This window comes from Fusarium vanettenii, assembly GCF_000151355.1.
Source record: "Fusarium vanettenii 77-13-4 chromosome 11 genomic scaffold NECHAsca_39_chr11_5_0, whole genome shotgun sequence".
Taxonomy (NCBI): domain Eukaryota; kingdom Fungi; phylum Ascomycota; class Sordariomycetes; order Hypocreales; family Nectriaceae; genus Fusarium; species Fusarium vanettenii.
In genome coordinates, this window is record NW_003315848.1 from 1 (window position 1) to 264891 (window position 264891).

The 264891-nt window shown below is 50.2% G+C and overlaps 92 protein-coding genes across 92 annotated transcripts; 46 read left to right on the forward strand and 46 right to left on the reverse strand.

Annotated features, from left to right (window-relative positions):
- Positions 1-2423: 2423 nt before the first annotated feature.
- NECHADRAFT_52510 (uncharacterized protein) lies at positions 2424-2951 on the forward strand (the record flags this gene model as incomplete). Its single annotated transcript, XM_003041944.1, has 1 exon — positions 2424-2951. A coding segment is annotated over one exon (528 nt), but the record flags the coding sequence as incomplete, so codon positions are not given.
- Positions 2952-3806: 855 nt separating this feature from the next.
- Positions 3807-6482, reverse strand: NECHADRAFT_52477 (uncharacterized protein; the record flags this gene model as incomplete). Its single annotated transcript, XM_003042009.1, has 4 exons — positions 3807-5170; positions 5217-6249; positions 6302-6373; positions 6429-6482. The coding sequence occupies 4 exons, from the start codon at positions 6480-6482 to the stop codon at positions 3807-3809; spliced, it is 2523 nt and encodes an 840-aa protein (XP_003042055.1).
- Positions 6483-7447: 965 nt separating this feature from the next.
- NECHADRAFT_52677 (uncharacterized protein) lies at positions 7448-8275 on the reverse strand (the record flags this gene model as incomplete). The annotated part of the gene is made up of 1 exon (XM_003042010.1): positions 7448-8275. One exon carries the CDS (start codon positions 8273-8275, stop codon positions 7448-7450), a length of 828 nt encoding a protein of 275 aa, XP_003042056.1.
- A 1136-nt stretch (positions 8276-9411) lies between these two features.
- Positions 9412-11442, forward strand: NECHADRAFT_52498 (uncharacterized protein; the record flags this gene model as incomplete). The annotated part of the gene is made up of 4 exons (XM_003041945.1): positions 9412-9753; positions 9809-10642; positions 10699-10935; positions 11296-11442. The coding sequence occupies 4 exons, from the start codon at positions 9412-9414 to the stop codon at positions 11440-11442; spliced, it is 1560 nt and encodes a 519-aa protein (XP_003041991.1).
- A 230-nt stretch (positions 11443-11672) lies between these two features.
- NECHADRAFT_86874 (uncharacterized protein) lies at positions 11673-15591 on the reverse strand (the record flags this gene model as incomplete). Its single annotated transcript, XM_003042011.1, has 11 exons — positions 11673-11693; positions 11874-11990; positions 12056-12502; positions 12570-13897; positions 13945-14072; positions 14353-14396; positions 14574-14586; positions 15184-15200; positions 15326-15337; positions 15401-15484; positions 15535-15591. The coding sequence occupies 11 exons, from the start codon at positions 15589-15591 to the stop codon at positions 11673-11675; spliced, it is 2268 nt and encodes a 755-aa protein (XP_003042057.1).
- A 630-nt stretch (positions 15592-16221) lies between these two features.
- NECHADRAFT_86875 (uncharacterized protein) lies at positions 16222-18021 on the reverse strand (the record flags this gene model as incomplete). Its single annotated transcript, XM_003042012.1, has 1 exon — positions 16222-18021. One exon carries the CDS (start codon positions 18019-18021, stop codon positions 16222-16224), a length of 1800 nt encoding a protein of 599 aa, XP_003042058.1.
- Positions 18022-18298: 277 nt separating this feature from the next.
- NECHADRAFT_86876 (uncharacterized protein) lies at positions 18299-19998 on the reverse strand (the record flags this gene model as incomplete). Its single annotated transcript, XM_003042013.1, has 9 exons — positions 18299-18395; positions 18515-18566; positions 18725-18961; positions 19009-19070; positions 19118-19197; positions 19291-19542; positions 19613-19622; positions 19718-19760; positions 19875-19998. 9 exons carry the CDS (start codon positions 19996-19998, stop codon positions 18299-18301), a joined length of 957 nt encoding a protein of 318 aa, XP_003042059.1.
- A 2627-nt stretch (positions 19999-22625) lies between these two features.
- NECHADRAFT_106486 (uncharacterized protein) lies at positions 22626-24685 on the reverse strand (the record flags this gene model as incomplete). Its single annotated transcript, XM_003042014.1, has 6 exons — positions 22626-22720; positions 22762-23207; positions 23268-23803; position 23860; positions 23976-24113; positions 24171-24685. The coding sequence occupies 6 exons, from the start codon at positions 24683-24685 to the stop codon at positions 22626-22628; spliced, it is 1731 nt and encodes a 576-aa protein (XP_003042060.1).
- Positions 24686-25925: 1240 nt separating this feature from the next.
- NECHADRAFT_86878 (uncharacterized protein) lies at positions 25926-27075 on the reverse strand (the record flags this gene model as incomplete). The annotated part of the gene is made up of 2 exons (XM_003042015.1): positions 25926-26979; positions 27026-27075. 2 exons carry the CDS (start codon positions 27073-27075, stop codon positions 25926-25928), a joined length of 1104 nt encoding a protein of 367 aa, XP_003042061.1.
- A 1145-nt stretch (positions 27076-28220) lies between these two features.
- NECHADRAFT_97387 (uncharacterized protein) lies at positions 28221-29461 on the forward strand (the record flags this gene model as incomplete). Its single annotated transcript, XM_003041946.1, has 7 exons — positions 28221-28262; positions 28302-28349; positions 28402-28406; positions 28448-28843; positions 28912-28961; positions 29012-29121; positions 29234-29461. 7 exons carry the CDS (start codon positions 28221-28223, stop codon positions 29459-29461), a joined length of 879 nt encoding a protein of 292 aa, XP_003041992.1.
- Positions 29462-30656: 1195 nt separating this feature from the next.
- NECHADRAFT_97388 (uncharacterized protein) lies at positions 30657-31987 on the forward strand (the record flags this gene model as incomplete). The annotated part of the gene is made up of 5 exons (XM_003041947.1): positions 30657-30779; positions 30883-30979; positions 31037-31569; positions 31607-31714; positions 31757-31987. The coding sequence occupies 5 exons, from the start codon at positions 30657-30659 to the stop codon at positions 31985-31987; spliced, it is 1092 nt and encodes a 363-aa protein (XP_003041993.1).
- Positions 31988-32752: 765 nt separating this feature from the next.
- On the forward strand, positions 32753-34608 carry NECHADRAFT_52516 (uncharacterized protein; the record flags this gene model as incomplete). The annotated part of the gene is made up of 4 exons (XM_003041948.1): positions 32753-33224; positions 33274-33563; positions 33631-34080; positions 34135-34608. 4 exons carry the CDS (start codon positions 32753-32755, stop codon positions 34606-34608), a joined length of 1686 nt encoding a protein of 561 aa, XP_003041994.1.
- A 210-nt stretch (positions 34609-34818) lies between these two features.
- Positions 34819-37227, reverse strand: NECHADRAFT_97389 (uncharacterized protein; the record flags this gene model as incomplete). The annotated part of the gene is made up of 2 exons (XM_003042016.1): positions 34819-34837; positions 34889-37227. The coding sequence occupies 2 exons, from the start codon at positions 37225-37227 to the stop codon at positions 34819-34821; spliced, it is 2358 nt and encodes a 785-aa protein (XP_003042062.1).
- Positions 37228-39207: 1980 nt separating this feature from the next.
- On the forward strand, positions 39208-41169 carry NECHADRAFT_52629 (uncharacterized protein; the record flags this gene model as incomplete). The annotated part of the gene is made up of 4 exons (XM_003041949.1): positions 39208-39802; positions 39850-39956; positions 40005-40997; positions 41044-41169. 4 exons carry the CDS (start codon positions 39208-39210, stop codon positions 41167-41169), a joined length of 1821 nt encoding a protein of 606 aa, XP_003041995.1.
- A 500-nt stretch (positions 41170-41669) lies between these two features.
- NECHADRAFT_9978 (uncharacterized protein) lies at positions 41670-41822 on the forward strand (the record flags this gene model as incomplete). The annotated part of the gene is made up of 1 exon (XM_003041950.1): positions 41670-41822. A coding segment is annotated over one exon (153 nt), but the record flags the coding sequence as incomplete, so codon positions are not given.
- A 7748-nt stretch (positions 41823-49570) lies between these two features.
- Positions 49571-50131, reverse strand: NECHADRAFT_106487 (uncharacterized protein; the record flags this gene model as incomplete). The annotated part of the gene is made up of 1 exon (XM_003042017.1): positions 49571-50131. The coding sequence occupies one exon, from the start codon at positions 50129-50131 to the stop codon at positions 49571-49573; it is 561 nt and encodes a 186-aa protein (XP_003042063.1).
- Positions 50132-50838: 707 nt separating this feature from the next.
- Positions 50839-53755, forward strand: NECHADRAFT_86885 (uncharacterized protein; the record flags this gene model as incomplete). The annotated part of the gene is made up of 4 exons (XM_003041951.1): positions 50839-51190; positions 51281-53355; positions 53470-53520; positions 53660-53755. 4 exons carry the CDS (start codon positions 50839-50841, stop codon positions 53753-53755), a joined length of 2574 nt encoding a protein of 857 aa, XP_003041997.1.
- A 383-nt stretch (positions 53756-54138) lies between these two features.
- NECHADRAFT_52485 (uncharacterized protein) lies at positions 54139-55083 on the forward strand (the record flags this gene model as incomplete). Its single annotated transcript, XM_003041952.1, has 1 exon — positions 54139-55083. A coding segment is annotated over one exon (945 nt), but the record flags the coding sequence as incomplete, so codon positions are not given.
- Positions 55084-55404: 321 nt separating this feature from the next.
- NECHADRAFT_52500 (uncharacterized protein) lies at positions 55405-56585 on the forward strand (the record flags this gene model as incomplete). The annotated part of the gene is made up of 3 exons (XM_003041953.1): positions 55405-55947; positions 55994-56132; positions 56185-56585. The coding sequence occupies 3 exons, from the start codon at positions 55405-55407 to the stop codon at positions 56583-56585; spliced, it is 1083 nt and encodes a 360-aa protein (XP_003041999.1).
- Positions 56586-56922: 337 nt separating this feature from the next.
- Positions 56923-59234, reverse strand: NECHADRAFT_86887 (uncharacterized protein; the record flags this gene model as incomplete). The annotated part of the gene is made up of 2 exons (XM_003042018.1): positions 56923-57795; positions 57849-59234. 2 exons carry the CDS (start codon positions 59232-59234, stop codon positions 56923-56925), a joined length of 2259 nt encoding a protein of 752 aa, XP_003042064.1.
- A 1392-nt stretch (positions 59235-60626) lies between these two features.
- NECHADRAFT_86888 (uncharacterized protein) lies at positions 60627-62791 on the reverse strand (the record flags this gene model as incomplete). The annotated part of the gene is made up of 2 exons (XM_003042019.1): positions 60627-60647; positions 60767-62791. 2 exons carry the CDS (start codon positions 62789-62791, stop codon positions 60627-60629), a joined length of 2046 nt encoding a protein of 681 aa, XP_003042065.1.
- A 3787-nt stretch (positions 62792-66578) lies between these two features.
- NECHADRAFT_52696 (uncharacterized protein) lies at positions 66579-67705 on the reverse strand (the record flags this gene model as incomplete). The annotated part of the gene is made up of 2 exons (XM_003042020.1): positions 66579-67207; positions 67261-67705. Coding segments are annotated over 2 exons (1074 nt in total), but the record flags the coding sequence as incomplete, so codon positions are not given.
- A 1104-nt stretch (positions 67706-68809) lies between these two features.
- On the reverse strand, positions 68810-70559 carry NECHADRAFT_52650 (uncharacterized protein; the record flags this gene model as incomplete). Its single annotated transcript, XM_003042021.1, has 5 exons — positions 68810-69176; positions 69233-69759; positions 69809-69910; positions 70049-70212; positions 70259-70559. 5 exons carry the CDS (start codon positions 70557-70559, stop codon positions 68810-68812), a joined length of 1461 nt encoding a protein of 486 aa, XP_003042067.1.
- Positions 70560-72051: 1492 nt separating this feature from the next.
- NECHADRAFT_16676 (uncharacterized protein) lies at positions 72052-73161 on the forward strand (the record flags this gene model as incomplete). Its single annotated transcript, XM_003041954.1, has 1 exon — positions 72052-73161. A coding segment is annotated over one exon (1110 nt), but the record flags the coding sequence as incomplete, so codon positions are not given.
- Positions 73162-73784: 623 nt separating this feature from the next.
- On the forward strand, positions 73785-74825 carry NECHADRAFT_52490 (uncharacterized protein; the record flags this gene model as incomplete). The annotated part of the gene is made up of 1 exon (XM_003041955.1): positions 73785-74825. One exon carries the CDS (start codon positions 73785-73787, stop codon positions 74823-74825), a length of 1041 nt encoding a protein of 346 aa, XP_003042001.1.
- Positions 74826-75325: 500 nt separating this feature from the next.
- On the forward strand, positions 75326-77186 carry NECHADRAFT_102046 (uncharacterized protein; the record flags this gene model as incomplete). The annotated part of the gene is made up of 3 exons (XM_003041956.1): positions 75326-76427; positions 76489-76709; positions 76758-77186. The coding sequence occupies 3 exons, from the start codon at positions 75326-75328 to the stop codon at positions 76914-76916; spliced, it is 1482 nt and encodes a 493-aa protein (XP_003042002.1). The 3' UTR covers positions 76917-77186.
- A 1212-nt stretch (positions 77187-78398) lies between these two features.
- On the forward strand, positions 78399-79387 carry NECHADRAFT_52615 (uncharacterized protein; the record flags this gene model as incomplete). Its single annotated transcript, XM_003041957.1, has 4 exons — positions 78399-78582; positions 78645-78791; positions 78839-79099; positions 79152-79387. The coding sequence occupies 4 exons, from the start codon at positions 78399-78401 to the stop codon at positions 79385-79387; spliced, it is 828 nt and encodes a 275-aa protein (XP_003042003.1).
- A 1613-nt stretch (positions 79388-81000) lies between these two features.
- On the forward strand, positions 81001-82791 carry NECHADRAFT_21011 (uncharacterized protein; the record flags this gene model as incomplete). Its single annotated transcript, XM_003041958.1, has 1 exon — positions 81001-82791. A coding segment is annotated over one exon (1791 nt), but the record flags the coding sequence as incomplete, so codon positions are not given.
- Positions 82792-84341: 1550 nt separating this feature from the next.
- On the reverse strand, positions 84342-85205 carry NECHADRAFT_86896 (uncharacterized protein; the record flags this gene model as incomplete). The annotated part of the gene is made up of 1 exon (XM_003042022.1): positions 84342-85205. One exon carries the CDS (start codon positions 85203-85205, stop codon positions 84342-84344), a length of 864 nt encoding a protein of 287 aa, XP_003042068.1.
- A 927-nt stretch (positions 85206-86132) lies between these two features.
- Positions 86133-90437, forward strand: NECHADRAFT_86897 (uncharacterized protein; the record flags this gene model as incomplete). Its single annotated transcript, XM_003041959.1, has 13 exons — positions 86133-86596; positions 86657-87275; positions 87333-87412; positions 87463-87662; positions 87717-87798; positions 87854-88367; positions 88403-88457; positions 88507-88575; positions 88626-88751; positions 88912-88929; positions 88965-89026; positions 89076-89331; positions 89377-90437. The coding sequence occupies 13 exons, from the start codon at positions 86133-86135 to the stop codon at positions 90435-90437; spliced, it is 3606 nt and encodes a 1201-aa protein (XP_003042005.1).
- Positions 90438-91043: 606 nt separating this feature from the next.
- On the reverse strand, positions 91044-92102 carry NECHADRAFT_15348 (uncharacterized protein; the record flags this gene model as incomplete). The annotated part of the gene is made up of 1 exon (XM_003042023.1): positions 91044-92102. A coding segment is annotated over one exon (1059 nt), but the record flags the coding sequence as incomplete, so codon positions are not given.
- Positions 92103-92583: 481 nt separating this feature from the next.
- Positions 92584-93825, reverse strand: NECHADRAFT_86899 (uncharacterized protein; the record flags this gene model as incomplete). Its single annotated transcript, XM_003042024.1, has 3 exons — positions 92584-92843; positions 92893-93656; positions 93698-93825. 3 exons carry the CDS (start codon positions 93823-93825, stop codon positions 92584-92586), a joined length of 1152 nt encoding a protein of 383 aa, XP_003042070.1.
- Positions 93826-95444: 1619 nt separating this feature from the next.
- NECHADRAFT_24347 (uncharacterized protein) lies at positions 95445-96855 on the reverse strand (the record flags this gene model as incomplete). Its single annotated transcript, XM_003042025.1, has 4 exons — positions 95445-95592; positions 95648-96078; positions 96125-96494; positions 96545-96855. Coding segments are annotated over 4 exons (1260 nt in total), but the record flags the coding sequence as incomplete, so codon positions are not given.
- A 1504-nt stretch (positions 96856-98359) lies between these two features.
- NECHADRAFT_52610 (uncharacterized protein) lies at positions 98360-99223 on the forward strand (the record flags this gene model as incomplete). Its single annotated transcript, XM_003041960.1, has 1 exon — positions 98360-99223. The coding sequence occupies one exon, from the start codon at positions 98360-98362 to the stop codon at positions 99221-99223; it is 864 nt and encodes a 287-aa protein (XP_003042006.1).
- Positions 99224-99397: 174 nt separating this feature from the next.
- On the reverse strand, positions 99398-100250 carry NECHADRAFT_72790 (uncharacterized protein; the record flags this gene model as incomplete). Its single annotated transcript, XM_003042026.1, has 1 exon — positions 99398-100250. One exon carries the CDS (start codon positions 100248-100250, stop codon positions 99588-99590), a length of 663 nt encoding a protein of 220 aa, XP_003042072.1. The 3' UTR covers positions 99398-99587.
- A 248-nt stretch (positions 100251-100498) lies between these two features.
- On the reverse strand, positions 100499-101304 carry NECHADRAFT_72792 (uncharacterized protein). The gene is made up of 3 exons (XM_003042027.1): positions 101198-101304; positions 100971-101148; positions 100499-100927 (listed from the first exon to the last, which is right to left on the reverse strand). Exons 1-3 carry the CDS (start codon positions 101284-101286, stop codon positions 100700-100702), a joined length of 495 nt encoding a protein of 164 aa, XP_003042073.1. The 5' UTR covers positions 101287-101304; the 3' UTR covers positions 100499-100699.
- Positions 101305-103454: 2150 nt separating this feature from the next.
- NECHADRAFT_52578 (uncharacterized protein) lies at positions 103455-105748 on the forward strand (the record flags this gene model as incomplete). Its single annotated transcript, XM_003041961.1, has 3 exons — positions 103455-103814; positions 103861-104315; positions 104377-105748. Coding segments are annotated over 3 exons (2187 nt in total), but the record flags the coding sequence as incomplete, so codon positions are not given.
- Positions 105749-106257: 509 nt separating this feature from the next.
- NECHADRAFT_52559 (uncharacterized protein) lies at positions 106258-107915 on the forward strand (the record flags this gene model as incomplete). The annotated part of the gene is made up of 2 exons (XM_003041962.1): positions 106258-107642; positions 107696-107915. The coding sequence occupies 2 exons, from the start codon at positions 106258-106260 to the stop codon at positions 107913-107915; spliced, it is 1605 nt and encodes a 534-aa protein (XP_003042008.1).
- A 2342-nt stretch (positions 107916-110257) lies between these two features.
- Positions 110258-111415, forward strand: NECHADRAFT_72796 (uncharacterized protein; the record flags this gene model as incomplete). Its single annotated transcript, XM_003041963.1, has 1 exon — positions 110258-111415. The coding sequence occupies exon 1, from the start codon at positions 110441-110443 to the stop codon at positions 111413-111415; it is 975 nt and encodes a 324-aa protein (XP_003042009.1). The 5' UTR covers positions 110258-110440.
- A 109-nt stretch (positions 111416-111524) lies between these two features.
- Positions 111525-113742, forward strand: NECHADRAFT_52483 (uncharacterized protein; the record flags this gene model as incomplete). Its single annotated transcript, XM_003041964.1, has 3 exons — positions 111525-112282; positions 112332-112898; positions 113247-113742. Coding segments are annotated over 3 exons (1821 nt in total), but the record flags the coding sequence as incomplete, so codon positions are not given.
- Positions 113743-118932: 5190 nt separating this feature from the next.
- Positions 118933-120406, forward strand: NECHADRAFT_106489 (uncharacterized protein; the record flags this gene model as incomplete). The annotated part of the gene is made up of 4 exons (XM_003041965.1): positions 118933-119521; positions 119570-119814; positions 119863-120241; positions 120306-120406. The coding sequence occupies 4 exons, from the start codon at positions 118933-118935 to the stop codon at positions 120404-120406; spliced, it is 1314 nt and encodes a 437-aa protein (XP_003042011.1).
- Positions 120407-120571: 165 nt separating this feature from the next.
- NECHADRAFT_86908 (uncharacterized protein) lies at positions 120572-122651 on the reverse strand (the record flags this gene model as incomplete). Its single annotated transcript, XM_003042028.1, has 2 exons — positions 120572-122101; positions 122169-122651. The coding sequence occupies 2 exons, from the start codon at positions 122649-122651 to the stop codon at positions 120572-120574; spliced, it is 2013 nt and encodes a 670-aa protein (XP_003042074.1).
- Positions 122652-123307: 656 nt separating this feature from the next.
- On the forward strand, positions 123308-124958 carry NECHADRAFT_72799 (uncharacterized protein; the record flags this gene model as incomplete). Its single annotated transcript, XM_003041966.1, has 2 exons — positions 123308-123711; positions 123759-124958. The coding sequence occupies 2 exons, from the start codon at positions 123308-123310 to the stop codon at positions 124927-124929; spliced, it is 1575 nt and encodes a 524-aa protein (XP_003042012.1). The 3' UTR covers positions 124930-124958.
- A 34-nt stretch (positions 124959-124992) lies between these two features.
- Positions 124993-127342, reverse strand: NECHADRAFT_52568 (uncharacterized protein; the record flags this gene model as incomplete). Its single annotated transcript, XM_003042029.1, has 7 exons — positions 124993-125392; positions 125446-125776; positions 125830-126019; positions 126180-126561; positions 126610-126872; positions 126908-127091; positions 127152-127342. The coding sequence occupies 7 exons, from the start codon at positions 127340-127342 to the stop codon at positions 124993-124995; spliced, it is 1941 nt and encodes a 646-aa protein (XP_003042075.1).
- A 301-nt stretch (positions 127343-127643) lies between these two features.
- Positions 127644-129408, forward strand: NECHADRAFT_52652 (uncharacterized protein; the record flags this gene model as incomplete). The annotated part of the gene is made up of 3 exons (XM_003041967.1): positions 127644-128268; positions 128356-129036; positions 129083-129408. The coding sequence occupies 3 exons, from the start codon at positions 127644-127646 to the stop codon at positions 129406-129408; spliced, it is 1632 nt and encodes a 543-aa protein (XP_003042013.1).
- Positions 129409-130170: 762 nt separating this feature from the next.
- NECHADRAFT_102052 (uncharacterized protein) lies at positions 130171-131261 on the reverse strand (the record flags this gene model as incomplete). Its single annotated transcript, XM_003042030.1, has 4 exons — positions 130981-131261; positions 130554-130933; positions 130439-130506; positions 130171-130195 (listed from the first exon to the last, which is right to left on the reverse strand). Exons 1-4 carry the CDS (start codon positions 131240-131242, stop codon positions 130171-130173), a joined length of 735 nt encoding a protein of 244 aa, XP_003042076.1. The 5' UTR covers positions 131243-131261.
- Positions 131262-132253: 992 nt separating this feature from the next.
- Positions 132254-132466, forward strand: NECHADRAFT_9823 (uncharacterized protein; the record flags this gene model as incomplete). The annotated part of the gene is made up of 1 exon (XM_003041968.1): positions 132254-132466. A coding segment is annotated over one exon (213 nt), but the record flags the coding sequence as incomplete, so codon positions are not given.
- A 4779-nt stretch (positions 132467-137245) lies between these two features.
- Positions 137246-138278, forward strand: NECHADRAFT_86914 (uncharacterized protein; the record flags this gene model as incomplete). Its single annotated transcript, XM_003041969.1, has 3 exons — positions 137246-137459; positions 137880-138013; positions 138132-138278. 3 exons carry the CDS (start codon positions 137246-137248, stop codon positions 138276-138278), a joined length of 495 nt encoding a protein of 164 aa, XP_003042015.1.
- A 2361-nt stretch (positions 138279-140639) lies between these two features.
- Positions 140640-143392, forward strand: NECHADRAFT_52569 (uncharacterized protein; the record flags this gene model as incomplete). The annotated part of the gene is made up of 5 exons (XM_003041970.1): positions 140640-140927; positions 141032-141259; positions 141318-141449; positions 141633-141657; positions 141840-143392. The coding sequence occupies 5 exons, from the start codon at positions 140640-140642 to the stop codon at positions 143390-143392; spliced, it is 2226 nt and encodes a 741-aa protein (XP_003042016.1).
- A 2054-nt stretch (positions 143393-145446) lies between these two features.
- On the reverse strand, positions 145447-146025 carry NECHADRAFT_86916 (uncharacterized protein; the record flags this gene model as incomplete). The annotated part of the gene is made up of 2 exons (XM_003042031.1): positions 145447-145762; positions 145868-146025. 2 exons carry the CDS (start codon positions 146023-146025, stop codon positions 145447-145449), a joined length of 474 nt encoding a protein of 157 aa, XP_003042077.1.
- Positions 146026-154628: 8603 nt separating this feature from the next.
- On the reverse strand, positions 154629-156704 carry NECHADRAFT_52602 (uncharacterized protein; the record flags this gene model as incomplete). The annotated part of the gene is made up of 1 exon (XM_003042032.1): positions 154629-156704. One exon carries the CDS (start codon positions 156702-156704, stop codon positions 154629-154631), a length of 2076 nt encoding a protein of 691 aa, XP_003042078.1.
- Positions 156705-159589: 2885 nt separating this feature from the next.
- NECHADRAFT_29496 (uncharacterized protein) lies at positions 159590-159805 on the reverse strand (the record flags this gene model as incomplete). The annotated part of the gene is made up of 1 exon (XM_003042033.1): positions 159590-159805. A coding segment is annotated over one exon (216 nt), but the record flags the coding sequence as incomplete, so codon positions are not given.
- Positions 159806-160186: 381 nt separating this feature from the next.
- Positions 160187-163077, reverse strand: NECHADRAFT_52518 (uncharacterized protein; the record flags this gene model as incomplete). Its single annotated transcript, XM_003042034.1, has 8 exons — positions 160187-160478; positions 160536-161079; positions 161245-161439; positions 161707-161855; positions 161910-162127; positions 162182-162266; positions 162325-162795; positions 162863-163077. Coding segments are annotated over 8 exons (2169 nt in total), but the record flags the coding sequence as incomplete, so codon positions are not given.
- A 6169-nt stretch (positions 163078-169246) lies between these two features.
- NECHADRAFT_52708 (polysaccharide lyase family 1) lies at positions 169247-170568 on the reverse strand (the record flags this gene model as incomplete). The annotated part of the gene is made up of 5 exons (XM_003042035.1): positions 169247-169389; positions 169441-169579; positions 169625-169686; positions 169719-169944; positions 170104-170568. The coding sequence occupies 5 exons, from the start codon at positions 170566-170568 to the stop codon at positions 169247-169249; spliced, it is 1035 nt and encodes a 344-aa protein (XP_003042081.1).
- Positions 170569-172107: 1539 nt separating this feature from the next.
- On the forward strand, positions 172108-173148 carry NECHADRAFT_25690 (uncharacterized protein; the record flags this gene model as incomplete). Its single annotated transcript, XM_003041971.1, has 2 exons — positions 172108-172641; positions 172852-173148. Coding segments are annotated over 2 exons (831 nt in total), but the record flags the coding sequence as incomplete, so codon positions are not given.
- Positions 173149-173697: 549 nt separating this feature from the next.
- On the reverse strand, positions 173698-175537 carry NECHADRAFT_86922 (uncharacterized protein; the record flags this gene model as incomplete). Its single annotated transcript, XM_003042036.1, has 3 exons — positions 173698-173764; positions 173808-174428; positions 174471-175537. The coding sequence occupies 3 exons, from the start codon at positions 175535-175537 to the stop codon at positions 173698-173700; spliced, it is 1755 nt and encodes a 584-aa protein (XP_003042082.1).
- Positions 175538-176152: 615 nt separating this feature from the next.
- NECHADRAFT_72804 (uncharacterized protein) lies at positions 176153-176895 on the forward strand. Its single transcript, XM_003041972.1, has 3 exons — positions 176153-176366; positions 176413-176606; positions 176652-176895. The coding sequence occupies exons 1-3, from the start codon at positions 176160-176162 to the stop codon at positions 176842-176844; spliced, it is 594 nt and encodes a 197-aa protein (XP_003042018.1). The 5' UTR covers positions 176153-176159; the 3' UTR covers positions 176845-176895.
- A 620-nt stretch (positions 176896-177515) lies between these two features.
- On the reverse strand, positions 177516-178847 carry NECHADRAFT_3048 (uncharacterized protein; the record flags this gene model as incomplete). The annotated part of the gene is made up of 2 exons (XM_003042037.1): positions 177516-178067; positions 178110-178847. Coding segments are annotated over 2 exons (1290 nt in total), but the record flags the coding sequence as incomplete, so codon positions are not given.
- A 722-nt stretch (positions 178848-179569) lies between these two features.
- Positions 179570-181265, reverse strand: NECHADRAFT_97406 (uncharacterized protein; the record flags this gene model as incomplete). The annotated part of the gene is made up of 7 exons (XM_003042038.1): positions 179570-179617; positions 179672-180214; positions 180263-180471; positions 180519-180664; positions 180723-180979; positions 181027-181068; positions 181143-181265. 7 exons carry the CDS (start codon positions 181263-181265, stop codon positions 179570-179572), a joined length of 1368 nt encoding a protein of 455 aa, XP_003042084.1.
- An 876-nt stretch (positions 181266-182141) lies between these two features.
- On the forward strand, positions 182142-183083 carry NECHADRAFT_52587 (uncharacterized protein; the record flags this gene model as incomplete). The annotated part of the gene is made up of 1 exon (XM_003041973.1): positions 182142-183083. One exon carries the CDS (start codon positions 182142-182144, stop codon positions 183081-183083), a length of 942 nt encoding a protein of 313 aa, XP_003042019.1.
- Positions 183084-183145: 62 nt separating this feature from the next.
- Positions 183146-184434, reverse strand: NECHADRAFT_102054 (uncharacterized protein). The gene has a single exon (XM_003042039.1). The coding sequence runs from the start codon at positions 184403-184405 to the stop codon at positions 183344-183346; it is 1062 nt and encodes a 353-aa protein (XP_003042085.1). The 5' UTR covers positions 184406-184434; the 3' UTR covers positions 183146-183343.
- A 740-nt stretch (positions 184435-185174) lies between these two features.
- Positions 185175-186272, reverse strand: NECHADRAFT_86928 (uncharacterized protein; the record flags this gene model as incomplete). The annotated part of the gene is made up of 3 exons (XM_003042040.1): positions 185175-185901; positions 185966-186016; positions 186073-186272. The coding sequence occupies 3 exons, from the start codon at positions 186270-186272 to the stop codon at positions 185175-185177; spliced, it is 978 nt and encodes a 325-aa protein (XP_003042086.1).
- A 1352-nt stretch (positions 186273-187624) lies between these two features.
- Positions 187625-187885, reverse strand: NECHADRAFT_29559 (uncharacterized protein; the record flags this gene model as incomplete). Its single annotated transcript, XM_003042041.1, has 1 exon — positions 187625-187885. A coding segment is annotated over one exon (261 nt), but the record flags the coding sequence as incomplete, so codon positions are not given.
- An 814-nt stretch (positions 187886-188699) lies between these two features.
- Positions 188700-190041, reverse strand: NECHADRAFT_52551 (uncharacterized protein; the record flags this gene model as incomplete). Its single annotated transcript, XM_003042042.1, has 2 exons — positions 188700-189884; positions 189931-190041. Coding segments are annotated over 2 exons (1296 nt in total), but the record flags the coding sequence as incomplete, so codon positions are not given.
- A 783-nt stretch (positions 190042-190824) lies between these two features.
- Positions 190825-191526, forward strand: NECHADRAFT_28402 (uncharacterized protein; the record flags this gene model as incomplete). Its single annotated transcript, XM_003041974.1, has 3 exons — positions 190825-190909; positions 190972-191260; positions 191304-191526. Coding segments are annotated over 3 exons (597 nt in total), but the record flags the coding sequence as incomplete, so codon positions are not given.
- Positions 191527-192547: 1021 nt separating this feature from the next.
- On the reverse strand, positions 192548-193583 carry NECHADRAFT_86932 (uncharacterized protein; the record flags this gene model as incomplete). The annotated part of the gene is made up of 2 exons (XM_003042043.1): positions 192548-193308; positions 193355-193583. The coding sequence occupies 2 exons, from the start codon at positions 193581-193583 to the stop codon at positions 192548-192550; spliced, it is 990 nt and encodes a 329-aa protein (XP_003042089.1).
- Positions 193584-194319: 736 nt separating this feature from the next.
- NECHADRAFT_86933 (uncharacterized protein) lies at positions 194320-198718 on the reverse strand (the record flags this gene model as incomplete). The annotated part of the gene is made up of 3 exons (XM_003042044.1): positions 194320-197378; positions 197447-197576; positions 197636-198718. 3 exons carry the CDS (start codon positions 198716-198718, stop codon positions 194320-194322), a joined length of 4272 nt encoding a protein of 1423 aa, XP_003042090.1.
- A 582-nt stretch (positions 198719-199300) lies between these two features.
- Positions 199301-201926, forward strand: NECHADRAFT_86934 (uncharacterized protein; the record flags this gene model as incomplete). The annotated part of the gene is made up of 6 exons (XM_003041975.1): positions 199301-199656; positions 199698-200106; positions 200165-200594; positions 200648-200694; positions 200742-200869; positions 200918-201926. 6 exons carry the CDS (start codon positions 199301-199303, stop codon positions 201924-201926), a joined length of 2379 nt encoding a protein of 792 aa, XP_003042021.1.
- A 1607-nt stretch (positions 201927-203533) lies between these two features.
- On the forward strand, positions 203534-205579 carry NECHADRAFT_102056 (uncharacterized protein). The gene is made up of 5 exons (XM_003041976.1): positions 203534-203832; positions 203880-204660; positions 204708-204880; positions 204927-205160; positions 205208-205579. Exons 1-5 carry the CDS (start codon positions 203678-203680, stop codon positions 205446-205448), a joined length of 1584 nt encoding a protein of 527 aa, XP_003042022.1. The 5' UTR covers positions 203534-203677; the 3' UTR covers positions 205449-205579.
- Positions 205580-206866: 1287 nt separating this feature from the next.
- On the forward strand, positions 206867-207734 carry NECHADRAFT_97410 (polysaccharide lyase family 3; the record flags this gene model as incomplete). Its single annotated transcript, XM_003041977.1, has 4 exons — positions 206867-207023; positions 207071-207215; positions 207262-207404; positions 207451-207734. 4 exons carry the CDS (start codon positions 206867-206869, stop codon positions 207732-207734), a joined length of 729 nt encoding a protein of 242 aa, XP_003042023.1.
- A 220-nt stretch (positions 207735-207954) lies between these two features.
- Positions 207955-210200, reverse strand: NECHADRAFT_86937 (uncharacterized protein; the record flags this gene model as incomplete). Its single annotated transcript, XM_003042045.1, has 4 exons — positions 207955-208001; positions 208131-208661; positions 208711-209964; positions 210011-210200. The coding sequence occupies 4 exons, from the start codon at positions 210198-210200 to the stop codon at positions 207955-207957; spliced, it is 2022 nt and encodes a 673-aa protein (XP_003042091.1).
- Positions 210201-212657: 2457 nt separating this feature from the next.
- On the forward strand, positions 212658-213956 carry NECHADRAFT_86938 (uncharacterized protein; the record flags this gene model as incomplete). The annotated part of the gene is made up of 4 exons (XM_003041978.1): positions 212658-212930; positions 212977-213162; positions 213209-213381; positions 213428-213956. 4 exons carry the CDS (start codon positions 212658-212660, stop codon positions 213954-213956), a joined length of 1161 nt encoding a protein of 386 aa, XP_003042024.1.
- Positions 213957-214158: 202 nt separating this feature from the next.
- NECHADRAFT_97412 (uncharacterized protein) lies at positions 214159-214667 on the reverse strand (the record flags this gene model as incomplete). Its single annotated transcript, XM_003042046.1, has 2 exons — positions 214159-214526; positions 214574-214667. 2 exons carry the CDS (start codon positions 214665-214667, stop codon positions 214159-214161), a joined length of 462 nt encoding a protein of 153 aa, XP_003042092.1.
- Positions 214668-214799: 132 nt separating this feature from the next.
- Positions 214800-215358, reverse strand: NECHADRAFT_73935 (uncharacterized protein). Its single transcript, XM_003042047.1, has 2 exons — positions 215329-215358; positions 214800-215265 (listed from the first exon to the last, which is right to left on the reverse strand). The coding sequence occupies exon 2, from the start codon at positions 215261-215263 to the stop codon at positions 214868-214870; it is 396 nt and encodes a 131-aa protein (XP_003042093.1). The 5' UTR covers positions 215264-215265; positions 215329-215358; the 3' UTR covers positions 214800-214867.
- Positions 215359-216686: 1328 nt separating this feature from the next.
- On the forward strand, positions 216687-217854 carry NECHADRAFT_52633 (uncharacterized protein; the record flags this gene model as incomplete). The annotated part of the gene is made up of 2 exons (XM_003041979.1): positions 216687-217171; positions 217218-217854. The coding sequence occupies 2 exons, from the start codon at positions 216687-216689 to the stop codon at positions 217852-217854; spliced, it is 1122 nt and encodes a 373-aa protein (XP_003042025.1).
- A 1139-nt stretch (positions 217855-218993) lies between these two features.
- Positions 218994-220906, forward strand: NECHADRAFT_86942 (uncharacterized protein; the record flags this gene model as incomplete). The annotated part of the gene is made up of 3 exons (XM_003041980.1): positions 218994-219236; positions 219312-219486; positions 219588-220906. 3 exons carry the CDS (start codon positions 218994-218996, stop codon positions 220904-220906), a joined length of 1737 nt encoding a protein of 578 aa, XP_003042026.1.
- Positions 220907-221841: 935 nt separating this feature from the next.
- Positions 221842-223982, reverse strand: NECHADRAFT_86943 (uncharacterized protein; the record flags this gene model as incomplete). Its single annotated transcript, XM_003042048.1, has 5 exons — positions 221842-222217; positions 222412-222815; positions 222869-223419; positions 223480-223842; positions 223907-223982. 5 exons carry the CDS (start codon positions 223980-223982, stop codon positions 221842-221844), a joined length of 1770 nt encoding a protein of 589 aa, XP_003042094.1.
- A 511-nt stretch (positions 223983-224493) lies between these two features.
- On the reverse strand, positions 224494-229464 carry NECHADRAFT_97414 (uncharacterized protein; the record flags this gene model as incomplete). Its single annotated transcript, XM_003042049.1, has 5 exons — positions 224494-224810; positions 224988-228067; positions 228121-228412; positions 228463-229232; positions 229316-229464. 5 exons carry the CDS (start codon positions 229462-229464, stop codon positions 224494-224496), a joined length of 4608 nt encoding a protein of 1535 aa, XP_003042095.1.
- A 3066-nt stretch (positions 229465-232530) lies between these two features.
- NECHADRAFT_7484 (uncharacterized protein) lies at positions 232531-233250 on the forward strand (the record flags this gene model as incomplete). The annotated part of the gene is made up of 2 exons (XM_003041981.1): positions 232531-232788; positions 232846-233250. Coding segments are annotated over 2 exons (663 nt in total), but the record flags the coding sequence as incomplete, so codon positions are not given.
- A 3455-nt stretch (positions 233251-236705) lies between these two features.
- On the forward strand, positions 236706-238148 carry NECHADRAFT_52496 (uncharacterized protein; the record flags this gene model as incomplete). Its single annotated transcript, XM_003041982.1, has 4 exons — positions 236706-236844; positions 236892-237809; positions 237862-237909; positions 237958-238148. The coding sequence occupies 4 exons, from the start codon at positions 236706-236708 to the stop codon at positions 238146-238148; spliced, it is 1296 nt and encodes a 431-aa protein (XP_003042028.1).
- A 345-nt stretch (positions 238149-238493) lies between these two features.
- On the reverse strand, positions 238494-239779 carry NECHADRAFT_86947 (uncharacterized protein; the record flags this gene model as incomplete). Its single annotated transcript, XM_003042050.1, has 4 exons — positions 238494-238913; positions 238987-239385; positions 239440-239679; positions 239735-239779. The coding sequence occupies 4 exons, from the start codon at positions 239777-239779 to the stop codon at positions 238494-238496; spliced, it is 1104 nt and encodes a 367-aa protein (XP_003042096.1).
- Positions 239780-240267: 488 nt separating this feature from the next.
- NECHADRAFT_52508 (uncharacterized protein) lies at positions 240268-242165 on the forward strand (the record flags this gene model as incomplete). The annotated part of the gene is made up of 7 exons (XM_003041983.1): positions 240268-240635; positions 240683-240913; positions 240972-241200; positions 241252-241394; positions 241446-241613; positions 241670-241919; positions 241983-242165. 7 exons carry the CDS (start codon positions 240268-240270, stop codon positions 242163-242165), a joined length of 1572 nt encoding a protein of 523 aa, XP_003042029.1.
- A 372-nt stretch (positions 242166-242537) lies between these two features.
- Positions 242538-244750, reverse strand: NECHADRAFT_86949 (uncharacterized protein; the record flags this gene model as incomplete). Its single annotated transcript, XM_003042051.1, has 7 exons — positions 242538-242710; positions 242758-242978; positions 243251-243374; positions 243432-243666; positions 243724-244187; positions 244307-244530; positions 244599-244750. 7 exons carry the CDS (start codon positions 244748-244750, stop codon positions 242538-242540), a joined length of 1593 nt encoding a protein of 530 aa, XP_003042097.1.
- Positions 244751-245157: 407 nt separating this feature from the next.
- Positions 245158-246159, forward strand: NECHADRAFT_52669 (uncharacterized protein; the record flags this gene model as incomplete). The annotated part of the gene is made up of 4 exons (XM_003041984.1): positions 245158-245388; positions 245448-245543; positions 245604-245659; positions 245712-246159. 4 exons carry the CDS (start codon positions 245158-245160, stop codon positions 246157-246159), a joined length of 831 nt encoding a protein of 276 aa, XP_003042030.1.
- Positions 246160-248099: 1940 nt separating this feature from the next.
- NECHADRAFT_86951 (uncharacterized protein) lies at positions 248100-250319 on the forward strand (the record flags this gene model as incomplete). The annotated part of the gene is made up of 5 exons (XM_003041985.1): positions 248100-248484; positions 248538-248740; positions 248791-249182; positions 249240-249809; positions 249860-250319. The coding sequence occupies 5 exons, from the start codon at positions 248100-248102 to the stop codon at positions 250317-250319; spliced, it is 2010 nt and encodes a 669-aa protein (XP_003042031.1).
- Positions 250320-250915: 596 nt separating this feature from the next.
- NECHADRAFT_86952 (uncharacterized protein) lies at positions 250916-252712 on the forward strand (the record flags this gene model as incomplete). The annotated part of the gene is made up of 4 exons (XM_003041986.1): positions 250916-252054; positions 252109-252392; positions 252446-252485; positions 252667-252712. 4 exons carry the CDS (start codon positions 250916-250918, stop codon positions 252710-252712), a joined length of 1509 nt encoding a protein of 502 aa, XP_003042032.1.
- Positions 252713-253248: 536 nt separating this feature from the next.
- On the forward strand, positions 253249-254939 carry NECHADRAFT_52492 (uncharacterized protein; the record flags this gene model as incomplete). Its single annotated transcript, XM_003041987.1, has 4 exons — positions 253249-253435; positions 253489-253548; positions 253602-254671; positions 254748-254939. The coding sequence occupies 4 exons, from the start codon at positions 253249-253251 to the stop codon at positions 254937-254939; spliced, it is 1509 nt and encodes a 502-aa protein (XP_003042033.1).
- Positions 254940-255473: 534 nt separating this feature from the next.
- Positions 255474-256789, reverse strand: NECHADRAFT_52495 (uncharacterized protein; the record flags this gene model as incomplete). Its single annotated transcript, XM_003042052.1, has 3 exons — positions 255474-255709; positions 255772-256491; positions 256540-256789. 3 exons carry the CDS (start codon positions 256787-256789, stop codon positions 255474-255476), a joined length of 1206 nt encoding a protein of 401 aa, XP_003042098.1.
- A 619-nt stretch (positions 256790-257408) lies between these two features.
- On the reverse strand, positions 257409-258280 carry NECHADRAFT_52624 (uncharacterized protein; the record flags this gene model as incomplete). Its single annotated transcript, XM_003042053.1, has 2 exons — positions 257409-257989; positions 258052-258280. The coding sequence occupies 2 exons, from the start codon at positions 258278-258280 to the stop codon at positions 257409-257411; spliced, it is 810 nt and encodes a 269-aa protein (XP_003042099.1).
- Positions 258281-258746: 466 nt separating this feature from the next.
- On the forward strand, positions 258747-260341 carry NECHADRAFT_86955 (uncharacterized protein; the record flags this gene model as incomplete). Its single annotated transcript, XM_003041988.1, has 4 exons — positions 258747-259118; positions 259204-259419; positions 259468-259591; positions 259647-260341. The coding sequence occupies 4 exons, from the start codon at positions 258747-258749 to the stop codon at positions 260339-260341; spliced, it is 1407 nt and encodes a 468-aa protein (XP_003042034.1).
- A 718-nt stretch (positions 260342-261059) lies between these two features.
- On the reverse strand, positions 261060-262538 carry NECHADRAFT_86956 (uncharacterized protein; the record flags this gene model as incomplete). Its single annotated transcript, XM_003042054.1, has 1 exon — positions 261060-262538. The coding sequence occupies one exon, from the start codon at positions 262536-262538 to the stop codon at positions 261060-261062; it is 1479 nt and encodes a 492-aa protein (XP_003042100.1).
- Positions 262539-263649: 1111 nt separating this feature from the next.
- On the forward strand, positions 263650-264810 carry NECHADRAFT_97419 (uncharacterized protein; the record flags this gene model as incomplete). Its single annotated transcript, XM_003041989.1, has 2 exons — positions 263650-264024; positions 264094-264810. The coding sequence occupies 2 exons, from the start codon at positions 263650-263652 to the stop codon at positions 264808-264810; spliced, it is 1092 nt and encodes a 363-aa protein (XP_003042035.1).
- Positions 264811-264891: the final 81 nt, after the last annotated feature.

A 264891-nucleotide genomic window follows, 5' to 3' on the forward strand; every position in this document is an offset into this window, starting at 1 on the left:
ATAAGCCTCTTTATTAAGAAACTTAGCTTTATTTAGCTTACTTAAATCTTTATAATATTAATAAATTATCTTAATAGTCTTTTTATAGAGATATTTCTCTTAATAATAAAATTATAATAAATAAAATAAAATATCTAAGAGATTTACCTTAGCTTTTTCCTTTTATTTCTTAAGATAATTTTTTTCTTAGGAAATATAAATAATTAAGAATATATTAATATATATATATTATTAAAAGATAATTAATTTATAAGCCTATATAAAAATATTATTAAAATTATAATTTATATATTTTTTCTTAATATAAAAATTATAATATTATTTCCCCTTAGCTATTATATAGGAATAATAATTAATATAGAAATATATAGAATACTAAGGTATCTTAAAGCTATATTTATTAATTAAGCGGGAAAGATTATTATAATATATAATAATAAGTTTAAGATAAGAGGATAACTTCTTAATATAATCTAATATTATATTAATAAGATAAGAAATATTTATAGGTCTAAGTTACTTATATTAATAATTAGTCTCTAAGGCTAGCCTTAGGGATAAAATAAATAGAGGGGGAGTCTTATATTATAACTATAATATAGACTAAGGCGGTTATAATAGGTAGAAAACTAGACTTACTTAACTAATTAATAAGGGGAGAAAAGGGATATAAATTAAATATAATTAATTTAATTTAACTTAGGAAATAATATATAATATATATTTAGTATATTTTCTTATATATTAATTAACTTAGTTATTAATATAGCTTAGTTATACTTAATACCTTTAAGTATATTACTAGATATAACTTATATTACCTTTTAAGACTATATAATATACTTCTCTACTAATATAAACCTAATATAATTAATTTATCTCTTAGGAATCCTATAATTATTATATTTAGCTACTAAGTTATAAGATATTAGGCTAATTAAGTATATTTACCCTTGCCCTAAGGGGCTAATAATATTAGCTTAGAGGGAGGCCTACTAAGGCAGGTAGAATAGGAATAAGTATTAATATATAGCAATGCTTTTAATAGATCTTAGTTATTTAGCTAGTTAAGGAAATACTTATATAAAATCAACAATAAGGGGTTATTAATAAAATACTCTTAACTTAATAAGCCTTAAGACCTAAAAGAAATATTCTTAGTAATTAAGGGTAATAATATATATTATTATAAGAGCTTTAAGTATAATTAACTAAGAAGCCTAAAATATTATAATCTTTTTATTAATTATATAAGACTTTTGCTTAACCTAAGACTAAAAATAAATACCTTATATTTATATAATATAATAAGGCTTTTATGCCTAGTAAGTAATACTAATATATTATAAAAAAGATCTTTTATTTAGAAACTTCTTATTTTTATCCTTAGCTATTAAGATCTTATTATAACCTTACTTATAAAGATATAAAATCTATTATCTTAATTAATTATTAATATTATTATTTTATATCTCTTTTTATAATTATCTTAAAACTCTTAATATTAAGCTTATTCCTTAAGGACTAATTAAATCAATATTTTACTTTTTAATTAATCTTAATCGCTTAAAATAACTATAATATAGCTATAATTATTATAATATTCTTATCTAAGGAATAATATTATATAATTCTATTATTAATATAATTACCTCTAAGATTAAGCTATTAATAAATAATTAAGTAATAATATCTTTTCCTTAATTTAATAAATTAACCCTAAAACCTAAGGCCCTTTTTATTTATATTCCTAGGCTTTATTATAAGCCCTAAGATCTCTTTTTATTTTTATATAAGAATTAAATAAAAAAAAATATAAAAAAAGATATATAAAATATAAAGTAATATTAATTATTTTATTAAAAGATAAAATAACCTATAAATTATAAAATTTTTCTTATAATCTTATAACTTAATACTATAAGTAATATAATTACCTTTATAATAATATCTTAAGATATATAAAGAGTATTTATTATATAATAATAAATATTAAATAAGATATTTAGAGGCTAAATAAAATTTATAATCTTATTTATATAATTTTACCTTAATTAATTAATTATATTAATAAAAAGGTTATTAGATACCTTAGAGACTAAGATTAAACTTAATAATAATTAAGATTATATTACCTAAGTCTTATAAGTTTAGGTTTAAGGGGCCTAGATTCTTAATATAAATAAATCTAATTAAGGCTAAAAATAATATATTATCTTAAATCTAAGGACTTATAGGGGTATATAATCCTAAAAGTAGGCTTATATAGGCACCTTAGCCTAAGCTTAGCTTAAACTTAGCCTACCTTAAACTTAATTTAGGCCTCTTTAGCCCAAGCTTAGTATTAACTTAGCTTAGAGAAATAGAAATAGATTTTAATATGCTTAAGTTTCGTCTCCGAGTATTCTAGTATTGCTATTATCGGCGCCATAGGTATCCTCCGCTTTGGACGAAGGACGATTCTTCTGGCAGGCTTCGCTGGCATGGCGTCTGCTTACCTGATCTGGACTGTTCTTTCATCCATCAACCAGCAACGCAACTTTGAGGATGGTAGCCTGGGCATCGGAGTTGTCGCAATGATCTTCGTCTTCCAGCTCTTCTACAATCTCAGTATCGGCCCGGTCCTGCCCACATACATCCTCGAGACCATGCCTTATACACTTCGTGCCAAGGGCTACACCATTGAGCAAATCTTCACCTATGGCACTGGTCTCTTCAACGGCTTCGCTAACCCTGTCGCTATGGAAGCCCTCGAGTGGAAGTACTACATTGTTTGGATCGTCATGCTCTGCGTCTGGCTGGTTCTCGTTTATTTCTTGTTCCCCGAAACTGCTGGTCGAACCCTTGAGGAAGTCAGCCAGATTTTCGATGGAGACCACGTCAACGTCACTGCCACTGCTCACATGAACGCTAAAGCAGGCCCGAGTGAGGATGTCATTGAGACTGTCTAACAATCTTGATGAACTGAACTTGTGGACTATGATTCAGTTGATGTGAGAGCCGCGAAGTGTTCAATATCTTCGAGGCTTAGAACTTGCGATGAACAGACTGGGATGCAGTTTAAATCTATATTAGTTGCGGTACTTTCTTTTTCATATGCATGTGATAGAAGACAGATGAGACATAACTGTATCTCTACAACTTGAGTCCCTATGAGGCTACATGTCATTGTGATTTGTTGGGTAATGATAATACTGTCTTCGCTGCCAACACTTGTGAGACTTGAAGAATTTGAAGAGACTCACTTGATGACAATAGATGACTTTCATCGTTGGACCCTTGCTCCTCCAGATATAAGATCGGCCTTGGCTGCCATGCCAGAGTTGCCGTGCCTGAAGATCTCTGCATCGGCAAGGAAAGAATGATCTCTTCACCAATGATTATTAAGGCCGTGTCAGTTCATTCGGAACGCCAAGTACATGGCTATTCCAAAATGTGAGGCTCATCATGAAACTGGTGGAGCTTCAAGGAACTGGTCTCGGCATGAATTGCACCGAGTTCAGTGGGTCCATGATCCATCATGTCGTGAATACGATTAATCGTATCGAAATGCGAGAGTGGACTGTGACTGGAACAACTCCTCACGACCGCTGGTGCTTGGCAAAGTCAGCAGGCATGGTTCCCATCTTCCCATTACCGAACGCTTTGTAAGCTTCCTTGCTGACAGAGATTTTGAAATTTTCTAAGATTCGAGCGAAGGGGCCTCGTGCCAGCCCAAGGAATGCTGTCTTGTGACCATCATGACCTCGAGCAGCCTTCTCCAGTATCAGTATGCAAAAATGAATAATATTGTCTTATTAAAAGACTCAAGGTGCAAACGTCTTGCGCTCAAGCTGGACCATTGACGTTGCCACGAGCTCTGTTGACGACCTGCCAACACTGAATTGGTATTCCCCAGCCTTAACGACCCATCCATGAGTCTCTTCATCCCAGAAAGCAAAGTCTCGCACCTGAACAATAATTTTGACCGTAGTAGACGATTCTGGCTCCAGAGTCACCTTCTTCAGCCCGGCGAGGACTTTAATAGGGTCGCTGGGAGACGGATTCTTGCTGCCAACGTAAATCTGCACCGCCGTAGCACCCTTGACAGCCCCAGTGTTTCGGACCCTGAGTTGAACTGCAAAGACATCTTCCGATTGCTTGCGCACGGTAAACCCTTCAAAGTCAAAGGTAGTGTACGATAAGCCGAAGCCAAACGGAAAGTTGACTGCATCAGCTGGCAGCCGATCAAAGTGTCGGTATCCCACGAATACGCCCTCCTCGTACTTGACTTCTAGTCCGTGGGTGCTGTGCTTTTCTCCGGGAAAGTTGCCGTAGGCAGGGCAGTCGGGGAGTCTCTTCGGGAACGTACACGTCAGGTGGCCCTCGGGGTTTTGCACACCTGTTAACACGTCGACGATGGAATTTCCGGCTTCTTGACCTGGGAACCACGTCTGGAGGAGACCTTGGACTTGATGCAGCCAGGGAAAGGCCACTGCGACACCGGTGCTGTTCACCACGACTGTGTTGGGACATACAGCTGCGATAGTAGAGACGAGGTGGTCTTGGCTGCCTTCCTTGGGTAGATGGAAGCTTGCTTGGTCTTGGCCCTCTGTCTCCCATGCCGGGTCGTTTCCGGTGAAGATGATGGAGTAGTCACTCGATTTGGCGAGGTCAACAGCTTCGGACAAGATATCCGCATCATGCTCAGTGGAGGACATGTAGCCTAAGCGCACTCCGACCTGACCTTCCAAAAACCCAAGGTCCTTATCCCCATCGGGGACGGGTGGTGAAGCATGAACTCGGATAGTGTACTTCTTGCCAGCTTCCATGGGGACACAGACTTTGGGGACAGGGACTCCTCCAAACAGGAAGCCCATTGCGTCTGGACAATTGGCCTTCTGCTCCAGTATAAGCTCGTCGTTGATGAACAGTTGAGATGGACCCAGGCTGGCTAGAGTGAGGTAATAGTTGGTTGACTCGGGAGGGTGGAATGTGCCGATGAGATCTATCTCGACGTTGTGTAGAATGTGCCCGTCCAAGAGTGACGTTTCAGACTTGTCATAACCGTGAATCGTCTTGGTGGGTGTCGAGGTCCCCGGCTCATATATGTGATAAGTGAAGCCCGGGTTTCTCTCAAGATCGAGAACGTGGTCGATGAGAAGAGGGAGTTGACGGAACGTATGTGCACCTAGACATGTCAAAACAAGCACCAAGAGCTGAAGGTGGCTTCCTACCTTTGGAGTAGACAAACTCCACATCTTGACCCTTGAAGGCCTCGTGGAAGGCGTCCCACGGAGTAACCCTATAATGGGGCTTAACCGACGCGCTCCCGCCGCCGTGAGCGAGACACTCTTTAGCATATCCGAGAAGAGCAATCTTCTTTCCTTGCATTCTTTCTCTCGCCAAAGGCAAGCAGTTGTTGTCGTTCTTGAGAAGCACGATACCTTTGGCTCCTGCTTCACGGATGAGAGCCGAGTGTTGAGGGTTGACGATGGCGTGTTCCTCTGGATCGCTCCAGATCGGGTTTTCGAAAGCATTCAGTCGCTTAAGGAAGGAAAGCACGTTGCGAACTCTTTCGGTGATTGTTTCTCCTGTTAGTTTGCCTTGCTTGATAGCTTCAAGCACCACTTCTGGTTTTCTCCAACGCGCAGGTCCTGGCATCTCAAGATCCACGCCAGCGTTGATCGACTCGGCGGTGGAGTTAACGCCACCCCAATCACTCATAACCAAGCCGTCAGTCCAGCCCCAGTCACCACGAAGAACTTTCTTGAGCAAGTACTCGTTGGAATCAGCGTGGTGTCCGTTGATCTTGTTGTATGCTGTCATGATGGCCCACGGTTTGGCGTTCTTGATGATAAGCTCGAATGGCTTGAGGTAGATCTCATGGAGGGGTCGTTCAGCGATGACGGCGTTGACATTGAGGCGCTGCGTTTCTTGCTCGTTCACGGCAAAGTGCTTGACAGTTGCTGACACGTCAGTGGATTGAAGTCCAATGACATTAGCAATGCCCATCTGACCAGTCAAGAAAGGATCCTCGGAGAAGCTTTCGAAGTTGCGACCTCCAAGCGGATGTCTGTGGATGCATACAGTTGGGGCTAGGAGGCAACGAGCCCCCTTTGTCAATGTTTCCTCACCCAGGGCAACACCGATACGGCGGGCAATGTCGACGTCAAATGTCGAGGCCACACTGCAAGCCGCTGGAAAGCATGCTGCGCTTTTTCCATCCTTGATCTTGCTGCCTCGGGCACCGTTTGGACCGTCGGTTGTCTGTGGAGGATCAGAGAGAAGGACTTAAGCATTCGAACGAGGTTTCAAGTACCTTGGCACATGGGATTCCTTTGTCAGGGATTGGTACGGTCAACCATACATCGCCACCGGCTAGTAATGAAATCTGATCCACGTGTTAGTCCTGAGCTAAACGGTACTATAACTAGCATGTGGTCAACCTTTTCTTCAAGAGATAGGTTAGCCAAGGTGGTATCGATATCAGCAGATGCCATGTTGATGGCTAATAGTTGCAAACGAGATTGAAAGAGAGCTAGAATCGACGGGAGATATGAATTAAAGGTATTTTTGTGAAAGAATGCCGACTCATAGATATATACACACGTGTATCATGTCTTTTGTGTCTCGCTCTCCATTCCCCCGAGGCCCCGAGCTACCTAGCCAGCCACGACATTTAGCCGCTATTCAGCTTCCCACCCAGACGAGCTGCAACCAGCCAATAAACGGGAACTAGACTAGGCCTCTTAGGGCCCGGCCCATAAGTCCAATCAGATGTTCTGCGCCAACATACTCGAGGGTTATCTTAAATGAGAATTGCCTTATAGATTTTGTTTTAAATAAAATATTTTAGACCTCCATAAGACCTTCATGAACTATATTAAACGGATCGAGTTTGTTTACTGAGTTTGCAAAATCTTCACTGCAATTTTAACCCACGCCGAGCGCCGATCCTTGGTCGTGCATGCACTTCTTTTTGCGAATCCGTATTTGTCGTATCGAATCTAAGCGATCTTGAACGTAGCTTTCGTAATCGCCATGTCTCCCCCGCTCGATTTGTCTCTTGACTCATGGTTTCTCCCCAATCGCCCATAATCATGGATATTCACTGCACTGTGTCTTCCTCACTGCCCTGTCCTTCTATTGAGACGTCCGCATTTCAAATATGACTTTAGAATGCACAAGACTACCTAAATCGCCACTGTTTTTACTTAGATGAGCACACATGCGGTTGATCTTTTATCTTGACACACCATTTTGGATGATGGGGATGTATAAAGTCTAAAAGCTCAATGAATGATCGGAGAGCGGATGGAAAGTAATGAGACGATTTAAGAGGGGATCTTATCCGATAAGGCCCATGTTTCATTATTACAGGCACCAAACTTGGCGCGGCGATCAGTTGCAAAATCCCTGTCCTGCTCTACGTCCCAGCCCGTTAAAGCGATCTCTTCCAGCAACCCTATAGCAAACTCTCAAAACCCTTGGGCAATGGCCTTTCTTCAATCCAGGCTTTGATCCCATCAGCAAAAAGTTCTGGAAACTGCAAGTCCCATGCATGAGTAGCTCCCTTGACAACATAGGCCTGACTCTTCTTGCCATCGTCACGTCCTTGTCGTTGAAGTTCGAGAGCCAATTCTTTCGTGCCCTTGAGGTTATCACCTTGATCACCCCCAGCCACCAGGATCCGCTTATCTTGCGCGGCAACTCTTTTAACAGCATCCTGCTGCCAATCGGCGAGCTCACCATAACCGTCCTTTACCAAGTTCCAGTCGTTGTTGGCGACAATCTCCTTGGACAGCTCTCCATGCTTCTTGAGGCCGGCTTTCCACACCATAAACGTGTAGAGTCCCGTTGAGTGCACAAACGAGAGGCCATAGTGTAGCAAATTCGGTCGCTTTGCCGCCCAGACTTGCCAAGGCAGAAAAGGTGCCGATCCGGTAACAAAGGCAGAGTCGACAAGGGTTGGATGGCGGTGTATGAGTTCCATTGTAACAAAGCCGCCTAGCGATAGGCCGACAACGTGGGCTTTTCCATCGTGCGCATGATTCTTGATGAGATTTGCGGCACTGTCCGCAGCCAAGCCAAGTGAAAATGGACCGATATTTCGTGACTGGGAATGCTTGGGGAGGTCGGGGACTATGATATGATAGTCTTTCAGATGAGGCACGACGTGTTCCCACTCGAGGCTGCAAGAAAAGAGGCCGTGGAGGAGAACAATGGAAATCGGAGAAGATTCATGATATGAACGGAAAAAGAGTTCTTGATTGGGCACTTGTTCTTCCGACATGTTTGCTGAGTTTATCTTTTAATGTCTTCAACTCAAATGCCGCGTCAGCTGGGAAATGAAAGGCTGGTGGTCAATGTGAGACGCCATCTTCGGTGTTTGAATTAATCCGGAACAGGCAGCAACGTGATCCTGTGAAAGTCAGGTGATGATGGAATGTGTAACGATCTAGATTCAGACTTGAAAACAGTAAACTTTCAGTGACTGTCTCAAGTTTTATCAAGCACACTATTAAGACTTGATTGTGTATTGATAAATGAGAAATGGTCATCTCGCCAGGACCAATAGACCGGCCTCCACAAACACCAACATGTTCCTTGGCAATCATCATGTCGACCAACCACTGCATCGTTCATGTAAAGAATATTGATCTAATCTTGGGCGACATCCACCATTTAAACAAAAATTCATCCCTTCTTCAGACCACGAGACGACGCAGGTACACCCCCCGGCCTGTCAGAGCGGTCCCTGTTTCAGGAGAACCCCTGCAAGTTGACAGCCCACCATCTCAACAGGCATAGAAATGCCTCCAATCAGAGCCCTTCCTTGCGACAGCACTCACAACGGACCACGCTCAATATCATCACAAACAGGCGATATTGGGCTCACTATCCACCCATTCCACGCTCTGATAGTTCTCGAAATCTCGTCGAGTGCGCCACGGAGTAATTAATCAGGGTCCCAAGATCGCAGAACCTCTGGAACTATGAAGGGCTGGCCCCCCTCACCGGAATCGTGAGGTTCTCAGCAGATTGCACTGTCCACGCCACTTCTGAGCCCATTTGTGAGTCCCTGAGCGAGGCTCCGGTTGCTGGAATACTTCCGTGGTAAGATACAGGTATGAGGTTCATGGGATCCAGGCTGATGATCCCAACATTTCGGGCCGCCAACCGAGGATTGCGGGAATATGAGAGAGATACGATGGGGAATCTGAAACCCGCTCGAGTGGTTCACCGATTAGAGTGAGGGTATATAAGTTCTATGCTTCGCCTTCAGATGGCTCTATTCCTCATCATCACATCACGGATCTCACCTTCATTTGGACCACAAGCCTGGCGCTTTCGTTCCTTACCTTCTTTCTTTTTACCAACCATTTACATTCATTTCAAACACTTCCAACCCTTTTACACTCCTTCAAAATGTACCGCGCTATCTCGCTCGCTACGGCGTTGATCGCCAGTGTTCGCGCGCAGCAGGCCTGCACCTCGACTCAAGAGACTCATCCGCCCCTGACTTGGTCTAAGTGCACATCCAGCGGCTGCACCGAGGTTTCCGGCTCGGTCGTCGTTGACGCCAACTGGCGATGGACTCACACCGTCGAGGGTAGCACCAACTGCTACACTGGTAACAAGTGGGATACATCCATCTGCCCCGACGGCAAGACTTGCGCTGAGAAGTGCTGCGTTGACGGCGCCGACTATGCTGCCACCTATGGTGTGACTACCAGCGGTGACCAGCTTAGCCTGAGCTTCGTCACCAAGGTGAGAATGCTATCCTTTTATAGCTAGTGGACATGATGCTGACGGGATTTCATAGGGAGCTTACGCTACCAATGTGGGCAGCCGCCTGTATCTCATGGAGGACGACGAGACTTACCAGATGTTCTCTCTGCTCGGCAACGAGTTTACCTTTGACGTCGATGTCTCTCAGATCAGCTGTGGTGTCAACGGTGCCCTGTACTTTGTCTCCATGGACGAGGACGGTGGCAAGGCCAAGGCCGACGGCAACAAGGCTGGCGCAAAGTACGGCACCGGCTACTGTGATGCTCAGTGTGCCCGCGATGTCAAGTTCATCAACGGCGAGGCCAACGTCGAGAACTGGACCCCCTCCGAGTCCGACCCCAACTCTGGAACTGGTAACCTCGGCGCTTGCTGCCCTGAGATGGATATCTGGGAGGCCAACGACATCTCTACTGCCTATACTCCTCACCCTTGCAAGACCCTCACCTACCACACATGCGAGGGCGACGACTGTGGCGGAACTTACTCCACCACCCGCTACGCCGGCACCTGCGACCCCGATGGCTGTGACTTCAACCCCTTCCGCCAGGGCAACGAGACATTCTACGGACCCGGCTCTGAGTTTACTGTCGACACCACCAAGAAGGTCACTGTTGTTACTCAGTTCATCAAGGGAACCAGCGGTGGTCTCTCTGAGATTAAGCGCTTCTACGTCCAGAACGGCAAGGTCATTGGCAACCCCGAATCCAAGGTCGCCAGCAACCCCGGTAACTCTGTCACTGAGGAGTTCTGCTCTGCCCAGAAGAAGGCCTTTGGCGATGATGATGACTTTGTTGCCAAGGGTGGATTCTCTCAGATGAGCGATGCTCTTGCTGCCCCCATGGTCCTGACCATGAGTCTGTGGGACGACGTGAGTTTTCATACAGATACATTGTCTGATGCAAAGTGATGCTAACTATTCAACAGCACAAGGCCAACCTTCTCTGGCTCGACTCGACCTACCCCGTTGACTCTACTGGCGCTGGATCCAAGCGCGGAACTTGCTCTACTGACTCTGGTGTCCCCAAGGAGGTCGAAGCCGAGGCTCCCAACTCCAAGGTCAGCTTCTCCAACATCAAGTTCGGTCCCATCGGCACCACCTTCGAGGGTGGCGACTCTGCAAGCTCCGGTTCCGGTTCCAGTTCCACCTCCCCCAGCAAGGCCGTCAGCAGCGCTGCTCTCGTCGCCTCCAAGTCCGCTTCCGCCGGTGCCCAGACCAGCGTTGCCGCCAGCAAGCCCCAGACCACCGTTGTCCAGTCGATCAAGCCCTCTTCCGTCGCCGTTCAGTCGCCTTCCTCCGTCGCTGTTGAGGTCCCAAAGGCTTCCTCTTCCCAGGCCGCTGCTGTTCCCTCCAACAAGCCCGCCACTACTGAGGTGAACACCCCCGTTGCAACTGAAGATGAGGAGGAGGAGTGCGAGGCTGACCCTGAGGACGCGCAGCCCACTAGTGCCAAGCCCGCCACCACCGCCGGCTCCGGATCCCAGCCTTCGGCCAAGCCTTCCGCCGCTCAACCCTCTGCTCAGCCTTCCAGCGGTTCCGACTCTTCCTCTGCTGCTGGTGCCTACCAGCGATGTGGTGGCCAGGGTTGGACTGGCGCAACCACCTGCGTTTCTGGTTACACCTGCAAGGAGCAGAACACCTGGTACTCCCAGTGCGTCGCCTCTGCCTAAGGCACAACGACCTTTTTCACTCTTCTAGCCTCTTTCTTCCAGGAGCATAAGTCTCCTCGTGGATTCGAGTAGATATCCGTCTTCTTTTGTCATGGAATACGCCGTGATGATCCCTGTACAATAGTTATGTCTAGCCTAATCCACAATTTGGTGAATCGTTTGATGTTACTTGACGCCCATTGGGCTCCTCTTTCTTACCATTGCAGATGTGAATGCTGAAAACGATTCCCTTATAGGATGGAGCAATTTGGCTATAAAGTAGGTTCCATAAGTCAAGCGATATTTGCCCTGGGAAGTTGCACTACTCACTGCTCTTATGTCGAGGTATCTTTTTGTAACAGATCCATTCATTGACATTAAGCCTACATTCCTTAAGCCTCGCTCCTGAACATTGTTAGTCGCCGCTCAGATCCATGTTGCAAGGTACTCACAACAACAGAATAAAATCCAACAATCACATCGCCCTCGGGTTCAATGACAGTCCATGCAGAACCGCCCCTCAGATAATTCTGAGGGAACGTAACCTTTCTTCCAAAGTTGGTTTTGAGCTGTTTACCACATGGTCAGTCATGAAACGGCAGGGGGGGGGGGGGGGGGGGGGGGGGACACTCACAGTCATACCCTCGACTCGGTCCTTGCCGCCTTGTACCTCGATCGATATGATGCGCTCTCCAGCTGGTCCGTCGATAGGGAAGAGCTGTTCATTATCTCGAACATTAGTGGGTCTTCTCTCTCTCCCCGACTCCGCAAAAGGATCTCTTCCTCCAAAGTATTTGTTCTTGAAGGGATCCGTGTAGATGAACTGTAGAGCAGAAATCACGTCGATATAAAATGTCCACCTGATTTGCACGAGTTGGGCTAGGTCTTCTCCGTGAGCACCACCAAAGAGCACGGTAGAGTATGGTAAAGGAATGTGTCGGTAGTCAGTCTTTGGAAAATCATCGTCACTTCCATTGAGATAAAGGTGATCTGGTGGGATTTCGTCCCACAAGTGTGTCTCCTGGGGTGGAATATTGTAGGGAGAGATGATAGGGATACTGAGTGCCACAAGCTTGAAGGCCTAGACGTGTAAGTAATCAGTTAGCGTTTCTGTAGGGAAAATGTGATCTTGGATAGGGTATACAGACATCAAACTCTGCTTTCAGGGTGGTCAGTCTAGATATTGTACTCAACCGCATTTTGGGAAGCCCCTGTTCTGCGCCTCTCCAAGGAGAACAAGTCTCATCTTCCATCAGCGCGGAGACAGCTTGAACACCCATTTCGCTAAAGGCCAAAAACAAGCCGCGAATTCCGAGGCCAGGTGGAATAGTAAGAGGGAATTCTCGACTGGGCTCCGAGTAACCAATTCGTACATCTTCCCCATTCTGACGCTGAAACCGAATACCAGAAACGAACTCGCCAAGGCTGAGCTGGATGAAGCTGATGAAGACTTCCTGAATATCTTGGGGGATGTCGATAACGCGCATCCGAAGAGACCTAGTACCTTGTCTGAACTCGTCCTCAGGTCTCGCAAGACCTCGACTTGCAACTTGCCAGTCCAGAGGATCATGCTTTCCTACTGGCTCAAAGTAGCTGTGCAAGGAGTCTCCATGGCAAGTCGGCATCAACTGGTCCAATAGATCTCGCAATTTCAGAGATAGATCCCAGACGCGCTTTCGGCTGAGTAGTTTGCGATGATTTCTGATACCCCTCAAAGCTTGATGCATACTTGCCCAAGACTTGGGCTTGGACTTCCATACCTCAAATACATGGTGAAAATCTTGCCCCTCCAAGAATCGCGACGCCCAAAACGATTCTGTCAACGGGCACGCTGCAAATTGACGCGAGGCAAGCTTCACGCATAGCACATAGCGAGACGGAACGAACTCGAGAATCGCCGCAATGAGCTCAGGTGGCAATGAGCTGAAGGGATCAATACCGGAGTCCTGGCCAGAGACCTCAATTGCGCTGGTCTTATCAATTGGATGCTCGGGTATTGCAGATCTCGCCAGCTCCAATATCGCAGAAAGATTGAAAGGGTCTTGACGCATAGGATCCATTGTATTGGCGCCCCTAAAGTATCGTGGGAGCAGCATAGGCAAGCCATCGTCCTCTTTTATGACTATCGCCCCGCCGTAGGTGTGTCCCCAGTCAAGGATGCCACGGTCTCTAAGCGGGAATGAGAGGCACGCGAACAGGATGTCGTCAAGGCTAGGCTGGAACAGGTGGGTAAGGATACCCCAGCAACTCGCATGAAACCCAAAGCCCCAGAATCCCGGCTCTTGGGTAGATGGGTTGGGGCCTATGAACTTGGTGAAAGACCTGGTGGCTAAATCTATCGTGATCAACTCTGTCGGCTGAATGTCGTCATCGTCAAAGCGACGCTTGGAGTCCCTGGGGGCTTTTGCTCCATCATTATTGATACTACCAACGCCAGAAAGCCTAGCTTGATTCCAGTTTTCCTTATCAGTATAGACTAGCGGACGTCAGTAGAGCTCGTGAATCGGGTAGTTGAACACCAACCCGCTCGGAACTTGCTGGTCCAGAGGGATGAATTGTTGGAAGGGATGTTCAAGCCACACAGGGCGCAGTGTGCAACAGACATGAGATATTGGCGTTTGTAGAAGTGGCTATGGACGATTTGTGAGTGACTACAGGAGTTGTAAGGATGACAGGTCAATCATGGACTGATGCCTGGAGGTTGTTCGTCGGTCACGTGTTACCCCGCCTGAGGCTGTAAACGCCATTGGAGGCCTCACGAAATTGCACGATAAGGGAAACGGAGGTGGATAGATATATTGAACGGAGAGTCAGGGCCTTGGGAGTTGAGCATTTAGAAACAAAGATGAGCTTGACGGGGTCATCAGATTACACAGTCTAAAATGGGCACACTTTAATATCTAAGATGGGTGTTAGAGGGTTCTTTCGTACCAAAATGTATTGGATGCGGCCTTTTCGATGGAGGACTGCTTAAGCTACGTGAATGGGATTTATTACAAAAATGTAAGATAAAATGTTTTAAGACTATAAAAAATCACAAGGATATCTAATATTATTAGTTTCTTTTATGTTCATATTTTAAAAATAAAATAAATCCCGACTTAATATTCTATTTCCCTCTAGACATACACCTTGATACTGTTAAGACTTACCCTAAAGGCTTGACTTCAACATCCAGGTATTTATCTCACATTTTATTCTGCTGGCACTGGCACGGACACCTTGGACCTTGGTCTTGATCACATCCTAACCACGTCCGAGCTGGCTCTCTGTATTACATAGCCCCCACGCTAGTCGCTTCTCAATAAAGCAAGCCTAGATACGGACCTGTTCCTTTCGCATTCACTCTTCCACAAGTTCCACTACCTAGTCCATCTCCGGAAACATGTCAGGCCCGCAAGTGCCGAAACAAATAACGATCGACATGAGATGGGTCTCGATACCAACCCCGGTCATACTGTCACTAGGACGGTTATTACCGATGATAAACTCTAACTCACTAGCCTTGATTTATACTTTCTGGCATTGCCAGCGAAGGATTCTTTTCCTGGAGTCCTTGGTTTTGGAAACGAACAGACCAAGACACTGGTGCACAAGAGGCGGTGAACCTAATATCTGAAGGAAAAACATCGAGACGTGTTGGCAGTGAGGCTATGAGAACGGTGGAAATATGACATTGATATGACTCTTCAGTTGCGCTCAAGACTATTCCTTGACAATAACAGTATCCTCCGAACTAGGGTGTTCCCAGTACTGTCGTACCCTTCCTCGATGTAAGGCTATTTACGGACTTGCCTATCCGTCAATAATGACCTCGCTTTAAAAATGAGATTAAAGCCGAACTGTTTCAAGAACAGTGGGCAGTACCACCCCCAACGTCAATGCATCCGTTGCCCTGTCTTACGCAGGGATGGTCCTAATCAGGTTCGTGACATCAGTATGTGTCCAATGTCTGTGAAGAGGAGGGAACGGGACTTACGTTGGTACAAGGAAGGGCACTTCCGGCCTTTCCATCTTCTAAGCAGGCCCCATAGTCACCAGTACCAGCGGGCAAGTTGCAGTTCTACATGTCATTAGCAATAGTCAGCTTGGAAGGGCGAGTTTGACACGTACCCACCAGCCCAGTACTGCGGGGAGGAAGAAAAGAAGGGCAGAGGTCTGAAACTTCATTGTGTACTGTCGAATTTTGCGGTAGTAAAAGGGTTTACTGGTGAGGGGGATGAGAAGTTACACTGCCAAGTCCGGAAAGTGTGAGAATTATATAGTAGGAGACCTCGACTGAGCTCAAGCTTGTCCACGTAAGCCAAGATGTGTTTCGCCTCTTTTCATTCCTTGGCAAGGAAAATTGGTGACCTCGGATAAGTCGACCCAAACGTCGGTCTTTCTTGAATAACCAAGTAACCTAGATACCAGGATTACTTCCGGAAGTTCTAGCCGAGCCACACCGCCTAGTTCGGCAGTTAAAGGTCATTAATGCGCCAAGAGGCTGGTGGCTTGGCTAATAGAACGATGGATCCCTGTACAAGGTAACTTCATTGCAATTACGACAAGGTTTGCCATGTCCCACAACAAAGGGGTCTGTGGTGTAGCCAAAAACTTCGCATGACCAGGTATCTGACCGATTGGTCACTAAGAAAAATGCTCTTGGTTTCTCGTGGTGGTCTCCTTTGCAATCACGGAATTTGAACTGAGCCTTCTCGCTGATGATACAGTGGGAATGGCTTGGTTTTATGGTCCTAAGAACCATGACAATGGCAATATTATCTGTTCGACACCTATTCCGATACTCCCGGCTCACTTCTACCAAATAGTAATCTCCGTGAATTGAGCACGAGAATGGCGCCTAGCCATGGCTTCCCAAACAAAGCAAGGCCCGACCATGACGTAGCGATCATGTTCTCTGCGAAGAACAAACGGACATCTTGCTCCTCTCAGGATAAATATTTTGTCACCCAGCTGTGTTTGTGCTGGGAACAACCCAATAAACGACTTTTGAGTCTTGCATAGCCGGCGCCCTGTACAGCAGGAATAGAGTCTCTTCCGCTTCGCGAACGGGAAGCTCTCGCAAGATAGCTCTTGTTTTAGCTTGTCCCATGCGTCCACCATCTGCTCCAAGTTCTTCTCCAAGTAGAGCTTTTTGTCCCTAAGCTTCTGAGAGCTAGATTCTCTTATTTCATATTCATAATTGATTGCCACATAAGAGTTACCCGGTGGTTCCTCAAGACGCCTCCCAGCCCATGGAGTTGTAGTCTTGGCATCCATGTACAGAGTCCGAAAGAATGACTGCCTGAAAATCAAGGATTGAAGGTTCGAGGTTTCATTACCAGTGAAATCTTTCCAACCCTGGCCAATGACATGGCCCAAGTTGCTTCGGTCCGACAAAACGATGTCTCCTAAAGATTCAACCTTACCAAAGTGGCAGCCAAAAGTTTGAAGAACCGTTTTTTGCCCTGTCTGGTGAGAGTTGAAGAATTTGAAGGCTTGGTCATGCCGCCTTCCTCCGGCAGAGCCAGCTTCGTCCACCAAATCTATCATTGGTGTTGAACCGACTGGTCTCCTCCAGTCGGGAACCCATGAAGGTAGACTGCTGCTTCCCTCTCTTCCTCCCACCCCACACAACGCATCTAGACCGATAGAATTGATTAGATAGATGGCCGTGTTTGTAAAAACTGTCTCAGTAGACTCTTGGTAGTCGATATTCAGGCTTTTGTGCAGGTCCTCTGGTCCCATCGAGAAGAGGGCAAATATTCGGTCTCGAGGGTCCTTGCATCCACAATCGCGGGTATTGCAGAGCAGTCTGAAGAAGTCCTGAATAGAAGGATCTTGTATGGTGCGATAGCTGCTGACAGACATAACAAGAGGTATTTTTTGGAGCGAGTTTTGAGGATTCCATTTCGCAAGTCGCCGGAAACAGGCCCAAGGAACGCTCTTGTGACCGCAGATCACATCTGCAGATGCAGACATGAATATTTCCTGAAGAACCCATAGTCGGGAGAACCAAGGACGCGAAAGAAGCTTCCATAAGGCCAGTTGGGAGTGTGAAGGTGATAATGATGTTGCATCGTCGTTGATGAATTCGTGGCTTTTGAGGTATTCCATAGCGATACCACTATCTTCTGTCGACTCACCCAGGTATACAATCACTTTTTTCGCCTGCCGGTAGATCGATGGCATGATTGCAACCTGGTGGCCGCGCTCAGCAATGCTAGGCTGATCGATGCAAACCGCGTCTATCCATGTGACTCTTTGACGGTCTTTGTATCGCAGACGTTTGATGGCGTGAAAACAGTTTTGAGTGACCGAAATGTGCCCCTCTTGTCCACAAGATATCCGGCCTGGCTTCTCTTCTGTCCCCCATGTGTATGACAAGGCTTCATATGATGGCGTATGAGAAAGACGAGTGTGAACAAGGTTGCATTTCACAGCTTCTGAAGGTCTTCCAGGTTCGATTATGAGCAAACGGATCTCATCCGGGCATTTCAGAGCAGTGTAGGAGTAGGTTGTATTATTTGCAGAAGCATCTTGTAAATTTTGAGGTCGTGTCTTTTCGGCCTTTAGTGGTACTGAGCAAATCGGATTCAAAATGAAACTTAAATCCATCTTGTGTCGAATGGCTCGCACGACTTGATCAGGATGATTGAAGGGGATTGGGGTCTCAGCTTCGAGTTGTACCTTTAAAAACAGTTTAACTATAACGACTGGAAAACCGTTGTCAAGGCGTCAAGGTCTCACTGGGTGCGGTTTAGCGTTTCGTCCGGTTGGGAAAAGAAGAACGGGCCCCAGAACTAGTAGGAGAGTCTTGGTTCGCTGAGGTTAATAATCTGTTTACTTATGCAAATTAATTATGGGATAAATATTACGTTGGGCATCAATACGTTTAGGCTGCAACGCCACAGATGAGTGAGGCTGTGGCATGTACACGTCGCAGTAGTGTGGACCTTGTGTCTCTGGAGATCTGACTGGGCTTCGAAAAACTGCCGCTGTTGTAAGATGAATTAAGTGACAAGATTTTTCGAATTGAAAACGCCGCTGTCTATTTTAGGGATAAGATCAGGAATGTGGCCTTCCGTTGGCCTATGGTGCCGCCACGTACCAGATATAGTTGGTGCTTCGAGCGTACCAGAATAGATTGTAGATGTAACAGGCTGTTAAAAATCGAACTCCTTGTTTTGTCTGGTCTAATCCAAAATTTTGTTGTGCAAATCCAAGGGTCGAAGCTTCTTGTACCCAGACCCTAATTCCAATGATCTCCTGAACTACTCATCAGAATCCCCCTCGCCCCGTCTGACCTCTGATGACTCACATGTTGCCCTTCGTGAATGTTTATGACTCCCGCTCTGGCTCGTCAATAGCACCGGCCGCCGATTCTGACTCACGCGTCGGGTATACCGCATGTTCGAGTCCTCGCCTGATGAGAGTCCGAGAGCCTTGTTGACTCTTGGGAAACAGCGAAGGAACGGCCGGAACGAGGGAATGCAGGCGCAGAGGACCAGTGCGCTGACCTCAACCTCGGACCAAAGAAGGGAGGACACAATGGCATCTTATAGCTTGTCAGAGACAGATTTTAGCGTGATTAAGGCGGCTTACGTGTGACATCGGTATTCAACACCGAAATGTAGGTAACTCTGACGATCGATATGACACAGACACTAAGCTGATCAGTGTCGTCTCACGTGTGGGTGCTTGGTGCACTTACAACAGGCCGAGGGAAAGCATCAACACTACGCCTATCTTTTTCGCTCTAGATAGCTGCATTCTCCAAACCATCGGAATAGGCTGGGCAAATAGGACAATGTCTGTAACGAGTTTTATACCGAACTGCTACTGTTAGCATCTGTGCTGTGAAGTTCTCCCTGGTCTTGATCTTACAGAGGTATAGTAAAAACTTCTCAAGTCTAGGCAATGACCCCTTTTGGCGGGCGTCCATGCTTTATCAACTGGGTTGCACCGGAAGATGACGACCAGGGACTCCTCAAGGCCTTGCGCAAGTAGTAAAACTAGCAATACCTGGTTGAGCCGTCGATAGACGGTGCCAGGGAGTAACCTCAGGTAAAGAACCGCAAAGGACATTTTGACGGTGACGAAGCCCCAGATATAGGCAAGCGAGATGACGACCCGAAGCTAGCAAGATATTAGCCAGCGTTCGTAGAAACATATCGTTCCATTGAGTCCCTTGCCTTGAGGAACTTACGGAGGTGATCCTCCGACACTGTGTCGACATAGGACCCCAAGCCTACTTTGGTCACTGGGATAAACATCAGCTCTGGTACGCGTCAAGTTGGACTGATGAACTTACTGGCTATTACTGTGCTCAACAGGACCACCATCAGGCACTAGGACTATCAGCGATTATTCAAAGCACCGGTAAGAAGTGTCGTACCCAGCTGAGAAGGACGAGTGCTTTCTCCACGTTAGACTCCATGATAGACGAAAACGGAAACTAGGGTCCTTACCATCGTCCCAGTCGAGACTCCGTAATAGGAAACTGCGCACAAAGAATCGAATCGTGACGAATATCGTGACCAGCGCCAGAAGCATCGAGCTCACGCCTATCAACGTCGTAACCTCACTAGACATGTTGTCGTCGGTCGAACGGCTCCAGCTGAATTGATGCGCAACTGCGCGCAAGGGGTCCACGGACGCGACGAGGACCAAGATCAACAGAGGTTGGAGGAGTACCTAGCATCAACACTCCCTCAGCTGATCCAATTCTTGAGTCCATACAGCAGAAAGGTCATGCCGGCAACGATGAAAGGGAAAATTGGTCTCCAGAAACGCGTGGAACACGCGGGGAACTGCCGATTATCCCGGGGGGAGCGCAGACAGGGTCTGCCCTAAAGTCTGACATTGCAACCCTTTGGCCTCGTTGATCTTTGCCTTTGGTGAAGTTAGTGGCAACCATCTCCAAGTCAGATGAGCTGGGGATTGTGTAGAGCATGTGATGCTTGCAGTAGAGAGCCACGTGGAAACCATGTGTGGCGCAAAGGTTGGTCTGGAGCTTTTCGTCAGTGGCGTTTGTAATGACTCGTTCGAGTCGTTCCATCTTGCCGGGAGACGGGCGAAAGGGGCAGTTGGAGAGGATGATTCCAAATTTGATAGGTGCGCTTCTACATAGTATTCCAGATATTTCTACTTCGTACTTGATGGTGTGTAGGGTCGGGATGCTTCTGCTCAAACCTCCTCAAGCCTTGACATGAAGGGGTTCGAAAGGGAGACTACCAAGTCATGGGCACTTGGATAAATGACAAGTATCAAATAGTTATACGCGGTTAAAATACGGACGTCATCGATATCAAATTCTCCGCTCTACGGAACAGAACATATACTACAAAGTAGAGAGTGAAGGACCCATGACAGTCTCTCAACCAATTGATGGAAAACGCATGATTTTGGCATGAAAAAAAAAATTGATTAATACAGAAGAAAGCCAAAAGCTAGAGAGTGCTGCCTATGGTGATGAAGATTAATGATTGTTGGCCGTTTCCACGTATACAAGAGAATCAGTCAAGGCCCAGATTAACCAAGTTGGTGCTACCTATCCCCGAACACAACATACGCTCTGTTTCAAAACAGACATTTTGTACTAATCCTGCGTTTGAGACTAGTAACTGCAGCAGGGATAGTAATCACAAGGAGCTTCGCTGGGATCCCTCCACCACTTGGCAATGTTCTGCCAGGCCGTCTCGATATCGCAGACAGGGATCGGGATGGCGCCGGGATGGTTGAGGCCAACTGAGAATGGAACTTGCGATGATGCCGACTTGTCACCGTTCTTGGCGTAGGGATCAAGCTTTGTCGGATGGTAGTTCTGGTTGCCCTGTCTCCGCCAGTTGAAGAAAGGTGACAGAATCATGTTCTCGAGGGTAACGCCATAGTCATTCTTCTCTCTGATCTCGTCAAGACCCTTGGGAGCCTTGAATCGACGATCACAGCGGTTCTGTGTGCAAACATCCACTTGGGCGATCCACAGCGTCCACTTCTCGCCCGTTTCACTCGTGTAAAAGTGCTGCGTAGCCTCACCGTCGTCGTTGGTCATGAGAGCAGCGTTGCCGCGTCGAGGCTGTGGGTATGTCACATGTCCCTCCTTGACGAGAATCACAATGGCGTTTCGGTTGGCGCCGGTGGTCCAGGCCTTGTTAATGAGCATGGCGTTCATGATGGGTTCGATGTTCTTGTGGAAGTCAAAGATGGAGGTTTTGGGGGCGTCGAGCCAAGTTCCGTCGGCAATCATGGCGTACAGACGTTTTGTTGATAGGTAACTGCCGTCAAAGATCTGCTTCATGAATTTGTCAAGCGTCTGGCGCATCTGCTTGGAAAGCTCGTCGCCTGCCTTGCTGACATCTTTGATAATCTCGAGCGCATTCATAGCCCTGTCAATCTGTCAGTATGAGATCTTGTCAGAAGAGGGGTTTTGGTGTCACACTCTTCTGTCTGCGCCTCGGTAATGGTGCTGTAGAGAGAAGTGAAGGTCTCGACGGTGCCCGAGAGCTGTTCGACCCTCGAAACAACTTCTCCAAATGCCTTGAATGCGTCTGGATCCGTGATCATCTTCTCAACGTTAGTATGTCTCTCTAACAGTTGGTTCTCTTACTTACCTTGCTCCAGAATGAACCACCAGCAAATTGCATACTTAGGCCAAAGTACTCAGAAAACTCCTGAAGGAACTTGAGACCCTCGTCCAGCTTGGGGTCACCAAATGTGTCGGCAATCTTGCTGAGTGGTCAGTAACAGAGTCAAGTAGCGATGCACTTGACTTACCGAGGCTGAGTTCGCTGCTGCGCTAGCAGAGACACCATCAATCGAAAGATACATGTTGGTGATGAAGTTGTGCAAGTTGGAGAACGAGGCAAAGACCAGATCCATGCCAGGGTATTGCGTCGTGCCGCACTTGAAGGGGTTCGTGCTTGAAGTTTATCATGATTAGCAGGTGTAACAAGACAGTGCTCCACAAGTACGTACCAGGCGTTAGTTCCAATAATGTCGCAGTCATAGTTGTCATTTGCCCGGTTTGTGGTGGCGATTCCGTCCTTGAAGGTATCGATTGCGTATAGGAGAAGCTTTCTCCAGCCGTCATGAGGCATACCCTTGACATAGTTATAAGGAGCTTCACCAATGTCAAAGGCGACGTAGGCTTTATCGTTCAAAGGACCAATATAGTGAGATTCTCCGTAGTCGTTCCACGAGATGATCTATAGATACTCTGGTTAGCCGGGCCACTGGTCTTGTGAGACAAGGGTAAAGGCCAGGTTCCAGCGGTCATGCCAGAGTGAATCTCCACGCCAGAGGTCCGAAGCGACTCCTTGAAGAGAGCACCGTAGGGGTTGGCCTTGGAACAAGCACCTGGAGGGCAGTAGTCGCGGGCACAGGCGAAGCTACACAGGCCAGTGTAGTCCCCTAGAAGACCATTTGCAGGGTATCCTCCGGCAGAGGTCGCAGGCGGAGGTGTGATGGTCGGTCCACGTCCTGTGCACTTGCACTGAGGCTGGGGACAGTAACCACGTCCGCAAGAGAAGCTGCAGAGTCCTTCAAAGTTGCCTGTTCCAGTTCCCGCGGTGCAAGCATCGTTCGAGTCTTCGGGGTCGGGCTCCTCAGGCGGGATGACACACTTGTCCTTGGCCGAAGCGGCCGTCGTGCAGAACTTGGGTGGGCAGTAACCGTAGTTACAAGCATACGAACAAAGGCCCTTGTATGTACAATCGGAACCGGCGAGGGGATATCCATCGACATTCTTAGGGTCCGGTGTATCCAGAGCCTTGCCCAGCTTGGTGCAAGTACACGGACCGGGACTGTTGGGCACATCAGGTCAGCGATCATCATCCGGTTGGGTGGTCTGTACTCTCACTTACGGACAATATCCAAAGGAACATGTCAACTCGCAAAGCTCCTTGAAACCGTCTCGTCCAGTGCCCTTCATACACTGCTGCTTTGACAAAGAAAGCGCCGGTGCTGCAGAAACCGATCTCGATGTCGTTGTACTTCCCACCCATGGGTTCCAATTGGTGATGCCCTTCTCACAGGTGGTTGTAAGATCAGCTCCATTCAGCGTAGCAACAACAGCACCGTCGCTGTCAACCAGCTCGATGAGAACCTTTCCAACGCGGCCGTTGTATGCAAAGCTACCGTGATACATGCCGACAAATCCGTAAGGAGCATCATCCCAGTTGACAACACGTCTCTGGCCGTCGATCGTGACTCGTGGGGTGAGCAGAGAGGTCAGTAGGGCTGAGAAGAAGATCTTGTCCTGGGACAACTCTCCGGGGGCCATCTCAGGCTGCAGCTGAGCCGCCGTATTTCCCGTTGTTCCTCCAGTTCCGCAGGCCGATGCAGGAGTGAGTCGGTACCAAGCCACAAGAACCTCTTGGTTGATGGTAGCGATTCCGTCCTTGAAGGTGTCGATTGCGTATGGGAGAAGCTTTCTCTAGCCGTCATGAGGCATACCCTTGATGTAGTTATAAGGAGCTTCACTAATATCAAAGGCGACGTAGGCTTTATCGTTCAAAGGACTAATATAGTGAGATTCTCCGTAGTCGTTCCACGAGATGATCTATAGATACTCTGGTTGGCCGGGCCACTGGTCTTGTGAGACAAGGGTAAAGGCTAGGTTCCAGCGGTCATGCCAGAGTGAATCTCCACGCCAGAGCCAGTTCTTGTTGTAGCCGGGAAGGTTGGTGTAGAACCAGGGAGAAATTGGCCTTCATGAGAAAGTTAGCGAGGTTCATGTGTATGTGACTCTCATCCGAATGACTTACATCATGTATGATGACCCGTTCAAGAAAATCAGGTAGGATGCATCAACCTCCATGTCAATCGTGTTCGGACCCTCGGGCCAGGCCGCCCAACTAAAGAGACCATCAGTCTCGCCAGTTCTGACAGCTCGCTTCGCTCCAACAGAAGACCAACTGGGCATAAAATAGCAGTTGGTCTTGCTCTTGATAGTACTCCAGTCACTAGCCCTCTTGAAACCCTCAAAAGTAGACACCAATGGCTGAGAACCGCGCTTGAAGTGAGCAGAGTGCGAGCTGTACTTGTTGATGAGGCTGATGACGTCGTCCATTGGCCAGTCTCCATTGCCAGCGTAGTCGAAAGAGAAGAGTAGTTTGAAACCCAGGCTGCCGGCTGCATCGAAAGCCATGGGGATAGAGCGATCGTTGGTGGAGTCATCGTAAGCAATGTTCAACACAAAGCCATCGATGTGAGCTTCTTGGGCCTTCTGGATATCATTGACGAAATCAGCGTTGGTGTACTGTTCCGTGTTGCCAATCATGAAGTGTGCAAAGACTGCCCTGGCTTGGGCGTGGGCGGCGAGAGATATCGCCAAGAGTAAAGAAAGGAGCCTCATGTTGATGGCTGGTCCTGAAAAGAGTGAAAAGGAGTAGGATGACCTTCCAATAGCTCTCCCAAACACCGAGTTCCGTATGCTTATATTTAACCTATTGCAACTACTTCTTCTATATGATCCGATGCCAAGAACCGTTATCCCCTCTCCTCGGTATTCTGCTTATTCTCACTCGTTTTGGTCACTCCGATACACCGACTAAGGAAGGTTACATTTGCCTTAAATTAAGGCTGAGTTAACGGTCCGGACCTTTTGTTCATTGACGATGCCGCCATACCAGAACTGGCCGTCTATCCGTCCTCGCTTGCTGCATAGGTGAAAACGCCGGGAACAGCAGGGGAACAGTTGGAAGGCGAGATAAGCCTGCCTACTATGGGTCTATGGGTCCGGATAATAGCAACAACCTTGGTCGTGGTATCGTCGGGAGTCTTGCGGGCGTTTTTGGCTCGCTATCTCGAGGCTTTCGATTGGTTACCCAATATTAATTTGTAGTTATAGGTTACAATTAACCGTGCCTCTTGGACACCTGACAATCAGAGTGGCGACAAAGACACAGCCGAATAGTTGTGCCGGCCCTGATCCCAGTCAATCCCAAGGTCAATGTCGGCAACCTCCGTTCCTTGCAGAATGCGGCAGTCCACTGGTAGATCTTGCCAATAAAGGCAGTTGACCAGCTCGGAAATAGACCAATCATGTCCTTGACAGTTGAACACGAACGGTTACAGTACCCAAACATTTCCGGTTTCATTGCCGTGAAATTTGACGCTTCCCGTTGAGGCAATTTCTATCCTCTATAACCGACTCTTGAAGATTCGGTAGGGCCCATCGACTGGGCAAATTAGCAAAACTTAGTGGGTCTTACTACCTTGGTCATACCCTAATCGTAAGTTATTAATTGGCTCAGGCCCCATGAGTTCAAGTTTAGAGCCAGCCTCTGCCGCTTCAGCCTTTCTGCGGGATAGCGAATCAGAGGCCTGGAAATAGAGGCTAATAAGTGTATCTAGACCCAGCAAGTTTTGCTAATTTGTCCAGTCGATGCAGTAGGTTCTTAAAGCAGCACACCAGAGTCATTGCAAGATTAATATTACCAAAGGCTTAAACCTAAGCGTCAAGGGCATAAAATCATGTCCATAAAGTCAATAGCTATCACAAGTGACAACAACAGAAATTAAACATAATCCTCCCTCGTCCCCTTCTCGTTGCTCCTATAGATGGCCTCCAACATCCGATGTCTTGTCTGAGCGACCTGGAAATCAGGCGTCTCTCCCGCTCCCTCCCCTGCAAAAGCATCCCAAGCTTTGCCAGTGTTGTACTCAAAGCCGGTCGCACGTGGCACCTCGATCGGCTGTGGCTTCGCTTCGGGCTTGGCGTCGATGAACTTGATGGTTGGTGGAAATCCCTGGACGTTGCCCATGGGTCCTTTGAGGAGTAGCGTGCCCTTTGTTCCCATGATCTCCCAGAAAAAATTCTTGTCGATGGTACTCGTGCCTCCCTGGCAGATAGCTGTGGCAACTCCACCACCTGGCAGAGTGCCAGTGGCAGAGCAATTATCATGTGAGGTCTTCTTGACTGTGCCCTTGGGGTTTCCGGCTGCATTAGTGACAGTGACCTCTGGTCGGTTGTTGGCGAGATTGGCCTGGATTCCGTGAAGCTCTCCAAGTACGTAACACAACGTGTCAAGCGAATGACCGACAGAGATTGTCATCAGATTGGCTCCATTGTCAATGTCGACCCCATACACATTGGACTCTGGCATAGTACCGCCAAACCAAGGGCTCGTGAAGAGCATGGTGGTCTGGAGGATATCTCCTAGAGTACCCGCGGCGACCAACTCTTTGGCCTTCAGGACGACAGGATCCTGACGACCCTGGAGACCGATCAGAGTCTTGGCACCCTTCTCTTGGGCAAGAGACGCAAGGCGCTCAGCCTCGTCGGCGTTTCGTGCCAGAGGGCACTCGCAAAAGACGGACTTGCCGGCGTTCAAAGCTGCCTCGACAACAGCAGCATGGAGTGGGACCTTGACTGCAATGGCGACCAGATCGACGTTTGGATCGGAGGCAATCGACTGAACATCGCCATGAGCGTGGACATCATCTCCCAGCTTGTGGACCTCGATGGCCTTCTTGGCTGTTTCGGCCGAGCTGTTTTGCAGCGTTGCAATCTTGTAGTTGGTTGACTGCGCAAAGTAGGGTAAATGAGCTGCCACGGCCCAGGACCACTCGCTGGTTTCGTTAGTCTACATGCGACATGTGTGTTTTTGGAACTCACGGCTTGGACGACAGCCCAACGAAGCCAACAGGAATAGATGTCTTTGCCATGTTGATAGCTGATAAAATGGATCGTGTAAATCGGGAGTTGGGGTTGATACTGTAAGAGCTAACTAGGCCTGAGAAGGAAGAGCTGAGGCTGTACTGGTGAATGTAGAAGACAAGATGATGTCCGATCAGCGTAATATACAGCTCACCCTTTTTACTAAGGATATTCGGCTTGCTCTAGACTACCCCAGAGCCACCTTGGTAATGACATTCCAACTGACAAAATTTGGACTATTCTATCACAACGTTATAACGTGGCCTGTGCGGGTTACAAAGCGACGGATCGTTTGGGTGGAATAACGGATTACCACAGCACATGTAGGGTAGCCTCAGATAGTCGACTTAGAATGTTTTATTAACGTTGATAGCAGATTAGGTCTGTTGAAGGTGGATGGTGATGATTATTGTCACTGCATTAAATTCTATTAATGGTGCTTTGGCTTACTACGGTAAGGGCGAGCATAGTAGGTAGAGAAATCACACGCAAGAAAGGCCTTGATGTATCTAGCAAGGTCGTGAATAGTCTGGTTTGTGTGAGCTTCACATGTACGTTCACACGGTAGGTTCGATCAAGCTGGGGGCTAACGCCGCGGACGACAGAAGGATCAATGGGGTCCTCAAAAAACGAGATGAGGCCTTGATAGTTTTAGGTAGAGAATTGACAAAGTTTCAGGACAATAATGAGAATAATGTTCTTAAATAGAAGTCATACTTAGTTGATTTTACTAATCTACCCCTCTAGGTCTAATATTTCCAATCTCTCTAAGATCAGTGTCTAGTGATCCTCTTGGGAAGCCAAGTCATCGCGGTGGATATCTCGATAAGGGGGGTGAATTGTCTACGCAGGGTTTGTAACAACGGAATACCACTTTGCTGGACTGTGAGGTCAGCTGTGAGCATCCTCATACGGTTCAACTTCCCTGGAATAGAAGCTAACCACTTGTGTAGAGCCACAAAAAGTCTCAGCCGGCGTAGTGTGAACGGTCCCATTGCATGTGCCCGTAGCACTAGGCCTCGGCACCACCCAAAGAGGCAATCAAAAAGAGAGCAAATCGAGGCGTCTGTTCACCCGTGCTGCAATTTATCAGCACTCTTTACACTCAGCACAAGACCAATTATTTCTACCGCATCTTGCTTCATTTCCAATCATGTCGGGGACCACCCTTTCCGTCGTGCTCGCCGAGAGGCCGGTTGAGAAGATTATTCCCGGTTAAACCTTTAAGAAAAAGGTCTTGCCATCTCAGAATGAATATGACTTCAAGTCTGGCGAGATTCTCGTCAGGACTCTCTAATTGAGCCTTGAGCCGGCGATGCGGGCGTGGATCAAAGGTATGGTATTCCAAGACGCAGGAAGAATTGCAGCTGCTTACAAAAGTGCTTTAAAAGGTGACACTTACGTCCCCGTCGTCAAAATTGGCAAACAAATGCGCGGCGTCGTTCTCGCTCAAGTCATTGCTTCCAAGAACGTGCAGATCGGGACTGGCAATGTTGTCGTTTCTAATCACGTTGGGTGGAGAGAGGAGGCCACCCTCCCAGAGGGCCAGTTCGAGAAAGCATCAGAGCTAGTACCTGGTTCCGAAATCACTGGCATTCTAGGTGCTTATCATTGGACAGGCCTCACGGTCTATTTTGAGCTCGACAAAATCGGTAAGCCAAAGGCAGGGGAGACTGTTGTTATTTCAGGGGCGGCCGGCGCCATGGGGAGCATCGCAGGCCAATTAGACAAGATTGCCGGGCCTAGAGTCATAGGCATAGCTGGAGGCGATGAAAAGTGCTGCTGGCTCAAGGAGCTGGGATTTGATGTGGCTTTGACTTACAAGCGCCAACTTCAAGAGTTAGTTTGAGGAGGCTACTCCGGACCTTATTGATGTGTACTTCGACAACGCCAAGTATACTTCGACGAATGCAGTGGAATAATTGTTCTAACCCTTGATGCAAGTCGGCGGTGAGAGTCTGGAAATGGCACTCTCGGGGGCTCAGCTCTTTTCTCGCTTTGTCATGTCGGGGTCAATCACACAGCACAACTCGGCGACACCCACCGGCCCCAAGGTATGCACCATTACATGGCAGCCCAATGACTTGCTTCATCTAACTGCCACGTTAGAACTTAGGATGGGTGACACCCAAACGTATCAGGTAAGGCCGAGACTTGATGCTCAAGGCAATACCTAAGCTTTCCAGAATGCAAGGGTTCATTGTCCTAGACTACGCTGACGAGTTCGACGACGCCAGACGCCAGCTTGCCCAGTGGACCTCGGATGGGAAGATCCACACCAGAGCGACCATTGTTGATGGTGGCCTGAAGGTCGCTGAACAGGCTCTGCAAGGGATCTTTAGCGGAGCCAACACTGGTGAATTGCCCATACTGGTGCTGATCCCTGCGGTTTAACAACTTGAAAACTAGGAAAATTGCTTGTTAAGTTTTAAGTCGCCAGCACATGATATTATGATCGCCCGCTTCGGGGTGTATGGATGGAGCTAGGCTTGGCTAGGTTCGCCATGCCCCCTAGTTGCATTTGAGGGCCAAATCTGGATGCAAGCATGTCATATTAAGTATAGAGAAAGTCCATAGAATTCGAGGAGCATATTTTCCTATGAGCATGCCGATGCTGTTAGGTTTGCCACCCCTTTCCTCCGCCGTGGAGCGTACCTTGAACTAGAGATGCTTTACACCCAGCGCCGATCATTCAAGATGCCAATTAGCAAGCAGTAAGGTATCAAGTTAAAATATAAAATTCTTCAAGAAGTAGTAATGTTCAAGTACAAGAGGAGATCATGCTTAATATTTGCGAAAGAAGATGCGTGGGCGTGACCGCCAGCTCGAGGGTGAATCCAGACAGGCGCTAAGGAGCGCCCGGAAAGTGCGGCCAATCCGGACGTTCGGACACTCCGGATGATACCGGAGAGTCCGAATGTCCGGCAGACCTGACACACTCCAGTTGGTCGGTTGCTAATCTGTCTTATCAGGGCCACTCAGCCGGCTGCAGAAGACCACCGGTATCGAAAGCCTTAACCATGATTCTCGTAGAGTACTTCTTTGCAGGGTCCAAAATTCGAGTTTACTTTGTCTAAAGGAAGTGAAGAGAACAGAATTGATGGAAACCACAACCTGAGTGTGCGCGTTTCCCTAGTCTCCGTTGTATCAATCGCGGTTCACGTCATCGATCTCGAGTAATTCCAAAGTAATCATTTGAGCCTCTATTTGACAGAGGTCAGGATGGAGATCTCATCAGTGGCGTCTGCCGTGTACGCATTCCACTTCTGGGCTACCTAACCGATGTCTTTCAGAGCGCCGGTCGCCACATGTAAACGCGGCAACCCATTTGACTGGTCAACCCCGCAATGGAATCAACGTGCAGTAGCTTTATCGGTGGGTCCCCGGGTTGCGAAGAAGATACGCTCGGTATCAGGACAGGTTATAACCGCAAGAGGGGGTTCAACGTTGGTGTCCGAGTGTCTTGTCAGGCTGCAAACCTCATAAATAAGGCGCGGCCCCAACCCATGAAGAGCAGTTGTTTGTTACTTCCATAATTACTCGCCATTTATTCTCGTTACTTCTTGTTGGCCACTTAATCTCTATCAAGATGAGTTTTCGGCTCCTCAACACGGAAAGCCAACTCATGCCATTGACGGCCATAATTCCGGCCTGCGCCGTGCTGGGGCTATTGTGTGCTTGCTGGATCAAAAGAGGCGTAAGTTTCTACTGGGTTTTGTTCCAGAATCAACGCCTTCTTAAATTCACTTTTCATCGCTGATTACGACTTCACTGGGTAGATTTTCCTAGGCAGATGGAGAACTAGGCCTGGGCAGGGCATAGTTCCCATTGATCCTCTTCATGATTTCGATTGGCGGGCAGAGAAGCGGAAACGACTGCGCCCCTTCAAGCCGACTTATAACATCACTATGGGTACGTTTGAGAGGAATGAGCCGAGGGAGAGCATCGTTGACCATCCTTCACAAACAGGCATACAAGCCGACGACTTGTCCGAACTCATCACCATTGACCAAGACTACCTGGACCGAGTGACCGCTCGCCGTTCTATTGTCGCCAATTACAACAACACAGTTCATGGCTGTCTCCCAGGCGGTGAGGCCGCCGTGAAGGAACTTTACTCGTACCTTCTCGGATACCACCTGCCAACTCGCTTTCCATCCATGTTTAAAACCACCGGAAAGGGCAATTTTCACAACAAAGTCACCGGCGCAACGTTTCCACCGAGCCCCCCTGACGACCCTGAGATCTGTTTGCGGACGCTTGCGGAAACGGTCGATGAAGACATCTTTCTGTTGAAAGAAACGGACACGACACACGTTTGCCTGGCATTTCTGTGTTGCTTCCCTACCGGCTTCGATCCATCGACCAAGTTAGGCCAAGATTTGAAGCGGATTCATGATCCGGTTCCATCATATGAAAAGATTGGTCCAAGTATGGAGCGATTTTTCCGAAAGCTGCAAGTAGGCAAGAGTGTTAAGCGCATGAATGCAAGTATAATCATGGTAGCCGAGGTCAGGGTTATTACTGACTCTGCTGTAGTGGGTGGTCCAAACACACGGAGACCTCATCAACATTTCAGGAAATCACATCAAGGATGGTGACGAATTCGTTGCCGATGAGGCAGTAGACTGCTCCAAGGCATGTAACGTGGCTCTTGACAAAACCATCACTAACATTATCATCATTTAGGCCCATTTGCGAATCGAGCTTCAGACACTCACGAGACTTCCTCAAACACGATTCGTCCTGTTTTCCTTCAAGACATATCTCTACCCACTCAAGGATGTCAAAGAGGAGGGTTCGGGACCGGCCCTTGCAGATGCCATCGAAGGGTTGAGGTCGGGAAATGCTCCTGGCATGTTCAAGTACAAGAGTGCGGTTCGTTGGGGGAAGAGCGTTGCAGAATATCTTCGATCATAGTATCTCTTAGTATTAATTCTATTCATACCTTCAGCCGCGAGTGAAGACGCTGTTGCTTGATTGATAATGGATGGAGTAAGTGACCCTCTTATCAGTGGTTGCGGATACTTGAATATCGTAGACAACCGTATTGTTCGAGCCCCGGTAGACATTACTACCCAGTAGCTGCAACCTTAAAGATCATGGCGACACCAGTCCAACCCCATCTTTTCTCATTCCCTGCCGTCGCGCATTGCAACAAACAGTTGCGCTTCACGCCAGAGGTATCGTGCAAATTTATAGAAGCCATCAATATGGACCGAGTCAATGATACAAACCTGAGCGGCATCGCTGTAAGTTACTGTCGAGGGGCAGCTGACTTGAACCTGCATGATCAATGTCTCGCACTCTCGTGCAGGATGCATGTGGCCGCATATCGTTTCATTCTGCATCAACCTTGTCGTCGTCAAAACGTATCGTTCAGTAACTAATTCACTTCTTTAATTGATCTAGTGCACCAATTGTCGACAAAAGAAGGTAGCCAACCCCTGCATAATTTTATACATCCATGCCTTCTCTACTGCCTACGGGCAAGGGTTACATACCATCCGTGGCTGATCTCATCTCTGTGTTCGCTGACTCTAGATCCGTTGCACTCGTCACTTACCTTGTTGTGAAAATTGCGCGATCAATGCCATTCAATGTGACTATCCTCGCAGAAAAATGAGGATGAGGCGACCGAGAAGACCTCAACCCAAAAAGTCGGGCAGCACCGTCTGACCATATATGTGTAAAGCTGACAACCTCTTCAGAGCCGAGGATGCCACCTTGTCACGAATTATTGAGCGCCTTGATCGAATCGAGAAACATCCCTCAGCCGCACGGGGTGTATTCAGTTCCTCATCCGAGGAGGGAGCCAGTGATCAGCCTCCAGACGAAGCAACAGGCCATCCATCAGCTCAGAGCCCAGGATCCAGGCCACATACCGACGCCGCATATTCTCTGAATAACGAGGTCTTTGTTTCCGAAGACACCGAAGTGTCCAATGTTGCGCCACCGACTCCTTGGTTCGGCAGTTCGCTTAACGACCCAGACCTAAGTGAAGAAGACGCCTGGAAGGGCATGGGAAACACCTCTATACTTGAGATGGCTATCAAACAGGTTCAAGCTCGCAGAAAGGCTGGAGCAAGAAGTGCGCATCGCATCGCCACAGAAGGCGTCTCGATTCCACCAGAACTGGCGAGGACCTGGATGCAAAGTCAGTGCTGGAACCAGCCATGGGACACCGATGCTAATTGCTTGCTTAGATTACTTTGCGCACATGTCAGCCGAGCTCTTCTTGACCTTGGTCGATAGGAGGCTTCTTGAAATGATGCCTGACTTGATCACTATGCGTCATGTCCACTTGGATGCCTGCATGCTCCTTATTTACTACGCCATACTCTGGCAGGGCTGCTTTTTGCCTGGCAAACGCTTGTTCATAGGCCCCGACCGAAAGTACGCAAGGCAACTTTATCTCTGTTGTTTGCGCATCATACCGAGTTGGCAGAGAGAGTCCGCTGGGAGTGTGACAGACCTCGTAGCTGCCCTGTATATGGTAGGTTGGTCGACGCCCGGCACACTTTCTTCCCTGCAGCAGTAGTCACTGAAAGGCAGAATTTTAGATGCGAACTGCTGCAGAAAGCTTCGATTTTGAGACGGCCTTGGAAATGCACAATTTGGCATGTGAATACGCCGAAGGCCTAGAGATGCATAACCTTGACCGAGACAGCAACTCGTCACCCGATAAGCCCCCTTCAACTGACGATGACCGCAAAGGCATGTGGGAGCTGATCCAAATGGATCTCTTTTACAGGTTGATCTATAATAAACCGGCAGCCTTCTCATCGAGCATTCAAGAGTGGAGGGTCAATCTACCATGGCTTTCTGTCGACTCGCCCCCAGACGACAACGCGCCCGTACCTACTATGACATTCATACTACGAAGCCGACTGGCTTTGATTCTTGCGTCATTTTTCCAGTTATTGGATGACGAAGAAGACAGAATAGACACCGTGGATGCGGTTGAGCCTCTGTGCCAGCAAATTGAAGACGTATTTCAAGACTGGAAATTGGTTCGTGGCCTAGGTCAGACCCAAAAGACTTCGGACTAACGTTATTTAACGCAGCATGAATGGATTCAAGCCTTGAGGAATGACCATGTATATACGTGGATCCTGGTTGACCTCGCGCTGGCCGGATACACATCCATCCTCTTTATGCAACGGAAAGCGATGGACATTGATCTTAGCTCACCTGGCAATGCTTCATCCGCTCAACTCATTCCCCTGACGGAAACAGCATTACGAGCCTCTCGCCGAATCTTGGAGCTCATATATCACATGCTTCACGAGGTGAAGCAGCCTGGACTTGAGACTCTTTCTCTTGTTCTGGGAACTTTCCGAGCTCATCTTGCATATTCATTCGTCGCAAATTATATTATCTCCTCTCCGAATCCTAGAGCGATGATGTCGGATTTTGAGCTGCTGGAACGTGTTGCTGGCTGTGTTGAAACGGTGGTAAAGGAAGAGAAGGATTTTACACCCTTGGCGCGGGCCCTTGTTTATGTCCATACCAATGTGAAGAAGCTGAGGCTAAGCTAAAATCAGCGCCTATGCCAATGAGCTCTGAACTAGCTCTTTGCAAGAATGATCACGGGAATGTCGTAGATACCTGCAGACAAGTTCCTGGGCGAATTTAGGCAAGCCCGCGGGTATTTATTTACGGAGGACTACCATGTAACTATGAACAGAAGATGTATCTACAAAAGCTTGTAAAGATTGTCGGATGACAACTTGTCAACCAGAGTTCGCTTAGTACCACGATCTCCTCCTCAGGTACACGGGTTGTCGAGGCGCGCGTCGAGTCATTCCACGCTTGCACTTGGTCGCGACAGGGGTCGGCGTGGGAGCAGCCGGGGTAGTCGAGTTGCCAGAGCCAGAGGCAAAAATCTTCTCGGCGGCGTGCTCAGCAGTGATCATGATGATGGACTGCGTGTTGCCAGTGGGCAGGTCAGGGTGGATAGAAGCGTCAACGACAAACAGGTTGTCGGTGCCGTACACCTTGGTGTTGAGATCCACGACGCTGGTGCCGTTGCCACTTCGGCCATCGTCGACTCCCATCTTGGCGCTGCCGACCCAGTGGTCTCCACTGATCATCTTGGAAGCGATGATCTCCTCAGGAGTAGCACCGGGGGTGACGTAGGAGAGGGTCGAGTTGCTGCCGCTGGTGAGGTCCAGCCACCACTGGACAAAGTCGGACATGGCCTTGCGGTCCTCCTGGTCGATGAGCCAGGGCTTGGTGTTGAGGACAGTGTTGCCGGCAGCAGTGATACCGAGCTCACCGACGGTGGTGGTTCCGTGGGTCAAAAAGGTACGGACAGTGATGACGCCAGAGGCCATAGCACTGGCTGTGCCTTGGAGGTAACGAACACGGCCGTCAGCACCCTTGGCCGAAGTCCACAGATGCATGCGCTGAGCAGCTTGAGTGATGGGACCAGATCCCTGGTAGTACAGGTCGAGGTCAGACTCAATGGGGTTGGTAGCAATGCCGTTGAAGTTGTAAGCAGAGAAGTTGGTCTTGGCGTTGAACTGGAGCATGACCTGGGCGTGGTCCTGAAGGTGGTGACCAACAGGGAGGTCAATCCAGCTGGACTCAGCGGGGAGGGTGACACCAGTTCGGGAAGCTCCCTGCTTGACAATGGCCAGGGCATCAGACTTGCCGATACCAGCGTTCCAGAGGAGACGAGGGGTAGACATGGCACCAGCAGCGAGGATAACCTTGCCACCCTTGTTGACCTTGATGATCTGTCGGCTACCGTCTGCCGCCTGGGTCAGGACACCAGTAATCTGGCTACCAGTTCGGAGGGGCTGAACGACCTTGGTCTCAAGCTTGAGAGTGAAGTTGGGGAGGTCCTGAGCAAAAGGCATGTAGGTACGAGCAGGGCCGGCACGCTTATTGTTCTTGATGGACCAAGAGGGACGGGAGTAGATGTTGTGCTTTTTGTTGGGCTCCTCAATCGAGTCAATTTCTGACCACCCCTTGGAGTCAAGGAAGCTTTGCAAGACCTTGTAGGCGTGGTCATTGTAGTACTTGCCATCCGCAGAAGGCTTGGTGGTGCCGGGGTTTCGCTCATACAGACGCGAAGCAGCCTCAGAGACATCACCCCACTTCCAGCCAGCAGGCCAACGCTGCCAGTCATGCTCAGGGGGGTGGATGAAGTTGAGTCCATTGATCGAAGAGGAACCTCCCAAGAGACAGCCGGCAGTGGAAGCAGTGTCACTGCAGAACTTGGTACCAGACAGACTGGTCATGCTGCTGCCAAGGGCGGGAACATCGTAGGGGGTCAGGGTATCGTTCCAGGGCAGGGCTTGAGCGGCGTTTCCGAGAGCAACAGTGTTGGCGGGACCACGCTCAATCAGGAGAACGCTGATACCCTTCTCGGCAAGTCGCTCAGCAGCGATGATACCAGCCGGACCACCACCAACAACGATGGCATCATAGGTCTGGTTGGAGGTGGTGGGAAGAGGGAAGGTACCGTTTCCAGGGATGGTACCGTTACCGCCGCCATTGCCGGGGTCAGGGGTAGGAACAGTCGCGGCAGCCCAAGAAGCCCACTGAGCGTACTTGGCAGACTTGGCGGCATCAACGTCAACGCCGAACTGACCGAAGCCAGCAGCATGGTAGGAGAGAGCACTCGCAGGGTCGGAGGGATCGGTAGGGTTGGTCTCGGAGATGGCCCATCCGAGAACAGGCGATTCAGTGTTGATACTTGTCTTGCCCTCAACGAGACAGCCCTCGCAAAGGAAGGTGTATGAGATGTGGGTGCTGTTGATGAAGGTACCATTGGCAATTGGCAGAGCCTTGACCTCGGTTTCAGTGTAAACATCGGGGTTGGCGTAGGAGGAGGCGAGACGGAATGATGTGATGATATCCTCACCATCAGCCCAAGCGACAAAGAGAAGACCTCTCAACATGCCGCCCCGGAGAGAGACAGCACCCCATCCTTCCTTGTTGGTACCGGTAGTGGGAATGACCATCTGACCAATAAAGTCAGAGCCGACAGTCTCGGGAAGGGCGATACCAAAGCTGTAGCTAGCGCTAAGGTATTGCTGAAAGTCGATGCCAGTGTTGGGGTCGGTGACGGGCGTGGTTCGCAGTTGAGCTGTCGTCGTTCCGGCGAGCCCAAGGAGGGCCGCCATGCTGGAGAGATTGAATCGCATGGTTGCTAGACTCGAACGATTGTGTCGATGAAAGAGAGGCTAGTATTTACACCGAAGAAAAAGGTAGTGAATGTAGGACCGCCAGGGTCAAAAAAGAACGAAGATACCGAGCTAGCGGTAGAAAAAGAGTGAGGGCACCGAACTTGCGGCGGAAGAAAAAGCGAACACAGAGGACACGGCTGAGGTTGAAGAGAAGAAGGACAAGAATTGGCGGCTCTGTACAAGTATTATATCTCTACTCTCGGGTCCACAAAAGCATAGTTCCTTCATATCGGTCAAACACACACATACGTACGTGCTCTGCGGCACACCAGGGCCAAGCCGACGGATCAAGACTCGGTAGATCCTCCGTGTTGCAGATCATCCTAATTCGAGATCCTCCGTCAACTACATTCACTCAATCTGGGATCCACCTGGTCATCAAGGATCGAACCCCCTGGTACAACCTTGTTCCTGAAGCGCACCAACGGCGCTTGCTGCCGCATCGTTTCAAATCGCATTTTTGCTATTGGCGGAGTTTCGATTAAACTCCCCGTGCGTTAGCCTCCTTCCTATCGCGTTCCTCCGGTTTGTAACTTGCTCGTTTCGTTTCATCTCTTGTTCAGGGTTTAATTAAGGGATGTTGGATATCCGTCGGAAAAGTGGGCTTGGCGAAGGGCTTGGAATCGACGATGGAGGTTGGCAGCGTCTAGGTGGGAGGGGAGATGACTTTGGAGGATATCTACATGGGCAGTTAATAATTGCTACAAACCAATTGGATATCGTGGATCAAAGGCATGGCACATCTTGAAGTATACCTAGGCAAAGAAGTAATATGCCGAGTGTACAGACTGATCCGGTACAGGGTCGACCCTCGCCTTCGGCCCCGCCGTCCGTTTACCCCAGTAGCCTATTATTATTGTGATGTAATTTCTTGATATAATTCGCTATGTAAGTAATACCTTTTATCCAGTAACTTCACTCTAAAAACCTATTATCCAGGCTAAGATAGGCACCTTGCGCCTATTCTCATTATTCCTATTGCCATCTGCATCCTTCCCAGTCGTTTAATCTGGGTTCAGTTTGATACCTTCCTTCCAGGCCCCTTAAGAATAGTAGCAAGGATTTGCCCTGGCTGCTCGAGTCCGGTTCCTGCCCCGCTTGTCGTAGCCGCCATGGCATGGATCCTGGGCCCAATGCGTCGCAAACTTGATGATACACGCTGAAAACTCTAGGGGGCCCAATTCACCTCACAGACTCGCAGAAATATACCCTATACATCCTCTCAGTACCGGAGTAAGTGTGATGACATACTCTAAGAGCTTTGATGAAATGTGAATTGTTGACGGTTGAATATATTTCCTTTTTTTGCAGGCCGCACCAGCTGCCCTTTACACTTTTTTGGTGGAGGCCTTGCGCCAACCCCTGGTCGCCTACAACATGCAACTCTAACCTTTTTTTAGCCGATTCATTAGCATTTCCTCTCCTTCGTCCTCCTGGCTTCTGATCATGATCACAATTCCATCTCAACTCAACAGCAACTCAACTGCGATTCGCTTCATGCAATTTCTGCATCCTCTCTATACTAGCTGACAAATCAGTCTTTTGGGGCACCCAATAGCTCGCCGTGACCAACTCTTGGCGCCCTCGGTTCGCATTCTCCCGATCCTTCGCCGTCTCGTGACGATCCCATGCATGAGCTCTCCACTACCATCAAGCCTGAGGCCATCCAGACGCGGGCCGTGTCTCCTCCTCGGCCAAGACACGGCCCGAAGTGCGACCCCCCAATGATTGCTGTGATACGCTCAACTACGCGCAGTCAGAATCCCTCGCGGCGTTGGCCAGCGACTGATAGCTTCTGCAGCTTGGCCGATCACGCACCCGTTTCCCCTCTCGGGCTTGCAGATAGCGCCTCCATGGCAATGGTTGCTCAAGATTAAAGAGGTGCGCACTCCTCTTTTCAACCTCTCAAACAACTGTCTTGCATTCAAATCGCCCGTCATGTCTGCCTACGAGCACATTGTCCCCCTCCCTCAATTCCCAGAACACGAGGACAAGTCTCCAGAGACTGCTCGCCTCATCGTTAGTCAATGGCTTGGCGGTTTCCAACAAGCCGTAAGAAACGGCAGTGTTGATGACCTTGCCGAGTTGTTCAACGAGGATGCTTGGATCCGAGACTTTTTGACATTTTCATGGGACTTTCGCACAATCCAAGGGTCCAACAAGGTATCGGCCTACATCAAGCAGAGCCAGAATGCGGCGAGTCTCGTCGCAATCAGCGCCCGTGACCATGGGAAATTCCAACCCAGTTTCAAGACGCCCGCTCCAGGAACTAACTGGATCGAGTCCATGTTTGAGTTCGAAACCTCGATCGGCCGTGGTAAGGGCATGGTGCGTCTGGTCTCCGGTGACAGGCCCAGTTGGAAGGCCTACCTTATCAACTTCACTCTCCAAGAGCTCAAATGTGCCGAGGAGCAATCCGGGCTACGTCGCCCACACGGATATGTTGACCCGCGAGGAGGAACTTGGGGAGAGAGACGAGAGAGGCAGAAAGAGTTTCTAGACGAGGATCCGACTGTCTTTGTGATTGGAGCTGGTAAGTCTGTCTTTTTTGCCTAGTCGCCTTTGTCTGACACTTTCTAGGTCAAGCCGGCCTCGAAATCGCTGTCCGCCTGCGACATGTTGGACTGCCAACTTTGATCATTGACAAAAATGAGCAAGTTGGTGATAACTGGCGGCAGCGATACAGAGTGCGTTGCCATCTATCCGTGCCATATCCGCTACTAACACATTTGTAGACTCTTATGACACACGACCCCATTCACTACTGCCACCTGCCATTCATCCCTTTCCCCTCTGACTGGCCCATGTTTGTCCCAAAAGACAAATTGGCCGACTGGCTCGAGTCGTACGCAAAGATCATGGAGTTGAACGTCTGGAACAGGACATTTGTGAAGACAGCCGAGTACGATGAACAGAACAAGATCTGGACCGTCACTGTTGATCGTCAAGGCAAGGAGAGGACTCTCAAGCCTCGGCATATCGTCCTTGCAACAGGGCAGTCTGGCGACCCCATCACCCCAGTGTTTCCTGGTACGGAATATTACAAGGGGATGTTGTATCACGGTATCAGCCACAAAGATGCTACCACTTTTGGTGACTTGAGCCAGAAGAAGGTCGTCGTCGTCGGTTCTGGCAACAGCAGTCATGACATCTGCCAGAACTTTTACGAGAACGGGGCTACTCAAGTTACCATGCTCCAGCGAGGAGGCACATATGTCATCTCAGTGGACAAAGGAGTAACACTCCAGCATGCGGGAATGTACGACGAGGATGGGCCGCCAACTGAAGATGCAGACATTTACGCTCAGAGTCTCCCCATCCCTATTCAGTTTGCCCTGAAAGTCTTTGAGGCCCAAAAGATCAGTGAGGTGGACAAGGAGTCACTGGAAGGGCTGGCCAAGGCAGGCTTCCTCGTTGACTCTGGTCCAGACAAGAGTGGCATCTTTCGCAAGTACATCACGAAAGGTGGCGGCTACTACATCGACGTCGGTTGCAGCAAGTTGATCATCGATGGAAAGATTAAAGTCCGGCAGTGTTCAGAAGGAATCAAGAACTTTGACGCCGACGGCATAGTTCTTGCCGATGGATCAAGGCTGGATGCTGACATTGTTGTGCTCGCAACTGGCTACGATGGTATGCGAAGCACAGCGCTGAGGGCGTTGGGGAAGAAGGTTGCTGATAGACTTGATGATATCTGGGACTTGGATGAACAAGGTGAAATCAGATCGGTGAGTTTCCTAGTGCAAGTGCAAGAACAAGGCTAACTTCTCACAGATGTGGCGATCTAGTGGTCACCCTCACTTTTGGTGCATGGGAGGTAACCTGGCTTTGTGCCGTAGTTACTCGCGGCTTCTTGCCCTTCAGATCAAGGCGGTGGAGGAGGGGTTGTTCAAGCAGTGATCCTAGCAAATCGAAGAGTAGTAGAACGAATTGGATAATATGCAAGTAGCTATAATTGGTGTGATTAATGAAAGCTGATAAACATTGGTGGTTAATTTCGGAGTCAACTCATGTTCACCTGCAGTCCTACCTCTATAGACCTTGTCTACTCGGGATGCTACCCAAAAGTCATCTTCCGGAAGAAGACGCCGGCATGTTGTTCAAGCTGCAGCTTGTTTATCTTCCAATTATATCCACGTTCATGCACATGCCCCCAGGTGTCCCCGCATATGTGCCAGGTAAAACCCCGCAAGGACCTTGCCAACCATTTCTTCATCTCTTCTTCCCAATGCATCTCTCCTCTCATATCCACATCCCAGCGCAGAACGACTAGCCTCCACAATTTGGAAATAACCGGCCACTTGCAACCAACATGCCCAACTCGCCGCAGGAGGCTGGTAGTGGTTCCGCGGTGTGAGTCATCTGCCTCGTCTTGATATGCCTACTAACCGTGTCACGGTTGCAACGCATGCCGCTCGCGAAAGATCAAATGCGATCGTCGGCGTCCAAGCTGTACTTTTTGCATCAAAAACGCCTTTCGTTGCGAATACATCAAACGCGACAGAACTCCTGGACTCCGGGCCGGCTACGTCAGCCAGCTGGAACAGCGCATCAGTGAGTCTTGGAATGATTGTTTGCTGCCTGACTATTACTAAGAGCTGGACATTAGTTGATCTCGAGCAAGAATTCCAGGTATTCAAGTCGCATGTTAATCAGCACCTCGCCACTGCCACCACTTCCCAACAGCCGCAAAGCCCAGAGTCACACACAACAGTAGACCTAACAGAGCCTCCCTTTGAGGCCTCTATCCTCGCAAAGCCATTCAGTAGACCGTCGCGGCAAAGCTACAAAAACTACTGCATGATTTGGTTTGACCGATACCACTCTTGGTTCCCCATTCTTCACCAGCCGACCATCCTAGGATTGTGCGAAGATGACTCAAGCCAGCCAGGGAGTCCGGCTTCCCTGATCCTTGATGCCATTGCTGTGGTGATCATCTCAACTCAACAGGCTCCAGTTGATACGGGTCTGGACCGGGATCAGTTCTGTCGCTACCTTACCGACGAGATCATTCTCGCCGCAATCCACGACATGTCCTTTCGCAAACTGCAAGCTCTCTTGATCTTGACCATGGCAGAATATGGCAGCGGTCGGATGATTGACTTTTGGAACCTGATCTCGCTATGCAAGAGGCACGTAATATGCGAGTCCACTCACCACTAAAGATGTGCTGACATGAGCACCACCATAGAATCAGCACACAGCTAGGCCTTCGAGACTTGGTCGCCTACAGTGCCATGAATTTTGGCTTTCCTTCCGTCCTGCCGCCTCGGATGCTACAGATTCCTACCACCGCCGTTGAACGCGAAGAAAAGATTCGAGCCTTCTGGGCCATCGATGCTCTCGACTCTACCTCGACACTAGGAGTAGCGTGGCACCTCACTGTATCCAGGCCAGAGCCAGCTGCTAACCTGCCCTGCGACGAGGAAATTTGGCGATTCCCAGAGTCGGTCATTGACATGTACCAATTTGGTAGCTCTGAAGGGCCCTCGTCTTTCTCGTTATACGTACGACTTGTTACCAACGAGCTTTGGCATGTCCACAATTTTCTGCAACAGTCTTGCGAACCATTTTCAATCATCTCTCTATCTCAAAGGCAGGAGGAATGCGATTCCGTCTATCAGAGGCTCAAATCGTGGCAGAACGATTTCGAGCAACTCCTAACGGTGCACACGCCGCTTTACACTGATTTGCTCACACATTCCGGAACTCCTACACAACAGCCCAACTCGATCCTCATTCATTGCACAATACACAGTGCCATCATATCACTTCACCAAAGACTCATATTTCCTGTCTCTCTGGCAGATGAGGACGCCACTCACTGGGAGGCAGCAGCGGAGAGATGCCTATCCAGCTGTGATCAAATGGCTGAAGTAATTAGAGGTGCCAACGACGACACTCTCGGGATCATCAACCCCCACGTCATCTACTGCGTCTTTATCGCGGCAAGATTCTATCTCATCTATTCCAAGGCTATGGATCTGCCTCTACCCAATAAGCTCTACCTCTTCATCTACGCCCTCCGTGTATGCGGGCAGATTTGGCATCTTGCAAAATTGCTTCACACGGTCCTTGAGGCTGCTTCCGCTGAGCATGCTGGCAGCCCGGTTTCACATCCACTGCCTGTGGAGTTTTTCGACTTGCAGTATTTCTCACTGGATATTCACGCGGCTTTGAGAATTTGGGCTGGTGAGAAACAAGGCTCGTTGTTGCGGGAAGATCACGCTGTTCCATCTTGTCTAAGGGAGGATGATTCAGCCCGAAGGGCGTTTTACTTAGTCAGAAAGAAGACTATAAAACCTCTTCTGATTGGCTAATTGGCCTGGCCTGTGCTTAACTCGTGCACGAATTGGTCGGCCACCAAAATGAAGGCCCATAAACCCCTGAGCGTTGACTAGGTAACTAGCTTGGCAAGCTCTCTAAGAGCTTTCAGGTTCTTCTTTTCTTCAATGCAATTAATATGTTGGGTTTCTAAGCATGATTCTGACTGAATAAGCCCCGTGCCCCTTGCTCCTTACACTAACCTACGTGGCGGCTGCTTCCCTTTCCGTCGAATCTATTAAATTAAACCCATTAGGTTGCTAATGGTATCTAGGTTCATATATTACCTCCGCAGCCGGCCTACCTCTTAAGATTCCTCGGTTACCCTGCCTCCGGGAAGCAGTGCAGTTTCCTCCCTGATTATTCAGACCTGATCTAACTACCTCAAAGATAACCTCTCTATCGAGATCTATTATGGTATTGGACGTAAGCCGTCGTAAAGCCTCTCTGCCCGAGTGATATCTAGTAGTCTAGGTGGGTATGAGGTGGATATATATACGGTTAGATGGAGGATGATATACCCTAGGCGGTTCGGAACTGCCGTACCTGCAAGTAAGACTTGCCCGAAGTCGAATTTCGAAGCGTCAAGGACCCTGCGAAGCTTATAGGAGAGTGTGCTAGCTGTAGGGCACGCCGAAGGGAACGGGAAACCGGATCCCGAGCTGCCGTTGCCGCCATGCGAAATATCGCCTTAAGGCTATCGCCACGCCGAGCCACGAAAAGGACCGATTCTCTAGCTAACCTGACGCCTCCAAGGCGGGCTGCGCCAACGCCTGCGTCTGTGCACGGCTTATAACCTCCTGCCGCACCTGCTTTATTCCGTGGCCTGGCGCCCGCTCTCTAGGGACCGCCTAGACCTCTGCTGGGGCTATCTACCCTAAGCGCGGTAGAGGGACCTTCCCCTATCCCTCCTACCCTTTGCCTGCCAATAGTAGTTCTGGGCACGCCGATTCCTCAAACGCTAATTCCTCAAGGCACTCTTCCAACGCCTCCTGTTGTGCTAGGAACGCCTATACCATAGGAATCGTTCCCTACCACTCCTTCATTATTGCCATAGGGTCATCGTCGCGGCCGCTATATACGTCAAAGCGCACATGCTGAAGAGCGACAGTTTGATTAGATAGTTGATCCACCTTTTATAGGGGACCTTGACTTGCCTGCCCTTAGTGAGGAGGATTGGGCGCTTGTGCGGGAGTTCTATATTGCCCTGAATGACGATAAGATGCATAGTTGTATTCGCTGCCGGGAGCATTGGTTCGATATGAAGAGAAATAGCTTGAAAATCTGCAGCCGCTGCATTAGTCGAGATAAGGAAAGAGCCTCTAACGAGCCTTACTTCTTTAGCGCTGCGAATAACCTTGACTTCGGGGAAGTCCCCGGCAATCTACCTGATCTAACGATAGCTAAGGAGATGCTGATTGCTAGGGTTCACGTATACATGAAGGTCCTATAGGTACGTGGCTCTTAGTATAAATACCGCGGCTATGTTGTCCACTTCCTTCGTAATGTTAGTAGGCTATTTAAAGAGCTCCCAGTCCTACCTGAAGATCTAGATATCGTACTCCTGCGGCCTCCTAATATGGAGGGCGACCCTTACTTCTAGCAGTAGTTTGCTCGCGATTTCTAGGTACGCCGCTCATGCCTATTGACCTAGCTGCATTACCTATAGCGCTACCACCCGGGCTATCGCGATATCGTCGTGAGGCAGGATCGCTTGCAACGGCTTCCTCTTGACGGCAGCATAGTTGCTTCCATTGCTAGCCAAGTGGCCGACGTACCCGACGGCGAGGTCCCCTAAGGCCCTATTGAGGAGGCTATAGAAGAGGATCCTAGCGATGTAGACGCATCGGCGATCCCGAATTTATAGGTTACCGATATCGAATTTAATGCCCTATAGTCCCAATTCCTTTATGGTACCCCTGACCCTGAGCGTATAGCCGATCTTGAGCATATGCCGCCCGGCGCGTAGGCTTAACACTAGATGCCACTACCTTCTATTCGTAGGACTCCTATCAACGAATTCAACCATTCCTAGCCACTGTTAACGCTCGCGTTCCCTACTCTCTACCCTGACGGCAAGGCGGACTTCGTGGAGCCTCGCCTACGGAGCGTCACGTACTAAGACTACCTTGCCTATGCGATAAGATGGCAAGACGGACGTTTTGCCCGCTATAAGACGTGGCCTTTCGTCGCCCTTAATACGCTGTTACGTGCGCAGGTCAGAAAGCGAAGCAACTACTTAGTTAAGCAATACGAAGGCCGCCGTTAACCCCTTACGCGCGCTGATATAGAGGAAGCGATGGCTAAGCCTGACGAGCCAGAGGCTTAGGCCCTGATCCAGTCGATCACGCGCCAAGCGGCCGTAATCTGGGGCACCCGTCCATATTGGTATAAGTAAAGGAAGGAATTGGAGGCATATGCCTATAATCTAGGCAGGCCTGGCCTTTTCGTTATAGTAAGTGCGGCTAATTACCACTGGGAGTCCCTATATCGTTATATGCCTCGATTCTAAGAGTGGAAAGTAGCTCCTGAGGCGGCGCGGATGGTCCTGTCCCGGCAGTTACTGCGAGATAACGCCTATATTGCCGCTTATTACTTCCATAAGCGTTATACGCTATTTAGGACTATTGTCCTAAAGTAGAAGTTTAACCTAACGGACTTTTAGGGTCGCTATGAGTGGCAGGGCAGGGGTTCTAGTCACCACCACGGCCTATATTGGTTAAATGGCTACCCTAACTTAGATCCTAATAATAGTTAGTCCCGAGAGTAATTCGCCCGAATCTGGGGATATTACGTATCTGCTGTTAACCCGGAGCCTCGGCGGATATAGGCGCCTGGGGAAGGGAATCCCCTGATTAGTAATCTATTGGATTATCCCCTTACCGTTTAGTTCCTATTAATAGTAATCAACCGCGTGTAACGCCACCGCTATAATAACTACTATATATAGCTCAATAAGCATACTAAGCAGGTAGAGTGCCGCTTTAGATTTCCTTATGGGCAGCGCCTCCTAGCCTCCCTTGAAAAGATTCCTTATTCTAAGCACTGGAGCTTTAGGGGCGAGCGCAACGATGCCCAGATTAATCACTATAACCGCTTGCTTATCGTTGCGTGGCTAGCTAATACGGATGTCTCGCCCTGCACGAGCCTATAGCAGGTGATCGATTACGTAGCCAAATATTGCTCTAAGTTAGAAAAGAAGAGCAAGTCTTTTGCCTAGATTGGGAAGGCTCTGATGCCCCGGGTCAAGGACCACAACCCCCTGATTTCCTTCACGTCAAAGCTCCTAAATTAGCTAGTTGCTGAGCGAGACTACTCTAAGCAGGAGGTTAGCTACTTGCTCCTCGGCCTGCCGTTGCAAGAGGGCTCACGAACCTGCCTATACGTTGATTGCCGTAATCCTAATAGGCATTCCCGCTCCCTACGGATCAACGGCGATGAGGTTAACGAGGCCCCCAACGTCTACGAAAAGTACTGTCGACGCCCAGAAGCCCTAGAGGACCTGACCTACGTTTCCTTTCTTAAATACTAGAATTTCCTCTCTAGAAACCCTTCCATGTGGAAGCAATGGTAGCCAGGTAACGTTAATGGCAGGCCTCGTGTATTGGTTTACTTTCCTCGCTATTAGGCTGATCCAGAAGGTCAATAGTAGCCAGATTACTGCCGCGTAAAGCTAACATTGAACCACCCATATCGTCGGTATAATGAGCTCCTCACATTTGACGGCCAGCGTTTTAATTCTCACGCTTAGGCCTTCTCCTATTGTTAGTAGCACCATAGTCATAGTGATGACCATTACGGCCGGCCAAAAGAGGCTCGATTATAACCTTAAGAGGATTAGTACGAGGCTTTGCCGGTGGAGGAGGAATTTAATGACGAAGACTAGATCCGTCTCGCCGCCCTTTTACCTAATAACCCCCTTACCTAGGAAGGCCTTGACCTACTTGGCCGCCGCGATATCGACGTTAATTACGACTAGACACGACATATGGGCACTTATCTGAAATTTCGAGATAGCTACTGGAAAGACCTCATCGCTAGTAACCCTATAGCCAACGATGTGGAGGTTCTTGGCCCTCACTAGCGTGACCATCTCAACCCGCAATAACGGTTAGTATATGATACCTTCATGGGTCACTTCCAGGTGCAAAATCCTACTTAAATCCTTCTCCACGTTAACGGTGGTGGTGGCACGGGTAAGTCCTTCCTTATTAAGGTGCTTTCCTCCCACCTTCAGGTAGCTGCCCTGCCGAATCCTAGCCCTATTTGCCGCATAGCGCCAATAGGCGTTGCGAGTAACTAGATACAGGGCAGCACCATATATTCGCTGCTCCGTCTCCTAGTAGGCGGTGCCTTTATTGACCTTCGCCTAGCTGACGTAGCCGCCCTTTAGTCCCGCCTACGGCACGTTAAATACCTCGTTATTGATGAGAAGAGCATGCTAGGACTTAAATAGCTCGGGCGAATTGATTCTCGCCTGCGACAGGCCTTTCCACAGCGTAGCCTCGAGTTCTTTGGTGGTGTGAGCGTCTTGCTTATGGGCGATTTCTTCTAGCTACTACCTGTCCGATAAAAGCCCCTATATTTAACCACTAGCACTAGCTTGTCTTCGTTGGAAAGGAGAGGATAGGTGGCCTACCGGTTATTTAACTGCACCGTCTCCCTGACCACGGTACAGCGCCAGACTGGTGACGATTAGGCCCGGTTCCGTCAGGCCTTGCAAGAACTGCGTGAAGTCAAGTTATCTATACCCTCCTGGAACCTCCTTAGTAGTCATATATAGGCCAAGCTAACGCACAGCGAGGTTAATAGATTCAAGGCCGCTATGCAGGTATATTCTATAAAGGCCCGCGTTAACGAGTATAATTACGAGCATATGATGCACCTCAACGCCCCGGCAATATAGGTAGAGGCAAAGAACTAGGGCAACGGCGCGGGGCAGGCGCTAAGCGACTATGCTGGCAATCTATCTAATAAGTTTCCTATTGCTAAGGGCGCTAGGGTAATGCTCACGACTAATTTATGGCAGCTAGCTGGCCTAGTGAATGGCGCCTAGGGTACTATATACGATATCGCCTAGAATAAAGGCACTAAACCATAGGAAGACCCTCTGGCCGTTATTATGGTGGATTTCGATAGCTACGATGGACCGCCGTATCTAATAACTAACGAGGGCAGGAAAATCGTACCTATCCTTCTAGTTACGCGTGATTTCCTAGTGGGCAATGAGACTTGCGCTCGCAAGTAGTTTCCCCTGATCGTGGCATTTGCTATCACTGTTCATAAATGCCAGAGTCTAACAAAGGATCAGATAGTTACTGACCTCGCTATACGTGACTTCTAGGCCGGTATTAGTTATGTTGCTGTCTCATGAGTTACCTCGCTGAAAGGCCTACTGCTTGAGGCGCCTTTCGATCGTCATAGCCTCTATAACCATACGCCCACGGAAGGTTTATACGCCTGCGTTTCCTATGTACTGCGATTATGGCTAACTATAAAGTAGGGATGAAGATGCGCCTTGCTGACTAATAACGCCGTTAGGCTCAATAGCTGATCGATCCGCCGTATCCACCACGGTATATTGACTAAATGACGTTTTCCTATAAGCTACAGGGAAAGGGGAACTCGATATACGGTATATAGTTGATTGGGCCTGGCAGGAAGTGGTAGAGGGACCCCTATGTCTATTAGTTAACTCCCTACCATAGGTTTGAAGTGGTTTAAATAGCTGGTTATCGCCGTAGATGAAAAGGGGATCTAGGGGGTTCCCCCAGAAGAGTTTAATAGCGGGTATACGGTATTTACCCTTCGGGCTGGATATTCAGCCGTTAAGTCCCTTGCCTTGGCAACTTAACGGGTGTTCGAAGTATTTTAGGGCATAGACTCTGTGATTGGGTAGTAAAGGCGTGGTGGCAAGGATATTAAACCACAAGCAACTCTAACAGATCCGTGCCACAATAAGCCGCGACTTGTGCCATTATTGCCTGAAACACTGAATGTTGTCTATCGAAAGGGCATTGTCACCGGAGCCCTCTCCGGTAGGCGGCTGTGGACTCGCAGCATCGATCCAGATACGATCCCATCCCCCCTCCGACGTAGTGAAGGTAAAGCTGCCAGACAACCAGTGGCCCACCTGCGACTCTCCCGTCGGATAGCGGTTGCCAACCAAATCGTTGTTGTGATAGAATCGGAGGTAGGGAACATAAGTTCTCCCGTTCTTGTATGTGGTCTCGTAGTAGTTGTCAAAGTACCAGTTGTAGGTGCAAGTGTAGGTGACGCCTCCTGAAGTGTAGACGTCTTGGTACATTTCGAGCAGGTTGTTGTCGATCATGTTGTAAGATTGAAACTTGTGTTCCGAGTCGTATCCGGGAGAGACGATATGGCCTCCGACTTCATCGTCGCCAGAGGTTGTAAAAGGGTTTCTACCACCCTCAAAGTCGCCGTCCTTAATCGGCGTGTCATCGTTGATAGGGGGACGGGGACGGCAATCGCGGGAAAAAGTGCCCGCAACGAGGGCGAGGAGCAAGAAGCGAGCCATTGTTGGTGATGAACGAGTGGATATCTGAGATGCCAGATTGAAGTTGATCAAGGATGGGATTTTAGAGACGGTGGGACCCGTTCATATTTACCCCAAGATCGTAAATTACTTGTCAGCCGCTGATGTTATTCCGAGCAGACTGCAATTTCAGAATCGGAACTATTAATGTTAGGCTACATGTTAGCGCAGCCTCGGCGTTGAAGCCGCCTTGAAACGAGGATCTGACTGGTCGGATCGCATCCGCCAGCCGATATCCACCGGGGGCAATACGGGCTCGCTAGCCCACAACGGTCAAGCCCATGTCTCATCCCCCAGTGGTTCTGATGACAACTCGGGAGCATCGCCTCCGAATCACGGGACTGCGACCACGTCCATCAAGGAAATACATATCGACTATGTGATAGTTGATTGATCAACACATCCTTTTACTGAAGGCGACGTGGACTTGCAGCCTGCAGGCGCAGTCAGCCAAAGGTGGCGGAGCATGCAGAGGGCGTTCTGTGTGGCACACTTCGAGGCACATTATAGGAGTATCATAAAAGATAAGTGATGTCCCCGAGCCCGTTTAGCCTCCTTCTGAGTTTAACCTCAAGTTACTTTGGAATTGAAACTCACCTTTCCAACGTGAGCGTCAAGGGTCATATTGTGGTTTGCCAAGAAGCCACACGACTCCCCCCTCTGTCCCTACCCTAGATCACCAAGCCAACATGCACCTCATAAGCTGGGAAACCCTAGCTGGGGACACGGATCAGATCAAGATACGACTCCAACGGGACACGTTTGTTTCTGACTACGCCATCCTTTCTCACAGATGGGGCAACCCTGAAGACGAAGTGTCTTACGAAGACATCTTGGCCGGTGGATATGAACACAAAAAGGGTTACGCGAAACTGGTGGGCTGCTGTAAGCAGGCTCGTAGAGATGGATTGCGCCATGTTTGGATTGACACCTGCTGCATCAACAAGTCCAGCAGTGCTGAGCTTTCCGAAGCAATCGCTTCCATGTTTGCGTACTACGAGCGAGCTAAAGTGTGCTATGCTTTTCTCGACGACGTGCGAGGTGAGAGTAACGCTGGAGGCAAAGTTACTCCATCATCATTCTCCCGGAGTGTGTGGTTCACTCGAGGGTGAACTCTTCAAGAGCTCATAGCGCCGACGCACGTCATATTCTTCGACGCATCATGGTCTTTCCTAGGACACAAAACCGATAAGAGGCTTACGGCGACTATCGAGAGAGTCACCGGTGTTGACTCGATCGTGCTGAACATGCCAGCGACGATCAAGGTGATGAGCATTGCCAAGAAGATGTCGTGGGCAGCTCGGAGGGAGACGACTCGACCGGAGGATATGGCCTATTCCTTGATGGGAATCTTTGGCGTGTATATGCCACCTCTGTATGGAGAGGGAACACATGCCTTTATCCGCCTCCAGGAAGCCATCATGAAAACCTCCAATGATCAGACAATCTTTGCCTGGACTTCTCCGCCCGCTGCTTCTCTCGGCCATGGGCTGGAACACACCTCAACAATGTTGGCACTGTCCCCAAGTCAGTTCGAAGATTCATCTGATTTCAAACCGCTATCTCTTGGGGAGTATAACAAGTCCCTAGCAGCAGGCGGATGCAAACTGGACTTCGCAACAACGAATGCTGGACTGTCAATCCGTCTGCCCATTTTCAAGATTCAGGCAGCTGAAGGACTGTATGCTGCCTTTCTTGCATGCACCGACAACAGAATCAGAGTCCCGTCAGCAATATTCCTGAGGGCTAGTGCCGACACACCGCCTGGCCACTTCTGGAGGACAAATTCCAACAACGGGCCCATTGAACGTGGTGATCAGTGGTGGTTTAGTCTCTCTGGCCGACACGAGCTTGCCGCACAGGATATCTATGTCCTGCCAAGATTCACTTCTGTTTCTGAGCAAAACATTGAGCCCACATGGGGCAAGGTCGACATGGGGCAGATAAAGGGAACAATTCTTCAAAGATTCAACCTTCCTTCGCAACTTGCCCCGACACGAGTCCTGGACCACCTACACCATGTGCCCGATCCTGGAATTGATCAACTCAAAACCCTACGCCAGGTTCGCCAAAGTGTTGATACCCAACAGGTCAATAGACTGATCGACCTAGCCGATTTTCGGCTGCGTTTCTCAATAGCGACATTGCCGTCACGCATGGCATCTTTCCATGGACGCGAGGACGTCTTGCACGGGCTTATGGACATATTTTTCCCAACTAAAAGGAATGCTACCAGGTGCCCCGTCATTTGTACTCTATCTGGGTTGGAAGGCATTGGAAAGACGCAAACTGCTGTCGAGTTCAGTCATCATTGCGTTGAAAATCATGTCTTTGGCACCGTGCTATGGGTTCAAGCTGACTCGTATGAATCATTGATGCGGGGATTTTTGAACATAGCTCTCAAATTCGACCTGGCCCAGGTGCAGTCTTCGGACGATGGAATCATCAAGGCCGTGAAACTTTGGCTGTCCGATCTGGACCAACATAGAGGACTCTTGGGCGGCATGGCCCATTCAGCTAAGTGGTTGCTTGTTTTCGACAACGCCGACGATTACTCGTTGGTTATGCCTTTCCTGCCTCTCAATGGACCCGGTTGCGTGCTGCTCACTACCAGACATTCTCGTCTCTGGTTCACAACTGGGGCTGAGGATATTGCCCTGAAGCCCTTTACGATCCAAGAGTCATCTGACATGCTCAAAAAACGCACAAAAATGGACGGAGACTTCAGGGTTATTAGCAATCACCTTGGTGGGCTCCCACTTGCCCTAGAGCGCGCTGCTGACCGCATTGTGCGACGTGAGCTTTCTGTTAAGGAACTCACCCAGTCCTTCGACCAAACCAACGATCGGCCGCCACATCCTGGCCACCAGTACACCTTATCCGTGGTCTGGGAAAGGATGTCGAGTGGCATCTCTTCTTCGAGCCTCACAGCCTTGCAAATTATCTCATCCCTGGCCTCCGGTTTCACCCGCGACTCAGTCTTGGTTCTGTCTCAGTCTTTCCCGCTGCAAGGCTTCCCCAGAAGGGAGTCAGACCTAATCCAGTGCCTACAAGAACGGCACAGAAAAGCTGCGATCACGAGGTCTGCTATTAGACATAAACTACAGGCTCACATGCATTTTCAGCAAGTTGTCAAAGGCAGAAGGAAGCCTGATGAAAGACGAGAAGCCCCGGCGGCAGCGTTGATATCCTCTTTTTGGGCGAAGGTCTGTCCTTAGGAGACGGGCAACGGGTACATTCCAAAGACTTGTGAAGAAGTTGAGGCTCATGTGCTCTAAGCCTCTATCTCAAAGCATATGAACATGGAATGACGGATTTAGAAGACAGGTTTCCAGGACGGGATTTTTGAGGCTAGTAAAGGAGATCGGAGTGTAAGTTGGAGAGCACCCGCCGCAGATTCCACGTGCCTAAATGCATGAACGTGCCAATTCGCAAGGAGGCGACTGTGGAGATGTTATGTCGTAAGCGTTGGCCCTGGAATAGTGTATTGTGTATTGATAAACATAAAAGCTGATCAACGCGAGCCGGTATCTGAAACATCAGGCGACTACGCCGCAGAGAAAACGTCCAGAACTGACACTAACAGACACTCTATATTTAAGCTAAACAACAAGCGCAACAGTCAAAGTAAATTTTCCGTCGTGGACATCGGACGTCGTTTCAGGTCCCGATGCAACCTCGCAAGGGTCGATACGTCAGCAAACCTGGTCAATTGGTGGGAAATCGCGTTTTGAAACTTGTTCGTTTCAGCGAGACAGCGTTCCGCCAAGGGGTTTTTACTGGGGCACCTTGTCGCATCTTAACTGGTGATTTATAGCTCGGTTACAGTTTGTATAAATGCTTTGGGGGCTTCGCGTTGTTTTTGGAGGGCTTGTCTTTCGTCATACGCGTCTTTCATTCTTTTCCTTGTTTGTTTGCTATCACTCGTTTCATTTCACACTCATTCGTTTCTTCGTTTGTTCCGTCCGGATACGGAACAGTTTTTAGCCATGTTCACCTCTTCTCTCCTTCTCGTGTCATCGTTGGTGGCCGGCGCTTTTGCCGCTGCTCGAACTGAAGCCCCTAGCGGTGCCATTGTTGTTGGTGAAGGTGGCGATTTCACCTCGATTCAGGAAGCCGTCAATTCCGTTTCTGGCTCTGATTCTGTCATTTTCGTCAAGCCTGGAACCTACGAGGAGCAGGTTCTCATTCCCGACTCTGCTGGAGCTCTTACCATTTACGGATACACCGAGGATGACCAGGATTACTCCAAGAACCAGGTCACTCTCACTCACAGCCTCGGAGCTGACGAGGCTGGAAACAACGACTCGTCTGGCACTCTCCGGGCCAAGAACAACGGCCTCAAGGTGTACAACATCAATGTCGCCAACTCGCGAGGCCAGGGTGTCCAGGCCATTGCTCTGAGCGCCTACGGTGATGAGCAGGGTTACTACGGATGCCAGTTCACTGGTTACCAAGACACCATTTTGACAAACAAGGGCAAGCACTACTTCCACGCTAGCTACATTGAGGGTGCCACCGACTTTATCTTTGGCCAAGAGTCCGTTGCTTGGTTCGAGCAGTGCGACATCGGTGTTGTTGCAAAGGGGTACATCACTGCCAACGGTCGTGACAGTGCCGAGAACCCTTCGTACTACGTCATCAACAAGTCAGTTGTCAAGGCTGCCGGTGCCGGAGACGGCGAGGTCTACCTTGGTCGCCCGTGGCGAGAGTTTGCCCGCGTTGTCTTCCAGAACACCGAACTCGGCAGCGTTATCAACTCTGCTGGCTGGCTTGCCTGGGGTGACAACCCCACCAACAACGTCGAGTACGGCGAGTTTGGAAACACTGGCGCCGGTGCTAGCGGTGACCGCGCCAGCTTCTCCAAGCAGCTGAGCGCTGCTGTTTCCATTGACGAAATCCTTGGTTCTACCTCTTGGATTGACTCGAGCTATGTCAGCGGCACTGGCTCCTCTGAGCAGCCCAGCACTGGCGACTCTTCCCCCGAGACCGAGGAGCCTGCTACCGCTGCGCCCACTACCGCTCCCACTACCGCTGTCGAGGCCGTTGAGCCCGTTGTTGACGAGCAGACCAGCGTTGCTGCGGCTGTCCCTACTGGTGCCGATGAGGCTGTCGACCCTGCTCCTGTTGAGGCCACATCTGCTCAAGAGGTTGCTGAGCCCGTTGTGACCCAGCCAGCTGAAACCAACAACAATGGAAACGACTGGTGGAACGGTGCTCAGCCCACATGGAACTGGGGTGGTTTCTTCCCTCAGATGGACAAGCAGAACCCTACCACTCTCCAGACTCTTGTTCGCCAGACCGAGGCTGCTGAGGTCAACACTGCTGCGCCTGAGGAGGTTAGCACTCCCGTTGCTGAAGTCCCCGTTGAAGCTCCCACTGAGGCCGTAGAGGTCGCTGAGCCTGCCGCCTCTGCTTCTGCTGTTCCCGCCTCTTCCGACGATGACTGCAGCGGTACCCCTGATGGCTTCGCTTCCCTGAACGGAGGAACCACTGGTGGAAAGGGCGGTGAAGTCGTCGTTGTTTCCACCCAGGAGGATCTTGAGAAGTACGCCGGCTCAGAGGGCAAGTACGTCATCAAGGTCAAGGGAACCATCACCATCACCCCCAAGGGCAAGGAGGTCGAGGTCAAGTCTGACAAGACCATTGTCGGTATCGGTGCCGATGCCGAGATCAACCAAGGTGGCTTCATTATTAAGAGCCAACGCAACATCATCTTCCGAAACCTCAAGATCGGCAACACTTACGTTGAGGGTGACGAGGAGGGCAAGACCCAGGACTTTGACGGTATTCAGATGGTACGTTACTTGAAGTATCGGGCTGAAACGGCGCTGACCTTTGTAGGACACTTGCGAGAATATCTGGATTGATCACGTTCACCTCGAGAAGGGCGGTGATGGCCTCATCGACAGCCGAAAGGACACCACCTTCCTGACTGTCTCCTGGACCATTCTCCGCAACCACAACAAGGCCTTTGGCATTGGTAAGTAATCGAGCACGCCAAATACTATGTACGTGACTGACCGACCATTCAGGCTGGACTGACAACGTCGTCACCGAAATGACCATCCACCACAACTACTTCGACTCAACCACGCAGCGCAATCCCTCAGTCGACAACGTCAAGCACGCCCATCTGTACAACAACTACCTCGTCGGCCAGACCTCATACGGCCACTACGCCCGCGGCAGCACCGAGATGCGCCTCGAGAACTGCTACTTCGAGAACGTCAAGAACCCCATCACCGCCGACAGCACCGCGAAGCTCAACCAGTCAGGCAGCGTCTTCAAGAGCACCAAGGGCACTACTGCCAAGAACACTGGCGATGTGTTTGACCCTAAGGAGTTTTACGACTATACTGCTGACGCTGCTGAGGATGTTCCCAGCATTGTTGGTGAGGGCGCTGGCCGACAGGCGAGCATTTGCCCTGCTTAAGGAGATGATGGGGACTTTAGGAGAGGAGCCATTGGATGCACGATGATGGAAGATATGGACGATGTTATCAACTTATGCACTTGTAAATATTGCGAGTCATGGCACATAATCTGACGACTCTTGTTTCTTTCACCTTGCTATTGCCGGGCACAATGTGATCAAGGTCACTTAGCACAGTTTAGTAAGACATACACTTCTATTACAAGTCGCGCCCCCAAAAGCTATTTTGATCCCTTATCCCCAGCCATCATTTTTGCGTTCATCATCATTGTAAGCAAGCCTTTTCCTGCTTGATCCGTCCCCATCCCCCGTGCACGGCAAGTATTCTCCATGTCCTTCAGTACTGGGTGAGCAAACCTTGCATGGACTGGAAATAGGCCAAGAACTCAGGCCCAGAGTACTTCTTCAATGCCTTCTTCGCCTCGCAAATCTCTTCAAGACTCGCAACCTCGTTCTCGATGCTCGTAATTTCCTCATTCCGCTGGCCAAGGATCTGCTGGGTGTGGCCAATGTCGGCAAAAATCTGGGCTTGGTTCTCTCGGATAGCCGCGAGAGTGTGGTCGACTCCTTCACGTTCAGAGGCCTTCAGAAAGTCTCCCATGATGTTTCGTCGTTGCTGAAAGATTTCACCCGGGTCCATCCCCTCGGGCATCCCGTTCCTCTCGACTGCCATCGTGGCGTCGCTGTATTCATCCATATTGATACCGCAAGACCGGACGTGGGAGAGGATGCGGGGGTACATGTCGTGGATCAGTCTCTGGCTGAGCTCTAGCTCTCGGAGCGTGTCCTGGGCGTTATCGCGGGAGTTGATCGCTTCGTCGAGTCGATTCTCTGCATCCTTGAGGCGTCCTTGCAATGTCTCCAGGCGAAGGCCATCAAGCACATGCCCAAGACCCATCTGAGGTTGAATGACTTGGACCTCAGATTCTTGTCGAGTCGTGATGGGCATGGTGTTACCACCACGGCAAGGTGTCGAGACGATAGACGCGTCTGCGCCCAGACTCTCTCGGCTTCGAAGCTCTCGGAGGAGGGGGAAAGTGGTCGAATGGATCGGAGAAATCTCTCTGACAGTTCGTAGGCCCTCCAGCATTGCTCGCTTTTCTAAAAAAGGTTCGATCGGGTCGCAGCAACTCTCATTGCGTAGGTCACGGCGAAGGCAAACAGCAGCGTGAACGCCGCAGCTGGTGCCGTCCTTCTGCTGGGTGCAATCCTGATCAAGTTAATGGACTGACAAAGCATGGGGATATCGGAGTATGCACGAACCTTGGTCTGGAATGCGAGCGGCTGCTTGAGTTTCACTGTTTTCATCCATTCCTTAAATCGTCGTCGAACGGCATTAGCGCGTTCAGAAGACTGCATGGAATCGTGAAAGGTCAGCACCACTTGGTCGGCAGTCACGCGCGCAACACCCATTGTCCAATGCTTGGGGAACTTGTGGTGAATGGGAAAACAGATGGTCTGCTCCTGGTCCAGGTTCCTAATTGTTTGGGGCAAAGCACTGAGCTCGTCTGCTTCGAACCACAGAGGGCTGAGAACTCGTACGTTGTCGCCTCCGTGTTCGACAACGATTGCTTGGCAGACGAGCTCGACAACGTCGTCGGTGAGCTGAACATCGCAGGTGAGCTGACGGAGGATCTTTTCAACTGTCAGTGGCCCCGTGAGTCGCTCACTTCTGACCGAGCGTGCCAGCGGCGAGGACGCGCTGGTCAGGTCCCTCTTGCGTTTCTTGGTTGGCGTCGTCGGAGAAGTGGGAGTCGGAGCTTTCTCGAGTTGCTCATCGGCTGGGGGCGATGAAACATATGGAAGGAGATTGTGCTCAGGTGACTGCACGGGCGAGGAGGGGAGTTGGAGCAATCCATGGGGACTGACAAACGTTTCGGAACGCGTCGACAGGTCTGGGGAGCCCATGTATGCTTCAGGTGCTGGCCGAGACCGGAGGTTCTTCTCGATCGGTTCTTCCTGGGTCGCGATACCAGTGATTGCAGTCGCTTCCCTGGTCGGCTGATGACCTAGCGTGCCGGTAGAGACATATGAAGTTGTTCGAAAGAGACGTTTCAGAGGACTGGACTGATCCTCATGACGAATATGAAGAGGCATCGCCGAGAGCCCATCTTGCTGTTCGATGGGACGCTTGAGCCGAAACTCATGCTCGGTCTTGACCAACTGCTCGAACCGCGCGGTCGTCGTCGCTTGGGCCTCAGTCTCAGTAGTGTGAGGCAAGTCGATAGAACCTCCGTCATCAGACTTGTCGCTTGAGTGTTCGGAAGGTGTGTTGTTTGGTGCAGTTTTCTCAGAGGCCATGATGATTTCGTAAGCCTTGGTGACAATTTCGGGGGTCAAAATATCAGGCTGAGAGCCCTCGGAATTCTTCACGGTTGTAGACTTCTTCATGACAGCTCGAATCAGGTGCCCATGGGGCGACTCGGCATCCCAGAGAGAATCGAGTGGGATCCCTCGATCGATGGCGGCGTGGGTGACCTTGACCATGTAGAATGCAAGGGAAGAATCTGTTCCCAGCCAGCCGATTCTAGCGTCTGCTGGGAACCATGGGCCCTTCCAAGCCTGGTCGAGCCAAAAGACTCGCTCGTCATGCGTGGTCATAAAGTGAATGTCGCCAGAGGCAGACCTTTCGGTCGGTGGACTGTTCATTGTCGCTCAAGGTTGGGCTTCTGGCTGAAGGTCAGCATGGATGGGGCATGAGACGGCAGATGGAGTGAAGCATGGGGCCAAGGGCTCTGGGCGGATCACAAGCAACGGGATCATGCATTGGACGTACCAGAATCTGGTCACTGAAAGTGATAGGCAATGGCAATTCTTTCTCAGATTGAAGATCAGTGTAGGCGTGGTTGCAATGAAGAGTACGTGTTCGTAGCGTGCGTGAAGTTGGGCGGACGTGAATCACTGAGCAAAGAAAAGCAAGAGGGGAAAGGGGGAGATGGGAATGAACAAAGAAACGAGGGGGGAGAAAACAGATTGGCTTTCATATCTGTTTCGGGTATTTTCTGAAAATCCAGGTTGTGCCGTTCCGTTTGCTCTGTGGCTTCATAGCCGACAGTGCTAGAGATGCATGTTGCCGTTGTGATGATCTGCGGGAGCAGTGTTTGCCAGTGCCAGAACGTAACCAATGAAAACGCATGGCCATTTTTTACGAGGACGTACTTGAAGAGTCCTAATTGGATTGATCATCTATTTACCCTCAGCGATCAATAAATGAACAGTTCTTATTATGTCTTGAAGCTTAAGTTGAACCTTTGAAGACTTGAGTGATGCTCCAATGTGTGGTTTCCGTTTGCAACCCCGCCATGTGATGTGTGCCAGGTCCTAGCAAACGCAATTGCAGGCCCTTCCCCCCTGCTTTCTGCAGCGGTGAGTGGTGTCATCTGCAAGATGCCGTTGGTCTACAGAATCTTGCCTCGCTTGCCAAGGAAACAGATCTTGTCGACCAATAAAAGCCAATTTACCTGCTCATGGGCAATTTAAAGAATTCCTGATACGTCAAGAAAATATTGTCGCGGCAAACTGAATGCACAGCCCGGTTGTCGGCTTGCCGTTGTCCGACCTCTGTTTGTGTCAACTTGCGTCTTGAGCAAATCACCCCGCACCAAGATGACTTGGCTTCAAAGGCCCATTTCCCTGCCTTCTTTTCGAAGCAAAGCTATTTGCATTAATTACATATTCTTCGGTCTGTCGATGCTCGGTATTTGGGTACCCAGGTTGCACCTTCCTCGTCATTGAACATTGTCGCCGAATTAAGCTTGTGAGCTTAATTCAAGCTCCAGGTACCGAGCTACCTTGACACGTGGCGGTGCGTGTGGCTGGTGTAAGACGGCATCAGGTTTCTCAGAGGGCCAGCCGTTTGCTTGCTTGCATTAAATTAATAGCGGCTTGTGAAAGAGCGAGAACTTTCCAGCTTGGATCTGCCGGTACTTGGGGCGCGTTTCAACTGCGCAGGTGCCGACATCGGATGAAGATTCGACAACATCCGCCTGCTTGCTTGAAGCGAGCTGCATAACCCCGCCACAGGGAGACTAACGAATGCTCTCAGACAATCACCGCGTGTTTCTACAAACGAGTCGCATTATAGAGCGTTAGTTGATATGATAATTCATTAACTAATTCAAGCTAGCAATTCGTATTCGCGTAAAAATGATGCGCGGTATGCATTATCGCACACGGCGTACAATAGACCCCGGAACATTCCACAAGCCATCAATCTCATCAGGCTTGTTATTCATCAAAGCGCCAACCAGTGGCTTGACATCATCCGCCAAGTCCGTAGAAAGTCGGAAGTACGCATACCCATCCATCGTCTCATTTTGTCGCCGTCTGAACCCGTAAAAGATTCCCAACAGAAGGCACCCAAGGGCCCAGTAACCGAACATCACCATTAGAATAGGTACCAGGATCGGAAATTCACCCAGTGTGAGTACCTTTGACTCTTCCGTCGCGGTAAGGTTCGGGTGTTCCCAGCCGCCTTCGAAGCCGTACTTGCCGTCGTACATGAGCTGTAACAAATCCATGGCATACGCCCGCATGACGGTCCTCTTTAGATCCATGGGCTTAATATACCCATCATAGGCATGAGAATTTGACTGTATGATTGCCGCAGGGTGGTTGAGAGAAGAAAATATCTTGCTGTATCGTCCTCTGTGCAGTGTAGTAGCGGCCATGGCGCCGAGTGTCGGCGCGCGGCTCACGGTAATGTTAAAGTTGAAGAGAGGGTCACTCATCGGCTCAAACGAGCTAAAGGTAGAATCCCAGGGGTCCAACATGGCGTATCCGAGAGTCGACATCGTTCTGCACTGGACGCCAATAGGTGCAGCGAAATGGGTAATGTTATACCCTGCGATGCTCGTATTGAACGGTCCGTGGTCCCCAAAAAGGTTCGTGGTATCGGACATGTTGTTTTGGGTTTTGGAAAGCGTGCCGAAGAATGTTGTGTTTGGAACCCATGAACCATTGGATGCCTTGACGATAGGGTTACCATCGAAGCCTTCGATGGTGGGATCAAGGTCATCGGAAAAGTCTTCGATTTCCTTGTACGAGGGTGGGATACGATATTGCCAGAGAGCATACTCCAGGAGGTCACCGTTGTCCAAGTCATCGGGTTTGTAGTAGTCCACCTCGCTTCCGTTGTAGGCTGTCCATTTCTGGCCAAACGCAACTTGGCCATAAGCCAGGATGTTGCCAGCCGCTTCGAAATAGTCAAAGATACCGCGGCCACGTTGAGTGACTTCAGAGTAACCTGCTTCCGAGTCTCGATGTGACCCCCAGTCCTTCCAGGCGTCGGGCGTGACTTTCGGGTTGAGAAGAACGAAATCGTCGACATTGTCAATAATCTCGCACCGATAGCTTGCTATCAGACCCCATGCCTTGTCTGCCACGGGATTTTCAGCTTGAGGCGCGAGAAATACTTCGGGCATGCTTTCGTTGAGGGGGAGAGTGTTGGGAACTTTCGCGAGCCCATCGTACTCTTCCCGATCGAGGCCTTTTTGAGTGTAAAGAACACCGAATCCAGGGACCTGAGGAGGTGCACCAGCCTCCCAAGCAATTTTCGCATTTGGATAGTAGTGATTTTTGTCTCTGGCATGAAAATTTTCCCATTTGCGGCCAACCACTGTAGGTCTTCCGGATGTGTAGGTGTAACCATCGGCTTGCTCGATTGCAAGACCAGAGATGGGCAAGGCGACGAAAAAGACGATGCTCAGAGAAGCAAGTATGATCCATAGGCGATGTGTGTCTCGCCTCTTGCGAAGGAACAGCCTCGCAAAAAAGCGACCCCATCCTGAAGGAGAGCTCCAAGTATTGTTGCTGTGCTGAAGTAGGGCGACAAGGTTGGGCACCTCCCAGCGTGTCCGCTCAAGCATTGCTGCTTCAGCTCCGAGGAGACCATATCGCGAGAGGTCAAGTCCGATGACGCCAATGAAGAACCAAGAGTAGAAAACCCATCTTCCTCCATGTCTGCCGAAATTGACAGCGCTGTCACCACCTTCACGGTTGAGCCAGTAACAAATGACAACAAAGTATCCCACAATGATCAAAGGACACAAAATCAGCACCAGTGATCGGAACCAATATCGACGGCCTGGGCCCTGTATGGCGAGAAGTGGGCGAGTGGTGGCATGAGACTGCTTCTGTGGGAATGCATAGTCGTCGGCAGGGAGCAAACGTTGCTCATCGTCAGAGAAATTCCTCAACTCATGCATAGTGTATGGTTGTAGAAGAGGCCGGGAACCGAGTGAAGAGATCTGAGATTTGAACCCATGACGGGAAAGGGCTTGAAGAGCCTTAATAATGGATCTTGAAAGATTGCATCTCGCTTAAACAGAGTCACTTTGGGTTTAGAAGCAGAGGAAAGACCTCAGCCGGCTTGGCAAAATGGGGGCTAAAACGGGGCCGCTGTTTGGGCCCAACAGCCTAGGAAATTCTGACTTAAGTTTTCGTGACCTTATACGTGCACGCGTTATACGTGCAGGAAGGAGATATTCAGTACGTAATTAACGTGTCGAAGGCCTTCAAATTGAGCCCACACAAGGCTGATCTGCCATCGAGAACCAGGAAGCAATTCCCGTCTTGGGCTCAGTGTTGGTCCACAAACAACCAACACAAGCATGCACCTCGCAACGCTAAAATCTGACAGCCCAGCCACGAAGCTGGCAACTGAGACAAGTCGACAGGGAAGAGGCTCCTTTGGGTGGCAACCCGATCGGTTCTTAAAACTTGGTCTAGGAAAGACAAGGCTGGGGAAAAGGCGAGAGAACTGACCCGAAACCTCGGCTTCCCCGCTTCCATGAACAGCGATTCTCCACGCATGCCAGCTAATTTTTGCATCGTACGCAGTAATAATATCACGTTCAGCCCTTTGAGCTGAGGAAAGCCAACCGTGCCGAGAACACTCATGGCATGACAAAAGGGAAGTCAGAACTCTATTAGTGATCTAGTCCTGGTCTTTTTGAATCCTTTCAAAGGTGTTCTCATTTCAAAAATCGCCTTGTCGCCTTCGTTCTACGATCTCTCTTGCTTCATCAAAGCCCTCTGGATAAGCATGGCCCTCCTCACTGCAGAAAAGTGAGCGCATGTAATGTGATGTGCAAGAGGCATACGGTCCGTCAACTTTGTCCCAATCTTGGCCATTGACACGAATCTCGAAGTCGCCCATATTCTGGTACCACATCTTCGCATAGCCCGCAAGGGGATCCGGCGTCTTCATCATATCAAGGGTTCCGAATATTTCACTCGCGAGGTAATGTGCAAGCTCAGGCTTTCCTTCCGGCCTTAGTAGATGCAATGGCCATAGGTCGTCCCTGTCAAACATATCGTCACCAAATTTGCAGTGGTTGACATTTCTGGGATCCACTCTCGCTTTCTCGTAACAAGTCTCGGGCCCTGGGCCTGTGATGTCGATGAGGATATTCTTGATCGTATACGGGGCGATGGTTCTGTATTCAAAGTATTCAAACTCGTAATCTCGGTCTTCGGGGCTTGTTAGCACTTCGACACCGGTGCCATCTTGCACAGGATCCTCCAGCAGATTCAGTATGTAGCAGCTGAGAAGCACCATAATATTCAAGTAGCCCGAGGTTCTCTCATCACCCTCCCACTTCATTTCCTTATCGAACCAAGGAAAAGCCTCATCAACATCCCCTATATTGTCAAAGATCCGGAAGTTGACACGAAGCGTATCAATGTGCTTCCGCCACAGTGGGAATGAGAGCCAAGTTGGCATCAGGCCAACATTCTTGACGAACACGACGTCGAGAGTATATGACGCCCTGTTCATTCTATGGGCGACCGCTTGAGTCTCAGCACGGAGTTGGCGATTGGTCCCCAGTAGTGCATTGTTTAACCACTTGCTTTGATCCCGCTGGACAAATATGTTGGTTACCCAGGTGTGGAATGGATGGAAATCATTTCTTAAAAGAAGTCTTGGCTCTTTTAGAGCTGCAAGACTTGGGGCTGTGCGCGAGGATAAGATGAATTCTTCGATGATTTGATGGCAACTTCTCGCGGAAGCTTCAAGAGGGATGTCATCATCGCTGAGTAAGGGTTTAGGTTAAATAAAATGAGCGTCTTGGTTCCTGGGGCACTGTGATTTTATGATCCTACGAATATGACTCACATACATAGCCGCGAGGTTGAGTCCCCTGCCACACATGTGTCAACAGGGTACCAAAGACAAACTCCGCGCTACAGGATATATGATCAACGAGAACAAATTCGAATACTAGAAGCGAAAGCTGAAATTTGCTGGCATCACTTCACAGCGCAAGGTGTCGGGCCTAATGAGGAGAGGTCCGGAGGGTGGTCTCAACCACGGTGGCAGTAATGCAGTGGGGTCTCGGGCTGGTCTCGTACCTCCTGAGTTAGTAAGAGGGCGAATGTCGTGCCCTGTATTCCTGGCGACGTAAAATACAGTGGTCTTGGAAGAAGCTTTATCAAGTCTGTCATAAGTAACAAAACGACCACACTATCAACACATCATAGCATCATATCCCAATGCCAACCAACACAGTGGTCTCTTTTTTAGTCTTTCTACTGTCTACAGTAGAAGACTTATACCTAGCTGCATTGTAGGAAGTATTCAACCTCTCAGAGAGTATAAAACTATGGCTTACTCAATGCATCTTGCATCTCATCGTCGCCAGTCCCACCCGCTCCTTTCCCATCATCACCAAGCAACTCCAACATACGGCTCCTGTTCGGGTAATCACTCGCTCGGATCCAATCCCGAAACGTGTGTCGGCTTACAGCCCGACTCTGACCCAGCATATCTGAGAACCACGGTGAGATGCGGGGAGCGCCCAAGTATTCTCGCGGTCTCAGGATCACCTCGGTGGTCTCGAACCTAAAGGTAATGTTGGGCCCTCCGTCTGACTCATTGTGTTCCGCCTCAATACAAAAGTGGTGAGAAGCCCCGTGCTCTAGGAATCTTTGGATTATTCGGCCAGACTTTTCCGAGCCTCCGTCTTCCCTGAAACCAGCCAAGGCCCCATCCAGGAACTCAAATGACAGGAATCGTTGCCATACCGTCAGATTTCCAGCCTTGACTAGGCCATGAACTGGCGATGCCGCAATAAACCCGGTAGCTGTCAAGTCAGTGAATACTCCGGCGTCAAAGAAAAAGTCCTTCGTCCAGAAATTGGTTGTGGACTTGTGTAGGACCATGTGAGCAAGCATAGCCGTCTCGAGAGAACTGTTCATCGCCTTCGGAGCCTGCTCAATCCTCCATTTCACGTAATTGAAACACCCAAAGTGCCCAGCCAAGCAGAGCATGCTATGATAAAAGAGCCTCTCGCGAGGCTCAGAGACCAACTCGTTTGAAGTTAGATAGCCAAAAGAAACAAAGGAATTAAAGCCGGTTATTAAACACAGCTCGTATCCAGGCTTCAGCTGTTGATTCCCACTCTCTGACCAAGACGCGATGCGCTCCAGAAGAGGATATGGTGCATCCTCGATCTCGTTTATGAGGAGCATTTTAACCAGGTCAAAGCAGGAGCGCCAGGTCATTTTGCGGTCTCCAATAAACTGAATTTCCGCGAAGTTGAGGTGTAAGATGGCTTTCGTGGCATTGAATCCCTCGAGAAAAACATCCATTTCATGTTTCAGAGCTCCCTCGTCAAACATGTCTGGAACAGATCGGTGTGTGTATTCGAGGATCTCCCACCTATTTTCTTCTCCAAACAGCCAAACTTCGGCCTCAACCAATCCTCCACATGCACCACGAAGCCACCGCAGGGCAATTTCTCTCTTCTTGTCTGTCGGGATGTGGCCTTTTATAGAGAACTCGGCGTCTTCTTCGTAGTCGTCCAGGAATGAGAAAGCAAGCAATGAGAAATCTAAAGAGTGGGCTTTTGCCACGCGGAGAATAGCTATAGTCTGATATAACCTTCTCCGGTTGTCTGCATCAAGATCTTCTAGAATGCGCTGGAGGATTTCGCTCAGCCCTTGCGGGAGACTGTCCAGGAGCTTGACCAGATATCCCTCAGACTTTTTGTCCTCGATCTTGCGACGGATGGTCCTCACGACAAGGATAGTCCACAGGAAGATGCCATCAGCCTTCTCTGGTATGGACGTGATCAAATCGTTTCTCAGATGCTCACTGAGGGTGTCGCTCGGCATGTCTTTGAGGTGGCCTGCAACATATTCCTGCATATCGAACAGGGTCAACTCGTGGAGTCTAAGACGCTGATCTTTGGAGAGGGCGTTCATAAAGACATTGTGTTCCCTGCTCGATACACACAACTTGAGACATCCGTGAGAGTCCTTGACCCAGCTCTTTAACAGTGCCACTAGGTGTGTAGGGTCCTGTCCGTCGGTTCCTTCATACTCATCGAGGCCATCGATGAAGAAGCAGAAGCGGTGGCCTCGGTAGAGACGAACATCCGAAAAGACGTTTTGGAGTGCAGAGTTGACAGTGCAAGATGGAATGTTGAATCTAGTTTGAATCTGCCACGGTGCTTGTTCTGCAAGGCGCCAATACTCTGGCAGTGTGTCTCGGATCAGATCTGGACAAGCCGTCAAGACGTCGTACAGAAGTGAACGGAAAAGGCCTTGCAGGGACTTTTGCAGTTCCGAACCAGGCTTCCAGAAGAAGAAGCTGGCCAGAACAAGAGTTCTATCACCTTTTGACGCAAAAGTTAGCGGTAGTCTTAACACGTAGAGCAACTCAACTTACCAGCCCATTTCCCGATTTCAATCCGGGTAAGGCTATGTGTGGAAAGGTACCTCATCAGTGTGCTTTTGCCCGACCCCAGCTTTCCACTGATATGGAAGATGCCAGACCCTGAAGAGAGCCATGTCAAGAACATGTCTCTTGAATGGCGTTTCCTATCTTCTTGAAAGTCGTGGGACATGATACCCTCGTCATCCTCCAGAATCCACTTGAAAGTGTTCTCGTATGGATCCTGGACTCCGTTGTCTCTGAGATGAATTTTCTCAAACTGCAGGCTACGCAGGATCCGGTCTTGGTAAATGGCACTTAGGGCTTTGTCGTGAATGCCAAGCACGAGACGCAGTTGCTTGAGGGCCTCTTCCCCGATAACCTGGGCCTCCACGCCCTTCTGCAGTTGCTTCATGTGAGTCTGAAGCTGTTCGAGCTTGGATGAGTCTTGTTGGACCATGGCCAATATTCTGCTTGAGTTCTCTGCCGAGTTTTTGCTTGGATGGCATGTTAGAGCTTTCCCTCGTACAAACTGACAATAGGCGTCTACCTACGTGGCTAGATGGTTGAGACTCAACGCAAGCTGGCTACGACAATCGCCCAGACTTTTCTCCAGCAGCTTGATGTCATCCTCTTTGCGCCAGGCATTGAATGCTGCACGATACACATGAAGCGACTTCTTGTTCTTGGGCTTGATATTGTTCAGGAGCTCCAGAATGCGTTGTGAGAGATCGTTGCATTTAACGGCGAGATCACACAGCTTTTGCTGCTCTGGCGATATTTGTGCTGGCTCCGGCGTCTTCAACTTGGCTGCGACTTCTTTCATCGCTTCGGCGATGACTTCCCTCGACTCATTCTTTTCGAGGCTGTCATTGGCAGAGTCGCGAATTTCTTTGGCGCCTTTCAAGAGCTTCGACCCGAAGTCAATGAAGGCGATAATGGAGGATGCAAGCCCTATCGCAGAGATGGGATCCATCGTCGGGGATGAGCGCTCGGTACAGTGGTTCGGGGATGGCTGATGATGGTTGAAATTGGTTGAAATTGGGCAAAAAGGGCCTCATTTTGGAGGCCTGATTGATATCCCCTCACTTGGCCACCTCATTATTGGGCAGGAACTGCCTGACGTGGCTGAGCAGGAAAAGGGCTTAGTCAGAGCTGAATATGCAAGTTGTACTTGGAGTGCTTCCAACATGCCAATGAGGAGCCGGTAATTATGAGTATCAGCACCTTGAACATGGCAGTGTCAGGCGGCAGCAGGTGGCGCACCTCTTAACTAAGGCTGTGCTAGCACCACAGAACAACACTCATAAGGTGAAAAGTAACAATGGGTAAAAATGTTCAAGTGTAATTTTTAATGCTATGTACGTGTATATACTTCCTTCAGTCCTATTTACTATCCAGCGGCCTCGAGTCGCCTCTTGTGTCTAGTTATTGTAATCTAGTCCAGTCTAATAAAAATTCTAACCAGCGACTCAAAAGCCAGCGTCTATCCCGGTAAATATCGAAAAGAAAACCCTCTAGGTATTAAAAAGAAATAGTTGGCAGAGTGGAGTTGCAGTAGAGATCAGCCCTTGGTCTCCTGCGATCCCGTCGCCGTAGCAGCCTTGGCAGAGTACTTGCATCTTGATCGAATGGCAGGACCGTACTTCCAGAGGATAAAGGGCATCGGGAGACAGGCGAGGGCGAGGAAAGCAGGGACTGAGCTTGCCCATTGGGTGCCCAGCTTATCGTACATCTGCTTGGTGAACAGCGGGAATGCGGCACCGAAGAGTGATCGAAGCACCGTGTTGGCTGCCAAGACAGAGGCGGCGTAGATGGCGTAGGCGTCGATAAGGTAGTTGAAGATGGAATGGAAAATGAGCGTCATGCCGAGACCGAATGGTATACCAGCTGCCACTGGGGACATCCAATGGATGTCAGTGTACGATGTCCTATTTCCGTTGTTAGTCGAGATTAAAGGATAATCTCGTGATCGAGTCAAACTTACCATGCAAACCAGAACATCCCTACTGGCACACAGATGCCACCAATCATGCTGCCAGGGAGACGGTATTCAGGGGGAACCACGCCGCCCTTTGCTGCTTTCGTGATTTTCATGTACCACAGGTTTATCAGAGAAACGGTTGGTACGGCGGAAAACATTCCCACTGCAACACCCAGGAAGGCCAGTCCTCCCTTTCCAGCTGACCAGCCCCGTTCGAGCTGGAAAACAACTGGGTAGGCGCCAAAGAGCATGTACAGAGTACCGTACACAATAGCTGTGTAGATTGACAGGATGAGGACGATGGGCTCAACGAATAGCAGCAACCAGGGTCGGATAAGAGCCTTCTTGAGAACGACGGCTGGAGGATCGGCCTTGCCAGCGTGATCGTACTCGGAGATGTAGCACTTTCCGGTCTTTTCGGAGAGCACTTGAGCTCGGTTCTTTAGGATGAGGGGACCGTATGTTTCCGGGACGAGGAAAATTCCAAGGAGCCAGAAAGCTCCGGCGATGATGCCCATCAATCCCATGACCTGCAAATTGTTAGTAAGTGTTTTTAAGAAGTTGGCTCTTTGAACTAACCCATCGCCATCCCTCATCTTCGCCAAGATAGCCGCCAATAAATGGTCCCAAAGTAGGTCCCATCGCAGGCGCCAAAGAAAACAATCCCATGGCGATACTTCGCTCATCCGCGCGGAAAACATCAGAAATAACACCACCCGCGTTTGTAAGAGGTGAAGAGCCGAATGTTCCTGCAAAGAAACGGAGAACCAGAAGAGTAGCGACGCCATCATCAGCTGTGCAAGATGCGCTAAAAACAACGTACAGGCCGTAGCTGATGAAGAAGACGATTTGTCGGCCGTAAATTTCTGATAGTGGTGCCCAGAGAAGAGGTCCGAGGGCGAAGCCCAACACGTACAAGCTCACGCCGCCGGTGATGAGGGTGTTGCTTGCACGGAAGTGAAACATGAGCTCCTTCATAGTTCCTGGTCTTGGTCAGTATAGACCTTGCATCGAACGAGACTCACTCACCTGTGTAGGCACTGGAGCTAAATGCAACGGCGAAACAGGTCGCGGCTGAAACCATGGTGATTCGCCATCGTGCGAGTTTGGACCAGTTGAATGGATTTCCTGCATCATCTGGGATAAAAGAGACGATGTAAGGTTCCTCAACTGTTCCTTTGCCGGGGTACTCGTGGTACTCTACAGCATCGTCGATTCGGGTCCGATCAAGAAGGAGGTTGAGTAGAGATCGGGGCCGAGGAGTAGGCTCGGGGGCCTGTCGGAGAGTGTCGTCGTCACTGGTGGATGGACAGGCTGTGTGATCGTTCATATTGGAGTGTGCTCTGTACTAGAGTAAGTTGTATTATCATCCCATGCCGAGGGGTTTGGATCTTGGTCTGCCACCTAGATATGTATGCAAAGGTGAAGCATTCAGGAGGCAACCCTTTATACGATCTGGGACGAATCTGCCAAGGTTTGGATCAAATCTCTCCGGCAGCTTCGGCTGCACCATGACATGTAACATGACGAAGAATAATGTGATTTCTCTCCTTCGGCGTCTTTCAGACCCCCGACCGTATTCAAATGGCAGCAGAGCCCCCTTGGTCACGGCGCAGTCCGCGATTGGGCTGCCGTCGTAAGACCCAGATTTTGGGCGGCCAAAACCACGCGATCCTCCGGCTCATAGGCAACGATGTGGGCCTGACCCCTGGAAGATCTGAGTTGTTACAGGGCTTCACTCTAGCATGTGATAGCCAAAGGGGCTGTTTTTACCGAGCTTCAAAAGGGCTGAGACCGACGGGTCGGTATTCTTGGCTGCATCGTCCCCTAGACACATGATGTATAATCCCCGACGGTCTTTATGCTGGTAGCGATCCGACGGCAAGGTGGAGACGGCACGGAGCGACGCATACTAGCGAATGCCGACTCTGGGTTTTATCTCTTTACCCTATGCCTGACAAGTCACTCAAGGCGATAGCTGAGGCTGGATTGATTGGTCTTGGCGATAGTTGTCGGTGTTGGTTCGGTGGTTACGTGGAAGCCCAAGGGTTCATAATTGGGCACAACCGCTTATCCGGCACAATTGTGCCTTGAGTTAGCACCTTCTATATATGGGCAGAGTCATTGAGTTCTTTACTCAGATAATCAGAGCAGGGTAGACGAATAAATAACGTTCTTATTAAGGAAATAAGCATACAGAAAGTCAAATTAATCGACTTGGGTGCGAACGTGCACAAGAATTAGCGTGGTTTGGGAACGAAAATACCCCAGTAAGCGCTGTCGGATCCTCGCTGCATGGAACGCCGATTGTGCAGCTTGAAGTTGATTGCGATCCATAGATGTTTCCGAATGCCTCTGGGACATTCGATAATAAAAAAATGAGAAAAAATGACGTCGAAGCCTCCAAAAGTGGGCGTCGCGGGATAAATCGGGTCAGAATTTCCGTTGTTTGTCATGTTCTCGTAACTCAAGGTATCGTGACTTGTTTCCGACCTACCCTGGATCACGTGGAGCCACATCTTGGACTCTCGTGACGATTAGATCTTGACCTTGGAATTGGCTTACGGGAGCACAATCGCCACCTCCGGCATTTCATCATATCTCGAAATGATACCCAATGATTGTGACTCCCCATTGCATGGATGATTGCATCTCTGGTGGGCGAGAGGAGATGCCCTTAGCTTAGGTCATCAAGGTCCTCACAAGAGTCACCACGTCAATTCTCGCGACTCCATCAACGCGTCAACACTCACCATCAACACTTTACGTGAACACCGCAACTCCCTACAAAATCTCCGCGACACGGAGATTGATTCATCACCATGGGTCGAACTGAACCTTCTATCGGCCGACCTCCAGCGGCCTTTCGCAAGGATGCACGCGCCAAGAAGGCCAAAGCCACGCTCAATCAAACGATTCCCCAGCTCCTGTCGGCACATCCCCGAGCCCGACGAGGCATCGAGGCGGCGGAGTTGATCGTCGACCCGTCTCCCGGGGACCGCAAAGCCGAGATCAAAAAGTCAAACGGCCAAGACGGATCTGATCCACCGGGGCCCCGGCTTTGTCTCCAAGTGGCCGACACACTCACGGCTGCCCGTTCTCTCCTGGCGCGTGATACACCTTCAGGAGTTACCCTTGATCTTGGCAATAAGAATGCCAGAGTTGCTATTTTGAACATGGCCTCACCTTTATCCCCTGGTGGCGGATTCTTGAATGGTGCTGGTAGTCAGGAGGAATATCTCTGCATGCGGACTACGTTGCTGCCTTCATTAAAGGACGAATACTACCGACTCCCAGAAGTTGGTGCAATTTTCACACCTGATGTGCTGGTTTTCCGCGACGAAGAAGCAGAGGATGTGCTTGAGAAAAACGATCGTTTCTTTGTCAACTGCATCACATCCGCCATGCTTCGAGGCCCAGAAATAGACGTCAACGAGCTGGGGAGAGGGAGCTACACGAACGAGAAAGACCGCGAGTTGGTTCTTCAGAAGATGAAAATGGTGATGCGAATTTGCCAGGCCAAAGGCGTCAAAAGACTGGTGGCGGGTGCTTGGGGATGTGGTGCTTACGGTAATCCTGTTGGTGAGATAGCTCGGGCGTGGAAAAAGGTTCTCTTGCCACCACGAAAGAACGGCAAGGGCAAGCAGAAGGGAACCAAGGAGACATGGGATGGGGTGGAAGAAGTCCTGTTTGCTATCAAGGATGCAGGCATGGCTGAAGCTTTTGCAGAAGCATTTGGTGAAGGACTCCTGCGAGATGAGAGCCCTGATGCTGACGAGGACGAGGAGGATGAAGAGGTTGACCCCGAAGAGGTCAAACGCAAAGAGTTGCAGGCCAAGATCACGGAACTGGAGCAACGCATTGAAGCAGCAGCGAATCCTCGAGTCAAGGAAGGATTGATGTCCATTCTCGAGGGGTTGAGGAAGCAGTTGCCCGAGGACACTGGATCAGATGGAGGCGAGCCGGATCCATCGAGTGAGGAGGATGCGAATACAGATACGGAGAGGTAGAATGCCACTCAGGTATAAATAAAAACCCTTTGATTTCAGCTCTTGATTTTGAACTATTAGTCAGGACTCGCGAAAGGCAAATCAACTCGCCCCAAGATGCCGGGGTTGTCTCTATCCCCACTTGCTTCAACAGGACGATGTGCAAAACAACGAGTTAGGTCACCATCCGCGGACGATGAATCTAGTCTGATACCCCAAGACTAGGTTTCACATACTTTTTAGCATTTACAAAATAAAACATTATTTTGCCAAGACGGACTTTGGTCGATAAATCCGGTCAGACTGGTGAGAGCCCGGAGTTAAGCTGCATCCTATAGCTGACGTCCACAGGATTAGAAATACGTCTGCCAATCGCTATGGTTCCTTTGGGTTTCCGATATTCCTTGACCCAGTTACTCCGTGATTCCGGGATTATGATGCGTCGATGTTCCTATATAAAGCTTCCGTCGGGGTGGACATTAGGTGAATGATTGATATCGATACTCTTACCGACACAGTTATCCCAGGCTTCAACTACCTTAAAGAACACAAGATTGCTCATCACCATGACCAACGAATTGATTCTTTTGACCGGCGCAACTGGTTTCCTTGGCCATCATATCCTGGTCCTCGCCCTACAAGCTGGATACCGTGTTCGCTGCGCCGTCCGTTCAGCAAAGGGCATTGACAAGATTCTCGCCACCGAAAGCGTCAAGAAGCTTGCAGCCCTCACCCGGAAGATCTCTTGGATTATCGTCCCTGATATTACGGCACCTGGAGCTTACGATGAAGCTGTTATTGATGTCCAGTATATCATCCACGTCGCTTCACCTGTAGGCGATATTCGAACTTGGGGCGATTCAGCCTTGTCAGACGAAGAGATCTTTGTCAAACCCGCCGTATCTGGTGTCATCGGCATGTTGGAAAGCGCAGCAGCACATAGCCCAACCTTGAAGCGCGTCGTCATCACCAGCTCTGTTGTCGCGATCTTCCCGACTAAACACTTCATGGGCGAGACACCTCCTCAAGATCACGTGTTTGACGCCAACTCGCGACTGGAGGATGCAACTCCCCCATATCCTCCAGGATTCGCCTATCAAGCCAGCAAAATTGCTGCTTTGAATGCATCGGAAGCCTGGATGAAGAAGCACAGTGCCAAGTTCGATGCCGTGAGCATCTTACCAGCCTGGATCTTTGGAACGAACGAGTTTGCCACCAAGGCCGATGATTTAATGGGCGGATCAAACGCGACCTTGCTCAACATCCTGAAGGGCACAGAATCCAAGGTTCCAGTCAACTCGGCTGTTGTTTCTGTTCATGACTGTGCTCAGGCGCATCTTTTGGCCCTTAACCCGTCTGTGGCAGGTGGTCAAGCCTTCATCGCTGGCCAACTCGAGCGCCTCGAAGATGCAAACGGCATTGCACGCAAACACTTTCCAGAAGCTTTCACGAAGGGCATCTTCTCCGACACATGCCGACAAGCAACCACACGGATTCCTCAAAATGATGACACGGCAAGGACTGTGCTGGGCTTGAAACTGCAAAGCTTTGAAGACGTGGTGAAAGAGGTCGCTGGTCAATATTGGGAATTGTCCCAAAAGATTTAGGTTAGTTGTCACGGAGATGGCTGGAATGAAATGACACGAGACGGGGATGGTTCAGGTGCAATTAGTGGACAAACAAAAGCAAGTACAAGTCAACCAATCACGTCTTTCATGCAAGATCACAAATGCTTCATTACCGTCATAAACCAGATCATCCGAGCACAACTCGATACTTGTGCACATTGTGCAACACTTTGTGCAGTCGCACAATCACCCCTGTCTCAGAAGAAGCGCCGACGCAAACGAGCTTCTTCAGTTTAGAGTTTAGACTATTGCGTAGAGCCCATGTCCAGTATCTCACTGGCCCCCTGTGATTGGACAATGCTGCGCCACCATTAGGGACGGACTAAAACCTGTTTGTTATTGCGGTGACGAGGCATCACGCTTGCTCGTTCGTCTTGATCTTTCTTTCAACCTCTCTCGAAGACCTTCTCTCTGATTGTATATCCTCTGTTGAGGCTGTTTTGTTGTTTGTTACGCGACTTCTGTGAAGCATCACCACCATGACGAGCAACATCAGCTCCGCTCTCCCCGGCCACTCTGCCAATGGCTCGGGACACGGGGACTCTGAATCGACCCCGCTTCTTCCTACCGTGACGAGTCGTCTTCCGACAATCGCGCATGAAGGCGAGAGTGGCAGAAGAGGCTTCCATCCTCGTCACTTCCTGACTGTGCTATGGAGGAGCTCATGCACGGCTTCAATGCTCGTCAACGTGCTCTGGCCGTTTGTCCCAATCGCCATCATCCTCCAATTCTTCCCCGGTCTTCATCTCTGGAAATTTGCAACCGCGTACATCGCCGTCATTCCTAGCGCTAATCTTCTCGGCTTTGCGGGTCAAGAGTTTGCGCGAAAGATGCCCAAGGTGGCTGGTATTCTCATCGAGACGACCTTTGGATCCATCATTGAGATTATCCTGTTTATTGTCTTGATCGCGAAGCACGACTCGGATTCTTCGGAAGGGAATGGGGATGAAAACAACCTTATTCCCATCATTCAAGCTGCAATTCTTGGCAGTATCCTTACAAACTTGCTCCTCTGCCTTGGACTGTGCTTCTTCTTCGGTGGACTTAAACAGTCCACTCAAAAGTTCCACGCCATCGTGTCGGAAGTGGGCAGTGGGTTGCTACTGGTCGCTGCCTTTGGTCTCCTCATCCCCAGCGCGTTCTACTCGGCCCTCAAGTCCGAGGTGGTGCCTGATATCCCAGGTCTGCATGTGCTTCACGAAAAGTTCACAGAGGGTAAACTGCAAGAGGATGTTCTACGTATCAGCCAGGCCACCTCTATTGCCCTGATTGTGGCCTTCTTCCTCTACATCTGGTATCAGGCTAGCAGCCAGCACAGCATCTTTGACGAGGTTATTGAGATGGATGAGCACCGTGACGCAGACCGCGAGGCGGATATGGAGAAGCCCAAGTTCACCATGACTGAAGCGTTGCTTGCCATTGGCATCGCGCTTGTCTTTGTGACCGTACTTCTCGTGTTCCTGGTTGAAAAGATTGAGCATGTTGTTGAGAGTGGTGTTCCCGACCAGTTCCTGGGCTTGATTCTACTGCCTCTTGTGGAGAAGGCGGCTGAACACTTGACTGCCATTGATGAGGCATGGGGTGAGTTCCAAAGACAGACGCATCTCTTGGAGTAGCACTTTTACTAACACACACCTTCCAGATGGCGTCATTAACGTAGCTCTCTTCCATTGCATTGGACCTAGCATCCAGACAGCCCTTTTCAACGGTCCTCTGATCGTCCTCATCGCCTGGGCCATGGGCAAGCCCCTGGACCTGAACTTTGAGATCTTCATGATTGTTCTGCTCGTCCTGTCCATTCTCGTGGTTGGAAACTTCCTTCGAGATGGTGAATCTAACTGGCTGGAGGGCGCCCTGCTTGTTGTATGTATCACTCACCTTTGTGTCTGTTACCGATGCTGACTTTGTTAGGTTATTTATGCCATTGTGGCGATTGCCAGCTATTACTATCCTAACCCCGACGTGGCCACTTCTAACGGCCTGGAGGGAGCGGAGATGGTCAATGTCACCATGAGCGTTGATACGCTGCGCCAGCTGCAGCAGCTGATCAGCATGAAGCTCGCGGAGTAAGCTCCGCACCAGGGGATACCTTACCCAATAAGGCGAGAAGCAGATCAAGCAGCAAGATTGACGGACCTGACAGCTTGTGAACTTCTCGGCGCTTCTGAAAATGTGTCACAACTCTCAATTTGCACGGCCGAGTGAGTGGTAGGAGGGATATGCGGATTCGTGGGGAGCGATGAGGTCGAAGTGTAAGATCGGATTGTGCGCGAGCGAATGTGTTGGGCAGATTGAAATTAGGTAGCTGTACTGCAGCTCCAAGCATTAGAATTTTGAGAGACAAGCATGACCTTGAAAGTTGCCTGCAGCATCCTTGAGTGACAACTCACATGACGTGGGGAAGTCGTATTTGTTGAAGCGTAATGGGGATCTCGACAGATCCGCTATGCCAGATGCATCATCTTGGCGTTGATGCCGAATACCCCAGATTATAGCGAATGACTCGGGCGGACTTGAAAGAGGAAGAAATGGGACGCGTTAGCATCGTATTCCCCCCCTCATATTTCCCCAGTGCCCTTCCACAGCATCCGAGTGGTCATTTCAACCAAGCCATACTCGTCCATCCATGATTCAACACCCAAAACAAACCCGTCAAAATTGAGGCTGCGATTGCGGGTGCGGAGCCGATTCCACGCGGAGCCGATCGACCGAGTCGGCACTGTCTTTTTGATCGGCACCGACTCCGCGTCGACCATGTTAAGCCGCCTTGGCTTGTCCTGAATTGGAATGGTAAGCTTCGCTAGGGAGGTGAGCCGTGTGCCACGTGCTTGGTGTGATTATCTGGGGTATTCAACTTGGGGTAATGTTGGGAAGATGCGTAGAGGGGGGATGAGATTTGATAGACAAAAGGACGGTGAGGAGAAAAAGAGAGTTTGATCTAGATGATGCATTTGCATCTTCCCTTTTGTCCGAAGGAATACGAGATGGTGTACCTGTTTAGATACGGCAGATGAGCGGCATTGTTAGGTTGGAGTAACGGTCCTACTGCCCAGAAGGAATCATTGCCTTGTCCCAAACGCCACTCAGATTGCATCCATACCGGAAAGGAACCCCTGCCAACATCCGGTCTCAGGCCTGTCAAGTCCCCATCTCCGCCTGAACTAACCCCGGAGCCTGTCTCCAGCCGATCTTGCACCCGCTTCGGCATTTGCAAAGAATCCAGGAGTCGGGTTCCGGACATGTTGTTCCAGAGCTTGCAATTTGACAATTTGTGGGGTGCATCTTTTCCTTGCTCGCTCTTGATCCTCTCCGCGTTTACTCCCCGAATCCCCGCCGTTGCCCTCCACAACTAATCCGGGGTAATGGAATGGCTGGGTCGATCGTATTTGCCTGTGATTGACTGTTTGCAGGAACTATATTAACTTGTTCATCCCCCTGATGTGGGGAAGCTCCTGAACACGTAGCCCACTTGCCTTTGTTCTCCAGCGTCCCACTGTCTTCAGCTCACTCCTCTCTCTCAGCACATTACCGTCTCCTCGACTTACCTTTGCAATGTCCAGCCCAAGCCCAAGCTCCAACGGAAAGCCTCACAATGAGCACCGAGATGACCTCAACAAGATCCAGACCGCGGCCAGCATACCCATCTCGCCCGAGCTGTTTGAGCAGTTGTATCTGTCGCCGAAGAATAAAGTCAAGGGAGAGCTAAGGCAAAAGTTTGGCAACCCGACACCAGTGGGTAAGGATGACTGCAATTGTTCCACGTCTTGGATCTTGCTAACCGGTTGAAAGCTCTTGGAGGCTTCCTACTATGCACCACACCCGTCTCCATGTCGCTGCTAGGGTGGCAGGGAGCTGGTGGGTTCTCTGCGGCGGCCAACGTTGGTGCTTACTTCGGCCTTGGTGGTCTGTTCCTCACTCTGGGAGGAATTGGTGAATGGATCCTTGGTAAGTTGCTTGCCTAGTATTGACAGCACGCAAGCTGACCTCTTCAGGCAACACGTTCCCCGCGACAGTCTTTTGTCTCTTTGGAGGCTTCTGGCTTACCTTCGGTGCAACTGTCGTCCCAGGATCCGGCGCCTACGGTTCATACTCGACTACTGGGAACGTGGCCGATGGCATGACCGAGCCCCAGTTCTACTCGACTTTCTCTTTCTTCCTCATTGCCATGGCGATTCTTTGCGCAATCTTCTTGGTAGCAAGCATCCGAACCAACATCATCTTCTTCCTCATCTTCCTGCTGCTCGTTCCTTGCTGTAAGACTCTATCCCCTGCAATGTCGACAATAGCTAACCCATTTCTCAACAGTCAGCTGCCTCTCCGCCTCGTTCTTTGCCGTAGCCCATGGTGCCTCTGATAACGCTCTGACCTTTCAACACGCCGGTGCTGGGCTGCTCCTCGCCGTGTCGCTTCTTGGCTGGTATATCTTTCTTGCTCTTGTCCTTCTGTCGGTCGACTTTCCCTTCTGTCTTCCCCTCGGAGACCTCTCGACTGTCATTAGAGGACGTGGTGATCAGCCCAAGCAGGATGTGGATGAGGTTTAAGGACCATGGTTTAATCGTGGAGTAAAATGTTGTTGTCGTGATGGAATGTTGGATGGAATGGGTGGGGTTCTAGTTATGACTCGCATCTGCGATGGCGCTGCTTCTGAACTGTTAAAAGTGATGCCCAAGACCGCCTGATTAGGTAGTTACTCTTAGGTCCATGCTCGAGATGGGGAAGTTGAGATAGCTTGAAAATCTACTGGTTTCCGCACATCGATCTATTGCCTATCCTGGAAATGCCCGCTGAATCTTACGTATCACGTAGCAGGGGTATCCAACGAACAAACAACTGGACGAACTATCGAGAAGGTGTCAATAGAATGCATTTCCGTTAAGCCGAGGACCAAGACTATGTGACAAGACTCTCCTATAGCATCTGCCGATCACACACCCACCCACCACAAGTTGAAGCCTTCGCAAGCCCTACTAGTCATGTCCACTGGCGATGCCGACGTTTGCGGGGAGAGGCAATTCATGAACACGTCCCCATTCTCCCCCGCACTTGGGACACGCACTACGCTCCCCCGGGTTAGCCAGAGCCACGCTTCTCCAATGAGAGCCTCAGCAATGGCAAGGCCTCACTTTTCAGCGCAGTCCCAACGCTTTAGTGCAATGCGGGGAAGGGATTTTCGGTGGACCGGATTCGAGTATTAATAGGGGAGAGTCCACCCAGGCCCTCGTCGCGACTCCTCTATCATGCATCGTTGAAGCCCTAGTTGCTGGCACATTTCTTATATCTGTCACGGCACCGCTTGTAACTTGGTAATACCTCAGGCTGACTCCTTCAATGTCGACTACCAGGGTTAGACGTCAAAACCACAGTTGTGATTTTTGCAAAAGGTCGAAAAAGCTTTGCGATGGCTATGCGCTCAATAGTGCAAAGGCCCAGGCAGAGGCTTCTGGTGATGCAGCCGGTAAGTCCCAAACTGAACTGCCTTGATATTCACGATTTTTTCTGACAAAGAGCAGACCCCAAGATCTTGCCTTGCTCCTACTGCGTCAGAACAAAGAAGCAATGCCCTCTGAATCCTCATTGGGTTCGAGCAAGGTCCGCTGGATCCGCCCCAAAGAGCGAGTCGTCTGCATCGCCAGCAGCCGAAAATAGCGCACGAAAAAACTCTCGCAGCAAGCGACAGAGAACGGAACATCGAGATGCATCGACTTCTGCATCCAGAGACTTTGATCTCAGCTCGAGCGACATGTTGAACCTACTTCCGACCCCGTCTCCTAGCAACTTTCAATACTGGGAGGCACCCATTCCTAGCTTGGAAGGCCCTGAGGCTTTCCCGGCGGATGATACTTTTGCTTTTCTTGGATTGGAGACGGAATCTCCGGATGATCCTTCCGAGATTGGACTTGGGGATGCCAATTCCGAAGCGCCCGGGGGTTCCACCGATGGATCCAACGAGTCTTTGCAGGATGCCTTGTCCAACCTCACGGCTACCTTTGGGTCACAACCATCCGAGTTTGACTTTCAAGCTTCATGGGACTTTACTCAACAGCTGTCAGCAAGTTATGGATCCGGGCTTTCCACTCGGTCAGCACCTCTGAGGGGAAACGTTCGAAGAGATCATCGTCATCGTCGGCCTCGGCCCCCAACTTGGCTTGACAACAGTGCATCGCCTTCACTTTTTCATCCCGAGTTTGGATTGATGGAGCGACAGAATAGCAAACTCATGACGGAAAGCCTGTTGCAAGTTTATCATGATGTCTTGGAGAACAATCTTGCGTGCTGGCTTGCAGACGACACTTGCCCATACAAGATGCAGAGCAGGAGCAACAGGCGTGGACGGATGAACTCAGTAGCATCAACCTTCATGCCGGGAGATGCCCCGATACTTCCTGAATGGGGAACGGTGTGGTCCAACCGAATCTACCGTCGGGTTGTGCATCTTGATCAGGTGGCACGTGCAGCCAAGCTGGTTCGGCTCACACGCGCTGAGAGTCAGTCTGCATCGAGGGCTCTTGACTTGGTGATAATGGCCTTTGCGACCCAGTTCTCTCAAGGGAGCAAGCATCGGCGGCGATATCGTCCAGGATCCATCGACCCTTTGGAGCCAGAACCGTCAAGAGACATTGCCGATGAACTCGCCGACGAGTTTGAGCAGAACCTTCAGTTATCAGTTTGGGAACAAGCAAAGAAGGCTCTGCAAGATGTTTCTGAAGTTGAATCTTACAGAGTTGTTTACGCGGAGCTGATATTTGGTCTCACGCAACGACCTCGAACCAACGATGACTCTTTGGACGATTTCAGACCCCGCAAGAGCAAGGTTGGGAATGCCAAGATCTCAGCATTACCTCGAGTCTTGGAGCTCATGTCTGAGGATGGACCTCCCACATTCATGGAGAGGGCTGCTCGTAAGATGCAGGCTCTGAAGTACAACTTTGAGGCGAATGAAACAGGTTTCTTGGAGACGAGTCAACTGTATCAGCAACACAACGAAATTCGTGTCGACATGGAGGAGAGAGGCACGATAGGGTTGCTGTTCTGGCTCGCCGTCATGTTTGACACCGTCTCTTCATCCATGAATGAGAGGCCAATTGCCTTGGCTGATGAGGACTGTGAACATGATGCGGCTCAAGAGCAGCTGGCGAGCAAGGCTGCATCAGAGGCTCAACAAGCCAACATGCGTTGGGATCTCAATCTGTTCGCTCAAGATGGCCCGAACACACTTCATTGGCCTTGTCCTCAGGATGTTGCAGCCGAGGTTGTGACGAGGGCAGCGCCGATCAAAGTGCTGCTATTCCGCCACGTTTCATACTTGCAAAATGCCCTGCGGAAGAAGTTCTACCAGCAAGTGGAAGAGATCATCCAGAGCACCATCTCTACGTACCGATACTGGAACACGACATATGGCGCCTTCTTTCGAGATTTAGTTCGCGATTACGATTCAGTGCCTCCCAGGATGAAGTCATGGTTCGTTTGCATCGCAATACCATGGCATCTGGCTTCTCTTATGCTCTCCGACCTGATCGACTTTGTGGACAGGAACAACTTGGGACGCAAGGAAGCCACAATGTCTCGGATCAACTCTAAAATGACGGCCAGGATACGAAAGTCGAGCGCGATTGAACTGGCCGACCTCGCACGAGTTACATCACCACCACCAGACATGACCGGCAGTCCAGCAGACCAACTCCCAAACTTCCACTTTGCCGTGAACCAAGGCCCATTGCTTACAGAACCGTGGACCATTCTTTTGATTCGAGGGTTCGCCAAGGCTGCAATATTCCACTTGGGCGTAGCAGAGGACTTGAGGCAGCATGAGTTGTCGCTGGGACATGATAATGAGGATTTGCAGCAGAGTCTTAAACGGACGGAGTATTGTATTGGGGCGCTTTGGTCTTTGGGTCGCAAGTCGCAGATGGCAAAGGATATTGCAGAGGTTCTTAATGAGGAATTGAGGAGTTAGGGCTTGTTTTGGGAGGACCAGGATAATGAAAATGAGCGACGTTTCTTTCAAGGTGCTTTGTCCCAATTGACTTGCTTAACTCTGTCAACTTACTCTTGCATGTAATGAAATGAGTCGAGAACACGGTAATCGCTTTGCAGGTCAATGTCTGTAAAAAGGCTGATAGAACGGTGTAACAAATCACCGTCATATTGTCAAGTCGGCACAAGGGCTCTCCATCTTGGACGGAAACTGGTGTCGTTCGTCGTCACAGATGCAACAAACACGTGGCCTACCCTTGCTGCATTCTTCCACATGGCTTCGGGAAGTTTGCTTCAGCTGCAGGCGAAAACCCAAGGGAAACCCTACCCCAATGTTTTTGGATGATGATCTTATCAGCATGAGTCTCAAAGGCGCCAAAGGTCCAGAAGGTCAATACCGCAACTAACTTTGCTAACTGAAATGGCTTCTTCAGTCATGCATTCCATTATATGACGACAGTAAGTGATGAAGCCTAGTTGGAGCGTCGCTAATACCCTAAGCCAGACCTCTTATCTGCCGTGATACCTGACACCACCTTGGAGAGAACCACCTCTAAGGCTACGACTGTGGTGATGAGTACATTTATAAAAGAAATTCCTAAAGTTTCCAAGGGACTTTGTAGGAATGCATAATGGTTATTAAAACCTTGCTATTCCTTCCTAGCTTCTTTCATGTTGACAAGAATCCTTAGGGTAACCAATGTTGCCATTCTTACAATGTCCCTTATTCCCACCCTTACCTGATAACTCAGGAGACGGCCTGCTGGGCGACATGCCGAAGCCAGCCGGAAACAACTCACATCAATTAAAGACAATTGAGACCTTCTAAAGGAGGTTTAGTGAAGGACGGGCAATCAATGAAGCCACAGGGGCATGTGGTTGTGCTTGGCCCTGCTCATGACGGTTAGTGTTCAGCTCGGGACGGTGGTGAGTTACAGCCACAGCGGATGTGGCTGCATAATCGTAATTGCGACCCTATCAGTAAAATTATGATGGATCGTAACAATCCTAGCATTCAGAAGTTCTGGAATTCACCAACAGACTCTTCTTCCTGCTGCAATCGCACGTGCTTGCCTCGGGCATTTAGGGTAGGATATCCAGAAACGGCAAGTTCACCAAGGCGAACACGCCCCACATGGGACGGGAGGGGCCGCGGCCGCTCCGCCACCCGAGCAGGGGATGTACTTTTGACATGAAACGAACAAGCCCCAAAGATAATCAATCATCTGGAGATCGAACGGCGGAAAGAGGAGAGATTGCATCCTGCAAGGACTAGGAGAGAGCCAAGTGGATCGTTTACTTTTGGCAAGGCACAATCGCTGGGTTTCGCCAGATTCGGATCTGATGCCGGCTTGGCCGGCTTCTGCTGAACACTCTGACAAAGGAATTGCAACTACTGCACCTACTCGAACTCTATCTACTCCTTCAACGTTAGACAAGGGAATTATCCAAGTCAAACGTAATAAATGTCCCTCAAAGATAAAAAAAAAGGAGGTGATCGACGCACCCGCAGCAACGCCTCTAGCAAGACCCAGTCTTGGCAATTGACTCTCCATCCTCGGCCCCTTCAATGGCCCACTTGTGGCCTTCAGCACTCTTACCCTTGGTCTTCTCAACACCGTTTCTGTCAAACTGCCCGCTGCCAGTCTGGTCCTGAAAGAGATGGTTCTTTTCAAAGTCGGCAATCTCCTGCCTCAGGGTCGCTTCACTGACACCATTGTCGTGGGCCATCTGGGGAATGTCGATGTATGCATTCTGACTCCCTTTGACGGTGCCAAGGTTGTAGTAGAAGGGTTCAATCTTGTACTTTTCAAAGGCTGGGTACTTTTTCATCTCTGGAATTCGGTAAAAGTCGTATGCCACCGTACGGCATTGGACCACCTTGTGGACTGCGTCTTCGGCCTTGATGACAAAGTTGCTGTCGGCGCCGTTCTTGGGGAGATAGCCCTTGGCATCCCATAGGACGACGCCAGCTCTGCGCACGAGAGAGTCGTAGGTATTGGCACTTTGAACAATGTCCTTTGTAGAAGACCAAGTCGGCCGCACGCCACCATTATCCAGCAGATTCTGTGCAGCGCGGTCGACGTTTCCGTCAGGGGAAGTAAAGGACTTGAGAGCAGGCAGAGTTGTTTGACCATTACTGGTAAACTTGTTGGTGAATTGGATGAACTCGTTGTAGTTGAGGGTGCCGTAGCGTCCGTTGCCCTTTTTGCCCTTGCAAATGTCCAATTTGTTGACGTCGACTTTCTTTTCGTCCGCATACCACGCATCTATGGTTGCTTGGTAGGCGAACCAGATGAAGATGCGCTCGTAGGCTCCGCCTATGCCACCGGCAATGACATAGACGGAAAGAAAGAAGAGGAGGAAGCCCAAAGAGAGCTTCATTCTGAAAGAGTGGGGGTGATAAAGAACGACTCAATATTTTGTAAAATAGTGACTTAGTGAATGACTGTCAAGAAAGAGTGAAAGAGAATGAGTATTGTCGTGGTTGTAAAGACACCAGGGCTTTACAGACAAAAGACGTGAACGAGTGACTTACCCTGCAAACTTCACATGGGCTGGACGAGGAGACGTATTAATGAGCAGAGGCTCATCTCAGATGAAGAATGAAACTTCAAGTCTCGAATAATGTGGTGCCGAGGTCAGCTCATCCACGGCTCAGCCATGTTCAACCAGCTCAGATTGATTGACCTTTTCCGACCCTTGATTAATTCGCGCTGCCCTGCATGAAGAAAAACTCCTGTCTCAGCGCTAGGACCAAGGAATCCGACACCTTTCTCTTCCTGGAGAAACGCAGCGATGCAAAAGTGATCAGTGCCCCCATTGACCATCTCCACCGATTATCTCCCAGCCCCAGTCTGCCCTGTGAGGCTGTGACGGTCTCGGTCTGGTGATCACGTCCGTGTTGAAACAAACAATCTTAAAACTAGGAGCGGGAAAAAATCCTTCACGATGGTGCTGGTAAGCTGACGGACAATATCTCCCAAACAGAAGGATCCTTTGCGAGTGGAGTTTTGTTCGGTTCAGCTGGTCTACAGGGGTTAATGATGCAACGGCGAGATCATAGTCGGACGGTTACTAAGATGATTGTTTGAGGGCTTGGAGGGTGGCATATAATGTTGGAATCGTCCACCCTGAATCTGTCAGACAAGCCTCGCTGCGTACCTTTCATTGCATTCATTCTTTTCAGATCAATCTTTACTCTTTTTCTCCCATTTATTCTTTTCTAATACTTTACCTTCGTTAAGACATTCTCATCTTTACTCTCATTGAGAACAACCCTCATTCTTTTTTCTTCACTGCCGACTGGAGATGAAGCTCGGCTCCAACCTTCAGTCGTTGTTGCTAGCGGCCACCCTCGGCTTCGCCAAAGAAGAGGAGGTCGTGGCCGGCACAGACTTTTCGCCATGTCCCTCAGCGTGTGACGGCACCGGCCCCAGTGACTGGGCCGTCTATGGGTCTCTTGAAAGCCTTTCACGCTGCGAGAAGCCCATGCTGTTTGACTTTGCGGTTCTCAACCCTCTGGATGACCCGGAGACAACTGCCAAGTTTAGAGCCTGTACTTCTGATGAGAAGACTGCCTCTCGACTAGCCCGTTGTGCTGAAGCTGAGATTCCGCATGATGGAGACTCCTTGAAGGGTGCCCGCGGTGCCTGGTGGTCTTCCGAGATTCGAGCTGCTGGCAAGGAGCAGCACATTGTCGCTGGTATCGAACATATCGAGGAACAGCTTCATCGCGATGAAAAGGCCAAGAAGGATACCATTTTCTTCAGCTAGTACGTCAAAATTTTCACGTCTGATCCATCTTTGGCATTGTCTCTAACCTGATTGAATAGCGTTAAGGGCACTGTTGTCGGCTTCTACCTCGGTGGTCTTGTCGACAAGACCAACGCCGTGTCTTCCCTTCTGGAGGAGATCAGCCAGCGCTCGCAAGCAACTGACGCATCCCGAGGTATTATTCAGGTGTGTGGTGGCAACCTCACTGCCGATTACACTGTGGGAGTTGCCATCTCCACTGAAAACGATCTCATCTTCATTCAGAAGACGATCAAGTCGTGGGTCGAGGCTAAGTGTGTCACCACTGGCGATGCCTCTGACGAGGAGAATCTTGACCATCTCAAGATCAAGTTGATCCCCACTAAGAATGCCAGGAGCCTCCTCTCTCGCCACGCTCACTCCCATGGCCACTCCCACTCACACCTCCACTCTCACCACAACGCTCTGATGTCACGAGCTACTTGCACCACCCGGAAGGTCATCTCTGGAGATTCCTGCGGTTCCCTTGCCACAAAGTGCGGAATCAGTGGTGCTGACTTTACCAAGTACAACAACTACGACAAAAACTTGTGCTCGAAGCTTGTAGAGGGCCAGGTCGTCTGCTGTTCATCGGGGTCGCTGCCAGATCTTAGGCCCAAGCCCAAGGCAGACGGTGAATGCTTTTCTTACACGACCAAGGTATGAGCTTCTCATCATTCAGAAGGGCATTGATTTAAGCTGATGCGTGATTTGCAGAAAGACGACAGCTGCTCAAAGATTGCCGCTGCCAACGGTCTCAAGGCGACGGACCTCGATGGGTTCAACAAGGAGACTTGGTAAGTACGCCATATCTGCAACTTGATTCCATGCTAACAATCCACTCTAGGGGCTGGAACGGATGCAAGAACCTCTTGATCGGACAGACCATCTGCCTGAGCAAGGGAACACCCCCACTTCCTGCACCTGTTTCCAACGCTCAATGTGGGCCAACCAAGAAGGGAACCAAGAAGCCCTCGGGAGACAAGAAGCTGGCTGATCTCAACCCTTGCCCGCTGAATGTCTGTTGCAACGTCTGGGGTCAATGTGGTATGTTGATATCGATATCACTTGTTGTGCCGAAATACCGCTAACACCTCCCAGGAACTACCAAGGACTACTGCACCAAGTCCAAGTCCGAAACGGGCAACCCAGGCACTGCCAAGCCAGGCGAGAACGGATGCGTGTCTAACTGCGGCATGGACATTGTCAACAATGGCAAAGCACCTTCTGAGTACAAGAAGATCGCCTACTTTGAGTCCTGGAACCAAGATCGCCCGTGCCTTCACATCCGCCTTCACGTCTGGTTGGACCCATGTTCACTTTGCCTTTGCCAACATCACCAAGGACTACAAGGTCAACGTCGAGGACACATACGGCCAGTTCAAGAACTTCAAGGGTCTCAAGGGTGTCAAACGCATTGTTGCCTTTGGTGGATGGTCCTTCTCTGTTGGTATCCCTACCTACGCGATTCTACGCGAGGCTGTCAAGCCAGCCAAGCGAGAGGCATTTGCCACCGAGATTGTCAACTTTGTCAACAACAACAAGCTTGACGGTGTCGACTTTGACTGGGAGTATCCAGGTGCCCCAGATCTACCGGACATTCCTGCTGGAGGCGAGAAAGAACCGGATGACTATCTCGAGTTTTTGAAGCTGGTCAGAAAGAAGCTGGGTAAGGAAAAGTCTCTTTCTATTGCAGCCCCTGCTTCTTTCTGGTACCTCAAGCAGTTTCCCATTGGTGAAATCTCAAAGATCGTGGACTATGTAAGTTGACCTTTGACCTGGTCGAGAACAGCAGGCTAACAGGCCTCACAAAGATTGTCTACATGACGTATGATCTTCACGGTAAGACACTGAATCTTCTTCTGGTTGACTGATAGCTAACTAGTCGCAGGCCAATGGGATTTCGAGTCGTCATGGGGCGCTGAGGGTTGTCCCAAGGGTAGCTGTCTTAGATCACATGGTAAGTGGCGCTCTTTCTCCCATACCAGATTATGACTAACACAGATATAGTCAACATGACCGAGACCATGAACTCACTGGCCATGATCACCAAGGCTGGTGTCGAGGCACGACAAGTCGTGGTTGGTGTCTCCAGCTACGGACGATCGTTCCAGATGAGCAACGCCAACTGCAAGGGTCCCATGTGCACGTTTACTGGCAATGGAGCGAAGAAGGGGAAGTGCACCGATACGTCTGGCTACATATCTAATGCCGAGATCGAGACGATCAAGGCTGAAAAGAATGTCAACTCTTGGTGGGATCAGACCACGGATACTGACTACATGATTTACGACAGTAAGTGACGAGGTGGACAGTGAGTTAAGGTGGCAATGGTTGACACGGTTCTAGACACGGAATGGGTCGCGTACATGACAGAGACAACGAAGAAGCGCAGGATCTCCAAGTACAAGGTGAGTTTGTTACGTCTACCTATAGAGCATAGAACTGACGAGTTTCCAGGGCCTCAACTTTGGCGGCACCTCTGATTGGGCCATCGATCTTCAACAGTTCTGGGCTGATACCGAGAACATCGATGATACTCGAAGCAACTTTACCGAAGGAACCGACGGAACCTACGAGTGGTGCGACAAGGAGTACGACTCAGTTGAAGACATTCCCGACTCGAGCCCCGGAAAGTGCATTCCCTCGTATATTTTAGGAGGCCTTAAGAAAGAACTCGCCACCGCCATAACGGATTACAAGGAGGTGTCCAAAGGTTAAGATGACAAGGTAAGAATGCGCTTTTAATCCTCACTTCGAGACCCCTTCGCTGACACACGACAGTTCAAGTGGTATGTCGACTGGGTCAAGGACGGCATCGATCCCGCTCTGGACAAGTTCATGCAAATTATTGCCGGCGAAGGCAACAAGTACATGGACTGCGAGTGGTCATCCCAGTTCAACGAAGGGTCCGGCTCTTGTACCAAGGTCTACCTCAAGGTCCCGCCAGGCATGGGGGGTGGGTTGAGAGTCATCAAGTACAAGGTGGTTGACGAAGACGGCTTCTACAAGGCCCTCCTGGAGCACACAGGCATTGAGAAAGACTGGATCGAATGGCGCGACTATTCTCAGCCCGATCCTTGCCCCTGTGCAACAGGACCCCTCAAGGCTCGAGACGCCAAGGAGGAACTGAAGGCGGAAGCTAAGGCGGCCGCATTCTGTCCCTGCCTCAACGATGCCACAATGTTCAAGAACTATCCTCGTCGAAGAAAGGACACGGGCAAGATCAATGTGCCCAATCCCAAGGAGATGATCGACGAGGCCATTCCCAAGACGGATGAACTTGCCGACCTTCTAGACTACACGTACAGCAAGAGCAAGGATAGGAGTCTTGACGCGTCTGGTGAGGATGCTGCCACTGCTTTCAGCATGCCTGTCTTCATGCTTGAGGATGCTATCGAGTCTATCAAGACGGTCAAGGAGATTGGTGAGAAGCAGAAGGAGACTAAGACGAAGGAGTTGGTCATGAACATTCTGACCATCGTCTTTGCCGTCATCCCCTTTGTCGGTCAAGCAGCTTCAGCTCTCGGTGGCGCCGCAGTCATCGCCCGTGCCGCTCTCATTGTTGGAGAAGCCGGTAACGCGGCACTGAGCATCGTTGAGATCGTCGACGACCCCCTCTCTGCGCCGTTTGCCATTCTGGGCATGCTCATCGGTGCGGGTGGTATCAAGACCAAGGGCCCTCGCAAGGCCTTCAACGATGCTGCTGAAGCTCGTCGTGTCCTTGATACTGGCAAGCTCAAGCTGTTTTCTCCTGCTTTTAGACGCAAGGATGAAGCAGTTCAGAACCTCTTGAAGAAGCAGACTTGCAAGATTGGATGAGTGGTCTAAGTCACCCAGAGGCCAAGTTGTCTCAGACTCCCGAGCGGTTCGACCGCCCCTGAGTGTTCGTATCTATCGTCTAGATGGAGTGCATCATTGTTTGCAAGTTGGAGGATGGATGGAGTCTCGCAAAAGAAAAACTGGTCGGTAGCAATGTAAAACCAATAAGAATGTGATTCAATGCAGGTTGATCTATCTGATTGACTACCGTCCACGACCTCTACGACCCCCTCGACCTCCTCGCCCACCTCGGCCCGATTCTCTTTGCTTCTTCGGGAAAGCAGAGGCATAATTCATGATATCCGCCACATTCTGCTCGTAGGAACGAGGCATCGTTCGGTTGCTGACGCTAACATTGTCCAGAGTGACCTCCTCCAAGGGCGTCGGTGTCGACGGCTTCATCTCCTTCCACAGCAAAGCCTCATCCATGGCCACCTCGTCGACATCCGGAATTTCAGAAAGGGAATCCCACTGCGCGATGGATTCCGCAGAGGCGTGCTCTTTGATGTATCCCATGAAGTTGTCGTAGCAACCTTGGTTTTGGACTTCTTCGTACAAGAGGTTGTTGATCTTGGGTTGAAGCTCGACGAAGCGATCAAAGTCTTTGGCCACGATCATTGCGTGAGCAGCTGCTTGCTTCAAAACGGGCACTCTTTGGGCGAGCTCCATGTAGGTCTCGGGGCTTGCCAGCCTTGGGTACCAGATCGTATACGGCAGGTCCTTTTGAGGCAGAGAAGTGTCGATATCGTCGACCCAGGTAAGGTCATCGTTCATGATGAAGCGGGCGTGGACAAACTTTCGGAATCGCTCAAGATCGGGTTGTTGGGAGCACCATTTGGCGAAGAAAGTGTTGTGATAAATCCCACGGACGATGCACTGAGCTTCACCGTTGATGAGTTGTGGCCGCCGCAGACGAGCGTATCGATCGATGTTGCCCGAATACGCCGCCATGAGGATCAAGAGATCCTTGTCCACGGTTGGAAGATCGAGAGGCAATGGATTCCACAACAGGGAGACCACATCGTCCGGGATCGGCCGCGTCCCTGGATGAGGACCCTCAGCTCCCAACCTCCAGTCTTCGGCAATGTCAAAATAAGGCGGGTAGAGGTCTCGGCTAATTGGCTGCCTCTTGTCTAGAGCTGATCGCACGCGAGTATCGCCGTTGAGAAGAGCCCCAGGCTTCGGATGAAGGGAAACCGTGCAGTTATAGTCGTCCATAACCCTGTACCTTGCCGGCGCACTCATAATTCTGTCATAGATTTCTTGGCCGCTGGCCTTATTGTCTCGGGCTTCCTCGGCAACGGCAACATCAGGCAACACATCGAGTTCATCGTACAGCTCCGTATACCCGCCAGCCGCACACGCACGAGCGACCAAGTAGGGCATTATCGGGTTCGGATAAGCTTTCAACAAACTTCGTAGGGTCTGCTCGCTTGGTATGTCGGGATACCAGAAGCAATAGGGGAGCTCTTGGGTCGGTGGGTTTGGCTCTGGGAGACGGTTGCTCATGATAGCCCGAGCGTTGAGTGCCCGTAAGATTGACGGATGCTGTGTTTTGCCTCGTAGCTCCTCGGCAAATCCATCATGTTGGCGAATACCGCTCACCAAGCAGCGAATCGTCACATAGTGGGATAAATCTTGTGGGACAGCCTCTCCTCGAATAGCTGCTTTGAGGACATTGAAGTCAAGCCGTCCCACCTCCTCCCGTAGCTCGAGTGGTTCTTCTCGAGACATTTTTAGAGAAAGATAAACCGGCTGATGAAAAGATTAAGAAGAGCGTGCATGTTAGCAGAGAAGGTGGCACACGGTCCTACTCATAACTGTCAGGCTGTCAGCCAATGAGGCGGTGATGCACGGCAGAATTGATGGACGATGGAGAACGAGGATGTCCCTGAAGCTGATCTGCGCTTGTGGATACAAAGAGGGCCAAGAGGGTCAAGGAAGAATTCAGGGGTAGAGGGAGTGTATTGTGGCGAAGCAAAAATCCTTGTCAACGAGCTGGAACGTGCGAAGAGCCCATGTGAACACCCCACCGTGCCCACTTCATTACATTCAAGAGAAAGCTATGGAAATGGACAAGGAATATAATAGCTTCTAGGTGATATGGCTGTCGTAGACTGACACATGTGTCCCTGCCGCTATGTAGTTACGCCTCGGCATCCTCGACCTCTTCGCGAACTCCACCAACCTTGACGTCAAGCTGCATTTCCTGCGCATGTTGATGCAGCATAACAGTGCGTCCACCCTTAGAAGACAAGACGCCTCCAGTGACGCCACCCTTGACAAACAATAGCAGAATATCTTCTAGCTCAATACCCTTTGTCTCGGGGTAGAAACAGTACACCATAAGAAGGAAGCAGGCGCTGAGGACAGCAAAGATGATGAAAGTTTTCCACCCAATATTTTCTGTAGAGTCAGCAAGATACGGCATCCAAGTGTCGCAGGGCACAGTTACTGAATGCAATGGGAGTTATCTTAACAACGGCAAAGACCGCCATCCAGTTCCAGCCAGAGGTAATGGCTTGCATTCTGGCTCTAACTCGGGTAGTGTTGATCTCGGTGGGATAGAACCAGGGCACAGGTAACCATCCGACTCCAATAATGAGCTGGAAGAGAACGATAAAGGCAGTAGCTCCATACGCAGAGCCTGTAGATTCAAGAGAGAGAAGAATCGAAACCATGACGAAACAGAAGCTAAGCCCGGCTGAACACGCCATGAGAAGTGTCCGCCGGCCGTAACGATCCATCAAGAAGACTGGGATGCAGCTGCCGATGAGGTAGGTGATTTGAGAACAGCCTCCCACAATGAGAGAAGTATTTCGATCGAGACCCATGCTGCCTTGGAAAATGACGGGCGCATAGTAGTTGATCATGTTGCTGCCTGAGAACTGCTGTGCAAGCTGGATGGAGATGGTGATGAGTAGCCTTCGAAGGTTCTGCACTTCGCCCCAGGAGAAAAGTTCCTTGATGCTGAAGGGGCGATCCTTTTGCTCTTCTTCCAAACCGCTTCGGATATCGAGTAGGGTTCTATTGACATCCGGGTCGTCATCAGTCTTATCAGCAATTGCCGCAATGGTTTGGCGAGCTTCTTCGTATTTTTCATGCTGGACGAGCCATCGGGGGGATTCGGGAAGACCAATGACTTGCAAGATGAGGCAGATGGCAAACACCGCTTGGAATGCTAGGGGGAATCTCCACTGGAGCGAAGACTCGGTGAAGCTGGTTCCATAGTCCATCCTGGGAAATGCTCAGTCAGTTACCATATCGAAGTAATCGATCCGACCACACAGCAAATGTCGTACAAGGCGGTGATATTGCCTTGCATATCAGCATCAGGGTGATTAAAGTCTCTTCCAAACCGATTTTCAGCACCAATCAGCCCAGCCATGACCCCCTGGTCGAAACCGAGTAGAAGAAAGGCCTGGCATGATGCCAACGTGATTGCCAGAACAAGTTTCTGACCTCGAAAGGTATGTTTCCATAGTGCCACATTGGTGATCGGGTATGGATGAGGATGGGTATGAGACGGAAAAAGCCGCAGACGCCCGATCTCTTTTAAAACTATAGTTGTCTGTCGATCAATTCGTCCCGGATTACACCGATGCCCGATTACCAAGGTGAGGAGACAGCCTTAGCCAAAGACCTTGCCGCTCGGTTCAAGCTTCGACGAGGGCCGAGAAGTATCTGTGGGTACGGAGAAATGAAGTTCGAGATAGCAGGTTATTCATTGGTGTCAGAGCCAACGAGTCAGAAGGATTATGCTTGTTGGGCATGGATCACATGGTGCCTACTGTCGGCGACCCAGGGGCTACGACAGACACCTGTGCCTACCTATGGTTATGGCGAGTTGGCAACCATGAATATGACTCAATCACCTAACAATCGTACCGCAAACAGAAGGTAACCTTCTTTAAGTACTCAACGGGTGATTGCTATAACTGCCTACGTCCTGTTAAAAAGAATCCTCTCTTTAGGATATGTACTGCGAGAACATTCCTTCTGTACTCCCGATTGCCTTAAGATTCCTCAGCCATACTCCATACTCCATGCTACAGGCTGGAGATAATGACGTGGAGAGCTGGGGAAGGAGTGTGGAGATGCGGGGGATGCTGTGGTGTCTTGGGCTTATCCTAGCACATCACACGATGACCTTTTGATCCGCCTCACTCTTGTGTCCGTGCAGCTTCGTTGTTCGGTCAATGTCGGTGTGACGATCCCCTGCTAACCCAGATTGTTGCTTCCATTCCACCTGTTGGTGCAGGTTTGGGCTGGGAGGGTGGCGGAGATATTTCCGAGGGTTATTCCGGAACACGGGAGCGAATGCTGATGCCACGACGTAACTCGTGTGGATGAACGAAGGATACTTGATTAGGTACATCACGCCCCGGCTAGGGGTCCAAAGGGCCAGAATCCAGGATGAGTGGGGATAGGGCAGCGTCTCCAAGGAGAGCAACGACCAAAAAGAGCATATCCTCATTAATGATATAAGAAGACGCATTCGGCAACTCAACATACCCCAAGAAATCGCCGATACTGTCGACGATATGGGCTGAACACTAGGAGCTGTTCTTGGAATCCTACTTACCTTACTCACAGCCTTGAGAGAACAGCACCCTCAAGCACCAATTCACATCTCAAGAAGCTGTCACCGCTGCAATTCTCTGCGACGCCCTTGACACAGCCTTTGAGTCCCTCAAGATATATACTACAGCACGAGAAGGACACCATACGGTTATGGATGGTCTGATCCCATTTACGGATAAGTTTGGACAGACGATGAGCTTTGAGACCGCATTGCGAAAGGCGAAGGAGAAGGCAGAAGGTACAGGTTCTCTGAAGTAATTGATAGATCACAGTTCTTCTAAACTACAGCTCATCATGGTGACCAACTCTATCCCGGTCAAATGCACTGACTCCATGACTTCCACTTGTAAAGATCAACTTATCCAGTTGTTCTTCTGTCAACATCTGAGTAAAGTTGCCTTGGAAGGGTACGATCTCATTCGTGCCAGCGCGATACAACCTAATGGACGGATACGAGTCAATCTCAATCGGCACATCATTAGCATCGACGTTGATCACAGCTATAGAAACCTGCTTAGAAAGGCCCAACTTTGAGTATCTGGATCCAAGCTCTTTCATATGCCTATGAAGCCTATCCATGTCTATCAGTAATTATTTAGAGCGACTTTGGAGATTGGGGAACTTACTCTGTGCAGTATTCACACCACGGGACGTAGAACTCAACGAGGACATCTCGGGCCTTGTCATAGACGAACTCGTCAAAGTTGCTGCCAACCAACGTGGTCAAGAAGGGCTGGGAAGCAGGCACTGGCTCGGATTTGATCGTCGGCGTTAATGTCCCTTCCAAGAATGCAGATATGTGCTTGGCAATCCTGTTGGCATTGCAAGCCGATGTCGACATCGGATACGCCCTTCCTTGGGGATCTGCAATAGCGAACCCAAGCTTGACATCATTGCTTAGATGCATCTGCTTACATCTTGCAGGGTAATCCGGGGCAAAGACTTTCAGAAATGTCATTTGATCCTGGTACTTTTTGGCAAGAGGAATCAAAGACTTGACAAGCTCAACCCTTTCTTCACGCTTACTGAAGAAGATTTGAGCCAGTGGTTTCCCATCCTAAATCGGTTAGCAGGATGAATGTGTTCAAGTAAGGATGACTTACTGCAATGGCATGTTCATAGATCACTGGATCATGTTCGCGGATCAGAGGTGTAGTTGCATTTTGCAAGAAAGCGTTGATATCGTCCACGTTGAAGGGCCCGCGGTAGTAGACAGGATCGTCTTCCTCCTGTGTATAAACAGCGATGGAAGGTTGCGTACTGTGTCCGTCTAAAGCATCAACAGAACCGAAGCTGTAATGCGCCCGCCACCGCTCAGCAACGTTGTTGAAATTCTTGCGGTCTTGTTGGCGGTCTGATGAGCCAAGAAATGCAACGACCGCCACTCGGGCTGGAGTCGCGAAATCAATGTGACCTTTACCAGTCAAGTCCGTGACTGGAGAACCAGATTGTCTTTCGATATACTTGACAACTCTGCCGTCATGGTCAGTGTTGCACAGGTAAATATTGAGGTAGAAACCTACGAAGACGCATCCAAAGCTTCCTTGTACGTAATCAAATTGCCGTCGCCTGTTGTATACTTCAACGTAGGGACGGTGAAGACCTGTGCATCATCACAGGCAGACGGCTCCTCGTTGCAATTGACTGAGGCAATGGCTGTTTTGGTGAGTACCGAGGATACATTGTCCAGCAACCCTTGTACTCGATCGCATTCCTTACAGCCGTCTGCTGTGAACAGGATGAGCGATTTTCTTGAGGATATCAAAACGTTGAACTCTGCTTTGCGGAGTTTGATGCATGTCGTTGGAGTGGAAAGAGAAGCAAGGAAGAGCAGGGCAAAGATACGCATGGTGATGCGATCAACGGATTGAGAAACTTGGGTGAGAACTTGAAGCTTATCAGAAGGTAGGTTGAAAGCTTGAACCATATATTCAAATCATTACCCATTCATGAAGCTTCTATATCAGGGTACAAACTGCCTATTTTGGTATCCGAGTTACCACGACTGGTCTGTCAAGCCATGCCATTTCAGATAAGAGACCACGCGTTGACCATTGCTGCCTCAGGTGATCGTGTGACTAAAGTTTAGCACAAACTATAAACTGCCCTCTCCATCTCAAAGCTAGCTCATAAACGGCAGGTATTGTAAACCGTTTTACAACTGTCAAACGACTAGTGCCCCATTGTTGGACCAGTGTCGGGTCACGGCACGAATGCCAAATTTTAGCATGTTCTGGAATACGAATAGAACCGTTCATGGCTCCATCTGAAACCTAAAAACCTACAAGGGGTATGATTGCAGGGGCAGACCGGTACCATGTCAGTTATCGCGGGCATCAAGGCAGCCTAGCCTATCTACTACCGTTGGACCCTTGGTTAGTTATCGCAAGACCCTAGGAAATTGATCACGCTTAGCTTTAAGGTTTCAACTTCATCTGCCGAGCGCTACTTAGAGAGGATTAGACTTGCCAAGATGAAGTGGCAGAGCTTCGGTCTCTCCGTATTCCCTCCTATATGATTGGTGTAAAAAATAGCCATAGCCATCGGCAAGGGCCTTGCTGCGAGGTAGAGTAGACGTGATGAGTTTCATCGAAGTTTGGAAGACGGATAGATTATTAATCCAATAGCTGGCTCGGCAATGTTATTTAAAGTTTCCCTCTTCTTTGAACCCCTGTGACTTATGGAGTCTAATGACATACCCTCGTCGATGATAGCATGACCATTAGACAAGGTATCCTGCCGGTATCCGAACAGGCTCCCAGGTATTCTAACACTGACAATCCAATCAAACACAATACCAAGACGAGTAATTTCACAATATGGGCAGATCCATTTTGAAGGAGGTATCTTATCAGCGCTGCGGTACAAACCGCACCCTCATTTTCAGCCAAAGGCCATAGCGTTTGTCAGTCACTCAAAGTCAGATATCGATTGTGGAGTAACAGCTGGTGTGGTCCGTGATGGTAGCCCTTGTTGCCCCCAAAAACAACTCATTGAGATATCGACTAAGCCTTCTTCATATTCAGTCACCGCTAAGAGGATGGGCTTCATAGGGAAGGTGGTTTTGCACAAGCTCTCGGTAACCAGACTTCTTACCACGCTAAGCTTGGCTCAACAGCGGAAGCCAGGCCTAGAGAGATTCGTATTGCTTCCGCGTACATGAGGAAGCTGTGATAATTACAGTTAGAAGAGATTTGCCGGTGCTATGGTTCCCAGCAGCATAAAAAGTGCACTCATTTCCCACCGATAACTTGGAATCCGTACCCAAATATTCATTCCTCAATTACCTATCTGGCCTCCAACGATCGATCATCATGAAGTTCTCTACTTCCCTTGCAATGCTTGCAAGCATTCCTCTGGCTCTCGCTCTGCCAGCTGAAGTTCAACCCTCTGTCGAACAAGCAAAGCTTCCTGACGAGCTGGCCAAGGTCCATCAAGTTGACCCTGACAACTGGCTCCAGGCGGTCAAGGAAGAAGCTGCCAGGCAGGAAGCCATAGCCGCCAACGAAACCGACACCCTCGATTCCAGAGCCAGTTGGATCTTCCAAATCTATGGCATGTACACTGACCGTCTGGTCAACGTGGGCGATGTCGATACCTTCTACATGCTCTGGCAGCGCATGTACGACGTATCCAACGACCGCGGAGGTCTCTCCGATGTCAGCCGTGGTGCTTGGAGCAAGTTTTGCAACGGTCCTTCTGCAGGCGCCGGCGTCAGCACCAACTTTATCCTTGATGGTCAATGGGGCGCTGTGGGCCGTGTGACTGGTTGGGCGATGCGAGATGCCTTGATTCGCTCCATGTGGAAGATGGCCGATGGACTTGGCCAGAAGAACGGTTACACTGTCTATAACAATTGTTACGGCTTTACCTGGCAGGAGGGTAAGCCGAACAAGGCCAACTCTGCCTGTGGCGGCTTGTCAAAGACCAAATGTCCCAAGAACAAGGACTGTCCGTTGGAGGGTATGGAGTGCACTGGCATGAAATGGGGCACCTGGCTTCCTAGCATCATGCGCATGAACGTCTACAACCGCGACGGATCGCTCCGTGCCGATGCCTACCAAGCTCGAGTCGCCTCCCAGGCCCTTGGTTCGGGTGGTTGTGGAAAGGCAGGGGCTATTGCTGCCTTTGTTGCTGACTTTATCCCGATTGCCGGTCCATACTTTGCTACTGGTCTTCGTATCAACTGTCTGTTTCAGTAGACTCCAAGTACAAGGGTCAGATTAGAACAGATGGAAGGGTGATGGTGATGCTAGCTGGGGTGGAACTAGGCCTTGGTCTTGGAGAAATTTCGAGATAGAAAGGATACTGCACAGTCTCGATAAATCAAATTCATGGCACATACCGTCAGACAAGTTGAAAGCGTAAATTATATCCGCCATTTCCATAAATCACATCCAGCCCGCTCATACAATACTTGATTAAATGCAATGGAGTAGTAGGAATGTGTAAGTAACCAGACTTCTTGTACAAGCATCCCGCGCTTGCTCTATCCACCTAATCTTCGTCCTCATGGCCTGCCTCCAAAGCTATCCTTCAACTGAAAATGCTAAATCCTCAAAGGAATTAGAGGAAATCTAACAACCCCACCATGATCAAGAGTTGTCCAAGATAGTAAAGTGCCCAAACAGTGTGCTCCATCCAAGCTCGATTGCGTGAAATGGGAGGAAGTAAGAATCTCTCAATGGCCAGCAGAGTATCCGAAAAAGTAAACATGATTGCACCAAAGATCAAACGACTACCATCCATCGTGAGTGCCGCAAGAACCATGGCGCAAATTGCCATGGAGTAGATGAGAATTGGAATCTGGAGCCCATCTCTTTTCACTTTACGGGCAGGCAGCAATTTGGTGAGCATGCCAACAGCTAGCGCCATCATGAGCGAGGCAGAAAATACCCTCCAGTTTTCAGACAAGAGGGCTTCTATGCCACCACCACTTTGAGCGAATAGGGCGATGTAGAAGAGGTGTGCAATCAAGAAGCTCCCCAGGCCGCAAAGGAATGCTTCAGCTCCTTCCCAGGCGAGAAAGCTGTCTCCAATGGCGCCAAAGGACTGGGCTGCGACAAGTAGAAGAGGAGCATGAAGTGTAATGCTCAGAATGGATAATATTCCGATTGCAGATGTCTTTTTGATCATGCGTGAGACGCTTGGCGGTGTGCGGTTGTTGAGGCCGTAACTGACAGCAGCCGTGAGGGACAGAATGAGTAAGGCATGGTGTAATAATGTCATGGTGTTTTATAGAGTTGTCGTAAAGATTGGCGCGAAAGAATTGAAAATTGAAGAGAAATGAAAGCCGTCAAGGCGAATGTTGTTGAAATTGATGTCAGATCTCCAACAGACGCGACGAGGCTTGATATTTTTTCACACGTGATCTCCTGTTGCCTCGGTTCCGAGATAGGTAGGTAGATATAAGGCCAGGGGGGTTGTCAATTGGCCGCTGGTAAGCGCCCAGGTCAAGTAATAACATGAGGTGGAAATTGCAAAGGCAGCTCAATATTTAATTCGATCGAGGTATCAAATAGACAGAATAAAGAAATTGTCATGCGATGTGAGCCTTGGCGGTTCAGCCACCAACAGCGACAATAACAGAAGGGCTCACTATCCGAAACATTTCCATTGCCGCCAAGAAAACAGCTTGCAACTCGCTAGGAACAATAAACCGACAAAATCATGAATCATTAGGCGTCAACCTTCTCAATCTTGCCAGTCTTGACATCATAGATGTAGCCAGTGATGGGGACGTCCAACACCAGCGGGCTCTTCTTGAAGAAAGCAATGTCGTCTCGAACACTTTGCTTGAGATCGCCAAATGGCAGGAACGCAATGTGATCGACATCCTCGTTCAGGTCTTTTCGGACCTTGGCCTTGATGTCGAGATCGGAAAAGGTGAGCATGCCACAGTCGGTCTACTTTGTTAGTGACGCCCAACATCACAGGACGGGCACTTACATGATGGACAATGATAATCTCTCGAGTTCCAAGAAGCTGTTGAGAGATGATGACTGATCGCAGAGCGTCGGTTGCACGACCGCCTGCATTGCGGATCACATGAGCAGATCCTAACTCGATGCCGAGGACCTGGGCAGGATCAAGTCGTGCATCCATGCATGCGACAACTGCAACGTGCCTATGGCCAGTCAGACTTGATGCAGGATGAGTGTAACCTAGGGCCGTACCGAGAGGGCGGGAGAGCCAGGTCTCCCTTGTCAAAAGCAGCAGCATACTGCGCATTGGCAGCCTCAAATTCAGGAACGATAGAAGACATGGTAAAAGCCAAAATAGGATCTCAAGCCAGGGATAATTGCCCATCAAGGTGTTTATCGCGACCGAGAAGGGTTTATATGTCCTCGATTCAGCCCGTTTCTGGGCATTTCGCAATCGCCATGCGCGGGGTTTCTGTCGCAATCGTCCATTTCTCGCTTGTTTGGCTTGAATGGGAACATGGTGTCTTGACTTGGCCAATGAACGAAACCGTGAACCCCTCACCTTGGCGACGTGCCTCGGGCAGATTGGGCTAGCTGGCGTTGATCTTGTCGGTTTTGATAGTGATAATTCCAATTAATTGAGGATCAAGTGACGGGTTTGTGTCTTGATAAGGTGTGCTTTAATCACGCGCAGTTCAGTAGGTGTTGCGCATTATCCGAGACTTCCTCATTACTTCTAGTATTCTGAGTACCTCTTCTATACGTATCCGTGATACTAACACGAACCTCGACGAAAGCCATCAGTCTCTTTGTGTAGAGAGCAATCAGTTAAGCTGACAGGGCCAATATGACATGGAAAAGCTCAGCTTGGCTTGTTTTGTTGAACGAGTAGCTTGGAGGCAAGCTCGCAGTCGCTGCAAGGACTTTAAAGACGGAATAAATTGGCCAACCGGGTTTAAAAACACATATCCAGTCGCTCAACCAATATGTGATTATAGAGACATACATCATGCCTGGATACCTACAGTTGTGCATAACTGTGAGTATAAATTATCCAGACACTTGGCCAAGGAATTTCTCGAGAGGCCATCGAAAGGAAATGCGAGAATGACAATAGAACAAACAGTATTCTGAAGCAGGCCACTTGACGTACCATATGAAGACCTTGGAAAAATTATAAAAACTCAAAGTTAATGTTCTGTTCTCGTCGTCCAAGCGCAGCTACGATAGACCAGAAGAAGATTTCCTCCACATAATCGCCAGAACACCCCAAGGCATCATTATGCGCACAAAGAGTTTTCTCATACCTTTCTATCCCAAAACGGAATGAAAGATATGACAGGACTTGAGTGGTGACAGTGTTGGTTGACAGACAACGACGTTCCAAGCAAGCCAATTCTGCCCATCATACATGTCCCTAAACCGGCGGTTTACCCTAAACCAGCATTAATAAGAGGCCTCAGCCGCAGGTGTCTCAGGAGCAAGCGAATCAAAGCCAGTCAGGAATTGATAGTCCAAACTCTGAGCTCACCTGACACGGTCTAGACTTGTAGCTAGTGGCGTAAACCAGGGGTTCACAAATCGATATTGGGGCGGGAGCTGGTTCTAGACCCGTGAGAGCCTTGGCACACGATCAATTCTCTGCACCTGAATGCTGGTCTGAAACACTGTAACTCCGTATTTTGAGCAATCAAACGCCCTTCTTTATCGAGGATTTGCCACAGGTTGGTATCTGCAATCATCAAGGGAGAGTTTTTCCCAGTCATGTTTGTCCCATCTTCATCGGAGACGGGAAATGCAGGCTTTTATTCACCAATCTTCAGCACCCTCTACAAATAGGTGCCTGCCAATAAATCCATTTCCCTAGCCCCTACGGAGCAGAGTGTACTGCTTTGCCGCCAAGGCTGACTTTGCAGGCTCTCGTCACAGTTGATAGTGTGCGGCCAGCCAATAGATCGAAGCATACCACACACCGGCTAACTTCTTTAGTTGGAGGCTTGCGACAGGTTGGGTGGCTTGGGGCTGAAGCACTTTCAGCCCCCGAACGACTCTCGCGGCATTTAGGGGTGTTTAAAACCGGGATGCATCTGGTTCTTGGCTCTTGCGATCTTGGCTTCTTCAACTTGGCGTGCATCATGGCTTGGAATTCTTACGGCTCGTATACCCAGGCCGCTCAAGGGCCGGACGACTCCTATGGCGATCTGAGCTACGACGCTTATCGAGAACCGGAGACGGATAGCTCAGGTATGCTGGTCACTCCCGCACTATATCTCAACAAGGTGGACAAGGGGACTAATTGAGTATCAGTTAATCTGGATAATCGCCCGGTCAGATTCTCCCGAGAGGGCATGGACCCATGGGACTCCCTCCACCCCGTCCCTTCCTTGATTGCATCAAATCAGACTTGGGCCAGCCAATATAACGATCATGACGAACAAGAGGAGATTAACAACCTCAGATGTACGTCTACCCTCAACTCTGCTTTATTAGATGCTGACAGTATGTAGATACCGCGGTTGTTGACGATGCCAATGACTTTACACTGAAGAACGGCTACGATCTGCACGCAAGACGCCAGAACAGGCACACTGAATTAATGGTAGGCATCACGTACTACAACGAAGAGAAATCCCTCCTATCTCGAAGTCTGCATAGTGTCGTGACAGCATGCCGCAGAATCCATGTCCTCAAACGCCATGACTTCTGGAACAAGGGTGGACCCGCTTGGCAGAAGCTCGTTGTCTGCATCACTATTGACGGGCTCAGGGCTGCTGACCGAGGAGCCTTGGACGTGCTTGCTGCTATTGGAGTTTATCGACATGGTTTACTGAGAGAAACCGTGAATAACAAGCCTGTTCGCGCACACGTGGTAAGTGACAGTCTCTGAAGTCTGGCGCAAGAAGCTAACAAGCCAGTTCGAATACACCACCGAGCTCTCGGTGACGGAAGACCTCAAGATTGGAGGGCTCAAGAGTTCACAGTTTGCAAACTTGACAAATCCTTCTCCCGGTCCTACCCAGTTCATCTTAATCATCAAAAACGAGAACTACGGAAAACTCAACTCTTATCGATGGCTCTACAACTCGGTGTCAAGAATACTCAACCCTGAGGTCGTTGTGCACCTCGACACGGGAACTAAGATTGAACCAACCGGCTTGCTATCAGTGTGGAACAAGTTCTACTACGACAGGGATCTCGGTGGGGTGTGTGGTGAACTGAAGGCTTCTACTGGCAAGACTTGGACGAACATCCTGAACCCCTTGGTCGCGGCCCAACACTTCGAGTATAAGATCGGGTTCCAGCTGGATAGGACATTCGAGTCAGCTACAGGATACTTGGCTCTACTTCCGGGGGCCTTTTCTGCCTGGAGGTAAGGAACCAGTCTGACAAGCAAACCCCTCCTCTTAACACATCATACTAACACCTTATAGATTCCGGGGACAGATGGGAAAGCCTCTCGAAGACACTCTTCTCGGAGACCCAACTGTAATACAGACGAAGAGTTCTCAGAGACCGTGGAATCTCAACAGATACTTGGCCGACGATCGTGTTATTTGCTTCCAAGTCGTCAGCAAAGCAGGTCAAAAATGGCATCTCGAGTACGATAGCTCGATCGTTGCCAGAACGGACATTCCAACCTCTACGGTGGATTTCATTAACCAGCGAAGGAGATGGTTGAACGGCGCGTTCTTCTCTACCATCTACGTCGTCACACACTGGGGCCGCATGTATCGTTCTGGACACAACATTCTGAGACTGGCGGCCTTTCATCTACAGTTGTTCCACAATATCCTCGCTCTCATCCTAGCCTGGTTCTCTCTCGCGGCCTTCTTACTCACTACTTTTACGATCAACGATATCGCAGGCGATCCTCCGGAAGGCAAGCAAATCAGCGGTTTCCCGTTTGGCAAGGCCACTCCGACCGTCAATGCCGTCCTCCAGATCGTCTACCTGGCCATGATTCTGTTTCAGTTCATCTTGGCCTTGGGAAGCCGACCGAAGAACCATGTCGTTGGGTATACAGTGTCGTTTCTCATGTTTGGCTTCATCCAAGTCTACATGATGATGAACCTGATCTATCTTACAAAACGGCTCGTCGATTTTCGTCTGGAGAATGATAATGGCAGTAACTATGCCTATATTAATGAATACTTTACAGACCTGGGACCTGCGACAATCATCACAGCAGGAATATCGATATTTGGCGTGTACATCGCCGTCGGTTTCTTGGCTCTGGATCCATGGCATCTCTTCACTTCATACGCCCAGTTCTTGTTCGTATCATCTTCCTACGTCAACATCCTCAACATCTTTGCCTTTAGCAACGTCCATGACGTCTCCTGGGGCCACAAAAGCAAGCGGCAAGAGCTTCCATCACAAGAACCTTCCCGGAATTACCTACTACTAGCCGAAACGCGAAATCGTGTCTCTGGAGCCAGCAACGCAAGCCTTCACGAAGATATCCACCTCATTGACGCCGAGTATGAAAAGGTCGTTATTCAAGCCTTGACGCCAGACCCGGTGGTGAAAACGGAGAAGCAGCCGAATCAGAGCGACTCGCTACTGGAGTTTCGAACAGTTCTCCTTGCTAGCTACATCTTTTCCAACTTTTTCCTCTGTCTCATCATTCTCAACGACAGCTTGAAGCCTCTGGCGTTTCTTGGGTCAAGCTACTGGCACAAGATTAGGTTCTTTCAGTTCTGGCTGTGGGCCAATTCGGTTAGCTTCCTGCTCCGTTTCGCAGGGAGCTTTTATTATTACTTCATGAGGTATCGCAACAAGTTGTTTCGGCGGCGCTATTAGAAGCTAGGAAATCATGATAGCTGTTCAATCAGCGGCGTTCGGGTCGGTTTCAATGGGACTGGGTTTATATCTCAAGGAACGAGGAAATTAGAAGTTCCGGGCTAGGGAAAGCCAAGCAGCGTTGAGAGGTAGCAATGAAACATGAATTTTGGTCTTCCTTTGTGTTTAGGGACGCATATAGCCATCTTGACAGCATATTGGCACTCACTCAATTCGAAGCTGAAGTGAGTAGAAGGCTACACAAACCCAACCCATCCACCACCTGCTACGACGAGCCTACATTGAAAAACGCCAATGCCAGTTGTTTCATTATCTTCATAATCTCATTTCCTATGAGGTCTTTATCTATTAGCATCTGTACGTCATTCAAGGGCTGATAGGATGTGGCGCCTGTTGGTCCCGGAGTCCCAAAGATCGGAGCTTGATTTAGCCTCCGATGAGGGGATAAAGACGTGATCAGAGCCGCGACAAGATTGTCCGCAACCAACCACGACTCAAATTAATACAATATGGGAAACACAATTTCATACGATACCAAAGAAAAAATCCTCGATCTTGGTCCCCAGGGTAAGATCAAGGGACTGCAGTACGATGATAAGGCGATACGATATGCTGGAGTCCCATATGCTTTACCACCAACGGGAGAGCATCGATGGCGAAAACCACGACCACTTCCTCCCTCATATTCGTATTCTGGACCAGGGCGCTCTTACGATGCCACATCCTTTCGGCCTCCGTGTGCACAAGGAGCCCAGATCCATGGCGCTGCTCCAAAGCCTGGATCTGAGGACTGCCTCGTTGTGAATATCTGGACACCGGTGAAGAAACCAGAAGACCCAAACAAGAAATGGCCTGTGATGATTTGGATCCACGGAGGTTGGTTCCAGATAGGCAATCCATCCCAGGATCTCGACATGGATCCTACTGAGCTGGTCGGAACCAGTGGATTGGATGCCATCTTTGTTGCGGTTGGATATCGCCTCAACATTTTTGGCTTCCTTGCGACTCAAGCCCTTGGCGATGAGAATGGAGGCGAGGCAGCTGGTAACTTTGGCCTTTGGGACCAGAGGCTTGCTATCGAGTGGGTGTACGAAAACATTGCCAGCTTTGGGGGAGATGTCAACAACATCACACTCTCTGGACGAAGTGCAGGCGCCTACTCTGTCGAGGCCCAAACCCTCTACGAATTCCGAAAGAAGAACAATGACGGTCCGGCTGAGCCTTTCCATCGCATCTTTATGACATCAAACGCCATTCCAGCACAGCCCAAGACCATTGCTGAAGTAGAAGAGCAATTTGATGAAGTTTGCCAATACCTGGGGATTGACTTGAGCTTGTCGGGAGCCGAGAGGCTTGCGAAGCTACGACAAGTAAGCCAGGAAACACTTCTGGCCGCTATCCCGAAGCTTAACAACCATACCTTCCGTCCCGTTACTGATGACATATTCTTCCATTCCGGCATGGTAGAATACCTCAGAGACGGAGGATTCGCCTCCGAGTTCAAAAAACGTGGCATGAAACTCCTCATTGGCGAGGTGCTGAACGAAGACAAACTCTATGCCCAGTTCAACGCACCTGAACAAGGAAACATCGACGCTTTGCGCTTGCAAACATCCAACTACTACGCTCCAGCAACAACCGACCGCGTCATCAAGCAATACAAGCTACCTGAGGGCACAGATCTCAATGAATGGAAGGCCGTTTTTGGAAACATCATTGCTGATGGACAGGTCCGCGCCCCGGGGCGTTTCTTTGTGGACAATCTGCACAAGCATGGCGTTCCTGTCTCGGATATTTGGAGGTATCAAATCGGTTACCGGCTTTCTTTTATTCCTGAGAAGGTGGCTCCTCTTTCGTATGGTGTAACACACGCCATGGATAAATCTTACTGGAAGTGAGTATCGGGTTAGACTCTGAATGAGGGGTGTCATACTGACTTTTCGACAGCTACTCTATTCACCACGGGCCGACTACCGAGGAGAAAGCCATGATGAGTGAATGGATTCAAAATCTCATTGCATTTGTCCAGAATGACAAGGATTTTGACTTTGGAACCCGGCAAATTGAGCAACACAAGATTGTGTCGCCGGATATGAAGATCGAGGTTGTGACTGATGGTCGTTTCAAGGAGTTGAGTGCCTTGGGGGGCGTCTTTGCTCAAGGTTGAGCGACTAGTTGAGTACCACTAGGTCTAGCCAGGATGGTTAAATTAGCTTGCTGTCATTATGCCAAACATAACACATCGCGAACGAATTAAATTTTGATAATATATACCGTTGCCTATATGACATGTAATGTTTCAAAATATCTTTGTTGTGATACCACTGGTTGGGGTTCCCACCAAACGTCTCATCAAACACACAAGAACAAAGAAGCCGATTTTCACCCAAACCCTCCAGGGATCAAGCTCTGATCTACTGTTGTGTCATTATCTCTGAGTAAAGGTTACTTGTGGTATGCAAGGTCTGTCTCTCGGTGACGTTGAACTGGCATACCATACGTGTTCTCGTGAATGAGAAATCTACTTGTCGGAAACCACCATTCCTGCAACACGAGGTATTGATCAATAGCGAACATTTTTCTATTTTCTTCATACAAGAAGCTGCTGGGTTTGACGTCGTTGATACGGCACTGTCATTGACTGTTTGCCTCGTTTGTTCGGGAAAGTGCGTCTGCAGTGATGAGGCAAGCAGAAACCAACCAAACACGCATGCACGCATTCACACAAAGCCATCAAGCAAATAGAAAATCATCTGCCTGATCTATCATTAACTTCCTATCAAGTGGTCTTGATGGCATTTCTCTACTCCGCCATCCCACTCCTCCTCTCCCTCTTCTTCCCACCCTCCTCAACGATGACTTCGCTCAAGCTTCCCATCAGATCGTCGCAAGATACGCAGCCTGGGGCAGCGATATCCATCATGCCGGAAGTTGACAGTCGCCTTCTAGCGGCTCCCATGGAGATACATCAGCACATTCTATCCTTTCTCCCTGATGCGCCCTCTTTGGCTGCGGCCGTACTGTCCTGCCGACAACTCTATGTCGCCTTCAAGGACCAGGAGCCCGCTCTCGTGCGCACCGTCTTGACTAACTGCATCGGAGCTGCCAACCTACCCGAAGCCCTCATGACCCACCGGTGCTCGCCACCCTACCTGAGTACCGATGTCGAACAGCAGCCTCGTCCACTCCACTCTAGAATGGAAAGACAAGTTGCTTACGTCTCGCGCTTTATCAAGCGGCTCAAGCGATCTGATTTTGAGGATGCAACTATCTCCATGACTGAGGCCCTGGTCCTCAGCGACTTCCACGTCCAGACCGTCTCGATTCTCGCGCAGCGATTCATCGTCATCTGTACCGAGCGCCACGATTGGCAAGAGCCACTCAAGGAGAGCATTGAGAAGCGTCCCGTCTCCCGACTTGAGTGGGAGAGGATTGAACGAGTCTTGTATCGCTTCGAGCTGTTTCGAAAGCTCTTTGGACGCTTCGTTCAGAGTGAGGAAGAACTTTTGCCTCTGACTAAATCCTTCCTCAAAAAGTTTGCACCTTGGGAAAATGCCCAGCTAGGCTGCATTCATGAGTTCCTGGCCCGTGAAGTAGGTCAAGGTACGTCACACTGACATGGTTCCAAGACACAATACTCACTTCTTCCATCTAGTCTACAACTACGTTTCTGCACATGACATTGTCTGGGGAGCGTACCGTATTACCCTCAACGGATACGGCGGCGGGGCGCATCAGCACCTCATGACTCTTGGACTCACGAGTATTCTCGAGATTGCTCGCAGCGAAACCTTTGAAGAGAAATCCAGGCTGGTTGGGGGCGGAATCCCCATTAAGAGAATGAACAACGCCTTCCTGAAGTGCGCTCTCGAACACATCTGGGACATACACGAAAGAAGCAAGAAGCTTGTCAAGGCCATGCGTAAGATTCCTCCTTTCTTCTGCGATGGCGATGATGGCGCCGAGGATACCTGGCGTTATACGTTGGAGGAGAGGGTCTATGACTTTTACACTGACCCTCTCTTTGAATGGGGCTGTGTGATGTGGGACTCAGCCCGATTTGACTTCCTGGAGATTTACGAGGAGCGAGAGAGAAACGCTTCGACCGTGTTTAATGAGCGCAACGCAACGTTGGGTGTGATTCTTGGGGCACCCGGTTTGATCTTTACGAGCTTGGGCATCGTGGGTACTGGGCCGCGGACAACCGACCCTCTTCCCAAGCTGAGACTTAGACACACTATCGTTCTTGTATCTTAGCTAGGTTGGTAGTGGTATAGATCCATCGTCGGGTGTCTGGCTGGCTGTCCGCCCAGGCAGAACGAGGCAGCGTGGCTGTACGAACCAACTACCAATACAAAGCGAGCAATCCACAGCCTGATTCCCGACAACCACTCCTGCGCCACGCTGGCAATGCATTGATGCCTGAGGTTGTTAAAGTCCCCTCCGTGAGATTTGTCTGATCATTTCCCCGAATTCTTTCACTCTTTCTCCTTCGTCCTTGGTTAGGTCGCGGATAGCCGACACTGGTGTCTTGTTATCCCACACCCGACTTCAACACATGCAGGCCCTTTTCTACAGTATCAGTCACCTCTCTCCCCTGTTATTTCTCTCCTTTGTCAGCTCCATTACTCTCAAGTTGCCGTGAGTGGTCGACTGCGACCTACTTCCTGCACGCGTTTCAATCCCTCCACAATGTCAGAACCAGCCGCCGAGGATTACACGATTGGCTGGATCTGTGCCTTGCAAGAAGAATTTGAGGCCGCCTGTCGCATGCTGGACGATGAGTTTGATGGCCTAGAAGCTGCCGATCCCAACGACGACAATACCTATGTCTTCGGCCGCATCCATAAACACAATGTTGTCATTGGATGTCTTCCATCTGGTATCTACGGCACCACCTCTGCTGCTTGCGTTGCCAGAGACATGGTCCGGTCCTTTCCCAACCTGAGGTTTGCCCTCATGGTTGGAATTGGCGGAGGTGCTCCGACACCTGAGAGGGACATCCGGCTCGGCGATGTCGTCGTCAGCGAGCCCAAAGGCGAGCTTGGAGGGGTCTTGCAGTATGACTTGGGGAAGCAACTGTTAAATGGCGAGTTCAAACGAGCAGGCCAGCTCAACGCTCCCCCACGAGTGCTTCTCGGTGCCCTACCCGAAGTCCGTCGACGACACAATGACCCAAGGAAGAGGCATTCTATGGCCGAAAACTTGATTCGCATGGACGACATGCCCGAATATTCGCGCCCTACTTCCGACAACCTTTATCGCGTCGACTCTCGGCACCACAGTGGCAGGCTTTGCGACCAGTGCGATCCTTCGGGACTGGTAGATCGCCCCTCACGTGCTTCAGACCGAACAGTTGCTATCCACTATGGCACCATCGCATCTGGAAATACGGTTATGAAGAATCCCACCGAAAGAGATCGATATGCTAGTGACCCAGAGTTGAACGTGCTCTGCTTCGAGATGGAGGCAGCGGGCTTGATGAACAACTTCCCCTGCATTGTGATTCGAGGAATCTGCGACTACTCTGATGATCATAAGAATGACGAATGGCACAACTACGCAGCTCTCACAGCCGCCGCGTACGCGAGGGATCTTTTAAGTATCGTGAGACCTCAGAAGGTAGCCTCACAGCCAGCATGGGCAGGCAAAATCGAATCCCGTTAGTGTCATTACCTGGATATATATGTATCTATGTTCGATATTCTGACGAGCAGCAGTTCTTGCCGAATTCTGTGAGGATGTGAAAGAGGTTGTTCATCATCAGCGGAGAGTGGAAGAGGAGAAGCTGTGGCAATGGGTCTCGCCAATAGACCACTTCAAAACTCAAATGGACAAATCTCGAAGTCGAAATCCCGAAACCAGAGCCGGCCAGTGGCTGTTGGATTCGCCAGAGTTCGAGGACTTCCTCAGCGGACGCAGCAACAGTCTCTTCTGCCCAGGCATACCCGGAGCCGGCAAGACAGTCCTCACATCAGTCGTGGTGGACTATCTACTCAAGCTGCAAAAAGACTCTGACGGCAATGACACTGGAAAAATCGGAGTAGCCTTCATTTATCTCGATTTCAAACAGGAATTTGAGCTAGGAAGTCTTCTCGGGAGTATTCTCAGGCAACTGGCCGCCGATGATCCTTCTACTCTCGACAAACTACACAAAGAACACAGCAGCAGATCCCAGTCGCTCCCACTCTCCAAGGCACGGGACATTCTTCAGTCCGTCTTCCCTAGCTTTTCGAGGATATTCATTGTTGTGGACGCACTTGATGAAGCCGACCAGCACCTTTATGACAAGCTTCTCTTAGAGATCTTCCATTTGCAACGAACATATGGAGCCAACATCTTTGCAACCTCGAGACACATTCCGGATATCGAAAGGAGATTTGAAGGAGCCAAGAAGCTTGAGATCCGTGCAAGTGATGAAGATGTGCGCAATTACGTAGATAGCTACATTACCAGGTTCCCTCGCTTCGTCGCACGGAGTCCAGAGTTACAAGAGGAGACCAGGAAAGGCATCGTCAACGCTATCGATGGAATGTCGGTAAAATATCCTAACCTTTTCCGAGATTATACTGATATCACTTAGGTTTCTACTGGCAACCCTTCATCTGGACTCATTGATCGGAGCCCGATCTGTGAGAGCGTTCCGTGATACTATAGGAAGCCTCCCAACTGGCATCAACGCGTACGACCACGCCTATGGTCTTGCCCTAGATCGAATTGAAGGTCAAGTTCAGAACAGACGCGATCTCGCCATTGAAGTTCTATCGTGGGTTGCCTATGCAAGGGCCCATCTCACAACTGCTCAGCTTCAACACGCTCTTGCTGTCATTGTCGGCTCGACGCATTTTGACGAGTCCAATATCCCTGACATGAACGACGCGATCTCTGTATGCGCCGGTTTGGTTATCGTAGATCCAGGACGCGACATTGTTCGGCTTGTTCACTACACGGCTCAAGAATACTTTGATCGAGAAAAGAAGAAGCGGCTACCACATGCGCAGAGCCATCTAACCACCGTCTGCCTCGCGTACATTTCACTCGATTGCGTTCAAAACATCTCCTGGATATATAGGAGCGGCCTTAGGCGGCATCAGAAATACCCCTTATATCGGTATGCCACAGTGAGCTGGGGATATCATGCTCGCGAAACGTTGGTTTTTCTCCCAGCCGTACTTGAATTTTTGAAATGTGAAAAGAAGCTGGAAACGCAACGACAAATACTGGCTTCCGTTCACATTGGCCATACTGCCTACAACAGTGAAACTAAAAAGGGAATAACCGGGCTTCATGTGGCAGCTTATTTCGGAATATTGGAAGCAGTACGGCTCCTGGGAGACGAAAGCTGCCTTGATCTAAAAGACAACTTCGGCTGGACACCGCTCTTATGGGCCTCACTCAACGGACAGGCTGGAGTCGTGGCTTATCTTCTCGACACGGGCAAGGTACGCACAAATTCTGCAGGTTCAGTCTCAACAACGCCGTTGCATCTCGCGGCAAGAAGAGGCCACCGGGTCGTGATGGGGCTGCTACTCACAAGAGGTCATGTCGACGTGAACGCTCGTAATGAAAGCCGCGATACCGCATTACACATTGCTGTGTCTTACGGGGATGTAGCTGCGGTTGAATTACTTCTTGATCATGGTGCAGATTTGAACAAACGCGGCCGCAGCCACAAAACCCCGGCTGAGCTTGCGATCGCCAAGGATGATGCCGCCATCATCAGGCTGCTACTTGGGAAACGCGAAACCGAGCTGAACAAGGTTCGGCTACTGAGAAAAGCTGCCTCTAAGGGCTCTCTGGCTGTTATTAGGTTCTTGATTGACAAATGCAATGTGGATGTCAATTCAAAAGACGACCATGGTCAAACAGTACTGTCGCTTTCTTTGCGTTGGAAACACACGGAAGTGACTAAATTCCTTCTGGCGAATGATCAAGTTGACTTTATGTCAAAGGGCCCTGATGGTAAGTCAACCGCTCTATTTGGCTGTGGTTAGACTACACGCAACATGGCGGTGCTCAAGTTTCTCCTGGCCAAAGACGAGGTTGATCCAAACTCACGCGACAATGCAGGACGCTCAGCCTTATGCTACGCAATTGCCAGCGGGGAACTAGACATAGTCAAGATTTGGGTCAAGGTGAAAAACATTGACCTCAATTCCACGGATGAACGGGGTCAAACACCACTCTTGCAGCTGGCACGCGAGCTGTGTTGGTCTACCGCCGTCGTGCACCACGCCAGGGCAGCAATCTCTAAACGCGACAGGGATTGTTCTAGCTGTGCTGACTGGATCGTGAGCCTCTACCACCCAGATTCTTTATTAACTAGCGCTAACCCCACAGGCGGATAAAGCTCAACAGACTGAAGTCGACGTCACGATGCCCTTGATCGAGGAATACAAGCGCATCTTTAACCTGCTGGTAGACAGAGGTGCGGACCGTGGAGCTGAAGACGACGACGGGTATACGATAGAGTCTTATCAGCAGATGGAACGGAGTCTATGGGAATCGTTCCAGGCTGATGCTCGCAAGACTTGGAAGGAGACTTGCCAGAGAAACTCCACGGGCGGGAATGCATGCTCCTTCATCACTCTACATTCCGAGCGGCCCGGGCCGTCCTTCTCCTCCTTACTTTGGTAGTGCTGAGGTGCCTGTTGGGGCAAGTCATGTCTAATAGATCTCGTCTTTCTACAGAAATATTGATGGCGTTCACCATGGCAGCCAGAAAAACCGCACCTGGACCTGAGGTGATTCCCTCGGATACCGAAGGCATAGTATGCGGCCTCATACACTTTGTGGCCAATCAAAGCGACTGGTGCCTTGCATGGGCACTTGAGCTGCCTGGGGGTGGCTTGGAGGATTACCCCCGTATCAGCTGAAAACCCCTCCCCCTCCACTTCGTGGATCCTTCAAATAAACTGAGATCCTTCAATATCTTGTCAATGTGCTCTTTGATCCTAGGACACATGATGGCAGACACTGTAATCACCTTTCAGTACATCCCGTTGTCAGGCCCTAAGAATATCCGTGTTCTCATCCTGCATCCCGCTCGGCGGTCAAACCAGCCAATTGAATGCTCATTTAGGGAAATCACCCACCAAGGCAATGTCGCCTCTGCCGAATACGAAGCTCTCTCGTATACATGGGGTGCTCCAAGAGGCACTCGGACGATTCAGTGCGAGGGCCGAACAATCCTTGTCACTCCCAATTGCGAGCAAGCTCTCCTCCATCTTGGCCAGAGATTCAAGCCACGAACCCTTTGGATCGACGCCATTTGCATCAACCGGCAGTCCACCGAAGAGAAGAACCAGCAAGTTTCCATGATGGGGGAGATTTATACTTCTACCACTCGCACGATCCTCTGGCTTGGGCCCAACACGGATGACAGCTTGGATTCGGTAATGCGGCATGCTGCGCGATATGGAAACATGTATCAGGGCGTCAAGAAGGCTTACAGGAAGGTAAGGCCGGATGATAGTCTGCCCTACGGTGAAAGTCTCTTTGAAGCACCGATCCTTTGTTAGTACAGCATGTTGATACCGAAACTTGGCCTCACTAACAAGACCAAGCTGCTGCTGAGACTGAACGTATAACAAAGGTCGTTTCAAACCCCTGGTTCCTCAGGATATGGACCATCCAAGAGTTCCTCCTGTCAAAGTCAGCCGTGTTTGTGATGGGAAACCTAAAATGTCCTCCTTTGGCTCTCTACACATACTTCTGCTTTGGAAAGGGCCTCACAACCCGAGCAGACATGGCCCACTTCAGAATGCGGAACTCATTGCTGAAGATGATGCCTCCATCAACGAACGATCATTATTTCGTCAACTTCATGATCCTTGTCATTCAACTGGCAGCGCTCAACAACGCGACTGATCCTCACGACAAGGTCTACGGCATGCTGGCATTTCTCAAGAGCAGATGGCCGGACCTGCATCTCCCTGTTGTTGAACTCTCTCTCTGTTAAGACTGTATATGAGCAGTTTACGAAATTCTTAATCATCACCACCAAGGGACTATGGCCCCTATAGATCACTCTTGGGTCCTCCGGTCCAAAATCTTATCTCTCAGCCTCCTAGGTTCTGGACCTCAGCAATCCTGATAGTGTATTTCCCGGAGATAGACAAGGATTCCCCCCCTTGAAAGGAAGCGAGTATACCACAAAGTCTCTCTTAGCCGCAGAAGATACAGGCCAGCTCCGCGTGCGAGCCAAAAAGATTGAAGCCATCACTCGAATAAGCACCAGAATGCCTTGGGACCCTATTTCGGGCAACATATCCCCCAAGGAGCTCGACCAAGAGCGCTCTCAATGTCTAGACCACTGGGCTGCTTTCGTGACGGACACCGACATGAATCATAACTAAAGTAAATCACCATATCTATTTTACTATATGGTGCATCCCCAGGGTTTCGGCAGTTTCACACAGTCGGAGGAAGCAGAGCCTGTTCCGAACCCGAATTATCGAGCGTTGCGAGTCATCACGTATCACCTAAAATATCTCCGCGTGAGACGACAAGCAGAAGATGAAGTCAGCATAATAATCTCAACTAATACATGGGATTCTGATGACAAGATCGAAAAAGGGAGAAGAGAAAGGAGAAAAAGAGGGAAGCAGAGCAAACTCCCTCTCGATCTGACGACGATGCACGAAGGCTAGACAGATGTGTTTTGTTTCTCACAAGCAGGGGAAACCTGGCAACTGGTCCTGGGGACGTGCGCGTTGGGGACAGGATGTGCGCCATCGAGGGATTGAATTCCGAGTTTATCGTAAGGCGAAAAGGCAAGGGGTATCAGCCAGCGGGCAGAGCGACCGTATGTCGGTACGAGTCTCAGAAGGCGAAGCAGGAGAAATAGAATCCCACCGATTGGACAGAGAACGAGCCAGGGGTTTTCGAGATGCTGCTAGTTTAAGTCGTTACGAGTTTTCGGGTTTGGATGTCACCTCACGGACGCTACCATAAAGAGTAATCGCCGATATCTCGACCAAGACATTGATCAAAAACCAAGACAAGATTAACTGGAAACCATCTTCTTCCAAGGCCCATGTTATGCAGGAAACGCTCGATAAATATGCAGTCACTGCTCGTATTCAGCAACGAAGCCATCGTCACGTTTCAGCTGCATCTCTGCGGTGGCAGTGTTAGGCGCTGCTTACTCTGAAGGATCACGCCAAGAAGGATCGTCATCTCGCTTAAATTGGTAATTATGCCCCCGTCAACCTTAAAGAGCCACTGTTTCCTCTTTAAACCTTCCCATCGGTTCCACGGCGTCAATCCCTACGGTCGTTACATTGTCATTCATTTAACGTATATGATAAGCGAGCGTCGCATCCAAGCGAGCGTCGCACTTTTCCCTCTTACACCTAACCTTTCATTTGATCAATTGATTCTCAACCAAAAATCATGTCAGACTCAAATACTGAGGCTAGGACCCTCCTTGCCCTTCAGGCCCTTCAAAATAACCCAAGACTTAGCATCCGACGCGTTGCAAAGACTTATAGGGTCTCTGATCATAGGCTTCGTCGCCGCCAGCAGGGCATTCAATCCCGACGCGATACTATCCCGAATTCACGCCGACTATCTGATCTAGAGGAAGAGATCATAGTTCAGTTTATTCTTGACCTAGATTCACGAGGATTTCCCCCGCGACTGCGTATTGTTGAAGAAATGGCCAATCGATTACTCGCCGACCGCGACGCGTTACCCGTCGGCAAGCGCTGGGCTCATAACTTCGTCAGGCGACAGGAAAAGCTGAAGACGCGTTTTTTTCGTAAATACGACTACCAGAGGGCCAAGTGCGAAGATCCAGCCGTTATTCGCGATTGGTTTCGGCTCGTGGCGAACGTGATCGCGAAATACGGCATCCGATCAGATGATATCTATAACTTTGACGAGACTGGCTTCCTTATGGGTATGATTGCAAGCGGAATGGTCGTCACAGGTTCAGAAAGACGTGGACGACCAAAATCAGTGCAGCCTGGAAACCGGGAATGGATTACGGTGATTCAGGCGATCAATGCGGAAGGCTGGGCGGTCCAGCCGTTCATCATAGGTGCGGGCCAATATCACCTCGCCAACTGGTACCGAGATAGCAACCTCCCGGGCGATTGGGCAATTGCAACCTCCCAAAATGGCTGGACCGATAACGAGATAGGCTTTGAGTGGCTAAAGCACTTTGATCGGTGTACAGCCAAGCGATCAGTTGGTCGCTATCGTCTCTTGATCCTCGATGGGCATGAAAGTCACCACTCCGTCGACTTTGAGAGATATTGCGAGGAGAACCAGATCATTACGCTTTGTATGCCGCCTCATTCGTCTCATTTACTTCAGCCTCTCGACGTCGGGTACTTTAGCCTGCTAAAGAAGGCTTATGGTCGAGAAATAGAGCATCTGATCAGATGCTCTATAACCCACGTTTCAAAGACCGAGTTCTTCCCGGCCTTTTATGCCGCTTACCAAGCTACCATGACAGAACAAAACATCAGGTCATCTTTCAGAGGGGCCGGGCTTGTCCCTCTTGACCCAGAAAGTGTGGTCTTAAAGCTTGATGTGCAGCTACGGACCCCAACGCCGGTTGAGGAGGAGGCCGGGCCCTTGACCGCTTGGGCTTCAAAGACCCCAAAGACAGTGCTTGAGGCCGGGTCTCAGTCTGAATACCTTGAGAGACGAATCAGAAGGCATCAAAGTAGCTCCCCAGAGTCAATTTTAGGAGCTCTTAAGTCTCTAACTAAGGGAACATTGGGTATGTTGCATGAGAATGCCCTTTTGAAGGCTGAGGTGCAGGATCTTCGACAGGCGAATGAGATACTAAGCCGGCGCCGTAGAGCAAAAAGAACACGGCTACAGAAGAGAGGGGTACTAACAGTGGAGGAAGCACGGCAAGCAATTGATCAGATGGATGTGGATGCGCAGGTAGTTGCGGAATCGTCGAGAAGTGGTGGTCGAGGAAGGTCGGTCGGACCGGGCGTTCGGCGCTGTGGAATATGCAGTAAACCCGGGCATAATGCAAGAACGTGTCAGGTAGTGATTGAGACGTCTGGGGAAGAGTATAGCGAGTAGTTTCAATTGATCAATTGATTTGTTGCGTTTTTATAATGGCTTTTATTTTATAGGTGCTGAAAAGTGCGACGCTCGCTTGGATGCGACGCTCGCTTATCATATACGTTATTCTATTTCTTGGCCTCGCTAACATGCTTGCACTCCACACCCAAGCCGCAGGCCTCCTGCTTCTGGCACATCTCCTGCCTGTTCACTCTTTAGAAATCGGTAGCCGAGACGACATCCTCAAGACTTCCAAGTCACTCGCTGCTGATCTCATCAAGTTTTACCACGGAAACGAAACTGGCCAAGTACCTGGCCTTCTGCCGGAGACGACAATTAAAACGAAGGACGACGATGTCACCTACTACTTTTATCAGTCTGGGGCTTTCATGAGCACATATATCGACTACTGGCAATTGACGGGCGACGAGACATACAATGACTTGGTGGTGCAGGGCATCTTGCACCAGGTCGGCCAGAACGAGGACTTTATCCCAGCGAATCAGAGCCTCAACGCCGCCAACGATGATCAGTCCATCTGGGCCATGGCTGCTTTGACTGCTGCCGAGTATGGATTCCCTGATCCTCCCGAGGATGAGCCTCAGTGGCTCGACCTTGCAGAATCTGTGTTCGAGTCGCAACGCCTGAGATGGGATAGAGAGGTCGAGAATAAGACCTGCGATGGAGGCCTGCGATGGCAGATTGCGTTTATCAACAACGGATACGATTGGAAGTCGGGTAGGTTTTGATCGGGTTTCTCTTGGATTCAAGGACTAATCCAAGCAGCCGAGGCCAATACTTTTTTCTTCGCCCTCAGCTCCCGTCTTGCCAGGCAGACCGGTAACAAGACCTACGTCGAGTATGCCGAGAAATTATGGGACTGGCTTTACGACATCGAACTCATCGACCACGATACCTTTGCCGTCTATGATGGAAGCAGCGTCAAGTCAAACTGTACGCAGATCAGCAAGGTCCAGCGATCTGGAGCCGCTTCTTCGCTGGCGCTCGGTGCGGCTTATATGTACAATCAGGTATGTTCCATCAGATCAACCAGCTTTTGGAGTCTAACGCTTTTCTAGACCGACGGTTCGTCAACCTGGAAGTCCCGAGTTGAGAAGCTCACATCATCCTTCATCGACACCTTCTTCCAGAAGGGCGGAAGCTTCGCCGAAGCATCTTGTCCCACTGAAAAGAAGTGCCCCAGGGACCTCTTGACCTTCAAAGCTCTCTCCCAGCGATGGCTCGCCGTGACGAGTCAAATTGCGCCTTTCACGGCCGAGATCATTCTCAAGGCACTCCGCAAGTCAGCTGAAGAGTCTGACGCCGACAAAGACGGAGACGATGCGTTGGAGCAGACTATGGGCGAGCTGGCTGTTGTTTCGAACCTGCTGATCTCGGATGCTCACGCTGCTGTTTCGTGGGGTGACGAAAAGACCAATAGCAGTGGCTCTGGTTCTGGTTCTGGCAACGACTCTGACTCGGAGGGTTCCGGTTCATCGTCTGATGACAAAGACGATGACAGCTCTGCTACGCGTCTTGCGGGGGTTAACGTGGTTCTGGCCTTGTTTGCTTGGGCTCTGTACTTTATGTAAACCGCTACCGCCGGTGCTTAAGTCATTATAATTTAGAGGGAAAAAGCTGTTTTGAGCAGATGCAGATGTCTTTGAGAACAAAGTGCTGGCAACAAGTTGACTTTCCTCTGGATCGTCCCAGTCGGTCTTGGCGACAGTGAATATCTACAAGATGCCATATATCAGACAAATAACGAGCCATATAATACAACTCGCCCTAGAGCAATACAAATTCTTCCAACGACGAGCCTTGAAGAACATCCACAATGCTCCCTCTTGCCTTGACAACAGCAGGCCCCTGGATCCTAAACTCTCCCCCGCAAGGCCTGATCACACTTGGAACATCGGCACCAACAAACATGGCCACCCTATCGCCTTTGAAGACTCGTCCATGGGCATACCCGAGGAGCTCCGTGTCTGTTGTGAAGATCGACCTCTTAATCCAAAGGCCCCTAACCAGACGGTAAAGGCTAGCAGCAGATATCAAAGAGTTGAACAACGATCTATCGCAGTCGCCTTCTATCCATGACTCGTGACTATCAACATCAGATTCGCCAAAGATGACGTCGAGTGCAGCATCGACATCAGACTCAACGTAGGATAGGACTTGCGGATCCCTACTCATCCGATTTGTAGCTCTCATCTCATTTGTAGCTCTCGTCTGATTTGTGGCTCTCATCAGTTTGTTTCTTGCTCGAGTAAAGATATACCGTCGGTTCTTCTCGGATGCTTCTGTCTCAAACACGCATTTCAGAGCTCGGAGTCCTGACATGAAGGATGTCTCAGGTTGTGTTGGGTTGTTTGTGAGCAACAACTGACAGAGTTGAGCTTCAGACTGGTCTCCCTCAGACCCACGCGAGCATAGCCTTCGGAAGAGCTTGATTGTCTCTGCTCCGTGCTTTCGCATCACCAGTTCATACTCGACAGTCTCATTAGATGCAGCGATGGCTTCGGTTTGAGCTTGCACTCTGTTGGAATCGTCAAACACATGATCAACAACTCCTATTTCCCTGCCGCTGAGGGTGAGTTTGTTGTAGTCGGGAGATATCTTGATCGCCGCGGTTGGCTCTGTTGGTCCATCCCAGTGAGAAGGGATGTCGCGATCTGCATAATCCAAAGGAATATGCCCAAAGTCCTGATTGAGATCATCGGACCAGCGGGAGTCCTCACTCCAGTCCGGGACCCATGAAGGAAGATCACCTCGCCGGTTCTCGCTCCACAAGTTCTCCAGTGGCCAGAGAGAGTTGTCTTGCTGCATGATAGCAACAGTGGCCTTGGTGTATATCTCTGCAATGGATTGAGTGTAGTCAGGCTGCGGCATGGGCTTCTTCAGCTTCTGTGAGAGGCCGTAGAGTGCAAAGATCTTGTCCTTGGGGTTTGTGGCGTGTCTGATTCTCGAATGATGAACCATCCTCGAAAGCACTTTAGCTCCATCGTCAGCCTCGCTGTTTTCAATGTTCTCCAACATCTCTTTGAAGTCGGAGCACGCGTAGAAGCAGTTCACAAAGTTCCGAGTTCCCTTACTCGACAAGGGAAACGAGGCCTCGATGAGCTCCAAAGCCTGGCAGAGCGCATCCCATGACATGGACTGAGTGCCACACATGACTGTAGCGTGGTTTGCGAGCAGAAGCTCTTGGAGGGTCCACATTCTCTCAAACCAAGTTCTGCTGAGGAGATCTTCGATGATTTCTTGGACAGCCCACATCTGTGACGTTTTCCACTTGTCCTCTGCGAATGTAAGCGCAAGCTATATATCACTTTAGGAGGTACTAACCACATTTATTCATGAACTTAGAACAGAGGTTGTGTCTCACGTCTTCCCAAAAGTCATCCTGAATTAGATACAGCCGCTTAAAGTGTCGCAAGAGTGCCGTAGTCTTCTCGTCGCTTGGACCAAGCCAAACCAGGACATCAGAAGCTGCTTCATAGATGTCACCCATCATAGCAACTTGGATGTTCCTTTCTTGGATGCCACCGTCCGTCTGGTCTATGCAAACGCTGTCGATCCAGAGATGGCGCTCTTTAGAGGGCCATCTCAGCTCTCTCAGTGCAGCATCGCAGTTGGCTGTGATAGGCAGAGACGCAGTACCGAGCGTGAGGGTGTGCATCGCGCTTGGAGGACCCCAGACATAGGAGAGGGCCTCAAATGGAGAAGATGGGATGATGAATCCCAGCGACTTTTGTAGGTCACATACTCTCAAAGATCCAACCAGAACCTCCGACTTTTCTTGAGCAGGCTGGAGAACCAACACCCTCGTTTGCGAGTTACTCTTCAATGGGATATGCTGGTAGAGCATTTTAGACGAAATTGTTAAGAAAGTGATATATGACGGTCGCAATACTTTTCGCGGTTCTAGGCACGATAAGAGATTGGGGGCCATATGCACCTACAGCCAATACAAGCCAGCCACGTCGCTGAGCTAGACGACGGCAGTCACATGCATTATTCTTGCGTCGCCAATTTTTTACCAAGTTAATCGGATACCCGGTGGAGATTTCATCTTGATGAGAGTTTGAGTAGATATATCAAGATATCTAGGTCAACTATCGCGTGGTTGATAAGCACCACGCGTAGACACAACCACAAAAAACGGCTAGTCATAAGAACTTTTCTAGAGCAAACTACATCTAGCGAGACCTACCACACTAGCCAAGGTCTTGGTTACATACACAGGTCACGAGTAACATGCATGTCTTCAACATCAACTCGGCCAATCGAGGCCACCCTTTCACAGCCTGATTTATTAATAACTTCGAGCTGGCGGTTAGAGTCGACCCCGCACTTCCTTCATCATCATCAGTTGATCCAAGGCGAACTTCTTTCGTCCTTTGATCAATCTTGACTCCATCTGCCTAGGCGGGGAGAGCCAGAGTTCGTCAAGCTCAGCGTGCATCCTCAGTACGCGAGTAATCAGCAACACTCCTCCACTTGCTCCGATTGATCCACGTCATCATGTCTCCGTCCCAGACCACGGCCGACAAGCAGAATGACTCGAACAAGCTGCTAGATCTCTCATCGTTCCTTGCACCTACCAAGATCCCTTTCAACCTCCTTATCCGAGGCTCAACAGGCCGGGAGCGATGGAATTCCAAAGGCCATATCGAGAGGGTAGACGCAAGCGCTGTTGGTCTTCCTTCAGATCTGTCCAGGATTCTATCGTACGAGCCAAGGCTTGTATCTATCATCAATCGTCTACCGGACGCCTATCTCAAGACCTCAGATCAGTTCTATGAGGTTGATGGGGAAATTGCCGATCTTACTCGCAAGAGACACGTCCCCGATGATCAGACACGCTGGAAGAACTGGGCCTTGATCGTCACGTACAGATCTATTCCTTGGAAATACCTGGAGCATCTGTAGGTTCAACCCAACATACACTCATCTCCTCACTAATCACTCTCAGCTCTGATGACCCAACCCTGGCCTTCCCACACCTGAAGCACACGCTTGAGGCCTGTCCAGATGGCTTCCCCGGCCTCTCCAACGCTGCCAAGATCGATCTCGGACTCACTCTCATTGAGTCATCCCGATTCTCCGACATGGCTTGGAAGCGGTATGCCGTGAACCAAGCCAAGCGCGTGTCAGTTGGTATCGAGAGCCAATATCTCGCCTCTCGCATTGCACTAGCGGAATGCGTTCTAAACCGCATCGAGGGTTCCATGCTTCGATCTGCAGCCAACCTGGCCACCAGAAGCAGCGAAGAAACTGCTCCTGATGTGAGAATGCATTGCATCGCTGGCCAGTACGCAATCCAGCGAGCTCTCAACTTTATGCAAGTCGAAGAGCTGAAATCAGCCGAAGAGGTACTCGAAGCTTGGAGTCCCCTGAGTGAGACCCCATCTCCAATGGAGCAAGCAGTCAACTACAGAAAAACCATCATCCGGGGCAGATCTCTTCGTCAACGGGGAGAATTACGAGATTCCATCATGCAACTCAACGCAGGGCGTCTTTTGAAGGACGAGCCCGATATTGTCCTTGATGAAGATCTCCGCGACCTCACCTGCGAGCTTGCTGACGGGCTTCGAGACTTTAAATTTACCGCAGCAGCTGAAAACGTTGTGCGTTGGGAGATGGAACGCCGTAAAGGAAGCTACATCCCCGCCATGGGTAAAAGCCTCTTAGAGGTGTCCCTGGCTGAGGTGGCCTTTGCCAGAGGGCAATACTACAATTCCGAAATGCTTTGCCTCAGTGTCTTGAAGGAGTTCCCTCGTCTCAAGTATGAGAAGATGCGAGCCTACATCATTCTGGCCAAGGTTTACCATACCAAACGCAACTTTGACCAGGCACACTCATACTGGACGATGGCTTTGGAGACTATCGCTAGATTTACCACTGGGAGCTCGCGAGTAACTCGTATGATCCTGAGATCTCTCTGTCATTCGGCCGGGAACGATGAGCTGCGCGAGCAATACCAGAAGCAGCTGGAACGCCTTGGTCCTGAGGATGAAGCCGACGCTGTGAAGTTTTGGATCTCGGGTATGCCCGAATGGAACAAGTATCTACAGGCCAGGGAGTCTGAGGCCGTGGAGTCTGAGGCCGTGGAGTCTGAGGCCGTTGAGTCTGAGGCCAAGTAGATGCTATTTCTAAATTGGATCTTTTCTTCATCGATGCCTACTCTCGTGACCAAATAGACTACATTAGTAGATGCCTGTAAAGTCCAACTCCTCCATCTCCCACCGATCCAAGAAATCGAATCCTAAAAAGTCCCCATAAGGAGAAAGATGCTCCCCAAGCCCGGTGTGCGAATCTATGTCAGTATGTGCGTGTAGTAACACAGATGACTGGTTCGGACCCTGGTTCGAGGGTGACTGCATGGACTCGGAATGACTTGATGGGGTTGAGTAAAGGTTCTTCTTGGAGAGCACCATCTCAAACGCCGGAAGAGCTCGCGATATTGCAGGAACATCCTTGACTTGATCAATAACCAGCATTGTCTGGTTAATTGATAGCTTGGCCATTGAGCGGACAAGGTCTGTCTCTGACGGATCAAGCGCTGTCTCGATGTGAAGCGCCAGGAGAGCGGGCATTGTACTGACACTATACATGATTGTTAAAAAAGGCCGTAGTATAGAATAATTGCTGGTACTTACAATGTCATTGGGAACTTTTGGATAGTTCCGTTCGCCAGGACTCTCTTGGCGATGGTGTCAAGCTCAAAGATGGCTGACCGAAGTCTCTGCTTAGCCCACTCACTTCCACTAACATTTCGTGAACGCCAGCAGCGACGAAGTAGGCGACACATGATGGCTTCGAATCTGTAGCTTATTGCGAGAGTCTCTGGGTAGTATATGTCTCCATCGTGAAAAGGATCTGTAATACCCATCTTCTCGGCGAGGGACGCACGCCAAGCATCGAGTGGCCGCATCATTTGGCGTACATCTTGACGGGATCCATTCTTGACTGTCGACAAACAGTCTCCAACTACAATTTTGTTATCATAGGCTTCATTTCTATAGATCAACTCAACAACTTACATATTTGAACTAGCTCGCAGTGGGCAATGAGTGAAGTCTTTTGCTGATACGATACTGGTGACAGCAGGTCAGATTCTTCAGGCATGTCCTCGATTTCCCAGTCATCTTTGTTGAGAATTCTCAACAAGGGAACATTCTCAAGGAGCCGTAAGTTTTGTGTGTTGACGAATGAATGAAAGACATCACGACGCTGCGAGAGTTAGCATCGAGTAAAGTGAGAAGGAACTGCGGCATAAGTACATATAGAACCCACCAGATCCGCCTATAAAGCTTCAGTTGTTTGAAGGATGCGTCTTCTCGGGCACAGCTATGAAATCATCAGTCAGAAACCTCTAAGGAGGGTTAAGAACCCACGTATTATGTATATCGAGCTTGACTGCAAGTCGAATCGCGTTATGGAACCAATACTGAAAGTCCCTGTCTGTTGGATGATCGAGAATGATGACTCCCAAGATTATTGTGCCTTGGAGCATACGAAGAGTATCACTTTCGTAGTGAAAGTCATGAAGCAAGTTTGCCTTTAAAAAGAATGCTTCTTGAGCAGTCCAACGGTTGGCGAATCCACAGCCAGATATGGCTTCTCCTGGAGCAAAGAGAGCCGCGGTTGCAAAGATGGCGTAAAGGAGAAACAAGGAGCAGTCCCCTGACTGATAGCTTCTAAGAAATTCCGCCCTCTCGATCACTGGACTGCAAGAATAGGCCTGATCAAAGTATGTCTTGACGAGCATGTCCCTGGTTGTGTCAGTGGAAGACGCATGCTGTGAGCCAGGCCTAACTCACATGTAGCAACGAGCGGGCAAGTCAAAAACTCCTTTTTTAGTAAGAAACTCGTTGTCCACCTCGTCGAGAGCCGGTGGCTTATTCCAGAGCCGGATCCGAGGGATGAGGTCATCTTCAGTTCGGCTGCCGGGAGTACCGTCGCTGGCGTGCTGTGGACTTGTTGGCGAAGCGGTGACAGCGTCGTGCAAGATATTAAGGTAATGCAAGTCAGGCCGAGATGGGGGACCCCGCGGAGTAGAGCTACTGTGATCCAGAGGACAAGTCTGGGTTGGAGTCACCTGGTCCAATGCCTCCGTACGTGTAGTTCGGGAGCTGTTTGCTGTGTGGTCTGGAGTCTATCGGGGGGTGTTAGCCCCTTCGTTGCGTATTTGGAAGCAGCACAGGAGTGTGGCCGAGGAACATGGGATAAAATTACTTCACATACAAGTTCGTCACGCCTTGGTGATCCAGGCTCCTTATCGGCAGCAACGGTACGTATAGTCCTAGTGTGATATTGAATCAGTCTCAGAAACACTTGTATTAAATGCAGTGTCTTCACTGACCGTCTTCGTGGTTTGCGCGCCGACAAGACGCAGTTTGGGACACACTGTCGGCTGACACAGCTGCTGCAGGGCAGTCCAGTCACCGCAGCGTCGCACTTGATCTTGCGTGCGCGGCAGGGAACGCACGCCTTACTAGGTTTTCCACGTTTCCCCGCTCCATTCTGCTGAGGGGAGGGTGTTTTGTAATCCATATCGATTCACGGAGTTTAAACAAGTCGTCGTTCAGGGGTTTCTTGTCTCGGCCTTTCGGAGTTTCATCTAGCCTAGTCTACGGCTCGGGAATTTCTATATTGCCGTTGCATGTGCTAGCTGCTATTCCCGAAGAAAACTCCGCGGCAATATCGACTGAAATGCCGAGGGACAAGCTTGACTTATACCGACCTCCGCATCTGAGATCTTGGATCTAGACTTTAACAAGACATCAATCTCGAGTGGCCATGTAACGGTTGATCTTCATTTTTTTTCTATCCGATCGCAGACCCCGGCGAAGCAATGGCACCTCCTCCGAGTCCCTCGTCCTCCTCGACGACGATCGCCGATGTCATCGAAATCGAAGAAACCACAACCTTTAGGCCTTTTCAATGGGCAAAGGCCAGAGTCCGAGGTCCGATCGACGAGGAGAAGTTCTCCGAGCACAACTACGTAGGCGAAGGGACAGAATCGAATCCATTCCTCGTCAAATTTCTGCCGAATGATCCTCAAGATGCGATGACTTTTGCGCCATGGAGGAAATGGATGATTACCATTCTTCAGGCGATCGCAACATTGGCTGTCACCTTTGTGAGCTCTGCATACACTGGAGGCATACGGGAAATCATCCGCGCCTTTGACGTGTCCCAGGTAGTAGCCACTCTGGGTGTGTCGCTCTTTGTACTGGGCTTTGCTGTTGGACCACTACTCTGGGCTCCTCTGTCTGAGTTGTATGGGAGGCAAAAGGTCTTTATCGTCACGTACTTTGCTTTAACAGCATTCAACATTGGAGCTGCTTGTGCGCCGACAATGCCGGCGTTACTCGTTCTTCGATTCTTCGCAGGCGCATTTGGTTCTTCTCCATTGACCAATGCAGGCGGCGTCATTGCGGACATGTTCAACCATACTGAGCGCGGCCTAGCCTCCAGTCTATTTGGTCTTGCTCCATTCTTAGGGCCAGCCATTGGTATGAGAGATGGTACCTATCATGAATGACCTGCTAACTCGTTTATAGGCCCTATTGTCGGTGGCTTCCTCGGAGAGACGGAAGGTTGGCGTTGGCTTCTAGGCTTGATGGCAATCTTCACTGGCGTTTTCTGGATTCTAATCACACTTCTTGTCCCGGAAACATACGCCCCATATCTCCTTCGTCAACGTGCCCAAATGCTCTCTGAAAGAACAGGCAGAGTTTACATCTCACTGCTCGACGCCGGTCAACCTCCAAAGTCCATTTCCAGCCAACTAAAAGTCGCTCTCACACGGCCCTGGATATTGCTATTCAAAGAGCCCATCGTCCTGCTCCTCTCGATATACATCTCCATCATCTACGGCACCTTATACATGTGCTTTGCCGCCTTTCCCATTGTCTTTCAAGTAGGAAGAGGCTGGAGTCCGGGAATTGGAGGCCTGGCTTTCATTGGGACTGCACTTGGTGTATCACTCGCCACTCTTACGGGCATTTTCGAAAACAGGCGTTATACACGCTTATCAGCCGCCAAGGGTGGTATGCTTGACCCAGAGGCCAGACTTCCTCTGGCAATGGTTGGGTCTATCTTCATCCCTATCGGACTGTTTTGGTTTGCTTGGACGACATATCCTTCAATCCACTGGGCTGTGCCAATTGTTGGTACTGTGTTCTTTGGTCTAGGACTGGTTCTGGTGTTCCTTTCTTTACTAAACTATCTGATTGATTCTTGTAAGTTGCCATTCTCATACACGCTCATAACTCTAATGAAGAACAGATGTGGTCTTTGCTGCTTCAGTCTTGGCCGCCAACTCTGTCCTTCGATCTCTTTTCGGGGCAGCCTTTCCTCTATTCACGCCGCACATGTACGAGAATCTCGGTGTTCAATGGGCAGCTTCCGTCCCAGCATTCTTGGCCCTTGCCTGTGTCCCATTCCCGTTTCTATTCTACAAATACGGCCATCGCATCCGACTCAAGTGCGAATATGCCTCTGAGGCTGTTCAAATTCTTGACAAGATTCGTGCTCAGCATGCTGCAGCCATGCAAGAGCCATCAGTGCTGCAAGATGAGGAGACCGGGAGAACCAGATCAAACAGCAATTAGTCTCAGATTTTCAGTATACATTCAGTTGGCTTCATGGCATTCGGGTTCAGGAAGGTTTCACAGTTAGTCGTTTCACATATTTCTTCGAAGGTTAGATACATAGAGTTCAGACAAAGTTGTACTATGACAGGTTTACAATCATAATACCTCATGCATGATGCAGCCAGCCATATCGTTTGGTATATCCCCGTTAACCGCTCCCTTTCTCCACCAACCACGCTCTGAGCTTGACCATGCAGTTTACCACTTGGAGGCTTTATGAGGGGAATGCTTTCTTACACTCAAACCAACATCTTTTCTCAGAGTTCGCCGCGCCGTTGTAAAGTCAAACCAACTTGCCTTAGGGTTGACATGTTATGAATTATCTCCGGTCTGAACCAGCTTGCATTGGACTACTAGAAGTAGCACTGATCAAGGGCTCTTCTCTTCTCGTAGCGACAGCATGTCGGACGAAGGAAGAAAGGCCATGGACTTTCCAGTAACACCAAGGTTATTGCCGCACAACAAACACCGCAGTGTCAGAGGAATTACTGGCAGCAGTGGTGTATGCACGATACAAGGGAAGGTGCCTTTGCAGCTGCAAGGAACCCCAACCAGGACAGAAGGATCAATAGAGTTAATTCGCTTCACTCGCCTAACACGGGTTGCATGGGCGAAGAATATCACGTCAGCCCCATGCTCAGCAAGGACATGCAGCCCTGCAAGCACTCTGGAAGATCTTAGTCTTGGCTTGTGGCACAGAGATGGCAACTTTATGATACATCAAGACTTGCACGCATTAACAGGTCTATCAGGTCAAGTAACATACATCACACAGGCCAACCATTTCACATTGCATCCGTCATCAAGTTCAGTAATAGGTAATAATATTATTGTCAGGCTCATGCCTTAAGCTAGAACTACCCGACATGTACCCAGTCAAGCCCAACCGGACCCGAACCGGAAAGAAGATGTATACACGTTGAATATTAAATGTTCCGGGCCATAACCCAGGTCATTAGGGGTTGGTCATCCAAGAAGCTATGCTTACAGAAGCTGGAAGGCAGCGACGGCAAGACCGGCAGCAGCCAGGATGCCAGAGGCAGCGTTGGAAGCACCCTGTGTCTGTTAGTGTATGTCTGTGAGTCGAGGTGCTGTAAACTTACCATGTTAACAACGGTGGGAGGGTTGGTGGGGCTGACGACAGTGGTGTTATCGGCTTGCGAAGGCTTGACGACAACGGTAGTGGGCTTGGGAGCGGCAGCCTCAGTCTCGGCAGTGGTCTCGGCAGGGGCGGCAGCGGTGGTAGCCTTGGTCTCTCCGGCGGGCTGGGTCTCCTCAGCCTGAGTCTCCTCGGCCTGGGTGGACTCGGGCTGCTCCTCAGCCTCGGTGGTAGGCTGGGGTTGGGCCTGAGTGGACTCGGGTTCCTCCTCAGCCTGGGTCGACTCGGGCTCCTCCTCGGCCTGCGTGGTAGGCTGGGGCTCGGCCTTGGTGGTGGTGGGCTGCTCCTCGGGCTTGGTAGGGGGAGTGATGGTGATGCCGTAGTCTGAAATGATTAGACAAGTTCAGCTTCGATAACTTGATGTAACTTACCAGCGCACAGGTCGACACCAAAGGAGATAGCGGCATCAGCCTGGTTATCACACTCGTCCCAGATGCACTCGGCGAACCAGTTCTGGAGGTTGGAGCGCTTGCAGAAGCACAGGTACATGTTCTCCTCAGTGCAGTCCAGAGGGGGGTGCTCGGTGATGACGCTCTGGAAGCAGTTGATGGCGCAGACGGACTGAGCCTGAGCCATGGAGGCCAGGCCAATGACGCCGGCAGCGGCAAAGCGGATCGAGGTGGAAGTCTTCATCTTGCTTGAGGTGTTTGTTGAAATCGAACGAGTGATGTTCTAGCGAATGTGGTCGTTGTCGACGGAAGCAAGTAGTGAGCGAGTGTTGAAGACTGATTGAGATGCTGAAAAGAGAAACGGGTTGAGAGGCGAGAGATGCCGGGTATTAATATCTCTGAGGAAAGTCTCTACCGGCATGGATCTCATCAAGTCTAGAGGTGCCTGAGAAGGCATGCAAGGGCCTCATCTCCGATCATTGGCCGCTTCGAAGCACTCCTGGTCCTGGGCCTGTAGTTGTGGCTGCGGCGTTAATTTCGCTTTGGATCTAGTTGACCTTGGCGGTGGCGATTGAAGCCTGTACGGATACGATTAGAGTTATCAGATCATCTGATAGTCTAGTTTTTGCTTCTTACCCTGTCAAACACCCTGTCAACACCAACAGGGACTCCGCTATCAGTCCCAGAAAACTCATTGGTACAAGCTCATCTGCAGCTGGCCCGTTCGAGAGGCCAAGAGGACGCCGAGGTCTTTTCCGGACGAGCCGAATTAACACAGGCCTGTCGCAGTGGGCCTCACTGTCCACCCCACGAACTCCCTGTCGATTCATTTGGCACTAATGAAATGATTATCTTATCAGATCCCACCCTCTCACGCCACTAACGATACGTTGACCCTGGACAGCATAACCGAGCCAAAATCACACGAGCCGACGGCTGGACGGGGCTAGCCAAGCTAGGGAGCTCGCCGTTGCGCCATGTGCAGCCGAGGAAGAGGAGCTGAAAAGTAACATGGAGTGGGGGGAGTGACTCTGAGAGATTGCTCGGCCACAAAGAATGGCCATACCGCTCTACTAGGACGGCATCTCGTACTCACCAAGAGGCCATTCTCGCTCAGTTTGGCAAGGTCGCCAAGGGCCATGCTCTACAGCCGCACTTGACATGCAACCTTTGTGATGGCTCACCTACTATTAAGACGGGTAAATCGCCCGCTTCCAGCGGTTGGTCTAGTAAACTTTACATCTGTCTCGAAAAAATGAAGGCCGCTTTTGTTGTTCTCGCCATTGCTGGCCTCGCCAGCGCAGAGACCATGTTTGATGCGCTCCCCGAGTGCTCACATGACTGTCTCACCAAGGCCATCAAGGGTTCATCCAGCTGCAAGCCCGAGGACAATGACTGTCTCTGCGAGGTGGACAACTACCGCAACATCTACACTGGAGCCCAGGCCTGCGTTCTTCAAGCATGCGGTGCTGCCAAATCAGTTGGTAAGTCGGCCTGCCTCAGCCTCATCAAGCAACCCCCACTAACATCTCACAGAGGACGTCCTCCCAGCTGCTGCTCAGTTCTGTTACGACGTGACTGGTGGTGCCACTGCTCCACCAGTCGACGAGTCGGCCACCGTCAAGCAGACTGGATCAGCTACCACCAAGGCAGCCGAGTCGACTAGCACCCCTGAGGCTGCTGCCTCTGCCACCAGCTCAACCGCCTCACCCGACGGAGCGGCTGTCATGGGCTCCATCGGCGGATTCGGTATGATGGTGTTGGGTCTCCTCGCCGCCTTTTAGGCGAGCTGTAGTCTGGGGAAGGTTTGGGGAAGCCGGGATATGGCAGGGGTTAATCTGGGTCTCTGATCCGTCTTGTAACGATCTTCTTTACGCACAACGCGTCAGTTTAAACTGTTGGCATGTAGAATAGAATGAATACCGGTAATCACTCAACCCGATATTTTCAGCGCATCGAGCTCCAAGCAATTGTTGATCCTGATCCAGAAGGTGAATCTGATGATCCAGACTCAGACCCTGGTGGTGACAGGGTTCCTCGGATCACGCAGTCCGTCCGATGGTCCGTTCCCCACATGGACGGAATTCATGCGCCAGACAAGGGTCGCTAGGCTGACAAGGGTTTAAATGGCGCAGCATCGCAACGTTGATGATGGTGTTGATGGTGTTGGTGATGAGCAGGGTTGGACTCATCGATCGTGCATGTAAGCTCTCGCATTCATCTTGGTTGATATCATCATGCAGCTTCTAAATCAAGCTTTCAGCTGCCCAGGAGTTCCCCTGAGAATGGGTCCCGGACATTCGTGGGTTCCTGCATGTCCGGGAGTTTATGTAGCGTCGGATGATGAGTTCGTATTCCAAGATCAAGACCAACAACAGCCTCTTTGGGTCAGGTAACAGGATGAGGCGGAGGATGGTAGTGGGGGCATGAAGTTGGCCTGAAGTTGGGCATGTGATGATGGTGTTGATCTAGCAAGTTGATCTGAGAAGCTGAACCAAGACATGAAGTTCAGGGTAGTTTCATGACGAGCGTAGAATAATTGCGAGCTGGTTGTCAGGAAGTTTTCAGTCAATTGTACATGGCACACAGTATTTGCCTAAGCTCCGCGTAGTGGGATACCAAATGCTCAACTCAAAGGAGCTGGGTCGCTCATCTGACTAAGTTCACCCATCAAGGGCCAAGTTCAGCTATAACAAAGAACACACTAGAGGAACTGGATCATTGAAGCTTGGTTGGGAGCTCTAGCAGTGAGCATCTGCATTCAAGGGGTTCGATGCCGGTGTTTCTGGATTTGCAGTATTATACTTAGAGAGACTCTTATTGAAGAACGTGTCAGCTCAAGAGGGTTAGAAGAAACTCACTAACTTCAAGATTACTCCAGTTCTGAAGAGAATGTATGTAGGATACCATCTCCCGAGATCAGTTCACCGATTGGTTTGTTTGTATTCATGACAGAAGTTACATGCACCAGTCTCCTGCACTGTGGAATACTATTGTGATTTCACGATGGCGGACAGCCACTGAAAATGCAAACGGCAAGACCTTCGTATAACGTTTCTAACTCTAGAGACCTATTACTCGATGCCATTTACTGCCATACGCATCTCTCACAATGAACAGAACAATGAGAGCCCATTAAGCGGCCTTGGGGGAATGTATCGCCATGATATGATCTGTAGACTAAGCTATAATTCGATATGGGGAGACACAAGCTTTGATCTACCCGGCACTTGCGAGCTCAGCGCGGGTAAAGGCGAGCATAACTAGTGCATCTCGATCTAGATATCACCGTCAATGCACTAAGTTAGTGCCCATGGTATTCATAACCGTTGATTTTTGGTGTATGCCTCTGCTCAACTGTCCCTTCAAGTCACCAATGTCGAGATCCCCTCGTAGCTTGTCCCGTTCCAAGCCGGAGTTTACGAACCTCGGGGAAACCAAAACCTTGATGCAAAGTCCTACCTGTTGGTTCGACACCATGGCGTTCCCTGAGCATCACTATCCAGGCTTCCATCATGAGGCCGAGTCCAACACAACCGAGATCCTCACGGTTGACTCGGCCAACAAGAAATTCCAAGCGCCTGACTCGGTGTTCAGCCCCAAATAGAACCTCCAACGTCTAGACCGAGCGCATCCCGCGGACATGGTCTGTTAGTGCAACTCGGGAATGGTACGAGTAGCTGCTTTGGGAATGACGGACCGGGGGACTTTTGGCGCTGTCAGTTAAGGCACGGAGTGGGGGTTTTAACTGTTTGCCCGCCTCCGCACCCCAGCAGGCATTCTTCGTAGCGCATTCTTGGTACAGGAAATTGCACACGTAGAGCGCCCAATGAAGGACTTTCAGGTAATTCTTCCGTTTGCAATTCATAGCCAGTCACGCCCTGGTTCTGGGAAATTCTCGCCGATGTCCGCAGTCTCCTGAATCCTTGGCCAAAACAGCTGAACGAAGCGACCGATCCGGCCGGTGCTCCCCGTGGTCCTTGCTGGGCTGCTGGGGTCTTGTCAAGAAATGCCTCTGCTAGCTCTTTCAGGACAGGCCATTTTCCTCAAAAGGCGACTCGTACCAAGAGCATGAACCAACAGTCGCTGAGAAAGTCAAACCTTTTGCGAGCCCATCAGGAACAATTAACATTCACGCATCTTTGAGGTCAATGAGCCTCGGCATGGTCCGATTTCCAGTGGGGCGAACCAGGAACCAAATCTGCATTGGAAAGGGGGAAAAGAAAAAAAATAAACGGTGCTTGTGCACGCGACTCCCCGGTTTCTCGTGGTCGGAGATTGAACTGATTGATAAAGATTGAGTTGGGCCGGTCTCCACGTGGCGAACTGTTGTTTATTTCCAGGGGCTTGAGCTTTGTCTGAGCCACTGTCGCTTTGCTGATCTTTGTCTCAGCCACCAGCGTTCACATGATCGGCACGGTCGGAAGGTCTTCCGCTGGTGCAGTTGGGGATTCCGAAGGCCGAGGTGCTAAGAACGCGGCATCGAGGAGCTGAATGCGATGGCGAAGTGTTTGTCATTCATCATTGATCATTCGTTGCATTGTTTGTTTGTTTGTTTACTGCGTTGGGTGTGAAAGTAAGACCCCCTTACACCTGAGTCACAGCACCCTACAGAGGAAACTCCAGGGCTCTGGTCGCTAACACGCTGTGCCTCACAACACCGTCTCTCATGTCTTGCAGCCACCACTGTGACTTGTCTCGACATCGAATGCATGCCCCTGAAAACATTAAATTGATGCTGGCGATTCTCATGCATGATTCGCCCCGATGAATTCTCCGTTTCACAGCATTATGGCATGCACCTTTGCACATGTACAAATGTGGAAAACGATCCAGTCATGTTAGGCCCTCGCTGCATCCGCAACTCGACCATGCAATCGCACAATATGTTGTGTCTCGTACAGCTGTCTATGCTAATCACCACATTAGATTGAGCCAAATCTTCCAGCTTCTGACGTTAATTGAAGGTGCTGGCACCTCCCTAAATTATGCATGAATTTGATGAAGTATGTTGGCATCAGTGACGCCTCCAGGAGAAGTTATCGGCCACAAGGCCACTCTACCAGGTCAAGACATTCCGCAACTAGGCATAGGGCGGCATTTAAGGGCCATATTACTGCCAGCAGATGCCAGTTGCCTCAAGTCTTTGGCCGATGCCTGATCGTAAAGTTCTCGAAGAATCCTCCAGAAGCTCTTTCTGAAGAGGAGAGTGCTCACCGCTTCGCTCACAGGTGAGGGCTCTTCCAAGTGAATCGGCATTTTTATAAGACCTTATCCAAAAATACACTGGATAAGACTTGTAGGATAGCCTCTGTCAATATGTTGAACTCCCAACGCCTCAACGTCATGCTCATCGGCAAAAGTGTGGGCTCGACATCGTTGGCGACGTCTACGTTGGTGGCGGGGTGGCGAAGGGCAAGAAGCCTGTCCTGAACAAGTTATCTGTGGAGGATTCGGGCGCTCTACAAAGAACTGTATACTTCTGGTCGGTTGGCACGTTAGGGATGAAGGAGGGCAAGGTCCCCTGATCTCGAGGGTTCGATACAAGTACGTTGAGGTTGGGATGATGCCTTTTTTAAGCCCATAATATGCAGATACGCAACGTTAACGTGATTAATCAGTCCTACATATTTTACGTGGAGTTTTCATTCAAGATGCAGTCTGACTCACCAGTCAAAAACGCGTAATGAGGCCCTGGGCCGATGAAGGATCTCGCTCGAGCTATTATATTGGTGAGCCAGGCTTTCATGGCCAATCTTGACTGAAATCCACGAGAGCGGAGATGAGCTTAATGTTCTTCTCTGCAGCTGTCTTACTTTTGGTCAAAGACCAACTAGAAATATCGACACTTGGACGGGAGAGAAATAGGAACAGACTCGGAGTCGACTGTGATTCTGCGACTGACAACTACAAACAGTCTAATCCTATTCCATTCCTGAGACATAACAAAGAGTAACAACAAGGACTCGACCACGGGCCCTCCTCCTTCATCTAAGTTACCGATTCCCTTGTTCTCAACAACCCATATTTTGTCTACTCCATCCACTCTATCTAAGCTCCAGGAAGTGGAAGCCCAAGAGATAACAACTGTTAACACATGAGCCACCAACATCATACCAATGTATGATCGACTGTATCAATCTCGGTATTGCTCTGGGCTACTGTTTGCTTCTACCTGCACCATCGCTACTTAGTACCAACGATAAGAGCATGGCAGCCTACCACCGATCCGGATCAGACTTCCACGATGCCATCCACGGATGCTGTGACGGCAGACACAGACTCTGCTAGCCTCCCAGCTATGGGAATGCCGGACACGCAGTTACCTCAAGCGCCCAGCGAGAATGCAGAAGCTCTCACTAAGTCCCTACTAAGTCAGCTAGTGACCAATGCTGCCGCGAAATCTCCTGCCCCGACCATCGCTGATCCTGTACCCGTTACAACCTTCACACCAGAAGGCCGTAAAAATGAAAAAGACCCGAGCGTTAAATAATGTGGTGGGTATGAATCTGGCAATCGGGTCGAAAATCAGATCCACGGCGTGACTGAGAACCCTTTCGCCTTTGGGAATTCCGTCAACACAGGCATGGTGCACTTTGCCAGAACGGGCTCTCCTCCACCCGCATCTTGATAACTCTCTATCCCTACTCAAGATGGAGGAAACTCGGTCTCTGCCGGCACTCCATCCTCATCATTAACTCAGCTGCCTCCTCGAACGTCCCCCTCCCGCAAATGCCCCCCAGTTACCACAGACTCCCGAAGAACCAGCCAACGAGCGTACACAGCCTATTCGCCAGGAAGGCAACTATCTTCCTACAATTACGCCCTTACTAGCGGCGCAAACATCATGCGCCCCCCCCCTCCTTAGGATCATGATCTAGCCCGTTTCCAAACCCTTTTCGAAGATCGACAAGCCAAGCTAGATCAATCAGCTCCCCCCTATACCCGATCGACATACACGAACGACATACAGAAGGTCGAGATGAAGGACGAAGGCGCATTTCCCAAGACCTGGGTGTGTTGTCATCTCGTCCAGCATGGGAACACCGTTGAGAACCAACATATCCCGGTGCTCCGGACTCAGGAATGAATGTCTGAAGCAGCACATATGGCCTAAAATGCCTCTGCAATAGCAAAAGGTGGATAATTGGGTACGGGAATTTTCAAGGCCACAGGTGACCAACAACCGCAAACAGACTCATCAACGCATGCGACTTGCTACCAATCTCCTATGTTGTTGTGTCATTTTTGGAACGGAACATTTCATCCGGGGCTGTTGAGAAAAGGGGATCACGTGATGGAACACGTGAATGGATCTTATTACAAGATCTTATCTTATCGATGATGATTTCGGCCAATTATGATCGCTCATGTGGGGTTGTCCGCTTGACCCAGAAAACCTCAACAAAACGTTTGAGTTTCGTCCCGTCCAACAGGTTTCCCTGTGGGTAGAGTGAGAGAAAGGATCGCCAGGAAGGCCAACGCAGAATCAGAAAATGGCGGCTCATTTCTGTCAGTCTACGCTCACTTGTTACAAAAAGATTGCGCCAAAGAACGGTCATCAGGTACCGTTTTCTACTGCGGAAGGTCTTTCCGAGTCAGCTACCCTAAATCTCCGGTTCCGTTCCGCGCCGGGCCCGACTCCCCGGAGCTCCGTTCCGTTGCCGGCGCTTCACCTGGCAAAATGGATGGCTCACCACGAATTCGATGCTCCGATTTCAATGTTGGCCTGACAAATACTTGGAAGATATTTCTACGCATTTCTGCATCAATCATCAATCATAGAGTTGACGCCGTCAGTTTTGTGCCGAATTACTGCCGTTTTCGGAAATACTCTCTGGCAGCGACGGACAGCCCGCTTCGGAGCTTACCGCCTGTTGTTTGAGACTAGCAAAATTCCGATCCTTCTTCTTGCTTCTTTAGGTCATCAATGTTCTGTTGATTGGACTGACTATGCGCGTGGCTGAGAACCCTCAAGCCTGCATGATTTGAGCGGCGGTCTGGGGTCGATTTGGAATAATGATTTGGAATAACGATTTGGAATAACGATTTGGAATAACGATTTGGAATAAATGGTGGCGACCAGCCTGCAGGTCGCGCCAATCAGGTCAAGAAATAATTAATGAGACACCAGAGCAGAGCCTCTTGACTCTCAAAGACGACTTTCATCGGAAAGAAACTGCTCTAAAGTATAACTCAAATAATAAATTCGGGTTATTAAAAGAAGTAATATTTTGCAGATCTCTACGTATTGTTTTATAATTTGTCATTATGTTTAGCTGTCTTGCTCAGTGTCGTCTCGTTTCTTCACCCGCGGACAGCACGTACAGGTCGCCGACCCTGGCGACAGCTGCTCCCTGTCTTCTCCATGTCTCCATCGGCATTAGTAACAGCTCGCCCAGGGATCCCTCGGTATAGCACGTGTTTCAAGCCAAGTCGACACGGTGAGTTTCGCAGGATTGTCTGAGGACCTAGGTAGAGCGCGCACACATTGGGGACAAGCCGAGTCTTTTATCATTGATAGTTGACACCCGAACTATTCAATCAGGCAAGTCTGGCTTGTGATGAATTCCCTCTCATCTGGTTCACCTCATCAGGCAAGCCTCAATTGATGATAATTGCGTCGTGTATTATGAAATACCTCTCATTCTTTTCACCGAATCGGGCATTACGGCAGTTGACCCCGCTCTGTGAGCTGCCGCATTGAGTCCAGACGCGAAGGCCTTCTCGCCGCAACTCTGTCCGCATCCTTCGCCGCAGCGTGAGGGGACCAATCCGTATGGTCCACCGACCCAGCATGAATAAGCAAAAACGTCGGTTGGTTCTAGCACCAAAAGGGTTGCTACGCGCAAGAGTAACCTGGTTGCTACAGCGTCATGGTGGGGTTCGCCCGAGGTAGCGCTAACCCGACATGCGGTCATCGTTTTCCAGGTGCCGGTTTTTTCTTGACTCGGCTAGGGGGTAGCAAAGTAAACCGGAATCCACCCCACCAATTTGCTGCAGTTTCGGCTGAGAGCTATTCCGGATTTTTTTGCGACCCCGAGGCTCGGCTCTGTTGCACACCCAAGCCGATCACGAGATGCTTGGTGAGGGGGATGATGTGAGTGTGTGTGTGCATTGGCCATCCATTGAGTGTGGCATCGAGGTGATGACGATACCACCCGCTGTCAATTGTCGTGATGAACTTTTCTTGTGAAAGGCAAAGAGCTTATCTTTTCTAGACGCTTCTCTTGTGCTTTTTACAGCACGGGAATCTCACAGCGACTCCGTCCCCACTTCATCCACCGGGCCCTCTGCCGATGGCTTACCGGGTCCGTACCTAGGCACGAGCTGGGCCAACTCCTCAGTTAGGACAGCTTCCCCGCAGTTGCGACGCCGCGGTGCAACAGTGCGTGATGTAAGAGAACTCAAATCATTGCACGGATTAGGTAGAAGTACCCGAGGAGCGCGTAGCAGATGCCGAAGCCCGGATGCCGGGGTTTGGTGTGTGTCTGCGTCTTTGCCAATCGTCAAGAGTGTGTTATAAATCCAGCTCCACCCCCGCAATCCGTGCTCGGTGAGCTTGCTCTTCTTTTTTATTTCCTTGATCTGCTGCTGCGGATTGCGAAGAAGATACATCTCCATCAAACACAATCGTCACCATGTCCGAGTCCAAGTGCCCCGTTGCTCATAGAGTCATCAACGCTGCTGGCCACGGCCAGCAGAACCGCAACTGGTGGCCCGATTCTCTCAAGACCAACATCTTGAGACAACACACAAACGTCACCAACCCCCGAGGCGAGAATTTCGACTATGCTGCTGCTTTCAAGACCCTCGACTATGAGAGTCTCAAGAAGGACCTGCGAGAGCTCATGACCGACTCGCAGGAGTACTGGCCTGCTGATTTCGGCCACTACGGCGGTCTCTTCATCCGAATGTCGTGGCACAGCGTCGGTACCTACCGAGTATTTGATGGCCGAGGAGGTGGCCGACAGGTATGCGCCAACAACCAGGCCAATAAACCTTGCTCCAGCTAACATCAATTGCTCTTCAGGGACAACAACGATTCGCTCCCCTCAACAGCTGGCCCGATAACGTCTCTCTCGACAAGGCCCGTCGCCTGCTCTGGCCGATCAAGCAGAAGTACGGAAACAAGATCTCATGGGCCGACCTGATTGTCCTCGCTGGCAATGTCGCCCTTGAAGATATGGGCTTCAAGACCATCGGCTTCGCCGGTGGCCGCGAGGACACCTGGGAGGCGGCAGAGGATGTTTATTGGCGAGTCTCTTTCTACAATATCTTGCTCTCGCAATTGCTAACTAGCAGACAGGGGAGGCGAGACCACCTGGCTGGGCAACGACGTCCGTTATTCTGATGGTCATCCTGGCACATCGAAGGCCGGTGCCATCGATTCTGATGAGGCTCCTCACAAGGACATCCACAGCCGCAAGCTTGAGGAGCCCCTCGGCGCAGTTCGTAAGTTCATTTCACTCATCCACTGTTAACCATATGCTAACCGTGTAACTAGATGTAAGTTCAATCCAGCTGTGGTCGAAGCAGGTGTGGTGTTTTCCCTCACCAGCTGACCTCCACCATCCACCATCGCAACCTTATAAGAACATTACTAATCGTATTCTGCTTACGTAATCGAAAAGTTAGGCTTGATTTATGTGAATCCCGGTTTGTACGCCTTTTCCTTGCGTTTCTGAGTGTTTTATTCATTGTAGTATCATGTGGTGGCATCGTGGGGTTGATTGGGAGCTTGGTTGACCATCTTGGTTGACCGAGTTGGCGATGACCTCACTTTGCCAGCACGTGAGATTACCCGTATTTGTGGGGCTAATTGCTGACTAAATCTACAGAGGGTCCTGATGGCAACCCCGATCCCGTGGCTGCTGCTCGAGACATCCGCGATACCTTTGGCCGCATGGCCATGAACGATGAGGAGACCGTTGCCCTCATTGCCGGAGGCCACTCTTTCGGAAAGACCCACGGAGCTGGTTCATCCGACCATGTCGGTCCCGAGCCCGAGGCTGCAGGCCTTGAGGCGCAGGGCCTCGGCTGGTCCAACACTTACAAGTCCGGAAAGGGTCCCGACACCACCACCAGTGGACTCGAGGTTACCTGGACGAAGACTCCCACCAAGTGGAGCAACAACTTCTTCGAGTACCTCTTCAAGTTTGAGTGGGAGCTCACCAAGAGTCCCGCCGGTGCTCACCAGTGGGTGGCCAAGGATGCTCCCGAGATCATCCCCGATGCCTACGACCCCAACAAGAAGCAGCGCCCTACCATGCTGACCACCGATCTTTCTCTCCGCTTCGACCCCGAGTATGAGAAGATCTCCCGACGCTTCCTCAACAACTTTGACGAGTTCTCCGAGGTCTTTGCCAAGGCTTGGTTCAAGCTTACCCACCGTGACATGGGTCCCGTGTCGCGCTACCTCGGTCCCGAGGTTCCCAAGGAGAGCTTCTTGTGGCAAGACCCCGTTCCCGAGGTCGACTTTAAGCTGGTCGATGAGGGCGATGTCGCTGCCATCAAGAACGAGATCCTCAAGTCTGGCTTGAGTGCCACTCAATTGGCCTCTACTGCCTGGGCCTCCGCCTCTACCTTCCGAGGCAGTGACCTTCGCGGTGGTGCCAACGGTGCCCGTATCCGCCTTGAGCCCCAGAAGGACTGGGAGGTCAACAACCCTGCCCAGCTCAGCAAGGTTCTCAGCGTCCTTGAGGGCATCCAGCAGAAGTTCAACAACGCTCAGCCCAACGGCAAGCGCATCTCTCTTGCTGATGTCATTGTCCTCGCTGGTTCTGCCGGTGTTGAGAAGGCTGCCAAGGACGCTGGCTTCTTTGTCTCGGTCCCCTTCACTCCCGGTCGCACCGATGCCACCCAGGAGCAGACCGACGTCCAGTCCGCCAACTACCTCAAGCCCTCTGTTGATGGCTTCCGAAACTACGGACAGTCGACACCACGTGTCAAGCTTGAGCACCTGCTCATTGACCGAGCTCAGCTTCTGACTCTGTCCCTGCCCGAGCTGACCGCCCTCATCGGTGGTCTCCGTGCCCTCAACGCCAACTGGGATGGCTCCTCCCACGGTATCTTCACTGACCGCCCCGGCGCTCTCACCAACGACTTCTTCGTCAACCTTCTCGACATGGGCACCGTCTGGAAGCCCGTTGGCGATGGCGACATCTTCGAGGGATCCGACCGCAAGACCGGAGCCAAGAAGTGGACCGGTACCCGCGTCGACCTTGTCTTTGGCTCTCACGCCGAGCTCCGCGCTCTGTCGGAGGTGTACGCCGAGGCTGGTGGTGATGAGAAGCTGGTCAAGGACTTCGTGGCTGCTTGGGTCAAGGTGATGAACCTGGACCGATTCGACATTGGCAAGGCGCCTACGCTGAACGTTTCTCCTCGTCTGTAATTTATGAGCCTGAATGTAGCAAAATACCACTTTGAGAATGACAGTAATGCACAAGTTATGATTCAATTGACGATCCTCTTGCGCGCGTGTGATGTCGATGTTGCTACTCTACACAGTTAAGATGGAGGAACCATTCAATTGACGCTGCAGTGATTAACGGTGGCGCATGCAGTTGACCATTCTATGCATGAAGCAAGCGGCAATTTGTGAGACTCGGTTTGTTAGCGACCGGAGTTTTGAGACCATCTTTGTCAGGTACAGCTGTATTTGAGTGCAGGTGTCTCAGCCATTGCCGACCAGTCACGATCCATTCGGGGAAGTCATGCATTTGGTGTCACGATGCGCAGCCATGTGCGCATGGTTGGTCCATGTTCATTTGTGGGTAGACAATGCTGCAAGACATTGCGATTGAAGCTTTCAGACCGTCTTGGTAGTGTGCGACTGGATTTCCGTGCGGTGTTGCAAGTCTACAACTATTACAATGACAACCCAAATATTTAAACCAGCGACGGAAAGTGACCGAAGGATCAAGAAGATTTCCCTGAAAGTAGGCAGAGAAAATCGCAAGGCACTCGTCATTAACGGCTGAGACCTTGAAGCCGTTTCTGTAGCATGTGACTTGTTTTGGATAAGGTGTCAAGAGTCTGGGACCCTCCCAGAGACAGAGCCACCGGTGAAAGCAAATAAGGGAGCATGGTAACCGCTATATGAGTATCATTCACTTCGATTGAATTTTATCAAGGAAAAACCTTTGCATTAGATGTCGAGACATGTCGCAGCTATGTACATTGCAATCAAAAAAGGGCAACCCATTCGCGACATGAGAGACGATGCCAGAGGGACGGCGAGATCACGTGTTGGCATCACCCAAGCGTTGATAAGATGTGCTGATAAGATAAGTGGGGAAATCCCAAAAAGCAAAAAAGTGGAAGGTGCGGGGATCGACCAATAGATCCGGGACGCCAAAAAAAGTACCAGCCTAACTCCGGATAACTCAAACGCTGCCGAGGTATTAGACACCAACTGAGTTAAGGGGAGTTACCCACCACGCCATTGCTAGCCTTTGTTAGGCCGGTACTAGTGGGCGAGAACTTCAACGCTAAGTAGGTTGCCTGCCCCACATCGCAGTCCAAAGTGGCATTTGGCGGGTGTCAAGCACCTTCGAGAATTAATAATGATGAAGAGAAGATGGTGCAAACCAGATTGCGTGTGTAAGCGCATCGCAGTACTGAGAGATTAAAGGGAAGAAATGGCGGAAATAAAAAAGTAAAAAAAGAAGTGGAAAATGCCTCAGGGAGAAGAGCACAGTGGTATGGTGCTCTTCGGGACCACTGTTCCTGATTAAGTAGGCGGTGGTGCGACAGTAATAGCTCATGCTGAATTCCCTGATAAAAGAACGCCCCAGGCAAAATGTAGATGTTAGAAATCTTCCTCATTTGACCGAGCTAGACGTCTCTCGTATTATTTACCCATAAAATGAAGATATTCGCATTGTTCCAGGCTTGGTTCTAGGTTCCGACTCCCTCGGTCTGTTAACACACACGCATTGGCAGAAATCGCTGTGTCCTTTTCGGACAAAATGGGGTGAGATCTTCGATAGAACCCTGTGCGAAGGCATTGGTACATGAGTACATCCAGCGCCATATCGCCCAGGCGCCTGTCAAATGTACCATCGTCTTCCCTGCGTTATGGCAACGGTATTGAGAGGATCTCGGGATAAGTCAAGACAATCCATATCATAAAAATATGGAGATACGAGTTCATATTGAGATAGTAGCTATCATAAGAGTATGAAGAACCTAGTGCTAGCTTATGAAGAATTTATCTTTAATTTATGCACATGGAAGGATGATGCTCATCATAACAGACGCGTTTCCTTTGGACAGCCCTTATGTGCTACATCTCTCTGTTCTGTACCCGAGCTTTATCGTGATGCTGTAGTCGGGTCCCTTGCACAGCGAGGCCTTGAACGCGTGCCTCCTCTAGCCTCCAGGACACAGGATTGAGGTTCAATCGATCGAGAATGCGGAAGCCGATCTCTTCCCACTGACACCTCATGATCGTTGCGTCTTGAGGGCCTGGTCCTTGTTGCAGAAGTAGTGGATCATCCAAAACATCGGTGCAGACATGAGCTTCCTCGGCGTGGCGGTTGCATGTAAAGTACGGTCATAGCCCACCAATTCCAGCGAGCCGTATGCCTCAGCTTGACTTCTTGGGAGCACGTGGTAGGGGTAGAAGAACCTCTCCTGTCGGCACACCTTGATGGTGAGGTAGTACTCGAACTCAGCTGGCGTCAAGTCGTCTGCACGACCTACGGTGTCGGACTCGTTGTCGACAAGAAGGTCCTTGATATCGACGCCTTCATCCTGGCTCTTGAGTGTGTCGAATTCTTCGAGCCCGTCGAGCCCAGCAAAATCTGTGGAATCGAGCCAGTCGTCATCTTCGTAGTGGTTGTCGCTGCCGTCGTCCTTTTACTCGCTTTCGTCCTCGACGCGCTGTTTCTTCTCGAGTCTGTGGGATACAAACAAGCGGACGGGCGAGAGAGACGCAAATCGAGGTCTTTTAGTCTTGTCTAAGGATGCGCCTGGGACTAGAAGCAGCAAGTGAGAGGCTGAACACACGATAAAAGCCATTATGCCTTCGGAGACAAGGACAACTGTTGTCGATCTGTCTGAAACATTGGGCCGAGAAAAGTTGGGATTGAATAAACTGTAGGATGGACCGGCAGAGACTTAGGATGGCATGGAGGAGGGAGGACGTGGAAGCGGGAGAGGCGGAGGTAGGTCTGGTTGCAACCATAGAACGGAGGAATCCCAAGACCGCGCCGGATTTCTGAGGAGTTGAACAAAGAGTTGAGGAGGTCGAGTGTGGGTTAAGAGACGCGTCGCTGCCGTCCCGGTGAAGCTCTCAGACGTGGGGAGATCGCAGCAAGACTAGGTAAGAACCAGAACGCACAGGATAAGTGCAGCTTCCACTTAGATGGTAGCGTCCAGAAGTGGCCAGGAGCCGCTTTGTTACCATCCTAGAGCTTGCAAAGAAGGTTGCGGAAGGCGATGGCCTCATCGACGGGCTCATCGGTGGGCTCATAGCTACAGAGGACGAACAGGTGCTGGCGACGGGGGGTTAGATCACTTAGCTGCCTGCCCTGGTTGTATCGCTCAGTGACAGCGCGTCTTCTTGTTGAGATAATTTACAAGAGAGGAGAAAAGAAAAAACGAGCTGGAAGAGCCGGTGCGACAGAAGCCGAGTGAGGTGTCCATGTGAGCTGGACTGGGAAGGAGCGAGGGGTTGGTCTATTGTTTCGGGAGGCAGGTCCAAGCCGTCAGCGTGCTCGAGATACGCTCGGATGGGGAGTTGGTCGGGATATAAGATTCGGCGTCACTGAGACTTGTCCTTGAGGTTGTAGTATGTTGGCTTCTGTGTCTCTAGTGTCAGTTTGGGAGACGCCGAGGTCAGGGAGGGAAGGGACAACCTGCCCGGAGACATATGCAGCCAACTGCTTCGCTGGTCCAACTTGGGCCATGGTTGAAATAGTTTAGCACAAGTCAATTTAGCAGATTTGCCTTTGGAGTTTGAGATAGAGAAATTTTGTGAACCGTCTTTGCGAGATGTATCCCTTGTTAAACTCTGGCTTTTACTTGCAAATTTACCAGCGACTTTAGCTAAAAAATTATGGCCGATGCTAGTCTACACAGATGTTTAACCCATGGATTAAATAGAGGATAGCTATGTGCTGCTGGGTTGGATAGACACAGACTCACGGGGGAAGACCAATTCAGATCAGGCCAAGGATATTTACTCCAGTGCAAGATTAGCTGGTAATCCAAGAGAAGTGTGTCCATTTGTTAACAGCGGATTGACTTGAGGGTTATGGAGCAAAATCTCTCACCCCCCTGCGACAAGACCTACAAGAGCAAAGGGGACCTGCAGAATCACCAAAGAAAGAAAAAGCATCGTTGATGACTGCTTGGCGTCTCCTTTTCCCCCCTCTGTTCTCTGGGCGTTTGTGGATTAGTGATCTGGGTTGGTGTTGTTGTCTTTTTCTGTTGTCTTTTGTAAATGGTGTTGTCAAGGGACTGGGCGGATGGATGATGGGATATGGGAAGTCAAATGGGAATGGGAATAGAAAAGGAAGCGAATATAGCGGAGTTTTATGCTTTTTTCTTTTCTTTTTTTTGACTGGGATATAGATTTATGGGTCAAAGGGGGTTACATGGGAATAAAATACTTCGAACACCCGTTAAGTTGCCAAGGCAAGGGGCTTAACGGCTGAATATTCAGCCCGAAGGGTAAATACCGTCTACCTGCTATTAAACTCTTCTGGGAGGCCCCCTTTCGACTGTGGCGATAACCAGCTATCAGAACCACTTCAAACCTGTAGTAAGGGAGTTGACTGATAGACATAGGGGTCCCTCTACCACTTCCTTCTAGGCCCAATCAACTATATACTGTATATCGAGTTCCCCCTTCCCTGTAGCTTATAGGAAAACGTCGTTTAGTTAATGTACCGTGGTGGATATGGCGGATCAATTAGCTGCTGAGCCTGACGGCGTCGTTGGTCAGCAAGGCGCATCTTTATCCCTACGTTGTAGTTAGCTATAATCGCAGTACGTAGGAAACGCAGGCGTATAAACCTTCCGTGGGCGTGTGGTTATAGAGGTTCTGATGGTCGAAAGGCGCCTCGAGGAGTAGGCCTTGCAATGAGGTAACTCGTGATACTGCAATATAACTAATACCGGCCTAGAAGTCGCGTATAGCGAGGTTAGTAACTATCTGATCCTTCGTTAGGCTCTGGCATTTGTGAACAGTGATAGCAAATGCCATGATTAGGGGAAACTGGGTGCGAGAGCAGGTCTCGTTGCCCACTAGGAAATCACGCGTGACGGGAAGGATGGGTACGATTTTCTTGCCCTCGTTAGTTGTCAGATACGGCGGTCCGTCGTAGTTATCGAAGTCCACTATGATAACGTCCGGGGGATCTTGCTACGGGTTGGCGCCTTTATTCCAAGCGACATTATATATCGTACCCTGGGCGCCATTAACCAGGCCAGCTGGTTGCCATAAATTAGTTGTGAGTATTACCCTGGTACCTCTAGCAATAGCAAACTTATTGGATAGATTGCCAGTATGGTCGCTTGGCGCCTGCCCCGCGCCTTTGCCTAGGTTCTTTGCCTCCACCTGTATTGCCGGGGCGTTGAGGTGCACTATATGCTCGTAATTATATTCGTTGACCCGGGCCTTTATGGAATATACCCGCATAGCAGCCTTGAATCTGTTAACCTCGCTCTGCGTTAGCTTGGCCTGCACTTGACTGCTGAGGAGGTTCCAGGAGGGTATAGATAACTTGACTTCACGTAGTTCTTGTAATGCCTGATGGAACCGGGCCTGATTATCACCAGTCTGGCGCTATACCGTGGTCAGGAAGACGGTGCGGTTAAACAACCGGTAGGCCACCTGTCCTCTCTTTTCCAACGAAGACAGGCTAGTGCTAGCGGTTGAATATAGCGGCTTTTGTCGGACGGGTGGTAGCTGGAAGAAATCGCCCATAAGTAAGACGCTCATACCACCAAAGAACTCGAGGCTACGCTGTGGAAAGGCCTGTCGCAGGCGAGAATCAATTCGCCCGAGCTGCTTAAGTCCTAGTATGCTCTTTTCATCGATAACGAGGTACCTAACGTGCCGTAGGCGGGACTGAAGGGCAGTAGCGTTAGCTAGGCGAAGTTCGGTAAAGGCACCGCCTACTGGGAGACGGAGTAGTGAATATATGGTGCTGCCCTATATCTGGTTACTCGCAACGCCTGTTGGCGCTACGCGGCAAATAGGGCTAGGATTCGGCAGGGTAGCCGCCTAAAGGTGGGAGGAAAGCACCTTGATAAGGAAGGACTTGCCTGTGCTACCGCCGCCGTTAATGTGGAGAAGGATTTGAGTAGGATTTTGCGCCTGGAAGTAACCTATGAAGGTATCGTATACTAACCGCTATTGCGGGTTAAGCTGATCACGCCAGTGAGGGCCAAGGACCTCCATATCGTTGGCTATAGGGTTGCTAGCGATAAGGTCTTTCTAGTAGCTGTCTCGAAACTCTGAATAAGTGCCCATATGCCGTGTCCAGTCGTAATTAACATCGATATCGCGGCGGCTAAGTAGGTTAAGACCTTCCTAGGTAAGGGGGTTGTTAGGTAAAAGGGCGGCGAGACGGATCCAGTCTTCGTCATTAAATTCCTCCTCTACTAGCAGAGCCTCGTATTGATCCTCTTGAGGTTATAATCGAACTTCTTTTGGCCGGCCGTAATAGTTATTACTATGACTATGGTGCTGCTAATAATAGGAGAAGGCCTAAGCGTGAGAATTAAAACGATAGCCATTAAATATAAGGAGCTCATTATGCCGACGATATGGGTAGTTTAATGCTAGCTTTACGCGGTAGTACTCTGGCCACTATTGGCCTTCTAGATTAGCCTAATAGCGAGGAAAGTAGACTAATACACGCGGCCTGCCGTTGACGTTGGCTGGCTGCTATTGCTTCCACTTGGAAGGGTCCCTAGAGTAGAAATTCTAGTATTTGAGAAAGGAAACATAGGTTAGGTCCTCTAGGGATTCGGGGCGTTAATAGTACTTTTCGTAGACATTAGGGGCCTCGTTAACCTCATCGGCGTTAATCCGTAAAGAGCGGGAATGCATATCAGGATTACGGCAATCAATGTGTAAGCAGGTTCGTGAGCCCTCTTGTAACGGTAGACCGAGGAGTAAGTAGCTAACCTCCTGCTTCGAGTAGTCTCGCTTAGTAACTAGCTGATTTAGGAGCTTTGACGTGAAGGAAATCAGCGGGTTATGGTCCTTGACCCGGGGCATCAGGGCCTTCCCAATCTGGGCAAAAGACTTACTCTTCTTCTCCGACTTGGAGTAGTATTTAGCTGCGTAATCGATCACCTGCTGCAGGCTCGTGCAGGGTGAGATATCTATATTGGCTAGCCACGCAACGGCAAGTAAGCGGTTATAGTGGTTCATCTGGCTATCGTTCCGCTCGCCCCTAAAGCTCCAGTGCTTAGAATGAGGAACCTTTTCAAGGGAGGCTAGTAGGCGCTGCCCGTGAGGAAATCCAAAGCGGTACTCCACCTGCTTAGTATGCTTGCTGAGCTGCATATAGTAGTTATTGCAGCGATAGCGCTGCACGCGGTTTACTACTATCGATAGGAACTAGACGGTAAGGGGATATTCCAATAGATTACTAATTAAGGGATTCCCTTCCCTAGGTGCCTGCACCCTCTGAGGCTCTGGGTTAATAGCGGATACGTGATATCCCTAGATTCAGGCAAATCGCTCCCGGGACTAGCTATCATTGGGATCTAAGTCCGGGTGGCCACTTAGCCAATATAGGCCGTGGTAGTGACTAGAACCCCTGCCCTGCTACTCATAGTGACCCCAAAAGTCCATTAGGTTAAACTTCTGCCTTAGGATAATAGTCCTAAAGAGCGTATATCGCTTATAGAAGTGATAAGCGGCAATATGGGCGTTGTCTCGCAGTAGTTGCCGGGATAGAGCTATTCGCGCCGCCTTAGGAGCTGCTTTCCACTCCTGGAATCGAGGCATATAACGATATAAGGACTCCTAGTGGTAATCAGCCGCACTTGCTATAACAAAAAGGCCAGGCCTGCCTAGATTGTAGGCACATGCCTCTAATTCCTTCCTTTGCTTATACTAATATGGATGGGTGCCCTTGATTACGGCGGCTTGGCGCGTGATCGACTGGATTAGGGCCTGAGCCTCTGGCTCGTCAGGCTTAGCCATCGCTTCCTCTATGTTAGCGCGCATAAGGGGTTAACGGCGGCGGCCTTCGTGTTGCTTGACCGAGTAGTTGCTCCGCTTTCTGACCTGCGCACGTAATAGCGTGTTGAGGGCGATAAAAGGCCATGTCTTATGCCGGGCAAAACGTCCGTCTTGCCATCTCATCGCATAGGCAAGGTAGTCTTGGTATATGACGCTTCGTAGGCGAGGCTCTACGAAGTCTGCCTTGCCGTCGGGGTAGAGGGTAGGGAACGCGAGCATCAATAGCGGCTAGGAACGGTTAAATTCGTTGATAGGAGTCCTGCGAATGGAAGGTAGTGGCATCTAGTGTTGAGCCTGCGCGTTAGGCGGTATATACTCAAGATCGGCTATACGCTTAGGGTTAGGGGTACTATAAAGCAATCAGGACTACAGGGCATTTAATTCGGTGTCTGTAACCTGCAAATCGGGGATCGCCGATGTATCTGTATCTATTGGATCCTCTTCTATATCCTCCTCAACGGGACCTTAGGGGGCCTCGCCGTTAGGTATATCAGCCACTTAGCTAGCAACGGAAGCAACTATGCTGCCGTTAAGAGGAAGCCGTTATAAGCGATCCTGCCTTACAACGATATCGCGATAGCCCGGGTGGTGGCGCTATAGGTAATGTAGCTAGGTCAATAGGCATGAGCGGCATACCCGGAAATCGCGAGTAAACTGCTGCTAGAAGTGAGGGTCGCCCTCTATATTAGGAGGCCGCAGGAGCATAATATCTAGCTCTTTAGGTAGGACCGGGAGCTCTTCAAATAGCCTACCAATATTGCGAAGGAAGTGGACAATATGGCCGCGGTATTTATACTGAGAGCTACGTACCTGTAGGACCTTCACGTGTACGTGAACCCTAGTAATTAGTATCTCCTTAACTATCGTTAGGCTAGGTAGATTACCGGGGACTTCCCTGAAGTTAAGGCTATTCGTAGCGCTAAAGAAGTAGGGCTCGTTAGCGGTTCTCTCCCTATCTCGATTAATGCAGCGGCTGTAGACTCCTAAGCTGTTTTTCTTTATATCGAACTAATGCTCCCGGCAGCGAATGTAACTATGTATCTTGTCGTCATTCAGGGTAGTATAGAACTCCCGCATAAGCGCCTAATCCTCCTCACTAAGGGCAGGCAAATTAAGGTCCCCTGTAAAAGGTGGATTAACTATCTGATTAAACTGTCGTTCTTGAAGCTATGGCCGTGGCCGTTGGTTCACGATGCCTTGACGTATATAGCGGCCGCGGCGATGACCCTGTGGCAGTAATGAAGCAGTGGTAGGGAACGATTCCTGTGGCATAGGCGTGCCTAGCATAATAGGAGCCGTTGTGGTCGTGTCACTAGGAATCGGCGTGCCTAGAACTACTCTTAGCGGGCTTAAGGTGGGAGGGATAGGGAGGGCTCTTTCCGCTGCGCTTAAGGTAGATAGGCCTAGCAGAGGTCTAGGTAGTCCCTGGAGGACGGGCGCTAGACCACGGAATATAGTAGGCGTTGCAGGGGGTTGTGAGCTATTAATAGACATGAGCGCTTACGCGTTTCGCCGTGGAGGCGTTAATTGAGCCTGAGAATCGGTCCTCTTCGTCGTTCTGCGCGGCGATAGCCTCGAGGCGATGTTCCGTATGGCGGCAACGGCGGCTCGGGATTCGGCCATTCGCTCCTTTTAGCGTGCCCTATAGCTACTATACTATCTCGTAAGCCTCATAGGGTCCTTAATGCTTTAAAACTTAACCTCGGGTAGGTCTTGCTTGCAAGTATGGCAGTTCCAAACTGCCTGGGGTATATTATTCTCTATCCGGCTACATATATTATTATCCGCCTCTTACCTATGCAGACGACCGGGTAGGTACCGCTTAGGCAGCGAGGGTTTGCTTAGATATACCGTAGCGTAATAGATCTCGATATGGGAGGTTATCTGTAGGGTGTTTTGATTAGGTTCGAACGATCAGGGAAGGAGGGGATACTTCACCGCTCGACCGGAGGCAGGTGATACGTGAGCCGAGACGTCGTTAGTAACCTCGTAAGGTTTGGTGGATAATAGTTTTGACGGCAAAGGGAAAGCAGACGCCATGTCGGTGCTCCGGCCAGAATCGCGCTTGGAGGCCAGAGTTGATTGAAGGACAACCTTAAAGCTCCTGGAGAGCTTGCCAAAAGCGTTACCTAGTCAACGATCGCGGGCTTTCCCATGTAGTGGCGTCGTTAGCGTTAATAATTGACTAATTCAAGCACGAGTTGAGCATAGACCATGCCAATTAGCCAATCAGAAAAAGTTTTATGCTCTTTTTTTCTGACTGAGTAAAACGCCCTTCGGGCTGAATAATGGCGTTGTTATCTTGCACCAAACTTGTCTTTGCTGTGATTGTAAAACGTGAACATGGATCCACGTCTTCACAAAGTGGGATATATTGCAGCTACTTGTGTGAGCCACCCTCTCGTGATAACGTGACGATTGTTCTTCAGTGCGCTGAATCGATGGGTCGAATGAAAGGGAAGTCGACGGTGGGTGCTAGGTGGCGACCAGCTTCGATGGCAGGATGGCAGGATGGCAGGAATGTGTTTGACCCGACTGAGAGACTTCTAGGAAGCAATGAGAGTCAGCACAAACGACATGAAAGTGAGGAATACCGTGACATACTTGCGGTGTTTTCCAGCATTGGGGTTTTAATGCTGCTGTGTGTTAATTAGTGGGTTCTCTGCTATTGCACATGACCAAGTGTGATTAAGAAAACAAGGATACCGTGACGAACATGGCCGATGCCGCTTCGGATGGCAGTGTCGTTGAGGAGGACCAGGGAAGAATGGTTCTGCTTGAGATATGATTAGGTACTGCGATAAAAAGAATATAATGTCTGCGAGAGCATTCTAGTCTAGTTTTTCGATGACATCGCTGTCAGTCTGCGAGAGCATGGTCGGTCAATAGTGCATAAGGTCGCATGGACGAATGTTGGATGTGACACAATATTGGTTTGGTAACAAGGCACCCGTGTTGATGCCACCAATTCTTGCGAAAGACGACACAAAGGTTCCGAGGGAGGAAAATTATTTCACGATAAACTGTTGGCTGATTCTTATGATGTTAAGGAAAGTCACGCAGCTCTGCCACTGCCAGGTACACTTCTTCATAACTCTCTTCTGCGTTCCTCCGACCGCATTTGATCCTCGGACTGCGAGCCAGTCGATAAGCATCAGGGGATACCTAAACCCATGCCCACCAAATTCTCCAACAGAAGCCCTCGAAGCGTTGCCAGGTCAAGAAAGCCAGGAGTTCCAGAGGCTCTGCGATCGCTCCCCAGAACTGATGGATTCCAGTCCATACGCTAAGACATCTAGCGCAAGGCATCGATCCATAGAGGAACATTGGAGACGCTAAAACGACTGCTTTGATATATTCTTTCGCCGTACGACTTGTTATATCTGACGTAGAGTTCTATCCGCCCCAACCCCTAACGCAGACGTATCTCTGTTCGGCCTAGATCACCAGAGCGTGACGAATGATATACCTGCAAATCACGACCTGTAACCCTGGCCCATTCCTCCACATCACTATCGCGCATGGTATCGACGCTAGGTGTATCCATAACCTCTCTCGTCTGAGGCGAGACCATCTGCGAGACCGCCTGCCAAGCGTTACCCAACAACGAAGCCTTGGTCCAGAGTACAAACAAGACCGTTGTAACAACAAGAACAATGAAATGAACTGAAAGTGTCGTCAGCACGATGGAGAGGCCGGTCCATTGAGTCGGGATAAGCATCTCGGAAGTGTTGATTGTTGTGATGGGTCGTCTGATAGTGAACCTTGGCTGGTGAGCGTAATAGAGCATCTGAGAGAACCGAAAGGCTAATGCATGAATGGCTTGTGCCGGATCTTGCGTCACCTGTAAAACCTTCTGAACAAGGGCAGAGTTCTCTGGGTGCGCAGTCAACGGAAACATGCCCGAAGATGTGACGTTGGTCACTAGATTCCAGCTCTGGTAAGGGTTCTCCTCGGACAGTGCAGCTTGAAGAAGAAGCTCATGCGCCCAGAAGGCCCAAATGTCCTCACCGCCCATGTCCTCTAGCGGTATGATGCTGGTTTGAGTCTGAAGCTCTAAAATCCCACGGCTTGCAAAACTATCAGCCGAAAGACCGATGCCAATCTGCTGTAGATGTCCCGTGCTATTTTTCTTGCTCAAGAGCCGATGCCAGTCAACTGCAGGTTCCGATGGGATGGGCCGCCCAGACATTGTAATATTAAAAATTGGCAGCGATTTTGTATTGACAAAGCAGACAGTGGCGTTCAGAACCGGGGTTCCATTCAAAGTATAAACTTTTGTCCATAGCCCTTCTGTTTTCGTGGTAAGATTGCTTGTATACTCGTCTGTCGTGGTAAGATTGGGTATAGGTTCGCCAAGGTAATATGTGGTCCCACGGGATATCTGGAGGGCTGCACTCGCGTTGATAAGCATGATCGGGGAGAAAAGATATTTACGTCCGGATAGTTTGTCTTCAGTGTGTACTGAGTGAAAGTCGACTGATCCAGATAAGGAATCGTATAACCGGCATGTCAAGAGCGGCCAATCTCCATCTCCGTACCAGGTCCTCTCTATAGAGCAGCCCATCAGTACGGGTCCGAAACTCGAGTTTTGAACCTCAGCAGACAGCCTCCCTCCCAAATTCCTTCCTCCCGAAGTGTCAGTGAAGCTAAGACTCAGGAACTCAAACTTTGGGCTGACACAAACGGTTCTGTGGTTATTGACTAACCCAGGACCAGAGTAGTACTCCAAAGAGGCCCTGGCTTCCGGGCTACTAAACGGGAGCATGGCTCGGTAGACATCTCCCGTATCCCCAAGCTCTGCCGAGGAAGCTTGGCTTGTTTTGACTTCCGCAAATCGCCAGTGTGCGGAGGGCCTTGACTTGAAGCAAGACGGGATACCAATTTCAAATTCTTCAAAACGGTCATAAAATGTCGAGTTTATCCCTATTGGAATGGTCTCTGTGATACTTGGGGCTGTGATGCGGGCTGTTCCAAAGTCGGAAAGGAGAATCGTAGAGGTGAATGTCGACACGAGGGCGACGGCAAATGCACTTGAAAGAAGCAAGAAGCAGCAGAAGCCAGAGAGGCCACTTGTGTCGCATTGCCTAAGAGCTGCTGGAAGAATGTTTGAAGGGCTGGCATTGGTGCTCGAGGCTCTTTGCAAAGAGAGAGTAGCTAGGTCGCGAAATCGGCATCTGGATGCCTCAAGCATGATTGCTGACATGGCTGCAGTGATGAAACCGATTTGAAAGGTCAGCGATATGCGGATGATAGCAGAGCATATCGTGACAACCCGAGTTGACCAATCGTTAAAGACGATGCCATCCCAGAATTTTGGGTATCGGCGGCGGTTCCGAGAGTTCTCGGCTCCAGCCCAAAGGAAGACAAGAATGGCGGAGGAAACGAGGATGGCAGCGCTACCAAGTACGAGAACAAGCAGTCCACTGTACCCAATCTTGTCGCACAGGTGCTGACTCCTGGTACGGGGCTTGAGAGAAATCGGCATCGAGATCGAGGGGGGCACAGGGTCTTCGGAGTCGGGCTTGGGCTCTGTCTCATCGCTGGGGAGGGCTTCATATCGTAGAGGAGCATCGCGACCTGGTTCCAAGGAACCTCTTGGGCTCTCCATGGGCGAGACTTGCATGTCGCTAACTGCTTCGTAAGAGGCCATAGTGATATTCTAGGGCGGAGTGTGAGGTTGGGAATACAAGCGGAGTGAGGGCAACTCATCAAGAGGTGGGGGAGAGTCACCTTGAAGAATACAACCGTTCTCTAGAGGCTGTGTGCATATCGGGCTCTGGGTGTCTATTTTATGTGCTGCCCCGATCAACATACCTGCATCAAGGCTGTTCAGCTGGCCTTGGCCATTCTCTTCTGCGCGTAGGATTGGTGTGGGCTGCTATTCGAAACATGGCTTGCAGTTGCAAAGGGCTGCGCCACATTTTGAAAGACAAGTCATGGCTAGCCGGGCTGACTGCCGCACAACCAAGGAACGAATTGCAGGGCAGGAAGATCTGCGAGTAAGCCTCCTCATATGCATAGATGCGCCCCAGGCAGATTGGATATGACGATCATACACTAGGCTAGTCCGCCTTGGCGACTGCTGACCAACACCTGCACCGCCCAGGTTACCCTTCAAGAGGCGGCTCTATTGTATACACTTACTTGAGTTGCTCTGACTCCATGACACATATCTCGGAGAGGTATTGTGGTGGAAGATGGTGCGATTTGTGGGCTCACGGAGACGGGTTGAAGCATCATGAGTGAGGCGCAATGGGTTCGTGTCAGTGTTAGATGTTCTGTGCGACATTCTGCTTTGTCAATGACGTATATGATCAAAAACACACTAAGGGACACACGGCAACACCAAAGCCCAATGCTGTAACACACCGTATTCTGTGCGACATGCTCCGGGCCTCCTGGAGTCCATTGCTTAGTGCCAGGGGAAGAGGTGTGTTTCGAAGTGGTGGTATCTTATCCTTCGTGTTACGCAGCCTGGCTGACAGAATCGGCACAAGTGTGTAATCCTTCGTGAGCGTTTAGGTATCTGATGCGACGCCAGTGCAGCGATCCTAGGGCTTCGATCGTGACGGGGAAATGGAGACAGAGCTGGCGAGAATACGTGGCCTTTGTGGAGTCAAAGGCCATGGCGAAAGAACTCAAAAGGACTCTGGAAGCCGGCTGGGATGAAATGACGCTTGAGATGACGGGCTTGAGCAATGCAGCGGAGTTGAGATCACGATTTCGCGCGGGAAGGAAGAGCAGGGAGTCGAGAAACGAAGCCTCAAGGACTGGCCGCATATGGCCTGGGAGACTTGGATTGGCTGCGGATTCAGGGCTTCACTCAGGAGTCCAGACGATGACTGTTACTCTGCACTCTTCGCTGCGAATAACTACAGCATCGTCGCGAGGCAGTCAGACCGGGAGCTCGGACCACGTGCTGTCGAGGCGGTAGTATCACGTGACAAGTGTCTTATCAGAGAAGCCTTATCTTATCAGAAGACTTATCGTCCAATGAACGCGGGGTAGGTGGGGCAGATCAGTCTGCTAAGCATGCCTGCAATAAAGCATTGGTCTGATGGCTGGCTTTTAGTGAACTTCCGCATGAGACTCTTAAAGTCCAATGCGTCGCGAACAACCCAACCGAGTATTTTTCCCTTATAGGAGACGTCGAAACTTGAAGAACCATAGTGTCTGATTGATATTAGCTCTAGTTTTATGCAAGATATTGCGAAAAGAATGGGCTCCCCATGTCCTATTTCTCGAGGTTCCGACTGACAGAGCTACCCTAGACTCGCCGACTTCGGCCCCAGGGACCGCTCGTCTCCGGTCACGGCCCTCGTTTGTCGCCCCGGCGAATGCACCTGATCCCGGCGGCAGAAGCTGGCTCGAGTTGAGCTACGATGAGGGTATTCGCTGCCATAAAGCGCTCACGGTTCACAAACGTTCAAATCCTTGAGTCGCTTGTAGACGAACGCTGCCTGCAGGGGAATCAGATTGTAGGGGTATTGCCACAGGAAGACATCAACTCGGCCGCCCAGCTCCTTCAGGATGGCAAGTGTCCCAAGGTAGGAGATCTCCAATAGAAATGGGTGTGCTCTTTGGATTTGTGCGTCTACTATATCGAAAACTCGGAATGAGAACGCCCGGGTTCCTCGAATGGAAGTGTGAGGGTCAGAGGTGCGGATGCGAACCTTTCTCCCAGCCGGGCGTGCTCCCGCCGCCATGTCTCAATGAGTTTCTCGTCACCTGGAAACTCTCGATCGTTGTTCATCACCAGTCCCTCGATGGTTGCGGCGTTTCCTCCCACAGTCATGTTCTCGTGCCAGATCAAGTTCTTGTTACATAGTCTGCTCCCGGGTTGCGTCTTGAAGTTGACTTATGTGCCAGACTGCTGAACCCTAAAACAGTCAAGAATTCCCTTCAATTTATGAGCAAGTTTGGCATTCCTTGTTATAAGTTTTGAGTGAAATTATCGTCGTTCTGACATCTCATCCTAAGCCAAGACGACCTCTTGTTCTTGCTACTCTAAGTATTACTTGTATTTATGAACATCTTTGTCCTTATTGCGCTCAAGCTTTGTCAAATTTCTACATAAAACTACCAAGGCCTCATCTAATTTTTAGAGGACCCCCTTGATGCTTTTGTCGTCCACGGCGTCAGTTCCCAGCTCGATCGGACCTAGTCCTGCTTCTCCTCCTTGATCTCCCCAGCCTCCTTGTCCTGCGCCTCCACCGTCGCCACCCGACCAGAAGCATGCAGCTCTTTGTAGAGCTCCCGAAGCGCCGTCGCCCTGGTGAAGAAGATCTCGCCGCCGGGGCCCTCAAAACGGATCTGCTTCCGGGCGACTGCTCCTTTCCCCTTCTTCTTATCGCTTCTCTCTACCGCACGGGCGACATAGATGTCACCAACGATGACAAGCCCACACTTGTGCCGTGTGAGCATGACGTTGAGGCGCTGGGCCTCAGCTGTGAAGCCCGGGCCAGGGTAGGGGTGCGCGGTCGTCATGATGGCGATAGCGATGTCGTTCTCCTGCCCCTGGAACGAATCAATCGTCATAGCCTCCTGCATGCCGGAGAGGCACGCGTACTGGGGCCGCTTCATCATGATGTTGATGAGCTGGGCATTGGCGAAATAAGGCGTAATGACGACGATCCTCCCAGGGTCGGCCTTCTTGGACTTGACGAACTCTGCGGCAAAGTTTAGCGCGATCCTGACTTGGTCGACGCTCATCCTCGATCCAGTCATTTGATCAACGTAAACTCGTGACTTTTCGCAGTGGATGAAGAAGGGCCTGAGGGTGCCCACGGGGCATGCCGCTAGCTCAGGGAACCTGACCTGGGCAAAAGCCTCGAGGTCTCGACCGATCTGGAACTCGGCGTTGCCGATGACTTCGCGGCTGGAGTCGTAGTTGAAAGGGACGTCGGGGTACATGACGTTGGCGGCCATATCAAACATCCCCTTGGCCATGCGAAGCTGGGTCTTGAGGCGGTAGACCGGGATGCCGTTGCCCTGCAAGTATTGCAGAGCAGAAATCTTGCCATCCATGGCGAAGCGGTTGAGGAAGCCGACAGGATTCTGCTCACTTTCCATGTCGACGTCGCCTTCGTCGTCGCGATGAAGAACCGCCTTGTGCTGCTCGCTGTTCGTCATGACGGTGGGAGAGAGCTGCTTGGGATCGCCAAAGAGGAAGCAAGGCAGAAGGGTATTGCCCCAAACGCAGTAGAGGTCGGCGCGATGCATGTTGGCAGCTTCGTCGATGGAGACACCCCGGGCCACGCTGTTCTTCCACTGCCGATATTGCTTGACGGTCTCGGTGCAAGAGGGCGTGGTGCACAGCAAGTCTGCTTGATCTGGAATGTAAGCCAGCAGATCATTGGCCACCGTCATGGCCCTGGTGTAGCCATCGGCCTCCTTGAACTGCTCCCAGGTGATGGCACCTGTGGCAACATCGCGGAGGAGAACTGTGCTGTCATGGTCATGGATGGCTTGCTGCATCTCATGAAGAACCGGGCTATCGTCTGGGTGCAACCCCCTCACGGCAGGAGAGCGGAGCAAGACCAGAAGCCAGAATGCACACGACAAATGCAGTCTCCACTTGGAGGGTCGGCGAGCAAAAGGCTTGGGAGCGGCGCCATCACTGATACGCGAGTCCTGAAGTAGCCTCTTGAAGGCGACGGATTCGTGCTCGGGTCTGTAGGCACGAACAACGAAGGTGTGCCTGCGACGGGGTTGGCCTCCCTGTAATCCCCTGTTGTAACGTTCGACGACGGTGCGGGTTCTTGTATCGAGTCGACTCGCAAAGTTGTCGACGGCGACGTTGGTGGGCGCCGAGCAGAGGATCTTGCCGAGCTTTGCGTGCATCGCGAGGGTGGCAGCAGCTCCAGCGGTCGTCTTGCCAAAACCGGGGCCCTTAGAAGAGACAGTTAGCATAGTTAGAAAATGATGAGAGGAGGAGTTGAAGAGAATATGAAAAGTATACGAAAAGAATAGGAAAAGGATAGGAGGAGTATGGGAAAAGGGAGTACATACAGCTACGATGAGACCAAGTCCAAGAGGGCGGTTACTGAGGTACCCGCGGAAGCGGGCCTGATCTTGAGGCAGAGCCTCGGCGACGATGGCATTGGCGTATGCCTTATCCTCAATGTCGAGGAAGTTGATGCTGGGCAGGGCTCGCAGCATAGGAGGCGCATTGGTGCTTCGTGGATCAGGCTTCACCATCCAGTCATAGAAGCCGTTCCCTCGTAGAAGGGCCCTGTGCAGATCCATACGGTCCCGTACCTTGTCCAGAAGACTCTTATCCTCTGTGTCTAGCTCCTCAGGAAGCTTGCCGGTCTCTGGATCCTCAGGTAGGCCACAGGAAACAATATTGGATGGGTCGGCCTCGGGATGGAAGAGATGGGCTGCGTCAACTTGTCGCTTGCACTCATTCAACTGGGCATCAAACTCGAGGGCGAGGCAGTTCTACTGCTCTTGGTCTTCGGCCAGGGCATGGTCCGCTGCTGTACGGTCGGGGAACATCTTGACTTCGTATGGCTGCTTCTTCTGGAACTCATCCCTCGTGGGTCGTCGAGCGCACAGGACTAGCTCATGTTTTCGGACCGGATGAGGCTTGAGGGCGCTGAGATTGCTGGGATACTCGACGATCTTGCAGTTCCTGCTGACTGTTAGCAACCAGTCATCTCTCAGACACTTCCTTGTTGACTCGTACCAGGTCTCGTGGGGGCTCAATGACTCATGTGAGTTGAAGAGCCGGACGCGGAAACCCTCAGCCTTGATGAGACGGCGCCATGCGGAGTCGTACTCTGTGCGGAATTGCGGGGTCAAAGCGACGACGATGTAGAACTGTTTGATGCCCTCGACGGCACGGGGCTCGGAGGCACTGGTCTCGGGGCTCACGAAGTAGGCCGGGAATCTGATGGCTAAGATCTAGCAAAGGGGTTAATTCCACGTTCGCAACTTGGTATGAAAGCAGATTAGTACCTCATTGACTGCGTCGTCAATCCACAAGACGTCCTGGACGGCGGCTTGGACGACCGAGGTGATGTGAGAGAGGTCGTCGGGGTGGCTGTGCCATTAGACAGGAGGTTAGTCGCTTTGTCAACCAAGGGCATCGATAATCTTACCGGAACGCTGGAATGAATCGGTGCCCTTTGTTCTGGGCGATCAGCGCCCTGTACAGCGGGAGGTTCCATTCCTGATTGGGGCCGTATGGATAGCTGAACGGCGCAGGAAGGCGGTCCGGGTTGAAGGTATGGGCGGCGGCGGCGACAGGCTTGGGCAACACGAAGACAAACCGCTTGCTTCGCAAGATGTCAATCAGGGTGTGGCCATCGACGATGGGCTTATTGTTCACCCATCCCTCAACCTCGAGGTCGTCGACGTTGGCGAATGGGTATCCAAACCCCTGGATCGATACCGAAGCATCACCGATGACGACTTTGAGGACCGTCATACCGTGATCTCGACGCTTGGCGTTGGGGAATCGGTTCATCAGCGGCAATGTCGCATCTTCGACGATCGTCTGGAACCCGCCGCGAGGGAACCTAATGGTGAGCCTGTGGTTATCAACGGGTACCACCGCGTCTCCCGAGGCTCTCTGAACTAAAAACACTCTGTTAGCTGGCTCTGTGGGTGGACAGGTAGCTCAAACACATCTAGAACTTACCTTCGTGACGGATACCAAAGCCGGAATCTTCGTTCGCTGCCTGATCCTGGCCCAAAGGGAAATCCAGCGTGAAACCGAACCAAGGGTCTGCGTCGGCCGGGGCGACCAAGAAGAACTTGGAGCGAAGTTTTGTTGACAGGGCTAGGCGCTTCCCGCTGGCGATAACGGGGCCGGACTCGTCGAGGCTAGACAGTGAGTCAGTGAGGTCCATGTTTGCGACGTGAATCACTCACAGGAGGGCGCAATCAGTGGACTTCGACTTGGTGGCCACGGTGGGTTGGGCTGGGCCCTCGATGCTTCTCTCTGGTTGCGACATGGCGAGAGCCTTCTTCTTCTTCCTTCTCCTTTCCTCTGCAACGACTCTAACGTTTCAGTTAGACCTGGATAAGCAGACGGCCGAATTCACGGTTCCGCAGGTAAAAAAAAACCCAGGTCAACGTCAACGGTTGAGTGTCGCAGCTCCCAACGATCTTCGACTCCGCCGTCCTGGACTCCGTCGCACCGGCCTAACGTCTCGGGTTTCACCTCGGATCGATCTTTGGCGAACCAAAGAAAACAACGGTCGCATTCGCGGCACCGCACCACCAAGGCTTCGACTTTGACGATCGACTGATGCTCAGTCGTCCTTTCTGACAGAGCTTCAGACAGAACCCCTATCTAGCGTAACGAAAAAGAAGGATAGACCTGACGTCTATCGTGAGCCTGAGCACTTAGTTGTCATGTCACCGCGAGCAGTGACGGGACAAGCTGAGAGTAGGTTGTGTGTGGGAGAAGAGAAGAAAAGGAAGCGGGGCAGAGATCGCGATGTTTGTTTTGATTGTCAGGTGGGTCCAAATCCAGAGAATGACAAAGTTGCAGAGTTTCCAGCAGGTTCCAGGACTCTTTGTGGTGCGTTTGCGGTTCGCTTGGTTGTTTATCAGTGGCAGCCAGCACTGCAAGTAGGTTTCTCATCAATCAGTGAGATGGCGAACACTTTCAAGGGATCACCAGAAACAATGCAATAGAGCCCATTCAAATTCATATAATTGCTGCATTAACTTTGAATACTGACGACTGCAAATGATGCGCCTGAGTACAGACTGCATTGCCCATCTGCGGATGGATCAAGTCCCACGCGCCTAAGATACAACCTCCTCCCCTCAGGGCTGAGGTGCTACCTAGTCTGATGGGCCTTTGGCTTCCCTTATAATGCCGAATGTTGACCCAGGTTTCCGCCCCGGCAAAGACTAGGTAGCGTGACGGTGCGGAACCGTGAATGCGGCCGTCTCTATTATACTCGCTACCGATGATGTCTCGCCGGGGCTCCTTTTGTCTTTTTGTACCCGTGCTTGGTGGCTCGAATCCCTCATCCCCTCCCTTTTTAATTTGTTTGCATATGCTTCTGTTTTTCTCAGCTGACGACCCATGGGGTCGGAGTGATTGCGCAACACCCTGGACAGAATGTCTGATAGTACCCCTGATGATGGCCACGACAATGACATGGGGGAAGATGGCAGACTTCCCGGCATGAACACAATGCACTGAAAGGGTAGAGGGAACTTGGCGACTGAAGAGTGCTGAGGGTAGTGATACCAACCTGTCTGACTTTGCTCTTCTCCGTGTTTGTGTGTAATGCTGGGTCCACCTGACTGAACTCCGCCATTCATTCACACAGGAGCAAATGATCACAGGTCAGTGTGCCCTTTTTTTCTCAGCAGGCTCTGGATTTCTTGGACAATTGGCAATGCTTGGAGAAGATGTCGTTCAAAGTAACAGTTAATCAAGCGTTGAAGTGTATCCGCTCCAGTGGACCTTCGGTAGACAGCGTCTGCATGGCATCATGCAGGGCCCGCATGGAACGTTTAATAGATTTGATCTCTTGGCTGGTCCACTGTGAGCCATAATGAGTTTAGCGAGAAAGAATTAATAGTCCTGGAGTATAATCCCTTCTGCGACTCGTATTACCATGAGGCCTTGCTTGAGGGTTAAACTCGCTCTCTTTCCGCGGCAAACTGACGGCTTGACTGGACACTTTAGTCTGGGAAGTTACTATATATCACTGACTTCAACTGCGTTGGTGCCAGGCAATGCAAACCAGCACCTCAACCATGGAGCATTGACGACCCATGCAAGGCGGTGAGACGAGGAACCCCACTTAGTACCCAAACCGAAGTTCGGTTCCCGGGGCGGGACCTCCAAGACTAGCATTGAAAACGTTTATTTGGCGCAGGGGTTAAACCCTGTGGCCCAGCGGGTTCTCGGATGAGGCGCGTCTTGCAAACTGGCGATGATGTCTTTGGTCCTGCCCCACTTCTCTTTTTGAACTTCGCAAGTTCGAATTTTCCTTTTTCCTAGTTTCGATTTCTGTTTTTATGTTCAGGCTTTCTTTCGGGTTTCTACATACCGCGCAGCAGTAAGGGCAAGTCCCTATGCTGACTCAAGAACTGGCCCATCATCGGCTGCGCAAGGAGGCTTGGGAAGGAAGTCCACGACATCAACTTGGCTTCCGACAACTGCGCCCCACCTTCAAATCCGAATGTGTTGAGTTGAAACCATCATCTCCCAGTCCCTCATGACCCTGATCTCTTCTCCCCACGATTTCTCTTCTTATCACCATTTGGACCATTTGGACTTTCAAGACACCACAGCCTGCCTTCAGTGCCTTACTGGATGCATGGTGCCGCGCGACGAGCATCTGGGTGCTTCTTTTGATGGGAGAGGCAACGACCTGTGCCCCTTCATCGCCGATCGATGATGCGACGGCCGAAACCAGAGCGGTCAAACGCTGGATGCTTCTGGAGAGACCCTTCACTAACTAATCTTTAATTTTAGTCTGTTCACCCATCGATCCCGCCTACGAGAGCGCACAACAATGGTCAAGCACTTGATCACGCGATCGACTCGAACCCGCCGCTGCCTTTGGAAGACCGAAAGAGAAGGGCTGAAGCACGGGAGGATTGAGAAAAGGAAGGAGCAGGCAAACAAGGTTAAGGATGAGCAGAATCTCTTGACCTGCTCTTGCGGGAGCAGGCCATCTGGTCCGTTACAACGTATGAAGACAGCGACATGCGATGCGCCTCGCTACCTGATCGTCGCTCAAAGAGCTGAGCCTTACCGCCCATGTCCCATCTTTTTGCTCTTGTCAAAAAGAATTCAACACACGCTCAGCGTATTACCGATCTGAACATCTGATAGCTCGCCCACTCCCACCCTGGCCAAAGAAGACCCCAAGCCTGCCTACGATAAACGCCGGATGAGCCGAGCCTCAGATCCGACGACGCTGCTGCACCCTCCGATACGAGATGATAACTCAGCGCGTACAAGTCTGCAAGGAGGAATGATGATGCTAATGCCCAGAGTCAAGTTGTCGTTCACGATCCCAGTTAATTAAGCATTTAAACTTCTTGAGTGGGACACCAGCTGGCTTGGCGCGCTGTGCCTGTACCACCCACTCTGCAGGCTGGTGAGCATCCGCACAAGTCGTTGTACAACTCCACACGCAACCTCAGGTGGGCCCAGGAACGGTTACGAACTCAAATCTGGTCCACTTTCGACCGCAATTAGATAAATTGCCTGTGAAGTCCTGGTCATGGGCGATTGATGGTATTTGATTTATTATGAGCCCCTTCTTCAAACCCTCGATGATGTCTCCCAGTGTCTACTTTTTGGTTGACTTCGTAGGGCCGTTCCTTTTGCCATGAATCTTTTCCAATTTTTCATTCTGGTCTCGAGCAGCAGCAAGGCAGATGAAGAAAAAAAGAAGAATAAGTGCGAGTCGAACCAGACGGGGAATTGAATAGATTGACTTAGGCTCAAACAAAAAAAGGTCAAGACATCCTCGAAACCACTTTGGAGGTTGGCCCCTCGAAAGAGGCCAGGCTCACGGCTCCGTACGGAGACCGCTGCACTACTCCAAGTTGCTTCTAGTCTAAGGCGGGAATCTTGGTCAAATTTGTGCCATAGATAGAATACCTGCTTCACTGCGTCACATGAGAACACTTTGCGATTCGCCTGTTACACATCCTCACATGCGGGTACCCTAGGGAGATCTTGGTCTTCTTATAATGCCAAACGTTGACCCGACTTATTGTCCAGCCAGATGAGCAATGCATTTAGTCTTCGGACTGGTGTAGCGGTACCACTCGCGTGAGCCGTATTGCAGTGACTCTGGCTGGGCCTTTTCTTTTTCCCGTTTGAGACTCATGTTCGAATCCCATGTTCTCTCTCTCTCTCTTTTTCTCGCTCTGAATGCTGTTGTTTTGGCTGGTGATGGGATATGTGAGGTTTGTCTAAAGTGGAGGTTGCGAGGTGAGGGCACCGTTCGTGCCAAGTGGACCACTGCAGCGAGTCTCCATTCTCCAGAGCTTAGGCGGTACAGTTAATTAGCAGGCACGGGTGTAGAGTGAGGTTTTGGCCCCTTATGATGCCAAACATTGAGCCGGGTTATCGTTCCAGCCGGATGAGTAAATGCACCTTTGGTGTAACGGTTCCTCTGCCGAGGTCCGTTCGTTTCGATGACTCCGGCTGGACCTTTTATTTTTCACCTTTCAGACTCATGTTCGAATCCCGTGATCTTTCACACTTTTTTTTTTTACCTGCCCTGACTGTTGTTGTCTTGGTTGTCGGTGATATGTGAGCCTCTCCAAAGTGGAGGCTACGGAGTGGGGGCTCCCGTTCGTGCCAAGTGGACCACTCTGAGCTTAAGCAGGTACCATGTACATTAGTTGGCATGGGTATGGGTACCAGATGCGATCTTGGTCTCCCGACGGGAACATGACACACGAAGCTCAGTTGAGGGCAGAGCCAATTCGATCTTGTGATTGTTATTCTCTGCCAGTATTGGACCGGGATCTTCACCCCAGGGTGCATGAGTTTAGTTCGTCTGTTCTGGTGTGGCGGGACGGGCGGGGCTTCCCGACTTGTACCAAGTGGACCATTGCAACTCTCCCCGGATTTTCGCTCTCCTCCTTTCTTCCCTCCTTTCTGTATTTCTTTGCTGCGAACAGTTCTTTTGATGATCGTAATTCATTGTGGGCTGGATATTTGGTATTATTCCTATTTGATACTCCCATGCTTTGACGTCGCACATAGAAGCCACGCTGCGGCGATGGTACTTAATTCCGGAAATTATCACCACTGTCACCCCTGGGATGAGGAGTGCGGCCATATTCAACATATGGTCTGGCGGTGCCGCGAATGCGACCGTTCTCAGCTTTCTCCGATGACTCCCATCTGGGCCTTTCTTTTTGGTGTTTGGGATTTGGTTTGATTCCCTGTTGCCTTGTTCTTTTTTTTTGCCACCCTTACACTCGTCGCCAACTGTGCTCTTCGTGATGCTCCCTCGCGCGTAACTACCAACAGCTACAAGAAGATGGCGTGGACAATTGATAGTATAATGTCAGTACATCGGTTTTCTTAATGTATTCTAATATCTTGCCAAGTGCAGAACCGGAAGTGTCCATAAGACCCTCTAATTGAAACTCCTCACTACCATTCTTTAAAACTCATGATGCTATGGCTGATCATGACATGTCTCTGCAAGAGCAGGTATCATGAGCCCATCTTGTGGATTGATCAGAAGAAAATCTTGAAATATATGTTGTCGTTGAGTGCTGCTCGCTTGCACTTATGATCCAACTATTCTCCTTTCCCCGAGTTCGCGAGCACTTCAAACAGTCTATCGTCTCGCTGCATGGTAGAGAACAATAACTGATTTCCTTTCTACGTGACTGTTCATCTCACTTGAACGTAACTATACAGCCTCGTCAACTCATTGCTCACGGATCCTAGTCAACAAATAGTTTTTATACGCTGAGGAGTCGGAGGGAGTGTTTAGTGACAAAGAGCGTCGTGGGAAAAAGGCCTGAAGCTCGGGTCCAATATTCTTTACGTGTGAATGTGATGTTGTTGGCTACGTCTACCGTATCGTAGATATGCCACCAACGCTAGTGCATTCTGTCGAGTTCCGACATTGGCTCACGCCTTCACAGTCAGATGATAGGCCTGGACATGTCTTGCCACTAACTGCTCCATGCACTTGTTTATCCAGCCCTCGTCATCTGTAGTTATGATTACCACGACGTTGTTTATTTAGGAGATACGATCACAGGATGGCCGAAGAGTGTGTAGTTTTATCCTCTAGCCTTGTCTAGTGACTGGGATAGGCCCGCGGAGTCCTCATCCTGGGCTTAGCAAATCCCAGTCAAATTGGTTATGAAGTCAAGAAATAGTTTGGAAAAATCGTTATATGAGCTTTGGTTAAGCTCCTCTTTTATGTAGACAAGGTACTGACTAAGTGGGTAGGAATAGAAACAAAAGTTGGCATGCAACACATTCTCCAAACCACCTCGTCACGTCTCTCCAGTTCCCATGGCGTGCCAATTTTAACTGCAAGGTAGAAATCACTTGAAGATCCTGCCAACGCCAGCCCCAAGCTTGTTCACAGTTGGAACAAGCTTGAGGGGAGTCAGCTTGTATTTATAATCGGCCTTGTAAAAGGTACCCTTCTGCGTGATGTTGACGCCAGCTGAGCCCCAGTCGTTTTCTGTCCCCAGTTAGCTGTGCTCCTGAGCAAAAGGCGAAGTGCTTTGCTTACTAGCTCCAAGGTTGGCGTATCCGTCGAGCTCCTCGTCACCGCAAGTGCAGGTGTTTGGGGAATCCATGGGAATCACAAGACCGTATGTGCTCAGAGCTTCGCTTGTGTTGCCCCGGAAGACATTGCCCTCAACGAGAACCTGGCTGTGTCAGCTTTTGTAGTGTGAAATCAAGGAAGGACGTACCTGATTGTCGGACCGGCTGTGGATAGCTTGGTACAAGAAGTCTTCGTAGAGGTTATTGTAGACTAGAAAGGTCTCTTAGCTCTAGTCTTACTACAATCATGGAATGAGAACTTGCCATGCAAGCGGCCAAAGCGCGCGGCAGGACCTCTAGTGCCCATATTTCGCCAATAGTTGTGGTGATATGTGATGTGGAGGTGGCCGGAGTCGAGGTCTCGGAAGGTCGCGTCGTTGCCTACGAGGGAGGACTTCCAGTGATCGTGGAAGTAGTTCCATGACACTGTGACAAAGTCTGAGGCCCGAATAATGTCGACTTGTCCGTCCTGATAAAGAAGTCAGCGCATGTTGCATTCTTCTTGTCTTCAATGGCGTTGTAAGAGGAGGAAACCGCCACAAGGCCAAAACACACACAACAGCATCGGAACCAAATCGCAAAACACCACAACCTAGAAAGTATTGGATATCAAGAGTAAGAAACTTACATAGTGGTCAGGTCCGTAGCTGATGTCAGAGAAGAACTCATTGTGGTCAACCCAAACACGGGTGCTGTTCCGGATGGTGATGCAATCATTGTCGAGGATATGGCTGATCTTGAGGTTCTGAAGAATGACATTGTCGCCGTTAAAAACATCCACGCCCTTTCCTGTGATATGGGCAGAGGCGCCGACGCCAATAAGGGACGTGTTGGATCCGACCTTGAGACGCGCAGGCAGAGTGATCTTGCCCTTGACCCTCACGATCTTGGGATCTGTGCCAGCAACGGCAGCAACGAGCTGTTCAGCGGTAGACACAAAGACTGTCTTGCCACCTTTGCCTCCCGTGGTAGGACCGATGGGATTGTCTTTGGCATATCCTTCAAGTCCCCAAGTAGCCAACTTGAGGTAGTCTGAAGGGAACGCGAAGGCCAGGCCCGCAAAGAAGTAAAAGAGAAACAATTTCAGATTCATGCTGCCAATTGAGAGAAGAGCTGAAGACTGATGAGATGCTGAGAGGATTCAATGGGCAGAAACATTCCTTAAGTATACAACATCCCATTTGGTACAGCTCTTTTCTCAGAGCTCCCCAGAGCTTGGCAAGCTACCCCAGTCTCCAACCTTTACGCGGGGAAGCCTGTTCGGAACCTTAATTAGCACCAATAACCATCATCTCAGAGATGTGATGCTGCATGCAAGGGTCAATCCCCAAGAACCCCCAAAGCCCGGGCTGCTTTCCAATTGGTGGGACATATTCTTCCGTTGGACAACGGTTAAAGAGGTCTGCTGCATGTTGCTTGATGGTGGGATGACAGCACGGAACCGAGGTCTTATGGGCATAAAGATGAAATTTGCAAGTGATGAACGTAATCACATTCTTTTCTTGGCGGTTGAACGGTTCGTCGAGTGATGACGTCGTAAGGGTACATTGAATCGGTTATTGTTACCCTGAGACGGTGCTCTGTGAGTCTTGGCCCCAATGGCAGGGTTTGAATTCATATTAAAGGACCACGTTCTGCTCAATCCAGAGGGTTGCAGTTGGAAGTCTTGATTTCTTGATATGTGAGCCAGGATACTCTGACTGTGATTTTTGCTGTTGTAGCTGATGGCTTCTTGTCATCATTGCAGACAATAGCCAAGATACTCCATGATGGTAAATTCGCAAACAAACACATGCTATTCAGCCATAGAGCTACAGCTGAGCCCTCAACGTGAGCTGTTGCTGCCTCAGCTGGGCTGGTGCTGCGGCTGAAGAAGCAACTCAGCCAGGCTGAGGCCAGTCATCTGACAAGATTTCAGCCACATTAACGACAATGCTTGAAAACGTGTGATTAATCAAGTGACGCTTGCGTAATAGCCCCAGAAAAAATTGGTGCCTGATCTTTCTTAGACTTCAATCATTCAAGCCAATGCTTCACATCTGCTCTTTTGCATAACAACGCAACGGCGATACTCGCAACTCCCTGGGAGCATCCTTATCATGTCGGCTTCCTTTTCGATAAAAGATTTAAACCCTCACCGCGTGTTTGAATCATTGTGCCAAAAATGCCAAGCGTTCTCTTCCGCATTCAACAGAAGTTATACCTCATCAAAAGACCGTCACCCCTTTGACCACCATGAAAACTTTTTGTCGCTGCAAGCTTGTGCTGATGCTGGATGTCCGCTCTGCCAGTTGATATGGCAATACGCGGTTTGGGATTGTCAGCTGACAGAGCCTTTTCAGAATCTACTCATGACAGATTGGCGATATGAGGGGTCCAGCATAAAAGTCAAATTGACAACCACCAACCCTTCGTCCAACATTTTCCCAGCTTATGAAACCCCTCATGAACTACTTGCCCTCGGCGTTGAGTTTCCCCCGCCTTCCTATCACGAAATGGGCATTCCCACTACCGAATTGGTTCAAGAATATCTTGAGGAGATGAAAACAATCTCAATCAAGGGTATGCGACAAAGCTTAGCTCGTGGAAGAACTCTCTGACGTCTGTAGAATCAATACCTGGCCCTGAGAACGAGGACTTGAAGGAGCTTATTCGAACGGAAATTTGGCCATGGATCCGGAATTGCGAGTCTCAACATGCACAATGCGCAGCGTTTGCGGCGGCCGCCGTCCCTACAAGGCTCATTGATGTTGGCCTGGATGGTGATGAAATGGTAAAGATGATCGAAACAGATCAGAAAGCTCTCGAGTACATCGCATTGAGTTACTGCTGGGGAAAGGGAACGGGGAACAGCAAAGCAAGAACGACGTCAAAGAACATACAATCTCGCCTGAATGGAATCCTGATCAAAGATCTCCCAGCCACCATTCAAGATGCTATTACCATCACTCGACTGATGGGAGTCAGGTACATTTGGATCGATGCCATCTGCATTGTTCAAGCAGATGGACCAAATGACCCGGGGGACTGGGCGACTGAAGCGGGAAGGATGGGCGACTACTACTCTGGCTCCCTATGTTGCATTGCTGCTTCTTGTGCTAAAGGCAGCACCGAAGGCTTCCTGAGAGCGAGACCACTCGGGCGATTCAAGATCAAACCAATTCCAGTACCATTCAAGGACGAATTGGAAAACCAGAGGTATTTGTGGGCTCAGCTCCGACCTACCTTGGATAGCGCTCGCTGGACATACCGAGTTAGACACCCCCTGATGGAACGCGGATGGTGCCTCCAGGAGAGAGTTTTATCCCGTCGAGTGCTGCACTGGACTTTGAGCGGCTTGTTCAAGGAGTGTCGAATGACGCACCCTCTTATTGAGAGTGACCAACCAAAGGATATGGAAAAGGAACTCGTTAGGCACCACATTCTCTCACTAAGCAAAAGGGAAGCTCTCGGCGAAGCATGGTGTGAACTGGTCCGCGACTACTCGAATATGAAGCTGTCCTTTGCATCAGATAGGATGGTGGCCATCTCGGGAGTTGCAACTTTGCTTTCCCGAAAGCATGACGACGACTACTTTTACGGCGCATTCAGATCAAGCTTGGCAGAGTGTCTACTCTGGTGGTCAAGTCAAGACCCAAACACTGAGTATCCGGGTTGGTCTTGGCTTTCAGTCATGAAGAATATCGATTTCCCAACGTTGTCGGTAGCCAACACTCGGATGGAGCAAGATACCAGGCAATCACTGATTCGCCAAGTTCTTCCCAACCCTTTTCCAAAGACTCATGGGTTGATAAGCCCTGGAAGTCGTTCAGATCAGACACTGGAGATTGGGGCACCCTTGATTGAACTCGAACTGGCTGAAAAGACGGTACCTTACCACTTACAAGTGAAAATCCCGGATACAAGCAAGCTATTTGCAGGATGGAATTGTTTGTACCAGGGAAGGCCTGTGGAAGGAAAAGCTCGCGGGAGTGGTGGTTCTGTTGACGTGTTGCTCTTGCTAGGAGGGAGAGAATACAACGGGCTTGTCTTGACCAAGAAGAATGACCAAGAATGGGAAAGAGCGGGTATAATTACTATAAGGTCGGACGATGAGACTGCAGTGCAACGTGTGGATGGATTCATCAGGAAGGTTGTTCTTGTATAGACTTGATGTTATCAAACGTTGAGCTGATTCCCCAACACCTTAATTCTCTTGAATTACGTATTTGACCACCAATAGTTATATAAGCCCCGTCAGGCGGAAAGAGAAAGAGAAGGACAGACCATGAGTACTTGGAGTCACAATTCTACGAGACGTTAGACTAACTCAGCATAATTAGGCAAACGTACCTTTCAGGATATGATGCAATATTAGTGATGGGCCCGCCGCCGCCAAGATCAATATCCATCCCTGGATGATAATGATCACCGGTGCCTCTCTTCCAGACCTGATGGCTCGGTTTCTCCATTACGTCTTGGACGTACCCATCCTCTGGTCCAATATTCTGAGCAAGAGGTGTGCTAATGATGAATTCATCCAGGTTCTCGAAAGCTGAGAGAGCTTTTATGAGCTCGCTCTTGCTGAACTGATCAAGCCTGTAATGTTTCCACTGAAGGATGGACCGTCTTGGAAACGTGGAGAGAGTCCGGGCAGACATCCAAATCTTGACGCTCCTCAGGTTTCTGAACCGGTCCATCTTGAGCCAGTGAAAGTCATAGGGGTCATGAAGCTGTTCTGGGTGATCGGGCTCTTTTTCTTCTGAGAATGTACATGGGACTTCGAGTTTGAATGTGGGGTGGAGGCCTAACTCGATGCTTGTCGTGTTCTCGAGGAAGGCTCGAGGTGCTCCTCCAAGTTCTGGTCGTGGTGATGTTTGAGGATCACAATAGCCTAGCCACAGCTGCCAAGCAACTATGTCTGTAAAGATAAATGTGGTTGATCTGTACAGAGACTCGACGATTTCAGGAGACCTAGGGAGTTAGCCGCATCATAAGTAGCTGTGAAATTCTTACAAGAGCTTGCAGCACAGCAAAATTGGCATATAAGGGCTACCAGTCCAAGGGGGTTCGATGACTGGCGGAGGTCTGATTGCGTCCTTGGCCCTTTTCACCTTTTCCACAGCCCGTTTCCACCTGCTAGGAGGCTTGGGTGGCGGTGGCCTGGATCCTCTGTCCCAGAGTGGTGTCAAATTCATGGGATCTTTGGCCACGTCTTTCCAGCAGCGACAGCCCGATGTGCTGACAGAGTTACCATGTGGACCATAATTACCCTCGATATATTCCCTGCCGTACTTTTGTGTGATTTCAAGCCAGCATTCCCAGTGGTTATCCCAAGGTGAAGAGAGAAAACCCTGGTAGTCAACGCGAGGAGACTCGGGTTTATGTGAGAAATATTCTTCGAGAAATATTCCTTTTTTGATTCGGAGCTGGTCGATTTCTTCCTGGAGTCGATCCTCGACTTCGAATTCGGGCGTGCAGCATTTCCAGCGGCAATAGTGAGGTTTGGCGTCTTCGTCTGATGATCCCCAATGGGCTACAATGTGTTGGCGGAGACCGATGAGGCGCCAGACCTCGAGGTAAATAGCATCTCGGACTTCGCGGGGGAGTTTGACAAGGGGAGAATTTGACTGAGGGTTTGGTTCTGACATGGTGGAAGGAAGACTGTTGATGGTGATGGATGAATGTAGAGGTGAAAGATGTTGGATATGGTCGAGATAACGTGGAATGATGACCTGGCTCGAGCAATGCCGTTGCAGGGATCCAGTCGTGTTGGTCCAAGGTTTGCTTTGCGAGTAGATTAGATTGGCTGAGCACATGGAAATTTCACTCTGATTAGCTGGAATCGACCCACTCTGTTCAACATGAAACGAAAGGATCAGAAACACGATCCTTCGGCCCTTCATTGTGTCGGTGAAGCGGCCGTAGACCTGGCATTTCATTCGTATCTTGACTGTTTGGGAGTTCTCTGCGAAATGACCGACGCCGGGTTTGGCTCCGTCAATCATGCGGTCTAGAGCGGAACCGTCTTTAGGACCGCCCCTCTTGTTTTTTCTCGGCCCGCCCGCTAATTTACCCCCCATCATGGGCCAACTCTAAAGAAATCTCCTTGCTTGCGCGGGGACTGTCATAGTGTACCGAGCTGGGATCTAGACCAATTCTGATTAGACTCTTCTTAGGCTTACTAAAGTATAGATAAGGGATTAACATATTATCATATAATTTTTATATAGGCTTAGATAGTGCTTTATTACGCCCAGGCAGTCCTTGCGCAAGCAAGGAGATGGGGAGTATTTTCTCGACATCAACACTACAGAGTGGAACTACAGAGGCTCCCTGAACCTGTTGTATCTTGATAGCAGATGCGTCTCGACAAGACTACCGTACTTGAAGGATCTACTGCTTGTTTGAAGATTTCTCGAGGGCCAACTCGTTGCCCTTCTTGTTAGGTGACCACCCCGCTTTCCCCGACCTCGTCCTTGTGCACGGCCAGCCTGTGCAGAACAAGACAATGCAGCTTGTGATTGTGGCTGAATTCCTCTGCCAACATTGGGGGCATGATGACAATGTACCGTAACTGGCTTTCTTCCACCAGTCACATCACAGCCTTACACAGCCCCCAACGTGGGGTAGCATCAAAACCAAGGTCATCGTCATCGACCGAGCTTATTTCAGCTACTCTTTGAAGCTACACAATCATTCAAGATGCCTCTCAAGGAACACGCAAAGGCCCTGTCTGCCTCTCTGGCCGAGGCAAAGCTCGTTCCTGGCGTGGCTGCCAGTCTTATCCCGGAGGACTTTAAGCCTACGACAAAGCTCGACGTCGCGTTTGACGGGAACGCCCTCAAGCTGGGGAACCTGTTTCGCGCTTCGCAGTGCAGACTCGCCCCGAGTATTCGCTTCTCGAAAGAGGTTTGAGGCCTGTTCATTGTTCGAGGAAGATGCTTACTCTGTCCAGCCCGATAGTCCGTCTGATGCGACATACATGCTGTTGCTCGTCGACCCTGATGCTCCTACCCCAGATGATCCCAAGTTTGCTTTCTGGCGTCACTGGGTTCTTCCAGGCTTGATGCCTCTTAGTGGTGACGAGGGAATGGTCGCACAAGTTCAACCTGCTTTGACAGAGTACCTTGGACCCGGCCCCAAGGATGAGTAGGTACACATGCCTGTCCGAGATGCGATAGTAACCGTTTGTAGCTCCAAGCCTCATCGATATTTGTTTCTCCTCTTCCGACAGCCCACGACCCTGGATCTGACGAAGGAGGATGTTGGAGGTGAAGAATTCGTGCAAAGACGATCGTTCGATCCGGCCAAGTTTGTTGAAAAGCACAATCTTCACCTGGTGGGTTTGAACTGGATGCTGGGGGCTGGAGATGGATGGAAAGAGTGAGTTTAGCTCAAGTATGAAGGGAACCAACGATTACTGCTTCGATGTCGAGTTAATATGCAATGGGGCACAAGGTGATGAATCATATGAGCTCGCATGAGATAAAGCTGGGACATTGAGTTAGGCGGTTGGACGTATGACTGTAGACTGATATGACCAAAGCAATCAACGAGGCCTATTCCTGAATCTGTGAAAATTACCACAAAACTCCCCTTGACTACCTATTGTATATGAAATCGATTGGTAGAGAAAGCCCTAGAAGCGATTGCACAGAGCCAGTCGAGAGAGATACAAGGGGAAGGATATCAATGGTAAAAATGGCAAAATAATAAAGATGGCAGAAGATATATGGCAGGAATTGAACAAGATAGAAGGGATAGGAAACTCTATTTTCTAGCAATATTCTTTTTTTTCTAGCTATGCCACCGTCCGCCCGGTGCAGTAGGTATGATATTAATCCCAATGATAAAGCTTTGCAGGCTTTGTTGCAGGTTGTGCTCTTTTTCAAGGTAGAAAGTTTGTTTTGTTGAGGTCGGCCCGTATCATGGGGCAACGACGGCAACCCCGGTGGAGGTTGATCTAGTATCGGCCTCGGCGGTATGAAGCTATCAATGAGTACAGGTAAAGCTTTTGGCAGAGTTCACGTCCCCTTTCCCGTCATATCGCAAAGTGCTTGGATATGGGCACAGATTGCGGGTGATAGACTTGCCACCCGTGACTGCTTCCGCAAAAAGAGTATCAGGGCTGATTCCCTTCTCAACCCAATCCACAAGAGCCGACAAAGGTTCTGTCGGATTTGGGCCAACTCCTCCGAAACAATGACCTGCTCCTGGGGCTAGAAACAAACGATAGAAACTATCCAACTCGGCCTGGCTGCTGGCCTTTTTGCGCAGCCTATCCCAGTAAAGAACTGTGCCGCCGTGCATGACTAGAGGATCAGCCATGCCGTGCCATGAGAGAAGCTTGCCGCCTGCGTTTTTGAAAGTCGTGAGATCGGGGTTATCGGATCCCACCGAGTCAGTCAGTCGATCAACTGACTGCTGGAACAGGTGAAAGAAATCCGACAAGGACAGCTTGGACGTATCGAGGGAGGGATCTTGGGCAATGGCGTACTTGAACCACGCTTGGGCTGTCAAAAACGGGGCAGGTACTGTTGTGCCGTTGACAGTTGTGGTGTTGGCCAAACCATCAAAGTCTGCCCCGGGAGGAGTTCCATACCATAGAGTCTTGCCACTGGGATCGGCAGGACCTTCGAGAATTTTGGCTACCAACTCGGCATGCTTTTTGGTGATGACCACTGTGCCACCGGTCTCAGTGCACTCGGTTTTCTTCGACACAAGCTTCGAGGTATCGTAGCGGCACTTCTCAGGTGCAGAGATGAGACCATCTCGAGCACCATCTAGTGCATCGCATGCTTCGATAATGGCATCTTGGTATGCTCTGAACACACACTGAGGCGGCACAACAATGTTGGTCATCAATACAGAAGGCCAGAATTCGGCAGGCGAGAGTTGAGGCGCGTTGATGGCTGGAGCATTGGCCAGAATGCCATCAAAATCGTCAGGGTGTTTCTCAGCTGCAAAGTATCCTTGTCGGCCGCCTTGGGAGCAGCCCGTGTAATAGGAGTATGCAGACTGTTTTCCGTAGAACGCCTTAACGGCAGCTTTCCCGATAACGGCCAAGTCGTGGATGGATCGATGGGCAAAGTTCTCCAGCAGCACTTCATTGACTGTGCCGTCATCTCTCAGAAACCATTTGGTTGTCTGAGAGTCAATAGTGTTGTTGAGTGTTAGGCCTGCATCTGTGAATCCAGCCGCGTAGCCCTGGGCCGCGGGTATAACCAGGTTCATCTCATCACCAGCTGAGATACCTGATCCTCCTGTTGCCATGAATCGACCATTCCAGTTCTGGAGTGGAAGCCATATTCCCACTTTGACTACATCATCAACGCTTTGGTGCTGCAGAGAGAGGGTGAGGTTGCAGATGTTGACTGTCAGCTGAGAGCCCGGAGGTGTATAGTTTTGTCGTTCGGATGTCTCAGCATGGAGGATCGTCAACCCCGGAAACGTTCCAAGTTTCAGATCAGAACAAGACTTGGGGCTTGCATTGACTGAAGCAACCAAGCTACAATGGGACAGAAATGTTGTCAACAATGTGAGTGACTTCATATTGAAGATGGATGTGGAACATGATGTGACTCTCAAGAAACCTGCTGGGACCTGCATCGGTTTAAGTACAAAGATAGTTGGGAACTCCGAGCCTTGGCAAGCGGGGTCAGGTTGACAGTTGATCCGTTTTACGGTAAGACGGTTGATTGAAAGCTCCTATTATCATCATTTGCCGGCTGCGGTGTCGATCGGTTCCGCCGCGTAGCCGTCTTAGGTGAGATCCAGAAGAGGACTGACGACGCGCTCGCTACGCTCGACAAATCATGAACTTATGAGTTATACAAGGAGTAGTGTAACACGCCGTCTTACAGAACAATGCAGCCCGTGTAATAGTTCACCTGGCAGAACCTGGGTAGCTGATCCGGGATGCTCTTTATGGCTTGCTGTAGCTGACCCGAGACTATCAGCATGCTTACAACATGTCGTTCCGAGGTGCGTAACCACGGGACATACTTAGCATAACGATAATCAGCTGCGAACCTAGACACCCATAACTTTGAGCTGCAGGAAATGAAAGAACATGTTTGGATCTTTATTGCATTCGAGTGGGGGGATTCTCATTACCGAGATCCAGGCGAAAAAGAGAAAACGCCAGATGCACACATGCTCTATACCTCGACGCCATTAACCGCTGTAGCAAGCGTGTGGACATCTTCATCTACCTCAAGCTGACGGCGAAACGCTTCAACTGCTTCAATAACTCGGTCCAGCCCCAGTTGCAGATACATCTTTTCGTGAGCAAACGCGATGCGAAACCACCCGGGTACATCGCCTCCAAAGTCAGCTCCAAGTGCGAGAAAGATTCTGTGCTTCAGTAAAGTCGTGTAGAGCTTCTCTTCTAGATCCCACAAAATCTTGTCGGAAGATATGCCTGCCTCTCTCTGCCTTGTCACGGCAGCATGAATCTGCGCTCGAATGGGACCAAATAAATCAGCCCAGATGAACAAGCCAGCGTTGGAGCCCTCCTTGTAAGGAATCTGATGGCCATCTAGAAACTTGGCTATCATGGTGTAGTTGTCAGCTAGGCGTAACCGATTCGAGCTGATAAAGGATTCAACAAAGGCGTCGTCAGAGAGAATACGCGAGGTAGTCAGGTCAGCTAGAGACGAGGGACAAGTGAAGTTGGAGATTGCTTCGCAAGCCCGAATGAAAGCCTCGTTTCGACTGATGACACATCCAATTCTGATGCCATTGGAGCCAAAGTCCTTGACAAGTTAGCATACCGGCTGCGTCGTTGTTGTTGAAGTTCTAACCTTGCTCATTCCCCAAACGACGTGGATTAGGTCTCGATCAATAATGCCATCGGGGTTGATTGCCAGGACTGACGTAAACTCGGGAGCTTCAGGGAACTTGGGGTTCTTCCAAACTGATAGAGCATAAATCTCATCGCAGATAAGATGAAGATTATACTTTTGACAGAATGTCATGTACGCCTCAGTGACCTCTCGGGTATAGCAACGACCTCGTAAAGATTAGGGTGGCCTGGAAGAGAAATTGGTGTAGACTTACCCAGGGGATTGTGCGGGTTGCAGAGAAGAAGCGCTTTGACACGTATCCCCTGCGCTTGTGCGTCCACAAGAGCCTTTTCATAGACCTCGATAGCCTCTAAGCTGAATGGGTCCGTTTTTTTGAAGGACACGCCAATGATTTTTGCCCTGGTCTTCGGTTAGACCTCATCGAATCTATCAATATCGCCACAAGACCGTCACTCACTCAACCCGGCAGCCCAAATCAATAGGAAAGTTTCCATAATACGGGCGGCCAAGCAAGATGCCATCACCCTTATCACAGATTGAGAAGCCGGTCGTCTCAACCGCCTGACCCACACCAGAGGTAATGACGAGCTGGTTCTTGGTGACGGGCTCATGAGGGTTAAAGTTACGATTGACAAATCTAGCAATCGTGTCTCTAAGGCGATGAGAGCCGGAGAAGCCGTCACCACAGGTCAGAGAATGACTGTCGACGCTAAACTGCAAAAGTTGGTATCAGGGTGATAGTGAATCGGTGGAGGACTTACGTTCTTGGTCATGTGCTCGATCAGTTCCTTATGCATCAAAGTCTGCCAGACGTTAGCCTGGCCATCACCATGTATTCTCCAAAGTAGCATACGTTCTCGGCAACACCTAGACTGACATATCCGCCAGGGTTGGTCTCTGGGTGCCACAAGTCGCAAATCACATCTGACAGCGTCATCTTGCCGGTAGGAGTAGCCAACGCCTCGCCCCTGGTAGAAAGCTTTGTCTTTGAAGATGCCATGGTTTGCAAAGGATCAGTCTCGAGAGTGGAAATGTTGATGTGTTGATTCACTTGAGTGCTTTTTGATATGCCTGTTCAAAGTCAACATCTAATCAGCGGCGGGGTAGTAAGGTGGTGAGAAGCGACATTTTCTCCCTTGTTCATGTCAGCAAGTTGCCAAGAGCCAATCGCTAGGAGTTCTGGCCATGGTCTTGTCAAGAAAAAGGCGCGCCCAGTCTGCTTACGATTGAGGGGTTAGAGGCGCAGTAGGACTGGGTTTGTAAGAATGCGGTGGCGGATACTCAAGGTACTATTATCCTTTTGGCAAGACTGCAAGAGAAAACCTACGGTGGGTTATTGAAGCTTGGGTATAACTAGGCTATAGTCTGGCCTGCTTCCGATCTTGGTGTTCCCAACTTTGTTTTGCTTGGAAGACCAAGAAACCTCCAATTGAAACAGGAACCAAGCATGGGAAACCGGGCCGGTCTCTAGGCCCCTTTGAGTAAGCTTCAGATATGTCAAGACTACTCTATTTCTATTTATTTCTGGGAAGCTCGCTCCCCAAGCTCTCAGACCAAGTGAATGCATTAACAGTTATGAGAAATATCACAAGCTTGTACTTTTACACAATATGCGAACTGCCCATCGATAAAAGCCGGAGCCAAGTCCGTCTAACCGATTGAGTCCATGACGTTGCCATGACAGAACTAGCAGCACCTACACCAGTAAGGATTCGATTTATTTGTGCAAAAACCTTGAAGGTTCTCGACCACTCTTTTAACCTTTTAGACGTCATAGCGATTACATGCTCAAGGACGAGCCGAGAAGATAAAAGCACAGGTCATGGCCGTGAATTCGTCACAGTAATCCAGTACTCAATCAATCCCATCTGCTATCATGTCCTCAGATTCACCCACAAAAGTTTACTTCCCCTCCTTTGAGCTGCAAATCTGCGGCGAGTTCTACGCTCCCCTTGAGGGATCAGAACATCGCATTGGAGCTGCCATTGTCATTAGCCATCCCATGACTGGAGTTAAAGAGCAGACGGCTGCCGACTACGCCCGCGCCCTATCCAAGGAAGGCTTCGCTGTCTTGACCTTTGATGCTGGTTATCAGGGCGAAAGTTCCGGCAAACCCCGTGGTCTTGAAGATCCTCACCAGAGGGTCGAAGACAACAAGGCTGCGGTTACGTATTTGACGACTTTGAAAGACAAGGTCGATCAGGAACGTATCGGTGTCCTTGGAATCTGTGCATCGGGTGGCTACACTTCCTACGCTGCACAGTCAGACAATCGCATCAAGGCTCTGGCGACCGTTAGCGCCGCCTGCGTCGGTAGGATGACCCGAAATGGAGGTCTCTACGAGAACAACAAAGAGAGTCGGACGGCTATTGAAGTAGCCCTCGACGGCGCTGGCAAATGGCGCACAACTCACGCCAATGGATCTCAAGAGGATGCACCTCCCATGTTTGAGACGGACTTGTCAAAGATACCTGAAGAGACGGATTCGTTCTTCAAGGACGCGGCTCAGTATTACGGCACGAAGAGAGGACACCACAAGAGATCGGATCAAAAGGTTCCTCTCTCGAGTTACGATCTAATGGTTAGCTACGACTCGTTCAACTTTCAGCATCTCATCTCTCCTCGACCTTTGCTCATGATTGCGGGGTCAGAGGCGCAGACGCATCACTTTAGTAAGAATGCTGTCGAGGCTGCTAAGGATCCTAAGGAGTTGGTGACTATCAAAGGGAAGAATCATTTTGATTTATATGATGATCTTTCAGAGACGGTGCCGAAGCTTGTGGAGTTCTTTGCGGAGGCTCTGTGTAGGCGTCTGTGAGGGGAGTAAGGGTGGCAGTTGAGCTACGAAATTGACATGAATATGTGGAACATGACGAATGTAATGGTGAATACCTTCCTTGATTTGATTCATACAGAAAAAGTATTGCTTATTGAAACCCACTGTGTATCATGATTATCATCCAATCCGGCTTGACGTCCTGCTACTTTACAATCCCATATCCAACAATGTCCCACTTCCCTACCTCCTCACGTGCAAATCTCTCCCTGCCAATTCGGCTGCAAAAATGAGTATGCCATTTATTTAGGCTTCTCTGCTTCGGGAGAAACCTGTGGCTTTTGCTTCAACCCAGGAATACTATCCTTGATCTTGGCATAATTGTTGACACATTGCCCAGCACGAACCATTCGGTCGTTGATGTTTTGCTCCACACGGTTATATCGGTTCGTTGTCCCCTTTTCTAGACGCGCATATCGGGTAGTAGTGCCCTTTTCTAACCGTGCATACCGAGTGGTAGCTCCCATGACGATACTGTTGGTGACGTCGGTCTGTGTCTTTTCGATCCAAGCTTTTTGTTCATTGATAATGGCGTTGGATTGATCAGCAAGTGTCTCCCAGGCTTTCTTGTGCTTGTTGACGACGGTTTGGTGAAGTTTCTTGAACCGGCCTTTGGGCCCAGGTTGAGTTTGAGGTTCTTCTGGCTCGGGTGTGCTACTCGAGCTTTCGGTTGGTTGAGTGTATGCGGGTGAACTTGGTTGAGAGTAGCTGAGTTGGGATTGGGAGTATTCCGACTGTGGTGAATAGTATTTTGATTGTGGTGAAGAGGAATTTGGCTGTGTTTGAGAGGATTTGGATGGAGCTTGAGTAGGCTCGGGGCTGTAGGCATCCTTTCCAGGATGTATCACCATTTGCATCTGCGCGCTCCCATCATAGACCTCCTTCCCGGTATCGACGCGATGAGATTCCGTCTCAAAGTGATACACCTCCTTCTCGGATGCATCGATGGAAGCCTGATGAGCCGCTTCTTGAGGATCGTAGACTTCTTTCTCGTCTACAACAATCTCTTGAGATTGGGTAGGGTGATAAACTTCCTTCTCGGACGCGTCGGCATATAATATCGTTGTCCTGGGCTCGTAGACTTCCTTTTCAGATTCTTCAACATCTGGCCGCGTCACATAGACTTCCTTCTCTGTCGGATCAATCGCTGGTCTCCCATTGTCTGTTTTCTCTGCGTCATCGTCAGAATCCAGTGGCAACTTCTCAGGTACATCGGGTAGAGGTGTAACTGGAGGCCGACGACGAAAAGGATCTTCAGCCTCCAAAGGCGTCGGAGGAGTGATGATGATCTTGACGCTGGACATGTTGCGCGACAGAGACAGGTTGAATGACCTCACCTTGGGTTGCGTAATCCAAGGCGGGCGGCTGCACTATTTATTCATTCGTCTGTGCTCCTCGCCATTGAAATCCAAAACAAGCTAAGATGAGCAGGGTATCCTTGCTGATTAGCTAAGGGGCGATGCTGTTTGGATCGTCGCAGGTTTATCCGCATGCATTGTTAGTGGAAACAGGGAGTGGCTGGGATACGAGGGCTGTGTCATGGCTGTGAGTCCGAGATCTAAGCCACGATAGCGAGTCGTATGCATGGAGCGAGACCGAGTCTGATAGTGGCCCCTGTGGGGATCAAAAAACACGAGACTGACACTACCAAATCGCAACCATTAGGCCAACTTCAATCACCGATTTAATCACCATTATAAAAACGAAATAATATCAAATTTATATCTTTATAAAGAGAAGATCTTAGAGCATCATCTGGTCTATCTTCAAGTGAATTGAGGCAGTATTGAAGGCGCTGTGGCTATCTTGAAGCTGATGAGCTAGTCTCATGTTTTTTTATCCCCCCTAGTGGCCGTAGCATTTTTATAGAAGCTGGGCAATGCAGTTGAGATCTACTACAAGAAGGCGAAGAATGCGTCATTAATTATCTGAACTGACTATCTGTCGCAGTTCATACTTTGGCGTCCGCTCAATCCATCCCGAGTCTTTAGTCGCCAACATGCTCTCCCACATGAGCCATGGTCCATCCATCCCTCAATCAACACGACGACGCTTGCTTCCAGGCTCCGACTCCTAATCGATGCGCTCCTCAAATTCAGCAAATCGGTCATTCATGCTCATCTCTAGAGAAGCAAACCTCGCGTCGATATCCTTCTCAAGACGAGTCATTCGGCTGCTGGTAATCTTCTCCAACAAAAGGAAACGATCGACGGACCTCTTCTCCAGGCTGGCGAGTCGATCACTGACTTCTTTTTGGAATGCGCTGTTTCTCGCATCCCTGTTGTCGATGGAACGTTTGAGGCTTTTCATCTCGCCTCTGACCTTGTCCGACTCTGCCTTGGCCCTCTTCTCATGGCTAGAGACATGATCGTAAAACTCGTCCATCAGGTTGCCGATTTCGTGATCGTGCCTCTTCACCATCTTACCCATATCGATATTCTGAGCCTTTGCGGCTTCGATGACAGCTTCTTGGGCATCTTCTTCAATAATGTCGAGGAATTCATCGGCAAAGTTGGTGAAGAGTTGGGAGAGTCGACTTGTCTTGGGTGGAGGGGAGCCAAGGTTATCGCCGGCGAGGGTGCGGGAATTGGATTCCGCGGGAAGGGACTCGTTGTCTTCATCTTCGGAGACACTCGGGCTGGTGGAATCGGCGTGATCGAAATCTTCGCCGAAAGAATCATCGTCGTCGTTGCCGGGACTGGGGGTATGGTCGGTCGCATCTTCGACATGGTCGGTCAAGCTGGGAGTGCTATCATCGTATTCGATGGTTTCTCTGATGGAAGTGTCCGACATGATGAAGCTAATACTAGTCAGGCAACTATTCAGGAGGAAGTTGACGATGCGGAATGAATCAAGGTACTTACCGGCTGGTGCGAGATGCTGGTGGTTGCGGTGAAGAGTTGTGCAGGGGAGATCTGATAGCTGATGGTTAGCAGGACGCAGAGTCATAAAGCAAAATACTTCAACTTACAAGAAGTTGACCGAAAAGTATCTCGTTGCAAAAAGCAAAGCGACTCGACAGAATGAAGAAAGGAAGAGGCTTGATGCGAAGAAGCTTGATGCGTTGTGAGATGAAAGATCAGCAATTGAGTGAAGGAAAGAGAAGAGAAGAGAGGAGACAGAGAGAAGAAATAAACGGCTGCTTGAATTCACTTGCGAGTAAACAGACATATTTTATCAAGTAGAATGCACAATTGAGGAACCTATTGTTACCATGAGCGCGCCATTGCTTCACTTGGATATTTGCGTTTCAAGTAAGGCATCCTAAAAGGGATAAAGAAAATAAAGAAAATACCACTTTGGGTTAATGAACCAAAATGAGCGATTCAAACGGAAGTATTTTCCATTATTGCTAGATAATCCGTTTCGCCTTGCTCGTTGAAGAGGCTGTGAATCACAGCCGTTTGATAAGATGCACTGACGTCATAGGCTCTGCTCTCACATCTTTGCAACCGCTTTGGGCACATTCAAATCTTCTGTTCGTCGCATCCTTCGTCGAATTATTCTAAATCTCATGCATTGCGTTTTTCATATCGTAGGCGGAAATCTTTGATGGTAGCCGAATATGTAATGTGAACATGGACTTCCAATATTTCCATTTTCGTCCGCCGTCCTGAGCAGTCACTGATTTATCTTGAGCCTTCCCCAAGTTCGGCTGAGCCGACACTCGTACATCAGCGTAAACCGACTTTTGAGGCCACTAATATGTGTCAGCAACCCCAAATGTAGTTTGACCCAAACTCCCACTGGCCTCCCGGGTAGGCGCAAGTTTGGCATAATACTTGAGCCCATGGTGGTTGATGATATCGGCACGATTTCTTCGACCTCAGAACTACAGAAGGGAGCAAGCAGAAAGGATGAAATAGGGGATATAGTGTGTTTCTAGCTATCTAGATGTACAGTGGGTGGTTATTCTTGAGACTAGACCACTACAGTTGTTGAAACCCGAAACAGTCGTACACGTCTAAACAAACGGCGTGTTGAGCGCATGTGTTCTAGAATTCTGAAAGTGCCTCACTTCTTAACGGTAGCGTCCTATTCGTGGCTAATAGCGCTGGAAGTAACTATGTGGGAGACCTTAGGAGTTTCGTACAGGCGGCACACCGTCCAAAGCTGCCCGGGCAAGACGTGGTTACCCCAAGCGCGATGCGAGCACAGGTCGGCACAGGCAGTAAGCGTGTAGATATTCTTGTGCTCCTTCTTTAACCCCTCGACGTCATGATCTGCCGATATGTTAGCCTGTTAATATGCGTGAAGCATTAGTGACTTACGGCCAGCACCAGATTCGGCATTCTCTCTAGTGCCTAATCCTGTGCCTTGCGTTTCCCAACTCCTGGTCCGAGATCATTATCCGACATTAAACACACAGCACACCGTATGAAGGTTCCATCTTCAATCTTCTTTCTCCTCTCATAGTACAGTCTTCTATATTCCTCAAGCACCTCTTCCGATCGTTCGCGATGCTTCTCCTCCAGTGGTGGTGGCAAGATACCAGGTAGCGGATTATACCACTGCTCTTTAGGTGTCTTTGTTCCATCAACGCCTCGGAAGCTCTTCTCAGTCTCGGCATCATATGGCATGCGGTCTAAGAGGGCTTTGATAAGGGGAGGCGTACACGCGACGGCATCGACCACGTTGCGGTCGGCGTCTAAGGATCGGTATATGCCATCTTTACCCAGCATGTGGATTCCCATCAAAGTGGGGTCGTCTTTCATTTTGAGCATGATTTCTGATAATTCATGCTGGGCGGGAGAGAGGTCTTTTGGATCTGGGTATTCGCCATCGAAGAAGTCTTCGGCCATGTCGGGTGTGTCGGAGGCGTCTTTTGGTTGCGCCATTGTGAGTGATGCATGAAGAATGTGATATATAAAGGTAGAACGACGAATTTTTTATTCGTATACTCTTCATGCTGCTCTTTATATCGTATTTAGAGACCAGGCACATCAATACCCTGCTGATCCATGGCGTCGTAGTGTTGGTCGTCGATGATCCAACGGTCTAGACCACGGTCTCTGTCCAGGTCTCAGTTAATTTTTACTGCATTCTTCAACGACAAATCCTTAATGACGTTGAAATCTTCTCAATTTGGAAAATCGATCCAGACTGACGTAGTTGTCGTGTGGTCGATCGAGGTCTCGAACCGCCCAGGCTTCGTAATCGGCATGGCTTCCGATCTGCGCCACTCGGTTAAGGGCTCTTACTGGAACGGTATTCAATAACGATTGAGGATTTTCTGCAGAATGTGATGATTTGTCACAGATTTGACAGGATAGTATGCGGCGACCGTTGGATGCTAGGTGCATAAGTAGACCCGAAGCAAACATATGGCCTCGGGCATTTAAACGCTTGTGAAAAAGGTCAAAACTAACATTTGATGATGCGCGTCAGGTTCACAAGAACAAGAACTCGTAATGATTTGTCTAGCTAAACCCAAAGAATAGTCTTCTATGTAAGCTGGCATCCCATTTACAAGTTCTAAAATGCAGCCCAAACTCCAAACGCCAACCACCTACTGATGTGAAGAGCTGCCATTTGCGTCTCAAATCAAACACCAAGTCTCCTCGGTTTCGGTACGAGTACTCGCCAGTACCCAGTAGATCAAGTGCTATCCTCCAGATGAAACTTGTTGGAAATTCCCAACAACTTTGCAAACTCAGCCGTCTGCTGATTCGGATACTCCAGAGGTTGCTCTCGTCTCTGACCAACGTTTGGGTCGTACTCGGGTGCATGCCTGGCAAAGTTGTTGGGAATTCTCAAAAGGTCTTTGTCGACGATGTTCTCCTTGACCCAATCTTTGTGTTTAGGGATGGTTGATGCGGGAGACTTTTGTTTGCCTTTCAGCGGAGGTACAATTAGAGTCTCGGGATCTGGAATCCTCAGGGTGTCATTGTAGGCGCGAGTAATGGCCAACCACTCTGCATCGTAGCAAAGATGAAACTTCCCCCCATTAGAGGTTTCTGTAAGGGCAGACCCAGTTAGGAGTGTAGGAACTTTTAGCTCCTTGAGTTCCATGTAACTCGCAACGTCTTGGCCAGCCTTACTCAAGGCAAGAAACTCCGTTTGCTGGTTCCTGCCCACGGACTCGGATGAAGAGGCCTGTGACGGCTTGCGTCTAGACTTGAAAAGTGGAAGCACATCCTTGAGAGTATCAGGCAAGTCCAACTGCTTTACCGAGTCTTCCATCTTTGAACCTCGATGTTCAACTGTAGCCTCGAACCTTGCATGCATGTGTCCTGAGAACCAGTATGAAGGTCGAAGACCGTTCAAGACCTCTGCAGCCGGTTTACTTCCAAGGTTGTCAACTTTTGCACTTGCGAAAAAGTGAGGCTTCTCAGCAAAGAGTTGCTCATGGTTCCCGAACAACTCAACCCAAGTTGGCCAATCGTGACTAAGAGCAATGTCGACTGGTTGAGTAACCTGAAGCAGCTTTTGCACATCATATTCCCGAACATGATAAATCGAACGAATGAGATCTCTGTCGTATGGTAGTCGCTCGTCGTGAGATTTGCGGTAATCCGAGCCGTTGTAGATTCCTGAAAGTCCAGCAATGCGACAAGGTCCATAGTTGATGACCCCAGCTGCACCTAGATAGTAAATATTCGGTGCAAGCCAGCCTCCGTGATACAGCTCGAAAAGATAGTTGGATGCTTCGTGGTTACCGCCAATCACCAAAGTCAAGACGGGAGCTTTTGCAGCGCCGCTGTAGTACTTGTGAAAGTCTCCCATGCGTAGATACCTTCGAGGAACAGACATGCAATTCAAGTCGAGGTCATTTCGAACCGCCTATGATGTGAGTTTGAGTACTGGTGATGACGTCTTGGGGTTGCACCTGAAAGTCACCACAGATGATGAGAAAGTCGATTTCTGAGAGAGCCCATCCTTTTGCTTCACATTGGTTTTCGAGTGTCGCATAGATTGTATCTAACTCCCCGTGACCCTGGATTTTCGTCAATTCACAAGCGCTTGGTCACTCAAGATATTCACTCACACAGCCGACGACTGCAATTTTGAGAGTGGACGCAGTTGGGTCGTCAGATATAGTGAGAGTGTCTAAAGTCGCCATGACTGTGTCTTCATGTTCAACACAAAAAGATGAGAAATTCAGTTTATTTAATACTCACCACGATGGCTTCACTGAAAATCCAATGCATCCACCTCTAGGCACCCGTGAGTCAATAGTGAGTCAAAGCGACCCATAAGATGGTGTGACGTGACGCAAGGCAGATTATCACCAACCAATAAACACGCCCCGATTAGCTACACAGGTTACATCGGAAACAGTCTTTCATTCCCCGGCGTCTACTGCACAGCCCTGACACATCCAACGCCACCTGTGCAACAATACCACTCCAAGTCGGCTACTCCAAGCAACAGATCTACAGCTGTAGACAGCAGAGTTCGATACCCCGGGAAAACTCCGCCTTGGCGTTGGTCGCTTCGGCTCTGGACTGCATTTCCGCCCAGACGAATCCGTGCGCGGGCTAAACCCAAGATGAGAGCGGGTTGGATGCCTTTGGAGAAGCCACAAAAGGTTGAATGGGGGATTGGAGTGCAGCATTCCAGACGGTAGAGCATGATCCCCTGTGGCGTGTCCATCCGTGAGACGCCATGGTGACGCTTGCAGATGGGGTGATGATGTTAAATACCGGTCGGCCCTTGTTACCTTGCGCGGTAGAGTTCGTTCCATTGTCTGTCCTTCTCTTTCGCAACCATGGCTCCTGATATGCATCACGTTGATCGCAAGTCGCTCTACACGAGCCTTGAAGCTAGGATTGATTACCTGCACAAGTTTCTCGACTGGGATGACCGTAAGTCTTCGCCTCAGCTGACGGTGTCTTTCGCCATTGAAGGCAGAGCTGACACGTCGTAGGAGACATCGAGGCTCTCGCGTATGGAGCCCAGCACATCCAAAATCTCATCCCCGCCGTCGTCCACATCATCTACCACAAGCTCTCCGAGTTTGACATTACAGCCCGCGCCTTCGAGGTCCGAAACACAAGCTCAGAGTCGCCTTCCAAAGATGAGCTTAGCTCAGATAGCTCCCTGCTGATGGAGCGACAAAACTTTTTGAATTCGTACCTCACCAAGATGTCGCAACTCAGCAAAGGGTCCTCCGATCAGTCCAAGATGGCGTTTTGGGAGTATCTTGATAGTGTTGGGTAGGTCTTCTATCATATCATGTGAATATTTCTGACGAGTCAGTGCTATGCATGTCGGCTTGCAAAAGAGCAGAGAGCTCCGCATCGACTACATCCACATCAGTCTTACTCTCAGTCTGATACAGAGCGTCATGTCGCAAGCCATCCTTGACCACAGCTCGATTCCGATCTCCAGGAGGGCCGCCATCGTCAAGTCGTTCAGCAAGGTCATCTGGATACAGAATGACCTTTTTGCTAGGTGGTATGTCCGCGATGGAGAGGAGTTTCCGGATAATCCTGCTGTCGCCAGGATACAGGTGCCTCGAGGAAATGGTACTGCCATTGTTGCGGCCAGTGCGCCAGGTGCAGCACCCACTACAGCTCCTGCACCCGCTGGGCCTTCGACTTGTCCTTTCAGTGGAATGTCAAAAGAGATTGGACTCAAGGTGGGACATTGAGATGGGACAAAGGTTGGCTGGTTGGGGCAGTTCCTTTTTTATTAATCACCGAGGGTTCTTGAGTGAGTCTGGTACTTGTGTGCGTTTGAGATGGGCGGTAAACGATCAGGATATTACCATAGCTTTCTATCCAAGTCTAAAAAATGTCCGAAATGGACTAGCCTTCCTGCCTTGTATCTCTACCTGGAACGTGTGAGGCCCATCAGCTTGCAGCCGTACTGCTGTTGGCGTCCTCGACATCTCATCACTGTAAGATGGAACATCTGAATTAGTTCTTACAGAGAATGCCCTCATTGCCCTCCTTGCCCTCATACTGCTTGAGGCTGTATGGGGACGAAATTTTGAGTGAGTGAGAAGGTTGAATGTCGTAGTTACGATTGAGGATGCGTTGTTATCGCTTATGCTACGCTGTAAGGCATTGATGCGAGCATGGCACATATATACTCATTAGATATACAGTTGTATAGTTGAAAATAGTAGTTAGAAATGGGGCATGGATGTCGGGTAGGTCTGAAGGGCGAGGAGACCCTTGGGTTCGAAGCAGTATATGCCTTTTTTGACAGGCTCATCAGAGGAACAATAGTCAATACCTGCCCTGAAACTACTTTCATATCACATAGCGTTCAAAATCGAGTTTCATTAATAGATTTACATCCTCGTCATCTTTGAGTCACTATGCCCGAATTCTCACCCTGGGCCTTAGCCACTATGCACTTCTTCAGATATTACAACCACCTTAACCTCGGGTATCTGCTTCGAAACAACACAGTATTCTAACGACCTCTGCCAGAATCTTATCATCCAAAATTCCAAGACGCCTGCCATCTTCGGCCTGAAATCAACGTCTTCACTACCCTTCCCGCTTCGCTGGTAGCTCAGGTACCGTTGGCCCAGAATACGCCAGCTCAGCCGGCCGTGATTGGTCATGTAACTCGCTAACAGGAGGTGGAAATTGATTATGCTGTGGTGGTAGCTCTGCAGGACCTTGACCTCCCTGGTATGTCGAGTCGTGGGCGTATCCGCCTTGGTGTGTTTGCTGTTGCGGTTCTTTTGCCACTTCCAAGCCAGAATTGTCCCCTGGTGCAGGGGCGGCGTTAGCTACCTTCAAGGCCTTGATCTCTCTGTTCTTCTTCGTGAAAAGCCAAATGAGGCCGGCAACAAGGGCAACACCAACAGCAGCGCCGATGCCGATGCCAGCCTTGACACCTGCTTTGAGACCTTTGGAGGACGAAGAATTCGAAGAGTTGTTGCTACTGGAGTCATTCCCACTGCTGGAGTTTGAGTCGGAGCCTGAATTACCCGAGTTCGAGTCGGAATCTTGATTGTTGCCATTTGATACGGTTCTTTGTGGACTCCCACCATCCGTGGTCTGAGTGGCATCGTCGTTGCTGGAGCTTGTCGGCTGATCGCTCTCTGAGCTGCTAGTCTCGGCTGGATCTGGTGGCGAGAGTATCCCAGAGCCTTGTGCTTGACGGGCCTCAACAGTCCATCGCGGTGATATTGCAGATTTTCCAGAAGTGTCATTGATCTGAAAGGCGTACTCGGAGTCTCCAAGAATCTCGGAGAGGTGCTCTGGTACGCGGAAGACGAGGGAGCTTTCTGTGTTGCCGGCTGATGAGGATTAGCTGGTGGACAATAGGAACAATGTCTTACTTACAGGCTACCTTCCATAGAGACTGCCATTTGTCTTCTGCCCGTCTCACAAGAGTCACGGAGACTGGTCCTTCATGGCCATCCCATTCGATGGTAAAGGGCTGGTTGCGGTTGACTTGCCAGTTTCTTGTCACCCAGGTGATGCCATTTTCTTGTGGTTTGTCCAGGTCGTCCTTGCCGGCTCCGATGGAGAAGGCCGATAAGACATACGTGAGAGAGCGACCGAGGAGCATTGTGGATGAGTAGAGCTACGCTGAAGTTCACAAGATCCTGTAACTTCTGGCTCTCGGACTTTCTCAACAACGCAGACAAGCTCCTGTGAGGACGACGCGCTGCGACGCGGGGTGATGCATGTTTTATTTGTTGGCTAGTCTACGCCTCACCCTGTCGCTTGTGGCATGGTGCAGATGCTAGGGGTGCATAGTCTGATCTTCGTGCCCCTCTGATTTGTTGATGCTGAAGATGGCGTTCTGAATGATCCCTGGTAGATTACCATTTATTCTTTTTATATCACAGGGGTATGTTTTGTCGTTGAGTAAGATCGGCTCAACTCGTTGCCGACCCAGCCCAAGAAGGTGAGTGAGCGGTTGATGTAAATAAGCTTAATTTCCTTGAATTTGGTACAAAGGTAAAAGGCCAAGAAACCGCTTCTCTGATGAAGTGAGTGAAAGACGAACTCGAGTTTGCTGATATAGCTACCGTTGCACATCCGCTTATCTTCATCCCATATGATCTAACCTCTCGTCACTACGCACCCTGTATTTTGACAACGCCCCTCACGTGTGCCATAATCGCGCATTTTACTGACAACCCACCCTGATCTTAGCCCTGTTATGTTACCACTAGCCTCCTCCTGCAAGGCTGTAATCCATTAGACTAAGGTGACTCGCGTATTCGCCTCTCTTCGAATGACAACTATTGCGATCTCATGTACCGTTCATGCTCTAAGACATCTTAAAAAGTGCTCTGCTAAACAATTTCCTTGGCCAACTCCTTGATCTTCTCCCACAACAGCGTAAAAAGCTCCTTGATAAACTTGACCAAGTCAAATTTGGGCTTCCACACAATCTCCCAATTAATCTCCTCCCCCAATATTGTCCCTTCAATCTTGACAATCAACGGCGGCCCACCTTCATCAGGATGAACTAAACTCCGCACCGATCCTGAAAACTCAACCTTTCGAATGTTGAACGTGGTCTTGGCGTGATCAGTTGCCCATTTGGCTAGATCTAGCTCCAGTTCGACAACATCCTCGGCTATTTCAACTGCGTGTCGGGCTAGGTTTAGTTCTTTTGTGTTTTCCTGGGCGAATTGGACTCCTTTCTTTGCTGCCTCGAAGCCGACAAACTCCACGCTATTCGATAGTTCGTCGACTGCATTCTGTGCCGTGTCGAGAAGCGCCTGTGTTACTCTGTCGCCCTCGGTAAGGCCACGCTTGGCAAGCTCAAACAGCTTCAACTCGTCACTCGCCGTCTCTGCAAATTTGAGCCCCTCGATAGCTCCCTGGATCAAGACCTGCTGCGTCTTGTTCACCTCGGTAAACGACTGTTTTGCAAGGTTTAGTCCCGGCGTAAGAACTTGCTGCGCCGTCTGCAATGCCAGTTCAGCTGCCCGAACAGCCCCTTCGCTCTGGACGTACTCGGAAGCAAGTCGAGCTCCCTTTGCTTCTTCCAGATACCTCTCGTATAATTTCAGACCTTGATCAGCCGTAAAAAGGAGTCCTTCTGCGGTTGCGATCTGGCCTCTGTACTCCCACTTGTCCAACCAGTCCGCCGCATCCCGTTGTCGCTCCAACCTCCAAATAGCATCCTTGAGCTGTTCTTTTTCTCTCTTCGCTTGGTCGACTTCAGCCTGTTTGCTTTTGATGTCATTTGTAACAATCTCAGCTCTCCGTATGAAGTCGGCTCGAGCGACCTGTACCCCGGCTTGGGCTACACGAACACCGTCGTCTAGTTCGCGTTGCTTCAAGTCAACTGCAGCTTGAGCGACGCGTATGGCGTTTTCTGCGTTGGTGTGAACCTGTTCTAGCTCGTTTTGCTTCTGCCTGATGAGATTCTTAAATTCACGCTCTGCTTCGTCAACCTTGCCTTGCAAGCGCTTTCTCTCTGCCATAGCTGACGCGCTGGCATTTGCAAAGTCACTATCAACCTGAGCCTTCTTGGCGAGCCAGATAGCCTTGGCGATTTCAAGTTTCTTGATTGCATCATCGCAACCAGCCTTGAATACAGCTTCCTTGGCTTCCATGTCCTGTTTGACTATCTCGAAGCCCTCTTTGGCGGCTTCATGAGCGGCTGAGATCTGCTGGTCAAGCTGAGCTGTGACGTAGTCGATAACACGCTGCTCTATCAGCCCGTACATATTAAAGTCGGCCTTTTCCCATGTCTTGTAGTTCTTGATGTCAATAGCGCCTTTGAGCTGTGCTTCCAACTTGAGAAGGAAAAGATCTGACAGCTTGAGATGGACAAAAAAGTCAAATGTTGTCTTTGGTAGTAAACCAATGTCCAAGTGAAGAGCAGTAGACGCTTCCCAGATGTCAACTGCCCCGTCAATCAAGATCTTTTGGGCTTGTGCAGAGAACTCAATGTCAACAAGTGGATCGCGTTTGGTGGCGCCTCGAACAGTCAAGGGACCAAGCGAGAACGTCTCTATCGTTGCCATGATTTTGACTGCCTTGCCCAGTGTGCAATTGAACTGGGCTCGTTTACCGAATAGTTTCAAGTCGCCGTTCGCCGAGATCCCCGGGGGATATACGTCCTTCCCAATAGTGGTCCCCGTTGAAAAGTACATATTGAGTTTGGTAAAGTGCAAGAGATCATCCGCGACGGTGGGCAGCTTTCGATCTGCTACAAGCGATGCAAAAGTCATGAGGTCTGAAGCGCCGAGGTTCTCGACAAAAATATCCACGAGCTGTTCTTTGGGGTTTTGACTGAACTTGAAGGCGGCACCGGCCGTCTTGGATCCTATGGCCAACTGACCCCCAAAAGCGAGGCTTCCAAGGGCACCAGTGGCAACAAATGAGGTGTAGATGATGCCAATCTCCATGACGCATGTCTTTATCACCACATTCTTTCCAGCGTCAAACGGGTTGACCCATGGGGTTAGCATCTTTGCAGACGCCGTTGCTCCGATGAGATCAGCTCCGAGAGTTAACTCGAGCTGTAAAGGCATGTCGTCTGGCTGTCCATCCACTTGAAAGTTCAATGTAGCCGCAATCAACAACTTGGGGCTAGGAACTCCTGGGCCAGCCAGGATGCTCAACTCGATCGGACCTGTCCAAATATCATCGCTGAATCGGATGGTACGAGCAGCTGGAAGCGATATGCTAAGAGCAAAGGCGCCGTTGGTATAAGCAGCCCGTAGAACCATACCCCCGACGCTCCCACCAAGAAGTGCTTCTATAGCCGCGATGCTGTCGATGGTGACACACAGCTGCACGCCCTTTACAATATCGAATGGGACGCCCTGAAGCGTACCGGCAGCTGCATCACGGCTGGAGGCGATGATTGCAAGGCGCTTGAGAGATATATCGAGCATTGAGTTGCCCTTGAGCTCTGGGACAAGACGAGAAGTAGACAAATCGCCTGAAACTTCTCCATAGACTGTCCACACCCAGCCAAGCTTGGGATGCTTCTCGGTGAACAAGGCGGCACGGGCATCAATGCCGTGAAAGTTGACGTCGCCTGAAATGCTGACTTTTGTCGAACGTGCAGTCTCTCCCTTCATCTTGCTGGCGATAAAGGCATCAAACCCTGCCTCTCGGATGAGGAGGTCCCAGTCGTCGAAAGTAATGTCACCAATGGCACCACGAACCTCAATACCATCTTTTGACAGTTTGAGGGAACCTCGAACAGATGTGTGGCCGTTGATGGTCACGGCTCCGTACAGAGCTAGCTCAGTAGACGAGATGGTAAGGGACATGGCGTTGAATGTCACATCGTAGTCAAAGACGTCTAAATGGACTTTTGTGAGCTCGTAGAAGATCTCGCCGACGTCTTGGAGTGTCAGGTTTCCAAGGAGTACCGAGAGCTCTATGTGTTCTTTCTCTTTGCGTTAGTATATCGTGGGACGGATCTATCATCATGTAAAAGACACCTACCCTTGCTGTAGACTCCGCGAACTTGCATTGTTGCGTTCCGAAGCTGCATGACAGCCGTGACATCAAATGACAACTTGCTACTCTTTGGATCGCTGCCATCAAGGCGACCGATGAACATGACTTCGGCGAGCTGATGTTAGTGTTAGTAAAGGGGCAGTTTCAGGTTCCAAGAATCAGCGTTGAGCTCACTGTAAGTCCATCGACACCCAAGACATTCACCCAATCTTCGTTTTTGAGACATAGCTCCAGCTCCCAGACAGACAAGATCTTGCGCAGCTTGTAGTCAACCTGTAGCGGCACAGCCGACCTCGGCATGGTGACGTGCAAATGGCCAAAGAAACCAAAGCCAAAGTGCCACTTCATCTTTTCCGTTTGCATATCATAAATCCGGCTACCCAGCAGTTCAACTCCAATCTCACGAAACTCGAGAATGTCAAAGATGTTGACGCTTACATCCCGAAGCGTGCCTCGGAGCATAAGTGTCTCCAGGGACTCGATCCGGTCGTATGCTCTCTCCCGGCCAAGCCATGCTGAAAAGTGAATTCCAGGCTCCTTCTGTTTGAAAAAGTGATGGAGAAAATCTGAGACAGGCTGCAATGCCCCCGTAAAGATGAGGTCGGTCTCAAAAAAGAGACCCCGCTCATCTAATAGTCCATTGGTGGTTTCGACGAAGCCGAGCTTGGGATCAATAAGTTGGATGATATCCCAGCCGCTGCCTGCGAGCGTTGGCACAAAGGTACCGAGGGAAAGTTTCTCAGTCCCTGTAACGCGGACAATCTCGGTATACGGTTGCGAATGGAAAGCCCTGGTAGTGGCGGCGCTCTGGTAGATGTAAATCGTGGCAGGGATGAATCTCAGTAGTTTCGTATCGCCAACAAACGCGACGCTAGCTGTTGGTGATCTGGCAAGTGGGCTCTTTTGGCCAAGAACGGTCGATTGCGTTGGAAGATTGCCTTCTTTCTCTGTGGTTGAAGCTGGGAGAGGAAACTCTTCGCCGTGTGTGCCTACAAGGGCTCGGCGAATGTTGTAAACTTGTAGCCCGCCAATCTCGAGTGGTTCTTCATCTTTGTCCTCTAGTTCCACGAGAGTTGACTCCGCTGATAACCTGGGGCGCTCGGCCGGTGGGCCGCCATTTGCTGACGATGGCGACCTGGGTCGTTTGAGCCCAGAGTCATCAGACGCGACGTCTGACTTTCGAACCTTGGCCGGGGGATCGAGATCCTCGGACGTCAAGGATCTCTGACGTTTTAGTGACTGCTGAGTATTGTCCATTTCAGCTCAAGATCACAGCCACGGACAGCCAGAGTTGGCTAGAGAGAAATGCGTTGTGGTTATGCGAGCGAAAATGCATGTTTATGTGAGAGAAGATGCGATGACAGCTCCAGTACACGAGAATAGACAAGCTCGAAACTCGTGAATAACCCTCAGAGCCAATGAGCGACGGATAAACGAGCGATGCGCAATTCCACACACCCTAGTCTAGCGAGCTGAGCAACTATTGACAGACTATCGAGTGATATCAACGCTTACGAGCCGCCACCTGATAGTGCTGAACCCCAGCTTTTCTCTTTTGCGCTACTTTTCCCGAGACAGGCGCAATTCAGCTCGCATGGTGACTTGAGACTAGACCATTTCCTGCCCTGTTCGCCGTCGTAACCGCTTTGACCCGCTCGATCCCGGACCGAACCGAGACACTTGCCCCGTGGAGACGGTCTAGACTCTCCTAGACCCCAGATACGGGGAATTGTCTCTCTGCTCAATTCTTGTAATAGTCTTGGATGCCTCTGAAATGAATAACGTAGTTCTTTGACGTTTCCTGCTCTACTGTCTCAAAGTCATCAACCACTCGTCAAGATGGCATCCAGCACCAGGCGAGGGTTCCAGCAGATGGTGCCAAACAAGGAGATTGTTCCCGGCATAGACAATCTCGTCTTTGAGTACAAACCAAGCCATCCTACTTTGCAACTGGGTCAAGCAATCTCTCTAGGCCTTGGTTTGAACAAATCCAGGGGTGGGAGCGAGAGCTATGTTTATGCTCCAAAGCCCGCTCAGGCGTCCGAAACAGCCTACTACTTGCAGGTCATACCTCAGGACTTTGACCACTTATTCGTGCCCCAATCTAGAGCCAGCGTCTCTTCGGTTTTTGTCTCCGTTTCTCTCGTCAAGGATCTCATCAATGGTGAGAACAATGACTGGACCGAAAAGTGTTCGTAAGTCGTCTCGGTAACCGTCCACTGTTGGTTTTTGACAGTTCTACTAGCAACATTTTTTCCATGGACATGCATGCAGCGGTGGAGAAGAACTGGATACAAAATACGAAACCGACGAGTGCCAACGAAACAAGGCTCAAGCATTTCAAAGTGTGGGTGCGAGACAAGGATGGTAAATCGATCAAGGAAACCCTCAAGGTCGATGAGAAAGGCTCAGCTGCGCCATTTTGGTCAAGTTGGGTCAAGAAGAGGTTTTCCATCCCAAGTAAAGGCGGGAAGCCACCTCGATGCACCAACTTTGAACTCTTGGAACCATTGTATATCGTTCCGGTTACAAAGGTTAAACGCTTGTTGACGGCGTTGGAAGAGTGCGTAGAGCTGGTTAACCTAGACAACGGCGGAGACCACCTCATCCTAACCAAAACGCCTCCAAATCTGGACTACATGCTGGTATGTCACCATAAAACACGCACCTGAAGACTTTCAGATGGACTAATACAGCCGAAAGATGTCAGTCGATCCGTTTGGCATCTTTAGAACCTATATCCACGTCAATGACTGGGATGCATGGATGACCAACGTTGGATCCAAGGCTACCAGCAAACCCAATTCAATCCGGGACTTTATCTTCGATGGCACTGCAACAATGGACAAGTGCTTCGATGGCATCGCAGAAGAATACGAAAAGATTTTCATGGCCCAGGGAAATGGAAGTGTACACGGCAAGCCAGCTGCTCTCTCGAAAAAGAAAAAGGCGCAGGCTCTTTCAAAGCGCTTCCACGCTCGCTTCTCGCCAAAAGGAAATATCGAAACACATGAGAATTCTGTTGGCATGTCGGTATACCTGGAGGCACAGAAGATTTTGGACGCTGTGAATAAGCGGACTGGTGAGGATAGTCAGAAGACGGTCATGGGCAACGTGTCAGCGCCTGAGGCAAGTAAATCTTTATCTACGGGCTTCACTCTTTCTGATACTCGTTATAGATTGCAGATTCGCTTAACTGGGCCAAGGAGATGGTAATTTTTAGTAACGCCGAGGTAAGGCCCTTCTTCTCCCAAGCAAGGCAACCGACTTACGACTCCAGTGGCTGCACCTATCAGGCTTTGCATACGGAGGCTTCATGATGACTGGATATGAGAGTGGATGGTCTACCAGTCAGAACCCCCACAATCTCGTCTTTGGCACCTCTGAGACCAACTCTCTCATGACACGGTAGAGTTCCTTCACACCCACGATGAACAGCGACTAACTGAGGCCCAGTTATGAAGCAGCTTGGCAGTCATTTATTCTGTACGAGTATGAGCTACAGAAGATGAACAATATCGTTCAGCTCGTAGATACGAAGCAGAAATTCCCTCAAAAGATGTCTCACATGATGTCTTCTGATGGGCAACTCGTGATTCGAACCAACGTCCCGGGAGTCGATCTCGAGTACGATTATTGCGACATGGCCGGTGCAAGGAAATACAAGAGGAAGAGGTTTCCTCTATGGGACGAACAAAACGCCCAGGCTCAGAGGAATGACTTTAAACAAGTACCTGGAGGTGCATTGTCTGATGCAGACATGCGCCAGGCTGCAAAAGACTACTTCTTCATTGCGCATACAATCGAGTACTCCTTGTTGTATGAGCATGTGTCCCACTTACTCAAAAGACCCGGGTTCCAGCAGACGGTCTACTTCTACCCCTTTTCGCGCCCGCTTCTACACAAGCTTGAGACGGACCTCGACCGGAAACTCTTGGCCCACCTTTATCGGTCCGCGAAGCAAGATCTCGTCGAAGATTGGAACGACTTAGGACCAGTTAAAACCCCTGGGAGCAAAGCTGCCAAGTCTGCAAAGAAGGGCAAACCCCGTATTGGCCTTACTCGCGCAAAGGCAGCGAGAAAGGCAGCTGAAAAGAAGAATTTAAAGAAGATGGACACGGAGTCAGATGTGCAGTACGCCGACTTTGAAGGCTACGGCGATTTTCGCGAGCTGATAAGTGACCTGAATTTGGGAGCTCTGGGGGATTTTGACAACTTTCAAGACATGAAGACGATCACAGACTTTGGAGACTTTGGTCCTTCTGCGAATAGGGATGATAGCGGGTTTGGAGATGTGGAGGATAATAAGGAGGATGGGGAAGAGGACGTGGAGGGTGGAGAGAATGAGGGGACTAATAAAAGGAGACTGTTGGATAACTCTTTCAACGGTTCTTTGTACAGTCGAATCGAGGCTTGGAATGCCCAAGGGAAGAAGGACCAGGAGAGGAAGTTGGGGGAAATGTAGGGGCTGAAGCAGACTTGGTAGACAGACGTAGCAAACGCGAATGCAGCTGAAATTCAAGCATTTGCTACCCTCCGTATGAAGTAGTCAGAGCCGTAGAACCTCAGGAAAACACAGCTGACTCTGGAGAGGAGTGCATATCGATTCAAACCCAGAGTCGCACGAGAATCAGGTTAAAATGATGCACAACGCAGTCGCAGTCGCATTGCGGCCTTTTCTAAACGCCGTAAATAAAAACCTCCTTGCTTTAGTCTCTCAACGCTTTCTACACGTCGCTGTGCCCCCGTTTTCCACAAACTCCACAAAATCACCGAGTTGTGGTTTCGGGCCGCATGTGGATATCTCGGCGTCGCAGAGCCGCATAGATAGTGACGAAAGGCGTCAGGGGGGGAGATGATGCACGTGGGATTGATGAATTTGCGAGACTTTCTGGATCATGACTGTGCTTCTTGTTGCTTCTGGAAGGATTCGGTCGCAGGTGTGAGTATGTAGATCGCTCACACCGACTGTCAGCTCAGTACACGCATACAAACAGTCAAATGACTTGAAGACCATCGTTATCATGACCGTGTCATTTGCAACGGGCATCAACGGACTTCCGTTGAAGACGAGACCCCTGGTGCGTGTGTCGGTCCGGTAGGTGACGTCTTTATTCGGCCTTTTCCGACCGGGACGTTCGGTGGAAAACGGTGTGGATAGATAACTTGTCTAATTGACCGAGTTTGCGCCATTCCAGGTATCGCCGTTCAGCTTCGAGACTGCATCTTGGAAGTCGCCTGCAGTAAATCTATCGGCAGATACTGCGTAGTGATCTTGCGAGATCAAGTCACACCACTGTTCACCAAAAAAAAAAAAAAAACCCGTATCTTAATTGTCAGTTGATCGATCATGGCAAATGCTCTTCGCGACTCCGAGTGTCGGTCCTTCGGGGTTAATGAGCGCGAAAATTACTAGTCGGCCCGATGCTCGGTCGGTCCCAGTGGTGAATTCCAACGGGGCTGTGGATGAGGCGACAGCTGGAATGTGAAGGAAGAAAGAATGCGGAAAAGATGATCATTCCAGGTGAAAGAGAAGCCTTTACTCTCAAAAAGTGCGAGGTTGTCAAGATATATCTTTTTAAGAATACTATTATTCTTAAATAACCGGTGTCTTCAGCCAAAATTCGAAAAGAAACATCCCTTCCCCCTCGTGTCAGACCACGCTTGAGCAAGGGTCGCCACGCCAAGAGATAACAAAGAACAACCCTAGAAGAAAAGAATTGGGGCCTCTCATGGCATGACATCCAATGACACGAGTGAACTGCGTCATCACTGCCGGACCCGGCCTTGATTGCCGGCCAAGCTAGAGACCCTCTCCGGTAATAACGAAGAAAAAAAAAAGTTTGAACGCAGATCATCTGGATTGACTTTTTCCCTCTTGGCTTGGCCCATCTCGCTTCCTCTCGTGATCAGATCCAGTGACGTGATGAGCCTCAGGCCGAGACTGCCGACCACCCCAGGTCCGGCGTTTCCAACTACAGGCATGATACAATAGGCATCTCCGCCAATCCATCTCGTGATCCAGGGACCCAGTAGATTCTCTGCTTAGTCGTGTCGTTCGGTGCCCACGATGGCCAGATGAGCATAGCGAGGTCCACAAAAATGAACATCCAAAAGGGCGACCTTCGCTGCCTTCTTTTGCGATGGATTATGTTTTCGACACTCATCATTGATAACAACCATTAACTATTACACATCTTTTACATTACAACAAACATGAAGTTCTTTAAACGCCACGAACAGGCGGGTGAGGAGCAACACGTTGAGAGGAAAAACACCCACAACGATGCGGCTGAGCAAAAGGTTACCTTTCTTGCCTGCTTCTTGGGTCTTGTTGCCTCGATTGGTGGCTTCAAGTTTGGCTATGTCAGGTATGTTGACTTGTACTCCTACAATTGACCCCTCTAACACCTTTCAGTGGCCAGATTTCCGGCTTCTTCTTGATGGACGACTACTCCCGCCGCTTCGGAGAACTACAAGACGATGGATCATACACCTTTAGTGCTGTCCGCCAGGGAACAATCGTCGGTTTGCTCAGCGCTGGCTGTCTGATTGGATCTCTTATCGCTGGAAATCTCGCCGACTCTATTGGTCGCCGCATGACCATTTCCCTCACAGCTCTGTCAACCTGTATTGGCACCATCATCGAAATCTCGTCCACGACGCATTGGGTTCAGTTCGCCATCGGTCGACTTGTTACAGGTTTCGGAATTGGATCTCTTTCTGTCGTGGTCCCCATGTACCAGAGTGAGAGTTCTCCCGCCATCATTCGAGGTATCCTCGTTTCGACATATCAGCTCTTTATCACGCTTGGTATTTGGACTGCTGAGATGGTCAACTGGGGTACTGAGAAGAACGCCGACTCTTCATCTTGGAGAATCCCCAACGGTCTCTCCTTCTTGTGGTCTCTGATTCTCGGTGCTGGTATCCTGTTCCTTCCTGAGAGTCCCCGATATGCCTTCCGAAAGGGTCGTGCGGAGGAAGCTCGAAACACCATTGCTCGTCTGGCTGGTCTTGAGCCCAATGCTCCTAGCGTCAACCGCCAGATCGCTGAGATCCAGGAGAAGCTTGACGAAGAGCGAGCTCTACCCGATACCAAGTGGCACGAAATCTTCACTGGACCTCGTATGCTTTACCGTACCGTGCTCGGAATTACTCTCCAGGCTGGTCAGCAGCTTACTGGTATCAACTTCTTCTTTGTAAGTCCTCTCAACCTCATTTGCCAGCGATATACTAACAGATATAGTACTTTGGAACCACCATCTTTGCCTCTACTGGGCTGAGCAACAGTTACGTCACCCAGCTTATTCTCGGATCCGTCAACTGCGCCTGCACATTCGCCGGTCTCTACGTTGTGCAAAAGTGTGGTCGTCGTATGGCCCTCATGGTCGGTGGTGCCTGGATGATGATGTGTTTCTTGTAAGTCGACCCCGGACCTACCCTATAACTTCGCTAACAATTTCAGCGTCTACGCCTTTGTCGGACACTTTGCCCTCGACAGTGAAGACCCTCTCAACACTCCTGCAGCTGGTGCTGTTCTTGTCACCTTTTCTTGTCTGGCTATCGCTGCCTTTGCTACTACCTGGGGTCCTCTCGTCTGGGCTGTTGTTGCCGAGCTTTATCCTTCGCAGTATCGTAGCCGCTGTATGGCTCTCGCCACTGCTGCCAACTGGCTCTGGAACTTCCTCATCTCTTTCTTGTATGTCCCTCTGTCACCCCACTAAAGCTTCTTACTAACTTTCACAGCACCCGCTTCATCGTTGATGCCATCGATTACTTCTACGGTCTTGTCTTTGCCGGATGTTGTGCTGCCCTCGTCGCCATCGTCTTCTTCTTCGTCATTGAGTCCAAGGACCGTACTCTGGAGGAGATTGACACGATGTATGTGCAGCATGTCAACCCCATCACCTCAAGCAAGTGGGACCCCAACACCCAGAGCACCAAGAACCGTGGAGGTCAGACGACGGATGAAGAGCATTCTTCTTAAGCTGCTTGCGTGTTACTTGAAGCAGCCGGTCTGCAAAGAGAGAATGTGTAAAATGATGTATAGAGCGTAGCATACCTTACTGTTAGATATAGACATAGAGACTCTATTTGCACCCATAAATCTTGTGCCAATGTCCATGCTTTTATACTTGCTCCGATGGGTATCCGCTATCTAATCTAATCTCAAGATAAGACCATCTGTGAAATCACCGCCAAGAACCGGGGTTGTCTTCGGCATTTTGCTGCTTGGCGGGCCCGACAATGCGGACGACGCTGTGGAACAATAAGTGGAGTCTAGACGACAGGCCATGGACTTCAAGAGAACGTGTGATGAAATGGCGGTATGAGGCGTACAAGCATTGAGAATACTGTTCTTTACTAATGAATAGCTTGGATGCTACCTGGATGTGTCATATAGACAGGGTGAAGTGAGAAGAGCATGTCCTCAAGGGTAGGTTGCCCTTCATGCAAACTTTCAACGGATAGAGGGGCGGAAATGTGAAGATATCTTTCAAGTTTGAAGATCTTTCAATCGTAGTTCTATTTGCCAGCTTATCCCCTCATAGGCTCTCGCGTAATTACTGTCCCTGCCAAGCCAAACATCCACCTCCAGAAAAACACCAACGAGACTAACGATATGCATATCCTTAACTCCTTTAATATGCTTAATACGCCAAAACCATACCACAGGCGGTCAACCCTCGTCCCGTAACACCCCAGAACGCTCAAACAGGGGCGATCAATGGTCGGTGAAAGAAATACTGATTTCTCCTAGGTGCAATAACATCTCAACCTCGTAAGAATCGGAAGTCGGCACCTCTGAGCATCCGTGCGACGAAGTGAGGTGTATCATGCATGCTGCTCTTGACTCCAAATACTGGTGGATTAATCTCGACGCAAAAAGAAACAAAAGACCCGCCAATCATGGGGTAGAGACTCGCGGAAACACCGCTGTGATTTCTGGTTCCCTCTACCGGGCTGATTTACCCCACACTCTCGGCTTTAAAACTGATCATCCGGGTATTCTATATGGAAAGGGGTCTTTGGGGGTTGGAGATGTACCTGGTCGTGGGCTGACGGACAATTTATGGTTAAAATTTCCCTCGAATCGGCGTTGGGGAAAGACTCATCATGTAACCCTAGCCGGAGTTTCGAGTTGAGAGCTTTCATTGCCGGATTGGGAAGCTTGAATGCTTACTGGGCTTTTCATTGGTTAGTGGCTGATGCAGACGAGATGGGAAGGGTTCTTGTTGGATGCTAACCACTTCATCAATGCTCACTCTAGCCGTTCTGCTTTGTGATAATTGAGTGGTTGTAAAAGTATTTAAACTGACTGACATCCGCTGAGCCAAGAAAAGTTCATCACTCATCAAGCCTCATCTCCTCAACCACCAATCTCAACTCAGCTCAATCATCATCATGAAGTTCACTGCTGCTTTCGTCGCTGCCCTCGTTGGCACCAGCTCTGCTGCCGTCACCAAGACTCTCCCCAAGAGTGCTGGTGCTACTTCCTTCCCCACTGCCGTTCCTGTCAAGGGCAGCTACGATGGTGGCATGAAGCGATTCGAGCGAGAGCGTAAGTTTACTCGTGTCTGTCTCTAACGGATGCTAACATCTTGATAGCCAAAGTCTGCAAGGGTCAGGATGAGACTGGTGAGAAGGATGCCATGTTCATTCTTGAGAATGGTGCCACCCTCTCCAACGTTATCATTGGTGCTTCCCAGGCCGAGGGTGTTCACTGCAAGGGAACTTGCACTCTCAACAATGTGTAAGTTTCCATGACATGTTGACTTTTCATCTCTAACCTAGCACAGCTGGTGGGCCGATGTCTGTGAGGATGCTGTCACTCTCAAGCAGACCAGCGGAACCTCTTACATCAACGGTGGTGGTGCTTTCCACGCCTCTGACAAGATCATTCAGTTCAACGGCCGCGGAACCGTCCACGTCAAGGACTTCTGTAAGTCTCTCAACCCCAAGTCACAGCCTTTACTAACACACCGAAGACGCCGAGGACTACGGAAAGCTCTCCCGCAGCTGCGGAAACTGCAAGGACAACGGTGGCCCCCGCAACGTCATCGTCGAGAACTCTGTCGCCGTCGATGGCGGTGTCCTCTGCGGCATCAACACCAACTACGGCGACACCTGCAAGGTCATCAACTCTTGCCAGGACAAGGGCAAGTACTGCGACCGCTACGAAGGCAACTCTAGCGGCAAGGAGCCTACCAAGATTGGCTCTGGCCCTGATGGCAAGTACTGCACTGTTACTGGCTCCACCACGAGCTGCTAAGCACGTGCGCTTGATGGGAGATGAGATGAGATGATGATTATCTTCTTGTTACGATATTTGATGAAATTCGGTTTCTCGAGTTTAGCAACTAGCATTTAGCTGCACTGATGTGATATTGCATGTGAATAAAACAAGTGCTATAGGACCTAAGGTCGCCCAATGGCCGTGATTATTTTATATTACAACATGTGACATCTGAACTGAATCCTATCTTGTCTTTTTAGGAGTGAGTGTCTATAAAGGGTCGTGATTCAATCCATAATCTGCCTACAAGTCATAGTAAGTCTCGATTACATAGACTTTTATAACTACACACATGGTTTGGATGACTCTAGCTTGAAATTTTGTGACAGCGTGAATCTAGATCTCACTTCACTTCGGCACCATAACGCGCACCTTTCCTTAGTGGCACCACCTCATCTTCAAACCCAAAGCCAGCTCTTCTCATTGGCTCGCCTTCGCCATAACCAACAAGCTCCCCAAACAAGATCCGCCTCTCCTTGAGGTGCCCCGGAATGTTTCCGTCACCGCCTAGACACCCCGCGGCAGCAGCCTCATTGAGCCTCTGGCTCGCCGTCGTCGTCATGACGGCCTGCAAGAAGCTGCCTTCCATAGCCGAGACGCCGTTCTGTTTCAGAGCAATGATACCCCAGATCAAAAAGGGCAGGACCACGAGGAGTGCGACGCCATAGGGGACGTAGAAGTTGAGGGGGTTGGAGAAGGAGTAAAAGTTGCGTGACGTTGACATGGTGACGTTGGCAGTCGTGTTCCACCACTGGAAAGCGTGGAGAGCCGAGATTGTGACGTTAGCTAATGCATCATTGAGCATCTCTGCAGATACCTCAAAGTCGGGTTCTGCAGACAGTTCATCGAATTTGTCACGGTTCTTGTTAAAGAAGGTATTGGCAGCAATCGTCCCATTGGGCTCTGCAAAGAGGGTCAGTCAAGCTCGTGCACTGGAAGCAGCCCTACTAACCAAGAATGCCATAATAATTGAGTTTGAACTGTTTATTTGATGGCCTGTACTTTAGACTGGTTCCATTCGTTAGTTTGATGCTCTCTTCGGTGTCATTGCTGCTGTCAAAGCTTGAAACCATGGGGTATATACCCCCGATAGCCTTGGCCACAGAATCCGTCAGAGCGAGCAAGTTCATGACTCTGAAATTGCCAAGCGCTGCCTTGGACCAGTCAGCTGCGAGATAGGTCTCATTGAACAGGCCCGGGGGGATGACATATGGTGTATATAGGCTCGAGACCAGGCGAACATCATCCCGCAGGGAATAAGAGAGCGATCGGATTCCGTTTCTGAATTTCACGTCGAGCTCGTAGGTAACTGCCGCGGACTGACACTTGAGATGATGAGTTTTTGATACAAGGTTGAGAGTATCGTCGCTATCCTTGCCGATGGGTGATGTCAAATTCATGGTAAAGTCGGGAAAGGCGACAACTGATTTTTCGGGGTTCTTTTCATTGTCGCTCACAAGCCGGGGTGGTGGATTGGCTCTGGTGTCGGGAACGTAGCCAGCCGAGAAGTACTTGTATATAGGATATCCTTCGAAAGACGCATAGTTCGCCTCCGAGATTATATTGGTATAGTTTTCGCATTTAAAATAGGGACCCTCAAAGACCAGATGGTAGGTGCAGTTTGGTCCGCAGGGAGACTGAGACGGCAAGACTTCACCAGTGGATAGGGAGGCATAAGCAATCCTTCTCAAAATAGAGTGCGGAGCAACGTATCTCCATATTGAAGTGGTGACAGTATAGGAACCGAGAGCATGTGCTGCCGAATCGACACGGGAGGTGTTGCCCACAAAGTCTGACTTGAAGGTAGGGACAGCTCGATTAGTGCTGTTTACCAGGTCTCTTGGCACAACAGTGAGAGCACCGGGAGGGAAGATCCTAGCGATGGCTAGGAAGAGCATGGTTGAGGCCAGCAGGCACATGAAGGGTGCCGCGGCCCAAGCCTTCCAATCCAGAAGAAGCGAGGGACTCCATCGGAGGCAGTAAAGGGTTTCGACGTTCCTGACAGTCATGGGCTGAGTGCGATACAGACGCCATAGACATTGCGTAAAGGCAAAGCCTAGAGCAACCACTAGACTAGCTCCAAAGGCGTTGACAAAAAACGTTGAAACCGATGCAATGTAGGTTTGGGAAGGGAGGCCGTCTCCATGGGTAAGGCGACCATCCAACTTGAGATATAGGACCAAATGTGCAATAGCGATGAGGAGTGCTATATCGTTAACGATTGTGAGCACGTGGATTAACGAGTGGCGTACCCAAGACATAGAAGAAGATGACTGAAGTCAAGGTTCTCCAGCCGATTCCCCACCTTGACTCGGCGATGGAAGGCGGCGGCGGCGGCAAACCATCAAACTGAGAGTTCCGGTCGGTGACCAACTTGGATGTCGAGGCATCAGATAGCGCAATAGAAACATATTGCGTGTCTGTCCGTTGGTTCCTGAACATGGCCGTTGATGAGGCTATTTCGCGAGGGGGATAAAAGTCGCGATCAAGATAGTGGGGAGTCGAGTCAGCAAATATCTAATCTAGGCAGCCATCCTCCCCCGCTAAAGCGATTTCACACTGCACGTCTCAGCTGCGGCTGACGGATGACATCAGCATCTATAATCAACCCAAGCCCCGAAGTGACGACAATTTGTTGTGCTTGAGTGACAGATATTCCCGATCAATTGGGGATTTATGATACTCATATTGAGGGACAAGGTGCTCGGTACCTTGGTCTGCGCGTTCTTTTTGGCTGGTGGTGTTGTGAGTGGGCGCGCAGCAAAGGAAAAGTCGAGAGACTAGTTTCGGATAAAGCCGCGTGGTGTGTGGCTATTATTAGCAGTCAAGGCTGAGGCTCCTCGGTTCCCAAGCGAGAGCGAGATGCTGTGCTCATCAGTTCAGGATTTCGTGTACAAGTGCAGCATTTCATATTGTTATTTTAGGCTGCTCGGTTATGGCACAACAAGGCCCCCAAAGACTGATATTAGATCTCTTTCTTACCATACCTACGGAGGAGAAAGAGGCGCATCTTGGGGACTGGCCGGTGGAACATGTCAACTACAGATAGAATGAAAAATACGACTAGAAGTAATTAAGTAAGTAGTATAGTTGATGTTTGAACGGACAAGGGGGCAGTATCTGTGAGCGCTGTGTACGTATGAAGAGATGCCTCGCCCTCGACAACACCTCGGCTGCCTGCATACATTACCACTGCTGAGCTTTGAATGAGTTGCTTAATGCACGCAAGCAGCTTTGCCTGCCCATATCTGGCGCCTGTCATCCATGCAATTCATCCACTAGACTAACATGTTTCGTTGATCATGTTCTTTAGATACCTACTAGCTGATGCCCTCTTTTGCGATCTTCGGGCTCAGTAAACCCATCGAGGGCCGGGCTGCATCTATAATAAAGAACAGATTACCCTCTTTTGCAGATGCGCCACAATACCAATTAACGATTGCTTAAATTTCTTTCGGCAAGAGTGATTCTGAAGACACTTTTCCACTTAAAATTCAGATTTTACGTGTGGCAAGGTTCCGGTCAGTGTTGCTGTTGCATGGCTATTACTCCAAATACATCACAAAACAATCCCCCCTTTCCAACACACAACTCAGCACCAGAACCGACAGATAAAAGCCAGCAAGGAATAATGTACCTCATGATCCAAGCCAGGAGAAGTTTCTTAATACTTGGAACAAGAAACAAACTCCAATCTTCCTCATCATTGCTCTTCTACAGGGTAGGGAGCCCTGTCGCATTCTCACTCCTGATTATCACCAGCTCCCTCTTAGGAACTCTCCTGATAACTACCTACTGATGGGTCTCTATCTCGGAACTTTTGATCTCTTAATGGATCGATCAGTCCTTCTGCTGCATCTTGAGACCTAACACCTGATCACGAACTTCCACTCTTAGAAATGCCTCTGCCATTTCGCGAACTTTTGCAACCAAACCCCTTCATCTCGTTTCGATAAGAAGAGTGTGAAAACACTCAGGTGCATCGATCTGCAATCACGCGATACATACTAAATGTCCCCCACTGTCACTTCCCATCAAACCTCTGTTTCATACCCTCGGATGGCCTCAAACAACAACATGTGCTTGTGATTGGCACTTTTGAACGCCACAACACCTGCCAAACTTGGTGTTTCATATCCACCGGTCTCGGCAGCTTTCTAGAATCTGGTTTGATCTCGGACCTTTTGAATGAAGCTATCGCAAATTCCTCGCACTTTTGTTCAGGGGAATCCAACTCCCTTGTCGGGAAAAAGATCGTCAGAAATCTCCGTGATTGGTCGACAACCTTGGCCAACATCGTTTCAACACCTTTGACCCTGCTAGAGGCGTTTCGGCTATATGATTGGTTCATCTTTGAAGCTGCTAATTCAACCCCACTGCCTGGCGCCAAATCAACTCACCACTCACAAGACAAAGCAACACGTCAAACAGCTCGGCTCGACCATTATGCGCTCCTTCATATTTAACGCGTTCCTGATTTTCGTGGCAAATGGCAAAGGGAATCTGCCGAGAATTTGAGTATGGAACTCTTGTTGGCTGCATCACTTGCATTAACATGTTATGCTATACCTGTTGAAGGAGGCGTCGTTTGAGATCGGCGCTCGATTTAGGAAGGTCTCGATTGAGATGCCGGGATAAGGGATCTAAGACATGCGCGATCGGCGAGCACATGTTAGACACCATAGGTTGACGTGCCGAAAAGATCCAAGAGCTTCAAGTTGGAGCCAAGACATGGGGGTTGTTAAAGGGGAATCGAAGAGATAAATAGATGGACCTCTTCTCTCAAACTTCCATCATCAAGCAACTTGGCTCTCAGACTCACAGCAACATTCGCTCAGCACTCTCTACCAACACTCTTTCAATCATTATTTACTTTGTAGCTTGACGCTCACTATCAATATGCGCACCGCAACTCTTCTCGCTCTTTTGCCCCTGGCCTTTGCCGCCCCCTCCAAGCGGGCTGAGCCTGCTCCCGTTCTCCGCCCACGTGGCGTTCAGCTTGTTGATGGCAAGTACATTGTCAAGATGAAGAGTGGCGTCCGCGCTACTTCTGTCTCTTCGGCTGTTTCTTCCATCGAGGCTGATGCCGACTACACCTACTCCAAGAGCTTCAATGGCTTTGCTGCTAGTCTGAAGGAGGATGAGATTGAGAAGCTCAAGCACGATCCTAATGTGAGTGACGGTGGGAGGAGTTGATGAATGAAGCTAATAAGAATAGGTCGAGTATATTGAGCAGGATGCTGTCATCACCATCAAGGCTACTACTGAGCAGGACAATGCTCCTTGGGGTCTTGCCCGCATCTCCAGCGACAAGGCTGGCGGCAAGACTTACACCTACGACGACACCGCTGGCGAGGGTACTTGCGCCTACGTTGTCGATACCGGCATTGATGTCGACCACCCCGTGAGTTTTGTGGCCCTGAAGATTGGACGTGGCTAACATGAGCTAGGACTTTGATGGACGCGCCAAGTTCTTGAAGAACTTTGCCGGCGGCAGCGACAACGATGGCCAGGGTCACGGAACCCACGTTGCTGGAACCATTGGCTCTACTACCTACGGAGTCGCCAAGAAGACCAGCCTCTTTGCTGTCAAGGTCCTCGACGACAATGGCGAGGGCACCAAGTGAGTACCCCAAATCTAAACATCTTACACATGCTAACAAGTCTAGCTCTGGTGTCATTGCTGGTATGGACTTTGTCGCTGGCCATGCCGCCGATGCCAGCTGCCCCAAGGGTGTCGTCGTCAACATGTCTCTTGGTGGACAGTTCTCTAGTGCTGTCAACAACGCAGCCAAGAGCATTGTCGATGCCGGTCTGTTCCTCGCTGTCGCTGCTGGAAACGACGGTGCCGACGCATCCGACTCATCTCCTGCCTCTGAGCCCAGTGCTTGCACCGTTGGAGCCACCACCAGGAACGATACTCTGGCCTATTACTCTAACACGGGCAAGATTGTCGATGTCCTTGCTCCTGGCACTGATATTCTGAGCACCTGGCCTGGTGGCAAGACTAACACCATCTCTGGTACTTCCATGGCCTCTCCTCATGTTGCTGGTCTTGGCGCTTATCTTCTGGGTCTGGGCCAGAAGGCTGAGGGTCTGTGTGATTACATTGTCTCGACTGCTCTCGATGGTGTTGTTTCCAGTGTTGGATCTGGAACTCCTAACAAGCTCATCAACAACGGTGTTGGCAAGAACTAAAGCAGAGTCAACTGCTTGATCATTTGTATGCACGAATTACTTTCTAGACGGTTGGATTGAATGAATATGACTGTCACTGATATCTCGCTGGTGCATGTGTGACATGGTGCTAATGTGCTAACATGAAATGCTCTGACGACTCACTGATCCCAAAGGTTCCATTTGCAACTGGCTCCGAGACTCAATAGCCTTCCAGCCGGTCTTAGTACCACTCAATCCCATCATGGCTTCCATCTAACTTTCCATCTTGGTCCAACTTCAACAGAGCGTCCTTAGACCTCTTGGTCATAAGCGCTGAATATTCAGGCGTGCCGACCGGAGGTGCCGGTAGCGTTAAATCTTGAAGAATCCAAGGAATCTTGCGCGCCCCCGAAGTCGCCTTGACCGCGTCTCGCAACGTAGCTATCGTCCCTTCGTCGAAAGCGCCACCGAGGAGAATGGCACGTGGAACCTGAGCGTAATTCCCGCTCCCGATGGTGCTGCTCTCGGGATGAGAAGGTGGAGACTCGCCTGCCAGAAGAGGGGGAATTATGGTCTGACCTGATTCTCCAGCGAGAACAAAGTGAACAACTGTGGATGTCAGCAAGGCCCCTAAGGAAATAAAAATGAGGAAATACCTTCAATCTCGGGCTTCAAGGCTGCAATGACTGCTCGGCCTATCCCTTCTGTTTTACCACACAAAATGATGGGAATGGGCGCTGTCTCTGCCATTTTCGCTGAGATGCCGCTATGCGTGAACTTGCAGTAGCGAACGGATCACCGGCACCATGGACCTGTATTTATACCCTCAATTCAACGCGGTCAGCTGGCACAATAAGCACTAGCAATGCCAAGCGCCTGTTTGAGAAAAAATCGCCTTTGGCATTAGATCTTGGCTGTCTGTGAATTATAAGATGTGATGAGTTGAACCTCTAACCGCCCTCTGGGAAATATCTATCGCTGACATCTTCTCGGTCAATCTGCATGATGATCTCGATAACCTCGGGATGTCCGTCCGAACTGTTAGAATGACTCTTGTAGAAGGCCACGGCTTCATCAAACGCCTCCGGCGCATTCTTCTTATATCCGACCGCATCCTCTTCAATAGCCTCGAGCACAGTCAGCCTTCCGTCGATTATACCATCTTCCACATCTCCGAAAATCTGATAGCGCGCCCAAATTGCATCGCCGAACCTTTTTTCGCGGAGGCCATCGATATACATGGTCGCCCAGGGCTCGACGGCCGGTACCCCATCGTAATAGAGAACGTCATGGACAGAGATATCGAGGAAGCACTGCTCCCTGAGGTCCATGTCACTCTGACTCATTGCTATATATGCTATTAGCCTTGGACATGCTGAGGAAAGGGAATAGAACCACTGAGGCAAGTTACCTGGACATGTAATCAAGAATAAGAGGTAATCGGGAACCCACATGATGAGCGTGAACTCGGGAAGAATACGAGAAGAAAAAGTTGAAGCTCGGCCTTCGACTTTTATGTTGGTCGTGACGAACTAACCACAACCGGAAACTCCCGAATTTGCTTTTGAATCACGAGAAAACACGTTTGTCTGCCTAATTTTGGCCCACAGGATACTCTGGTCTGAGCTCTTTGTAGATGGCAGCCGCGCTTTTGATAAATCTTGGGAGACATTTTCTTGCTTCTGAACTGGCTATGTCAATAGAGATTGGATAAGAAAGACCCTCTGTAGCACTTAGTATTATTATTATCTGCCTCCCGCAACATTGTTCTCTGAAACACAAACATTGGTCCGACTAGTGCACTGGATGTTGCAAATGAGCCTATCTATGTGAAAGCTTGGCGACGCAGATTGTGTATGCGTGCTTATCTAGAGCGGCCAATTGCAGCGATTGTAGACACAGTAATCTTCTTTGCAAGCATAGTAAGAGGAGGGAGACGGCATGTATTAAACGACGCCAGTGACATGCTGATTTTACCAACTGATGCAAGGGATTCATGCCGATGAGCAATCTGGGATGACTGTGGCGGGCTTATTGTAGTCGTGGAATGTCAGAGCTGAACTGGGGTCACGAAAGAAGAATGCGATTTCACAAATCTGAATTAGAAGAGCCTTGGTTCTGTCAAATCATTGGCTGCTCAATGCCGCCATAGAGGTAATAAGATATGGGGGAAAGAGGAAGATGCGACTGTGAAAAGGCCGCGTTCCGACTTTGCCATCTTCAGGGCCCAGGTTCTGGGGCTCACTGGGGAAAGCCCGAGGTGAGACAGTGGACATTACAGAGGCCTCAGCTCCAGTGGGTAAAGCAGGGTCTCGTCAGCAATCACTCCAGACCTGATAAGAACTGCCCTGTATGGTTGCATTCTTGGCTTCCGAACTGAGCTGAATATGGACCAAAGGCAAGGATAAGCCCAATTGACTTCCGCTATTGACCTCAGCCCATCATCTACTCAGCAAGCGAAGAAAGTGCCCGCGCAATTCCTCAGGGCTCGTCTTCGCTAGAGGCGTAAACTACTGGCGGCCCGCAGCGGGTGGAGTGCGCCCAGACCCTTCAGCTCGCCTATTTCCAATATTTGTCATCGACGGCGCCCTAAAAGAGGAATGAGCTGACGGGAGGCAGCAATAGTTTCGGCTTGGGGCAATCATCTTGGGCTAGAGCTATCATCGATACGGATTCGAGGCCTGTAGCATATGAATATATGTATGGTATCTCTGCTGTCGTGTGCCTCTCTTCCTCTCTCCCCAACTCACCCACTTTTCAGCAATCACAATGGTCTACGCTCCCCTCACAAGACACACTAGGGGCCTCCGACTCCTCGCCCTCGACGGAGGCGGTGTCCGAGGCATCATGGCCCTCGAAGTCCTCAGAGAACTCATGCTCCGAGTTCAGAAGCGAAAAGGTCTTGCCGAGATTCCCCGCCCAGCAGACTACTTTGAGCTTGCTGGTGGAACCAGTACTGGCGGCATTATGGGCATCATGCTCTTCCGTCTGCGTATGTCGGTCGACGACACCATCGCTCAGTATGACAAGATCGCCAAGGATATCTTTAGCCCCAGACTCTACGGCTACAATATCAGCTGGGCGCCATTTTCGTCGTACCTCAACAACAGCAAGGCTGTTTTCTCGGACAGCCGCTTTGATGGTGGGGCTTTGAGCAAGGCCATTGACGACGTTGTTGAGAAGTACGGTCTCGATGAGAATGACAAGAAGCTGAAGGGCAGTGCGCCACTCCAGCACGAAGGAGGTGCTCGCATGTAAGTTCTTATCCACTTTATTGGTGGACGTCACTAATGCGCATAGGTTCTGCTGCACAACTGCTCAAAACAGGGCCGAGTCGGTACTGCTCCGATCCTACAAGGACAAGACCATCTACACCAAGTCAAAGCTCAACACAGCTATGCAAAACCACGGTGAAAAGATGACGATTAGTTTGGCCGCCCGAGCTACATCAGCTGCCCCTACCTTCTTCCCCGAAGTAAAATTCCCCGAAACCAACCCCGAGTTGGTCTTCTGGGACGGCGGTCTTCTTAACAACAACCCCATCGACCAACTGTGGTACACGCGGTTTGAGCTCGTTGACCCCAAGGACGCTGCCCCTGCAATTTCATGTGTTATCAGCTTGGGCACAGGCTATGTGAACCCTGCGAAGGCAAAGAAGTCCTGGTTCAAGCTTGTTGGAGTTGCTTCCAAGGTGATGGACTTTGCGACCAACACAAACGCCAAGGGCAAGGACTTTTCGCGACACATGACACATCTCAACCAACGCGATGAGCATAGGGAAACGAAGTATATCCGTTTCAACCCTTATCTTAGGGAGGAGATTGGCCTGGATGAGTATCTCCGAATGGAGGATCTCAAAAAGATTGCAAAGGATGACATGAAGAAGGACACCAACCAGGAGTTTATCGAGAAGGCCGTGGATGCCATTTGTGCTTAGAAATAAACTGTAAAGGATTCCATAATGTAATAGACAAGACTATCTCTCATCGTATTCCTCTCTCCATGTTTTGAAATGTGGAGCCTCGAGTTTGAGACGGGGTAGCAGCTTGAGGGCATTCCCGTTCCAAATCAGGAATAGCGGCAACGGCGCCACGATCCATAGACATATATGCGGTTTTAATGCTATTATGTACCGTATCGACCTAATAGATTGATTAGAGCCTCTGGGTTTTCGCACCCTTGCTAGCCTCTGCTTTTCAATGCCCGATTGGCCATCCCAGAGCTTTCCCGCAGTTAGGTCTCTAACAATATGGCTCTAGCTTGCATCAGGCCAATGAACAGGCGTTAGCGGGGGACAAGAAACCCATAGGCTCTAACCGATGCGTTGAGTCGATACGGCATTAATGGGCATGTGAGTTCTTATTGTGGTGTATGGCCTCTCTCAGAGATGATTTGTTCGTGGGTGAGTTGCAGGTAGGTACTCCGAAAACAATTTCCTGGTCTCCAGTGACAAAGCCCTGGAGCCTCTAACCAGCACCTCACCCGCATGCAGGCCAAGAATGCCGAGTCTGCTCGTCTAAGCGACCGTCAGCAATGTAAACATGCAGAGAGGGGAGCTGAAAGAAACTTGCAGCAGACCAAACGCCCGACGTTGGTGAGACTGGGTGCGGGACGACTGATATGCCCGGTTGATTCGAGCCACGCCCACATGCATGGCAACTCTGTATGTGACGCTGAATAATACGAGGGATTCTGAGGCGGTTGGGCTGAAGCTCGCGAGGCAAGTGGCTGCATAAGCGACCCTGAATCAGGAAGTTCTCGCGCAACAAGCATTGAGAAAACAGGGCAGGGAAACCACAGCCTCTTATTGGGTGTAAATTTTCAAACAGGTGCCTAAGTAAATGACACGTCAAGTCAAACGCTTCGCCCGATTATAGTGATGCTGTAAACGAGGCTGCGAGTGTCCATCCACATAATGGCCCCTTTCCTCTTTCTTTCTTGTCACGCTATCCCTACCTCAACCACATATACCAGATCAACTATTCTGTTGTCTTTCATTTTCAACGCTCTTTTCCTAATTGTTGTTCTGCCTACCTTTCTTTGCCTTACCATTTTGTGCCAAGGAAAAAGGTTAGGATGTCGGTGCCACAAACCTCCCGCACGTTCTCTTACAGGCCGTTCGGCCATGACAAAGCATCGACACATATTCGAGTAATTCAGATCAAACCAGAAGGCGGAGAGCCAATCCAATGTGTGATGAAACACATGGAGAGGCCCACAAGCAGGTCTGAATCCTCTTATAGCTGCCTGTCCTACACATGGGACCCGAAAGAGCCTGGACGACCCATCTACATCGAAGGGGAAGATATCAACGAAGGGGTGAAAACTGTCGCCAAAAACCTAGGAGACTTTCTTAGTGCTGCTCGCGACGCAAATGTCACCGACTGGCTTTAGATCGATGCCTTATGTATCAACCAAGGCGACGTGCCCGAGATAGAGCAACAAGTCAGACAAATGGGCCTGACTTACGATCAGGCCAAGAAAGTGTTTGTTTGGCTCAGTGAGTTGATCGACAAACCGACTATCCATGCTTTGGAAAAGATAGTGGGAGATGGGAGGAAGCCTGCCGGTAAGGACCCAAACGAACATATATAAACAATCTTCTAATCACGTCCTTTAGCGCCAGAGGTCCAGGTCCTCATGACAGGTTAGAATTACATACTCCTGAAGAGCTTTGGCTGGAACCGCTGTCAAACATCCTCAATGCTCGGTACTGGACACGGCTATGGATTGGCCAAGAGTTTATCCTGGGCGGTGATCCGACATTATTTTTTGGAAACTTTCAAACTGGAGCCCATAAAATTGCATTGTTTATTGGGTCTGCCGACGGTACTGAGAAACTGCATGACCTCCCAGGATGGCGGTACTTTTGGTGGCGATACATGCGTTTCGAGGATAGACACTCTGGAAAGCGCCCCAAGGACGAATCTTTATCGCTTGCATCACTGCTACGAGCATTCGCCGAGCCAGATTGTCAAGATAAGCGAGACCGCGTTTACGGCCTCCTATCGTTGGCAGATGACACAGACCCTGCACTGGTCAAATACAATGACAAAGTCAAGGTGGACGATGTATTTCGCAACACGATGACCCTGATGATGCGTCAAAGGAGACCACTGGACGAGCTGCTCCTCATTGGGGAAGCATTGATCGAGAGTTTGGAGCTTTGGCCAGCAACAGACCTCTCCTCTTCTCCCCTCAACATCAAGTTTGATGATACTGAGGATGTCACAATGCCTACTTGGGGTCACGCGACTCTGGAGACGTGGAATAAGGATTCAAAGACTTTGGAGGCGTGGAGGGAGGATCCAAAGACTCTGGAGGCGTGGAAGGAGGACCTCAAGACTGTACATGAAACGATCCAGGCAACTTGCATGTACGTCGGGATTCGTGATGGATCAGAGCTCAAATACTTTGTGGCGAAAAAGGCCAACAGACCCATTGTCAAATATTGTCGGGCTCATGAATACTTGCGTGGGCGGTCACCGGCTTGCGTCGGCCCCATCTCGCAGGAAGGTCTGCCGTTTTTCTGGCTGGAGAGTATTCCCAGCGAAGCAGTATACTACTTCTCTAATCCAGATGCCGGCGGCGGTGGTCTGAGGTCCTGGAGGGCTCGAGATTTCCAGTTTTCTGGCGAGATGGCAGATGAACCAGCAGAGCATCCGGACCGCCTCATCCTGCCAGCGCGACGGATAGTCGATTCACGCAGGTCCTCTGAGGATATAGCCTGGTTCGGATACATCACAACTCGGAAGCCGTTGCTATTTGCAACCGTTGACACGGACCTTATTCTTCAGAGTCGGGAAGACCAGTTTGATGCCCAACCTCCTCCGTTGGCTCAAGGACATCGGTCAACAACGATGTGTTTGAGATCTGACAGGGAAGCTCATCAATCGCAAATGGCCGAGTACAGTGGCTGCGAGGAGTTCGACGAGGGTGCTTATGTTAGTGAGGAGGAATCGTATGGTGAGGGTATGGATGAAGATTGATCCAGCTCTTATCTAGCTTTATTACTCCTATTTGCTGTTTGAAGATACATTTTACAGTAGATCGATTTGAAAAACAAGTGACATGTTCTTAAGTCCTCCTTCCTCCAAATGATGTGTGTATCAATGTCCTCGTCAAGCAACACCTGGATCAGCCATGGTCCATGACAAATATCTGCCATTTTAATCTCGCGGACCAGGATTGGCACCAGACCCACGAAGCCACCAAACGACTAGACGGTACCCATTCTTGACAGCTTTATGAATCAGAACGTAAGGGACCGGAATATTGACGACGGTACCTTCTCCAAGGAAGGCATCAATGACATGCAGGTGTCAGTGGCAAAAGGGATCAATCAAGAAGAGTGACAAAGGCAGCTGCTTAGTAGCAGATAACTAGCTTAGGGGAGATGATTAAGTCTGTTGATTCTTGCCCTTCTATCTCCAGGGGCCTTCAGGCCTTAATATACCTCTTTCAGAGGCCTCCAACCCGCTTCTCTCAGCTTCTAACTCCTTCTCTTTCTCAGCTCTATGACAGCTAGTTAGCTGCGCCGGCTCTAGATGACCTCATTGATGCTATGCAGGTAGCCCGCGGTCCGATTGTGCGGCCCGACTTACGGCCGCGGCCCTTTTTCCCCTCTTTTGGTCATGACAGCAGGCAACCGTACCTGTCGGCTAGGTAGAGTGTGTTGTTGTCTTGGTACTATTCATAATCTGACTTTCAGGTTAACATTTATGTTCCGAGTCTTTTATTAGAGTGCATTTTATAGCGTACTGTTTCGGACAACTCTCGTCAAGAGAAGGAGCCGCAAGGACGTCTCATTAATGCAGGCCATCACCGGTACTATGCTGGGCCATTCGGAGGGTTGATCGGAATGAACACTTCAAGGTTATGCTCCCAGAGTGAAGAATAATAAGGGAGTTGCAATTTATCTATACTAAAGCAGTTGTGCCGCGTAGAGGATACCGAGCAACGTGAAAGAAATCAAGAGCAAAGTTGAGGCATCTTGCAAACTATCCTTGTCCAAAACAAACAACCACAAGAAGAAAAATATGAAGCCAGGTAAGGAAGAAATGAGGATGTAGATGAGCATCCTCCTGCCAGACTTCTTCTCCCGGGCGATGATCCCCCAAAACTGTGGCCGACCGTTGGCGACGATGTCGTTGAGACCCTTTTTCTGAGGGATCCGATCAACGGCGTCATGGTCATTGTAAAACCTGCCATGAACTGCCCTGAGCTGCTCAGGCGTGATTCTTTTGTAGAAGCGGTCGTAAAACTCGTGCTTGGAAATCGGCGGTTCGTTGTCCATGGGTCTAGGCATGTAGAAATATCCAGTTTCCGACAGTGGAGGGATGCCGCGCCCCCTTTCACAATATCGCTCCCTCGTCCATGCCTCAAACTAATGGAAAATGTTAGAAAATCCAATCAAGATATAGGGCAATTTGAACTCGCCTTGTAAAAGTCGCAGTGCGAGAATATCCACAACCCGAACCATGTCCTAAACCACCCTTTCAACGTGCGGTATTCCAGCTGCATTCTGTCAAAGAGCTGCTCGTTAGACAGCGACTGAGATTCGATTGTGCGAAGACAAAGTCCATCCTTGTCAACCATGAAGAGAACATATCTGCACGTCACTGGAATAGATATGGCAGCGGGAACGGTATCGGTCAAGGCGGCATTCTTTCGCGTCGGTACTGGACCTTGTTGGTAGAAAGGCTGGAAGCCGCCGTTAGACTGGGCCTGCAGATTGTTCTGGTAGCCTAGAGAGCTGGTAGGTATGGAGAAGGAACTAAGAGCGGCCGATGCTGGAGGGGTTGATGTTGGCGATACAGCCAAGGTTGTTTCTCGAATTTCCACCAGACGTTGGGCGAACGACTTAGGGACAGCTGCTATACGCGTGTCCTGGCAGACCTTATCTCAAAGTTAGTAGCGACCCCTTCGAAATCCTCCGGCGGCGCCCTTACACATTTCCAGGTCAAGAAAACCATCTTGTTCTTAAGAAACCCGATAATGGTGTCATAGTAGAGCAAAAGTCCAAGAAGCATGGGAACAGATAAAACCACCTCTGTGAATACTGAAAGAGGAACGAGAAAAGTAAAAATGGCCACTGGCCATGGACATCGAACGACGAGAATTATTAACAGACAAATCATGAAATAAAACAAGCAAAAAGAACGCAAACGACTCAAAAATTTAACCCGAGATCCAGAGCTCGTTGCCTCGCTCAAAACCTTGATCCTGCTTGGGCGAGAGTATAAAATCTCTGATGCCACATCTTGGATCTGTTGTAAGTCATCTGAGTGTCCCATACGTTCAGAATACTCCTTGACAAGTTCTCTGAGCTGGAGAGCAAATGACGTTTGAGGGTCGTAGGGATCGGATGATTTCGGTTGGCTGGTCGAATCCGGGCTTGGTTTTGTAATCACTTGATCCAGGTCGGTCGAGGCAATGCGCGCCGTCTTGGCAGGGTGACCGATGGACTCATCTTGAGCCATGTCGAGCTGTTTGCGCTTTTCTTGCCAAAATACTTGTCTCCTGATCTCTTCGTCGCCGTCTAGAACACGAGTATACGCACCGTCTTCATCGAATAGAAATCTGGTGTATTCGAGGGCCTCATCCTCAACTGCCTTGTCGGTTGTCTGTCTCTTGGATTGCTGGGTCTGAAATTCGCTGATCCTGTCTTCAATGTCTTCGAAGACCCTGGCAACGCTGGGTGGCGCAGTTTCAAAATGAAGAAAATCTCTGGCACTCTCGTCCGCTTGGGCATCTAGAAGCCCTTGTGCTTGATATTGGGACTCTTGGTCCTTAGAGGGCCCTCTAAGAGAGGATCGCATCCAGCGTTGGAGGAAAGGGAAACGAGGGGCTCTCCTAGCGGGGAAACCTGGCATCCAGCGTCGTCGTCGTAAACGGGAAAGAGTGGCACTTTCAGCGGGGAAACCTGGTGAGGTACCATTCAGCAAAGCCCAGTGGCTAGTAGAGTTCAATCTGTATCCTTATTGTACCCTGGACTTGGTCTGGCCAAGGGGCCTTGGAAGTTTCCTCCAATGGTGAATCTTTGTCGGGGTTTTCCGAGGTCATCACGAACGTCGATAAAGGATGGCCAGATGTGAGGGTCGGAAAGGTATGTACATTTCTCAAGACTTGGAGGCGAAGAGCCTTTTAAATAGGCCAATGAATTCGCCTAGCCCATCGAATCTGCCCAAGGGTGGCTGAGCCAGCAATTGTGGTTACAGAGCAGCTTTAGATCAGCCACCAGGGCTTGGGGTGAAGAGCCTTATTGGGCGCCTCGGAAATCACACACTTTTGTAATTTGAAAGATGTCAGCATTCCTAGTATTGATAAACCGGTCGGCCACTGTGTTAGTATCGGGACATGATGCTATGATGTGTTGACAATCTGCTCTTTATTATAGTTGTAGCCCGGCCCATGATGGTTTCATGGAGCCAGAAGATCGATAAATGGGTCACTTCCGCAGGTTTTCCGGAAGCTGTGCCATGGTGGAAAGTTGAGCATCTCACGGCATCAGAAAACTTGAATCTATGGTACGGCCAGCGCACCGTGTATGTGTATTATACTACAAACTGCTCGCCTAGAATGTTGGGGCTGTCATCGATCGTTTTTGCTCAGCCAAAGCACCCAACTTGAACGCCAACAACCTACTAGCCGACGGTTCCCTCCCATGTCCGTGGTCCAACGACCGCCCCCTTGAGGCATTTCTAGTGCCCGAGACAGACCTATTCCTCCTCGAATCCCTCACCTCAGAGGCCGACGTGAAGTTGTGCATGGACGTCGTGGATTGAGTGCGCTGCCTTCTGTTTAGTCCCACTAGCTTCATTTGCAACGCCATGTTTGCATCGCTGGGCGGTGTTGGTGGGCCTTGCATGTTGGGGTATGGCGTTAGAGAGCCTGCGCTGGAAGCGGCGCTGAATGAGCTCTTTCTAGAAGAGCCAGTTGTCCGAGAGGCCAGAGACATGAGACTGTCGTATCCAGGCATCTTACCCACGGACACCCCGTGGCCGGGAGCCAGAGCGTTGGTGTTCATCGAAGAGAGTGCCTTCTGGAGATGCTCCAGTTGGAAAGGACTTGGCATGGTGCTAAGACGCCGGATTTCTGTCTTGTTCTTCTTCATGAAGCTTTCCATGCTCGCAATCGCTCCGACATTCAGACGAGATGCAGCTGAGGCGACGGTCGTGTCCTTGGTGACGGTTCTTCCCCTCTCGTGATGAATCGCGTTGACTGAAGTTGGCTGCAATGTCTTTGAAGGTTCCTCCACAGAAGATGAATTAATTCTTTCGTTGACTTGTGAAAGAATGTTCTCAAAGTGAGTCTTCTGTCTCGACTTCCCAGACATGTAGTACGCGTTTGACTGTCCATCCATCAAAGCCTCAGTGTCGACAGCTTGAGTGAGGACGAAAAATGTGCCATCGCGGATGCATCGTCTGACAAAAGCCCATCGCGTACGGGCAGGGTTGTGCTCAAGCTCAGGCTGGTAAACAGAGAGGCGAGCCAATTGTGCGTAGTACATGGATAAGCGATGCGCCATTCTCTCCAGAGTCTGCAGGAGGAAGGCAGACAAAGCAGCGATAGGAGTGGAATCAGCATCAAACTTGTCGGGAGAGTCAAGCACCGAAGCGATGCTCTCAAAAGCGTCCATGCCGTTACAAGCTTCTTGTCGGAGATTCTCCAGAAGTTCAATGTCAAGCTGCACACTCTTCGTGGCGTAGGAAAAGACTCCCCGCTCTTGGAAACGCAACTCAGAGCTTGGATCGCAGATGAAGTCTCCGAGGGAACTGATCTCCTTCGTGCTGTGAGCTGCGTCTTGACTTGTCTTGGCTCGAGCAATCGTGCCAAGGATGTCAGGTAGCTTGTATGCAGCTCCCGGTCCACCGGCGCTGGCAAAGCTGAAGGAGAGACGAAGGACGAGCTCCTCCAACTTGGGTCCGAAGAGAGCTGCGAAGCCGCCTTGCAAGAGACGGCTTTGGTAGCCGTAAAAGGTTCGGAGAGCAATGATGTTGGGAAGACCCTCGCGAAGCCAGATGTTGGTGATGCCGTTGGGGTCATGAGCAGATGGCGAGTCGATCGAAGCTCCCATGATCTCGTGCATCTCGAATTGGTGGGCCACGAGGGTCTCGACGGTGACTCGTAGGTAAGCTGACCAAAGATCATGAAGGGTCGATAGTTCAGTGTCGCCGTGGTAATCGGGCTTGGGAGACAAGTGACCGATGAAGTACCTTGTCAGGAGACTCGATACCTCGGGATTGTTGGTGTGCGCGAGATTGTCGAACGACTTGGTGCAGTCCACACCGGCATTCGACTTGATGATGAGGGTTCCTCCAGGGTGCATAGGGCAGAAGTCGGTCACATCGTAGACACTTCCATGAACGGCGATCCACATGCGAGATCCTGGGCGATGGCCAGTATGAAGAGCCAGGTTGGAGAGGGAGATGGTGGGGAGGTTGCAGGGGAGGGCCTTGGGGGACATGAAAACGTCGAGCATGAATCGTCGCTCTGCAAATGCCTTGTTGATGATGAGGTCGACAGTCTCCATTGTGGCAGTGCGGTAGGTGTACATGGCCTTGCGAATGCCGCTCATAACAGAGTCAAAAACTGATACTGAGCCACAGACGTAGAGGTAGCCTCCGAGACCGCCCTGCTTCTTGGACATGACCATGTCGCAGACTGTCGCACCTTGCTCGATGATCAAAGAGTCGATGTAGCGGGGAGGCGTCTCCTTCTCCACGAGATCTCGGAGGATATCATCGTATGCTAGACCCCGAGGATCACGCGAGAAAGCAAGATGCACCTCCATGAATCCCATGTTGACCAACTTTCGAAGCTCACTCTCGTAGCAGAATCTCTCACGAGACTGAACTCCGAGGTACAACAGATTACGGCCTCCGGACAAACCAGAGGTTTGAAGTCTGTGCTGCCAGAAACTTCGGAAGGGGGCGATACCGCTACCGCCGGCGAAGAATGCACAGGGGGCCATATGATCGATGGGTAGCTGGAAAGCAACCGGCCTCGACACGCCGAGCAAGACATCGTCTGACAGGATCGAGCTCTCGGCTGATGACGGGTGAGGATTGAAGAAGCCACTCGACACGCCAGCCCGAGCAATATGTTGTCCTTGAGAAAACATGGAGCAGAGTTTGTACTCGGCGCGAGAAATGGTCAAGTCGACTGTGTTTGGGAGCAACTCGTTGGTGTGGCTGGAGATGGAGTAGGTGCGAGGAACTTCGAGCTGCACAAGCTCGGCCAGCCAATCCAGGTTGTCGAGACTAAAGGCCTTGTCCCAGATTTGGGGCGGTGTGTCTGTGATGGCTTTCTGGAGAAGATCGCCCAGAGAACCACCAACAGGCCACTCTTCAGTCGCTAGAATTTGCAGAACCGTATTGGACGAAGCATGCAGCAACTCATGCACCTTGACAGCTAGCTCTTTGGTGATGGGAGCCAAGTGACCACGTCGGAGAATGTCGATGACCGTCAGTTGTCTGTGAGCGCTTCTCTTCACAGAAGACAAATGTTGTTCGAACCGTGACCACATGCCAGTGGTGTCGACTGGCTCTTCGAGATGCTGATCAAGGCCCAGTGCTGCCACCATCTTTGCGCACTCTTCCCAGCTGTTGAGAGGCATGACAGCGACGCGATCTCCAGGTGCAAAGGTGATACCGGTGTCTCTGATATCAAGAGTGACCAGAGCAGTCGAACGGCTTGGATCTTTATCGATGGCAGAGCAACCAGCCACTTTGGTCACGTATCGACACTCCTGGAAAGTGCCACGCATGGAATGAGGCTCGATATCGAGCTTTCCGCGAAAGGGTTCAAGTCGCTCCTTCATAGCCTCCGAGAACTGTTTATGAGTCTCTTCCCAAGGTCTCGTCGCATCAGCAGCCCCAGAAAGACCATTTGTCGCCGTGCGTCCCGTCTTGCCTGCGATTTCGAGGATGCCGAAAACCTTGTATCGGTGGACTCCCATGAAGCCGCGTTCACCGGCGTAAGCTTCGACTATGCCCTCGAGGACGCCCATGAGACGGGGATCACCGGATCTTTGGACGAACTCGGGGATGGAGTAGTGATATTGGATAGCGGCGATAAAGGCGCGGTGGTTGGAGGGGAGCCATGCTCTGAGATGGACGGCCTCGACGCCGAGGAAGGATGTGTGTCTGCACAAGTATGTCAGTGTTGGTTTCAAGGTTAATAATCAGAGTTGGCTTACGTCTTTCGGCCCAAGAATGCATCCATCATCAGGTATGGGGGAAACTGCAGACCAGAAGCCGCCGGACATCGCCTAGACAAGGGCGCAGAAAAGAGTCCCCATCTGACCCATCGATCAGCAGAGACGTAGTTGTCTCCCGCATTGGGGTTTGGCGAGATGCTGTGGAAAGCATTGGGCATCCTCTCGAGAATCTCCTTGAGGCGGATCATCTCGTGGAGAAGGCCCTCAATGTTGCCGGTCATGACGTGCTCTTGACACGCGGCAATTGCATCTGGGCCATGTTGAAACGACGCTATTCGGAACTCGTTAGTAGTGGTATTATGTCGGAACCTATGCACTCACCAGATGTATCGGCGCATCCTTTAAGAAACGCCACCTCAGCTCTCTCTCCAAACATTGGCCATCTGAGGTCCGTGTTTTCGAACCTTGCAAGATACGGATAGTTGGACTTGGGGTCTCGAATCTTGAGGTTGTATGAGGCCTGATCGGGAAACGAGAGATGGGGCAAGATCCTGCCCATTCTTCGTGAAATCTGGAAGTATGGGAGAGCGATGCAGAGAGGAATACCCACCAGTTCCTCGCAGAGATCATCACCCATAGGACATTGGGGCCTGGTCGATGTGCTGGTTTGAATCGCGACTCCATCCTTTCCGTCGTGCTTGTCTTCGAATCGGTAGATGGAACAGAGCATACCGAGAGCTACAACCGCAGCCCAAAGCGCTTGATCGGGAATGAACTCTTCTGTTCCTTCAACCAGAGGCAGCGCAGCAACCGCTTCCCTCACTCTTCCTCGAGCGCAACATCCCGGCATGCGCTCACACAAATCGGACCATATCCTTCCTGGTGACCTCGCAAGAGCACTGACGGGTTCCTCATAGTCGGGAGGACAGAAGCCGTGTTCGACGCTGAGATATCCATCGCGCCATCCAGTCTGGGGTCCAATCTCCTCTGCGCGTCGCATTACTTGGCGTGCTGGGGCTCCGAGGGCGACGGCGAGAAGATGGTGGTCGTCGGCGTTCATGTTGTCGAGTTCCAGCTGGTTCTTGACTCCATCGACTTCCTTTCGGGAGGGGTAGCTGGTGTAGAGCAGTTCATTGATTGACTTTTGTTCCCTGGTTGATGTGTTGGCTTGGGTCTATTAGTTAAGTTGATGTAACTCACCTTGTGCGAAGCCAATCTTCAGCATCAACGCCACGTGGAATCTAGAAGATTAGCAATTGCTTTGTAAGTGTTTCGACGAAACATACATCGAATGCGGCGTGGATGTCCCCAGGCTGCGCCATGCCTGAGAATGCGCATCCGCGGCGCATTTGACCTGCGCGTGAAGTTCCACTGACGGGACATTGTCCACCAGCCGAGCCAGAAACGGGGCAAGATGCGATCGACATGATTGACGGTAGTAGAATAATAATTAAGACAAATTAGAGGCCACCTGGGCGGAGAAAAGAATGCCACCAGGGCTGTTGGATTGAACAAGGACACAGAAAGTCAAAGTTAATCGAAGAAAAAAAAAGAAGAGATGAAAGGAACTTTTGTCTTTAACCGGGAATAAAAACAATCGCCACGAGGTCGCGCAATTCAGGAACAGAGTGACAAGGGGTGGCTCCTCTAACCTTTGGCGGTTTGACCATTTCCTCCACAGCGTTACATCGCGACCGAATTTAAGCTTGACCGGTAAGCTTGAGACGACAGTCGAGACGTGCCAAGGTCGGCACCACCAACATCCGCCCTCGAAACAGGCGGTTGCGGCTGTGATGCGGAACATGCCGCTCGGTAATGCGGGGGTTAGAGAAGACGCCCACAAGGCGAAGCGGAGAATGTTCTTGATTCAGCGCGCTTGCTGCTTCATCTGATAAAACGGTGATGCGTGATTGTTTGAATTGTGGCAGGGCTGCATTACAGGGGTAATTGGGGGTTGGTAAGGAGAGCCGAGGTCTTTTTTTAACACAGGCAGTAAAGGAGTCTCAAGATTTGGGGATCATGATTCAATTAGGTATATTTCTTATTTGGTCTACACAGACTGATCTAGCTATCTTGAGAAGTTGCTCAAGACTTCTTGAGATGGGGGGTTTGGTGGTTGCAGTGTTAGCAACTCCTGCCCGAGTGTGTGAAATGTGATGTGTGTGTGCTCACTACTTCGTGCCTACCCAAGGCTGCTCTGGGTCTTGTTGCCTCAGGCACCCACAGCATATGGTGTTTCTCGGACGGGGTGTCTCCTTTTTATAATTTTTTGGTGACTTGGTAGCGTAGTTGCACTGCAAATTTAACCCCCCTCGATCCCAAGACAATCACCGCGCCACCATCACGTGACAGGAGAAAGTTGCTGTCTAGCCATGAGCACCGAAGGAGGTTAAATTTGCAGTGAACAGGTCGGGCGGGATTCCGCGCTGTGCGCACTTCGCCCGGGCGAAGGGTGACACAGCCACACTATGCCCTTCCTGGGTTAGAGGTTATGTTGGTGAGATTTTAAGTCAAGATGGCCTCACATCAAAGGGAATTAAACATACAGTCACGCTCTGTTACGGTTCTGTAACCGCATCTATATGTGCCTCGAGGGTGGTTAAATTTGCAGTGCAGAATTAGCTCACCGCTCCTCCAGCTCGTTCTAAAAGCTGGGGGATGAATCGAGTTTCAGTGAAGATCCGCACGGAATTGACGGTGGTAAATTTGCCGTGCCACAACAATATGCGAGCCCCTCCTTCACATTGCTGCCATTATCGGGGTCGAAAATTTACATACTGAAATTAGTCCCAACGCTCGCATGGGGATGAATTCTTGCGCCCTCAAAGCGTTTGTAGATCGCTCACGATACCCATCACCACACGCCAAAGCTTGTTGATGTCGGCTTGGCCGTCCAGGCGGGAATTGCCTCCTAAAATGAGCGGCCTCAGCCCTCCTACGTCCATACGATGTTATCCACCAATACCCAAATCAGTCTCACGAGTAACTTATTCTGTGAGCTTGGATGCTTGGCCCCACCCCCCTCAACTACCCTCATAGTATAAGGCCCAACGAGCAGTCATGGCTTAACTCATGTAAAGCATCAGTGACTCGTAGTGGGCTTCAAGGCCCTTGCATGCGCCCCTAAATCACCCGCCATTCCTTCATCAGAGGGATACGGACATAAACGAACAAACGTGCATTCCATCTCACATCAGCCAGTAAATAATCACTGTTAGCCCTGAAATTTCTTAAGTTTTTGGTGTTTGACGAGGCTGTGTGACAATGGTCAATTCGGGTAGGTCGTCCAAAGACAGCCGAGGTCTTTTTCCATGCCAACGACGAGGTAGCGTCTCATCGCTCCGGCGAAACTCAAGGGATTAACTTGCCTATCTGCCTACTCATCTTGAAAAAGTTGCCATCGCAAGATGGAAGGTGGTTGCATAGCAGCTTTTGACGCAGCCAACCGGAGCCTAGCTCAGCAGTTGAGTTTCGACAGGGGAAATCGGTGGCGGCTCTTAATGGTGTGACCATCGCATCGAAATATTGCTGTACTTGTAGATAAGGTTAAACTACTTAATAGCGTCATTCGATGCCACGGTCCCATCGCACCGGCTAGTAAATTGGTAATACATTACACGATCCTCGGGAGGCTCAAGAGTCGAGCTGCGCGCGTGGCCAAGCTGATCAGGGGATTGAAATAGGCCCCAGAACCCAGTCCACACGCGTACATGAAAAGGGACATGATGATAATTTGGGTGCTGTAATCGAGGCGTACGTGCTGGGGAGGGTCGGCCCGACGGAGGTTTCCGTGGTGGTTAGTGGTTGGCACCAACCTCAAAGCAAGCAGGCCGAGAGAGATTACTGAACATACAGCGCAACCTTTGATGAGCGCGCCCTTCTAGATTTGACGATTCAAAGATCCTGCAAGGTTCGGGACATCCGACTGACTGGCGTCGCGAGCGGCGTCCTGCTTAACCTCGACGTAAATCGGGCCGTCCATGTCCATGGCGAATATCATAGGTGGTAAAAAGCAGACCTGCTAATGAAATAAATCCTTACTGAACATCTTGTAATATTCTAGCCTGTCATTATCCCACCATAAACCGAACTTTCCGGGGCGCTGGTACCAGTACCATCCCACTTACTGTAGTGTGACATCAGCATCCCGCCTCAAGATCCCACCTCACGACATCCCACCCAATGCCGATATGTTTTCAAAGTTCACAAACTCATGAAATTTCGGGCTGTACAGGTAAGATCTCCGACTACTGGAGTGTTATTAAACTCAAGGATATCCCCCTGCAAGAAACAGCTTTGAATACAAGCAGCATCCATCTCAGTACATCTCTCATCTTCTCATTTCATCATGATGCAATTCACTTTATTCGCCATGGCTTGCTTGGGTGCTGCCTCGGCAACCTGCAAACCCAAGCTCCGTGTCGAGAACTTATCAATCCAGGTCCATCGCTAAATATGGTGTCATCTCTGGTCATCGGCTCAGAGGCTGGAATGATCATTGATCTGCCTCTTGCAGTTCCGCAGGCCGTCGCTTTGGCGGATTGGTTGGCGAACACTACCGACAAGCCCCTAGTCGCAGCATTCTCAACTCATTTCCACCCTGATCATTACCTTAGCGGGGCTGCTTTCCTCGCTCGGTTCCCCGAGACTAAGCTCTATGCCAACTCCAGGGCAGTTGCGTTGATTGAGAACGAGGTTAAACAAAAGGTTGGATTCAGTGCTAGGGATCCTTTGTGGTCGTTGATCGCTAACTTACTTTCACAGATTGCAACCTGGAAGGGTATTCTAGGGCCTGACGCCGTCGCCGACAAAGCTGTGATCCCGATTCCTTACGACTTTACCTTCTTCACGCTCCCCGGCGACGAGTCCACCACAATTCATCTCATCAGCCCTCTTGTTGCTGACACCATAGATGAGACACTCTTCTGGATTCCTTCAATTTCTACATTCATCGCTGGCGACGCGGTCTACAGCCATACAGTTCACCTCTGGTTAGCCGACCTACTCTCCCCTACCCTGTCGGAGGCTTGGCTATCTACACTTCACTTTGTTGAAAGTCTGTCCCCGAAGAGAATCATTCTCGGACATTCTTTGACACTGAAAGGCTTTGGGCCTAAAGTCGACCTGAAGCATTCCAGTGATTACGTCAAATTCTTCAAAGATGAGATCGAGTCAAAGGGAGAGGACTTTTACACCCCGGAGGAGATTTTCAACCTGATCGACAAGAAATTCTCGGGGCTTCTCGCATCCAAGACATCAACGACTTCTTTGGCTCTGCTGAATATTACTGGAGAGGAGTTTGGTCGAGGAGGTCAGCGTCAGGTTCACTACGTTGACCTGGCCGCATTCAACAGTACCGCAGAGCTGGAGGGTTGGAACTTGGGTCTCAAGGGCGAGTAGGTCTGCCGCCGGATATCACCATCACGCAAGGGTAAATAACTTCTGTCTACCACAATTTGTAATGGATTGTAAGATCGCTGTATATGAGCCTGCGACGATTGGAGATAGGATAACCGTGGAAAAAAGGTAACAGCCAAACGTTAGGTTCTTGAGTTGGTTAAATTAAATTTACCTTTGATTCATGCTAAATGGACCTATTTTTATTACTTTGTCTAATTTTGGTGTTGAATTTAATATAGTAACAGGGCTAACCGCAGAAATCATTAAAGCTTGTGCAAATCCCATCCAGCCAGAGTCTCTGTCCTCGAGATCTAGACAAGTAGTGAAGGGGGCGCTGTGAAAACATATAAGGAAGTCTAACCTATGAACATTTGTCAGTCACATAGGTATATGCTATAATAGAAGTAACGTACTATCAATTCAATGCACCTTCATCTTTATTACTATGCACTATAGTAGGTAGGTAAAAAGAAATTGCAGTGAAAAGTTGAGTCTTTTTACGGGCCTGGCGGGTCGAAAAAAACACCGCCGGTTCCAGCACCAAAATTGTATGGTGAGAGCGGTGGTGATTTCTTCGACCCGCCGCGCCCCTGCAGCTCTCCACGGGGCACACTACCCGTGCTATTGCCGTGTAACAGTCCCCCACATCACCTAAGCTGTGATGAAAATTTCACTGCAAATTTAACCCCCCTCGATCCTCATCACTTATCACTATCACGTGACAGTGAAACACGCTGCAAATTCAGCCATAACGCGAAACTCAACAAACGGCTTTTTACATGAAATCATACATAGCTTCTGTCTGGTTACAAGGCCCGCCATAGACAGAATTACATTATTCGGCCCTTGTATGTGTCCGCAAGAGATCATCTCGTCCTGGAACAAGCCGCATCCTCGAAGGCCGCAAAAATGAAGGATAAGGTTTATCCTTTTCTGAGGCGAAAAATCTCGATTAAAACACGTCTATTTCTCCGATAACCCTCCCACTGCAGATTGGATCACTTCGACTTTGTAGGCGCCAGTAAAGCTTGCCCTCTTCCGCCATCTGAGGGCCACCTACCCTGCGGCAGCTGATTGATAACGATAATCTTGATAAAAAGTCAACAGCTATAACAAATTAATGGCACAGGCTACAGACCCAGTCCATGCATGGCTGCTCCACATAATATTAACCCGATTTGAACATGCCTCGACCTGGGCTGTCGGCACTTGCATCAGTAACGACGAGCACGACGAGCACTAGGAGCACGTGGACTACGAGACCTGGCACGACTCGTTGCGAGCATTTGATAAATTTGATCTGTGTGGAATCCTACGAGCAGACTTTGTATTTGAAGTAGCCCAAATATTCTTTAATGCGTCTAGTCGATGCTCTAACGTGTAGATCAAGCATCACGGTGCGCTTGATATCGAGCAGAGAGGCACTGGAAAAGGGGAAGAAGAGCAGGACTATCTGGCTAAAAGTTCAGCCACCACGCCCTTGAGAGCCATGTTTTCGCGGATCCGAGACTGAGCCTGATCTTGGGCTGTCAAAGCTGCCCAATCTCTCACCTACCTTTCGGTTAGCTGATGGAAAAGGGAGAGGCTAAAGTGGTCATTAATCATTATACACCAGGTTTGCGACCCCCACATGTAACGAGATGGGAGGACATCAATGCCTTGCGCCTTCCACGTGTCGCTGCTGAGTTGCACTGGGACGCTGTATGACCAGTCCCGTCACAATTACACCTTCGTGACTGCAATGCAAACACTGCGAATTTTTGCATCAAGAAGCGCTTGCACTCAAAGATATCCGCCAAAGCCTGCCCATCTGCCAACGTGTGTAGCAACAAGATGATCAGGAGCGGTAACCCAAGTTTCAAATCTGACCCAGGCGAAATGCCCGAGTTACGCGGGAGTCAGCAAAGTCGAGACCATCTAAAAAGATTTTCACGACGTGGGTAAAAGGAACCAACCGTCAAATTGCCGGCGGGATGCGAACAATTAATTCCTACTGGGCTGGCCCAACAGGGTCTACAAGGGGGCGCATTGGACCATGAATCTTGGCTCGAAGCTTGGCGTATTTCGGTGTGTCCCTTGTTCCATCTGGAAAGAAAAGAAAAACATGGGTTCAATGACTCCGAGCCTCCGATCTTGACCACTTCAATTGATCCGATGATCCATGATCCTGAGCCGCGTGGCTCCGTGCTCGGAGAAGAGACCGGTCAATGCTCAGACCTTGTTTTGAACTGTCACACAAATACGATCTTCTGGACAAGCGAAGGATCCGGGAGATGGCGTGCTGGGGACCGTTTACAAATAGCTAAGCAAAAACTCTGCACGGGGCGCAATTGCCATGGGTCTGTGGCGTTGGTACTCGGGCCTACGGTACGTCCCAAGTGGATGATGTGAATATGAGGGTTCCTGAGCCATCAGAAAACATCACGAAATAAACAGTCATAGGCGAGTGATCCTTGTATCTTTGCGGCTGAAGAAACCTTTGCGGCACACACCGATCCAACGCCAGATCGCCGGCATTCGATTTAACTGGGAGTGGCGTCGGCCCTTGACAGGGGCTTACTTGGCGGTCTTGAACCTCCGCCGTCTCCGTCATGTACCGTGGTGCCTGTGCCTGGCGCCGAGTGGTACCTGGCAGCCCATGGTGAGCTCACCGAGGCCCCTTGTAGCGACGTCACTACGTACTCGTGGATTCTATTACCATCGAAGTTCCGCCTTTGACAGTCACAAGAGAGCATCTTCTGGCAACACGGCCCACAAGGTGGACTCCCCTCAGCGGGTTCACCCTACCGCCTGACCAGAGAACTCGCAACGTGCCAGCCCAATGGAGCGGGTCTGGCCGCTCCGATCGCACGAGCTTGGGCCATTATTAGATTTTTCATGACTGGTTCCAAAACTCTTCCCTGCTCAGGGACCAACAGAGTCTCGAGATGTGGAACCAAATTCTTCCCGATACGATCGTCAACAAGCTTAATTGTTTTTTTGGTCGTGACATTGATTTCTCGGCCGGGAATGAAAATCATGATGTTGTGGGACCGGGGGAGAAGAGGCATCTGTCTAGGTGATATAAATACAGGGTGCTCTTGGTGATGGATTTGGAAATTGGCAACAAACATCACAGCAATTTGTTCATACAAATAGCCCTTTACAATAAAATGGAGCGACCACAGTCTCCCACTGCAATGCTCTTCACCGACAAGGTCCCAACCGTGGACCTCGAGAGCGCCATGCCTTCTGCTCCCCCCTCCGAGCCTGACAACTCGCACTCTGACTCTGAAAAGGAGTTGGAAAAGAAGGACATTGAGTCAGACATTGGAGCATGGCTCTGTGTCTTGGCAGCCATGTTTTTCCTCATCTCCTCTTATGGTAAGTGTTTGTGCATGTGTGTGGTGGTTCGCACTAACACGGTGTAGGATTTATGAACTCCCTTGGAACAGTCCAGTCCCATCTGAGCCTCAACCAATTGAGTGACTTTTCAACCAGTGAGGTCGGATGGATCAACGGAGTGTATCTGTTCCTTTCCCTCATCTTCAACTTTCAAATTGGTTCTGTTTTGGACCGTTACGGCCCTCAGCTTCTCAGCACCATCGCCGCCTTCTTCTCGACCGCTACATTCCTGCTCTTGGCTGAGTGCAAGACTTACTGGCAGTTCATGCTCTGCCTTGGTGTCTTTGGAAGCATTGGTACCAGCATTGGCGCCGTCACTGCAGTTAGTGTCGTTGGCAAGCTGTTTATCCGTCGCCGTGGCCTCGCCATGGGTATTGCCGTGATGGGCACGTCCCTTGGATCCATCGTTTACCCAATGACTCTCCGAGCTACCTTTGAGAGCCTTGGTTGGGCTTGGTCCATGAGGCTCGTTGCCCTCATCGTCGCATGCTTCACATCACTTGGTGTGGTTTGCTTCCTCCCATTCCGTCGACTCACAGAGGGCCAGTCGGCCAGCAAGAAGGAGGGAGGTGTCAGCCTGGATCTGTCCGCTTTCAAGTCCCCAAAATTCGTCGCCACTTCCATTGGTGTCTGCATTGTCGAGTTTGTCGTCTACGGCATCGGTGGTCTTCTACCTACCATTTCTGCGGGTGCCGGCTTTTCCACTGAGGATGGTTACATGCTTATTTCCATCCTCGGCGCGTGCTCTTGTGTTGGCCGTTTCTCGACAGGTTTCATCGGCGACAAGGTCGGACCCTTCAATGCCATGGTTACGACTATGGTTATAATCGTCATTCTGATGGCATCGCTCTTCATTCCCTTTGCCACTTCATCGGCCACTCTGCTGTACATCTTTACCGCACTCTGGGGGTACTTTTCTGGATCTTTCTACGTCCTTTCTCCAGGTATGTTTGTATCCTATTTGCAATGCTTTGTGCTAGGTCTAACGTGTTGCAGTATGTACTGGAAAAACTTGCGAGCCTAAAGATTACGCACGATACTTTGGTATGTTCTATCCCCTCATATCCATGAGCTTCACTAACCATATCACAGGCTCTTCTAATATGTGCGTCGCTGTTGCCCTGCTTCTCGCCATCCCCTTGAGTGGAATGATGCTAGAGAAGCTCGGCTCCCAGCTTCTTGCCTGCTTCTACCTCGGCATGATCGTGCTAGCAGGTATTTCCTTCGTCGTCGCAAGAGGCTTGCTCATCGGCAACTTCTTTGTTCTCAAGTGCAAGATGTGAACGCGTCACGTACTGCCTTTTGTTTTTTGCTTCAACCCCCACCGGTCTATTGGCCGGTACTTTATTACTTAATCTTAATTCTGGGAACATGAAACGAATGATGAAAATGGGGAACAAAAAAGGGATCTAGACGGGTTTGGGAAAAGTTCATTGGTATTTCAGAAAAGTTTTTGATGAATTGAATTGCTCGCGTCGTTATGGCGATGCTGCTGACGCACGATCCTTCTTGTGGATTTATGACTGAGTCTAAGAGTGATGCTATGTGGAACTGAGTCTGGGGCTCATGTTTTGCTAGATAATGTTCTGTTGCCTAGGGAGACTGCAAGTGGGCTCTTTAGGGCTCATTCACAACAAACCCGCGCGAGGTATTCTCTGAGGAAGTAGATGAAGTCTAGCCTTCTTCTCTTTTAGCCCGGTCGCTTTCCAGTGAGTAAGTGGCTTGCTTAAATCGCCCGGCTCCATCCCCAAGACGGCTTCCATCTCATATTCATGAGCAGCAACCGTCATGACGTTTCCCAGTCGGTTCAGCCTGATGAGCTTGCTGATGGTTTCATAAGCGGCATCTGAATCGTCATACGCGTAGTGCGAAGCTGGAACATCTTCTGGTTCTCCTGGAAGCCTTATCTTACCGAGCAACCCATACGTGCCCCCAGCCATGACGGGGGCGTAATGGCTTTGGCTATGAGCTGCGTCCCCGGCAAGCAAGATATAAGTGTCTGGTGATGCAGTGACGCGACACAGGGCGACCTGACAGCCCAAGCAATGCTTTATTTGACGTTAGTGAAGCTTCATAACGACGTTCGTCTTCGAAACTGCCAGAAGGTGTATGGCAACTCACCCCGGGAGCCTGAATAAGCCAAAGAGACCCATCGCCGAAAAAGTCCCAACCTTTATCAAACGGTCCAATCCTTTGCCATCTCTTACCGTTGCCCAAGGCGCCAGTTCCAACCTCCAGGATCGGATGTTGTTGGAGGTATTCCCGAGGGAGTTGAACATTGGGGGCGCCGCTTTGCACCCAAGCGGCGGTTCCTGGACCGTAAATAATGGGCACGTCGCCAGGGAACGCAGTCGGGTCTCCAAAGTGATCAGAGTGGGCATGAGAGACGAAGATGGCGTCGATGGGGCCCTTCCCCGCTTCATCAACTAGACGAGGCGCGAAACTGGTGGGAACTAGATCGACGGGCGTAAACACATCGTCGAGGAACGCCTTGAGCAGACCTGAAAAGTATTTATAATCCTACCCATAGCAAGTCAGCGAGTGATACTAGACAGAAGCTGAGCTGTGGGCTACCTTTGTGATGCCTAGATCCCAGAGGTAGCTTTTACCCTCTTTTTCAATGAGGGCTCCGAAGATGGGAACTTTCAGAGACTCCTTGGTCCTGAGGTGTTGCTCTTCTGGCGTCTCGAGGGGGTTGGTGCACATGGAGCCCCGTTTTGTTGCCAACCTCCCATAGTGTGCGAGTGAGACTTTTACGATGTCGTTCTGAGAGCGGGATTTGGGGAGAGAAAAGGGTTCATCGAGTTCTAGCTCCTGTTGCACATGGAGAGTTAGCTTACATACCGAGTTGAAGGGTCTCGAGTGGTACCTTGCGGACTGAGGCTATGGGGTGAGTTGTAGCATTCAACGCCATTGTCTTGTACAGAGACTTTGAATAGGTTGTTTCTCTTGTTGACTTGAGGTTTTACTTGAGCTGTAGAACGACATGAGAAGGTATAGATGGAGATAAGCAGTAACGACTGTCGATGTGGTAGCGGCGCCTTTACTGGTCACTTCTCGGGTCGGCTGACATGTTCCTATCGGCTCGGACAAGCCCTTTGAGAAAACGGTGCCGTTTTTTGTGTCTAATTCTACGGCGGCACACACCTCAAGGCCCACTCCCAATCATGGTTGATGCCATTGAAGTGGAGGTGGTTGGGGTCACGGCCCGATTGCCGATCCCCCTCCGGAGCAGCATGCAACATCCGAGATGGCCGGGATCAAGATCACAGCCTCAGATTATCAGATATGGTAGATCAAGGGAACGAGATGTAGAACATAAAGGTTCATATTAGCTAGCCAATATCCAGGTATCAGGTGCCATTGTTTGTTTCTGGTACACCAACTTGCCATCCACCGACCATGGCAGACTTCTTGAATACCTTTCAGCTCCAACTCCAACGCTTTCAACTCGAGAAATGGGAAGCTCCTAAACTTTGGGAGCTTACCGGCTATATTTTTCTTGGATTTCTCATCCTGCTGGCCTTTGATGCTATCCGCTCCGCACTGCGGCCGGGCCTGAGGGGCTTACCGGGCCCGGCTTTCGCACGCTGGACCAGGTTGTATCGCTTTTTTCTCTTCGCGGATGGAGACGGACCTCGGAAACTGCTTCGTCTGCATAAAACATACGGACCAATCGTCCGAGTTGGGCCGAACCATGTCTACATCTCTGACCCCAAAGCCCTTCCCATTGTGTATCCCTACAGCGGCAGATACGCCAAGGTAGGTTTGTCCAAAGCTAGAACAAGACACAAGCTCTAACTTGCATCGCATAGAGCGACTTTTACAAGGCTATGGCTGGACGGTATGAAGGAAAGACCCTGGATAACTTATTCACCCAGCAGGACTCGGAGGCACACAAGCGCTTGAAAGTACCAGTTTCACAAAAGTTTTCTGCCTCCGCCCTGCGCGCTTTAGAGCCCATGTTTCACGACTGCATCGATGTTTTCTTTGATGCAATGGATGATCTTGCCGGCCAAAAGATCGACCTATCAACCTGGCTACAGTGGTAGTTAACCATTGATGTCTGCACCTGGCGTGTGTCGTATTGACTGATTGTTGTGTAGGTTTACCTTTGATGCGATAGCCCAGTTGACGTTTCAGCGAAGATTTGGCTTCATGGAAGAACGAAAAGACGTCCGGAATCTCATTCCGGCGACAGAAGGAGTTGTAACCTACGGTGCTTTGGTCGGACTAATTCCCGAGCTGCACAGATTGCTCCTCGGCAATGATGTGACGACGGCCATTTTAGGATGGCTGATGCCTAGTGCCAACGCGATTGGATATATCTTCCAGGTTAGTACGTTATGGGATTTCATATTCAAGGTATAAAGCTTATTTGCTTAGATCACCGGCGAGGAGATGAAAAGATACGACGTCGAGGGTGGCAAAGACCGAGCCGACCTCCTTGCCTGGCTCAAAGGGGAGATGAATAAGGGCAACACTGATCTAGGTCCCCGAGAGCTCTTTACCCACATATCTAGTAACCTGTATGCATCCTCGAAAGCTTGATTGAGAACACTTAGCTGACACTTGGATAGTCTAGCTGGAAGCGACACAACTGCCGTGGCCCTGAGAGCCGTCTTTTATCACTTGATCAAGAATCCTAACAAGTACCTCAAGCTGCAGCAGGAAATCGACGATGCCCAAGCAAAAGGCCAGTTGTCTGAGTACATCGCTTTTGAGGAGAGCCAGAAGCTAGAATACTTGTACGTCCGCTCCAGTACTACCACGTGCAACAACAACTGACCCATCTGCTATTTAGTCAAGCCGTGGTAAAGGAAGCAATGAGACTGAACCCTTCCATCGTACTCCCCTTTGAGCGAGTAGTTCCACCTACGGGCGATACTATTTGTGGTGTGAACCTACCAGGAGGCACGATTGTCGCAATGGATACCGTCGTCGTCCATCGAGACAAGGCAACATTTGGTGATGACGTTGAATCGTTTCGTCCTGAAAGATGGATCGATTCGGACCCGGAGCAGATAAAGGCCATGGAACGAGCCTTCTTTACTGTGAGTTCAAGAGATTGTCACTTCTAATCGCCTCAACGGGCTAACAAGAATCGGTTGCTGCAGTTTGGATATGGAACGCGAACTTGCATGGGCAAGAACATTGCTTTGATGGAGATCGGCAAGGTTGTCCCGCAGACATTACGGAGATACACACTTGAGTGGGCGTCTGATGAGCCGGAGTGGAGAGTTACAAGCTACTGGTTCGGGAAACAAGAGGGAGTGATTGTAAAGTTTAGAAGGAGATGAAAGTGGCAATTGATGAATTTGATTTACCCTGAACTTTGATCCCTTTGCCAATTGCCTGGATGCATCCGTTTGTAGGAGTAAAGTGACAAGTGGCAGCGTTACTGCTCAAGGCTCGATTCCACTGACCTGTGAAATGCTCAAGTCTCTTTTATTTGCAGAAACTGGTCTTGAATATAATGCTGGTATAGAAAACGCCCCCTGTGGAAAAGAATGACCTTGACTTGAAGTATCAGGCAAGTCGTCGAAGGGCCATCCCTCCTCGATCCAATGAACTGCGGCGTAAGATTGTGATATGATTGCTTGCAAGGAGGTGTTTTTATTGATCCTCTGGCATCTATTCTATGCAGCTGATTCCCGAGAACAAGCCGCTGATTAAATAAAAGCACGAGAGGCTTCCGAATTGACGGGTTCCCAGAATTCGCGATGCTCCTTGCGCAGCTCGTTCAAGTTACCAGGCAAGAATGCGCCTCCTTGTTTAACCACAACCATTTCTCCCCTCTTGGCTGTATATGCAGGCCAGCCTGCCCAGAAAGATCTGTCAGTGACTGTACAAGCGTTTCAGAGCAGCAGGCAAAGGAAAAAGGGCGTTTACCTGGATCTCCTGACTGTGCAAAGCTAGACCATCTGATTCCTACAGCAAGAGCAGTCTTGGTATCTGCATGATTCTCGTCGTAGTCCCAGAGAGATGCAGTGTTGAACACAAAGGGGATCTCTCCGGTGTGAAGTATTCCTAAATGCTCGTTGCCCTCAAACAATCTTTGAGGTATCGTTTCAAACTGGCATGCATAGACCTTCATCTTCCGGCCTGAAAGACTATTGGGCACGGTAGTCAGTGACATGGCAAAATGGTGAAGCGGAGATAGGAGTGTCTGGTCGTCTAGATGCTTTATTAGCCCATATTTCAACGGTAGAGATTGCGATGAGCTCACGATGGAAAAGCGTTCCACCTATCGTGCAAAGGCTCGACTTGTCCGGCAACAGCATCTCTTTAGAGTACAGCTGCCTGAATCTCTTCATCATGTCTTTACTATACACTCCCCTTGTCTGGAGAGCATCAACAAGACTGGACTCTTGCCAGTACTAACCAGTTGGTTAGTGATATGGTTGGTTTGGTATGGAGGAGACTCGCCTTTCCCTTTTCGCAGAAGATTGTGCCTTCGTCTTTGTTGATACTAATGATGGCCGCAGTAATCCATGGATCGTAATGACCTATTAGCACCAGTAAGCTTCATAGTATAGAAAAGTGAGTCGGTGACTGCGTATCACCTCGTTCAAGTTGGTGCCACATTGAAACATCCCAACCTGGTTCGTTGGGATCACTGGTGATTCCCCAGATGCCTCGAAAGTATAGACGGGATGTCGCATTGACGAGACGCTCAGCTGACACTCTTTTCAGAGCTTCCACTCGTTCCTTTGGCCCTGAGCCATCGGACGCATTGTCGACACCCACAGATTCGAGGAGTTTGTCATAGACTGGGAAAAAGGGCTCCTTGCGTTGAGACTGCCGTAGGCCTACATGTTAGAGCCTCTACGCATTTGACTGACTCAAGACACTTACCATGACCATTTGGCTTCCAGACTCTAGGATAACCTTTTGGAATAACCTTCTCTGCGAGTGCAGCAGCATAGAGATGGCAAACGCCCCAGCTGACTCCCCAATTGCTGTGACATTGTTGGGATTGCCGCCGAAAGCGGCAATGTTCTTCCGAGTCCACTCAAACATTTTGATACAGTCGTGTAAACCTTGGCAATGAGCGGTGAACACAAGCACTGGGGAGAGTGACAAACCAAAGTTCCCGACGTGGCCGTTAACATCAACAAGATCTTTCGTAGCAAGAAACCCTAGTATCCCAACTCTGTCCGCCATGTCAGCAAGAAGATTATCGTAGCAACACGTTGGAAGAATACCTGTAGTTGCTGGTAACGACCATGACTGGGTTCCCGATCCGAGCCTGGTGACGAACAAACTCTGTTGGATCATGGACTGGGGCGTTGGCAGTGCCCGTGTTGAAATTTCCACCACTAGCACAGGGGTTAGTGGCTGATTCTAGCCAAGGCGCGACAGGGAAGTGAGGAACTTGCTAGATCCAAACCTGCAATCAGAAATCATCATTAGCCAGTGTAGACTGCATGATAGATACTATTCTCGCCTACTAGAACGGGAAGATTCTCCCTTTGCCCTGAAGGTGCGAAGACGTTGACAGTGAATGCTTCCTCAGACTGGCCAAGGAACTCGCGTGACAGCCAGCCCTCCTTGTCCTTGTATAACTTGTCAAAGGGACTCGGACCCTGAGGAAACGATGGCCCAAACTCGGTACACTCTAGCACATATTTCCACTCGTCAGGGTCCGAAGGTCTCTCCCACCTGCCGGCCTTTGCATACGGTCTCTGCGTTTTAGCTGCAGTACGTCTAATAGGGTTTGTGCGACATACATGCCCAACCACTTGGAAACAGGGGCTCGACTTCCAGGTGCTGAAGAATTAGCCGTCGAGCGCTCTGACAGCGGGAAGGTGTCGATGAAGCCCACCACTGGCCCGGACAGTGTGTCAACGAGGAGGCTGTCGGATTCAGTGTGCGATGCCATGGTCGGAAGTGCCGAAAGGGAAAATGTCAATAACTCGGAGGGGGTAATGCTGGATCTGCTAGCTTGTGAATGTGGCATTGATATGGGCAGTCAAAAGGTGACCAAGTCCGTGTGGGGGGTGTCGGCAACAACCCCCAAACAAGGAAAAACGGGCCATGGATTTCCGGGGTGTCGGGGCCGGGATCGGGCGGCCGGGAGGTGATGATCAGCCGAAAAGCCCTAGTTCCGGCCCGCTATCCGACCAACTCACGCCGGAACTCACGTTGGAGTAGTTTCACCTGACAATGTCGTTTCCCGTGGAGGTGCATTTGCAAGAACATTATTATTTAGTTACTTGTTTGAACTCGAACCTCAACATCAACCGGAACCAGGCAACACAGAAGTTCGACCTTATATTGCAAGCAACAATGACACTCCAAACAAGTGATGATCTCCTCATCTGCACCAACTGCGGTACCCAGTACGCTGAGACGTCAAATCTTCCCGAGTGCCGCATCTGCGAAGATCCTCGACAGTGCATAACTCCAGCTGGACAGACGTGGACGACACTGAAGGAACTCAAGGCCAAGGGGCACAAGAATGCCTTTGAAAGGCAGGAGAATGACTCCAAGGTGGTAGAGATATGGACCGAGCCAAAGGTAAAATGGATCCCCTCTGATATCTGGATTCAGTGTCTGACCGCTCTTGCTCGGGATAGTTTGCCATTGGACAAGGCTCGTGTTTCATCCAGACGCCTCATGGAAACGTCATGTGGGATTGCATTGCCTTTCTCGACCAGGACACGGTCAATAAGGTCAGTCATGACTTGCTAAAAATAACCCCCTAAGACGAGCGACATTCTGACCCTGACAAGATCAATGAACTGGGTGGTCTCAAGTTCATCGTCATCTCGCACCCTCACATGTATACGTAAGTCATCCTCTTTGTCTTTCAGCAGCTCAAAGCCCGACACAACACACAGGACCTGGGCAGACTGGTCCCGCACCTTCAAATGTCCCGTTTACGTGTCGGAACCGGATTCCATTTGGATCAACCGCAGAGACGCCCCAGGAGCCGAGCTCAGGATCATCACGGACAAGTACACAGAACTCCTCCCTGGCCTTACGACGGCCATCTGTGGGGGGCACTTTGACGGTAGCATGGTAATGCATTCGGCTGTTCCCAACACTGATCTTCCGAGCCTCTTTGTGACCGACACAATCTTTATCGTCGCGTCAGGCCACAACCCTGACCCCGGAAAACGATCCGACATCATCTCGTATCAGTTTCTCAGGAGTTTTCCCAACATCATTCCTTTGGCTCCAGATGTTGTTTTGCAAATCTGGAGATCGCTGAAGCCCTTTGAATTCAAGGCCACGTATGGTGTCTGGGCCAAGGTGATGAACAATTGTAGGTGGACGCTGCACTAATAGTAAATTCGTCCAGCTGACACTCTGCAGTTGAGAAACCTCATCATTCCATGACCCTCAAGGCTCGAGTGCTCCAGAGTGCCAAGATTGCAGTCAAGGCTATGGGATACACTGACCACCAAATCTTTGCCGAGGAGCTATGAGCAAGTCTCCGGGTATGTGTTAGGGTGGGAATTTGATGCGCCTTGTAAGCATTAGCCTTCCTCGTAGCACAAATGAGACAGCATAGCTGTAGGGGAGATAAAGGTGTTTAGGACATGCCCTGGGTTACCGGGTGGCGATGATACCGGAATGAAGCTGACAGGGTTGTGGGAGTGGTTCTTGAGGAATTGGCAAACAAACCAGTAACATTGTAGCCCTACCTAGCTTGGTTCCGCAATTTGAGCTCGTCGTTTCATTTCTTAAATGCTTAACTGGCTTTTCCCCCTCTATCTCCTGGCTCCACAGAAGGGCTGCTGCGACGAAAATCTGGCTGGTTTGGGCTTCACGAACAGCCCATGTTTTTAAACAAACGAGCAAGTAGTAGAGGAGTTTGACAGTTTTCATTGTGATTGCTTTCACTTACGAGTCCGCGAAAGAGTGTCAGCCATAGCAGCAAAGGAGACAGTTATTAGTATATGACGGCATCTAAACCCATTGCCTCAAAACACCGTCATCTAATTATTGACTTCCTCTGGCGGCAGCCTTGATAGGTTTCAAGTGCAGCTTGGGTGTTGGGGAACTGACCCGTGCATAAGATAGGAAGATACCAGCCGCGAACCTCATTGGCAGCCCGGCTTTTCACACTATTCTCCTCAAATCCCCGAAGCTGAATTGTAGATATATTGATAAGAATACCAAGTCTGCAAAGGGCGCCTGGGTCGGATCAAGAGTTTGGACGGCGGGCCGCGCCCTTTCCCTTTGCCGCTAAGGGGTGTTGCTTCTGTGGGCTGATCTCACCAGTCAGGGGTAAGCAATGATGAAAGAGCACGAGACTTTCTGACCGGATTAAAGGTATCCGGGAACTCGACTGCTAATATTGAGCGAGCAATATGAGTAGTTACATCATAGAGGCTCATAATTCTGATTTCATGGACTTGGTCACCCGGCAGTGGAAAGTGAACAAAACCGTTGGTCAAATCCCGTCAGCTGTGATAACCGCCGAACGTGTACACGCCAAAACGACATTCCGGACTGCCGGTCTACTCCAGCGAGCCCTCACAAAAAGAAAGGACCGCATAGCCCCAGGTCAGTGACAAGATAACACCTGCACCGTCCTGTGCGCCACTTCCCCGCAAACATGTTGCCTCATTCTGCCATTCGAGTGAGATTGAGCTATCTGAAGCAACTAGGCTAAGCCAAACTCGGACCTTGGTCGGAGGTTTCCCGCCGCCCTAGTTTGGCTTAGTCGGAGGAAATCCACAAGCCTGGACCTCTCAACATTGACGGATGACGTCGATAAGGACAGGGGCTCGGCACAGCAGCATTGTATTGATTACGTGGAAGAAAGGCCTCATGTAAAGATTTGGCCCTTCATCTGATTGTGGTATCAATTTTACCACAGCTGGGTCTCAGAAGATGACCTCCTTGGCTTCGCGAATCACTAGCCACTCGTCTGCCTCGTTGCCATGTTTTTCATGTCTTTCACCCACCAACGAACAACAGGGCACGAGTCAAGACCGTCCCAGAGCCATGTTGACGCTAATTCTAGCGGCCTGCGGACTAAAATGCGGGGTTCATGCAGGCAGATACGGTATCTATCCATACGTGCATGGGCGGGTAGATAGGCGTCAAGGGGCTGTATCACCTGTACCTCAGGAGCACACAACATCAAGTCGCATAAGTGGATGAGAATCTCCCCTGCCCCGCCAGATCCTCTTCTTCCTTTGATTCCGTCGGTATGTGATCCATCTTCACGTGCTCCATTCTCTTTCCCACATTCAGATCCAGCTACCTTGGCAATGCCCCGGGCACACATGAGGGTCGAGGAACGGCAACGTTCGGCGAGAGCTTGCTTGTCGTGCAAAACGTCCAAGATCCGCTGCGACTCCGAGTTGCCATGCACGTCGTGTGTTAGACGCGGCCGGACTGACACCTGCACTTATGGGGACCCTTTCAGGAACAACCGCTTCCCCCCTCACAAAGGTCATGGAACTCAGAACCGCCCACCGAGGGTCCAGGGCGCAAAGAGAGCTTCGGACGCCCGTGACCTGCCATCAGAGCAGCCTCCGTCGGTTGCGTCAGCCATCTCTCCAATATCGGCAGTAGGTTCCAGTATGGGCAACCCTGCAGCGGCTTATCCTTCCCCTGACCGGGGGGCCATGTGCAACCAACAAGGCCAAGCAGGTTTGTTCATGTTCCATCCTAACTCCGTTTCCATCGGGAACTGATTGGTGCAGTTTACACTGGCTCCGGCACCATTTCTTCCTTTCTCGACTTTCTGAGAGAGAGTGTCAGGCGGCACGTCGGGCCCACCCCCTTCAGCGAAGGCAACGGTTTTGACAGCATGCTGGAAGAAGAAGACTATGGTGAGCATGAATCTGCGCAGCTTGACCAAGACAAGACGGCAAAACGTGACCTCTTTACGTCTTTTCTTGAAGTGGTAAGTTGTCGATGCCCTCGGTCACGGGAAACTGGCTGAATTGAAAGCAGACCAGCGGGATTCTTGATATTCTCACTCTGGATGAGTTCATTGAAATCACCGACAGTGACTCACAGTCACAGCCCTGTGAGTCAAGACGTGAGGATACTGCAGCAGCCTCTGTGGCCATGGCTATTGGCGCTCAAGCACTCGGAAAGTCCAACAAGGCCCTGTCCGCCGCATTCTTGGCCAACGGCCAAAAGATTGCCTTCGAAGGCCTGCTGCAGCATGCTAGACCCAGCACGGTCAGATTGTTTATACTCATGTCTTACTATATGCTCGGAGCCTGTCGAAAAACCACAGCCGTGATGTATTTGGGTATCGCGTCAAAGGCCGCCATGATGTTGGGATTTCACGAACTGGGGATTCGAGAAGACATTGGGGAGCCAAAAAAGCCTTCCATGTGAGTCTGCTGGCCATGACCTCTATGCCGTATTGACTGACTCTCGCCACGTCAAAGTCGACAGATCTGGAAGAGCCTTCAGATTCTTGACACTTTGCTCAATTGCCTCGTCGGAACCACGGGAGGGCTCCTCGAGATACAGTCCATGGACCAGACACAAGATTTCACAAAGATTCGTGACATCGGTTTCAACATCACCCTAAAAGGATGTGGTGTGTTGGCTGAACTCAATCAGAGACAGCGCCAGGGCACGCGCATGGAAATTCCAGGTGCTGAGGAAATCCTGGAAAAGCTTCAGGCCTTTGGTAAAGACGTCTCTCGTGACCTGCATCCTCTCGGAGAGCTTGGCCAGCTACCTTGTACTCCCGAGGCAAGACAAGACAACTTGGCCAAGTTCCACGCGTCATGTCTCTACTATCTCGGGGTTACCCTAGTCACACGCCCGTTCCTGATATTTACACTCGGACATGGACTAAACGGCGCCCCAATGGAAGATTCAAAACATTCGTCCGACTCGAGAATCCCTAGGCTTGCTCAAGCCTGTGTAGTCTCGGCCAAGTATCTGGTGGCCGCATGCAAGAATCTTACTGCATGCGATAACCTGTTTACCAACCTGTGGCTTGTTCAGTGAGTCCTCCAAGTACCCCTAAGATTCTTAGACTCGCTGACTGGTCAAGACTTTGGTCTTTGATGGGCGGATTAACCTTGGGCTTTGCGATCCTGTCCGGAGAGGCTGGCCAGGATCTCAAGGATGGCTTCGATGATGCAACCGATATTCTGTCCCAGCCGGAGCACCCAAAACAAGCCAGTAGCCAGATGTACAATGCTATGCGCACCTTTAAGGATGCCATCAACCGCCAACAAGAGCAACAGGCGGACGAGAGGCGTCGCGCAGCTTTGCAATACGTGGATCAGCTGGCCACGATTGGCTCAACTCAACCCGGGCCAACCGAGTCGCGAATGCTGCTGGAAAACTTGGTAGGTCTAGAGTATGATGACTGTTTCGAGTGGTCGATTCCGGACACCCTGTCTGAACTTGATCCCCTCACGAGTTTGGGCATTGCCAAGGATGAGATTCTGGTGGAGCTGTCAGGAGACTTGCAGATGGACTATAGCTTAGATTTACGTACTGGTTGAGCGATGTAGACCATCAAATAGTAAACATACCAATAAATGGAACTTTCAAGGTCGATGGGTTGCATGCGTTTGCTTTAAATCTCAGGGGCACCTGGTACTCACTACTCGCGTGTTTATTCTACGTCAACCGAGTATTTCCTAGTTGACTTGTATTAGCCAACGCATGTTTAGTCATCTTATCTTATCGATGGAACCTTATTTAGTCCGGGTGAGGAGGCACGGTGTTTCCCCTCACCCAAGCTACCAGTGTCACCAATGTGAACCTCGTTGACTCACATTGATGAGCCCAGAGAATTGATGGACAAAAGTCTTGAACACTGCCCACCCGAATATGATACTGGTGGCCGAGAACTGAGGGCTCGTGATGAATTCAACGAACCCAAATCACGTAGGCATCCCAAGGCACCGCTCCTGCTCCTCTCTGACGTAGTCACATAGACAGACCCAAGACGCACCACCAGTGCCCTTTCTGCGATAGCATCTTCTCTCGCCGGTAGGCCCCTTCATTCTCCCTTGGTCAGAATGCGACTCACTGTAAGAATAGCGACTCCCTTCTGAGACACTGCAGGGTATGCCCCAGCCGTGGTACCCGACCGATGCCCGCCGGGCGAAAGCGTGGGCCTGGTCCCAAGGCTTGCGACCCTTGTGCCCGGGCAAAGCTGGCGTGCGACGGCGACAATCCCTGCGAGGGATGCTTGCTTCGTCATGTATCGTGCTCATGGAAACGCGTTGAAAAGACTCCGGCTCCTGAAGTCAACTTGTCGCCCACATTGGATCCATCTGGAGGTGAGGCTTCGGTCGACCATGGATCAAGTCCTTCTTCAACACCGCAATCCATCAGCTGTAACCCAAGTGCGAAGTATCTACTGCAGTTCACGTTGTCTAGTAACAAGACAATATCTGACCTTCGAGATGCCTTGGAAATCGACACCTGCATCCCTCCGGACATCACCGCCTCCTCACCAGGGCCCGACGGCCAACAGGCATCGGTTGGTGAAGACTCGGGCTTTCCTTTCTTTCTTGACAGTGGAGCACCATACAACAGTTTTCCATTCACGATACCCCACGATGACCTCCAGGGAGATGCCTTCCTTGCGGCAAATGGTGGGATACCGGAGCGTTTGTCTCTCCAACGTCGCATACCTGATCTATCGCGACTGCTTCAATCTGACGGCACCGGCCGTTTTATAGGCTGTCATCACTCTCAGTCAGCTCGGAGAAATCCTGTCTTTTCAAAAATCATGACTTTGGATAATGCGCAGAAAGCTCTACATGCCTTTTTCAGACGTTTGTATCCGTACCATGCCGGGATACACCAGCCATCATTCAACATTGACCAAGCCTCACCGCACTTACTGTTGGCCATAATAGTGGCAGGGTCCATATATACGCTACCCCGAGAACTGAGACTGGTGGCATTCAGCTGCCTCGACACGTTGGAGCATGTGGTCTTTGAGAGCAGAGAGCTTGAGATGCTCATCACGGGGGGCTCAGGCGCACACGTCTCAGATATGCAACTGGACCTTGTGAACGCGGCTGTCATCGCTGTCTATCTTCAGCTTGGTATGAGAGGAAAATTAAAGTTCTGGCGAACATGGAATATTTACTTCCCCATGGTTCTCGCTGCCGCACGATCGTTGTCTCTCTTCTCTACCCGTAAGGCCGGTATTGAAAGTTGTTCGCCTTCCTTCTTTGCATCCTGGGACCTCTGGGTCAAGACAGAGAGAATGATAAGGTATGTTGTTGGATGCAAGATAGCAAAGCTTGTTGGCTAATAACTGTTCATCAGAACTGGATTCTCAATCTATCTTCTTGACGGCCAAGTTAGCATTCTTTTCCGCACCACACCAAAGATAAACCTCAACGAAATGGTTCTAGATATTCCGTCAAGAGAGGCCGCCTTCAGAGCTCGAACTTGCGAAGATTGGATCCTCATGGATCCGTTCTTGGTTGATCCTCCTGCCACTTCTTTTGCAACATTCATGCAGCAGCTCATGGCTGACAGCGACATGGACATTTCCGAGAGTACAGCTGAAGCAATTCCATTCAGTGCATTGTTATTTGCCATCTGTGGTATTTAACCTTGACCATCATGACCGTCATGTTTCCAACTAACTACTCAATAGCCTTCCACAACTTGATCTTCTTATCTCAGGCCAATCCATTGTACCAAAAGGGGGAGCAGAGCCCTCTTCTCGGCCTTCTAGCTAGATGGAAGAGATTATGGGACTTGAAACACTCACAGGCTGAACCATGGAATGCGACCGAGCTCGCAGCCTCTCAGCTGGGCGATAGTTACCATTGGCTTGCGCGTCTGCTCTTGAAGTATGAACCTTGCCTGTTTCAGGATGGATTTGGTCATGATTCGCTTGACGCCCTTGGGGAGTTTGTAATGCAATATAAGAACGAAGCCTTTACTTAGTTGTGGCGTGTATTTGGAGAATTATAAGATCTATAGCTTTCTACCATATGCACTCCTAGGCGGGCTTTGTTGCCATTGTTGTCCAAGCCGAAATGTGGGTAGCGTGCGCTGGGCTGCCAAATGTTTTGGCGAGTCAAAATTGACCTGACTTGACCTGCCGGCCTTGATAGTAGACAGCCGGGCTTGTGAGCCCCCGAGGCAGGCCGGTTCTCACAGAGAGCAACTAGCTTCGTACCAACGTCGACTTTTGCCCCCAGGGCGCGGGACGGCTCTCGCCTCACAGCAGAGAGTGGCAGCTGAAGGTTCCGATGCAGGGTTCAAATCCCGAGCTGGGGCTGACTCGGACCAGACCCCAACGGCCCGATGGACACACTGAAGCGGCCCGAGCATAGCAACCCCGGACATGGGTGAGAGACACCGGCTGGTCCCATCGAGTAGCCCCTTTGACCTTGTAATACATATGCAGGATAACATCTTTTTGCGTCTTGATCATCTCCAACCGTAACTATGGCGCTTCTCGGTAATATTCCTGTGACGCTCTCCGTTGTCTCCACGGCTCGGACCTTTGCTACACAGCATCTCTTTGCCTGTCTGATTGCTTTTATCTTGATTCGATGCCTTTACAAACGTTACTTTTTGCCCCTTCGACACTTTCCCGGGCCACCGTTGGCGTCTGTCTCACGTCTATGGAGAGGTGGGTTTGCGCTTTTTCATCAAGGCCGAGCGAGACACATCTGACATGTGCAGTTTGGAGCGTCTGGACTGGCAAGAACGAAGAGCACTACATATCAGCCCACAGGAAATACGGTGCGTTTTACGTCATTGAGCCTCTATTCATCCCCTAGGTAACCATTTGTCAGGCCCCGTCGTACGTACCGCCCCGAACGAGCTCTCATTCTCGTCCGCTACGACCGCTCTTGACATATTCAAGACAGGCAAGGGACTTGACAAGACCGACTTCTATGGTGTATTTCCTCCTCTATACGAGCGAGACATATTTACAGAGGCGAGGGAGTCCGTCCATCGCGTCAAAAAGCGGTACGCATCTCCCGGGTTCAGCCTCCAGGCCATGCAACAGTCGACGCCTCGCATCGAAGAAGCCGAGAGACTTTTACTGTGTAAGCTGGATGAGTATGCCCATGGCAACAAGACGTGCGATCTGGGAGACTGGTTGCACTTCTTTGCCTTTGACGTCCTCGGCGAGGCTGCCTTTTCTACAAGGTTCGGGTTCCTCGAGGCTGGGTTCGACGTAGGAGGCGCGATGGAGTCCATAAACCGTTCAAACCGGTACAGCGGTATTGTTGGTCAAATCCCAGGACTAGACCCGTTCCTCCGCCGCAACCCCCTCCGAGGCTACATCTCTTACTTTGCCTCCAAGATGCCCTTGATAACCAGGATCGCCCTCGATCAGCTCGAGAGTCGAGTTAAGCCTGGCAATCAAAAGTTCGCCAAGTTTACTGACCTCCTCAACTCGACTATGCAGGCGCAGAAGCAGAATCCCGAGGCACTCAGTCATGGAGATGTATTTGGTATTGCGCACGGGGCAATCTTTGCCGGCAGTGATAGCACTGCCTCGACCATGCAGAGTTTCATGTGGCACGTCTTGTCTCAACCTCGCGTGCACAACGCCTTAGCCAAAGAGATCATGTCCGCCAGCCTGAGTGAAATGGTTCAGTATGACGAGTCGCAGAAGCTGCATTACTTCCAGGCGTGCCTCAAGGAGGCCATGAGGGTGAGTCCCGCTGTAGGGCTCAATATTTCCCGAAGGGTGCCTCCCACAGGCGCTGAGATCGGCGGGCTGAAGCTGTCCGGCGGAACCGAGGTGGCCGTGAACGGCTGGGTGGTGCACCGAGACAAGCAAGTCTTTGGCCAAGACGCCGACAATTTCAGGCCAGAGCGATGGCTAGAAGCCGACAAGGATACTCTGAGAGTCATGGAGCGGTCCATGTACCAGGCAAGTCTACTGCGGGGTGATTATTGAACAAGGTGCTAACCCATGGATTTAGTTTGGCGGTGGTTCCCACGTCTGTCTTGGTCGCCACTTGGCTCTGTTGGAGATGTCCAAGGTGCTTCCCGAGCTGTTTCGGAGATACCACCTGCAGCTCGTCAACCCTGACCAACCGCTTCAGCGTTCCTCAACGTTCTTTGTGGTTCAGTCAGGTCTGCATGTCCACTTGAAGCTTAGGGAAATGCCCTGAAGACGGCAATTATACATTAATGGGTGGGGAGGCTGTCCTGGTGTATCCGAGGTTGTGGGAGGACATTTGCACATCAATTTCATTTTCGATCTTCGGGCTCAGTTAACCCATCGAGGGCCGGGCTGTAACTATAATAAAGAACAGATCTTCAACAAATTCATGTTCAGTTAGGAATTATGGCCCCAATTAAGAGTCTGATACTTTTCAAAGACGCTACATCTGACTCTGATAATACAAGGAAGAACTGTTTTCCAACTCAATCCGTCGTGGTTGATGTACCTGACAGTATTTGTTGATTCGATCGGTAGATGGGATGGCAAGGATGGAGACTTGCCTACTATTCCAGAGAAGCTAACAGTCCAGTTCACTACGCAACAAGAGAACGATGGTCGACGGCCTACGTGAGAGCATGGTGGATAGTTAAAAAAAAGTCTTACAACCTATCTCTCATCGTTTTATTTCATTTTGTACCCGATAGGTCTTCTTAGAGAGGTTACTGATTAATGCCAACTACGTTTCTATCCACTCGTCTAATCACAGCTGGTCTCGATATCCAAACAGCCGATGCCCCAAGTGCACCCTCTCGACGTAATGCGCATCCAAGCATGCCTGTCTACTGAGAAGCACGCCTTCCCGAGCTCGTGGTCTCATCTCACCCTCGTACGCCGCAACCGCTTCTGCCAGGGACTTGGCCCCTTCCTCCCAAAGCCTCAACTGCTCCACGAGTTTAATGGCGTCATACATGCCATGGTTGACTCCTTCTCCTCGATCTGAATTTGCATCTCGGTTAGCCTAGGCTGATCATTCATGAATATTTGAGCGGGAGACTTACACATGGTCATGGCGTGCGCGGCGTCCCCGAGTATTGTCACTCTGCCACCTTGATTGTCCCATTCCACCGGCAACCAGTCCTGAATCTTAATGTCGAGCAGTTGCACGTCATCTCTTATAGCCTCGATAGCTTCCCGGAGGGGAGGAAAGAAGGTAGAGCCCACCTCTTTCAGCCGACGAAGCCTCACGGCAGAAGTGCTAGGCTGTTCCTCTCCCTGAATGGCTATCCAGCTGTAGTTGAACTGAGCCTCGTAATACTCCTCACTTGTCTCCGCGGTTCCATTCGTTCGAGGAGTCGAGTTTAGCGAGAAGAAGAAGAATGACCTCGTACGCGGGTGAGCCCCTTGCCACATGATGGGATTCACGGCCAAGAGTTTCTTGGCACTCGGTGGATCGAGCCGTACTTTGCAGCCAACAAGCTCGATGGGCAAGTCGGTAAAGTCCAATTGTTCGGGATCAATGATGGACCGCTTGAGGACGCTGTTCTTGCCATCACATGCAATAAGCATAGAGCCTCTTGTCGTTTTCCCGTTGGAGAGTCTGACGAGGACGCCTTCATCGACCGACTCAAAACTGCGTACGGCTGTGGCCCATTGGATGTCCAGGCCATCGGCTAGGACACTGCGCACAAGGAATCTGGAGACACGGAGGTAGCTCGGGACGGTGAAGGAGACGGTTGGCTCTCCCGTTTCCAAGTCGAGATATTTGAATGGGATCGAGCCTAAAGCGTTAGATTAGGCAATGCAACATGAGGAAAAGGCCAAGTCACCTGTGGCGTAACTCTCTGGGTCAACGTGACCAGCCTTGATACGCTCATACATATCCTCTGGGAGGGCTCTCTTCAACTCGGCCTCGATCCAGTGGAGTGAGATTGCCCATCCTCCATATCGAGAACCCAGGCCCTCATCACGGTCGTAAATCTCGAACGGGATTCCATTCTGTTTCAGTAACTGGCCTAGTAGTACACCGACAAGACCAGCACCAGCCACTATGACGGGTAATTTCTCCTGGACCACCATTTTTGTTTTCTTTCTCTTTGCGACCTGGTCGTGTTCAGTCGCAGCATAGATTGGTGTAAAGAGGGTAACAAGATCAGCTCTCAAATCGACGTCTAATCCAGCCACTTCAAAGTCTAGTCAAGGAGGAGGCAATAGGGCAAACTGGATCACCCACCTCATTCAATCTTCAGCCAGCAGAACACGATCGGATCAAGCTCAAGGCGGGTCAGGCCAGCAGTAGATCCCGAGCACGGGGCCGAGGCGACCCACCTTGTCCGAGGCTTCCCTGGCACTCATCTCGGATCGGATCGGTAGCCAAGTCCGGGGTAGAATGTACGCTTTCGGTTAGGCAAGTAAGTTAGTCGGAGGTTTGACACACGAACCTTCAATGCGAAACAGAATCAGCATGAGGTTGGGTCATTTCCCGCTTCCATCAAAGGGGAAATATTGACCATTGATGTTGAGAAGGCTCATCCTGGTCAACTGTCTCCGTCTTAATTTTCGAGATCAAGGTCGTCACCCTACCTTCCAGGATAATAGAATTGAGCTGCAGGCTAGGTACCGGTAGTCACAGAGAATGTGTTTCGCAGGGAATGTCTGAATTTGTGTATTCTATTACTCGCCTAGCCGACTTACACCCTCATACTGCCGATTGTTCAACTGGCCATAAGCCCCAAGTAAAAGCAACCATAAGCTTGAGTCCACCCGCTACCCATAAGGCACCTGCAGCGCCCACAGCGCTGTTGGCAAGGAATCCGCCTAGCAAGGCTCCAGTCAGAAGTAGAGCCGGTGCAGCCATCCTCCTGTTCCGTTCAGCATTGATGAGAATGCTCTGAAACAACTGAGCATCAGAAAACAAGTCGCAATAAATGCTCGTTAAAACTACACTTGTAAGAGCGTTGTATTGTAGAGCACGGCTTGTAATAGCCTGCCCGCAACTCTGGAATGCCACCATGGCGATAGGCATCAAGACGTGCCATGGGCTACCATCAGCGCCACCCTGGGGACCCCATTTGATAACCGCAGCAGCGGCTGCAATCAAGGAGGCTTGTATGGTGAAAGACGTGCAAAGGATGTATCTGCTTTTGGGCGAGGGAGAAAAATGTCTGTGTAGGCGGCTAAAAAAGAAAGATCCGACACAGAATGAGAGGATCGATGTGCCAGATTTCTTCCAACGGTCTGTCCCAGCAGTCGGCCCTAGACCAAGATAGACGGTATTCCCTACCATCAAAGTCAGTCCCGGTTCAGATGACCGGCTGGACCCCCTTGGGTGCGATACATACCAGTCTGCATGGATACAAACGCTCCCCATGTTGAGATGGAGATGCTGTCGAGCATCCCGGTAATGACATAGCAGGACAAAAGGACGAGGTCAGCCCAATCCCGGCTCACACTTGTCACCATCCTCCTCTGTACCCAGGATTCAGTCACCATTTGCCGGCCGAGGAGTGGCTGTGTCTCCCTGTCAAGGCATGCTGCACCGCTGACGGCGGTAGACGACGGATTTACCATGGCACTGCGTTAATGTCTTTGGAAACAACGATTTGTGAGGAGCCTCTAGAATAGAAGTGGATGAGGTAGAAGGTCATGAAAGGATAGCCTTCGAGTATCGAAAGCATTCCAAGTAAAAAGCGGCTTCCAAACCGTGAGTCATCTCCATCACTCATCAGTGCAGCACACGGGCCGCGCCCCCGAGCCGAGCTTCACGGGTAGAGCACCCAACTTGACTCTCGGGCTGACCGTCGTCCCGCGGCCGAGCTGCCTCCCCTGTCGGCACCGATAACCCCTGATCTGCAGGACAGCCGAAAGTTGCGTGAACCTTCATGGCATACCTTTGAGCATCTTAATCTTAAACTCGGCAAGCAAATATTCGCCGTGCAAGCGATGGCTTCAAATGCTTGAAATCATCCTGTGACCTCTCCATCAGGGCCTCATACCTCCCATCGCCTTTAGCTTTTGTCACATCCTTCTCCTCATCATGCTCAGTCTTTTCACAGTGTTGGGTCTTGCACTTCTCCTTTGCCCCTGTACCGGGGTCCCTGTGCAGGATGGTCCCCGTCAGCGTCTGTTGGATGGACTTGGTCTATCTTCGACTTACCGCAGCGTTACCGGAGGTGGCCGTATTCCCTTCACGCCTGGCCACAGAGACCCCTTGGATAACGCTATCGACGCCGTTGGCGATGAGCTAGACCCGCTTCCGTGGCGAAATGGCTTGGGGGCTTCCGTGTTAGGTCCTTGGAACAGAGACCGTTCTCGACAGAATCCCGATCTAGTACGACCGCCAAGCACCGATCGCGGTGACGTGGCCAATATGCGTTGGAGCTTTGCCGATTCCCATATTCGCATCGAGGTAAGCATCCCTAGTTCATGGACAGATGGGTTTCTGCTGTCTGAGCCTTGTCAACCAACAACTCAACCTGACGAGATACTGGTAGGAAGGAGGCTGGACCCGACAGACGACTATCCGTGAGTTGCCTACAAGTGTTGAACTTGCTAGCGTCAACATGCGCCTTGGAGAGGGCGTCATCCGGGAACTTCACTGGCACAAGGAGGCCGAGTGGGCCTATGTCCTAGATGGCGAGGTACGTGTAACCGCGCTTGACTACGAGGGCGGCAACTTTATCGATGATTTGAAGAAGGGTGATTTATGGGTAGGTTTGAATTCTTGAAATGCGCGCGGCAGAGTTGACATGGTTCAGTATTTCCCCAGCGGAGTACCTCATTCTCTGCAAGGACTGAGTGAGAATGGGACCGAATTCCTTCTCATCTTTGACGATGGTCACTTCTCTGAAGAGTCAACTTTTATCCTCACTGACTGGTTTGGTAAGTCTACTTGCACAATTTCTTCAACAGCCGCTCTTTGCTCACCTTGAAATAGCCCACACCCCCAAGTCAGTCATCGCCAAAAACTTTAACCTCGCACCTGAAGTCTTCGCCCACGTTCCAGCTAGCGAGAAATACATCTTCCAAGGAAGCAAGCCGGGGTCTATTGAAGAGGAAGCTCCTAGAGGGAAAAGGGTCAAGAAATCTCGATACAACTTCACGTATAAGATGCTTGACCAAGAGCCAGATCGGCAGTCCGGCGGTGAGGTCAGGATTGTCGACTCAAGGACATTTCCCATCTCCAAAACCATTGCTGCCGCGCATGTTATTATCCAGCCAGGGGCAATCCGCGAGATGCACTGGCATCCCAACGCCGACGAGTGGTCATTCTTCATCAAAGGTCGAGCACGCGTAACCATCTTTGCTGCGCAAGGCGAGGCTCGCACCTTTGACTTTCTCCCCGGCGACGTGGGAATCACACCTCGGAACATGGGCCACTTTGTTGAGAATATCGGTGACGAACCTGTCGAGATGCTCGAGGTCTTTCGTGCGGATGAGTTCCGTGATATTTCTCTCTTTCGATGGATGGGAGAGACGCCAAAGCGACAAGTCGTTGACACGCTCTTTGCCGACGATCCTGAGAGTGGAGAGCGTTTCTGGGAACGCGTCAAGGATGCTGATAATAATGCTGTTACTAAACCTGATCCTTCACGAATTCACTCGCAAAATGGGGATGCGAACGAGTTGTGAACCACATCAGTCTTGATATGACTCACAGGCTCCTCAAACTGTAGATGCATAACTTGTTGTTTTTTATTCTTGCAACTGGGTGTAGAAAGTTAAATACAATCTCTTCTCTTGACTCTCGCAAATATCAATTTATCCTGTGAATGTCTGCTTGATCGGCTTGGTAAATAAGCAAACCGTCTCCTGCTGGAAATGCCCAGCCCAAACAATCATTGCAACTGCCATGCCTTTTAAAATTGGGTTCCTGATGAGGCTCGCAAGAGATTACGGTTAGTATAAAGATATCTTCTGGCGTAGTTGTCCCATCGAGGGCAAGCATTCTGTCTTCTGACCGCATTATCGCATCGAGGGCCGGGGCTCAACTATAGAACAAAGAATAACATCTCAACAAAACAGAGCATCATATCCCAATACCAAAACATTGGGCTCTTTCTTACTGTTCTATTGCCTGAAGTAGGCGGGCGTTGAGCATCAAGAATAGATGTGATGAAAGCTAGTCTGTGCAGTGATTATACCACATCATCCAGCTCTCATGTCTCACAAGGTTACGTCTAAAGCCTCATTAACAACACTCCAACTAAATGTTCTATTCTATTTAGATTTGGTCAAAGGTAGGGCCCGTCCCAATTCAATCTCTTAGTCCCTTATCCACCCTACACTCAATCATAGCAGGTTTTTACTGCTGAGCAGCCAATTCCTACGAGGGCCTTCACTACCGACTCTAGTTCCTAAGGTAGTCCCCTACCTCTGCTCCATGTGCATATGCTTCCGCCACGTTGGCGCGGTGGGACTTTTCTCCCATGCGAAAGAAATTTTCAATCTCATCCTGGGTCAGCTCTGGTCGAGCCGTCTTCAAGTTCTCTAGGATTCGCTGGAGCCCTTCCCGGGCCTTCTTGCGTATGGCGGGGACGTCGACGTTGACGAGCTGCCCGTCACGCTTCATGATCTTGCCGTCCACCATGACGAAATCTACATCCGCCGGAGTAGAGTGCATGACAGCAGTCCCGAAGGGGTTGGCCGATCCGCTAAGGGAACGCTTGTTGGTCAGAATGACAATGTCAGCCCGTTTCCCAGGTGTCAGGGTACCAATCTTATCCTCCAACCCAACTGCTTCTGCGCCGTTCCGCGTGGCCCAGATCAGCCCATCTTTGGCAGTGAAATCCATCTTCATGGCTGGTCGGCGGGCTCTGTGTTCGGCTTCGTGGTCTAGTCCACGCTGCACCTGCAGCTGCAAGCGAATTTGCGACAACAAGTCTGGCGGGGAGAAGCTCGATGTGTCGATGCTAAGGGATGGTCGCAGGCCGTGCTGGAGAGCCAGGCGGAGGGGAGGGTAGCCCATGCCCATTTGTACATCCGTGTCAGTCGAGAGTGCAATCTTGCCTCCACTCTTGGCAATGAGGCCCATCTCGTGATCGGTGAGGTTGGTGCTGTGAATGTATACATGTCCAGGGTGCATGAAACCAAAGTCTGCCCGGGTCTCAACATCGTTGGTCAAGTTGGAGTTGGGGAATGCAGTCGAGTGCGAGCAGCAGAGTAACCCATATTCCTTAGCCAGGGCCAGCTCATCTCCCATCCACGAGAACGGGGTTGTCCCAGACTGACTGAGTTGGAGAGCGATCCGCACGAGGACGTCGCGCTGTTCGTTTCGCTCATCAAGGACCATCTGCTTGACATGCGACATTCGCGCTTCCCACCCCGGTCTTCCTTCAGGGATGTCGCCATATTGATCCGCGCTCATTCCATAGCAGAAGAAGGCCCGGATACCAGAATCCTTCAAGCCCTGCAACTCGGCGTCCGCATGCTCGGCTGAGTGGAACGACTCACAGGTGTCCATGATGGTCGTCACTCCACTGTCTAATGCTTCTAGCGCACCGACGAGGGCAGACGTGCGCATATCCTCGACACTAGTTGATGGCAGCCAACGGAGGTAAGTGTTGGAGAGGAAGTGCCAAAGATGTTGGTCCACCCCGATACCTCGTGTCAAGCTCATAGAAACATGCCGATGGGTGTCAATCATGCCGGGAACAATGACGCCTTCAGAGGCATCGATAACTTCGGCGTCAGGGGCAGAGATATTCTCCGCTCTGCCAACAGCTTTAATAACGCCGTCCTCGACGAGCACGGCGCCGCTGGCAAAGTCTCCCAGGGAGTCATCCAAGGAAGCAACGTAGCCACCGGTAATGAGGAACTTTCCAGACATGTTTGATGGTGTATAGAGTGGCTCTTTGGGGTACTTGAAACGAGATTATGGCGAGGAGAGAAGATACAAGCGGTAGATGAAATGATTGTGGGTTGGATGGGCTGGGATGAGTGTGCCTGGAATTCTTGGTGTCAGAATCACCTTCATTTATGTCCATTCGTAGCCCAAAGCTATGTCGGAGACATCGCATCCTTCCTTTTACCCCGGCCCTCACTATTCGCCGGTGTCCCGGAGTCTAACAACGGCCGTGAAGTGGTCACAACTTGATGAATCATCTCGAGAGGACCAGCGAATCCGCAGAGCACGGGCTGTGAAGCATGACGTCAACTGCTGCATAGAGTCCCACGGCGGCCTGCATGAGGCGGCTACTCAAACGGTAGAAAGGCCTGAGCTCTCCAGCAACGGGGCGGGTTGGACGCTGTGGTTGCAAGGCTGCGACATACAGCGAGCCCACTCAGCGTTGGAAATGGTAAGACGCTAAATCTATGAAACTTTGCCAAGGTAGCGTTGCCTGCTTCTCCCCCACTAACACGAGCCAATCTAATTAGAATAAAGACAACGCAACTCCCTAGAAAAAGGGGCGATGGGCGATCAACCTCGAGACCTCCCGTCCCGCTCGCGGCTCGCGACCAACTTGGAAAGCCGAAGTCGCGGGCCAATCAGGTATAAGTGCTCCAGAGGCGGTGGGTTACACGACAACGTCGTGGGCCTGAGTTGTGCCCTCGTGTTGTTAACCACTATTTGCCGGCCGGCACTATGCGATCGTTTTCCATGGCTTCCTACCCTGGTAACCACAACTTGGTGGAGTCTCACTGGGACCCCCGATATAGTGAGAATCTGCCGCCTTTCTCTCTCCCCTGTGCCTTCAAACCCAAAGGGTTGCCGTCCCAGATCTCCAACGCTTCTACGAAACATCCAGACACTGCCCTCTACATCGATCAGAACCGTCGTACCAGCCTTAATTTCACTAGCAATGGCGTCCGTCCTCACTCCATCTCCTGAAGTCAGCTCCCAGCGAGTAGGGCTCGGCCAGTGGCGTCCGCGATGGCAAGCTACCATCGTACCAACAGCCCAAACCGCGATCCAGCTCATGCTGATGCTTCTCGGCGTCATGTCGTACCTCTTCGGGACGTCACACCACCAAGCAGACCGATATCATGCCCTAAAGATGCTCATCGTGGATCTCGACGGCGGCCAAGTCGGCAGGGCAGTCACACAGGTCGCTGCCAGTCTGGGATCAAGCAAATTTCCCTCGATCGAGATCGGACAAGTTGGCCAATTTGATAGTACGGCCAAAGTCAAAGAGGCAGTTTGTCACACAGATTACTGGGCTGCCGTCACTGTCCCCGCCAACGCTTCGGCTGACTTGGCAAACGCCCTGCAAGACTCGTCCGATACTAGCGCCATTTACTATACCTACAATCAGGCGCGCTATCCTACTATCGCGGACTCTGTCCTACTCAGCAGCATCCGCCAAATCCACGCAGTATCACGGGACGCGATCCAGAAATCTCTCCTCATGAACAATATCACCCTGTTTGAAAACGCGACACAGGCATCAGAAACCGCCTTTCTCAACCCGCTAGCGCTACTCCCCGACCTTATTCTACCCACCACTCAGCCGTCCCGCGTCTTCTACAACACGGTCAATATGGTTATACCGACTCTCGTTCAGTTCTTCCTCTGTTTGGGCATGAACGTAGGGGGTCAGATGAGCGGCTTCTTCAGAGAGGTCAAGGTCAGAGATGTCTACCTGTTCCGCTTCATTGTTGGCAAGACATACTGTGCCATCCTCAGCATAGTTGTTACAGGATACATTTGGGCTTTCCGAGGTGACTGGATCGTTGGCTCGGTAGTCTACGGCAAGTCGTTCGGAATCTATCTCTTGTACCTGGACGTGCAATGGCAGCTACTAGAGTCCTCTACTGGCACCTTTGTCCCCATGAAGTACATGCCCTACTTCCTGGTCACATGGATCATCATAAACGTGAGCAGCTCCGTCTTTCCTTTTGAAGTCATGGCCGGCTTCTACCGAATTGGGTGGGCAATGCCCTCGCGTCATCTCTACTCCTTGTTGATCTATGCTTGGTCTGGGTGTGCCAACCCCGTCAAGGAGGCCCTGCCGGTCCTTTTTGCCTGGTGGCTGGTTCTGCATGGGACGGCTTTTTTGTCGGTGAAGAAGCGCTGCCGTGACGCTAGAGGCTCCGTGGCCACGATTGAAGCGAAGGGGGAAGCAGGCAGCTCATCACCCCCGTCAGAGAAGGAGGACTAAGGAGATTCTTGGCGGAGGGCTGAACAAAAGCCCGAAGTTGCAGTTTGCCTCTCATTTCGAGTGGAGACAGATCTAGATAGC

What these genes read in the sequence shown, in the direction of transcription:
- NECHADRAFT_72792 (XM_003042027.1), bottom strand. Translation starts at nt 101,286, where the DNA reads ATGTCTTCTATCGTTCCTGAATTTGAGGCTGCCAATGCGCAGTATGCT. An exon ending in CTGGCTCTCCCGCCCTCTCG is followed by an intron (nt 101,149 to 101,197) that starts GTACGGCCCTAG and finishes GACTGGCCATAG; the next exon opens with GCACGTTGCAGTTGTCGCAT. An exon ending in AGATTATCATTGTCCATCAT is followed by an intron (nt 100,928 to 100,970) that starts GTAAGTGCCCGT and finishes CTAACAAAGTAG; the next exon opens with ACCGACTGTGGCATGCTCAC.
- NECHADRAFT_72804 (XM_003041972.1), top strand. Translation starts at nt 176,160, where the DNA reads ATGCCTCTCAAGGAACACGCAAAGGCCCTGTCTGCCTCTCTGGCCGAG. An exon ending in GTATTCGCTTCTCGAAAGAG is followed by an intron (nt 176,367 to 176,412) that starts GTTTGAGGCCTG and finishes TACTCTGTCCAG; the next exon opens with CCCGATAGTCCGTCTGATGC. An exon ending in GGACCCGGCCCCAAGGATGA is followed by an intron (nt 176,607 to 176,651) that starts GTAGGTACACAT and finishes AACCGTTTGTAG; the next exon opens with CTCCAAGCCTCATCGATATT.
- NECHADRAFT_102054 (XM_003042039.1), bottom strand. Translation starts at nt 184,405, where the DNA reads ATGTCCAGCGTCAAGATCATCATCACTCCTCCGACGCCTTTGGAGGCT.
- NECHADRAFT_102056 (XM_003041976.1), top strand. Translation starts at nt 203,678, where the DNA reads ATGAAGTTCTTTAAACGCCACGAACAGGCGGGTGAGGAGCAACACGTT. An exon ending in TTCAAGTTTGGCTATGTCAG is followed by an intron (nt 203,833 to 203,879) that starts GTATGTTGACTT and finishes AACACCTTTCAG; the next exon opens with TGGCCAGATTTCCGGCTTCT. An exon ending in CTGGTATCAACTTCTTCTTT is followed by an intron (nt 204,661 to 204,707) that starts GTAAGTCCTCTC and finishes TAACAGATATAG; the next exon opens with TACTTTGGAACCACCATCTT.
- NECHADRAFT_73935 (XM_003042047.1), bottom strand. Translation starts at nt 215,263, where the DNA reads ATGAGTCAGAGTGACATGGACCTCAGGGAGCAGTGCTTCCTCGATATC.